The 288,358-nt window shown below is 38.3% G+C and overlaps 1 pseudogene; it reads right to left on the bottom strand.

Moving 5' to 3' along the window:
* Window positions 1-146,544: 146,544 nt before the first annotated feature.
* On the bottom strand, window positions 146,545-274,429 carry LOC124248186 (uncharacterized; annotated as a pseudogene).
* Between the last annotated feature and the right edge of the window lie 13,929 nt (window positions 274,430-288,358).

The following is a 288,358-nucleotide window of genomic DNA, read 5'->3' as shown; positions in this document are numbered from 1 at the left end:
TTTTAATTATTTTTTTCTTTTATCTGTTCAACTAGGGTGATTTTCTCTAGTCTTTCATCTAGTTCACTGATCTGTTCCTCTGTATCTACTCTGCTATTGAGTCTCTCTAATGAATTTTTCATTTCCACTATTGTATTCTTCATTTATGATAGACTTTTTTTCATATTTTCCAATTGTTTGTTGAAATTCTTATTGAGTTCATCCATTCTTTCCCCAACATCAGTGCACATCTTGTGACTCTTAGTTTGTACTCTTTGTCAGGTAGATTGTTTATCTTCGTTTCGTTTAGTTCTTTTTCTGGGATTTTGTCCTCTTGCCTTGCTTGGAACATTCTCCTTTTCCTCCTCATCTTGCCTCTTTCTCTGTGCTTATATCTATGTACTAGGTGGGTCAGCTACATCTCCTGATTTTGGAGATGTGGCCTTATCTAAGAAATGCCTTATGAGGTCCTACAATGTGTTTCTCTCTCGTCACCAGTCCCAAGTGTTACAGAAGTGTCCCCTGTGTGAACTATATGTGTCCTTTTGTTGTGGCAGGGTTGCTCTTGCTGCATGTGCCCAGGGAAGCTAGGCTGTCCCTCTGGCCAGCTGGCTTTAATCCTCAGCTGTGTGTGGCTGCTATGGACCCTTCAGACACTTTATTGGGTATGGGAAGCCCCAGCACAGTTGGCTGCAAAGTCTAATAGCACATTCCTATTGCAGTTTTCCTGTTAAGTGAGTAGGCCCCCAGGATGACTTGTTGCTAGGTTAGGGGGCTTACAATTGCTGTAGGCCTCTGGCCTGCAGGACTGTTGTCAGCTCTCTCAGTATTGCAGCTGAGTGGGGCCAGCTCCTGGCATGGGAGCACCCGATTGTTTCAGGCGTTGGAAGGTGGGGCTGATCCCTTATGGGGCTGTTTGAGAAACACAAGTCTGCTGCAGCTGACAAGACCCACTGCCCTTTGGGTCACATGCTCTGTGAACACAGTCCTGCCCCATGCACACCCTGACCCAATGAAGCAAATCCAGTCACCCCACTGCAGAGGCCCCACACACTCCAGCAATGCAGGCCCATCCCTCACACACACACTGTAGAGGCAGACCCACTTAGTACAGAGCTTCCAGGCATTCCACCTATGCAGGCCCACAAGTTGCCCGAGGGCTTGCTGTTTTCTGGGGCAGTCCCTAGGGTAGGCTGCCTGCTGTGGCTGAGATGGATTAAATGGGTGCTCTAGTGGGTGGGGGAGACTCCTGGACTAACAGGTCAGGGGAAGAACTCCAATGGCATCTGTCAGCATGCCTGTTCTAGGTCACAATAATGGTTGCCTCCAACGTCTCAGTCCCTGGAAAGGTCTCACCTCTCAACGAGGTGCACCCAGAGTCTATCAAGTGAGTCTCTTCTCACCAAAGCACAGTGTACCTTTCTTTCTGGTAATTTTAGGTTACTTTCCAAAATGGATGAATTTGTGCATGGGTCCTTTAGGAGGGTTTTTCCCCCTTATGTCCAATAGCTTTTCTGGAAATATTCCCCATTGTAGTTAATAGCCAGGAAAACCAGATATTATGACACTTGTCTCGATTGTGCTTAGTCCAAAAGTGCCTTATTGTGGTAATGCTCCCCAACTCAGATCCCCAACTCCTCCAAGGAAGGCTTTGTACCTTAAGATTGCTCCTGGTTGGCCATGAGGCACTGCAGCTTGAAGGTGGCTTTTTTCTTTCCAGAAAGGGATTTCTGCCTCTTCCACCTCAGTCAGCATCAGCCTTTGTTGTGAGGAATCTTTTTATCCAGTTTTCAATTCTCTCAGGGGTAATTACTCCAAGAGTAGTTGTAAATTTGTTTAGTCCATGGGAGGAGGTGAGTTCAGAGTCCACCTACACTGTCATCTTGATGCCATCCTGGAGAAAGTATTTTTAAGTATACATACCATAAAATGTAATTATTGCTAAAGACTTCACCTAAAAACTTTTTATCTCAGCTATTTAATTCGTTTGTTTTTAACTATGTTTAGATTATCCATAAAAACTTCATGAAACAGACAAAGTCAGTCATCATCTTAGGCTATTGCTCTTGCTGACAAATTTTGTAAGAAATAACATGAATTTATTTGGCCTTTAGAAAAACTAGATAGGAAAAAAGTATTATATTTAATGCTGATAACTCTATAGACTTGTCTATTTTAATTACACCAACAAACTAGCTTTTATTTACTGAAGATTATCCCAGATCACATGAACTTGAAAAGCATTTGGGTTAGTGTCTGTTATATTTATGAGAACTTTAGAATACCCAATACTTAATTTATATATGTACTTGTTTATTTTAAGCCAATTAAATAGACTTTTATAAATTAATTTTAGTAATACCATCCAGAGTTAAAAAAATATACTGCACATCCACAACATACACATTTAGACACCTACAGACACAGAGGTTGTATAGTTACTAATATTTGCAGAGAAGATACTTAAGATTGTTTGCCAAATTTCCAAATACTTTCCTTTTATCTATTCTGATGAGAAACATCTCCCTAATGTTTGCATTTCAAAAAATTGCTCTTAGTTCCTAGAGAAAATGAGAGTAGAAAACCTACATTACAAATGCACAGAGAAAAGTATTCAAGTTTTCTCCAAGATGGAGTTTTTGAGGCATAGCTGCCTATTATTAGAGATCTAGGATAATTTAAATTTTTAAGTGCAAAACAATTCTAACATCCCAGTATCTACAAGTATTTTGAAATGAATAGGGGAGGTTTTAAGAATGGTAAAGATAGGTAAGCTTTTGAATTGCATCTAGAGCCACATTTCTGGTTCTGTAGAAATTTGCAAGGCAAAGACAATTGTATTCAATTCCCCAAAGGACTGGCCTGATGCCTAAATGATGTCAAAAGACTGACACATCTATCCACCTATGTTGCAATGTTTTCTCTTCCTCTGGGTACGGTTAACTTAGAGGAAAAGGCCTAAAAAATATTTTCTATCAGATTCCTAATATCAGCTTCCAATTTGGCCAAATTTCTGAACATAAGGTTATTAAATCCTTTCAAATATGTTGTTCAGTTTTCACCTGAGACAAACAGCAAATATTTCTGGCATTATTAGACTACACAATTAATTTTAATTTTAGTCTACCTTTGGCTGTTTAAGGGAATAATGTGGTGGTTTATCAGAAAATCTCTCAGAGTCACGTCAACTTTGGGAGGGGCCCATATGGGAGCCCTTCTTTGTAGGTAGATATGAATGCATTCCGAGTTGATGTTGAGGAATGTGCATAGGCCCTTTGAGGAAAATCTCTTTTCCAGCGTCCCAGTTGAATACACTTAAGACATCAATTTCTGGGACAACATTTTGACAATAGACCTCTAGGAGGGTATAATATTGGAGGCCCAGGTGTCATTCTAGAGACCTTTTGTGTCTTCAACTTTTTATTAGCCTTTTGCAATGAATCTTTCAATGAAGCTATTTTGGAAAATTGCAGCATTTTGGAAGCCTCTGTATGCCAATTAAAATAGATATCCCATTGAGTTCATTTGATTTGGGAACCCTTACTTTCAAGTGCACTTCTTAAATGAGCAATCTTATCTAATTGTAATGTTCCCCATAATGGCTATTGTACTTCTAGGTTGTCCTTAGTAAGATTTTGTCATTTGTATAGATATTTACAGCTTCCAGGACTGCAATTCTTAAATAAAAATAAGCAAGTGTGCCAGAAGGTGACATGCTTAACTCTTAGGATATAAAGGATCCCATTTCTTTTATATAGGCCTTGGGGTTTCTTGGAGCCAAACTAGTAAATAAGAGGGATATGCCACAGGGTTGAGGATTGTGCGGTGTTTTACAGTGTACCTCACTGCATGGAAAATTTTTTGAGGTTGGTGGTTGACTTAGTGTCAATCTCACCCATTTGTGACCAACTTTTCCTATCACAGGAGTCCTCTTGAGATGGCGAGTGCTCTAACAGCCTTTAAATACTCAACCCATGTCTACCAATTTTTGCAGCTTTCTGGCTTTTGAAATCCTCATTAGCAGTAGCCTTTACCGGACCCAGTCCAACTCAAGTCTGACACAGTCCAATCCCAGACCCACTCCAATTTTTAAATCACATCCAGTCCAATCCTGACCAGTAACCACCATCAATTCCCATGGAACTTTGGACTAGGAAAAGGAACCGGCAGATCTCAACAAACGGGGACTTCAGACTGATTCCAAACAAATGGAGACCTGCAGCTGCCATCAACAGTTCCCAATGCAGAATCTGCAGAAGGATTCCAAGCAAATAGGAACTACAAACTAAACTGCCAGCCGTTTCCAGTGTGGAATCTGGGGACAGAACCAAGGGCTGGGATTTTCTAGTCGAAAACCTGGGAATTGTGTCTTAAAGGCTAGGAGCTTGGCTCCAAGCGGGACCACCCGCCAGCTCAGTTGGGCTTCAGACAGAACCAACTGCCAGCTGAGGCTGACCCGCCCTGCAAAGGAAAGCTAATTAGATCAGGAGGTCGATGCAGGAGAGAGCAGAGCTTAAACTGAGAAGAACTTACCCACGGCCCTCAGAAATGCCAAGAAAGAGGATAAACAAAAAGGGGTTTGTGGGTGCCACACCTGTGTTTCTTGTTATCCCTGAATGCTGCCATAAGTTCACTTTGGATCCCACCACTGCTGCCAAGTCTGTTAAAAAAACAAAATTTAGAGGACAACCCAGTGGTGTAGCAATTAAGTTCGTGTGCTCTGCTTCAGCAGCCCAGGGTTTGCTGGTTGGGATCCCGGGTGCGGACCTACACACTGCCTTCAAGCCATGCTGTGGCAGGCGTCTCACATATAAAATAGAGGAAGATGAGCACAGATGTTAGCTCAGGGCCAATCTTCCTCAGCAAAACGAGGAGGCTTGGTGGCGGATGTTTGCTCAGGGCTAATCCTCCACCTCAAAAAAAAAACAAAAAACAAAAAACAAAATTTAACTGGGTAAATGTGAAGATCTAATTGGCATTATTAAGTGATTCATGAATTGGGCAGCATCCCTTCTAAGAAATAGAGAGAGACTCTGGGGAGTTGTACAAAATGGAAGATTTTTATGGGCAGAAGGGTGAGGCAAGGAAGTTTTTAGCAAAAGAAAAGACAAGATGTTTCAGGTCAGGTCATCTTTTTTGGGAGAAGGGAAGTGCAGGGTCTTCTGCAGATTACCTCACTAGGTCTAATCAGGAAATTTCACGTTGCCTGTTTGAAGTTCACATCCCTTAGAGAGGTTGAAACTGCAGTTAATGTTGGTTTGCTGTTGTGGGGGCAAGTGGCTCCGTTTTGGGCTGGCTATTTCTTTTTTAACAGAGGTGACCGCCGTCCTCCACTCTCTAGATTCCAGACTCCTTAGCTTTCTTTGGGTTTCTTAAAGTAGACTTGTTTGCTACTGCCCTTGGCCTTTGCCCAGTCTGTTCCCTATACCTAAAATTCTTTTTCTCCCTCTCTTTATCTAGTTAACACTGACTTTCTCCTTAGATCTCAACTTAATCTTCAATTCCGTAAGTGTACATTTTCTGAGCCCATAATTGAAGGTAAGTCCTTCCTTCTGTCCTTCTGTCCTTCCTTTCATCTCTCATAGAACTATTTCAGTTTGCAATCATCGTACTTTCATTGATGGGGTATTTGGATTCATATCTACATCTCTTGGGAGACTGTCATCTCCATAAAGAGTAAGAGTGAACTTGTTTTTATTCATAAATGCTTCCTCAGTTGGGACACTCTGCAAAAATACATCAATGAATAAATGGAAGACAAAGCTCCAGTTTTTCAACATTTTGTGTTATCTAGTAGTTAATTCATATCCATGTGAAAAAATATCATTTAGTTTCTGATTATTTCAATTTGACAAATTTTTATTGAGCACTTATGATGTGCCAGACATTCTTTTAGTGCTGGAGATGGAGCAGCAAATAAAATAGATGAAACATGAGCTCTCACGGTGCTGACATTCTAATTTCTATCAAAGGCCCATAAGTAAAGCTATGAAGTTTGGTTGCTGAAAAGTCTGCTTCTAACTTCTATAACAGAATTTTAAAATTTGAATTACAATTAAACTAAATTGAAGAGAATACAGTTGATATAGTTAAGGAAAATATAGAGGACGATATTAAATTAAGGTAATTTTTAAATTTGGAATGCTTTGTTGCAAAAATTATTCTGAAACAATCTTTTCCAACATACCTTTGAAAATATAAAAAATGTCCTCAAGGGCCAGCCCAGTGGCCTCATGGATAAGTTCAGCGCGCTCTGCTTCAGCAGCCCGGGTTCAGTTCCTGGGTGTGGACCTACACCACTCTGTTAGTGGCCATGCTGTGATGGTGGCCCATATACTAAAAAATAGAGGAAGATTGGCACAGGTGTTACTCGGGGCAAATCTTTCCTAGCAAAAAAAAAAAAAAAAAGTCCTCAAATAATAGCAATAGCTTCAGTGGAAAATACATATTTATATTTCAAAAATAAAATTCTAATTTAAGATATAATAATTTCTGTTTGTTGGCAATGGAATGTTAATGATAGACAGACTTTTAGGAGAGTAGCTTAAAATGAATGACAGCAAGTTTTTTATTCCATTGGCAAAGTTTATTTTTTTGGAGGAAGATTCTCCTCTTTTTGCTGAGGAAGATTGGCCTTGAGCTAACATCCGTGCCCATCTTCGTCTATTTTATGTGTGGGATGCTGCCACAGCATGGCTTGATGAGTGGTGTGTAGGTCTGCATCCAGGATCTGAACTGGTGAAACTCTGGCTGCCAGAGCAGAATGTTCAAACCTAACCACTGTGCCACTGGGCCAGCCCCCAAAGTTTATTTCTAAAGGGAATTAGCTGCTCTAATCTAGGAGGTGAGCTGGGAGAGGAGGTAGGAGAGGAAAATTGATGATTTTGCTGGCAAATGCATATGTGTATAATTTACACAAACAAATACATTGCCTTCAGTCAACAGAGCAGAAACTAGTTATCCTGGCATTGGTTGTTTTAGCTATCTTCCAGATTGCTCAGGCGTCAGCCTCCAGCACCGTAATCAGAGAGAAAGAAACTGCTTGGAGGGATATTAGACGCTCTGTTTTCTAGAGCTGTAGCTTGTGGAAGTGCTTGATAACTCTCTTATGACTGTTATTTGGTCAGCCCTGATTATTCCTGCGTCTGTGGAGCAGCTGCCCACAGTTCCTAGCGTGAGGCACACACAGAAATGCAGCTGATCCCTCTTCATTAGCTGAAGCTCCTTGAGCCATTTCTTCCCTCTTCTTCTCCTCTGTTTGGGAGTGAGTGATTGTTCTTAAATAGTTCAAATATGATGTATGGCACCCCAATCTTGCCAAGCAAAAGGAATTCTCCAAGTAAAGAGTGACTCCTCCTTCACAAAATTTACAGGTTAAAAAAAAGATTACCCAAGATAATTTAATCTTTCCTACATGAGGGTCACTTTTAGTTTTTTCAACTTGTCATATTGGAGAGTTGGCACTGTTGGTTTGTCGGTCATTGTTAATTAAGTCAGATATCCCATAAAGAAAGGAAACATGGGAAGGAAGGCAGGAGAGAGGGAGGCGGGGATGGAGGGAAGGAGGGAGAGGAGGAGAGAAGGAGAGGGGAGGGGAGGAGAGAAGGAAGTGAGGTGAGGGGAGAGGAGGGAAGGAATGAGAGAGGGAGAGAAGAGGAAAGGAAGGAGAATAAAGGAGAGAAAGAGAAGGGAGGAGGGATAGAGAGAAAGAAAGAAAAAGGAAGGAAGGAAAGCAGGAAGGGAGGGAGGAAGGAGGGAAGAATGGAAGGAAGAATGGAAGGAAGAATGGAAGGAAGGAAGGAAGGAAGGAAGGAAGGAAGAAGAAAGGATGAACCCCCTGCCACACCCCGTGTCAGTCCAAGGCCTTTAGGGAGATTTGGTAAGCTTTAATTTGATCCCTCCTCTTACGGTAACTGCTTTTTTTTTTTTATTACAAATAAAAACCTGGCATGTCTTTGAAGTCTTAACTGCATCAAAGACTTGCTCCCATTAATTTGAAGTTACTCTCCTAAAAGCCTGTCTACAGTTAGCAGTTCATGAAAAAGATGCTCTGTTTTGCTGTCCCCTGGATTCTCATAGCAGAAGAACCTCTTAATTGATCTTCTTGTATTTTTGCATCAAATAATAGTGAGCAGAAAAATGCCCTTTAACTTGTAAAATGGCCTCATCTATTAGAGATGCTTGAGGCAGATAAAACTGAAGAAATGCATCTCGCTCACACTCTGAGCTTCTGGGTTTAGAAAAGAACCAGAAATTAAGGAAATGAGTTTACACTTGAAGCCGGAGAAGTGCTGACTTTTGATTGGTTTTTATGGCATCAGAGTGACAGCAAAATATTCTTGAACATAAACTAACGTTTTTAGGGTATTTAAAAAATTCAATGTTGTAACAGGATATTAATTGTTAGATTGCAGTTTTTAGGGAATTGAGAAAAAATCTTACCTGCAGATTTGAAGGAATTTAAAAAAATTAATTCCCTTTCTCCAAGTCTATGCTGAATTTATTAAGCAAATCCATTTGTTTCATATTTTTATGTTCTTCCTATACAAAATGCACATATTTATTTTTATCATTATTTAATTATCCTTTACATCAAGAGATTTTACCTATATCTTAATTTTATTCTCCCATCAACATGTCTTGTATCCTTGTGGAAATCAAAGAAGTGTCCCATTGGCAGCCTGAAAATAACCCATTATAGCTGAAGATCAGTATTGAATAACCCCTTAACTTTCTCTTCTAAATAATACGCATTCAATAGCATTTAACCAAGAGGCTTTTGCACATACAAACAGATTCAGGGGACTGGTGATAAAACCATCAGATGTGTGGGATTCTATCAAAATGATTATTTGGAAAAATAAATCAACTCAATTCATTCTTTAGAAGACAACCAATTAAACTGCATTATTTGGCTCTAACTTTTTATTTAGTAGATTAATAATGTTGACTTTAATTGGTTGCCTAACAAATTGAATGAATTAAATAGTTTTAATGTTTTTACATCTGTAGTTTTCCAAAATGAATTGCCCCCTTGCTTCACTTGTTTTTTTTGCAAAATACGAAATTAAGATTAAGCAGTGTGATGCCATGTATCAGGGAATTATATTTCCTAAAGTCTCCTTCTTGGTGATACCAGGCAAAATTCTGGGTACAACAGTAAGTCTAACAGACTAATATATTCTTCAATGTGTTATTATCAATAATAAAGAACTCTGATGATAAACAAAATTTGTTTTATGTTATTAGAGCAACTTATCCTTACCAAGTCCAGAATAAGTACTTAATCTCTTTAAACAAGAGTTATAAAAGAAAATTATAGCTAGCCCAGGGTAGCATGTGACTTCCTTGCCAACACCTGCCAAGAAGTTATCTAAATAACTGAATTAGACGCATAATTCATCACTCATAGGGTCCCCTCCCTAATATTCAAATATTTATGGCTCCTTTCAACATAAAGTGACAAAAAACGTATCTAGTCTTCTTTATGTCAAATCTGAAAATAAATCTTTCCTAGTGTTATTTAACCATGGTGATACTTTATAGTGACACCCAGGAGGCCACATTGCAAGTACTTGGAAAGAAAGCATAGTATTTTGAAACTGGCGAATATCTTGGAAGTCATTCTCTTCAAATGCCTCATTTTAGAGACAATAAAACTAACAGCCAAATGGGTTGGTGACTTGCCCAAGGACACCAGATTTAAGCATGAATAGATTAAGAATAGTGCCTGGCTAAGGCTGGAAACTGAATGTCAGCCATTGAGTAGGCTGAAATAAGCTTGAGTGGTGGAAACAATTAGTGGGGGTACAGAGGAAATCTGACCCCAAGAACAGCAAGGGGACAAGAAGCAAAAGAGTGAATGGGTGAAGGGATATTGCCAACAAGGTCCCACGGAGTCTCTCTGTTAGTACCGTGCTGCAATTTGGTTCATTTGGACGTTCCATGTGTTAGTCTCATGGGGATGATTCTGCTGACTCTAACCAGGCCATAAGAGAGCCAAGAGATACACCAGTTCTCCTGATGTGGGTTAGTAATGTGATTCTTGTTTCTCCAGCCAGCTCATTGATATCTTCCATTGCATGACAAAGCTTTTTGGCTGTCCTCCACTGTATCCGACTTACACAAAGCCATGGAGATAATTCATTAGGAACAAAAGAATTTAGGCACAACTAGATTTTTTTTGACAGTTTTTTCCGTTTTATTGAGGTATAATTGACAAAATTGTAAGATATTTAAAGTGTACAATGTGATGATAAACAATATTCTTAAGGAAAATCCCATATACAAGCCAATAATTGTGCTCTTGTTCTCATACCTCAAGGAGAGAAAATAAACACAATTTTAAGAAATCTCCTCTATATAGAAATTTAAGAATTTTAATGCCTAGTTTTAGTGTACAACTAGATTTATTGAAAGATCTCACGGAAGGCAGGAGTGTGTATCTAACAGAGGAGGTTTAGTATACTGGTTACAAGCATGGGATCTAGGGGGAGACTATCAGGGTTCAAATCTTAGCTCTGTCCCCAGCAGCTTGACCTCGGGCAAATTGTTTTCTTTCACTTTGGTTCTTTAAATTCATCCATGAAATGAGAGTAAGTAATAAAAGTACTGTGACGAGTACTAAATGAGACACGTATAAAATGAAGAGTGCCAGGCACCACGTAAGTGATTCTGCAATATCTAAGTGATTCCTAATGGAATATGTCTCACCATAGACTCAGAAAGCACTAAATTTTTTTTTAAAAAAGTAGTTCCATATTTTCATCTAATAAACTTTATGCATTGGCATTATACAAAGTTTGAAAAGACTACGTGAAATTTGAAAAGATAGTTTAGCTGTTATAGATGACTTGGTAAAAGAGAATTTGGAGAAAAGTGGATTTTGCTTATAATGAAAATCAAAAGAATTCAAATCTGAATTTTTGGATTGTTAAAATAATGCAATGAGTCCTCTTGGGTCCAAACATAAAAGGATTTGGTTTTGTTTAAGGATTTAGAAAACTTGAAAATGAGGAACGCTAGTAATTGTTGTAAATGAGACCTGATTCAACCTGCATATCAAATCTCCACTTCAGCTACAAATGCCTGATTCCACAGGCAATTTGTAGGCAGGAAATCTACAGCAAATGGGTGCTCGACAGATATACCTGACAACAAGTTTAATGAAGATGGCAATGTTTCAATATCAAATGAGGAATGAAACTTGTCAGAATCATGATGTCCATAAAGCGGAATGATACGTGAAGCATTTCATCATCCTCATCATGTCTTACTAAAATAATTTTCTGCCTTTTAAATCGAGCAATTGACTTGGAAGCAATGTTTCAACTTGTGGCCTTGTATTAATAGAAGCCAAGAGAGTAATGGAGCAGAATATACTTAATGATGAGTCAAAAGTGAAACTGGTTTGGCAAATCTATCTCATCCCACTGGCGAATAATTAACTTACAATGAAAACTGAAACCAACTACACTGAGGTGTGACTGGAGTTCAATTTTCAATTTTTCAAGACATCAACTAACTGTAAATGGGTTTATGGACTTTTTTGGAGGATCAAAGGCACTTATTAGTTCTTCACTGAGTGATACATTGTGTTCTTCAAATCCCAAGAATCCCAATAATTGTTAATGAGGTTTCTAATTGGGTGCCAGATTGTATTGTCCACAGATGGTTGCAACATTATCTCCATTCACACATGCTCTTCCAAGACCTCGCCACTCCCCTGTCATGAAGAATCCGGATTCTCTTCATATGATACTGGGTGGGCTTAAGACTTATTTGTAATCAATAAAATGTGATGTTTGATGCTGTATGATTTTTGAGGCTAGGTCATAAGAGATATGCCACTTCTGTCTTACTTGCTGGAATACTTATTCTTGAAGCCATCAGAGGCCATATTAAACCATTGACTGCCATGAGGCTGCCGGGTTGTGAAGAATCTGAAACTATCCATCACATAAAGAGCACATGGTGAAGGCATGAGACTACACAATGAGAAAGAGATGCCCAGGCAAATGCCAGCTAGTTGCTGCTTCAGCTCCCCAACTTTGGATGTTGCAGCTACAGCTATCATCTGACTGCAACCACAGTTCAAAGCTAAAATCCTTTCCAAATTCCCTACCCACAAAATTCATGAGAGATAATATAGCATTTGTTGTTGTCTTTGGTCACTAGGATTTAGGTCGATTTGTCACACGGCAATAGTTACTTGACCAACTGATCTCTTGATCTTCAGGGCGATTTGTTCTCATCAAAAGATTACATACAATATTCAGGAGATTTCATGCAAATATCCATGTCATATTTGCAATTGATTAGCTCAAGCTATGTGACCAACCCTTAGAAAGATTCAATATCATGTGTTTGATTTCTGAGGTGGCCCCCTAGGATCAATTTGATACACCCATGAATGCAGACTTTTGGTCCACAATATATAATCTGAGGCATCATCAGCAAAAATGGCAGAGTAAAAAAAAGCTTAAAAAGAAAAGTGGGGGAATGCGTTGCCCATAAGGATTTTGAAAGGCTCAGAGATGTTCCCGAGCGTCTCAAATGCCCACATATGTAGGGCTGTTCACATGCCTGGGACTGTGAGCATGCTCAGAAAAGACCTGAGAACCTAAACTGTAATGTCTGATTAATCCTGAGGCTCCATGTAAGCAGGAAGTGAAGGCTAAAATAGAGTTGTAAACTGCCTGACTGAATGTTGAAGGTTTACTTCAGCACACACAGAGAATTCCTCAGCAAAGACAGGAAGATTTATTGGTTTCAAGCTTTTAAAGAATCTTTTTCCAGTCATTAGCTGACCATTAAGATAGCTGAGTAGAGGGGTCAGCCCCGTGGCTGAGTGGTTAAGTTCACACACTCCTCTTTGGTGGCCTGGAATTCACAAGTTCGGATCCTGGGCGTGGACCTAGCACTGCTTATCAAGCCATGCTGAGGCGGAGTCCCACATAGCAGAACTAGAAGGATCTACAACTAGGATATACAGCTATGTACTGGGGGGCTTTGGGGAGAAGAAAAAGAACAAAAGATTGGCAACAGATGTTAGCTCAGGGCCAATTTTTTTTAAAAGAAGATAACTGAGAAGAGACTCCAGTGGACACACACAACAAAAAATACAGACTAGAAGAATTTTAAAGTTTTATTCTGATAGAATCTTTAGATATCTAACATTCATTCCTAACTCTGTGGTCTTCTTTTTTTTCCTTTATCCTCTTATAATGCTCTATTTTTTGGTTATGGTTTTCTAGCTGTTTTGTTTGTTTTATCAAAAAGAGCTATGCATTTATCTCTGTTAACTATTTCAACCACTTTTATGATTCTTACCTTTTAGAAGTTTTTCATGCATTCTTCTATGCTTCTTAGGCAAATAATCCTATAATCTGAGAATACCAGTTTTAATCCTCCTCTCTTAAGTGTACCTCTCCTTTTTTATCTTTTGTTTGTGTTAATTGCTAGTTTGGCAAAAGAATATTAAGTAACAATGGTGATAATGGTATCCTTGTCTTGTGATTTATGGGGATGCTTCCAGTATTTCATCATTTTGCAGGGTGCTGACTTTGAGTATATACTTGTTAAAGAATTGTCATCTGTTTTGTTTTATTATTTCATTCTATTTTGTGAACCAGATATGAACGTAAAACTTTGGCAGTTATCTTTTTAGCATAAATGAGATGATACTATGCTATTGTATACTAATTTATATTAATAGATTTTTCTAACCATCTAACCAAAGTAAGTAGATTTTTCTAATCATCTGTAATGTCTATTTTATATAGCATTATTTGTGATTAAAGAATATAGACTATTATAGATGAACTTTAAAAAAATATATTGGAACTTTGTTTTCGGCCTAATACGTGGTAAAGTCTTATCAATAATCCACAGGCCCTTTAAAAAGAATGTGTGCTCTGTATTTTCAAGGAATAAAATTTGATCTTGAGCTGTGGATCAACCATATCCATTATTCACATCTTCTCTGTGATTTCTCGTCGTCTGTACTTATTTTCCCATGAGCTGGCAGAGGTAAGATCGAGTCTCCTTCTATAACTTTTGTTTCTGCCAATTTCTCCATACATTTTTAGATTTTGCTTTGTGTATTTGGATTCTATGTTATTTGCTGTATTAAAAAATATCATGACGGACATTTCCTCACTATGGATGTTATCCTTTATGTTACAACACGCCCCTGGGGTTGATCTTATTTAAGCTTTTGGCTTGAATTCCACTTATTCCAATACCAATGTTGGGACAGCAGCTTTGTGTTTTATTTCTTTTTTTTTATTTTTCTACATATTTTTGCATTTTACTTTCCACATTTTTACTTTTTTTTTTTTTTTTAAAGATTTTATTTTTTCCTTTTTCTCCCCAAAGCCCCCCGGTATATAGTTGTGTATTCTTCGTTGTGGGTTCCTCTAGTTGTGGCATGTGGGACGCTGCCTCAGCGTGGTCTGACGAGCAGTGCCATGTCCGCGCCCAGGATTCGAACCGACGAAACACTGGGCCGCCTGCAGCGGAGCGCGCGAACTTAACCACTCGGCCACGGGGCCAGCCCCTTTACTTCTTTTTTTAATAAGTGTTATATTCAGGATATAATTGGATTTTATTGTTGACAATTCATATCATTTAAATCAATGGTGCTTCTATAGACATACTAGAAGTGGTTGTTTTAATTGTGCTGTCTTACTTTATGTGATATCCTTTGCTATTTCCTCTATTTTCTCACTTTGCTGCATGGGCTGTCCTCCCCCTGCCCTCTCCCAGACACACACACCATAGAAATTTGGAATACATTTATTCTGTATTTATTTTTATGTGATTGATTTTATAACTGTAAATAGTCTACATTTAATAAAGCCTATTTCTTGATTTTTTTTCACTTAAAAATAAGACAGTATCGGGGCTGGCCCCGTGGCCGAGTGGTTAAGTTCGCGCGCTCCGCTGCAGGCGGCCCAGTGTTTCGTTGGTTCGAATCCTGGGCGCGGACATGGCACTGCTCATCGGACCACGCTGAGGCAGCGTCCCACATGCCACAACTAGAAGAACCCACAACGAAGAATACACAACTATGTAGCAGGGGGCGTTGGGGAGAAAAAGGAAAAAATAAAAAATCTTTAAAAAAAAAAAAAAAAATAAGACAGTATCTATGAATAATAATGATTTTTAAGTTGGCTTCTGGATTTTTGCACTGATCCATACTATAGTTACATTATGAAGCTTTCCTTCAAGGGTTATGATGTTTACATTCCTTTCTGCAATGGAACGTCCCATAGTTTGCCTCAAAACCCATATCTAATGGAATCCATGGTTACCACTGATTATGTATATTTGACCACTTCACCATTTCTCTGTGCATTCCATTTGCTTACATTCTGGTTAGCGGGATTCCTTCATTAGGCAGTTTTTTTAAAAAAAAAAAAAACAACCAAAAATCTCATGCAGATTCCCTTTGCCCTTACACATTTGAGAATACTTTTGTGGAATGTAAAATTTTTGGTCAACATCCATTTTTGCCTCAGAACTCTAGCAGTATTCGACTGGCCTCTGAATTTTAAAGTTGCTGCAGAGAAATCTTAGGTCAAACCAGTTTATCCAATCTGCACAGAATTGCTTCTTCTGTTTAAATGACTGTAGGATTATTTCTATTGTCTTGATATTAGGAATTTCATTGGGATGTTTTGCAGAGTTGCTCATTGTCCATCACTCTTTCCCAGAAAGCAATATACCCCTTCAAACTGGACATTCACTTCTTTCTTTCTTTTTTTTTCGGTGAGGAAGATTGTTGCTGAGCTAACATCTGTGCCAATCTTCCTCTGTTTTGTATATGGTGTTCCATCATGGCTTGATGAGTGATATGCAGGTCTGCATCCAGGGTCCCAACCTACGAACCCTGGGCTGCTGAAGTAGAGTGCACAAACTTAACCACCATGCCACTGGGTTAGCCCCTCTCTTCTTTCTTTATTAAGAAAGAATTATCATTTCAAAAAGTATTTTATTTTATTTTATTTTAGGTGCATCAACCATCTATGTGTTGGATCTCTTGTTTTCTATTCTCCACTTTTGTAGTCTTTTTAGAACCACATCCATCTTTGTTTTTCTTCCTCATTATGCTCTGGATTTTCTTTAAAAAAATTTCTTTGTGTCATAGATTTCCTCTATCACTTTCTCAAATTTTTGCCTTGAATATGCTTCTTTTCTCCTAATCTTCCCCTTTTGATTAATTTTCTTGTATTATCAACTTATCTTTATACATTGCATGTTTGCTTTTATTTCTTTCAGAGGAGAAATTCATTACAAGAATTTTTCTCATTTTCCAGGGTACACTGACTTCCCAAGTATTCAACTTTTCCCTCCTTATTTCCTCTCTCTCTTCTTCCCTCCCTCCCTCCCTTCCTTCCCACCTTCCTCCTTCTTCTATTTTTGTAGTCTATTTGCATGATTGTCATGCCATTTTAATTCATCTTCCTCATCTGTTCTATGAATCCTCCTTGCTGGTCCAGACTTGCTCTCTAACCTTCTCCCTCATGCTCAGTGCTCTGACTGTCTGATCCATATGGATGGCATCACTGGGCTCCCTTATTTTTTATCTTCGTGCTGAAATTGACCAACGATGAGCCCTGGAGAAGATTGCAGGGAAGAGGTCAGGATATCTATTCCTATACAGTTGTCACAGGTTGGCTTCATTCCTTGTTCAAAGACCACAACTCCTACTAGGCAGCCATTTCTCCAGTTCTGATAACCATTCATTCAGTCCCTTTATCCCTTTAGGCCTTGTAGTAGTAACAATCCAAAGTTACTAGTTCTGTGGTACTGCCGTATTTCTTATGACATTTTATACCCTACCCACATCTGTGCATGTAGTCCCTTTATGAAATTCTCTCCATATTACCCAATTTGAGTGTGCCATCTATTTCCTTCTGGATGCAGTCATTAGAATGAAGAATGTTCCCAGAAAACAGACCCTACATTTGAAGAGTGCCCTGATAATGTAGACAGAGGGAAATGAAACTCTGAAAATCCATCGAGTTCAGTAGTGTCACAATTGCTTAAATGAGTGCTGGTGGTCAGATGGAATACAGTGCAGGTGGAGGCAAAGCATTGAGAGTTCAAGTGACTGGGGCACTTAGTCACTATGGCAACACTAGTGATGGTATAGTCGTGGATCAGTTAGCTTTTATGGTCTTAGCACACTCAGCAAGAAGAAGCAATTGAAATCTATGAATATCCAACTGAGAATGTGAGTGGACCGTCAGAAAGTATTGAAAGCAACTATAAAGGAGTCCCTTATCTCTTGTAGCTGCAGGATAAGTATGTCTGAGGACCTGGCTTAGGGGTCTAATTTTCAAGGTTACAGAGTAGCAGTGTGTTGTACACGCTCAGGTTACCATACCTCTTGCACTAAAGTAAGGGCTCAGGAGAAGAAGGACTGGTACTCTGAGACATGGCAAGAGGAATAATTTGGACAAATGTAGATGGCCTGAGAACTTTGATTCCTCCAGTTTCCCCTGATCCTTTCCTGCTGGCTGAGGAAAACTCTCCTTCTCTACTGAGGAATCCATCCATCCTCTGCATAAAAGTCTTACAGTGACTTCAAGACCTGCACATAAAGGGCAGTTGTCTCACAAACCGACGTCAATTCTTTTCAGGACACACTTACACCACTCCTAATTGCCTTCAGTCCCATAAAAAGTTTTAGATGGCGATATAACCCAGGCAGAAAAAACATGAGGTCTGATCTGGAAAGAGAGCAGTCTATAGGCTGAAGCAGTTATAGAATTTCACCAATCTGTATTGGCCAGGGTCTGAGTATCACATATGACAGTGAAAGCTAAGGGTGTTAGATGAAGAAAGAGAAATACAAGACTTGAATAAGACAAATTATTGACATGAGTACATTCACCCAGAATTTGGGAATTAATCCATTCGTTTGAACACTTGTAAATGGACTTCACAGCCTGATAGGTCAGCTAAATGAACTTTGAACAAAATGAGCTTGAAATGCTGGAACATCCATGGCATCCTGAAGAAAAGTGAGACATCAGGGAGATGGAAATATTGGTGGAGATCTCTTACGCATGACCTACTTCTCCTAAGGCAATCAATCGTCTGGTTTACCCATGACTGAGGAGTTTCTGGGACATGGAATTTTCATTGCTAACACCAGGACAGTCCCAGGCAAACTGAGCTGTTGGTTATTCTATCTTATACCCTCCAACTGTGCCCTTGAGCTGTCTAGAAAATACTCCTTAAGAGGCAGGAAGCACCATTGATGGTGGCAATGATGTGGATGTGCTAGAAACCTTTAAATGCTGTCTAGTGGTTTGCTTCCTCGAGGCCAGAGATGATGATGGGGGGTACTTCAATGAAGTTAGGTTTATAGATGTCAGTGAGAACACTGGAATCTCAGAGTCGTAGAGACAGGTGGTGGCCCATGGAACATCAGACCCATCCTGTAGTTATTTTCTGAATCCCAAATATTAAAGCAGAAATAGATTACTTAGCAACCCACAGAATCTATACACTGGCTCTCTGATTTGTAGATTGAGGGCTGTTATGGCAGGAAAGGAAATACAGAACTTGCCTTTCCCCTACATTTTGTCCCTCACACTCTCACCCTGTAAAGCAAAAGCAATGGCACATCTCTAGGCAGATCTCTCAACGGCAGGGATTGGTGTCTGCACAAAACACTTGATGATGCAGAGATGGGGATTCCTACCAGTTCTCCATTTAACTCTCCTCTCTGACCTGTGCACAAGTCAGATGGATAATGATTGTAAATATCTGCATACTTAATCAGGTGGGAGTGTCAATCACAATTGTAGTTTTGGACTGGAATCTCAGAACAAATCAGTACAGTCCCTGACAACTTGTATGCAACTGACTTAGCAAGCGCTGTCTCTCTTGTATTTAATTACAGATGTGGAGGCAATATGTACCACATTTGCGCATGAGGCTCATTGGATCCATTTTGTAGATTATCCTTAAGGCTGTCCTTTTGAATGGGGTCTGGAATAAGAAAGAATTCTGCAGCAGGTCAGGTTCTGGCTGTCATCTGAGTTCCCCTGCTACTTGGGCCTTATGACCCACCAGACCCAATAATGCTGATATGTGTGTGGCCAGAAGAGAAGTTTTATGAAATCTTTGGCAAGTTCCAACAAGAGAACCACACAGTGGATTCCTAAGGTTTTAGAATAAGGCCATTTCGTCTTCAGGCAACAGATACTCTCTGTTTGAAAAGCAATTTCTGGCTTGCTATCAGGTCCTGATAGACCGAATACTTGATTGTGGAATATCAAGTGATTATGCAGTCTGAATTACCTGTCATGCACTAAGCATTATCTGATCTACTGAACCATAAAATTGGGTGTGCACAGCTGCATTCCATTACAAAAAGGGAATCATATTTGTGAGGCTATGACTGAGCAGGCTTGGAAGGCATAAATAAAATGGCAAGAGTAGATTGTTCCACTTTACCTCTCCTTTTGCTGTTCTGCCTCTCCCTCATTCCGTTAATATGTTGTCAAGGTGAGCTCATTGGGAGCAGTTAGCAGATGAGGAAAAAGCTCAGGCTTGGTTTGTGGATGGGTATGCATGGCATGCTGGCACCAGCCAGAAGTAGAGAGCTATTGCTTTCAATTCTACTCAGGAATGGTCCTCAAAAGTAACAATGGCCACAGTATGGTTCCTTCTTCTTAAAGCCAGAATGAAAGATTTAAGAATTGAGTGTTTGAGGTGGAAGTGACTTTTCTCACTATAATACATATAACCCACATAAAGAATTTTTGATTCCTGTCCAAACCAACTTTGGGCTTGTGAGCTTTGGCGGTCCCAGTGCCCATTGTGGAAAGGCTTCTTCTAGTCATCTGGCCATGGTTCTGATCAATTGAAACCATCCTCTTTGTACCAACATTTTAGACTTGTGTCACTGAGCCAACAAGGAGGAAAGGGAACTACTGTTCTAGGTGCAAAGGCTGAATTTTATGACAAGGTAGGATTAGGGTTAATATTATACAATGTGGGCAAGGAGGACTATGTTTGGAACCCAGAGGGTTTTCTGGTAGCACCTTTTGATACTTTATTTACAAATAGTCCTAGTCAATGGAAGATTGTGGTAACCCCAGATTCAGATCCCACAGAAATGAAGGATTGGGTCAGCACACTCCCAGCCAAGGTTCTAGCGTAGGACAAGCAAAACACGGAATGAGTGAAGGACAAAGGCAGCTTTAGTTTTAATACCTTAAGTCTCATGCATGACCAGCTATAGACCAGCTACCTTTAGGGACTGCATGGATGTCTCTCTTTATTCCTTTAATTTTCACAAACAAAGCACAGCTGGACCTCCTTGACTACCTGAGTACTTTACCTGGGCACTGTTTTTGATCTCCCCTCAGTCCCGAGTTTAAAGGCTGGATATTGGTGGTTGTGTCACCTCAGCTTTCCAGGTGTCTCTGGATGGGGGATCCTAAGTCAAGTTATGAGTTGCTGTGGTTTATGGGTTGAGCGAAAACTTTTCCTATACTTGTTTACATTTTCTTGTAACGGAATTCATTTCACCTACTTTGTAGTTCATTTAGCATGTTGCCTTGGTTGAGGTGTTTGTCAACCATGAATATTATCCGAAAATTTAGGAATTCTACCTGGATTTCCTTCTGACAATGAAAATTAACACACAGCTTTTATAGTGTTTCTTTAACACCCTCTTCCCAAAAGTCGAATTCATTGTCAGACTATATAGGAGAGGGGAGGAAATAGGTGAATCTTTTGTGAAATATAAGACTTTTAAGTGTTGTAGTCTTAGTAGATATTAGGAGTCACATTTGTATGAGAGATTCCCTTAACGAAGTTCATATTTCTTTTGTTTTGAGTACTTCTTGTGTAGAAATTCTTGCTGGTTATTGGGTAAAATTGGATTATCTCGTGTTTTGCATCCTCTCAGACGTGGAAACACAATACGCATTGTCCAGATAGGAAACCAAAAATTGAGTAAAGATGTAGTTGAAAAATTGAATAGGCAAATAAGTGGAATAAAAGTTGTCAAAATGTGTTTTCCCCCAAATATCCTATGTCATCTGGCTCTTGTTCCAATTATTAAAAGTATTTTTTAGCATACAGCAAATAGTTCCAATTGATTTCATGATTTCATGAAGGGAGTGTAGCCTTGATACTGAAATCATTGTTCATTGTAGTTTATCGTTGTATGCGTTATCTCATTATTTCACAACTCAACTCTAAGTATCAGATACTATTTTATGCATACCTTATGAAGATCAAAGTAAGTTTAAAGAGATTGAGAAACTTGTTAAGAGTGTGAGTCAGTATGTCAACTTAGATATATTTGATTTCAAAGACCAAATTTCTTCTCATTATACAATATTGTTTTTCCATTTAACCCAGTGGACCATTCCCTCATTCTTGAAATTCTGTCCTTTTCCTCATTTGTATGCCACCAAACTCTCCTGGCTTTCTTTTTATCTTCTCTGTCATCTTCTTCTTATGTCTCTCACAGTTTCAACTTCTTTTCCTGTTCCTTTAATGTCCATCTTCTCCAGGATTCTGTCTTTAATCTCTATTGTTGTTGTTTAAATACTTCTGGACCATCTCATCTCAATTATTATATTTAATTTATAGTGTTAGGATAAAATTGTTAGATATTAGCCAAGGATTTTCACCCCTATTTTCCTGATGTATAATTTCCCTCCTTCTCCCCGCCTTAATATTCCACCGGAAACATTCCATACATAAGAGGGCATCCACTAAGTAATGACACAATGAGAGGAAGAAGTCATATTCCTGCTTTGAATTTCAAAACAATTTCTTGAAACTCATCAGGGGAGTAATCTTAAAAATCTAAGCTATTGATTAGCAAAAGACAGATATTTTGTAGCTCCAAAAATAAGACCTGATGGCAAATAAGCATAGAGATTATGCCCTAAGTAATACTGCATAAGACAATTGATAAAAGGCCTGTGCTGTCCCTGACTAGTAAATAAAGTTTCATTTGTTTGAAGTGAGAGAGAATTTCAGAGAGGAAGAGGAGAACTAAAACATGAGTGAGTTCTTAAAATGGAATGAGGAATCTGCCTCCCGAGTGACTCTTGGAGCAAGGGCTAAAGAAAGGAATGTTTGGACAGAAATAAAGGCCTTCCAAGGGGAGAAGAGACTTGCTCCCAGGTCAGGTGTGAGCTTAGATCCCGAGATTACAAGAATAGAAAGTACCAAACAAATGTCCTCTATGCCATCATGATCTATAGAGTAGAGATTAAAAGCAAGATAGGTACAGGTAATGCGGAAGGAAGCTGTTCTCACTCTCACACTCTGGTCTCCTGAAGTCTCGCAGAGAGGTGTGGGAGAAGATATAAATGTTTCCCATGCCAGAAGGTGCATGACAGAAGACCTACAGAATCCTGATGTTGCGGACAAAGAGAAGGTAGGGAGATTTGCATAATTTCTTGAAGTTGGGTACATCTTGGCAAAAAGCACCACAAGTAGAAGGGGATCACCAAAAGCAGACGTGATAAACTATATTACAGAATATGACAATAGAGGAAAGAGGACCTCAATGGACCAGATAAATACTCTACCCTGACACATCCCAGCCATCCAGTAAGTGAGATCTCTCATCAGGGAGGAAGGGAGAAGGAAATAGCACTAAATTAACAAGATTTCCTTCCACAGAGGCTTAGCCACTTGTAGCTTGGCTAGGTCTCATTGTTGATCTTGGCTGTGCTAGCTCATATGCCTAGGTGTTAGCTGGCTATTGACCTATCTAGTGTAGACATGGCTGGAGTGTAATGGCTGATACAGTTCTGCTCCACATCTCTCATCCCCTAGTAGGCTAGTTCAGGCATGTTCTCATGACAACTGTGTAAGGGCAAAAGAAGCGGCAGAAACACACATGCTATTTTGCAATCCTCTGCAAACATCACATCTGCTAACATCCTATTGGGCAAAACAAATGACACGGCTACACTCAGAATCAAGGTGTGGAGGGAATGGACTCCACCTCATCAGGGAAAAGCACTGAGAAGTTACGTGACACGTGGGCGAGTTGAGGGGAAGCGATTATAAGAGTGATGAGAAATTGGAAGTATTAAGTACTCATTCCCCCACAGGAGGGAAAGGAAAGGGTGGGTGGGAGAAACTGGAAGGCCTGCCAGAAGTGGTAGTACATAAGGACTTAATTAAGGAATTAACGGTAATAAAGAACAGTGAGCATTTTCAGATGCAGAGATGAAAAAATTTTCAATTTCCATTTCCCATTAGAAATCTAGATCTAGAGGAAATCCTCAAAACCATTCAGTTTACTCCTAATTAATATCCATTAAGAGAAAATTCATATCCTTTGCCTCCCTGAGTGTGCGTCATGGTCAATTTTCCCCTAACATTAAACTATCATTATTTATTTCCTTTAAACACATTCTTTTCTCTGCTAAGCTCGAGAAAAGCAGGTCTATAATCCTCTATTGACTCAAAAAAACATTTCCCTTCATGATTGGCTATACCAGTTTTTTAACTAGTCTATTTCCCAGAAATATCTGTCTGAAAAACTTTGATCATTAGCTTGCCTAATACAACAAATTTTTTTCCCCAAATCCTTTCTAGATGCAAGAAGAAAAATTAGTCTTAATATACCAATAAGAACCTGATCACTGTGGTGAGAAGTTGAAAGATTACTTCCTGCCTTTATTGGCATACTCTTCTTTGCATAACCTAGGATCAAGTTAACACATTAGTGGTCTTATTACCAGGCTGTTTATAAAACTGGGGATCTAATCTGGCTCCTGGATCCTTTCCTGTTGTCTTTATGCCCAGGCAGGCACTCCTCATCTTGACTGGTATAATTTCCCTGGAAATTAGGGATTATCTTTCACTCATTAAGAGTGAGACACTGATTTCATCTTCCATTTTCAGATTCCAGTTCACTTATAGGCGGCTGTGAACTTCATGCTGAATTACCTGTTCTATAATCAAAATCCTGAAGAAAAATAAATGCTGATAATAATTTTGAGGGAGATATCTCTTTCTTTGGAACAATTACTTCAAACCAATTTTATAAGCAAAACTTTCCTCATTTTCTGGAGCAAAGTACCTTTGCTCTAGTTGCATCTTCCTTCAAACATCAATCTCTCAACTCCAATTGGGAAATGACTGTCCTAAATATGTCTTGTGTCTAGGGAAGGAGATAGCGAATTAAAAAGACAATTGCAATTCAATGGGAAATGTGAAGTGACAGAAATTTATCTGGAATTTTACCAGTCATTAGAAAGAGTTGGAGAAAAGCAATGTTGGGGAGGAAGGAATAGTGAAGAGGAGATGATTTCTGAATGGAAGTTTTAAGAATGAGCTAAGTAAGATAATGGTGAAGATGCTTCCAACATAGAAATTAGCATGTGCAAAGGCATAAAGTGAGAGATATCCTTCTTCTTTAGATTGTTATATGGTGGGTTACATTATTACATTTTTGAATACTGAACCAGCATTGCATTTCTAGAATAAACTCCACTGGGTTGTGGTACATTATTCTTATTATATTATTATTCTCTATATATTGCCTGATTTGATTTGCTAATATTTTTGTTGAGGATATTTGTGTCTATCTTCATAAGGAACATTAGTGCATACTTTTCTTGAATTGTGTTTGTCTAATTCCAGTAATAGAGTAATGCTGACCTCATAAAATGAGTCAGGAAGTATTCCTTCATTTTCTTTTTTTTAGAAGAGGATGACTGGAATTGACATTATTTCAAAAATGTTTATAGATTTCAAGAGTAACACCATCTTGGCCTAGAGAATTCTTTATTGAGTCTTTAAAATACGTATTAAATAAGTGTCTTTCATATTTGTAAGACTGCTTATGCTCTCTATTTCATCTTGAGTGACTCTTGACAATTTGTGGGTTTTGAGGAATTATTCATTTCATCTAATTTTCAAATTTATGTATATAGAGTTCATAGTATTCCTTTTATCTTTTTAAAGTCTATAGATATCTGTAGCACCTCCTATTTCATTACTATATCATTGGTAATTTATATTCAGCCTCTGTCTCTGTCTGTCTGTCTTCTGTCTCTCTCTCATCCTTCTTGCTAGAAGCTCATCCATTTTATTTATTTTTCCAAAGCACTAGCTTTTGATTTCTTTAGCTTTTTTTCTGTTTTTTCACTTGTTTGTTTTTCAATTTCACTATTGTTTGTACTTTTGAATTATCATTTTCTTCCTTCTTTCTTTGAGTTTACTTTGCTCTTGTATGGCTAAACAGTGGGGAGATTGGAAGGAAAAAAATGGTAACATTTTCCAGTTTGGTGGTACTTTAAATTATGATCCTCTTTCTACTCTGCCTGCTATTACTTATCTTTTAGAGTCCTCAAGTATCTAACCTATGTTTGATATCTCAAGTATATCTCAAGGTATCTCAAATTAGATAACCTGAGTATCTAACAAATGCTTCCAGGATATATATATTTCATACGTTGCTATGTATATACATAGAAAGAGAAATGAGATTATCTTGGTAGGATTTCTTACAAAGAGACAATACTATCCAAATTTACAAATGAGGAAACTGAGACACAATGAGATTATTCAGTTTACTCAAACAGCTAGGAACTGGTGGACCAGGAAGTAGAAATCAAGAACATCTGACTCCACGTGGCCAGCCCTGTGGTGTAGTGGGTAAGTCCAGCACACTCTGCTTCATGGGCCTGGGTTCCTGGGTTCAGGTCCTGGGCGTAGAGCTATACCATTCATTAAGCAATGCTGTGGAGGCATCCCACACACAAAATAGAGGAAGATTGGCATAGATGTTAGCTCAGGGCTAGTCTTCTGCAAGCAAAAAAAAGAGAGGAAGATTGGAAATAGGTATTAATTCAGAAGGAATCTTCCTCACCAAAAAAAAAAAAAAAAAAAAATCTGACTCTAAGACTTGTGACATTTTTATTAGACTACCCTAACAGGCAGCCTTTATGTCGGCCCCCAATGATCCCTGTCTCCTAGTAGTTGCAACCTTGTAGAACCCCTCCCTTGAGTAACTTGCTTCTAAACAATAGAATAAAATGACAAGACTAGAAGCAGATGTTCAAGAAGCTTAGTCCAATCTGACACATGAAGCAACTGATGTTCATAGGACTGACGTGATTTCTGAAATTCACTTTTGAAATCCACTCAACTGTGTAGCTGAATTGGGATCAAATCCAGATTTTTATACTTGCAGAATTTGTGTTCTCTCCACACGTATTAATTCTACCATGCTGCTTATTATGAGATCAGATTTATCCTTTTGTGTTAAATTCTCAGAGGTGCTCATTTACTATGCATGTTCTAATCTTTGGTACATACACATACTCATTCGTCTCTTTTGTCTAGGCTTCCTGTGTAGTGCTTCTTGCTACGGATAAACTGAAGACCTTTCTTCTATTTTGTGCCTGTTTCCTTTCTAGAAGGGAGTTTTGTAGTTTTATCTGTATTGAGCAAAGTGTTAGACACATTTGTATGTCCATAGCAACATAACAGTTCTTTATGCATCTGCTTCACAGTGGGATGCTCTAGCAACATCAAGGGAAATTATGTTTAGGGGCTTTCTCAATAATTCAAGAAATCTCATGGGGATGGAGTGGGCCCTGGAGGAGATTTCTTTCCCAACAGACACTTTTGGTAGAGAAGCTTAGAGGAGAGGGTCCTGAAGTTTAGTTTTAGTCAGAAGTATAATCTACACAAACACTATGACAAGTGCTGGAGCTTAACCACTGGTTGAGTGGATCACTGAGAAAAGAAATCCATGAGAGTGTCATGGGGTTGCCAACTGGATGGGCTAGAGCAGCTTCCCTTCTGAATTGGGGGTCAATCAGTAGGACAGAAATGGCAAAGGCAAAGTGAGGGCGGGTGCTCCGGGGCTGGAATAGAGCCCCTCTCATCTTTGAGACAGTGTGTTCCTGAAAACTAGAAACAGGCACTGAACTTATCTGAACCAGGCCAGATACAATCAATTCAGCATGTGTGTAAAGACTATTCTAGGTGCACATTTGCGAATATCTGCTTATGTTTTTCAGCCCCATCCCCCACCTCCCTTTAACTTATGACTCCTCAAGGGTATAGGACGTTGAAATTGGGCTTCCAATTGATGTGGTTAAAGAGGAAAAACAGCCTTAATTGTATTAGAAATCTAGGCAGAACCTGGTTTGAACTGGTCTCCTCTTCTTCAACTTTTGTAGGCCAGATGTTTTTTTAGTAACTCTCATGAAACTGTGCATCATGCACAAATCTTATGGTCTACAAGAAAATTTCTTTTGCTCTTTTCTTTTTGGCTAGAGATAGTAATCTATGAGCAACCTCAACACATAAGAATGAGAAGCTACTTCTGTTTTGATGCTTTTTTCCTAAATGATCTAAGCGAATAGGGCTATGGCAAAGAGCTTATCCCACCAAGGCCAACTTGGTAGCAGGCCACCTCGATGCTATCAATTTTGCCTTCCCAGCTGGTGTCCCTGTGTAGTTTCAATAGAACGGTCTGCGCGTGGCCCTTACAAACTCCCCACTGCTTGCTGAGGTAGATTAAAAGACGCAAACTCACTGAAATACGCCAAAGAATATAATGGTCTCTACAGAAGATCTGGCTGTGTGAACCAACGAAAAGTTCCAGCTGTGGCAGCCGTGTGGAACAAAGGGAACTCTTGGCTTAATGTGGAGTGCATGCTTCTGACGTTCCAGTTCAGGCAAGAAATAAATAAAGCTATTACAAAGCCCTTGACCAGATGTGTCTGACATCGTCTAAAATGTGTTTGCACAGAAACCTCGCTATCAACGTGGCTCATTCTTATAGCAATGGACATCTGTTCCTGAAGGCTGATGGAGGGTGCAGTCCATAATCACAGTAAAGACCTGATCTGGCTGGCCTCTTTGAACTGCCTTTTCCCTGGCCGCTGTTGTTCACATTAATCTGCATAGTCTCAGTCATGTGTGGGTCAATGATTTATTTAACACAGAATCTGAATGCTTCTGTGTCATGGAATCAAACTCTGTCCAATAGTCGAAGACTTGAGAATTTCCATTTGTTTTCCAGGAGCAATTGTGCACATTCCCCATAGATAACTTGACACTGTTATGCCCTGTCACAGTTTACATCTGTCTTTGACTTATATTGTTCCTAAGGTTGGCTATTGATCATTGTTCTCACATGAATCCTTCATTACTCTAATTGGAACCATTTATAAACACATTCCTTGGACAGATGACAAAAGGACCCATGATAGACAACTTCTTATTCAAAACAGCTGCCCAATATGTAAATCAAAAGCTGTTAAAGATTGTATTGAGCTGAGAACAATTATACAAGGTTCTAGCCTGTTGTGAATTAAAATGACTGCATTAGAGCTTAAGGGATTTGTAAAGAGAGTCTTTCTTTTCAAGAATGCCAGTTCAAATTCAGCTCGGGTCATTGACAAGCAATATCATGTGAAAGTAATGTGAAACAAATCTATGCTCTCAGCTTTACCGTCAATAGGCAGACAATACCTTCCAAAAGCACAATTTACTGCAGCCAGTCCTTTCCTGACCTTATCCGAAAACACAAGGATGGAAAGGTCTTAACTAAATTAAGGAACTACTTAGAATTGATTTTAAACTTTAGACTTTAGAATTTAAGAACATTTCATCATTTTAGGCACATTATAAAATTTTCTTTAAGTTACTCTAGTTCTGTGCGCACGCACACACACACACACACACACACAAGAATGCACACACAAAGAGGGTTTCTTCTACCCCTTTTTATCTGAAAATTAGATAAAAGTCAAAACTGAGTAACCCTTTAGAGGATTGTGGAAACAACCATAACTAATATTTATTGACTCTTTGCTACATGTCAACTACTATTCTAAGTACTGCAATAAGTATTAGCGCATTTATTCCCCACAATAACTCCATGACATAAGGACTGTCATTATCCTCATCTCACAGAGGAGAAAACTAAAAGCAGTGAGATTAAATATATTTACCCAACGCCACATAGTCCATGTTCAAACCCAGAATGTCCAACTCAGGAGTCCATACTCCTTTACTACAATTTCTCCAAGGAAGGCACACTGAATGCCAATGCTTAGTCAAGTAAATTAATGTTGGATACCAATCTACCATCCAAGATAGATATATAGATGAACGATAGATAGAGAGATAGATACCAAGATAGATAGATAGATGAGAGACACTAATATTTACGGAATGCTACAGTATCTCCAATACCTACATTTTGTCACTTAATGTCCCATTTTTTAAAGGTAAATTTTGTTAGCCCCGTTTAAGATGGCTTGTATTAGCCCTATTTGTTTTAACATGAAGAGACTGACATATAGCAGCTGAGGGCTAAGTTTCTAGCTCCTCTCACCCTGTTCTAAGCCACATTGCAGGACTGCAGCAGGTTAGCCAAACCTTTGGGGCAATTGACATCTTTATATGACTCTCATTTCACATGTAAGTTATGCATATGGAATCAGCATCCTGGGTATACAAAAAGTCAGTGACTCTGAGACTCAAAGGTCTAAATTTGGATTCAGAATGTTTTTATCGTATATAATGTATGTGTGTTGTAGCAGGGAGAATAAAGCGGGTTTTGTCCAGACTTCAATTCAACAGGAAAGCTGAAGTTAGTGTCAGAATTATATCTGTCTTGTCAAGGTCTACGCTTGTAAGAACCTCTTCATCTCCAGCCTTTCTCCCAAAGCAGAAAGGCAATGGGGCAAGGGAAAGAAAACCAGCTTTGAAAGAAATGGAATGGGGGAACTTTTTGAGATGATATATTTTTAAGTAAATATATTGGCTTTGATTGACCTGATTATGTCATGCCGCTGTCTCAGTAATTACCCATGTAGCCTATTTACGCACATATAAAAACTATGCGATAAATATTTAATTCCAGCTGGCAGAATACTTCAAGGATTCAAGGAAAAGAAGAAATAGCCAATTAAATAAAAGGAGATATTCTATCCCTATTCTTCTTCCTTGTCTTTTTCATTGAATTTCTCTTTTTTCTCCTCACTTAACTTGCCCCCTGATCCTAACTCAATTGTATAACAGGGACACGCCCTCTTAGCATCAAGAACTAGTTTTCTCAGCCCTCTTTATAAATGATTACATTTCTGTCTCTCTTCCTAAAGGCTGAAGATTAAACAGTGCTTGTTCTTTCATTCCATATTTTGGCAGTGCCTACTGCATGCCCAGCACTGGGCTTGCTAACAAGGGAGGCCAAACACCTGCCCTCAAAGAAATGCTAGAGGAGGAGGACAGGGAGATGGCGTGAATACAGCAGTGTAAAAAACCCATAAAATTTATCAGCGTTTGTTACAGAAGCTTAGAAGAGAGAAGGACCGTTTACCTGGGAAGGTCAGGAAAGACTTCAGGAAGGAGATGGTGCTTAAGCATTAGTTTAACAATCTACCAAGCATACAAGGGAGGGGAGGGTATTCCAGACAGAAGCAGAGCAAATGCAAATGTCTTTTCAGGATGGATCATCTTCTGCAACACAATAATTCAACTTAAAATACGCATTCAGAGAGGAGATGGAGACTCTATTCTTATAACATTGTTATAGGGTAAATATATTAACTACAAAATACTTATCATCAACCCAATCTCCAGTTTAAGGAGAGGTGGGATAACATTAATGGATTAAGCCTACTTTGATCAGTACAGTTTGTGATGTCTCCTTTCTGTTACCCTCTAAGGTGGTTTTTAACTGAAAACTCAATTTTTCAATTAACTATGTCTGGCTTAAGACACTGCTTCAATCACTACGTCAACTGGTTGCTTAAATATGTGATTAGGTAACTTCTTATACTCTGCAGTACCTTATTTTGCCTCCACTACAATATTATAAGCACCCTGTCGGGAAAGAACATGCCTGATAGCTCTTCCTATTCCACACGAAGCCTTAATTAGCCATTTTAATCAAATGTTTTTATTTAACTTGATAAACGAAATTAAAGAAAGGAAAAAGGAGATTAAGTGAATTGGGATTTACTGAGTGCTTCCTAAGTACTAGAGAGAACGGTAGGCACATTCAGCTACATCTAGATAGATTAAGCAAGACAGAATATGGGCTTGGGAGTCTATACAGATTGCAGTCAAGTCTTGTTTTGAAGGTCTCTTTACTTCTCTGGGTCTCAGCTTTCAAATAGGTAAAATAGGGATATAAGTAGTATCTGATTTATGGGATTCTGGTAAGGGCTAAGTGAAATATCGTATGTCACAGTACCTACATATAGAAGAAGTGCCTAAAAGTAATGTTAGTTCATGACTAGTTGTATCAGTCTGCTATTTTTTTCAATAATGCTTCATAACAAGACACAAAACTCAGTGGCTTACAGCAATAACCATGATTTTTCCATTCCCATCTTTTCAGGCCAGTATGGTATCTGCCAAATCTAGACTGTGTTTGGCTGGGCCTGGCTCAGAGCTGTAGGCCTAGTACAGGTCTGCTCCAGCTGTTTCTCATCCTCCTTGTCCCAGTCAGTGGCTGCTGAGATATAGTCTTCCTATGGCAAAAGATGGTAGAGCTAGAGAGCAAGCCCAAATGCACAAAGCCATTTCAAGCCTCTGCTGAAGTCACATCTGCTAACATCCCATTGATCAGAGAAAGTTACATGGCCAAGTTGAAAGTCAAGGCATGAAAGTGGGGGAAAAGAGCAAATACTTTCTAAACAATGACTCAATCTGCCATAATAGTTATTTTGGCTTATTATTTCAATCAGTTTTTAAAAATTCATCTAAATATAATCTAAGTTGTCTATAGCTAAAAACCTAGAACTTGACTAATTTTATTAAATAAAGCTATACATCTAATTTTCAAGTTCTTTAAGGAAAAAGGGAAGGCTCAAATAAGCTATATCTAATTAACTGTGAAATCCCCAAAGATGGATAACAATGTCAAAAGATAGACAAATGATGATCATGAATAATATATTCAACAACTCACCATTCCAAACCTTTGAGTTCTGCGCTCTGAGAAACATTTTTACTGTGTATTTTGGAAAGTCAAAGGGAGCAGAAGATATGGACCCAGTTTTCCTTGTCATTAAGGCAGTTTGAACTCAATTGTTTTTTCCATTTCTTAGTCTAATATTCACATATGTGATTGGACCCTTTCACACCCACTGACTTTACCTAGTAAATTATTTGTTCTTTCAAAAAAATTATTATTAAATGCCTACTGTATGCTAGGTTCTGTGATAGTTATTGGAGAAACAATCGTAACTGTAAACAGCTTTACAAATTGAAAACTTCCACTACATGAGTGTAAATAATAATTTTTTTTTAATTCCACAAAGCTGTGAAAGACGAAAGACATAATTTGAAAATGGTTCCCTACAACCCTGAACATTCTGCATGTGTACATGTGTAACAGATTCCCAGGAGAACATGGAATGAGACTAAAATGAGGGTTCCTGGGTAGACACTAATTGCTTTGATTGTGTTGCTTAAAGAGCAGGCATTTCTAAGAGTTGGGGAACACTGTTAATTCTCTCAACTGAGTTTTTAATGAGATAATTTATTGATTTAGAATCCTTTTAATTCTTGCTTCTAATGAAAAAAGTTAATCAGCAGGTATTTATTGATTTTGAGGCTTTATGCTAAGTGTTTCCACATACCTCAATTGGAGTCAATCACCACACTTAGAAAGGCTACAAACCGAAGGTGCTCAGAGCGCGTTTCTGCTTCTGCTTTCCAAGTCCATGGGATGTGTGTGAAGACAATAAGGGTAATTCTGCTCTGAGATAAAGGGTGTTCTAAAGATGTTCTGTGAGAGTCAGCTCATCTGGGCGAAGACACAGAATCAAATAATTGCTCCAGTGAGTTAAAAATGTAATCACTTCAATACCCACGATGAGATGCTGAATGGGGAACTGTGCTTTCTACTAGCGTCTTTTTCTCCCTTTTAAATAGCTTCAATTAAGTCTAGTTGCTCAGTGACAATTAGTAAAGGCATGGAAGTTTGCACCTTAACTCCAAGCCCTCTGTTGGTTTCTATCCTATCGTCAACCTCAGAGTTACCTTGTGAAGAGAAAAAAAGAGGGTTGGTACAGAGCATCTTCTAGAACTGTGATTAATGGTGTACCTTTATTATCTATCATTTTACCACCTTGAACCCACAACCTAACTTTAAGTGCACCCTAGAAGCACACACCCCATGCTACATTTCTGCAAGTTGCACTAAAAAAGACTACATTTCTCTTCTAATTACCATCACAACAGCTCCCATTATGGTTTGACCCTAGTAATTTAGTTATATTTATGCTGCTACAATGCACCAAATAGATAATAATGAATACTGATGCAGCCTTGGGTTGAAGCAAACTATAATTACACAGGCTTAATGAAGTTACCAGAAAAGGCACTATGTAAAAAACATACTCAGATTAAGAAAAGAAAAAAAAACATGGAACGTTTCACATTCCTAAAGCTCTGCTTTATACTTGGAAATTCCTGGAGACCTGGACGTGTGCTGTTCACTTCTCTTCCTTGATTTCTGGTCTGTGACTTCTGGACTTAGATCATCACATTCCGAGCTTTCATCTTTGACTTCCTAGTGTCTAACTGTAGTATTTGTCAAATCAAGACAAACAGTTGCATGACTTACAGAGTAAATCAAATGGGATACTTATTTGGCAATCCAATTTTGTACTAAATATGCCAAATTAAAATTTAAAATCAGGAGTTTGGTTAAGATGTTGGTAATCAGATCCATCCAATGAGGCTGGGGCTCCTTAGAACAGCAGTTAACAGAGTTACTGCACCTGTAAATTAAAGTCACAGCCGGTTAGCATCTCAGGATGAATGGAGTTGAATCAGAAATTGGTTTTGTGGAAGTTGAAGTTTAACAAGTGGTTTGTGGTAGGAAAAAGCAAAAGGGGTAGTGACGGCATGTATTGATAATCAAGGCTCTCCTCTGGAAAGATTTAGACTAACTTTGTGAACCAGCGAGGCAGGACTAAAAGAATCGTATGTTCCCAACTGTTCACGTTGAGTTGGACACTGTTTTGGTTCATTGAATAATGAGAAAAGATGCGGAAAAAAAGATGTACATCTGTCTCAATATTTCACATGACATTTTTATAATTATTCTGGCCCTTTTCCTGATTTTCATTTGTCTATGAGGGAAATGGGGAAGGAAGAAGAAACGCGGCTTCCATGGACTGGCCATGACTTGGAGAAGTGGGAGAAGGAGATCCCAGGGGCTTCATAACCCTCACCTTGTTCTTATCTACACTAATCTCTTGTAAACATGAACAACAGTCATGCTTATCTTATATCATAAAATAACTTCTACAGTTATCAATTTCTAGGAAGGATAATATCTTTAATACAGAGTCAAGTCCTCATAAAAATTCTCCTAATGGTTTAGCGGTCATGTTAAATTATCTGTGGCTATTCGGGCTCAACTGGCTGAAGTTCCAAAAGGTGCTTCTAAAGAGATTTCTCTCATTCTCCTCATTGTTGAATAGTTCTCAACTATTTCATGCCCCAGTAGGCCCGCATTCCTATTTTAAGTGCATATCTGGGTAGCAGATTAAGAGAAAAAGGATAGAGGCAAAGTTAAAACTTGCCAAAGAGATTTTTTTTTTAATTTGCCATTTTTCCCCATGTCTCCTCATCAACACATAAATAGAAATAACTCTTGGCCGAACTGAATTTTTATGCCCCATAATGTATTTCATATCCCCATCACTCACTCTCTCTTATCTCTACTGCTTCTTTGATCCATCAACTGCCCCTTTCTCTATACCAGGTGATCTTGCTTTTTAGCTGTGGAGGGATCCAGCTGTTCATCTGGGAGTCATTTGAGTATCCAGTATTTAGAGGTGGAGCAGCTATATTTTGCTTCACCTGCTACACTTTTTTCTATCTTTGTAATTGGATTTCCTGATGAGAGTGAAGCTGCAGTGGGGACAGATGTTCTTAAAATTAAAAAAGAAAAAAGGTTAAGGACCAGAGAAAGCGTATAAACATGGGGTGATTCGCATTGTTAAAAATGAAGTCAATGTGCTTTGGATTTCATAGGCATTTCTGATTAAAATAAACCAAAGCAAACCTTGGACTCCAATAAAACTTCACTGTCTTGTAGAGACAGGAGAGAAGAAGTGGGCATGAGAGAGATGTGCCCATTATATCTGGTAGGTCTTGTCTACAGCTAGTCCCAGGAGTACCAGGAACTCTTCGGGAAAGTACCCTTGCTGAGCAAGGAGTTATAGCAAAGAGAAGTCTTTGATTAGAGAGAATTGAGAAATGTAGGTTCTTTCTCCATTTTAAATGCTTTGGCTCTGGTCCAAGGAGGATGCGTTTGCCCTCAACCAGATTCTGATTGCTCTGCCATAAATAAAATAAAATACAGTAAAATAGAATAAAGTAAAAAATGAAATAAAACAAAAGTTCCCTTGTGATGTCCCAATCACAAGATACGTGTCTCAAGTATTAATCTTCCTCACCTACACACATTGGTTCCATCCACCAGTTTTATCATGAAGTTGGCTTAAAACTGAGGATACATCTTGTCTTTCACTACACATGATGGATTCCAGATGTTCAGATTAAATAATGGTTCTCCCCTGTAGACAGAAGGGACCATAGCAGCAAAGTAACTAAGCAAAATGAGCAAAGCAGGCCCTGCAAATGATCTTAATTATTCCAACGATGAGGGAATAGAAAAGCACTGGGTAATACAACAAACAGCCCTTTGAAAGAGCAAACGAAAAGCCCTGGTAATTTACATTTAAGTCAGACCTGCTCCCTGCAAAGTATAATGTGTGTGGAATAATTTGGGAAGAAATCTATCCCTGTACCATTTTCATAATTGGTATTCTATGCCAACTCTCCAGAAGCAAATAGCATTATAAATCATAATGTTAATATTTTCAATTTTTTACAATAGTGTTATACAAAGTATTATTGCTGAAAATATGAATGTGCTTTTACATTATTCAAGAAATCTCGTGCTTCCAGCATTTGAGAAGGCAGTTACAAATGTCATAACCGAGGGAAGTCAGAGTTATACAGCATACAGATACATAGAAACAAATCTATACCTTTATTTTGACTTTCCATGATTAAGAGAAAGCACAGCTGATATTCTACTTGGCATAAAATTGCCCAAATGCAGTCTTCCAGGCCTTGGAAAATGGAGTAAAATTGTAGTTCCTGTCAATGCTGGATCGAAAGGTGAGCTCTGCCCCAGAGATTTTTGGTGGTTCTCTACTATGCCGTAAATTAATCTGTCCAAATCATTGACACTCATCCACAAAGCACAGGTGGCAGTCTCCTTTTATACACACCAAAGAGAGTGAGATAAAAATAAATTGTGCTGCCATTAAAAACATGCCAAAATAATATTTTTCCCATCTGCTAAGCCCAGCCCCTGTGGTAAGTGAACTAACAGGTTTCCACGCTCACACTTGATGAACAGACACCGCAAGCAATTAATTAACATTAACACGACAGGAGTCAATTGGATTTCTCTCCTTTAGACATTAATCAAAGCCAAAAACAGAATGCGCACTTTGTATAACACTCAGACTTGTGGGTCTTCAGATGTGGCTGCTCCAAAGCCCATTTCTGTCTAAATATTTACAACAAAGTTGGTCTGCTCAACAGTCCTATCAAGGGGGACTCTATGTCCTGGCTTCCATACTGCCAAAGCCACGACCAGCAGCCCCATCGCCGCTTGGCCTGCCTTATTTTCCTGATATGCACACTACAGACAAGGACAATCCAAGGGCAAAGTCTATTTTTGCATTGAACCAGTTAGTTAAAAATAAACTTTACAGTTTCCCTCCCGTTAAAAAAAATACGCCAGATAAATATATATGTTTTAAAATGTTGCTGTGAGGAGTACTGGAGTCCAAAAAGAGAGGAGTCTTGGCATTAAAAAGCCACTAATTATCCTTAATCTCATCATAAATACTTAAGGTAATATTAGACTTCTATAGAAACGGTCTATGGCTGAAAAACAAAGTTTGAATAAATGGATATAGTATTATAAAAAAGAAATCTAGCAAAGGAATCCTCTAAATAAGCTCAGGTCAGGAGAAGGGTATCAGTGAATTATTTCAAACTTCTGAGGTAGAAATAATGCTGCTATTTGTTTTTGTCAAAACACAGAGCAATAAGTTAACTCCTAAAGGTCTCGTTATAAAGTCAATGTAATAGCGAGGCTTCGTGACATCTAACGTGGAAAGAGATCAAGACTGGGGCCTTGGAGCCAGTGCACAAAAATGAGAGTCGATCCCTTTCTGAATTTATAGCTCTTCGTTTTGAGTTGAGTCTCAGTAGGTAAACCTAGGTGAAGGGGAAAAAAAAGCAGACAATTCACACAAATAAAAAAAACGAACAAATGGCTAAGATGTGACATATGAATATACATAGAAATAGACTGTCTATGGGTCACTAAAAAAAGAGACATGAGTCCTTGCTCAATTAAGTTGTGTCCTGGGGTTGTTCTCCTAATGCAGACAGGACTGAATGACACCGCGGGGAGGCCAGATACTGGCAGAAACAGAAGGTTTCTGGGTGTTATCTCCCTCCTGTTCTGTTCTCTTCCCGTCTCTTTCCTCTCTTTCCCTCTCCCTCACACCTTCCTTCTGTGCTCTCCATCTCTCCTTTCCTAAACTTTTCCTGGGATGCTAATAGACATCACTGACTAGAACAATTTCTACCTGCTTACTTATGCCAACTCTTCCTGTTGAATGGATGTCAGGAGGGGAGCCCATCTAGAGTGGAGGCTCACCCCAGAGGAATCACTACCTACAGATACTCAGTTGTTGTCATATGTATAATTTAATTGAATCCTGTCTATCTATCTATCTATCTATCTATCTATCTATCTATCTGTCTATCATCTATCAATCTCCATTTGAATCCATTCTACTTTAGTTAATTCCAAGAGCATCTGTGGCAGATAGATTTTCCAAAGATGGCTGCATTATCTCCAGTGCCACATCTCTGGAACCTTGCCATTCCCTATCAAGAGATGAAGTCTAATTTTCTTTCCCTTGAAACTGAGACTTGCTGATAACCAATAGATTATGGCATAAGCAACACTGTGTGACTTCTAAGGCTAGGTCATAAAAGGTGTTGCAGCTGGGATACTTACTTTGGGAGACCACATAGGAACCCTGACTACCCAGAAACTGCTGTGCTGGAGAGGCTGCATGTAGGAGGCACTCTGGCTTACAGCCTCAGCTGAATCTAGGCTAACGGTCATAACCAACTGCAAGCCAGGTGAGAGAGCCTTCTTGAACATCTCATCCCTTGAGCCTGCAGATTACTGCAGCCCCAGAGGACATCTACTGCAACCATATGTGAGACCCGAAACTAGAACGGCCAAGTAGAGCCCTTCCCAAATTCCAGACCCACAAAATCGTGAGCATGTTTTAAGTCCCAAAGTGTTTTGAACAATTTGTTATTCAGCAATAGTAACAGGAACAGTCAAAATTTCAAGGGATGACTCCTGATTAAAGCTCATTGGAACAGAGCACTCACACCTTGAGGAACAAGACTGTAGAGAGAAAGTTAAATTTAATTGTATTTTATAGGAGATTCTTTGTTCTATTTCTGTAAAAAGTGTTGAGAAAAGTTTTGGGTATTGTACACTTTTCTCAGAGCGTCTTCTTCAGCAACATCAAAGGTACATAGGCATGACAACTATACTTCTTGTTTTCATTCATCTCCTTTGGTCTTCTCATGGAGAAAACATTTGAGTTTCCTACCCCACAATACTCCTTATCCAGTTTTGTTTTTTAAAGATTTACCCTGAGCTAACATCTGTTGCCAATCTTCTTCTCTCTTTCTTTTTTTTTTCCTCTCCAAAGCCTCAGTACATAGTTGTATATTCTAGTTACAAGCCCTTCTAGTTCTTCTACATAAGCTGCCACCACAGCATGGCTACTGACAGACGAGTGGTGTGGTTCCTCGCCCAGGAACTGAATCTGGGCCGCCAAAGTGGAGTGTGCCAAATGTTAACCATAAGGCCATCAAGCCTGGCTCCTCCTTATCCAGGTTGATTAATATATTCTGACCTCCATTCAAGACACCCTTCCTTCTATCAGAACTGGCTGCATTTTGTCTCTAGGAGAAAAGTAAGGGAAGGAAAGATATGACATTCCAAGAATTACAGGTGAAGAATTTTGATTATTGGGGCCAGCCCCTGGCCGAGTGGTTAAGTTTGTGTACTCCACTTTGGTGGCCCAGGGTTTCACTGGTTCAGATCCTAGACATGGACATGGCACTGTTCATCAAGCCGTGCTGAGACGGCATCCCACATAGCACAACCAGAAGCATTCACAACAAGAATATACAACTATATACCGGGGGTCTTTGGAGAGAAGAAGAAGAAGAAGAAGAAAAAAAGATTGGCAACGGATGTTAGCTCAGGTGCCAATCTTTGAAAAAAAGAAGAATTTTCATGATACTTAAGAATGCCTCAGTTTTCATTTTAAGGAATGATTAATTGGCCATTTTATATTATCTGCCACATTTTTACAACAAATATCTATGTGGTAATAAGCATTACTTTGAATTTTCTAAATGTACAGTTTACTTTTTAAAATGTTTTGTTTAGAATATTATTCACACATTAGCCTAATCCCTATCTTCTTGGCAAATAACTTTGAGTACCTTTGCACAATTATTGAATATGTAAGAGTTTCTTTCTATAAACAATTTTTTTTTTTTACTTTTCCACCAATTGTCTCAGTATATGGTCTTGAGCTCAGGAAAATAATCGCACTAACCTTTGAGTGTGTTATTTTCTTAGCTATAAGCTGTGAAGTAATCTATGATTCAGCTTGCTCACACTGCTCTGTCCTTGTAGGGAGATGATCCAGCTGATGACAATCTGGCAGATTTATTTCCAGGGAGAATTAGTCCCACCCTGTGTGGGTGTCAGCTTGAATGGCTCTAGTCCCCATGGGGCAAAGAGGTCCTGTCACCTCAGCAAGCAAGGAGGGCAAGTTAGAGCCAGCTAACATCCGTCAGGAACTCCAAGGCCAAAGGCATGATCTGGAGGGAAGAAGTGAGTTCACAGTCAACTAGACTAAACTGAAAGGGAAAAAGAATGTAAGTTAGATCATCAACTTGGTCCCAATCAGAAGGAGAAAACTGCTAGCTGTGAAATAGCACTAGTAATTTATCTTTTATTTGCGAAGCCACTTTAGCATATTATGCTAACGTTAGTTAGGATAGCAAGAATGGTATGTGTATTGTTCTAATTTGGACCAATAAGTGGAGTAAAAATTGCATTCAGTGACTGAATGCTTCAATGGGGCTTCCTAGGGGAAGTGACCAGACCCAGGGGATGCAGAGTCTAACTCGGACCCTTGGCCATCTTATACTCTCAAGTTTTTTTTTTTTTTTTTACTGTGACATGAAAGACCTCTGAGGACATTTCCAGACTTAGGAGTCTCAGTCCTGAAGAACATCTTCATTTATCTGGAATGCTTTTGAACTTACAGGGTACTTTCAAATTAAACAGCTGCCTTTTAGATTGGAGTCTTAATTACCCTTAATCTCACAAGTTTGTAGGAGGAAGGAAGGGTCTCTCGTACAGCAACCATCTCTTGTAAAACAATGCTTTCATGAGTTCAGTGCAAATGATTTGGAAGCGTAAAGTTTGAATTTTCTCTTGAATACATAAGAATGTTCACATTAGTAGGGGTGGGGGAGGGTTAGTATGTGCTTAGACTTTTATCAAAACCTTTGAACTTGGAAAAAGAAGTGAGTATATTTGAGAAATCCAAAACTGATGTGGAAGTCACCTGTTTTCAGGCAAACACACTTGTGAAGCATAGTGCAAACACTGCAAAATGCTTGGTGTTTATTTTTACAATTGGATTTGCCTTAAGATCAGAGAATGGGTGGCTAATGGTGTTTGATAAATTATGGCTGAGGGCATAATAATGTTTAGGCTTAAGGCATCTTATAGAGATTCTGAAAGGCTATACTTTTACATTTGAAAGAGTTAAAAGCAATTTATTTTAATAGCAACAACATCAATGTATATGGATACAGATACAGATAGATATAGACATGTGTATATATTTGAAGGACAGAGGTCCTCAGTGTTAGCAAAGGCCCAGTTAATGAGCTAAGGTAAGGTGGCCCCGTCTTGCAGGCGGAAGTATATTTGCCAAGACAGGTCAGGTCTGAGTCACCATTTTTGGGTTGCTGGCAAGCCGATGAAGTCAGCCCAGCTCTCTGTTCTCCTGACTAGACCAAGATCTGGGTCAAAATCTAGGCTCTGCCCATGTGGAGAGGAAAACAGGCATGGGCAGGCCAGTAGTGAGCAGAGGTCTACTATGACCATCAAACCCATTGCTCTCAACAAAAAAGTAAGAGCATTTTAGCTTGGCACTGGGGTGAAAAATAGAAGCAACCAGTTTCCCTGCCAGAAATGTAACCAAACCATTCCTGAAGCTTCCAAGAACTTGGGGACACATTTTGATTTGTGCAGCAACCTCTAGATTTGCTGCTTTTGGCTGGGATGTTTGGAAGATTCTTGGAAACTTTGTGGTAAATCATCCAGGCCAGAGCTTTTCAAACTTTAATGTGCACATGAACGCCTAAGGATTTTCTTAAAATAAAGTTTCTGATTCAGTAGGTGTGCCATGGGTCCCAAGAATTTGCATTTCTAACAAGCTCCTAGGTGAAGCTAATTCTGCTGATCTGGAGACCACACTGTGAGTAGCAAGAAGATGAGCAGTTCTGGCTGTATATTGTAATCATACGTGTAGTGTCACCAGATTTGGCATATAAAATACAGGATACCCAGTGCAATTTGAATTTCAGATAAGCAACAAATGATTTTTTTTAGTATAAGTGTGCCCCGTGCAAATATTTGCGACATATTCGTACTAAAAAATAATTCCTCTTTATCTGAAATTCAAAATTACTTTGGCATCCTACAATTTATCTCCAAGTCTACATAAGGAACATTAACAAATCTCGAAGCCTGAGCTCCTGCACCAGATATTCTGATTTTATTGGTTCACTGTGCAACCTGGGCATGTGGACTTTAGAAAACTTCCCAAATGATTCTAATGTGCGGCCAAGGTTGAAAATTACTGATAAAAACTCAGCCGCTTGCTAATTAGGTGAGAAAACTGAAGCCTAAGGGGTTGTATAGGATGACCAGTAGAGGAATGGGGATTAAAATTTAGGGTTTCACCACTCTTTGCCCTACACTCCCTCCATCTCGAGTAGAAAGTCTGTCCCTTCCTTAGAGGTCTCAAGGCAGCCTCCTTCGCGAAGTTTATTTGTTCCTAGATCCCCGAGGTAGGGGGTCATCTCCCCTGATTTGAGTCACTCCTTTAAACCCCACAGACCTTATCCTAGCTAAATATTCAGAATGCATTTAGAGATCTACCTTTTATGAATCGTAATTGATGGATGCTTTAAAATTCATCTATTCTCATTCTAAACCTCACATCTGGGAACTTTAAAAAACAATGGTATCTGGATGCCACCCCAAGAGATTCTGATTTAATTGGTCTGGGCTGTAGCCCAGGGATTTTTGGAAAGCTCCCTGAGTGATTCTAATGTGCAGACAGGGACATTATTGCTCTATCAGCCCCTTTAAATGCAGCGGACCTGGGGCCTGTGACTCTAAACTTGTCTGTAAGCGGTGGGTCCAGCTGAGCCCATCACAGATGTGTGTAAATCAGCAACTTCAAAGGCTGGAAACATTGAGCTTGACTGCAGGGTAAACCTGGAATGCCTCATATGTTATTCTTTCAAGACTTGTCAAAGCATCTGAATTCATTCTAATTAAAAAACACATAGTTTCCTTCGATTCCAGCGTCTTAAAATACCTATATGAGCCTTGTATGTATTTCCACTGGTCCTAGGATATCCTGTTTCTCTGATGAAATGCAGAGTAAATAGTTATTTTAAAAAGTAATTTTTTAAAAAAGGAGACGGGAGGTGGGGAGAGGGAGAGAAAGCCAGCATTTGCTTAATCTGAGCTGTCTAACTATTAGTTTCAGGGTGCTAGGAACTCTCCCCCCTCCCCAGCCCTTCCTTGTGATCTTGTACTTTTTCCCTCTTATCTGAAGAAAGTAGCCCAGATTCTTGCTTTAGAAACAGCTGCATATCAGGCCTTTGGTGAGGAAGAGAGAATTCTTAGGCAAAGTATTTTGGCAGGAGCTAAGACAATAAACAGTAAGACTTTGTACTTTCTTCCTGCTTTCTCCTTCAAGAACTAAAACGCACTCAGAGCAAGCCATGAATGAATTGCTACTATTTAAGATCGACAGATGCGGGTCTTCTGAAGTCTGAAATTGCAGGGTATTATTTCTCACACTTGTGGAGGTCATTCACAGCTTTTCTATAGGGAATCACTCTCTCCCATCAGAGAGTGATAACAAATAATTAGAGTGCTTGTTAATTAGCCTGATCCTATTACAGCGAACGACCTCATTACATCTCTGTAAGCTTGGTGAATTTACTTAGGTTTAGATGACTAGATCACATGATCGGAGCTTCACCATTTCCAAGCCAAATTTCCCAACTCCCAATTCAAATGTTCTTCATAAGCAAGCCGGACCAACACCCGTGATTTTGTTGTATGGTTCTGGTTTTATTATTTAAATCAGTTAGACTTTGATTCGACTCCTTCCAGGTCCATTGAGAGAAAACTAGACTACACAGATGGAAAGATTTATTGGCTGAGTACAAGTCAAGTCTAATCACCTCCTCAGCTTCAACCCACCTGCAAGTCCTAGAACCATCCTGTACAGCTGGAGAGTATAGCGACTCTGCAGTAGTTTATCCAAGAGTGTTGTCATTTTCACCAAATTATGACATGCGCTTTGGAAATCTAGAGAGAAAAGTGAAAAGGAAAGATGTCCATTTTTATGAGATGGGGCATCTCTTTTTAAATTGCCATTTGTCAGAAAGCTTTTTTGAGGTATTTAATTTGTGTTATGATTCCTTTATTTTTCCCTTCCTTTCTTCCAAACCTCAAATACTCCTTTGCCTCAGGGGAGGTTTATGTGACAGGGTCAAAAGTAGACGTTATCTTTAGACCATTCGAGGTTGTAGTTCTCAGCTTGCGTTTTCCAGAAGCCTTGAGGTCAGGGAAGGGAGACTCCTAGAGAGATGTGGATATGAAGTGACCAGTAAAAAAACTAAGACCAAGGAAAACCTTGCTCTGTGTTGTATCCAAGAGGCTAGAACCCAAGCTAGAGCTGTGTCTTCTAGAATTACAAAACCTGAGTTTGGGGCAGCACAGCTTTCTGAGTTGGAGTTAATGGTTATCAAGGGATTTGTAGGCTTGAACAAGAAGTAGGCTTGTAAGATTTAGCAAATACAAATACAGGACACCCAATTAAATTTGAATTTCAGGTAAATGTTGAATTGCTTTTAGTGTAAGTATGCCCATGCAATATTTGTGACATATTTATGATAAAAAGTATTCACTGTTTATCTCAAATTCAAAATGAGCTGGGTGCCCTGCATTTTATCTGACAAACCTAGCAAGGTAGATTTCATTATTGATTATGATGGACTGGCGGAGACATATCTTGGGTTTTATTTTCCAGATATCACACAAGCCTCCTGGATTCTCATGTAGCACTAGGTGAGAGGAAGGACTCCCCTTTAATGGCTAAAATATATTTTCCATCAGCTGGACCAGATGAAGGCTCAGAGTAAGATTTAATTGATTTTAAAGAAAAATCTTAAAAATTGGCATTTCTTGCACATCAAAGTCTTTGATTGCAGGTGCATACTCAGTATAACCATAATCCTTGTCTGTCGTAGTCATACGATACATAGTTTCTCTGGAGATCTGAGGTAGGGCATTTGGTCACTTTCCTGTAGGGGGATGAGGAGGTGGAGGGAGAGAACCTTGAAAGTTTGCTTTTATTTTCCCTCAGTGTGACAAGAGGTCATCCGTCACAGGATGGAAACTAGGGTTTTGCTGGGGAACGTGATGCAGTCTATACAGGAAGTGAAACATGATGTTATACACCTGAAATTTATACAATGTTATAAACCAATGTGACTTCAACAAAATAAATTTTAAAAAATAATAAAAAGAGATTGGGAGACTCTTGGTACCTTGTTTCTAAAACAGATAATGCCTATTGTTACCAGAACCCTATTGGTTTCAGTGGAAGGTGGACTTTATAATACTTCTCTTCGATGAAATAAATGGTGGGTTTTGTCCTGCAAAGTGAATCATGTCATGTAAATATACAGCAAATGCATTAACATCAGGATGACCAAGTTTTCGTGAAATGCCCAACACTGTTAAGATTCTCAGGGAAATGGCTTACCCTTTCCACATATGTCTACCTATATAGGGAAAAGAACTGGACACGAGATGTTCACGAACGTGACCCACTAAATCAACCATGGCTCACACTCCAATTTGCAAGGCAGCAAGGGAGTCATAATGGACGAACCATTTGTTTCTGGGATGGAGCACAGCTGCTGTCTAATGGGTCGGGGAGGAACCACAGCCTGGGACAGGAAGTGAGGAGGGATCCTTGTGCAGTTCAACCTAAAGGTGAAATTGAAGCAGGCAGAGGATAATGTTCCAAGAATCAATTCAGGGCAGACAACAGGATTAACATCCCTTCTCTCAGTGACATTATGCCAAAGGCTTTTTTGTTTTATTTTATTATTTTTTAAAACAAGCTACAGCCTTCAGATCCTGAGTTTAAAAGACTGATCCGGGCCTGAGTCATTGGCACCACTCCCTAACTTCACTGCAGGTGTGCTGCAGGTCGCTTCCGGCTCACTCCGAACCCAGCCCTCCCCCTTCCCTATCTCCCACCTGACAATCGTAAAATTTAAGGAGCTCCTCTCAGGGTGGTATCGCTTCAGGCATATGAATTCCTTCCCGGGCTCTTGGAGCTTGGAAGCAGTTTAAAGGTAAGAAGGTTTGAAGAGTGAATGAGTTCCCAAGAATAAACACGTTTCAAAGGAACCTGAATGAGGGACTTTGTTTTTGTGGGTTTTTTTATGACCTTTGCTTACTTAATGTAGTAACTCCTTGAACATATTGCCTGGTATGACATAATTTATTTACATAATTCTGCATCGGAAAATTATGAGCAAATCCAAAGAAAACTTCTGGAAAGAAGAAAACTTCTTTTTGTGAGGATGCTAGAATGAAATATGCGTAGGTACATATGTGTATGTATATATACGTGTCTATATAACACAGCTCTGGTGGTCTAGTGGTTAAGATTCAGCACTCCTATGCTGTAGCCTGGGTTCCACCACCTGTCTGTCGGTTGTCACACTGTGGCAGCTGTGTGTTACTGTGTTGCTGAAAGCTGTGCCACCAGTATTTCAAATACCAGCAGGGTCACCGATGGTGGAGAGGTTTCAGTGGAGGTTCCAGACTAGACAGACTCGGAAGAAGGACCTGGCCACCCACTTCTGAAAAAATCGGCCATGGAAACCCTATGAACAGCAGTGGAGCATTTGCTGACATAACATGAGAAGGTGAGAGGATGGTGCATAAGACCAGGCAGGATTCTGCTGTGCCATACACAGAGTCACTAGGAGTCAGAATCCATTCACTGGCACTAACAGCAACAAACATACATACATATATTTCATTCTAAAATCCTCACCAAAACAAGTCTTGTTTTTGTGTATGTGTATATATATATCTGTATATGTATATATACAGATATAGATATAGAGAGATTTAGATATACAGATGTTTGAAAAAGAGGGCAAAATAAATTTAGATCATAAGCCAATTTCCAGCCTGTTTCAATTTATGCCAGAGTATTTCCTATGGAATTCAAAAAAAAAGAGGCTGGTTTGTAATTATTCCAATCCACATTTCTGCTCTTTTAAGCATCTCAGCTTTTGCTACCTCAATGTGATACAGAAGCGGGGAAGTCCTTTAAGTACTCACTGGGAGAGTTGGCAACGCTCATGGCAGAATCACAGTAAAAGAGGTAAGGAAAAGAGTTTACCTTTTGTGCCTCCTGGAAAGAGGATAGCACTTCTCTCTTGCAGTGTGGAAAGGTGAAAAAAGGAGAAGACAGAGTCTCTCTTTTTAGAAGAGTAAGAGTGACTTGTCCACTTTCTCAAAAATGTTTTTCATGTCACCTAAAATAGATCATAAGCTCCTTTATTTTATTTATCTATTTGTTTACTCCCTAACTTTACCTACAGTGAGGCTTTTATTTCCCTAAATCTCAGACCAGAAATTTAGGTAGTGGGACTGGGGATAAAGGATATATACGGGGGGGGGGGGGGGGGGGGGGGGGGAATCAGGTGAACTTTTCAATCACAAAAGCCCTGAACCACATTATCCAAAATGCCAAGGCCACGGCATAGCAAGACTGAAGATTTTGGTTGTCTAGAGAAAGCACTCTGCCAGTCATTTTGCTGAAGGAACTTACATTGTTTGAGAGAAAGCCGGAAGGATCAGTATAGACATTCTGCCGTCCAGGTTCATCCTAAATTTTTAAATGTTCCTTTTTTTATTACTCACTATCTCACAACTGGTAAACACATTCCTAGGTAACAGGAACCTAAGGATAATTGCCATTTAGAAAGCATTCTCTCTAGGATGCTGAAATTTGTTCTTAAGGAGAAAATCAAGGAGTGGAGGTACTCTGGTCAGCAGTCCATAAGAACAAGTATGGGACATTCAAAGTGCAACCCTAAGACAGGAAGGGACTTTCAAATCAAATCACTGGTTCTGTTGATTTTCCCAAAGCCTTTGGAGAAGCTTAGCTCAGAAAGAAGTCGTTTGTTTTTTTCCATATTTTGATTTGACTTCCTTATAATCCTCACATTCTAAATCTAACTGAATTAAGCTACACCTAGATCCTGGGGCAATTATTTAATCGTTTGAGGGATTTGTCCATTCATTGGACATAGAAAAGGAGCTTTGATGAGAAACCTGGAAATTATCTGCTCTAGGATTGATGTCAAAAAAGAATCATATAGTGACTTTGTTCTCTGTTTGATTTTGAGGAGACAACATTACCAAACGAGTCTGGAAACCTCCAGAGTCACTAACGGTTGTCTACAGGGAGTCTCTGTCTAGGTGTGGCTCATCCATTGGTAGCCTCCTCCTTCAATAATTTTTCCAAAGATTCATTTTCCGTGTCAGAATTCTCACCTGGCTTCTGACTACAATAAATATCTCACAAAAATAGTTGGTAACATTTTTGATTCTGATGCTGAAATAAGAATAACAGAATAAAAGTAAGGAAAACAGATGAATAAAGTAATTTTTATGAGGGTTCTTTTTTATATGAACTCATCCTTTCTGGAAATTCAATAAGATGAAACTTTTTGTCACTAGAAATTATCTGTTGGATGTCTTTTGGGGTTGGGGGTGGAGGAAGTAGAGAGAATAAAGAACTATAGACTTATAAGACACTGTGGACTTCCCTCGAAATGCGTTAAGGAATAGATCATCTTACTGTTAAATTTCTGGCTATCCCACAGTGTCCCAGCATGATTAGCCCACATATCTCTGCTGGAGCATGAGTATCAAGAGGGAAATTCAAACAGTGAGTTGAGAGATGTTGAGAAAAAGAATTGCTGGGGCTCCTGAGAGAGATGAGAATTATGGAAAGAGATGAGCTAGATTTTTTTCAGAAGTACTCTTGTAGGTGGTAAAATGTACAGCCTCTAATAACCCTACAGGGGCACAAATATTGGTAAATTACAATTGACTAATATCCTATGTTCCTATAAATGAGACCCTAAGGTAAGACTGAACCATTTGGCATACCCTAATTATTTGGGTTACATAGACATATTTTATGAGCCTACATGGAATGTGAGTTTTGTAAAAATAAGAGTTAGGTCTCCCCTCTCTGAATCTTCATGTCCTGTTGGTTCAAGCCCAATAAGTGATGGTAGCATGATTTCTAAGCTTGTTGTTCAGATATAGTGCTTCTGAGTAAAATCCTTCAAAATATTATCAGTAGAAATAGTATTTGTAGAGTATTTTACAGTTTATAAAATGCTTTCCCAATTTATTATCCTTATAACGCATCACTTTATTTCTTCCCTGCAGTGGAAGGATGTGAAAATATCCTCCATAACCAGAAAACAGTCTATTTGGTAAACATAAAATCACATTGAACTCCCAAGTTGTTTTTGAGTCCAAATAGAACCATCCTTAAATGGGTAGTGGTCTTCTTTTCCCTTCCTTTTACAGACATCTCTTCAATCTCTGGCTCCATCTGGTGGAATATTGTGAGGTCATGACCACAGGCATCATTGTTTCTAAGTCTACCTTAGGGGGCCAGTATTGTGTCTCTATGATCCTCCAAGGAAATGAAAGTAGATCTTTCAGAATCTGAAGATTGGATCACCTGTTAGGCCCTCAATTTTTCTCTTGCTAATGTGACTGCCTCATGGAGTAGAATGTCTATTTTGCAAAAGACCACTTCCCAGTGGGGTTAAAGAAGAAAGACACACAGTTTAAAAGAAAATCCCATCCCTTACCCTGTTCTTTTATATTTCTCACCTCACTTGGCCATAAAAGCATCTCCCATGAAGTAGGGAGGGCTGAGGATGCTACCGAAGAAAAAATTGAAGCTTATATTGTAAGAAAATTGAAATTTATACTAATTGATTTCCCAAAGACCAAAAAATTAAGGAGGCAGAGACAAGATCAAAACCAGGTGTTGTGATCCTACACGCAATGTTTACAACAGGCACATCATGTTGTTTAAAACAAAGAAAACCCATATTTTATGTTCCATAATAGACATTTTAGATATTTTTGAATGCCTTAAATATTACACAATAAAGAATTAAATGAAGAAAATCTCCTTCTCCATAAGGATAAAAAAATCAAAATCAAATGAAAGAATGGTATTAAAGTGAATCTGTTTAGAATAAGAAAATAAATAATAAAAATTTACCTATTTAGAAAAAGCTGACAAACACCACTAGTATCACAAAGTATACAGAGGAAATAAGATAATATTTTTATTATTGAACTGTCAGATGCTTCTCTATAATCGTTTTCCCCCTACATTTGCTCTACTTAGAATTTTACACAATTGAATATTGGGAGAATCTTCCACAGACCAGCATGTGACTGCATATGTTTCAAACCTTATTTCTCCTCCACTGTCCACATAAGTTTAGTGCTGGAAGCCATAAGACAGATTCATATCAGGATAGCACCTCAGTCCTACAGCTTGGGGTCATAACCAAAGTTCTTGGAAGTGATTGGTACACCAGAATTCCAGCCACACATTAATGATACTTGAAAGTAACTGTGAAGACATGCATTTATCTCACTATTCCAAAGTAAATGTATCTTCCAACTCAACTTCCACCTAACCTCACCCCCCAAATCCCCATGGCACTCCAGTGCCGCCCAACATGAGAGGAGGTGTGATAAAAGAGAAATTGAGAAGAAACAAATAGATATAATCTATTTTGCTTAAATATCTTATTTCTAAAACTTAAAAAAAAAACACATATAACTTTCTGAGGACATCGCTGAGGCTTGAAAGGGTTTATGTAAGTGAAGTGCCTTGAAGTTAAGCTTTATTAGCTTCATGACGATCCATCTCTGATTCCCTCTAAAACACTAGAATTGAAAGAGGTTTATTAAACTTGGTTTGATCTTTTTGTATCTCACCTACTGATCCTCTTCTTCCATTTCCAGGGTTGTATTAGGGAGATTTTGGAAAGTCAATGCTTTGGAGTAATGTGCCTTATTTTTTCCTAACCACCTATTGCCATATAGGAGAAAGACCACTCAAGCCAGCTTTCAGGTAGTTTGTGTTGCTGCATTTCCAAAGTTTGGAAATGAGTATAGCTGGAGAGGAAAGTATGACTCAGATGTGACAGCAACCAAGCAATCCACATAGTAGTCTATGTAAATGGTGGCTTGGCTTCAGGCAACAGTTTGGAGTGAAAAGCATTTCATGTTTACACACTTATTTTCCTCTCTAGAGTTTCTATTCTGTCTCCTTTTCTTCCTTCCTATCTTCTTTCCTCTCAGGCCATGAACAAGTTTAGCCTGCCTAGCTGTGGCAATCATACTATTGATCCTAATGGTAACTTAAATTTCTGACATATTTTAAGGTTGAAAAAACACTGTCCATTTGGTTCAGGTCTTACCAACCACTCCACAGCCACTTCTTCTCTTGATGGTTGGAGGAAAAGCTCACCCTGTTTCCCTTCTTAACCACTTGTGGAACTTCCCACACTCAATCTATGAGAAGGAGTCTCATGCATGTAGGGAGCAGCAAGAGATTCTGGAAGGTAGGGTGGCAAATGGTGAGAAGACTTGGACATCTTTTAGAACTCTAATAGGCTGCTCCCTCTAGGGCTGGACTTCTAATTACCATATGATTTTTTAAATTGACTCTATTTTTTAGATCAATTTAAAGTTCACAGCAAAATTGAGTGGAAGGTGAAGAGATTTCCCATATACACCATGCTTCCTCGTACTCATGGCCTTCTCCACTATCAACATTCTCCAGCAGAGTGGTACATTTGTTACAAGCTATGAACCTACAGTGACACAGTGTTATCTCCCAAAGCCCATAGTTTACATTAGGGTTCACTCTTGGTGTTGTACATTCTATGGGTTTAGACAAATTTATGACATGTATTTGCTATTATGGCATCATACAGAGTATTTTCACTTCCTTAAAGATCATTTGTGCTCTGCCCATTCATCTCTCTCCAAACCCCTCAACCCTTGGACACCACTAATATTTTTACTCTCTCATAGTTTTGCCTTTTCCAAAATTTCATATAGTTGGAATCATGCATACGTAGCCTTTTCATCTTGGCTTCTTTCACTTCTTAATATGCACTTAAGTTTCTTCTATATTTTTTCATGGCTTCATAGCTCTTTTCTTTTTAGTGCTGAGTAATATTCCATTGTCTGGATGTACCACAGCTATCCATTTACCTACTGAAGGATATCTTGGTTGCTTCCATGTTTTGGCAATTGCAAATAAAGCTGCTATAAACATTCATGTGCAGATTTTTGTATGGACATAAGTGTTCAACTCAATTGGGTAAACACCAAGGAGTGCAATTGCTAGATCTGGATAGTATGGTGAGAGTATGTCTCGTTTTGTAAGAAACTGCCAAACTGTCTTCCAAAGTGGCTGTACCATTTTGATTTTCCACGAGCAATGAATGGGAGTTCCTCTTGCTCCACATCCTCACCAGCACTTGGTAACTTTAGTGTTTTCGATTTTTGTCATTCTAATAGGTGTGTAGAGGCATCTCATTTTACCACATGATTTTAAAAACAAACTGGAGGTGGAGAGCAGTTGCATTTCAGGAGATTCACAGGTTGTCGTCTTGTCTGTCAAAATCTCTGAGCTAAAGAGAGGGGTTTCTTTTCTTCCCCTGTGACTAGCTTTGTCATAAGGACCAAATCACTGATATCTTTGGATTTAAATTTTCTTACCCAGACTAAGAAGCCATTGGGATAGGTTTCCAGCCCTGATTGCACATTAGAATCAGCTAGGAAGCTTTTAAAAAGTACTGTTCCCCAGGTACACAAGAGATTAAGTAAATCAAAACCTCTGGGGGTGAGGCTTCAGCATGGTATTTCTATCTTAAAGATTACTGTGAGATTCTACTAGGCAGCGCTGGTTGAATCTTACTGGCTTGAAGACCTACAAAATCTCTTTTAGTCTTCAAATTTTGTGGCCATATAATTCTGTATGACATAATCTCCATGGCACTCCCCTTTGATAATATAATATTGCAACTACTTGCTAACTGGATCTCCATTTTCAGACACCACAGTACAAGACTTCCAGTTCCAAATTTCTTGTTTCTCTATGTGGCATCATATTCTCTATGCCTTACTACTAAGAAGGGCATGGAGAGAAGATCTATAGATCCCTTAAGATCTCCTGAATATGCAACTTATATAGAGAGACAAATGATGATTTATTTAGAGGAGTTGTAATTCTGTTTGCAGAAAAGTCAGTGGATTTAGTATTCCCTTACCTCTTATACACACAAAATAAGGTTGGACCAGGGCAAATTAATTACCATGGCAAATGTTACCTTGCTACCCTTTAGTACAGCTCTGTGGTACTATACAAACGTGTACGTGTTCAGCCAGCTTGAGCCCTCAACACTGCACGCCAGTAATTTGTTTCTCCACGGACAGCTTCCTTTCCCAGGCCTTTGTAAACTATTCCAAAAGTTTTACTTCCCTTCTCTTGGCCCCTCGACATACCTTATACCACATGCTAAGCACCTAACCTTGCAGTCTTTTTATGAGAAACTTGATGTAGTTTACCACTAACTTTCTGACCTTTCCCCCCCACTCACTTATCTGCTTCTGTATTGTTTACTCTCTCTTTGTTGTATCTGTGGAAGAAAGTTACTTTTTTGCTCTCCATTGCTTGTTATTCCACTTATGGTCTCAATTTATATACCCACCTACCTCTTCAGAGCCTTTGATTTCATTCACTCATTTATATCCAAATGTGGCTCAGGATAAATCTGTGTATTGACCTTCAGCCTCTTCCTGATTACTTCCCCTTGGTTGTTTCACTGGCATCTCAAAAAATAACTGCCAAATACCACCCCATTCTGCTTTGATTGTGGTCCAAACTGGAGTAGTCATAAGAAATAAGGGTCTTCCATTCAGCAACTCTTATTGGCCATTAACTACATAAACTATGCATATAAAGAAGCATATGGCACAGCCTGTACCCTTGAGGAGCTCACAGAACTCTGGTAATTGGGCAGATAGGATATATGAAATGTATTTATCCCATACTCACCCCTGAACATACTCACCAAAAAAGTAAACAAGCAGTGCAGTGTAAAGACCTGGCACATGGTAGGCATTCCATCCTGGTACTTATGAAAGGAGTGAACTTTGTGCTAAGCTTTAAATTGTTAAACAGATTCCAGGTAGTTACAGGGGTTGGCATTCCCCATAAACAAACAGAAGTAAGTAAATGTGGAACATACAGGGTTGTAGAAGAAAGGGTTGGGGGATAGTGAGAAAATGTCTAAATTTGTGAGGAGTTCATCCAGGTCTTAAGAATGACTCATTCATTAATCTCCTATAAACTAATTTACAATGAGGTGTCAGTGGCTTAATGATCCCCCGGCTAGGACATAAAAGGAATTTTTGAGATTAATGTTTCCATTCAAAGGGCTACTTCTCGAATGGTGGGGGTTTCAGATGGGATGGCACGGTGATTTGGAGGATATGTGAGGGTAAGAGAAACTTTTAGCATCACCACTTAAACCAAATCACAAAAGCAACTGGGCAGGTCCCACTGAAAGATGAGCAGATAAAGTGTTGGTTTTGGAGTCTCTTCGTTATTATTGTTTTTGTTATTTTTAGCTGTTTGGAAATTGCAGTGCTTCTATGGAGAAGTGGATGAATTTTAAAATAACATGGTAATTGTATGTGAGTATGTGTGCTTGTGTGTGCATTACTGTGTTTGTGCCCTGGGGCATCCTAGGTGAAGGGCTCCCTTGAAAAATTCGAAACAAATAAATAAAATGAGAGCTGACCTAAATTTTTGCCTCAAACTGGAACAGAGTTCAAACTTTTGAGGAGGATCAAAAGCTTGATTAACTGTTGTTTATTTGTTTTTAGAGGCTTCGCTTCCCTCCAACTCAAAAAAGTAAAAGTGATCAAACACTACGCTCTGAGAGAAACTCTTGTCTCAATATTTCCAACCGGGTTGAAACCAGAAAGTACTTGTGAGGCAACTGGGAAACCCAAGTGACTTGCAGCCCAAGGTCCAAGATTCAAGGGGTTAGGAGGAGTTCAGCTAAATTTCATGTTGGTTTCCAAGGAAAACATAGCAGGGCTGTTGTGTTCAGTGGAACTGAGATCCTAGAGGGCAGAAAACATCATTATGTGAAAGAGAAAAAGTACATTCATTTGTGTTTTCCACCACTGTCTCGGGGAAAGCACATTTATTGATTGGTCGAAAAGTAAAAAAGACCCACGGAATGTGTCGAGACCTGTGGGTCAACTTGAGGCAGTGGTGTAAGACAAAAGCTATGAGGGAGAAGTTAGGGGACTTGGAAGGAGGGAGGCCCTCCTCTGACAGCTGTGTGACCGTGGGCATGCTGTGTAGCTCTACAGAATTTGTGTTTGAATCTGTAAAGTATTCAAGTATTCATTTGTTCAGAAATACCAGTGGCCCGTCTTTCATGACACACTGAAACAGTGCTTTGGATCTTTCTGAATTGGGTAAGAACCCATCGTATTCTTGAGAATAGTAAAATTCAGGAGGGAGACTTGAGACGCATACCAAAATCATTTTAAAAAATAGATCAGGGTCTATGAGAGTTTGGGGAAAAGAGAGGGTCATTTGGCTTAACTTCCACGCTTTGGAAGGCTTTGTGAAAATAGAACTGAAAATGGGTGGGATTTTGGCATAGAGAAATTCGTTGGATGGAGGGCATTCCGAATAGAGGTAACAGTCAGAAAAAAGATACTATGACAAGAAAAAGTAGGACTTAACATTGCAAACAGAAAGTAGGCAAGATTGAGTGCATGAACTGAAGAAGGATTTGGAAATAATTTTAGAAAAGTCACTGAGGCCAAAAGATGGATGTTATTGAATGCTAAGCTGCTAGTTTGGATTTTATTTTATATGGAACAGGAGACTCTTGTCTCAATATTTCCAATGGGCGTGAAACCAGAAAGTACTTGTGAGGCAACTGGGAAACCCAAGTGACTTGTAGCCCAAGGTCCAAGATTCAAGGGGTTAGGAGGAGTTCACCTGGAGTTTTGTTCAGATGTCTGAAGAATTACAACCTTTTATCAGGATTAAATTCACAATATGTGATAAAGTGAATTAGAAGGGAAAGCTAATAGAGAGAGGCTATCACATCAATCTAGATGAGAGGTGGTATAGCCCCAACCAAGACAACGGCCATGCTTACAGAAAGGAGGTTGTGAGTCTCAGGATTAGGAAGGAAGTAGGAACAAGAGGATCTGGGAACTGAGGTGGTGTACAAGGTGTCAGAGGAGTCAGAGAGCTAAGGCTTCACAACTTGAACGACTTGGTAAATGGCACAGTTAACTTGGGGAACCCAGCATAGAGGCAGGCTTGAGGGAGTCTGGTTGAGTCTGACGTTAGAAAGTCATCTGGGTGAAGATGATAGTACGAATCTTGAGGTGAAGAGCTAGATAATGGCTGGAGACAAAGATGGAGAGTCATTTGTATAGATGTCACAGTTGAAATCGTGAAAGTACTGGATATTGATGGAGATTATTCGGTATCTTTTCCTGAGTCTGGTGCCATCTGTACAGATATTTTTCCTGGGCTTTGTTGACAAGTTTCCATGTGTGAGCATGGCTCTTGGCAACTGGACTTTGTCCCCAGAACTTAGACCCATCTCTACTGAGCTGAATTTCAACACCTATATAAGTTCTTCAAGCCTAATGCAACCTCTGCTACTCACTGCCTACTCTGAGCTCCCTGGTTTTTCTCATGTCCCCTATTCATTAAGTCCATGACCTGCAGCTCCCATGTTGATAAGAGTTAGAAATGCCTATCAAAATATTTTCCAAAGAAAAAGGGTGGCTTCATACTTTTGTTTGCTTCTTCAGATTCCTGATTTAAGTCTTTAAATAAAACCTTTGTCTTAAGGATCTGGATGTATTGTTTTAATGCTTTCCATAAGCAATGTGTATTTTAATAATGTTGTATTTCCAAAGAACGTTCCAGGAAAATGTCAATGCTGAGAAAAGAAAAGAAATTCTTTCCCTGTATATAACACATTGTTTTATACTCTTCTAGAAGGCCTCATATGGATCACATAGGTGTTTCTTTAATATTCAGAGACATGTGAAGAGATAAGATGATAAAATTCTATAAGACAGATGACCTGCTTTGAGGCCAGGCTTTAAAACTTTGTAGTTGTGTGATGTTTCATAAAATGTGCAAGATTTCAGAGTTGTACCTGAGTGATAGGAGAATTCAATGAGGTATAGCACCAGTCTCTGAAAGCTATAAAAGACTAAGAAACATAAAGTATTGTAACACTGGATAAGTGTAGCATAAAGAAAACTTATTCACCATAATCTAGAATATTAGAAGTGGCACTTACCATAGTAATTTTACATTTATTTTTATGATTATTTGATTAATGCTTTAATCAGTATCAGACTGCTAGTTACATGATGAAGAATCTGTCAGCTGTTGCTCATCGTAACCCCAATAGCTAGTACTGCACTTACCACATAGTAGTTGCTCAGTAAATCTTTTATTAATTGAATACTTTGTACTTTACATTTAGTCATTTTAATATAATGAAAGAAACAGTTTTAAGTATGAAAACAATTTCTCTTCTAAAATCCAATACAGAAGATGGTGCAAATTAGTACAAGGGGGATTTGGATAAAATCTACGGATGAAAGATCCATGGCAGAAAATGAGGAAAGATAGAGATGACTGAAAAAACTTGGACCCTAGCTCTGTTTTTCTCTGGTCTCACAGCTAGAATAAACCATTTCTGAATTGACCTGCTACTCAGTAGTCTTCCTTGTGTCACAGGGTTGTGTTCTGTTTGCTTTATTCTTTGTGTGCTTCTGTGTCAAACACACATTCTTCAAAGAGCAAACAACACTCACACTTCATTCCCTTTCCTATTGCTCCTTGAAGTTTTATCTTCATCTACAGAATGCTGTTGAATTTGCTCTCAAAGAGCTCACCGACATCGTTATACAACATTCCTCTTGACTGTACTGATGGCTCTCCCTCTCTCTTGAATCTCATTTCCTTTGGCTTCTATAATACATATTTTCCTCCCTTTTAAACATTCCATTGTCAATATGCTTTTTGGCCCTATCCCCAACAATTTCAAATAGAGGGACTCTGACATTCTTCAATCTCTTTTAGTTTTCTACATAATCTGTGATTGTTTTCTACCTCCCTTCACCTGTATGGAGCAAGTTTCAATAGCTACTTGGACATCTTGACATGGTATATTCATTATATCCCAAACTCAGTTTATCCAGAGCTGAATCTATCAATTCCTTACATTTTTCCCCCCCCCCCCCCCACCACTCCCCATATCATCTATCTTGGACTGTAAAATCACCATTCAGCACTCAAACTTGACTCTTTAAATCTCTCTCTCTCTCTCTCTCCCTCTTTCTCTTTCTTCACCTCACATTCAATAAGACTCTTGTCGGTTTTACTTCCCAGTGCCCATTATGCCACTCCCACTTTTGTGCCCCATCCATCACAGTCCTGGTTCCATTGGGCCTCATTATAGCCATAGTGTCCTATTACCCTGCCTCTGTTTCACATGATACAGTACTACCCAATGTTCTTTCTAAAACTTGCATCTGCATATGCCACTCCTCTTTCTGTTCAATCTCTAAAGTTGAAAGTCTTTGGCCTAACATTCATTATCTTTTTAAATAAGACTGCAGGCTATCTTGCAAGTCTTCTTTATTTTTAATTTGTAAATTGTATGACATATAATTCACGTCATGCAATTCACCCATTTAGAGTGTACAATTCAATGGTTTTTAGTTCACAGAGTTGTGTAACCATCACCAGAATCAATTTTAGAACACGTTCGTCATTTCCAAAAAGAAACACCGTATCCTGCAGCAGTCACTCCTGCCAGATTTCTCCCACCCTACCCCCATCCATAGGGAACCTGTGTAGCTGTCTACTTCGTATCTCTATAGATTTTCCTATGACGGACATTTCATATAAATGGAATCATTCAATATGTGGTCTTCATCCACTTAGCATAATGTTTTTAAGGTTGTAGCACATATAAGTACTTCATTCCTTTTTAGTGCAAGACAGCATCCCATTGTATGGATAGATCACGTTTGATTGATCTATTCATCCATTGCTAGTTTCCTTTTGCCCTATTTTTTCCTCTTGCCATATATAAATGTCTTATTTTCACAATCTTAAATTCCCCTTTCTCAACTTCCTAGAGTTCTTTGTACCTGCTGTGTTTTAGAGTTGTTTAAATTTCTGAATTTCCAGTAATTGTAAGACAGTTCTTTACTATTTCTTAGTTGTTATATTCCTAGAATTGATTTTTTTCCCCATAGATACTCAATTCCATTCAATGGAAATGTATTAGGTCTACTGTGTTCAGTATTTTGAAACTTACAAATGTAGTAACTATATTACCATATATGTATATAGAATAATATATGTATATATATGGTATCCATTATATCAAGATACTTAAACCTACAATCTGCACCATATGGTCATTCTGCTTATATAACTGATTTGATGCCCTTTACTTATACATGGAACAATATTATTATCGGCATAAATAAATCCTTAATGGCAGATTATTTGCATCAGTTACTTGGAATTCCTTTGCACAAAGATTTGTTTATTCTCTCTATTTATTTACTTATTTAGATCTGTATGGACTCATGGATATTTATTTCATATTTTGGATTATAACTCAATACTTGGTTATTTTTATCATTTTTTTGCTCAGGTTGTTTCAGCGTTGGCCATTGAGAGCTCTTTCGGATGATGCCTGTGCTCTTCTGTCTTCCCCATCTTTGTTTTTTGTTGTTTGTTTCTTTGCTTATTTTAGCACTTTCTTACTTTCTGGCGCTACAAGATGCTTCGAGCTCATCTTGTATATTCCCTGCCTCTGCCATATAATCAGCCATTTCTCTGAGAAGCTCCTGGTTCCTCTTATTGGAGAATGACATTGGAAACTAATATATGGGTGCTGGATGTGCTTGCTGCTTCTGAGGTGTGATTTGTTTCTAGGTTCTCTCAAGAAGCAAGAAAATATATGTGTGTATATTAACCCTTGTATATACACACATATATAAATATTTATACGCATATCCATCTGCATCTACACTAAGTTAAACCTGAGTTCATACATGTCAAAGGAAATCAGCAGTGATATACAAAGAGTTTGCAACAGGGTCCCAGAATTGTCCAGAAATGAGCAGGTTATAAGCACTGTTCTAAATGTTAACACCTGTTGCATTTATATTATTTCCACCTGCTATCATGTCAGTGAAACTCCAGGAGTGCTTTCTTTGCAACCTGTGTAACATTTTCCATTTTTCAGGTTTTACTGATCAGCCTTGTGAGCCAATCAAAATAATGTCTGTGATCCCTATTACCATTGATTTTGCCATTAGAGCAAACTGAAAAAACAATAGGATGAAAATGGAAAAAAAAAAAAAATGAGATACAGATGTTTGCACCTCTAATCCAGTACCATGTGATCATTCTAGCATCTCCTTTACCTTGCTTGTCTGTAACTTCCCGCTCTGACAGTGACTAACCTAGTTCCCATCGTCTTCCATGAATTTACCAAATTGTGCAGTTCCTGTATACACGTATAGTGGGTTCAAGATTTTTCAGCCATACCCCCACTGGAAACAACTTTATCAACTGGAGTTTGATATTCTTTTATAGCTCTGGTCCACCGACTGCGTTGGAGTGACAACTCAAAATAAAACTTAGTCTTATGCATTTCATAATCTAGAAGAACAAGTCTTCCAAGAAACTCTAAGCTGTAACATCCTGGGCTTGTTTTTAAAAAGGGGGGGAAAAATAAGAAGCAATTCACAAAAGTATAAAGGATACAAAAGACTTCAAAGGCAGCCAAGACCCTGGGGAAAATGGAGTATTTTCTAATTTAGTGCAGTGCCAGCAACCCACAGGACATGTGCAAGACCTATTTTGTTAAATCATTCATAGATTTAGAGTGATGTATCACTGTAGTTCCTCCTAATCTGAAAGAGGACCACCAAGCAGAATTTCAGGTCCTTACAAAATCAGAAGTGTACAACAAGCCCAGGGGGCTGAACTTTGACCCACTTCTTCCTAGGAAAGCTTTACAGGAATGACAGTAGGTTAGGGGCTGAAAGACCAGAGGGAATGGGGAAGCTGGCCACATCACTGAGAGGGGTTTACCTAGAATTCCTAGTGGTCCAGGAGCTATTTTTGATGGATCTTAAGGAAAGATGGCCTTATCAAGCCAGGCTGTGATGGGCGTCCCAGGCATAAAATAGAAAACATAAAACAAATATAAAACAAAAACAAGTATAAAACATAAAACAAATATAAAACAAAAAATAGATGTTAGCTCAGGGCTAATCTTCCTTAAAAAGAAAAAGTCACTTCTGCTAAGGAGGAAACCAAAATTGCTGCATGTCAGAATGCATCATCATTTTTTCTCTCTTGCAGTCCCCTTCTTATATTTCTTCTTTACGTTCAATTACATATGACCTATAGCTACAGTCATGCATCACTTAAGGATGGGGATATGTCTGAGAAATGTGTCATTAGGCAACTTCATTGTTGTGTGAACACCACAGGGTGTACTTACACAAACCTAGATGGGATAGCCCACTGCACACCTAGGCTCTGTGATACTAATCTTATGGGACCACCGTCATATATGTAGTCCATCGCTGACCGAGATGTCATTATGTGATACTTGACTGAAGTTTCTTGTTTATAACATTGCTTACCTTTCGCTGTCCCATCTGTGCTAGGTATGCTCCTTGAGGAAGGGCACTTGGTCTCACAACGAGAATGCCTGTCATGTAGTAGGTGATCAACATATACTGAATGGAAAGCTCAAAACCATCACAGGAAAGAGTAATTCAACATGATAGCTTTTTGTGTGTGTGTGTGAGGAAGATTGGTCCTGAGCTAGCATCTGTGACAATCTTCCTCTATTTGATGTGGGATGCCACCTCAGCATGACTTGATGAGCAGTGCTAGGTCTGCACCCAGGATTCGAACCTGCAAACTCTGGGCAGCCAAAGCAGAGCAGGCAAACTTAACCACTATGCCACTGGGTTGGCCCCCAACATGATAGCTTTCTATTCACAGATTGCTCCCATGAAAGTCAATGATTTCTTAGAGTTTATTTAGATAAATGGCGTTCCATCATGAACATTCATATTCATAAAAGCAAGTTTTCAAGAGGGAGTTCCAGGAATGATACTGTCCTTTGAGTCTCTGAAACCTAAGTTACTCACGCTCTTGCAAGTTTCCTTTGAAATATATACATCATGGGATTCTTCATTACGTTGGTAGGACTGGTTATATCGTTTGGAAGTTCTCATTGTCAAATAACGGCCCAGCTGCATCAGAATTGACTTGTGGAGATTAAAAATAATATAGTTCCATAGTCATACCCCCAGAGTTTTGGACGCAGCAGGTTTGATGTAAGGCTTGGAAATCTGTCACTTTAAAACACTCTCCCAAGAGTTTCTGATGGGAAGTTGGATCACATCCTGCCTCTTATTCTGGAATAGGTGGTTAAAACTCTCCAGGCTCTATTCTTCCATTAGCAAGAAGTGTCAGGACTGAATCAAAAGTCATCCTCCACATGTGTGTTACACCAGAAGTCTGTTCATCTCAGGCCTCCCCGGAGGTCGAGTTCGGTTTGTCTTCTCGCTGGGACTAGGCTGCATGGCAGAACAGACTGGCTGAAAAGCAAAATTTGTATTTGGAAATCGTGTTAAAAGCATAGGTCAAAACAGCCAGTTTCAACACAGAGGAATGATAAGCTTTTCATAGCATAGATTTATCAGTCCTTCTCTTTCCGTTAACAAAACTGCCTAGTGAATTCTTAGTGGCAAATAAATCTGGTTTTTCCAGCATTTCGGGAAAGTGATTTTTAGCGATTGCATTCTACCTGTATGCTGTGAAGCGTGATCCGGAATTAAGACACAGGCTCCTCTGACAAGCCTGAGCCTCAGGGAACAGCGCCATCTGCTGATTATCCGGGACACGGCTTGCAAGAACTCAGGGTGAGTTGAGTTTTTGGGAAAGCGGTAGATGTTAATTACACATTTCCTGAATTTCTTACTCCCGCTGCTAAAACACCCTACTCCCAAGAGACAGGCGTTCTTTCAGATCATTGTCTACAATGAGCCAGTATTAATCGGTGGATGTTTTTGTTACTTAAGGGTGAACCCCTTTCTCTGAGAGCCCCGGTTTTCACTAATTTGTGTTCTCATGCATTCGTAAGGCTTAGGCAGACAGCTCATTCATTATCTGGGGAAGCTCAGCACTTGTAGTATCGGGAACCAGAGCTATAGGACAAGGCACAGCACCTTTGCCCACGGCACCTTTGATGGTTTACGGAGAATGTTCTAGGGGTCTGGCTACAAGGGTTGCGGGGAATTTCACTTCCTAGACAGCTTTTCTTTAGGGCGCAACAACAGCAATCCACAGAGTTAGAACTACGACACTTTGAAGTTCCCGCATGTACCATTTCCTGCGGGAACAGGTCTAACAGGGCAAAGCAGATCTCACGGAAGTCCAGTCTTGGTTAGGTTAAGTCCTTTAAGAAATGAGGTGCTATTTTTCCCATTGGTAGTTTATTTATATGTTTGTTTTAATGTTAGGGCCTATCCTTTATGATATCCTCCCCAGCACCAGGAAAGGGAAATGTTAAAAAGAAATAGTATGTGAGTGTGTGTCTGGGTGTGTGTTCTAAACCACGCCTTCGAAAGATAAACATTTGATGTAGGGAAATGTTGAAAGTAAGAAAGTCATAAGCAGGTTTCATTACATTTTTCTAAAAATATTTGGCTTTCAAAATCAAACCCACTTAAAGTTTTCCTCCTTTTATTTTCTTTTCTTAGTCATTTCGACATATTGTAGGGGGTTTCACTGTGTCATAATAATGTTATTTTTATACAGTTTTAATAGTGAAAATAAAGTCAACAGATTCCCCTGCCCTCGACGCAGCTGAAAGAGCATTTCTCTGCCCAATTCTTCCCACACTCATGAAAAAACACGAGATTTAAAATTAAAGTTCAGCACTCAAGCTCTTGTGAGGTCCTGTAATATTTGATCACTGTTAAAAAAATCTATAGCACATATTACAAATAATAGTGGGAATAAGTGCAGATGGGACTAATTAGAATTTTCCAGTTTGATTTTGCCATTTGCAAAATAAAACGTTAATTTCTGAACTAAGTTTATTCTTTCTGTATTCAAAGGGTGCACAATCCAATTTTCACTGCTGCAGGGACACAAGTGGCATAAACACATGCACAGGAAAGCTCTATTTCTAAACTCATACAACTTTGGACCACCGAATTCCAGACACTTCCACTGAAAACTTTGCTAGTTTCAGTAAATCAAATTTGATAATATTGTAATAATGATTATTAATAATGGTGAAATGTGTTGAGAATATTGTTAGGCAATGTTTTTGGTACTTTCTGTGAAGTAATTCATTAATCCTCACAACAATACTGTGAGTTAGGCACTGTTACTCTTTCTGTTGGGACATAGAGAGGTTAAGTACCTTGCCTGGGGGTAAATGGTAAACTGATAGAGAAAGGGATAGATATACAGATACAGATATATAGAGGTAGGGCTCGGACTAGATCCCTTTGTATGCCCTGAGGATACCTCCTTAAATTTTGCCCCGGATGTGTCTCACCCTTATCATCTTAGTCCTGGTCTTGAGATACCTGTCAATCTCTCTCTCTCTATCAATCAATCATCTATATCTATGTATTCATATAGACAAATAAAGATATAGAAGATACATAAATATATATGTATGCGTGTGTGTCTAGAGAAAGAGACAGAGAAAATGAATATGGAGAGGGAGAATAATGCAAAGAATATTCATTTGCTCTTTGTTGTCTTCCTGCATGTGACCTGCTTCTTGACTAGCCTTCTTGATTACTCATCTCCTGGAGACTGGTGATCAGATTTGGCTCTTGCTCTCCAAGAACTTTCAGTTTCATAAACTAAGTCTTACACACACACACACACACACACACACACTAATAACTTCAAAGTGTTCAGTGCTAGAAAATGTTCCCTTTAGTAGTTGAGAATTGGAGCAAGTTCTTCCACATGGGGGTGTGGAGGGAAGAGGAAAGGCTTTGGTAGAAGAGATGGCTTTGTGGACAGTTTGGCAGGTGGAAATGAGAGGAGAGCATTTCACTAGGCTGGAGGAGCCCAGTGAACTGTCTGTGCAGGGAGTAGGAGAGGTGTGTGTGAAGTACAAAAAGCTCTTTCAGTGTTGTCTCCCACTTCTTGCATTTACCTGCCTGTCTTTATGCTCTTTCGATGACTCCCCTGCAACAGCTTTCTTGGACAGTTTCTCTCTCCTTTCCTTTGGTGTGAGTTAATTTCAACATGCCTGGTAACACAGCATGACATTTAAGAGTTTCAGCTCTGGAGAGATCCTGTCTGCCGTGTTCTAAGTGCTTTAATTCAAGAAAAGAAGAGAAGGTGAGAAAAGAGACAGAAGAAGGTTTTTGCAGCAAACAAGAAAACGGAGAGAATTTCAAGAAAGAGGTGGGAGGTGGAGGGCCATTATCAGTCTCAAATGTCCTCAGGGAAAACAAGAAAGAAAATGGCTGAGAAAAGACCTTGTCTCTATCAGCATGGCCCAATATGTGTGCCCCACATGTGAGTTTAAATTTCCTAGTAAGCACATCAAATAAGAAACAGGTAAATTTTAGCTTGAAAATATATTTTATTTAACCCAATATATCAAAAATATTATCATTTAATATGTAATCAATATAAAAATCTGTGTTTTACATTCTCAGTTTTGTACTAAGTCTTTGAAATCCAGCGTGTATTTTACACTCACAGCACATCTCAATTCGAATGAGCCACATTTCTCAAAATCTCAGTAGCTGCCTGTGATTCATGGCTGCTGACGTGGACGGCTCAGGTTTGGGCAATGGTAGACAGCGTAGGTGGGGAGGTGGGACTAGCAGTCGGGTTCTAAAGAGCTGGGAGAGAGTGGATGGTAAGGACCCAGGAGCAGAGAGTGTGCACTCCTTTATTTCAGACACTAAGAGGGCAAAGAATCGAGAGGATTTTTTAAATTCTTGCTTTAAGATAACTGAGATGAGGCTACATTTCATGGAAAACAGTCAACAAATGAAGAATGAGAACTTGGAGACGTGAAGAAGTTACTCAACAAGCATTCCACACTGAGGGTGAGAACTTGAAGGTCCAGAACGACTACATTAGTAGGTTTTTTGTGTGTGTGTCAGGAAGATTGGCCCTGAGCTAACATCTGTTGTGAATCTTCGTCTTTGTTGCTTGAGGAAGATTGTCACTGAGCTAACATCTATGCCAACTTTTCTCTATTTTATGTGGGCTCCCACCACAGCATGGCTTGACAAGCAGTGCTAGGTCTGTGCCCAGGATCTGAACCTGCGAACCCCAGGCTGCAAAAGTGGAGTGCATGAACTTAACCACTACGCCACCAAGCCAGCCCCTCCATTATTATTTTTGTTCTGTGTTTGTAGACGGACTAGGATGCACAGCGGTCATGCTTGGCGACAAGGTGTTTTGTTTATCCATTCTTGTCTTCAACAGGCCTCCTGCCCACACAGGTTAGCTAAATGCTTTCTCTAGGCTTTCCTAGGGTTTGCACTTCTTAATGGCATGGGTGGCAAGTTTTACTTGACAAATGAGAGATTCTTTTGTATGAGAAGATAATTGATTGGGAATGTATAGGTTTTGTTCTGAAAACCCAGCATTTTGTTAGATATCTCCTGTTTTCATTGTCTTAGATGCACTCGTCACTCATCCATCTACTTACTCCTCAACAATATAAAATATTTATTGAATTCCCACTATTTTTTCTTGAAACTTACAGTTAATGTAATAATTCTTTCCTTCTTTCATTCACAAACCTTCAATGAGCCCCTTCACCTCCTCTCTTTCTTCCTTTTCCATGATTTTCCATGATTAGGACCAAACTATAAGGCAAATTTTAAAACGAGTGAAATTGATTTGTGGCATCTTTCCATCCTGCTTTATGTACCCTCTGTTTTCTAGTGCTTTCTTACCCTTTTCGGACTGTACCCTAAGATCCATGTCATCTAAACACAATGGTTCACCACCATTATCAACACTGCCACCACTGTCTTGCCCACCACCACCACAATTCAACAATAATAATTAATTTCTGTTGGTTCTATTCTGAACCCCATTACTTATTAGAAGAAAAAGACAGAGGGAATCAGTAGAAATTTATCAATGATTCTGATGCCCTTAACTTTTCCACAAACATTGGCATTATAAAAAGAGAATTAACACAAATATAAAAAAGGAATTAACACACATTATTAACACAAATGGATCTCTGTTGAAAAATAAAGTGAATGACAATATCTTTTTCTCTAACATTTATGTAAAGATTTTCAGACATACAGTCAAATTGAATGAATTTTATAGTATAAATACCTGTATACCCACCACCTAGATTCTGCCGATGGCATTTTGTTATATTGCTGTCTCACATATCTATCCATTTATCTATCTCTTTGTTCTTCAATTAATCCATATTATTTGTTTGTGCATTTCAAAGTAAATTGTTTTATGCAGACATCAGGATGTTTTCCCCTAAACACTCTAGCAAGCATATTGTTAAGTAGATTTCAGTATTTCTTTTGAGATAAAATTTACATGCAATGCAATGGAATGGAATCATAAGCGTACTTTGCTGAATTTTGATAAATACAAACAACTGTGTAACTCAAGTTTCTGTCAAGACAGAGAACGTTACCATCAGCTCAGGAAGTTCTCTAAGAGCAATCACTCTTCTGATATTTTTCCACCCTACATTTATTCTAGAATTTCATATAAATGAGGCATCTTTCATGCAAAGTAAAGTTTTTGCGATTCAGACAATATCATATATTTTAGATAGAGCTGCTTCCAACTCTGCCATTGATGAGGCTTCTGCGTTGGAGTTGGCCCTCCCATAGGAGCTCACACCTCCTCGCCTCAGCTCTCCTTGCTCCTCTCCCTCCCTCCTGCTCAGTCTGTATCTACTTCACTTTTTACTAATAAATCAAATTTGTTTTGAAGTCCTAAATGTTGTCGTTGTTCTTATTTTGAATTCCTATAGGGCTTGCAGTCGCATCAGGATGCTCACATATCAGAGATAACAATTTTTTATTTTCTATCATTTAATTCATATTATTCGTTTTTCCCTTTTGGATAACTCCATTTAGCATCTATAAAGAAGACATGGAAAATGACTGAGACAGAAAGGATAGATGTGATAAAACTGTAACCTGATGATGTGACCTTATTGAGGCTGGGAGCATTAAGTGTCTCATGGTCTGGTTTCCTCATGGGCAGAACAGCAGCGTGCACCCTCTCAAAACCAGATAAATTGTCACTTGCCTCTGGCCAGAAGTGGTCAAGATCTTGGGGTAGGTGATAGACGCTGCCAAGCTTCTATGCAGAGGTATGGAAGTATGTCAAGAAACCACTCCTCCCTGTGAAGAGATGGCACGTGATAGGGAAGGGCCATGGGAGTAGATGACTGTCAACCCAGCATTGTGTAATTAATTCAAGGGCTGCCTTTGATGCCAAGAGATTACTTCTGACGTCACAGATTGACCAATGTCTTCATGATGCTCTAATCTCCAAAGCCTTCTGTCATATTGTGTCAGGCCATCACACCAGGAAAAATAAGTATTTCCAGACTGAAAAAGGGAAAAATCTGAGGTAAGCAACTATTGAGAAACTTAACCTGTGATTTCAAGAAATGAAAATAAAAAGAATCAGCAAGAATATTTCAGGAGCCTTAAACCTGACCTTTTCTTGAAAATCTTGCTTCCCATTTAATTTAATTATCACAGATCCAAGATTATATTTTGCAAAAGGATTTAGGGACATATTGTAAATGTTGTATGTGTTTATATATTTTCATTTTTTCTTGTAATTTGTTGGCATGAAATCAAAGATTGTCATAAGAATATCTTTCATTTGGGGTAAAAGCTAGTGTCTCTGTTTTCTTTCTTGATCTCTTCCGCTCAGATCAGAGTGGGTTTTCTTGGAGTGAACTCATAGCTTCATTAGTCATATCTGAACGTTAGGAATGGCCATGCCCCTGCGAGTGGCTATGATGAATGGAGATTAGGCTTAAAGTGTAAACCTCAGACTTGTGGGTATTTTCTTCTCCATGTTAAAACAAAAAAAAAGAAATACCAGAAGGGAAAGATTTAACTCACTAGAGTTATTTTGAGAAAATCAATTTCCATAAATACATTTAATTGCTCACTCATAAATTTATACTTCCCTTTCCCTCACTGCATAATTGGTTTCCTACATTCAGTTTAGCTCCATGCTCCATGTTTTCATAAGAGTTTCATTCCTGATATTTGTCTGGTCAAGCCATCCTTCTGCTCAAAAGCCTGGCAGCTCTTATTGCCTGAAGGATAGAGCCCAAAGTTCTTAGTATGGCAGTCAAGGCTTTTCAGAAGAAGCTGGCCCCAAACTGTTTTTCTAACTTTACCTCCCCGTGGGCATGCCTTTGCAGCTTCCTCCCAGTTCCTGCTCAGTTCCCACAATTCTTGCATTCTTCGTTGTTTCCCAGTGTGCAAAGGATTTGCAGTGGTGGGTACAATTTTGTACCATGACTGTTAGGTGAGTGTGTCTGCCCACCTACCTTACTGGTAGCTTCTGTGTCAGAAGATAATCTATAATCTAACCACTCACTTGTTTTTTAGTATTTTTAAAAATTGTAGCAAAATATACATAGCATAAAATTTACCATCTTAACCGTTTTTAAGTGTACAGTTCAGTGACATTAATTCCATTCACGTTGTTGTACAACCACCACCACCATCCATCTCCAGAATTTTGCATCATCCCAAACTGAATCTCTGCACTCATTAAACAACAACTCCGCATCCCCCTCTCTCCCCCTGGTAGCCTGTTATACTTTCGTCTCTATGAATTTGACTTCTTTCAATATGAGGTACCTCATCTATGTGGAATCATACAGTATTTGTCCTTTTGTGCCTGGCTTCTCTCACTTAGCATAATGTCTTCAAGTTTCATCTTTGTTGTAGCATGTATCAGAATTTTCTTCCTTTTTAAAGTTCGACGATATTCCATTGTTATGTATATAACACATTTTTGGCCATTGTCAGTGATGCTGTTATGAACATTTGGTCTACGAGTATCTGGTTGAGTTCCTGCTATCAGTTCTCTTGTGTATACACCCAGAAGTGGAATTGCTAGACCAAATGGTACATCTCTGTTAAATTTTTTGAAGAACTGCCATACTCTTTCTACAATGGCTGTACAATTTTACATTCCTGACAGCAATGCCCAAAGCTTCCAATTTTTCCATATCCATGTCAACACTTGCTGTTTTCTGGTTTTTATTTATTTATTTATTTATTTATTTTTATAATAGCCGTCCTAACAAGTGTGAAATGGTATTTCATTATGGCTTTGAGCTGCATTTTCCTAAGGATTAGTGACGTTGAGCATCTTTTCATGTGCCTATTGGCCATCCATATATCTTCTTTGGAGAAATGTCTATTTAAGTCCTTTGTCCGTTTTTTCACTTGGGTTGTTTGTTTTCTCATTATTGAGTTTTAAGAGTTTTCTATATTTTCTGGATATTAATCCCTCATCAGATGTGTGATTTGCAAATGTTTTCTCCCTTTCTGTGAGTGGTTTTTTAATTTGTTGATAGTGTCCTTTGATGCAAAAAAGTTGTTAATTTTGATGAAGTCCAATTATCTATTTTTTTCTTTTGTTGCCTGTGCTTTGGTGTCATATCTGAGAAATCATTGTCATGAAGCTTTTTCTGTATATTTTCTTCTAAAAATTTTTATAGTTTTAGGTCTTACTTTTAGGTCTGTGATCCATTTTGAGTTAATTTTTGTATTTGGTGTAAGGTAAGGGTCCAACTTCATTCTTCTGCTTGTGGATATCCAGTTGTCCCAGTCTGCTTGTTGAAAAGATGGTCATTTCCCCATTAAATAGTGTTGGCACTCTTGTTGAAACTTATTTGAGCCTATATGCAAGGGTTTATTTCTGGGCTCTCTATTCTATTCCATCGATCTATATGTCTATCTTTATTCAAGCATCACACTTTTTGATGACTGTAGCTTTATAATAAATTTTGTAATCAAGAAGTGTGAGTCCTCTAACTCTGTTCATCTTTTACAAGACTGTTTCGGCTATTGGGGGATCCCTTGAGATTCCATATGAATTTCAGAATGGATTTTTCTATTTCTGCAAAAAAAATGTTATTGGGCTTTTGTTAGGGATTGAATTGAATATGCAGATCAGCTTGTGTAGTATTGACGTCCTAACAATATTGTCTTCCAGTCTATGAACACAGGATGTCTTTTCATTTATTTATATCTTTAATTTTTTTCAGCAATGTTTTTCATTTTCTGTGTATGTCTTCGACCTCCTTCGTAAGTTAATTCCTAAGTATTTTATTTTTTTGATACTATTGAAAATGAATTGCTTTATTAATTTCCTTTTCAGATTGTTCATTGTTAGTACAAAAAAACCCAACTTTTTGTTTGCTGATTTTGTATCCTGCTCCCTTGCTGAACTTGTTTATTAGTTCTAACAGGTTTTTTTGTGGAATCTTTAGGATTTTCCACAAACAAGATCATGTCATCTGTAAACAGAATAATTTTAAATTTTCCTTTCCAATTTGGATGCCTTGTATTTTTTTTTCTTGCCTAATTGTTCTGGCTAGAACATCCAGTACTATGTTAACTAGAAGTGGTAAAAGTGAGCATCCATTTTTTTTTTTCTTACATGAGAGGAAAAGATTTTAGTCCTTCAGCATTGAGAAGGATGTCAGCTGTGAGTTTTTCATATGTGACCTTTATTCTGTTGAGGTAGTTTCTTTCTATTCCTAGTTTGTTGAGTTTGTTTGTTTGCTTTTTTATCATGAAAAGGTGTTGAATTTGTCAATTGCTTTTTCTGTATTTATTGAGATGATCTTATGGTTTTTTTCCTTCATTTTGTTAATGTGGTATATTACATTGATTTATTTTTGTATGTTGAATCATCCTTACATTCCAGGAATAAATTTCACATGGTCGTGGTGTATAATTGTTTTAAAATGTTGAAGAATTCAGTGTTCTAGTACTTTGTTGAGGATTTTTCTATTAATGCTCATAATGTGTATTGGTCTGTAGTTTTTTATCCTTGTAATGTCTTTGTGTGGCTTTGGTGTCAGGGTAATACTGACCTCATAGAATGAGTTAGGAAGTTCTCCCTCCTGTTTAACTTTTTAGAAGAGTTTGAGGAGGAATGGTCTTAGCTTTTTTTTTACATAAATGTTTGGTAGAAATTCACCAGTAAAGCCATCAGGTCTAGGGCTTTTCATTGTTGAGAGGTTCTTGATTACTGATTCAATCGCCTTACTAGTTATGGGTCTATTCAGGTTTTCTATGTCTTTGTGATTCAGTCTTGGTATGTTTCTAGGAGTTTGTCTATTTCATCTCAGTTACCCAATTCATGAGCATACAATTTTTCATAGTACTCTCTTATACTCCTTTATAGATTTGGTAGTACTATTTCCACTTTGATTTCTGATTTCAGTAATTTGAGAGAACACATAACACCTTATAAAAATATTTGGCCTGATAGCACATTGGAAAGGACAAGAAAGTGAAAAAGGAGAGTGAAAAAAACAATTGGTTCTGAAGATTTGTCTGAGCTCAAGAAACATCTGTGATGGGCATCCCCAAAGTCAGTATCCAGGTACATGTCCCAAAATAAGTATCTTTGAACCTAACAAGTGAGATGGATCAAAGGCCAGTATTGTTCATGATCTGTATGTCACTGTGGTCAATTTCTGTCACTGAAATACTGTGACCTGAAGTGATGGCTTTTTCCATTCAGTACTGTTTCCTTCAGTATTTTGGAGCCAAAGCAAATGGCTGAGACAATCCATGTGGAGCCCTGGCTGGCTTACTGGTTATTCCTGAAACAGGGAAAAATGAAGGAGACCTCAGTTTTTCCTTTCTTTTCTCCATAAGATTCCCATTTCTGTCTCCTGTTTGTACTTCACAGAACACTTAGAAGGCATCAGTGAAACTCCCAATAAATACCTAATATTTTCCAAAATTAAAAGTTTCACAACTCAACACTCCAGGAAGTCTGATTTTATTACTTGTTTATACTTTTTTCCCTTTTGCTTGAACCAAGGTTGTCTTTTGCCAAGTTTAAATGAAATTTGCCCCTCATAGAATTTCAGCTTGATACTGAATTCAGAAGCCAGAAAGACTTGGAAGGGTGTATTTTAAATGCTACAGAATGTATCTATTTTTTAAATGGGTGTTTCAGAGGATTCAAAGCCAGGTATAGCAAACAAATTGCAACACATTTCCTCAAGCAACCACTTAGAGATCATACTAAATGAACTTAATAATTATGTTTTACATTTTTTTAATGAGCAATGAGGAATGTGGCTGAACGGTCCAATTTATTGGAAACTTTTCCAGGAAAACTTCCTACCAACCTCTCCCAGTAGAGAACACTTTTTTAAGAAAAAGCGTCTAAGTTTACTCCTTTCTACCTCTTTCTCTCTGTTTTTTTTTTTCTATTAGCTCTTTCAGGTGGTCGAGGGTCTGGGGGTCTTTTGCCCTAATTATTTTTAGATCCTCCTCACACAACACCTGAAGAGGACATTTTATTTATGGGAAGCAAATTACTTTAGAAACATTTCCAGACTCCTTAGCAGAGGTCAGTACACACATTAGCTGGGGGCGAAAGGAATAGTCAAGCCCAGGCATCCCTTTTGAATTCACAGCTGGGATTTATGCAGCTTCATGCTGTCGGTCTGGTCCCCTTGGTTACCCTTCACCTTGCTCATAATATCCAGACAGCATGTCAGGACCCATCTCATCTCCACATATCGACAAATGTTTGTGGAGGATCAGCTGTTCCCATGGTACCTGGGCTTGGGGATTTGTGTTGGAATGTGCAGTGTTTCCCAGACCCTGGGTTCCCAGCAACTGCTCATATACAATCTTGATTCTCCGCACCTACTGAGTGTTTCTAGGATTTCATGGTCCTGCTTTGAGATTTTTCACACCCTGGGTCCTAACTCCCTATTACATGCTGCAGGGAGTAAGAAATTCCTCCCCTGAGATCTGACTATGCTGGCCTTAATAGGTCATTTGTTCTTCTCTGCTTTTTCTCCCTTTGGGGTAATTTTCAAAGAAACACTAGTTAACACTTTTCCTCATTCTGAATCCATGTGAGAAAACTTTCAGAATTGGGGCTACTTCCACTGGAGAAAACGTAGAACCTTATCCTGTTGGAAAAGAGCCTCCCTTGCATGTTTTTCATCCTATTGTCTTAACTGTGTATTTAATATCATGTAAAAAACCCAAACTGGATGACCATGGCTCTCATATAACAACAAATGCAGTGTGGAAAGGTTTTTGAAGAAAAATAAAATGATGGATGCAACTTCTGTAAATTAAGTGACACCTAATGAATAAGACATCTGAAACAGACATTTTATGAAAAAACAAATTAAAAATACTTTCCTTGAATCACGAATAAGTTTACTGTAGTGTTACTTATAGAAGAACTAGTCAACTTCCAAGCTTTGAAAAATACATATCTTGTGTGATATCTCTTTGATTTGAGTCTGAAATGTGGATTTGAAAAAGAAGAATAAACAAAGAGAAAACTTGAAAAAAAAAATAAAGACCAGTTTCAACAGAATTAGCTTGGAAGCTACTGATAATACAGATTCATTGTTACTCCTCTTGGTAGGATTCCCAGATTTACTAAAAAGAAAACAGACAGTGAGAAAAACACCAAAACCCAGAAAACTGAGATGCCAGTTAAATCTGAATGTCAGATAAACAATGAATGACTTTTTAGTGTAAGTATGTCCCAAAAATGGCGTGGTGCATACTTGAACTAAAAGATTATTCACTGTTTACCTGAAATTTAAATTTGACTGGGTGTCTTGAATTTTATCTGTCAGCCTGAACCATTAGAGGCTCCAGTTCAGTCAAGGGTGTGGGTGGAGGCCCAAATGGCTCTACATTTTATATGCTAAGCTCTTCATGGAATTTTAAGTCAGGTTTGGAAACCACTAGATTATCATTTCAAGATAGAACACACATACACATACACACAACTATAACAGAGACATAATGGTGGTCCCGAATTCTGTGTTTCTGAAAGCTCTGTGCCGCAAACAGAGAAAATATATAATCTGAGGTAAACAGAGAAACATCTGAACTTGCCTCTGGGCATCCTGGCACTGGTGAGAAAATACTCAGGCATTTTTCAAGTTATAGTCTAAGCTATAAGCTGGTTGAATTATCATAACAATCATGATGATCACTATTGTTTTGGCTGGCTAGCCTAAATTTTTGTTATCAAATATGGTTGGTTATTATTGGAAGTTCTTGTTACCTTTTATGATTGATAATGAAATACAAGTTATAAGCAAAACCCAAAATATTTTATGTGATCTACCAGCTTTTAAAAACAGAATTCAGTAAGATACACAACAATAAATCTAAACGGAATATAAATTAATTAATTCATTATACATATATTAAGTGCCTGATATGTGGCAGTGCTGGTGGAAAATGATAAATAAGATAGAACCTCATTCTCCAGGTGCTTAAATTAATGGTTTAGTATCACAACAGTTTCCAGAAGACCTTTAAGTTTCTTATGATAAGCTGATTAATGTAGAGCTTTATATGCAAAATGCCTGAGTAATAGAATACCTGGTTTCAAGGGCTAACAATATTAAAAAGAAAACTACGTTTTTAAGTGTAGCAGCCTCAATATGAAGTTTCATAGAGGAGAAATCCTTTTTATGCCCTGTTGAGGATGGATGGTTGGGTGAGAAGAAGAGGACATTAAAGCTGTTTGTGTTCACTGGGTTTATTTAATTTAGAACTAGTTAGGGCATTTAGCACTATGTGAAATGTCTCTATCGGTCATTGCCACATGAACTCTTTTCTGGATTCTCTTTTTCTGTTAGAGTGTCCTTTGGACATGGGAGGGCTGTGTTATATGATGTGAAATCATGCTCCTAAGATAGGTGGGGGAGCTTTAGGCTCCTGAGTGTAGAAAATCCAGACCAGTTCCCAACTATTTCACGAAGTCTTTTCTCACAACGGCCATCTACTTTGAGTTCTCCTTTTCCAAATGAGCATAATACGCCCCATGCCCCCCAGACTATCTACTTTATTGTTCCAAAAATCTCTTCATAATGAGTAATCTGGTAGTCCAGTAAGATTTGGAGATGAAGGGGGCAAGCGCTATGTCGTAGACTCAGAATTTCCCAGTGCTGTCATAAGTAGTTCCTAAGTACTTTCTCACCTGGTTGTTTGACCTGGAAGTCACTTTGAAGATCAAAACACCGAAGTAAGCAGTGTGGACAGCAAGCGCCATTCGCAGCACCAAGGGTGTGTCCTGAGAAACAGCCGAATCAAAAGTAAAACCTCAATACGCCAGCATGAGTGAGGATTTAGGGGTAATTATTCTTTCTGGTTGACTGGAAAATGTCTTTCTGAAAATTAAATCTGCTATGATATGAAAGTTGCTGTGCTCAGGACTCTGGTTTGTACAAAGAGAACTAACACAGAGCACCTGCTCTCAAGGATCAGAGAAGGCAGGTGAGGAGTTGAGACAGATGTGTATGAAAATTTAGTAAACAGGAGAGTTAATTGGGCAGCATAGGGAGGTTATTTCTTACCTGCAAAGGGAGCTATTAAAAGTTAGCTTCTCATTCTCTAGACCAGCTTATTTTCCTGCCCTAATAAATACAAGATGGTGGGTAGAATTAGGTCGTTCTTCTGATATAGTTTCTTGTGGTGTACTGGGTCAATAATAGTAACAATAAGAATATGATAGCAGCCACTTATGGAGTGCTTAATACTTTCCAGATACTCTTGTAAGACCTTTTCGTATTTAGTAATGCAATCCTCCTAGCAGCCCTATGAGCTGGGAGCTATTACCCTCATTGACGGAAAAAGAGAGTTGAGTAACTTGCCCCAGGTCCTGAGTCAGGTGGCCCTGGAGCCCAGGCTGAACAATGATTCTATTCTGCCTTCTTTGCTCTGCATATCAACTCTTATCATGCTTTCTAAAAAAGTACATTTCAGAAAAGGTTTCCTCTTTTTTTTCTCTCTTTGTTTGACAGAATTGACAGGAAAAACATCTGGTTCGTGGATGGTTCTTACAAAAGACACTGTGTTTCCAGATAATTGAAATTTTACATTGGTGAGGCCAAGAGAGTACCTAGTCAAGGTCAGTTTCTAAGAGGTGGGAGTAAAAGCAAAACAAACCTTATGTCCCCTGATAGTCTGTGACCAACAGCAGAAGTTGTCTGGGACACCAGACGAAAATATAGTTCCTTGGAGAGAGATACTGTCCTACTAGGTGGGAAAGAGGCGTTTCTCTGTGAGGAACCCAGGTGATTTCTGTGGAGGAACTAGTCAGTTAATGACAAACAGTGAGCTGTCTCAGGCTGTGTGACGTCTGTTATAACTGCACCTGCCTCAAAGATTTCCTGGTTCCTGTTCCCGAGAGAAAGTCAGTCAGCAGGAAATGAGACAAGTGCAGAATGACTTTACGGAAAAAGACGGCTTTTAACTTCTCCTCGAGCTTCACTCCGGACAATATTACATATTCCTCTTGTTGTTTGTCGTACTTTACAAGGGGGCAGTTTGTAAAGCGGTAGATGGGGAGAAGGAAGGGATCTATGCCTGGAAACGGTTTTTACTGAACACAGGGATGTCAACGGGCCACTGGTCAGTTGGGTGACATCAGTGCATCTGGCCAGTTAATCTTTGCTCTGACTCAATGGGCCACATGTGAAACAAAGCCTATCCCTACTCACCAGAACAATTCCAAGACTCACCACCTCATGTCTCCTTCCTTTCTCTAATTCAGTGGTTCTCAAACTTTAGAGAGAATCAGGATCACCTGGCAGTCTTGTTAAAAAACAGAGTTCTGGACCTGATGCCAAGTTTCTGACTCAGTGTGTCTGGTGTGCTGCATGGGAATTTGCATTCCTGCAAGTTATCAGCCAATGCTGACGCTGCAGGAGTACATTGGAGACCATCACTCTAATTGATTTAAGCAGAAATCCTCCTTGCTTATTATGCTATTCCAGGGCCTCTCTCCCATCAGGATCATTCAGTGCCCAGAGAGTTCCTTCTTTTCTTCCATTCAGTGCCAATGATCAGAACCAGCCTGTTACTTTCTTCTCCATCCCAGCCCCAGCCGCAGCCCCAGCCTGAGCTCCAGCAATCCTCTCCAACTTTGAAGAAATTCGTTATGTTTAAGGGGTCTCAGAAAGAAGTTGAGTGACTGTAGCCTTCCCAAGGTAGTAAAATGGAGCAGGCATCTCCCCAAAGGCCTGACCACAAAGGAGATAGTATGCTAGATGGTTTTTTCTGGAGTCAGACTGCTACAGAAGAAATGCAAATAGCTTTGTCCAGCATTATTTATGAGACTTTGGGCAAGTACCTAAGCTTTCTGTGTTCCATGTGAAGAGTATAGAAGAATACTGTCACAGAGAAAGCCACTTAATAAAAACAATTATTACAATCAGAAACTCCCTGGGGTATAATATACGCAGCATCATTTAAAGAAGGAAGGAGTATAATCTCTATACATATTTATCCTATTACTATATGATGATTACAGTGGTTACTATATTAATTGCATTTATATTAATATCCACAACACTTTTTAAAAGTAAAATATCTGTATGAAAGATATATACAATATTTCATTATTTAATATTTTGAAAGAATATTTATTATATTAATACAATATATAGTACTAATATAATACATATGATATGTTTATATCTAACATTATGTCAAATATCAATTAATCATGTTTATTATATTACATATAAAATATTAAAAATGTAAAATATTACATAAGACATAAGTAAACATATAGAATAATATATTAATTGTGTTCATGTTGATATAGGTAAAGCCATTTCAAAAATAATTATTTATATGCAAAGTATAAATAAAATATATTAACATATTACATGTACATTTAATATTAATATAGGAAAATGGTTTAAAAGGTAAAGTATCTATATGGAAGATATATTTATTTATAACATGTAATAGATATAATTAACATTATTTATTGTATACAATATGTTATTTACTATTTCTAAACAATCACTTGGTTCATTATTCACATCTCAATCTATTCTGCCTCATTAGTGTTAATAAAGTTATTGTTAGCAATCTTATTGGAAAGACAACCCCAATTACCAAATGTCATTGGATAAGGAGAGTTTACTTCATTTCCTCAGTATGTTAAAAAACGGAAACTACAGTCTTGTCTTGGCAGTCTTGGGTACATATTCAGTGCTTTTCTTTAAGTGCATGTTTTAAACAAGGAGCAATAATTAACACTACCTTTCACCTCTAAGGTAGTATGTTAATGACAAAGGCCTTAAAAATGTGATAATATTTTCAAGGCTGTTATTGAAGAAAGCAATGTCAGTCTCCTGGGGTCATTGACAGGCTTCTAGAGTGTCTTACTGTTCTAACGCTCTCCCCTCTCCCCCCACCACGGTGCCTGCAATTCCACTATCAATATTACTGATTTAATCATCGTGAGTATTCTCCAAAATACTGCTATGTCTAAGAGGAGTACCTTCTTGTGTGTCCCATTATCAGGGTCATTTTCTGGTGGCCTATGATGGCTTTGGGGTATTTTGGGTTTAGAGGCACCAAAAATACAAGAGTAGGAACATGGGGACAAATTCTTCCTGCTTCAGGCTTCTATATGTCTCCCATAGAAAGAAAAAAAAAGTCAACACTGAGATCCTTATTAAGTTTGTCTTATTATTTAACATTTTGTCAGACTAAAGGTTGATAGCATCATCAGCTATATGCCCTGGCAAGATGTGTTCCTGACAGAAGTTAGTCTAAAGGCATGTGCTAATCAATATTGAACCAAAGGTTAATGATCACGCCCCATGGAAAAAGCCATATGCACAGAGAATCTAGTCTGTTATGAACGTGACTGGTTTAAAGTTGGCTCTATTTAAATCTGTAAGTATTTTAAGTCGACGACCACTTAAAATCAAACACACAATGATGATGAAAATAATCCCTTCCATTTGTTCAAAGCCTGACAGTTTGCACAGGCTTTTCAGGGCACTTTCAGATTTTATCAAGGATGATCTCTCACTGAGGCTTTGCCTAGACCAACCCTGTTTTGCAGCAGATAATGAATAGCCTTATTTTACCCAGAGAGAAACCAAAGCTCAGACTGAGAAGGTAAATAATATAAGGTCACACAGATAACAGGCCGTGGATCCAAGATGAAAATCTACCCCTTTGCAGCCAGTGCCCTTTCTGCCCACTGTGCTCTCTTTGAAGATATTTGGGGGCATGGGATAAATAGTATGTGCTGCCCGAGATCTTCAGAGTCACCTTGTGAGTTCGACTTGGGAGAAATGTTGGCTCTGAGCAAATGTAGCAGGATGTTTTCCTCGCTAGATGATTCTGAGTCCTCCTCTACCTCTGTTAATGGGCTGAACTGTGTCCTCCTCAAATTCATGTATTAGATTCCCAACCCTCAGTACCTCAGAATGTAACACTATTTGGAGATAAGGTCTTTAAAGAGCTGATTACGTTAAATGAGGCCCACCACTGTTAGGGTGGGCCCTAATCCAATATGACTGGTGTCTTTGTAAGAAGAAGAGATAGCAGGTGTGCACATGCAGAGAGTCGGCCCTGGTGAAGAGGCAGCAAGGTGGTGGCCATTTGCAAGCCAGGAGAGGGGCCTGGAAATGATCCTTCCCTGAGGGACCTCAGGGGAAGCTAACTCTGCTGCTGTCTTGATCTCGAACTCACAGCCTCCAGAACCGTGAGAAAGTAAGTCCCTGTTGTCTCAGCCACCCAGTCTGTGGTACTTTGTTACAGCAGCCCTAGCAGACTAGTACAACCCCCAGCACAATCTCTTTGAACGCCCAACCTGGAAAAAGTAACGAGAGGGCAGCTTTTGGAAACATCGAGGCAGGGAAACTATTCATTAACGTTTCTAACTCCTAGAGAGTGGACTTTCCAGTCCCCGTGAACATATCTTACTGCTTATTTAGAACATGGATGGTGATGGTAGCCTGTTATGCCCCAACCGAAGGTTTCCTTTAACCATCTGCAAGTGGCATGTGCTGAGCAGTTTTATTCTTTGTTGAGATGTCCCACCTGCCTTCTTCTTCCCCTTCATCATTCTTTCCTTTCTCCCATTCTTCCCTCTCTTCTCCAGCTTCTCTCCTCTCCCTTTTTTCCCTGCTTACCTCATTCCCTCTCTCCTCTTTCTCCTGTCTCTCTTCTCCTTTTCTCTCTGATCTTTCCCATCCTCTCTACCTTTGTCCCGTATTTTCTCCTCTCTCCCTCCCGCAACTCTCCCCTTTACTGTTTTTTCCCCTTTGCTGTTTCCCCTCCTTATCCCATCTTTCCTCTTTCCTTTCAAAACAACTTATTTAAAAAGGACAGATTTTCAATTCTTTTGCCCTAGTGCAAACATTCTTCAATATAAATTACCTCATGGGTTTTCTCTGAATTCAACAGGTGCTTAAATGAAATAAATGGCTTATCCAACCCCTACTGGGTTGGCAGGCATAAGAGAAGAGATGTGGAATTATTTCTGGGATGGCACAAGGTTTTCCATGTCCCCAAAGTCGTACTATCAGGCAGACATCAACTCTAACTATTCAAAAGTCCTCTTGCAGCCACTTTTCAGCTAAAAATCCCTCGAGATCCCTGAAATGTTTCAGAGACATTTAAAACAGTTTGAATCAGTGGGTGTGGGAATAAGGAGGCTGCAAGTGTTGGCTGGCAGAAATGACTGAAATGAACAGTGATTCTTGACCTTTTTGGTCTAAGATCAAGCTGGAATTGGAAGGTTAAAGGACAGATGTCAGCACACATCATGTTGTAGGTACATGTTTGTCTTCTCCAAAGAATTTCTTGCCATATTCAGGTAAGCATTACAAAATGGAAATTTCTCAACATTGAAATCAGCATTACAGATTCCCTCATTCTGTTTGACTCCTTCTTTGTAGGAAACAAATGTCGAAGAACTTCTCAGGTTGTCACAAAACTGAGCATTCGCAACTCTCCACTCCAGCTTTTTGGATTTCATCTTATATATAGAATAACAAACTTATATTCCATAAAAAGAATTCTTAAATTACAGGAGAAATATGGCTTAACACTTTTCCTCGGGCCCAAAGAAAATAATTGGTATCCCAATAAAGTCATTATTAAAAGTAATGGATGGGCAAAGCCTGGAAAAATCATTTTTGAAAATTTCCAAACAGGACGAAACAGGAAAATGTCTGGGTTTCACGGTGTTATTTAACAAACACACACTGTCTGCTCAGGAGACCTGCATCTCCTCAGTCATGAATTAAACATCGTCTTGTGGTGCCCCTTCTTGTAGTGATGGTAAAAGCCATGACTTCCTGGTGTGGTTTCAGGACAGAAATGAAAAAAAGAAAACCAGTTGAAATTTCTACAATTTAAAATGCTACAAGTATTAATTACCAGGTTTATCTTGAGTGACAAGTGAATAAGAAAAGACCAGGCCAAATGAGATTTTCAGACCATTAGAAGGCACCATTGTTGACAGTAAACAGTAAGAATCCTGCCCTTTTGATCGACACAGGCACTCGTTTTCATATAAGCTGTATGAAACAGCAGCACATGCCCTTGATTAAATTTGGAAGTCATGGAAATGGATCATCCTTTATTTTCATACTCATTTGTACCATACTCATCTTGTTAACTTTATTCTCGTGGATATTGGCACCTCCCATCTAAAGATGGAATTTCATCAGTCCTAGGAAGGGTACCATTGGTATCTTCACTGTCTAGCAACTGTGGAGCTCGTGTTTGTCAACTATCCCTGAAAAGAGACTGTATATATCTGTCTCTATCACTGCAATGCCCACACCTCCCTTGGGGTGTCCATATTCACAGCTATTGCTGTAAGTCCAGTGAAGTGAGCTCTCTCTGTAAAGGATCTTGCAGAAGCCTAGCTTTTTATTCTAGCTGTAGCCAAAGTCTAACTCCTTGTGGATTAGAAAAAAGAAACAAAAAGAAGAAATGAACAAAACACAACGATGTCATTCTAGGGTATGATAGCCTGAGCAATCTCTTACATAGTAATTCAAAAATTGAAATTTATATCTAGCTATTTATCTATATCTCTGTGTTGAATTATGTAAAATAGAAATTTTAGAAATGGGTGGTTTGGTAATAGGAGTAAAGGAGATTTTATCTTCCTCTACTTTATATGTGGGACGCTGCCACAGCATGACTTGGTAAGTAGTGCGTAGGTACATATCTGGGATCCAAATTGGAGAACCCCGGGCCACTGAAGTGGAGCGTGTGAACTTAACTGCTGCACCACCAGGCTAGCCCCAGGAGATTTCATAAGAGCTGTAAATATAGCAAAAATATGGACTGGATTATCTTGAGACTACTTGGTTCATATATCTGCCCATTGTTGCTCTAAGTACACTTGCTATTGTTCACTATTTGTCTTGCCTTAATTCTAAAGACTGTGATAAAAAAGGACCATTGACCAATCTAGACAGATGCAGAAGAAACATGTCTCACAAGGATTTCATCTGTACACATGTTTCTTTCCTTACATTGTCATGCCGTTGAGCTTTCGTTTTATAAAGTCTATGGCACTAAGTCACATTTGGAAGTTTGAATGGAATACCTCTGTGTCTCAGTTTACACTTCTGGCAAATGGCCGGCCATATTAGGCTATGTGATGTTTAAGTTTCCTCATAATCATTTTGTGAAACTGATTTGGACCAGACTTACTCTACACTAGCCCTAGCACAGAGAGAAAGTCCACATGATATAACAAAGAGAACATAATAGCATCTCCTTTCCGGGTTGCACTGTCCTGAAGATCTGGATTTGCTTATTCAGGATGTATGGCACAGAGAGAACAGGTTTAAAATAGGTGTGAGGCCATACAGAGTTTACAAACCAGCCGATATTTTGAACTTTTCCAAGGGCTTACAAGGCTAAGTAGAAGATTATTCAAATTGATGACATTGCATAGGAATCTATTGTTCAGGTTTTGTATATTACAGGTAAACATTATGTAGGCCGTTGTTTATCATCTTTCTCTATAAATTTATGACTGTTTAGTCATTTGAAATATCATGATTTCTAATCCCAAGAGGCATATACTATACCTATATGTGTTGTCTCTCTATATAAATAGGATAGATAAATACAGACACTGTATACACCACAAAGACAACTATAGTTCCTGGTTAACAGCCCCTAAAACTACGAAGAGGAAATGTTGAAATAAACACACAGATGGAGCTTTGGGCCTTTCCTGATAATTTTCTGCCTCTGTACCTTCATTTCCCAATCTTCTCATTCATTGTCTTTGGGCAATTGTGGAGTCTGTAGAATATCCTCTTTTGTCTGTATGTAAGGTGACGAGAGAGTTATTTGGGAATATATAGGCTGTTTTTAAAATTATAGGCAACTCTTTTTCTACTTCATAGGAAATTTATTTCACTAGGATTTTGTATGGATTTTCTGAACCTAATTGCCTCCTCCTGGAGGATCTTTCTCATTATGAAGACAGAAGGATCCTCCTGGACGGTCAGTAAACAGGTGATCTTCTACAACAAAGAACGGTTAGAAAGTCTGGATACAGATTGTAGATTTGGCAACCAGAATAGGGTAAGCCACGAGACCGGTTTAGTTTTGATGCAGTAGAAACTAAACCAGGAGCTAATTAAGGTTTGAAAGAAGTGGATGGAACAAAGGGAACCGTGATCAAGGAACTCCCTGGAGTGTGACTTGGAATGAGATACTAACCTCTGATGATGTTATAATACGCAGAAAGCTATTATAATAATATGAGGGAAGAGTGAATGATCACCATGTTGTAGTAGATTATTGATGAAATGTACATCAGAAATCAGCTGGTCCAGTGGTTTCCACAATCAGCTGCACAGCTTTATTCGCACTATGCACATCTTTGTCTGCCCATTGTTGTCATTGAAGATTCTTGATCTAGGTCAATATTTCATTTTATAGATAAAGAGATATTGACTTAGAAAGGTTGAGTGCTTTACTGCAAATCAAAGTAATTGTTTATGAACGTACTGGGAGCACCATAAAGACTTGCATTGAACCATCCTGGGGCGCGTCAGGATGCCTTTCTTTGGGAGGGGAGGTGTTATTTTTCTTTTATAAACATAGAATTGGGGAGCCATTTGATTCTTTCTGTTTTATTCTGAAAGCTCAGGAGTTCAGCACTACCACCTTCTTCCCTTTCCAAATGTACCCACATGCCAGCCACATTTGCACATCCACATCACTCAGACACTAAAAGAGTTTGAGCTCTCCCACTACTTGGTGAAACACAGTTCTTCCCTATAGCATCTCCTCCAGCCTTTGGAAAAGTTGACCATCTTTTTTGACTCAGTTGAATTGGTTGTTTACTTCCCCCCAGTTCTGTGAAGGATGCGTCTTTGTTTTCATATTTTCCATTTTGGTCCATTTTATATTTCCATGAAAAATCCAGTCGATAATCCCTTATTGCCTATATTTAGCAAACCTCAAATGCTTCCTCCAAACACAGCCTGGCAGAGCTTGGCCCTCAAGCAAACTTCAGGTGGCTGTGACCAAAACAGTAACTCTCATCTGACTGCGTTACAAACTAAACAGACTGTATTTGGAATCTTAAAAGACTTATTAGAATATTGTCTGGGAATCCAGGTTTATTCTGTTGAGCCTGCAAAAGGACTCCTGAACTGTTGCTCAGGCAGCCATAAAAACGGGTTTTTATTCAGCGAGAAGAAGTGCGTGTGTGTGTGAAAGAGTGCAAAGAGAGCCATTTGGTACAAACAATAAGAGGTTTATTACAAATTCTTGCATTTTATGGTTAAAAACACATACTTTGATTTTCTAAACTCCTCCAGTGTTTGGCTTTCAATTTTTTTTTGTCATACACCCATGAAACTACTCCACAATCAAGAGAGAGCATATCCATCATCCCTAGAAGTTTCCTCATGTCCCTATGTAATTCCTCCTTTGCAGCGTTTCTCTCAAACACCTTGCAAAGCAACCACTGATCTGTTTTCCATCTCTATACATTAGTTAGCATTTCATAGAATTTTATATAAATGGAATCATACAGTACACATGATTTTTTTTCCAATCTCCTTTGTGGCCTCATTAGCTATAACTCTTTGGTTTTTTGTATTTTAGTGGTTGCCTTAGAGTTTACAGTAATGCATCTTTACCTTCAAATGATTTTGTACTACTTCAGATATAGTATAAGAATCTTCTAATAGTTTATTTCTATTTCTCCTCTCCTGTGCTTTATGCTATTATCACACGTTTTACCTACGCATATGTTATAAACTCCATAATAGGTGTTATTTTTGCTTAAACAGTCAATGTCTTTAAGGAGATTTAAATAAGAAGAAAAATATATGTTTTCCCATGTAGTTACTATTTATGGTATGCTTCATTCTCTTGGATGGATCCACATTTCCATCTGGTTTTATTTTCCTTCTGCCCGAGGATTTCCTTTAACATTTCTTATAGCACAGATCTGCAGTTGATGAATTGGCGTTATTATTTTCTATTATTTTTTCTTTATCGTTTCTTTTTTTTTTTTTTTGGCAGTCTCCATTTGAACCTTTCCTCTGATATGCATTCAAGATCAACTGAACCGGTCTTAGATGTTTAGTTCCCTACTACATATTAGCCTCTATATTTCATCATCTTTTTCAAAATTGATCTGGCTGTTCAATTTCCTTTGATGTTTGATATGGATTTTAAAGTCAGCTTGTTGATGTTTACAAAAAGGCTTCCTGGAATTTTCTTTGGGGTTGTATTATTTAATATATAGATCAAAAAAGGGAGAAATAACATATTAACAATTTCAGGTCTTCCAACCCATGAACACAGTATAACTCTTTATTTATTTAGATTTTCTTTGATTTCTTGCATTACTGTTTTGTAGGTTTCTGCATACAGATTTATAGCTAAGTAGTTCAGTTTTGGGCGCTATTTTAAATGGTACTATTATTATTATTAAATTTCAGATTTCAATTTCTCATGCAGAATATACAATTGACTTTTGTAGGATGACCTTTTATTCTGAGACTATGTAAAACTCATTTATCATTTCCAAGAGTATTTTGTGGATCCTTTGGGATTTTCTATATAGACAATCATATGATCTCTAAGCAAAGATAGATTTATTTCTTCCTTTCCAGTGTGTGCCTTTTATTTCTTTTTCTTGCCTTACTGCACTAGCTGTGATGTTGAACAGGAATAGTGAGAGACGACATCTTTGTCTTGTTGTACAACTTAGGAGGAAACCTTTAGTATTTCGCCATTATGTATCATGGTAGCTGAAGGATTTTTTAAAAAACAAATATCTCTTATTAGATTAAAGGAGTTTGCTCACCAAGAGTTGTTACTGTTAATATACGAACTATATCATGGCTGACTGTCTATTGGATTTAGTTGAAAGCTTTTTCTGCATTTATTAATATGATCATATGGTTTTTCTTATTTAGTCTAATAATATGGTGAATTGCAATGATTGAATTTTGAATGTTGAACCAGCCTTGCATCCCTGAGATAAACTCCACTTGATTTTGATCTATTATGCTTTTTATATTGCTGGGTTTGATTTGTTATGAATTTTTCTGTCTTTGTTCATGAGAGATAATGGCCTGTAGTGTTCTTTCCTTATGATGCCTTGTCTGATTTTGGTATTAGAGTAATGCTGACCTCATAGAATGGTTTCAGAATTTTCCCTCTTCCATTGTCTGGAAGAAAATATATAGGTTGGTATTATTTTTTCCTCAAACACTTGGTAGAATTCATCAGTGGAACTATCTGGACCTGAAGAGTTTTGTTTTGTTTTGTTTTAGGAATTTAAACCTACAAATTTAATTCCTTTTGTAAATATAAGACTATTCAGTTATCCCACTATCATTGCAGATTTGTCTATTTACCCTTTCAGATTCATCAATTTTTGCCTCAAGCTCTGTTGTTAGGCACATGCATGTACAAGATTGTTATGTATTCTTGGAGAATTGATCCCTCTATTTTATAATGTCCCTCTTTATCCCTGACAATCTTCTTTGTTCTGAAGTCTGCTTTGTCTGGAATTAATATAGCTACTCCGACCTTCTAGTTAGTGTTTGCATGATATATTTTTGTCCATGTCTTAACTTTTAGTAAATCTAGATATTGATGAAAAAGAAGATGTGTTTTGATAGACAGAATATAGTTGAGTCTTATTTTTTGCTGTTGTTATTTGTTTTGTTTTGTCTTTTTCTCCAGTATGACAATCTGTGTCATTTAACAGATGTGTTTAAACCACACATGTTTAAAGTAATTGTTACTATATTTACATTAAAATTTATCATATTGTTATCTATTTGTCATATTTCTTGTTTCCTATTTTCTGGTTTTATATATTTTTCCTTCAATTTTATTTTCTCTATTCACTTATTATTTACAATTAATAAAACATTTTTAGTGGTTGTGTTAGAGTTTAAAATATACTTTTTAAATGGGGCTGGCCCCATGGACAAGTGGTTAAGTTTGTGCGCTCCACTTCAGCTGCCCAGGGTTTCACCAGTTCAGATCCTGGGTGCGGACATGGCATTGCTCATCAAGCCATGCTGAGGCAGCATCCCACATGCCACAACTAGAAGGACCTACAACTAAAAATGCACAACCGTGTACTGGGGGGCTTTCAGGAGAAAAAGGAAAAATAAAATCTTTAAAAAATTATTTGGGTCTATTTTAAATATATTATACGACTTTGCATGTAATAAAAGTGCCTTATTACAGTATAATCCCAATATCTCCCTCCTATCTCATGTCACTGGTATTATGTATTCCACTTTCACACACTCTAGAAATACGAATGCTTAACCTATTGTTACACTTATTGCTTTAAATAGACAAGTATCTTGTAGGATGATTAAAACCGAGAAAAATAAAGTTATATTTTACCTTTATTTATTCTATTTCCAATACTCATTTCTTTATGTAGATCTAAGTTTCTGATTTTAATCATATTCCTTCTTCCTGAAGAGCTTCCTTCAATGTTTGTCATAGGGAATGCATGCTGACAACTATTTCTCTCAGCTTTTGTTTGCTGAGAAAGTCTTTAGAGGTATTTTTGGTAGATAGAGAATTCTGGATTGATAGGGCTTTTTCTTCTCTTTTAATACTGTAAAACTCCCAATTTATTATTTTCTTGTTTGCATTATTTCTGATGAGGAATCTGCTGTGATTCTGATCCTTTTGCCTCTGTAGGTAAAGTATTGCTTTCCCTCTGACTTTCTTCAAGAATTTATCTTTCTCTTTGATTTTCTGCAGTGTGAATATGATATCCCAGGTTTTTTGTTTTGACTATTTATTCTGTTTCAATTTCTGGTTTGGTGTCACCTGTTTTGGAAATTTTTGAGCATTATTTATTCAAATATTTCACCTGCTCTGCTCTCTCTTCTTTTTCTGGCATTGCAATTATGCATATATTATGCCATTTGATATTATCACATTTGATATTATTCCATAGCTCTTGGGTGCTCTGTTCTTCTGGTTTTTCTCCAAACTTTATCTGTTTGTGCTTCAGCTTGTGTAATTTTCATTGCCTTCCCTTCAAAATCACTGATTATTTCTTCAGCTCTTGTCAAATCTAGTAATGAGTCCATTGAAGGTCTTCTTTTATGTTATAGTATTTTATAATTCTAGCGTTTCTATTTGATTCTTTCTTATAGTTTCTGTCCCTCTGCTGAAATTACCTATCTGATTTTGCATGTTTGCTCTCTTTCCATTGACCCTTTAACATATCTGAGTCTGGTTCTAATGATCATTTTTTCTCTTCAGAGTACGCATTTATTGCCTTTTGACATACCCTGGAGTTTTTGGTTGCAAACTGGATAAATTGTATAGGGCAGTAGATACTGAGTAAGTCTATTTATGTTAATCTTCCAGGGCTGGGCCTGTGTTTGAGACTTGTTGTTCCTGTGGTTACCAGTGTTGAGGGCTGTTGTTGCTGTGTGTACCAGAAACTTCAAATTCCTCTAGTTGACTTGCTTTTATCTTCTATCTTGGCTCGTTACTTTATGCTTTTACTCAGAGAGAGTCTGTCTTGTGCATCTCTCTCAACTGAAATACATTACTACTATTATTGGAGGTTTGTTAGTGTGGGATGGAGTGGAGAGCCAGTCTTAATGTCTGACTAATTATCAATGTTTTTTGTCCACAGGGAACTTGTTTCTTGGGGGTGTGGCCTTTATAAGTGATTCTGACTCTCATCCAGGGATGGTGCTTTCTCCCCTCCCCCTATTTCCTTCTCCTGCTGCAGTGGATATCCTTCAGTGTTCTCAATCTATGTACCAGATGTGCTCCACCCTAAAGATTAAGTGCTTTTTTTCTTCTTTTTTTTTGGTGAGGAAGATTGGCCCTGAGCTAACATCTGTTGTCAGTCTTCCTCATTTTGCTTGAGGAAGATTGTCAGTGAGCTAATATCTGTGCCAATCTTCCTCTGTTTTTCATATGTGTGATGCTGCCACAACATGGCTTGATTAGCAGTGTGTAGGCCTGTACCTGGGATCTGAACCGGCAAACCCCAGGCCACTGAAGTGGAGTGCGCAAACTCAAACCACTATGCCATGGGGCCAGCCCTGCTTTTTTTCTTTTGTTTTGTTTTTTAGGTGAGATAAGGCAGCTGGGGATAGAAGGAATTTTCTTCTTTCAGCTACAATGGTACAATCTGGCAGTATGTACCTCTGAAGATTAAATCTTTTTTTCCATAAGGGACATGGGTCTGGGAGGATTCAGCAGTGGCTGCTGTTCCCTCCTACAGAGAAGCACCATGGGGAGAACTTTCTTCATACTCTCCTAATAATCCCTGTGAGAGCCTGGTGGGGTTCCTTGAGGAAAAGTCTGCAATAATATGCAATTCACCCCATGATTGTGACCCCCAGGGGTTCCACATTTTCGCACTAAACCACTCTTAGCCTCCAAAAATTCATTGATCAAAATCTGTAGTTTAATGTCTTTACTAGCTTATGTGGTTTCCAATGGCTTCAACTCTAAGCAAGCAAATGCTTGGGTACCGCATCTCACTGCAGGTGCCTGTTTCTCCAGGTCTCAGGACCACCATCTGTTCTGTGACCTTGTTTTCTGATGGTTTCACGAAAAGTTATTAATTGGATGCCTGTCCAGCTTTTTCTTTCTTAAGGATGGGTACTTCTTTTCTTTACTCTCTACATGTCTAAGATAAAACCAGATGTCCACTCACTTACATGATAATTGAAGTTTTAAAATATTCTCCACCTCCTAGTTATACAACTATCCATTGGTTTTGTTTGTTCTCTGTGTTGTCCTATATAGTTTTTCTTTTTTTGGAAGATATGTGTAGATATTTCAATTAAGAATTCATTATCAACTCATGGACCAATTGCCTTTGTCTAATCTTGAAAACCATTTCTGCTTGATAGCATGCTTCTCCATAGACTTTGATTTAACAGAATTAGAATGATTCTCTGTGAACCAGTAACTTTTATGGTACAGTTTGTGTGTCTCATCTATAGGCATTCTAGTTTCACTTTCCCTCCCAAAGAGAGCTAATTTTAATTGCATAGACTATTCTGAATATGATCTGACTAAGGCAGAAATCTGTAAGACTGGTTCATCTTGAGGCACAAACAGTAAATTTCCATGGTTAAAATTTAATTTGAATTGGTGTTAATAATTGTGCTATGACTGCCTTTTTTAAGGCTTAGAGGTTACTAAAGTTTCTAGATGATAGGCTCATAAACTACTGATATCTTAAGAATTTCACTATTTCTCATTTTTGCAAATGACCTTTTCAACTAAATTTGCTGTTTCGCATTTAACTCTCTTAAATGTCTTATATTGTTTTAGGTATGGCCTTCTTGATTGTCAGGATTACTTTAAATATATAAGTTCAGTTATACAAAGTATTAACTAACTCTCATCTACAAATTTGCTAAACATTCCATCAACCTCTTTATCACAATTATTGAGACAAATTTTATAGAATGAGATCAAGACGGAACCACAGAAATTTCCATCCAGGTAGGCATAGAGCCATTAATCAATGCACTGTGCATTAGTTATTAACCTCTCTATGAATCTATATAATTAATTTAGAAATGAGCTCAATTTACCATTGTGTCTGTAATGTCTCCTGAAGGCTGCTGGATACTTCTTTGATAGAATTTAAAAAAATACTTCTATGCTTTCATAATGCTGTGAATTGTTCTGAACAAATCTGTGTTGACTTCAACTGATTACATCACTCTTTTAAAATTTCTTATATTTTTGATAATCTCTTATGGAAATTTCGACAACTGTAATTTACTGATCTCTAGAATCCATACTTACCTCCCTTCTCCCCTCCCGTTCTCCTTCCCTCTCTTCCTTCTTCTTTCTTTTAATTAAATATTTACCGCACTCTGGACTATTGATAACTTTGTCATTATCTAATATTTCTGAGAAATTAGCAAGAGTTCTGAGATAATATCTTCAAGACCTGTTAGGATTCCAAACTGAAATTTATCTCTGCTTTGATAGTATCTAGATATGTTCTTAGTAATTAGAAATTTATTAGTGTTTTTAACTTACCTTGAGTTGTAATTTTCTCTTCACATTATTTGTTACATAATTTTTAGCTTCAAAATTAGTTTATTTGATAAAATGTTTAGAAGAATTAAGGTAACCTCCCCTTGTTTACTCAGGATACCTTTGTTATAACTAGAGCCAGTGCTGATGGCCTAGTGTTTAAAGTTCTGTACTCTCACCACTCCAGTGGCCCAGGTTTATTTCCTGGTCATGGAACCACACCACCCATCTCTCAGCTGCCATGCTGTGGAGGCGTCCCACATAGAAGAACTAGAAGGACTTACAACTAGGACATACAACCATGCACTGGGGCTTTGGGGAGAAAAAAAAAAAGAGGGAAGATTGGCAACAGATGTTAGCTCAGGGCAAATCTTTCCCTGAAAAACAAACAACCAAACAAGAATTATTTCAAAACATTTATTTGAATTTCTAAATCCCCTTTAGATTTGCAAATGTAATAATTGAAAGCTTTGCTCTCTTTCTCTAGCTTGGAATTTTTCTCTGTGTTAAAAAGTTACAATAATTAAGCACACCAAAAAATATATTATGGGCGATTAACCTGCAGTTGTACAAATTGAGTAATAACTGAAATTGATAGTCATGACATATATTCCCACAGCTCTGCTACCAAACTTAAGTGGTATAATCCAGCATCAGATTCACAGAAATCTTCACTCCAAAACACAATTGAATTGAAGATTATTTTGTTTAAAAATAACATTATTAGTAATGGATATCTATCCACAGTATCAACAAAATGTCATCATGGCTCATATCCCCAGTTTGTCCAGGGAAAAATAGATAATATAATAATGATAAGTCCATGAATGTAGACCATATAAGAGTGAATACTGTGTGTTAAATATACTCTTTTATTTACAAATGAACATATGAATGTATAAGACAGTATGACAATTCAATAGACATTCGAGTGATGACTGCTTAGGAAATTTTAATCTTATGTTCAGACTATATCCATTTAAAATTTGACCTTGAAGCATAATTGTAGTATAGCTTTGTTCAATGAAATTATTAACATACATTTAACATTTTATATGTAATATTTTTCTGATGAATATATTTGAAGAAAGGGAACAAAGACTTTTTAAATAGAAATAATTAATATTGAACTCATTTATGATGCTACATTTAGACTTTGGCTATATTGTCTTTGTTCTTTCTTTTCCTTCCTTCTTTTCTTCTTTCCTTCATTTCCAAGTGATTATGTTCCAAAAATTCTGACTCTGAGCTCCCCAGCAGCCTGAATGGTCTATGCCTGTGTTAGGTAGAAAGTTCGCCTCTGAGAGCCACATCTGCGAGGCAACACTAAGTCCTGACTTTGTCGTGTTTGAGAAACTTGAAACTCTGGGCCTCATGTCTACCCCACCATGTATCTCTCAGTTTTCCTTCTTCCCCTCTGACTCATTTTCTGTTTCCATGCCTGGTTCATTTTCCTTTGTACAATCTCAAACGTTGTGAAATCCAAAGTTCTCTTCTTGGCCCTCATCTTAGTTTCAGTCTCCATATTCCCACTGGGTGACCTCATCCATTCTCCTTGTCCCAGTATGATGGATGAATGCCTGACTCACTAGCTTAGATCAATACTCTGCTTCCAGACCTGCATTTTCAAATGCCTTCTGAATGCCCTCAGCAGCATGCCCCAAGCTCATCCCCTCCCTTACTCATTCATTTAAAAAGGAGTTATTGAGCTGTATTCTGTGCTGGAATTAAGTGCTTGAGATGCTTTAGTAAACAAACTGACAAAGATCTTTGCCCTCGCGAAGGTTACGTCATCATCTGTGTGTGTGTGTGTGTGTGTGTGTGTGTGAGAGAGAGAGAGAGAGAGAGAGAGAGAGAGAGACAGAGAGACAGAGAAACAGAGAGACAAAGAGAGGCAGATAATAAATAATTCACAAAATAAACATTGTGCTATAAGTCAGTGAGTGTTATGGAGAAAAAATTTCGTCTTAGGGTATGGTGATCAGGAGTGCCCGGGAAGAATGTGGAACTTGCAGCTTTAAGTAGAGTTATCAGGGTGGGCCTTGATTTGAAGGTTTATTCAAGCAAAATGTTGAAAGAGATGTAGGAGTTAGGCCTTGCACACCTGGGGAGAAGCATTCAAGTTATAGGCAATGTTCTGCAAATGTTGTCCTGCAGGCATGAGGCTGAGTCTTCTAGGACAGTAGACTGGTGTTTGCCAGAGCAGTTTGAATGGGGAGGTGTGAGCAATGTGAGTGAGGAGGTGAGTAGAAGTCAGAGGCAACACAGACCACATCCTGCGAGTCCACATAAGCTATCGTAAAGACTCCTGCCTTTGTCCTAAACGAAAGGGGAAGTCATTGCCAGGTTCTGATTGCTCTGCCTGCTGTGTCTCTTTACCACCAAACTGTCCAACACGTAAATAATTCATTTCACTTACTTAATTCCCCAACCCAACTCTACTACCTTACCTTAATTTCTTATGAAAGTCACCCCATCTCCCAAGCCGGAAACAAGAGAAGTTTATTTCTTGCTCATATAATAGTCCAATACAGGTGTTTCTCATCAGCAGGTGACTCTCTCCTATTTATTGACCAAAGACCAAGGTTTTAACCATGTAATGGTTCTTCCATCCCTTGGGGCCTCATTATCACTGGTCCTCAACCAGCAAAAGGAGGAAGAAGTCACGGAGGAAGCCCTCTCCTCTAGAGGTAGCACACATCACTTCTGTCATATTCTGTAAATGACAACTCAAGAATGTGGTCCCACTTAAGTGTAACAGAGGCTGGGGAACAGAGTCTAGCGGATTCCCAGAGAGAAAAGATTTGAATCAACAGCTAAACATTCTTTACCACATCAAATAGTCATTAAATTAATTGATTCTACCAACTAAATATCTCCCCAAAAGATACATCTCTTTTTCTCTGTCAGAATTTTTCTGCTTTATTCAGGTCTTATCCTCTCTTCCTAAATTTGTGGCAAAATCTCCTAACTATTCTCTAAGGTTTCAGGCTCTTCTATAGATATCCTGTTTCTAACATGCAAATTTGGTCATTTTCACATCTTTCTAGGAACGTTGTGTAACTCCTTACGCTGGTACACAAAGTCTTTCCTGATCAGATTTAAAGATTTGTCTGACCCCAGACTCTACTGCCCTCACTGAGGTTATGTCTTTCTATGGTGCTGTTATCTGCTGTGCCCCAAATCATCTGTGTCCTGTCACAAGGTCCAGGTGCCTAAGTCACAACATGCCATATGCCAGCTTTTTTTTTTTGCTAACAACTGTTACCAATCTTTTTTTTTCTTCTTTTCCCCAAAGCCCCCTAGTAAATAACTGTATATTCTAGTTGTGAGTCCCTCTGGTTGTGGCATGTGGGACGCTGACTCAGTGTGGCCTGATGAGTGGTGCCATGTCTGTGCCCAGGATCGGAACTGGCAAAACCCCGGGCTGTGGAAGCAGAGTGGAGAACTCAACCACTCGGCCACGGGGCTAGCCCCCAAATGCCAGCTCTTAAAGCAGCTGATCTGTCCTCTGCAAGACCATCTCTAACTTTGCCAGAAGACCCCAGGAAATAAACAGTGTGCTTGATGCCCCATACCTACTTAGTTATGACCTGGGACACAATCTGTGGCTCCAGGGTGTGACAGAAAACAGACGTGTTTTATTTTTTACAACAAGATTGATTTGATACAGCAATGTCTCTTTTCCTTTCTCTCTCTCTCTCTCTTTTTCTTTCTTTCTTTCTCTCCTTTAGACAGTGTTTTATAGTGTTTGGGCCAGAGTACTTCATATTTTTTAAGTGTGGGTTGAATAAAATAACATCCAAGATTTCTTCTAGCACCAGAAATGATAGATTATAAAGGTCGTGAACATGAAGGCTCATCTTTTACAGCACCTGCCTTGTGGTGCCTGGATGGAGTTTGTGAGGGCCATGTTTTCTCCAGACCCCAGAATACTCTCCAGAAACCAGTATCTGTGCATATCACATTTGTTGGACACAAACCATCTGACCAATATTAGATTTCTGGGGGGTAAGGAATTCAGATGCTATTTAACAGCAAGACCTTTTCAGGTCAAAAGAAGATGTCTATTCCCATCTCATTCGCCAATCCATCTGAAAAGTATTTGGAAATTAAGCAGGTGGGTAACATGTGAGTTTTCTTTAAGATGGAATTTCCTACTCCTGTTGGTTAAGATTGCCAACAGCATTTTTGCAATTAATTTAACATTAGATGGACATGAAGAAACATATTTCTCATCTCTGCAGGGAACTCTACAAGATAATTGGGGACAGATTACTCTTTTATTCTAAATTGGTAATATTTCTCATGTCTTGCATCAATATTTTTCTTATACAAGGAAAGGCAGAAGTGTGTGCACCTGCATCTTTTTTATCTACCCTTGATGCTCCTCCAGAAATGGTTCAAAATATATTTATCACTGTCTTGAATTTACTTATTTCCCACTGAAGTTACAGCTATCAAATTGTCTTTGAAAACATCAATTTTTAAAAATTATGCAAAAGAAAAAACATAATGATATTTTTGTGAGAGCAGAGAAATTTATCACTTAAACACAATGACTAGATTATATTAGTCACTCAATAAATATTTGTGGAGTTAACTGTGTTCTTCCATTTTTTTTTTTATGTGGGATAAGACAAAATAGAGCCCACTAAAATGAGAAGAAAAACAGTACAAGTTTTAACCAAAAATTCTCCAGAAAAAAATTGAACAATTTTTTCATATTGGTTGTAATTAAAGTTTTTTGAAATTTTAATTCAAATTTTCTCCTCCATCAAAAGGAGCCTCAAGAAAAAAATATCAGCTTTGTTATAAAATGCCACCTGACCTATAATGAGTCTTCATGAGGAGGGGATATTGACTTTACAAGCATGAGATAAACTGTCACAAAGTCATGGTTTAGTTTCATTATGTTGGTGCTATGCAAGTATACACTTACAAGACCCACTATTTATACATTCTCTACATGACTTTCTTCAAATTTACTTCAGGAAAAAATTTCTTTTTTTTTCTTCATCATAAAATCCTTTTGAGGCATTAAGTTTCATCAATACGTTCATGGATCCATATTCATATATTGAACTGTGTGTTTGTAATCTCAGCTTATATGCTTTACAGGTATATTAAAGGTAAAGTTAGGACTAAATTCCTTAGGTTGCTTGCATATCTTGACTATTGTGAATAATGCCACGATGAACATGGGTGTATAAATATTTCTTTGAGACCCGGATTTCAATTCTTTTGGTTAAATACCCAGAAGTGGAGTTGCTGGATCATACGGTAATTGTATTTTTAATTTTTTGAGGAACCTCCATACTGTTTTTCATAGTGGCTACACGATTTTACATTCCCGTCAACAAGGTGCAAGGGTTCCATTTTCTCCACATCCTCACCAACACATCATTTTTTCCCCTCTTATAATTGCCATCCTAACAGGTATGAGGTAGTATCTCATGTGGCTTTGATGTCTATTTCCCCAGTGATTAGTGATGTTGAGCATTTTTCATTTGTTGTTGGTCATTTGAATGTTGTTTTCAGAGAAATGTCTCTTCAAAATGTGGTATATACATACAGTGAAATATTATTCAGGCTTTAAAAAGAAGGAGATCCTGTCACATGTTGTTGCACGTTGATGGCATTATGCTAAATGAAATAAACCAGTCACAGAAGGACAATGACTCCATGATTCCATTTATATTAGGAATCTAAAATAATTATACTCATGGAAGCAGAGTAGAATCATGGTGGATGTGGCAAGGAGAAGAAGAAAATGGAGAGGTGTTCAACAGGTATGTAGTTTCAGTTATGCAAGATGAATAAGTTCTAGGGATTTTCCGCACAACATTGTGCCTATAGTTAACAATACAATACTGAACACTTAAAAATGTGGTAAGAGGGTAGATTGCACATTTAGTGTTCTTACCATTAAAAAAAAAAAAACACTAGGGGCCGACCCCATGGCCCAGTGGTTAAGTTCGCATGCTCTGCTTCAGCGGCCCAGGGTTTCACCATTTGAATCCTGGGAGCAGACATGACGCTGCTCACCAAGCCATGCTGAGTTGGCGTCCCACATGCCACAGCTAGAAGGACCCACAACTAAAAAATACACAACTATGTACCGGAGGGCTTTGGGAGAAAAAAGGAAAAAAAAAATCTTAAATAAAAACCACTAAATTTCTTAGTTCTTTCTCTAGTCATTCACCCCCGAGGAAATGACTTTATTAGTTAAAAAGTTGCTAGAATAAAATAAAACAAGACAAACAAAAGAAAAAAGAAAGCAAACAAAAAAATGTCCAGCTTCCTTGACCACCCGCTCTTTCTCACTCGCACATTCAATCCACATCCTCTTAATTTCATCTCTACATTGATCTTGGATGCACCCACTGTTGGACATCACCACTGTTATGACCCTGGACTAAACCACTATTTAAAATTTTCTAGACTGCTGTAAAATCCTCTAAAAAAAATTCTCATTTCACTGTTGTCTTCTCCAATATATTCTTTAGAGAATATCCAAAGTGATCTTTTTAAAACTTAAAAATAACATAAACTGTTCCATTGCTTAAAAGTCTGCAATAACTCTTTTACACTTGTAGTAAAATCCAGATTTCCCACCACAGCAGCTCCCTACCTGCTCTGGCCTCTGCTTTCTTCTCTCTAAAGTCACCACAACTTGACCTACTTTCATGTCCTCGCAAAGCTGACTTCTTTCCCACTTTGTTCAGGCTGTTCTGTGTGTCTGGACCAGCCTTCTGCTGAATTTTGTCAATGCTATCATCTTCCCAAACTCCAGTTCTTTGCTTTAATGCTAACTCTTTAGAAAGAGCTTCTGTGATTAACCTAACTTGATTATTGTCCATAACCCACTAGTCTTTTCCCCACCACTCTGTTTTGTGTTGTAGTCCTACAGGGTGCTTTCTGTATGTTGTAACTGCAGTGGATTGGAACCACTAGTTGATCAGACAATTGCAATCACAACCAAAAGACTGTTCAAGACTAAAGTTAATAAAAAGGTGTGTCTATAAATTAACATTTTATTTTAACTTAATACATAGATATGTACTTTCCTTACCTTTTTGTATAAGGTCAAGGACTTTTCTTTAAGTATGTTGTTGAATGATTGGAGTTATTCTGGATCTTTCCTGCAATAGCACAACCCACACTGCTTTGGCTATGATTTCAAGTTTGACTTGCTTAATTTAAATCTAAAAGCAAAGGAACAAACAAAACAAACTCATAGATACAAAGAACAAACTGGGGGTTGCCAGAGTGGAGGCGGCTGGGGGATGAGTGAAACAGGTAGAGGGGATTAAGGAGTTCAAACTTTTAGTTATAAAATAAATGTGACAGGGATGTAATGCACAGCATAGAGAATATAGTCAATGATATTGTAATAACTTTGTATGGTGACAGACAGTTACTAGACTTGTCGTGGTGACCATTTTGTAATGCATATAAATGTCGAATCACGATGTTGTACATCTGATATAATATTGTATGTCAACTATGCTTCAGTAAAAATAAACAAATAAAATGAAAACTAAAGACACCTGTGAGACAATTAGAATGTCAATTCCTTCTAGATATTGATATTTCTTTTTTATTGTTTGTAGATATGTCTCCCAAACATAATTTGGCAGAGTTTTTTTTTGATTGTTTTGTTTTTGGTGAATTGTTCTTATTGAATTTTTCCAGAGATTTTACTGATTTTTTTTTCTCATAGAAATCTTACAGGGACTCAGATTCCTTCCATCCTGTCCTTTGTCCTCCTCAAGTGGCATTTTTGTATTGCCCAGGCCCGGAAATGGCAAATATTATCTTTACTCACATTCTATTGACTAATCCTCAGTCACATGATCACAGTTAAGGAGGCAGGTAATATAGACTAAATATGTGCTCAGGAAGAAGAGGAAATGGGTTTGGTTAGCAGCTAGCCAGTGTTGGCAAAACTCTCCTTTAAATCCACTTTAATATTGTGGTACAATATGGGCCCTATTTAATATGGTAAATTTGAAAAAGAAGATGACTAAGTTTTGTAAGAATTATTTGTTCTGGAATGATCTACGTATCTGAATTTTCTGGCAGGTATTGCCTGCAAAGACAAGTCAGTAGGAGATATTTTATCTTATTAATGGTATCTCCCTTTAGAAATTACTCAGCACTTATGTAGACAGGATCAGAAAGAGCATTTTTTCCCTGCTGGGTCAAAAAATATATATATATTATATATGTATATATGTTATGAGGCTTATAACATAAGTTGGCATTATAAGCAGGATAATGTTATAGATATTCAAATATTGAAATAGTCTCTACTATTTCCTGGCCTACCAGCCCGTTCCCTTGGCTCTCACGTACCTTGTGGGCGTCAACAAAACTTTATGAGATTGAAAGGAATAAATGGCATTGGTAGTTCTATCAAGCTTGTTTTGTTGGCCAGGATACCTTCCACACAGACGGATTAAGCCAGTGCAGAACCCCTTGGAGGCACTGAAAATACCACCTCACCAATATATCCCATTACTCAACAATCAGCTGTGATTCCTACGATCCACTATGAAAGGGACTTTGCTGGATTCATCATTGTCTTCACAGGATTCCCAGCAAAACATTAATATCTTAACTGGAAAAAGTAATAACTTAACCCCAAATTGCATTACTATTTTGTCATGAATGATGAATGTATTAAATTACCTAACTCAATGCAAATGGCGGAAGGTATGCAACAGAGGACAGGTGAAATTTTAATGGCAAAGGTTGGAGGGAATAGAAAACTGTGGATGCAGGTACTGAATTAAACTCTTCTGGCAGACAGGGGGCAGGCCTGAGGGCATTAGGGGAATAGAAAGCTTATAACAAAACTATAGCACTCACTTATAAAACTATATTTGCCCCTGGACATAGATAGGTACTTCTCGTTCAGGATCTGCTTGCTGCAAGTGTTACTCTACTATTTCCACTCTAAAGAGCAGTTATAAAAGTCCCTTATATTATGCAATAGCCACCTCCATACAGTATAGCATGATATTCTCTTCTGGTCTGAATGCAACGTTAGACCAATCACATGTCAAAGGGAAATCAAGATAAGAGTTTTTCTTCTTTTTTTTTGTGGGGAAGATTGGCCCTGAGCTAACATCTGTTGCCAATCTTCCTCTTTTTGCTTGAGGATGATTGCCACTGAGCTAAATCTGTGCCAGTCTTCCTCTACTTTGTATGTAATATGCTGCCACAGCGTGGCTTGATGAGCGTTGTGTAGGTCTGTGGCTGGGATCCAAACCTGTGAACCCTGGGCCACTGAAGCAGAGCGTGTGAACTTAACCAATACGCTATGAGGCTAGCCCCTCAAGATAGATTTTTTTTAATAGCTTTATCAAGGTATGATTGATATTAAAAAAAAAGCCACACATATTTACTGGATGCAATTTGATGAGTTCGGACATTTGTATATACCCATGAAACCATCACTATAATCGAGGTAATGGGCGTATCCTTCACCTTCAAAAGTTTCCTTGTGTTTCTGTTTTTTTCTGGGTTTGTTATAAGAAATGTTAACACAAGATCTACCCTCTTAACAAATTTTTAAGTGTACGATAGAATGCTGTTGGCTTATAGGCACTATACTGTGCAGCAGATCTCTAGAACCTGTTCATTTTGCATAACTGAAACTGTAGGCCAATTAAGCAACTCCCCATTTCCCTCTCCCCTGGGCCCCTGGTAACCATCATCCTATTCTCTGCCTCTCTCTCTGAGTTTGACTATTTTAGGAACCTCCTGTAAGTGGAATCATGCAGTATTTGCCTTTCATCACTGTCTTATTTTACTTAGTATAATTGCTGCACAACAATAAAAACAGTTGACTGTTGGTAGACACAAACATGTTTAACCTCAAAAAATTATATTGAGTAAAATAAGCCAGACACAAAGGAGTACATACTGTATGATCCCATTTACACAAAATCCAAGAAAAAGCAAAATTACACTATGGTGATAGAAGTCAGCATAGTGATTACTTAGATTTGGGTGAATATTAACTAGAAAGGTGCACAAGAGAATTTTCTGGAGTGATAATAACATTCTGTATCTTTATCGGGAAGATGGTTACATGCTTGTGCGCATATGTCAAAGTTCATAGAACTGTACACTTAACAGAATTGAGCATTTTCACGTACATAAATTATACTGAACACTGGTACACTAAAAAAAAATTGTAATACCTCTATGCAAATTGTATTGCTGTGAAGATGCAAAAATAATATTTGCTCAATAAGAAGTAGTGAAATCCATATTTAATGTGAATCATTCTTAATATGGCACCTGTTTCTAACAGCTCCCCAGAGCAGAGAGAATGGAAGAAGAAAACAGAGTGAGAATATTTTCATTTCCTTTTAAGTCTATGAGTGCAACCAAAATCTAAACTGAAAGACTGAAGACATGAAAAATAAAATTAATAACGGTAAGGAGTTTAGAAATACTGGTGAATTTGAAACAGGTGCTCCCATAAATAGTCATCCATGGTAAATGTGAATTTAGCACCTTGCGTGTGATTCTGGAAAACATGTACACATCTGGCTTCCTGCTATTGGGCATGAGTTTAAAAATTTTGGTCCAGATATATAAATCAATGCACTTAAATCCAAAAGATTAATAGTAAGAGCTCAGAGCTCACGTTAGTCCCTTGGCTCTTTCTTCTGGTGAACTAAAGTGGAAGCTTTGACCTAGCTTTCAGAGAACTTTAAAATTCTTAGACGTAATAGACCTAAATAAGTCTCTTAGCATCACTTTGTCAAGTTCAGGAAAGTCAGCCAAGTTAAGCTCTGAGGTATGTATGGGACTGATGTACTTTCCCCTCAGATACTTGCAGGGACTGTGCACATAAATTAATGAATTAATCATGACAATATTACAGCACAGGCTTCTAATAGCTCTCCAGTTGCGTAGTTCCAAAAGTATTCATTTAAATTTTCCAGAAAAAACAATTATGGCACAACAAATTGTAAAGTCTTAATAAAAATCCTGTTACATGCTCCTATTTAATAGTCCTGATTAAATAAAAAACAGAAACAAAATAAATCAATACAAACACTCTAAATGAACAGTTATGTAAAAATATGTACAAGTGGAAGACTACTACATGGGTTAGAAACAGATGGAGATCATATCCTAAAGTTGCCTTTTAAAGAACAGATTTCTCAAGATGATCTATGAGGATTAGACCTTGATTCTCTTCTAGTGAACTATTAATGCAATTTGAGCAGGTGTTCTAGATATCAATACCATCAAATGTTTGGCTCAATACTGGATTTACATCACTTTCTGTCACAACAGGGCTACATAATAAATCATGTCTGTATTAGATATCTATTGCTGCATGACAAACTATTAAAAATTTTGGTAGTTGAAAACCACAATAATTTTATTTGCTTATGATACTGTTGTTCAGCAGTTTGAGTGGGGCTCAGCTGGGTGATTTTTCTTCTGACCTTTCCTAAGGCTGCTCATACAGCTCTGGTCAGCTGGAGGGTTGGCCGGAGGCTAGCTGGGAAAAGGGGCCTCAGCTGGACAGCATAACCCTCATGGTCTCCCCCTCCAGTTGGCTAGCCCGGACTTACGTGGGAACAGCATGTTCAAAGAGGACAAAGGAAAGTCAAGGCCTCTTGAGGCCCATACTCAGAAATCACACAATGTGTCTTCTACTTTATTTTGTTGTTCAAACAAGTCATTAGGCCAGGCCAGATTCGAAGGGTAAGGAAATTGATTCCACCTGTCAAAGAGAGGAACTACAAATAATTTGTGGTCATTTTAAATGTAGCACAGTCCTCTCTTTGGACACAATTATTTAGATTCTTATTATAAAAAATATACTTATCATCTCTTAAGACCACCAAAATAGTGGTGTATGGAAACCAACTCTCTAGAGAAGAAACAAAGGGCTCTAATTTGGAGCATTTGCTAATTTCTGTGGTCTAAATACTACCAGCATGTATAATTTCAAGCTACTAGTATGACATCACTGAGTGTGATTTGGGAAAGGATGAACACAATTAGCTCGTGACAGCTGGTATGAGCTGGCCCCAGCACACCACTGCCCCAAAGTTTTATCCAATTATCGCATCAGACCCAAAATACCAAAATATACCAAAATCTGCATCTGGTCCAGACGTAGATGTGGCTTCTTGAGTGTGGCTTCTCCTGACCTATAGGCCAGTAAAAAGATACATTATCTGCTTCACGTATGCTCAAGGCATAATTTTGAGATAGTGACAATATTACTAGAGTAGTCAGTGTCATTCAAAAAGGAGAGGAATGAACCTAACTTAGCAGAGACTGGTGCAGAGCAATTCATATACAGCACATATTATCAAGTTTCCTTGCCCCAGGAGCTTGCAACAAGAGTCCTTGATTAGGGCCCTGATCTGCTCCATGAGAGTAACTCTGTAGTCCATTGCTGTCCTTAGGTCTTGACATTACTCTTTGTGTATTTGGCTCTGCTGTCTAGGATTTTTGCTTTGCCTCTGAGATGTCTTCCCTTTTCCATAAGAAATGCCACATATTTCTAACTGAGCAGCTTTCTCATCCTGTTTCATACTTGTGAAAACTGGGGGGCCAGAGGTACGTTTTCATTTTGCACTGTCTGTGCCACTTATAGCTCAAGGTGCTATAACTCCTTAAAAATTATTTTGGCTTTCCTATGTATCAGATTATAGTCTACTCCATTCAGGGAAAAACACACCCATAATTCTTCATGTAACCTCTTTCTTAGGCTTTTTCAGAGCCATTTTGGAATTAGGCTTCTTTGTGATCATGCTCTTAAATTTCTTAAAAGCTTTTTTGTGCAGATAAGAGGGCTTACTAGATACCAACTTAAATCTTTCAGAGATCTTAGCAAACTATCTTACAGCTACACTATCAGTTTGATATTTACTGTGAGACTATTTCTTAATTTGAGAATTTTATGTCTGCTGGAGAGACAAGAGATGACATAGTTTGATTTTCCAACCTCTCAAGTCTTGTGTTTCCTCTAAATTCTGCTGGCAAATTGAATATCTCCTTCTGTAGTTCATCTCTCTCTTCTCATCCATCATTAAATGCAATTCCAAAAGAAGCTTGTGTGTGGATCTTCTCTGCCATATCCACGAGTTCATTAATACAGTGCAATAAGTACTAGCTAGGAGTATGAGGATGGGTGGTAAAATCAGCCATTGTGGTAGCCTGCCAGGGAAGAAGAGACATCTAAGCTGATTCCTAAAGGATGAGTAGAAGTTGGTCAAGAAAAGCACAAGAAGCACATGTTAGAATCTTCATGTATTTCAAAATAATTTCAGTATGGATTGCTAGAAGGTGCGGTTTAGTTGGGACTCCATCACGTCAGAATTTGCACCACATCCTGATAGCAATGAGGGCAGGCGGGAGAACTGAAAAGGCCGGGGAAAGACATAACCAGACTTGTAATTAGAAAGGTCACCATGGCATCAGTGTGGAGAATGAAGCCGTAGAGGAGGAAAGCCCAGTCAGGAGTCTGTCTCCATTCAGGCACGAAGCGATAGGGTGGTCCCAAAGCGGGTGATGGCACTGGCACCACACTGGGACAGCAAGGCTATGTTTGAAAATTCTTTAGGATGCACAAGTGCCAAGATTTAGTGTTGACGTGACGGGTTTGAGGAAATGACTGTTCAACAATGAGCCCCAGTTTCTGGCTTGAGTAACTGACAAGGAGATGATGCATTTACCAAGAAGGGACAACAGAGCAAGCAGTTTTGATATGAAACAGTAAGTTCAATTTGAGATGTTGCCTGAGAGCAACTTACAACATATCCAAGTGGAAATTCTGATAAGAAAATTCTGGCCTTTCTGCTAAAGAACCTTTACATCTGAGTATACTGAATGCTCTATCTATCCACAGAGCTGATCTGGGCACAGTTCTGCCATCAATACTTACTGCAGCCTTAGTTGAGAGTCTAGAATATATTTAGAGCCCGTTCCACAATAGGCCTATGGGATTGGGCTTCATAGCTCACAACAAAGCATGTGTTATACACATCATTAACAGCTACAAAGACACTCACACACAAACACATACTGATTCAAATGCCCTCTATCCAAGTATTTGAAGGTATTAATTCAAAGTGAAGAGCATGGTGACTACAGTCAGAGAGCCTGGATTCTAATTTAATTTTGCCACCTCCCACTAGTGTGATTTGGGGTTTCTTATAGTGACATCTTTTTCTCGCTTAGTCTACAGTTTGAATCCTTGGCTCTGCAAATAGAGTCCTGATATTCACCCCCTCAGCCTGGATAGGAGCCGGCATTTCTGGTGTATATAGATTTAAAGAGTATATTTACTCCAAGCCGCTAAAAGTGCATTTGAAGAGAATATTTAGGAATTAGATGACTCACTAATCTTTGTTTAGATCTAAGAAACAATAAGGAGACCGGGAGATGTATAAACACACATTTTAAACACAAACATATTCACACCCTCCCCCCAGTGAGGGAACAGACACAGGCTCATAGTAAATCCATATGCATAACAAAGAGAAAAGAATGCCTTCAAACCCTACCAACTTTTTGGCAGCCTTTGAACAGGCTAGTCTACCAAGGCCCTTGGGGATGAAAATTAGTGCCTCCTAGGCTTATTTTAGTGGGTAAGGAGTTGGATGCCCATTTGAAAAAGGGAATAGTGAGCCATCCATTAAAGAGGGGAGATTAAATCTTTTTTGTTGTTGTGTTGGACAACCCAGATGGACTCCCTTGCCCAGTCCCATCTCCATTTTGTATCTTGAGTCACCAGCAATGAGCTGGGTCACCAGCAATGGATTTAGGATTTCAACTCAAACTTGGCACTTGCATACAAATTTCTCTAGGTGATGGGAGTTCAAATTTAGTCATTTCACCTGAGCAAAGAGCAACTAACTTCCCTGTAAATGTAAAAAATGGCAGCAGGCGCATGGGACCTCTGTCCTGGATCATAACCCTCAGTATATCCAGCCTTGTCTGTCTAAGTGTGCCTCTCTGTGAAATGGCTAGACAGTGAATTCGGCTTGTATTCTGCTGATTCTTTGCCTACGTACTTTCCGCAAGAAACTTACTTACATAGATACCTATATTGTGTGAGACTAGTGGCATTTGGTCCATCCCTCAAGCTTAACAGTCAGAGGCGCACATCTGAAAATTAACTTAAGTAGTTTCCCCTCTTGCCTTTTAAATTCTACTGTAGTTATGGTTCATTCTGTTTTTTGCAAAGCATAGGAAGCCCAACTAAAGATTTGGGAGTAGCAATGACGGGCAGAAATGAAGCAAATTTCTATTCATTTTCCATAAATATATATATAGAGAGAGAGAGAGAGAAAGAGAGAATATTCTGTGTTAAGCTCTATACTATGCAGTAGAGCAGTGGTTCTGAAATGGGGGTGATTTTGCCATCAAGGACATTTTGACAATGACTGGAAGAATTTTGGGTTGCGACAAAGTGGGAAGGAGGAGGGTACTATTGGTATCCAGTGGTTAGAGGTCAAGGATGTTGTTAAAAATCTTGCAAAGCTCAGGACCACCTCCCACAACAAAGAATCATTCAGCCTAAAATGTCAGTAGTACTGAGGTTATGACACCCTGCACTAGAGATAAAATGGTGATCCAACAGTGATATCCTCAGCTTGTGAGCACGACAGACATTCTTCAAATAAGTGCTTCAGCATTTGTAAATTTGCATATCTGAAAATACCGGAAATGAGTATTAAACGGTGATGATGAGTTTCTAATAAGGGGAAGTGACCTAGTCAGAGGATCATCCGGGAAGACATGTCTGAGGAAGTCTTGCTTGCAATGAAGCCTAAATGGTGAGTAGAAATCATCCATGGGCAAGGAAGAAGGATAACACTTCACAGAAAGGAATTATTGTGTGGGACGGCCCTATGGAAGGAGTAAAGCAAAGAATCTGAAGGACAGGGTTGATGGAGTGCAAAAGTGGTGGTGGAACTTGGCAGGGAGTGAGTCGGGGAAGGGGGCAGATAGCTAGATCGTGTGGGGCCTGCAGGCAATGTTAGAGAACTTATCCTAAGAGCAATGGGAGATAATTACATTTTTGAACTAAAGAGAGGCAGTAGTAGTAGTGGATGATCATTCTACATACACTTAAAAATGGTTAAGGGGCCAGACGGGTGGTGCAGTGGTTAAGTCTGTGCTCTATGCTTTTGCGGCCTGGGTTTGCAGGTTCGGATCCCATGTAGACCTAGCACAGCTCGTCAAGCCGTGCTGTGGTGGCTAAGATCTCTGCCAGTCCTCCTCTATTTTATGTGGGATGCCCCAAAAATGTTAAAATGGTCAATTTTATGTCATGTATTTTTCACCGTAATAAAAATAATAAGTAGCAGTATGTCATTTATTGTGGGGTGTAAATATAAGAACTTAAATGGATGATCAAATCAGAAGTTCAAAATAGCCATAAAGGTTGAGATGGGTATGACTGTTCCTGTCGTCAACAAGACCTTTGCTGTGTGTACAAACAGTTTCAGCTCATCTCAGTGAAGCACTTCTTTACCCTATCTAGGTCCGTGAAACATTTTCCTTCTGAATGTCAAAGCAGGTGTTTACTTAAAGCTTGTTAGAATTTCCAACTGATGGATTTCCTTTCCCAGATGGAAATTCTTCTAGCTCAAGTAATCTTTCAAGGAGAATAATTTCTACTATGAAATTTCTTAGGGTTGGGTCCTTTCTTTCAGTAGAAAAATATTTGTGTCTGAGTGGAGGAGGCTGAGTAATGAGAAGAGATAAGACTGCCACCACTTGGGTGTTAGTGACCTGAGCGGTCCTGTCTGGGGCCTGTTCCTATATTTTATCGTTGTTTTGCATTGATTAATGCATTCACTGGTACTCAGCATTCTCAGACATCTGGCTTGTTCAAACAAAATCCTAGAAGAAATGCACATATTTTAATAGAAGTTAATAATAGCACTGTTTTTCTTTCTTTTTACTGTAATGTTTTTAGCATAGCAAATCTTAAAGTATTTAATCAGAGAAAAAAACCTGAGGTTTCTTTAATCATGGATATATTTTTCTGATAGACGTATTTTTAAAATACTTGAAATCTGTTTGTTGTTTGTTGTGCTTTTCTTTTTTGAAATAAAATAAAATGTTTTCTTATGTGTAAGGGAGAATGGTGATGGGATTATAAAATGAATATTTTTTTGTCCTGGTCCTTTTCTATATGCCTTACAGAAGGGCTGATAAAATTTTCTGCAATCATAGAAATCCTATAAAACATTCTAGAATATTTGCTGCCCAATATGCCAGCCAATAGTCTCAATGTGGCTGCTGAACCCTTGACATGTGGCTAATGTGACCGAGAAACTAAATTTTTAATTTTATGTCACTCTAATTAATTTAAATTTAAATAACTACATGTGGCTGATAGCTACTGTATTGGACAATATATTTGTGTACTGTATTTGAACTTACTGTTTAAAATTATAATTGGAGAAAAAAGGCTAATTGAACCATGTTAGAAGAAAAAGCTCCTTTTGAACTTTCAAGGCTCATAACACATTCCTTAGCCACATTATTGATGTCAGTGAGGGATTTGCTTTTTAAAAAATCCTCTTCAATTAGCTTTCAAACGTCAACTCATTTTACAAAATGCAATAACATCTGAAGAATTCACATTATAAATGAAAAGGAGATCCTGGTCAACAAGAAATCTACAGGTGCTAATGTTTAAAATACACGCTTTCAGTCTGCAAATCATTATAAAACAGAAATAGTAGATTTAATTCATCTGGGCTGAGCGTATAATCCATTGCGGAACTACGTGCACAATCTCAGTGAAACTTCGCTCTGTAAAACACAGGGAGTGCAGGACACAGACAAGTAAGAGTTTAAGAAGTTGCTTTCTCAGTCAAACTAAAGATTCCAACAGCAGCCTCTAAGGATGACAACAAATTTGATTATCATAGGCCTTGATGTTTAAAACTACAAATTTAAACGAAACCATGTGTTCGTTTGCCTTTAGGAATGCTTGCTCTAAAGGCAGTGACAACGTTTCTGTCCATCACAATTTTTCTCCACCCAGTGATAAGGAACTCATAAAACACAGGCGTGGCACACTCGCAGGAAACAGGCATTTACCCCAGGGGAGCTGACTTCTCGGTTCTGACCTTGATACTTACACACATGTAGTTGCACGCTCCCTTTTTTATTTGAAGGCAAGATTTTGCTCCTTCGTCTTTATGCATTTAGCCACTCTCCACTCTGCATGTGCATCACAACATTCCTGAGCATCACTCTTCTCTTCCTTATGCTGTTTAAGTCCCTTAAACCAATGCATGGCACATTCAATTAATGCCTTTTTGGTGTATGTATCAGGGGAAGATCACACATTTTTGCATCATGCAGATCTGGATTGGAATCCTAAGTCTTCTTTCTCACCAATTGTGAAAACTAAAATATTTCATTGACATAATTTCTTTGACATTATGTTTTCTATCATTGGAAATAGAATTGATCATATCTCTGTCATGTTTTTGTGAGTGTATAGTCATTACTGGCATTGATGGCAATAATAACGGTAGATCACACGTCTTCAACAACTCTTTGGGGCAGATAGGTTTATGATCTCATTTTGCAGATGAGGAGAGGGAGTCTTAGTAACTAAATTGCTGAGCCTGATTCCTAGCAGGTCTGTCAAACCCTCAGGCTGTGTGAAAGTGCTGATGCCGTGATACACATAGTTGGTCCTTAAGACAGGGTAGCCCTTACCAAATTTGAAATTTTTGAAAATATAATATTTCTAATATATGAAATGTGCAGGGATCACTATAGCAATTCCTCATCTACTTTACACCAAGAACCGTCATACACTAACATTTGACATATTTTCTCCAGATCAGGTTCTGTTTTATTTCAAGAAAAATAAAGCAGTGTAGATACGCATGCAGGCTTCTTCTCTCCCTCCGCAGCACCATTTCTCATTTCACAAAGGTGTTGCCCAAGAATGTCCAGCTAAGGAGGGGTGATGGAGGGGTTTAGTCCAGCCAATACCCTGGTGTGGAGCTGCTGCAAGGGGTTGGTTTACATTTTAAAAATTTGTACAAGGGGACCACAATGGCTAACAAAAGGTCTGCCACTTCTTTCTCTCCTCCAGTCCTGGCCCCAAGAAAACTACTGTCCTCTATTCGTATTTCCTTACTTTCACTATATATGTATCCATAATAAATATATTACCATTTTATATCTTTTGAAATTTCCATGAATGATATTATACATGGATATAATTTTCCAAGTTGCATTTTTTATTCAAAATTATAATTTCAAGATTTATTCAAATTGATACATATAGATCAAATTCCTTCATTTAATACTAGTCTAATATAATATACAAATGTGTACCATTTGGTTATCCATTCCACTATTGGTAGTCACTTCAATTGTTTACAATTTTCAATGTTCCTATGAGTACTGAAAGTAGGACAAGAGTGTAGGAGTCATCCTTGACTCTTTTCTTTCTATCCTTGACTCCTCTTCCCATTGCCATTCACTATCAACCCATCAGCAAATTCTATCAGCTCTATCTTCTGAATAAATCCATGGTAATCAAAGCCATCGCCATCCCTCTCACCTGGATTAATGTCAAGAGCCTCTGGTTAACTCATCTCCCTGCTTCTACTCATGCCTTTCAAAATCTATTCTAACACAGCAGCCAGGGTGACATATGAGGCAAACCATGCCATTTTAGACTTAGTACTTTCCTCTAATTTCCCATGTCATCGAGAATAAAATCCAAAGTCACTATCACAGTTTACAAGCCTTTTCAACCACCATTCTGATCTCTCATAAATCTTCTGTCAACCATTCTGCTCCAGTCTTACTGTCCTTCTGTCTGTTTCTAGAATGACACCTGCCTCAGAGCCTTTGTTTCCCCCTAGATATCTGCCCTAGGTTGCCCTCTTATTTTTTGAGGTCTATGCTCAAATCTTCCCATATCAGACAGATATTTCCTTACCACACGTTCTGTAACAGCACCTACTCAATTTTTATTTTCTTTGTATCTTCTCACAGGTAAAATGTAAGTTCTGTAAGAGGAGATTTTTGTCTAATTAGTACTGATAAATCCCCAGAATCTAGAACAGTGTCTAGCTTATAATAGGTGCTCAATAAATACTTGTTAAATTAATTAACAGATCAGTATTCTTGCACATTTCCTTATGCACATGTGCAAAAGTTACATTTTTTAGCCATGATATACCTAAAATTGGGATTTTTACATTTTACAATATAGTCCTAAACTGGTCTCTAAAATGGCATCCATTTAAATTTCCATCAGCCTATCTTTGTTGGACTATTCATATTAGTCAATATTTTTCCTCTACTATGAATTGCCTATTCATAACTTGTACCCATATTTTTCTCACCAGTTTTAAGTACAGCTTTGTATTCTTAGTTTTTAATTACAAATTAATTAATTAAACTGCACAGATCTTTTCTCAGAACATCACTTCTCTTTTAATTGTATTCATAATGTGCTTTGTTGTGTAATATTTAAATGCTATCATCTCACAGTTTCTGAGGTTAGGAATCTGGGGGCAGCTTGCCTGTGTTGTCCTGGCTTGGAGTCTATCATGAGGTCACAGTTAAACTGTTGGCCAGGACTGCAGTCATCTGAGTTCAACTGGGCCTGGAGAATGTGCTCCTGCCCTCAAGCACGTGGCTACTGGAAGGTCTCAGTTTCTTCCTGGCTTTGGATGGAGATCGCGGTTCCTTGCCACATGGCTCTCTTCATTTGTTGCCTGAGTCCCTGTGACGTATCAATTGGCTTCTCCCAGAACAAGCAACACAACAAAGACTGAGCCTAAGATCGAGCTGCAATATTTTATAATCTGATTTTGGAAGTGCCATACCATCACTTCTGCTATATTCTACTGGTCACACAAAGCAACCCTCATAGAATATGGCTTAGAATACACAAGGGTGTGAATACAAGGGGGCAAGAATCCTTGGGGGCCATCTTGTAGGCTGTCTACCACAGGTGATAAATGAATTAGTGTCAGAAGAACTCAGTGATTTATTAACTTCATTTTGTTTTTTAATGAACACAGAATCAATTAGAGTGGTGGTTCTCGACTAGTGGTGATTTCGGTCCCCGGGGGACATTTGACGATATCTGGAGATAGTTTTGATTGTCACAACTGTTGTGGGGAGGGTACAGGATACCCCTTCAGAATAAATAATTATCCAGCACAAAATACCAGTAGTGCTGATAATTGAGAAGCCCTAAATTAGAGAAAGTCTAAATAAACAGCAGATATTTTGGTTACTAATTAGATTTTTCAGCTAATTCTATTCAAGGGATGGTAAATATCCAAAGCAATCTGTAGTCACTCATACACACACACCCCTGCAGTTGATTACATCAAACCAAAGACTCATAAGCCTTAGAAGATATTATCTATTAAAATAAAATTTGGGAGCATTTCAAGATTGTTCCTAGCAACTAGCTATTCATGTTAATAGGACCAGCATGCTGTGGTCACAGAAGTCATTGAAAAGATATGAACTTGAGCAGAAAATGTGATGGTGTTTCTCTAATTTCTCTCATAGATGAATTTTTCCTGTTTCTCTTTCCTGGGTCATAATGTCATTGGGTCAATGACTACATCTCGCAGGCTCACTTAAGCTCTGTAAAGAACTGGTGGCTGGAGAATAGAGAGGTTGGGTTATTTCCTTCTCTATTCTCTCCCTTTTCTGGCACCTCGGGTTCTGCCAGTGCCGGTGTTCCTCCAGGACTCCAGCTCCTATAGGGTGACCCCTCTTCTACCACTCCAATCCTCGCCAGTTCTCAATAATGTGATTTTCCGTCTTTGCTGCTCTCAGATCTTGAGATGATGATGGATTTCTACTGTTGTTAATCAAGGAGCGTTTCCCATCTTTTGCTGGATCTCTAAACCCTGCTTCTCTCTGTACATAGGCAGATCACTAACTTTTTTTCAGAATCCCATATGAGCGTGCCTTTTGCTCCTTGCAGGACCTAACATATACCTGACAAATATAGTGCGGACAGAAGATCCTGACACTGGACCCCACACAGGGTTGGAACAAGCTCCAAATGGGGAGAAGTGGAGTGGGCACGGCTGATAGCAGCTGTGTGTGCAGTAAAGTTGATTAGAGATGATGTCAGAGAGAACGAATCTCTATAATTAATTTCCTGGCTATTTACTTGTATCCCTGTGATACAGCGTAACACAGATATTTGGTCTTTGTCCCTGGTTGCTGGCACAAATCTCCTGAAACTTCCTGGAATTTCCTGAGAGATAGGAGTGAATTTTGTTATTCATGATGAGTGCCATTCAACCATACCTGAGTTTATAGTAAAGAGGTGGCTCATGGTGGGGCCCCTAGATAGCTTCAGGATGGAGGCTGATCACTAGAAAGACCAAGCATGTGAGGGTTGGAACTTTCAGGTCCTGCTCCCAACCTCTGGGTGAGGGGAGGGAGGCTGGAGATGAAGTCCAACGACCTGTGGCTCATGATTTACTCAATCATGCCTGTGTAATGAAACTTCAACAAAAATTTCTGAGCAGCGAGATTCAGGAAGCTTTCAGGTTGGTGAACTCGTTGATGTGCTGAGCGGGTGCTGTGCCCAGCGAGGCCATGGAAGCTGTGGCCTCCCCTTACCCACCATCTTGCCCTATGCATCTCTTCCATTTGGCTCTTCCTAAGTAGTATCCTTTGTAATAAAACTGTAATCATAAGCATAGCACTTTCCTGAGTTCTGTGAGATGTTCTAGTAAATTATTGAACCAGAAAGGGCAAGTTTAAGGGAACCCCATAATTTGTAGTTGACTGTGCAAGCAGCCTGGGGACCCCATTTGTGGCTGGCATCTAAAGTGGAGGTAGTCTTGTGGGCCTGAGCCCTTAACTTGCAGGGTCTGCATTAACTCTGGGTAGCTAGTGTCAGAATTGAATTGAATTGTTGGACGCCCAGTTGGTGTTGAAGAATTGGAGAATTGGTTGTTGTTTAGAAAACCAAACAATCCCTCGGTAGAGTATAAGTTTCATGAAGACAAGGACAATGTCTGATCCATTCACCACTGAATACTCAGCACCAGATCATGATATATGTATAATAAATGATTATTTTATAAATCATGGTGGTCCCAGGACAAGTCAGAGAAATATGTTAGAATAATTCAGAATCTTCTTAGGAAATATAATCTAAAGGACTATTATAGTCCATGAAGACTACAACACAATTAGGAAGGAATTCTTTGCTTAAAGGTTAATCAATACTCTAGAATCAATACTCTATTCAATAATCGAAGAATACGCAATTCTTTGCTTAAAGGTTAATCAATAACCTAGATAAATAATAGAAAATTACAGTTACAAAGGCATTTCCCATTTATAAGAGAACATTGTGCAAGAGTTATAGCAAATTTATATTTGTCCTCAATCTTAGAGATTTAAATGGGAATCATAAGTGATGATTATTTAATCTGGATAAGGAGGAGGAGGAGAAGGCCAAAGAAGAATGCAAGAAGATGACATTAAATTTAAGTCCTCAGGAAACACAGCATGGGGCGCTGCAAACACAGTATAACCACTTATCACTTGCATTGATATTGACGTTAGGTAACAGAAGACAGAAAAATCCTGAACTGATATAAGAACTGTTGTTTATTTAACAGCGTGCGATTCTATATCTGGTTTGTAGGTTAACTCTTCACTCTATGCTTCATTTAGCCCATCTAGAAAATGGAGATAATGATACTTCTCTTTTTCTGGAATGATCCAGAAACTTAACAAGGCTATTCTCTTAAAATATTTTGAAAATCTAGGTTTGGATTCTGGCGCAACTACTTACTCTGTGATTGGGCAACTTAGTTAATGCCTTCTTACTTTAGTTTTCTCACCTGTAAAAAGGGATAACAATAGAATCTTCTTCATAAAGTTATGGAAAGGATTAATTGAGATCATACCTGTGTAGTTTTAAAACTATTCTTGGCATGTAGTAAATACCAGCTGTTGTCCTTACTTGTCTCCTCTCTGCTTTCCAGACCATCACCATTTTGACTTTTCTCTATCAGTCCTGTCAACTCCTGAGTCCAGGTTCAAATCATCTCTCACTCAGAGTATTATATTCGCCTTCTCACTGGTGTCCTTGTGGTTATTCTGGACGTCCTCCAATCTATTTTTTACAAAAATCAGAGTGATTTCTTAAATGCAAAACCAATCATATCAACCCCTTGTGAAAATGCTTCAGAGTCAAGTTTCTTTGCTCCATTCTCTAAATCAAGGTTCCTGTCTCTTTAAATACTTATTTCAACTTCAGTCAACTAACATTCATTCAGTCATTCAGCAAATATGTTTCGAATTCTTGCATCATGCGTGCTTCCAAGCATGGAGCACACAGCAGTGGCACGGCCTCATAATTATAGATTTATTAGTGCAAGAGTTCCTGACCCTTTAGATCATAAGTTCACGGAAGCAAGGACTTTGTTGTGCTTTGGTCACTAATGTATCACTGAATCCTAATTCAATGCTTCATGTGTGGTATAAGTGTTAAATGCTGAAAGGCAGGAATTTTGTGTTACCCTTCCTTGTAGTATCTTTCATAAGATTAGCACATACACACAACTAAGATGTTCTACAGTTCAAATAGATTTTTGTGCATTTTAATGCACATAATGTTTTTGGTGCTACCTTCAGATAAAACAACCTCCTGACCATTATCAGTGCTAAAAACAGTACGAGCAAAACACATATAAAAATAAATAAAAGAATTAATTTGGGGATCAGAGTTTTTCATCGGAAGAAGGAAGTAACTACTATAGATTGTAGAAGATCAAACTTCTCTGTTCAGATAAGCAGCTCTTCCTGAATCAGGAAGATCCTAAAATCATGCTACTTTATAGGGTTCTGTAAGTCTTATGTTCCACAAGAAAGATGGGAAGGAATTCAACACCTATCAGAGCCTGCAATTATCTGGGCACCTCAGGCATTAGTTCTCACAAAAGCTCCAGGAGGTTGGTATTTATCATTAGCTCGTTTTAAGAGACGAGAAGACAGAGGCTTAGGGATGTTACATAACCTGCCCTACCCAAGTCCTTAGGGCCATCTGGTAGTAGAGTTGGGAGTCAGAAACCAAGCCTGTCGGACCGACGCCAAGACCCATCCCAGTCAATAGAATGGGAGAGATGACACACCATTGCACCTTCATTCAAATAACCCCTTTTGGGTCAGGATCATCTAAATCCTCCAGAGAAAAGTGATCTAGGAGGACTTTGGCCAGATGGAGGGAATCAGATCCATTGAAATATATGTATATATACTGCTTCAGAATATATATTCACATTATAAACTAAAGAATAGAATTTGGGAATGTGTAAAATGGACCTGCTCTCTTTTTGGTCTGTGTATCCACCTGAGCTAACCTGGGACTGACTGCCTCTGAATCGGGGTAATAGGATATGACCAACCCCCTTGCTCTTTCTTGTTAACTCTGTTCTCTCTGTCGACGCTTCCTAACAGCACCCTGCCTTAGCTTCTGAGGCGGCAGCAGGATTCCTTCTGCCTCCCTCCCAACACAACATTATTTGTCGAGTCGTTGAACTGAAGATGCAGGTAGTGTTAGCTGAAAATCATCGTTCTGTAGGGAACCCAAAAAAATCTCGTGACAAAAGAAGAGCTTGAAACTCGTCTGGATTTTCAGACCCCACCTCTCAGAATGTTGCCAGTGAACTAAAACCAAAAACACAACCATGGCAACAAATTAGACAGTTGCTGAATCAGGCCAAGAGACAGAAAAGTGCCTATAATACATGTCAGAATGTAAAGGTGACAAAAGCGATCAAAAGAGAGGGAAGTGAGAGGTCAAAGGAGAAGCCCTCAGCTTGTAGGCCCTAAGATGTTTCTGGGAGAGCAGCTGCATTCCAAAGCGGCTGCAGGCTGCAGGGGGAGCTTGTAGAGGCAGGCAGCACTGCTCTGCAGGAGCCTTTGAAGGTCTGCGTTCGCCCTTGCTTTCTGGAGATTTACGAGGCCATTTCAGACTCTGTCTTTCCAGTGCTACATCAAAAACACACATCTATATTTTTCTTAGAAGAAAGACTAGACACCACAATATGGAGAGCTGGGTACACGTTCAGTGGATTTCACGTCTCTTTAGGGAAAGACTGCTTTGGTAATTATAAAGCAAGGGGGCAGGATTAATTCTTATTATTGACCATTGAATTCTGGAGCCTGAAAACAGCAGTATCATGTTTATTCCATGTGGTTTCCTCTCTTCATTCCTTCCTTTTTTTCTGTCCTCTCTCATCCTCCCTCCCCCCCTCCCTCTTTCCCTTTCTTCTCTTCTCATTCAATAAATGCTTATTGATGCTTGCTCTGCCAGGCACTCCTCTAGGAGCTGGGAATGCATTAGCGAACAAGACAGATACAGGCCATGACATTGTAAAACTTAACTAGAGTCAGAGGAAGGATTGTGTGAAGGATTTCTTTGAAACTCCTATACACTCATCTGAGCAGGGATCATCCAGGGGTTTATAAACAGTAATACAGTGAAGTTAAAATATTTCATAATTAGGAATGCGTGTTGGGGCTGGCCCGGTGGTGTAGTGGTTAAGGTCACATGCTCTGCTTTGGCTGCCTGGGGTTCACTGGTTCAGATCCTGTGCACAGACCTACATACCACTTATCAAGCCATGCTGTGGTGGCATCCCACAGAGAAGAACCAGAAGGACTTACAACTAGGATATGCAACTATGTGCTGGGGCTTTGGGGAGAATAAAAAAAAGAGGAAGATTGGCAATAGGTGTTAGCTCAGGGCCAATCTTCCTTACCAAAAAAAAAAGAAAAAAGAAAAAGAAAAAGATATATGTCAAAATCAAGGCACTTTTGTTGGCAAACTGAGACCAGCTGATTATAGAATCTAAAAAGACAAGACAAAGTAAAGCATATGATTAGAAGAAATTTCAGCAGCAGGAAGCATAGAAAAGTCCATATAGGTAGATCTTTGACTTCTGGAAGATACTGTGGTATATGAGAGGTGATGCTCCTGCCCAGAGAAGGAGCAAGTGCCTGGGGAGTTGGCACCTTCAAGCTGCAACTCATCAGGAGGTCTGCCTTATGGCAGGAGGGTGCATGAAAAGTTCAAGAAACTGGAGAAAAGGTCAGAATGGCTAGAAGGCAGAGAGTGGGGGTACATGTATGAAATGAGGCTGTAAAAATAGGTGGTGACCAGATCATGCCTTGCAGGTTATCTTAAGAATTTTGATCTTTATTCCAAGTGAAATGAAAAATTAGATGTATTTTAAACATGACTGTGTGTCTGAGAGAGAGAAAGAAAGAAAGTATGACTTTGCACACTAGACCAAGTCTACTTTGGTGGCAGGGAGGCTACGGTGAGGCAGTAACCTCCGCAAGAGAAGGCAGAAGCTTGGAATAAGGTGATGGCCCTAGAGGGGGAGAGAATGGCCACCTCTGAGTGATGTAGGAAGATAAAATCCACAGGACTTCTAAGTGGCCGTGTTTGATAGGAGGTTGGAAAGGGTGGCTCTAAGGTTCTGGTTTATGTAGCCAAATGGATGATGGTCGTCATTCCCTGAGATAGTTGGAGGGGAGTAGATAATGAACTTTATTCAGAAACTGCTGAATTTGAAGTGCCTTAGTGAAATCCAAATGGACATATCAAGGAGGCAGCTGGATGAAGGGGTTTTGAACTCAGAGGCGGGCCTGTGATAGAAACACTAATTTGTGAGTCATTTATGGTGAGATGATAATTGAAGCCATTAGCCCAGATGGGATCTCTTTGTTTTCATGTCAAATATAAGAAGAGGGCCTAGGAACAAACCTTAAAAAATAACATTTCTTGGCTGGATAAATAAGATTAAATCTCAAGTGGAGATACAAGAGAAGTAAACAAAGATGTAAGGGGGAAACCAAAACAGCCTGTGTCATAGAAATAAAGAGAAGAGAATGTTTTAAGAATCAAGGCGTGGTCGGTATTACTGAGTGATTCTCAAAGGTAAATTAAGATGAGAATTGAAAACATTTCTATTTAGGAGTCACTGATGACCCAAAGTAAAATTTTGCATGGAAAGAAGAGGCTAAAGGCCAGATGGAAATGAGTTGAGGATGAATATATCATGCGGAAAAGGAAAGGCTGAACACACATGAGATAGAAAACATAACAGTGGGAAGCAATAGGATTTAAAGCACAAATTCTAAGGACAGCTAAAGGGTAAGTTCTTTACTGAGATTGGACAGACACAGGATAGTATGATGCGGATGCTGGAAAGTTTATAGATTTCCTGGAAGGAGGTTGAGGGAGTTAGCCTTAGATGGCCTCCATTATCACTGTGAAGCATTTGGCTATTTTTTGAGACTGAGATGAAACAAATTGTTTTGGGAATTAGAGCACAAGTAAATCAGAGACACACAGCAGGAGCTTTGTACCAGTATATCGTCACGGCAGTGCTGCATAACAAACCAACCCAAAGGTAAATAACACACTTTTATTTAGTTTGTGAGTCTGTAGATTAACCTCGTAGTTCTGGAGTTGTCTGAACTTCCTCACATATTTTGAGACTGGCTGACTTCACTGATCTAGGCCGGCTTCGGCTGGGCCACTGGGATGAATGACTCCTCTCCAAGTGTCTCTAATCTCCAACAGGCTAGCCAAGGCATGTTCTCATGGCCAAGACAGAGATGCAAGAGCAGAAGTGGAAACATGCAAGCATGTTCTCAAGCCTCTGCATGCATCACATCTGCTAACATCCCATTGACAAAAGCCAGTCACACGCCCAAATTCAGGATCAAAGAGTGGGGTAACAGACTCTTCTTCTTTAGTAGGAGAAACTCAAAAGTCCATGTCAAGGGGTATGGAAACAGTGAACAGCAAAGAATCAGGACTCTTAATGAAAGCAGTCTACAAGTCCCCAGCAGTGTTGACAGCCCATTCATAATGATTATTACCATTTGATAGTTGCATCCAATAGCCCTATTATGTGAATTTCCCTAACAACATTTGAATGCTTGGGTGGAGCACCCAAAAAGTATATTACATTATGTGTGGGAATTGCCAGAAAGTGTGAAGAAAATAAAGAAAGAGAAGCAAGGCCATTTATGAAATGATAAGGCAGATATTGTTGTAAAGCATCTTAAAATATAAGCTGGCTAATGAGGTTTGTGAAGGTATGGGAGAATGGAAAGTGAGGGTATTGTGGAAGCAAAAGAGAGTCATGATGGAAATACTTAAAATGTAATATTGACAAGGAGGAGGTTGAAGCCAGGAAGAGGATGCTTAAATTTTTGAGGTAGAGTATTTACATGAGATAATAAGGTCCGGGGAGGTTATAAGTGGGGAGCTGAAGTGAAGGGTAGGAAAACGAGAAGGAGGAGCAAAGGAAATACAAGTGGGATGAGGGTGTTGGATCGTTTTTCTACTAGGAGAAAAGATGAAAAATATAAGCCCAGCGTCATAATGCTGGATGAATGAGAGGGAGTGACCAGGAAGTTAGTAGATGACAGCATGGAAAGAGAGAAAACACAGGATAGCCAAACAGCATGAGATGCAAGAGTTGGATTTTGTGATCAGATTGATATTGCTATTATTGTCCTTGGGAAGGAGGGATTATGGACTAGAGGCAGCAATCGGAAGCAAGGAAGTCATTGAACTCTTCTCTCAACCTTCAAATGCATGAACTGTGATAAAAACAAACAACCTAAAGCGGGGAGAGCAGAAACCTAGTTTGCAAGTAAGATCAGATGGAGGGGCCTGCAAACTTTCTTTGCAGGGAATATACACAGTTGCAGATCTGGTAGTGGTGCCATACTAGCTAAAGTTGCCTGGCAATTGTAGCTTAGATTAATTCTAGTCAAACCAGGCTTGGGTGTCCTAGGCTAGACCAGGGAACAATAAGGTTAGAAAAGGGACCGAGTTAAGGAAAAAGTTAGGAGAAGGGAACAGAACAACATTCATTTTCCTCTTCTGTCATCTCAGTGGTTCATTGGCAAGAAGCCAACGTCTCCTAAAATTAACCTCTTTTCTGCCTTGGGAAGGACAGAAACCATTCTGACGATTGATGATCTCAAAGCTCTTGAGGGAAAATAATTAAGCATTGTGGAGAGGATGGGACGTAACACAGGAGGATTATACAGACATAACGCTGTTATTTATTTTCTTCTCCGTATAAAGAAAAGAGGAAAAGTAGAAGAAAAACACACATAAGTAAACATAGCACATACATATCCTTTTAAAGATAATATGAGTGTCATGGATTGATTGTAATTTGATATACCAGTGTGTCTAAGAGTATCACTGAGTGAACTGACAACTGTAAGGAGTAAATAATAAATGATATTGCACATAACTTGAGTTCATGTCCTACCCCTGTCCTGCTCATAATTGTGTCCCCATTCTGGTAGGGGCATAGATTCTGATCCATAGTAAGTGTTCAATTAACATATTTGAAAAAAATGAATATTAGTTAATTCTTGGGAAAGTGGAGCTAAGCCTTTCTGAACCTCAATTTTCTCATTTCTATTTTCCTAATTAACAATTTCTGTCTAAGCTATTATCAGCATTAAATGAGATAGAAGATAGAGACTTAGTATACAGTAGATATTAGCAAGTGTTCATTGGAATCTAAATTCGCATATGTGAAGAGAATCCTTTCCTTAGCCTGTTTAGTCATTATTCAGAGGTCTTTTTCTATCCTCCACTCACACTTGCACTTTAACCCAAGCCTGTATATAAACACCAGTGATTTTTCTTATAAGTTTGATCTATCATATTTACGTACACATGCACTCTTGGAGGTAATCTTGAGCCGGGCTCTTGCTGATTATATTTCACCTTTTCATGCTGTTGTCCCAAAAGACGTTGACATCATCTGGAGACACAGTAGCGCCGTCCGTCTTCAGAGGTTCAATTCATTCTGCCATCCGGAAATTCTGTCGACAGGGCGGCCAGTGTTAGAAATTAAGCTTGTGACATGCAGGACATGGTGGAGTGCAAACATTGCTCAGTGCTTCCTCTCCCAGCCACAGAGGAAAGCCACACTGATTGGTATTCAGGAAAGGGACCTCCTGTTTCGAAGGATTCCTTCATGCTGTTCAGCAATGCTGTTTAGAGTGGATTTTCCCATTTGAACTGCAAAGCTTAAACACAAATATTAACTACCTGAAGCTGCAAATAGCAGCATAGTACATTAAAAAAATAATGAATATTTTAACCAGCCTTTGCCCAACCAAGAAAAATATTATGCAGAAATGAGGCTGATTTTAGAAAAATGCCCAAGGAAACATTAAAAAAAGTTGAGTTTCCTTTCAAAGTTTGTTTTTGCTAAACATTCATAGTTTTGCTTTTTCCAATCCAATTTTATTATAAGAAAGGTCTCCCACATGGGTACCTGGCATTCCTTTCAAAATAATCAGTAATACACAAAACCTTTGGAAATGCTGGGGGAGTTCTTAAATGTGACAGGAAGAAAGGGCAAAACATTATGAAGAAAGGAAGGGACTTCTTTACATGCACGTGTGTTTGTAGCTCTTTTAGTTGTAGGCTAATTTTTGTGTCCCCATCATTTCAACTATTTACGTTTTAATTTTGTTCATTTGGAGAATTCGAATTTAACTGATTCTTCACTGCGGATTTTTCTGCCATGAAATCACTGAAGATGCCCCACCACTGTAGTCAATGGAAGACTTCGATGTTTTGGCATTGTAATTCTGGGTGAAGGCAGGGGATAGACATTCTGCTACCTGTTGGATAGCTCCCTTGGCATTCATTTCTGTCCTTGGTGAAGGTCAAAATTAAATAATCAAAACACGCTCTTCAAGATTTCTCATTCTTAATCAGTAAAATAAGAATTTTAGACTGACATTAGTGAATAACAAGCTTTTAGAGAATTTTCTTTTTTTATGCTCTTTTCTTCAACACTTAACTTACATTGTCTTGTTAACTCTTCATAACAACCCTATGAGGTTGGCATTTGTATTAATCCATTTTCCAGATGAGGAAACTGAGGCACACAGATTAAAAACCATCCAAGTGGTTGAGCCAGGATTCAAATATCGCCTGTCCTAGTGCAGAGTCTGTACTTTTAGCCTCCCTGCTGTGCTGTAAGTTAAGCTCAGTTTAAAATTGGCTAAATTGGCTTTCCTTGGCTTGCTATTAATACATTGTCATTTAAAATACTTTTGGGATTTTTCTGTCTAACTTGTGGATTATACATTTTATTGTAATAATGATAAGAAAACACGGGGCACAATACCTGGATTCTAATCACAGCTTAGCAACTGGCTCTAAATGACTAGATATTGTTCCCCTCCTGTAAAGCAGACACAACAATAGCATCCCTGTCTGCCTCAGAGTTTCCTCCTCCAAGTCCACTGTGGTAATAGATTTAAAATACTATTACTGATGCTTCTCTCCCCAAGCAACAAAAAGGCACCAAGCTAGAGTTCATACCATTCAAGTTTATCACTTGAATATTAAACATCAAATTTTTTGCCATAGAGGACATTGAACCTAATAGGAAAAGAGAAGTTTAAACTTATTGATGAATTTTTCTCAAACCTTTTGCTCCCCATCAAGAATTACTGTCAAGAGTAAGTTGTAACATGTGTTTGGAATAATAGCAAACAGTAACTGATCACTCAGGTTTCTGTAATATCAGAAATGTGGGAACATCTACAATGATAATCCAGTGGTGAAATTAATTCTGACTGCCAGCAGACTCTTCATGCCACTCTTTAGGGATGGCTGAATCTATTTATAGGGAACCAAACCCAGATGAATGCCACCGTTGGAGGGGTCATCACCATGTTTGTGAACCCTTGGCATAAATTAATTTTGTACACTATTTTAAGGCAATTTATTATTTTTGTTCCCAAACAACTATTTGTAAATCTATTTCTTCTCACCCACATAGGAATATTTATCTACATCCCTAAGTTTCTATTTTAGTTAGTTGGTTATGTAGCTTTCTTCCTACCCCAACCTTGGAATCAAATTCCTCAATTTTTACATTGTTTAAAATAAACCTTCCTCCTATCCTTCTCTCCCTATGTTAGTGTTGTTCCGTAAAAGATGAAAATGTACTGTAAATGAAGGAAAACCCCAAATTTAAATATCCTGCTCTGTTGTTTGAAAGGGATGACTCCTCCCTTTTTTGCTTTAACACAAGCATCTGAAAGGATGTGGTCTTCGTGGCTGGAAAGCCAGAATGGTTTTATTTGAGAAATTGGGACCTCCTGAGTTTTTATCACTAGACACCATGCTTGTGGTTTTTGTAGTTTCTTCCCTCAGGGACATCCTGACACCTCCCATACTTAATAATTGCACTCTGCTGTTCCCTTCTTTGATGCCTGATGGTAACAATGGAGCAGCAGAAACCACCATAGAGTGTTCAATGATTTACTCATTAAATCATTCTATAAATATTTAGTGAGCACCTTCTATATGCCAGGAACTGTTTTATGTACTGGGGATATTACAGCCAAAAGTCAAATATTACTCCTCCCCATATAGCACTTATAGTCTAGAGATGTTGGGCAGAGAAACAGAAAGACAATTATCTATCTTAATAGTTGTCTAAACAAATACCTGAATCAATAAATAGGTAAGTTAATTTTAGATTATGATATGAAAATAGAGGAAATAAAATGTGATAGAGGTGTTTGGGTTGAGAGGGGAATTCTTTATTGTGGTCAGGATTCTGAGAGATGACTTTTGAAAGGCTACTGTAATTATGAGAACAACTAGCCACACGAGGAACACTCTAGGCAGAGGGAACATCATATACAAATGCCATGAGATGACAATTACTTGGAAGGTTGAAAAGTTGAAAGAAGATACAATGAGCAAGGCAGAGATGACACAGATAGCTCTAAGAGATAAAAGAGGACCATGTAGTATATGCCTTTGTAGATTGTGGAAAGAGAGTGTGGATTTTGTTCTAAGTACAATGGTGTAGAGCCATGATTCTCAAACTTCCGTGTGCATCAGAATCGTCTGGACGACTTGCTAAAGTATATGCTACTGGGTCCACTCCCAGAATTTCTGACTCAGCACCTCTAGGGTAGAGCCTAAGAATTTGCACTTCTAACAGGTGATACACCTTGAAGGGTGTGGGGACAACAGTTTGAGAACTATTGCTATAGTAGATATTTGTTGTTTGTGCCTTCCCATAATAGATTTCACCACAATTTTGTAAGTGAATTTGATTTTCTTATGGGAAAAGTCCCCTCTGTCCTCTTAGTTCAACAAGCGTATTCCACTACCTTGGTCACAGTGACTTATTCAATGATGGACATATGACTTGGTAGTCAATAGAAACCCAATCCAGAGACACTCTTGAAACTATCGGGAATTGAAAGTTCTCAAGCCACTGGGTGAGAAGCTGGAAGGCAATATGTAGGGAAAATCTCCCCAAGAGTTAAGCCAATGTAGAGTAGCCTTGAGGTGAAAGATGTCAAGATACTAATCTCTGATACTCTCTACTGAGCTCCAGGATCCAACCTTGCCTAAATCAACTCTACTCCTGTACTTTTGAGTTACATGACTCAGTTTCCCATTATGTGCTTTAGGAAATTTCTCTTTGGTTTCTCAAACTTACAAACCAAAAGTTAAATATAAATAAAAAGCAGCTGTAGATATAGCACTTTTTCAATTTCGATAAACCTTGGTTAATCACAGAGAACCAGATAAGGAAGTCGAGATGGCCCAGTATCGCTCCACACATTTATGGAATAAATAACCTTCGTACAAGCCAAACTTGAGATATTTTAAAATAAAAAATTCCAAGCAAATAGGAGGATAGAGTAGTTAGTTAGATGAACAAAAGGGATTTAAAGGGTGCTAACCAGGACTTGGGGGCACCACATCCCTGCCAGCAGCACTGTCACCCCTGTATTATCTATAGTCTGACCCTAAATACAATTGATAACTGTATCCCCTTTTCCTTCTATGTGTAGAACTCATGTTCTTCACAAGTTTATGCATTTTTTTATTGTTACTTTTTACCTTTTAACCCCCTCCACCCATGGTTTTCATTACAATTATACATGGCAGCTTCTCATCACTCAGTTTTGATCCAAATGAGATCTCTTCAAATAACATTCCTTGACTGTCTTATTTCAAGTAGCCTCTCCCTACTCAAGTCCAACTCTATCAAATCGTTCTACTTCATTATTTTCTGAGATTTTAACATTTTCTCAGATTATCTTGTTTCCTTCTTCATTATCCATCCATTATAGTAGAATATAAGCTACATGAAAGCAGTGGTGTCTACTGTCTTATTTATTAGTAAGTCTCTGTCACCCAATGTTTTTCTAAGTTTTCCTCATTCATCATTTCTGGTTTTAAATGTCGATTATGTGCATCCATACTTCTAATATGTAGAATGCATAAAATCATCTCATAATATGCATTTTTTTTCCTGAGGAAGATTCGCTCTGACCTAACCTCCATTGCCAATCCTCCTCTTTTTTTTGCTTGAGGAAGATTAGCCCTGAGTTAACATCTAAGTTGCACATTTTCTAGAATGGAAAAATGAATGAATTAGTTGCACATTTTTGCCTTTCCTTAAATAGCCTTTAAAACATAGATTGTATTTTTTTAGAGCAGTTTTAGGTTCACAGCAAAATTGAGAAGAAGGTACAGAGATTTCCCATATATTCCCTGCCCCTACACATGCATAGCATCCCTCATTATCAACATCCCTCACCAGACTGGTGCATTTGTTATAATCTAGGAACCTATGTTAACAATCGTTATCACCCAAAGTCCGAAGTTGGCATTAGGGTTCGTTCTTGGTGCTGTACGTTCTGTGGGTTTGGGTAAATGAACAATGATATGAATCCACCATAATAATATCATATGGAACATTATCACTGCCCTAAAAATCCTTTGTGCTCCTCCTGTTCACCCTCCCCTGCTCATCCCTGGCAACTACTGATCTTTTTACTGTCTCCATAGTTTTGAGCGTCATATAGTTGGAACCATACAGTACGTAGCCTTTTCAGATTGGCTTCTTTCACTTAGTAATATGCGTTTAAGTTTCCTCCATGTCTTCTCACAATTTGATAGCTGATTTCATTTTAGTGTTGAATAATATTCCATGTCTGGATGGACCACAATTTATTTATCCAGTCACCTACTGAAGGACATCTTGGTTGCTTCCAAGTCTTTATTCAGTCAGGTGACTGGGAAAATATGGGAGCCGTCTGTAATTTTCTAATTATATGTAACCTTTATGACTCCAAGACGTTGCTAGTGACCCATTTGCCATATGTGGATCAAAGTGTTTTTCAGCAGTGGTGAAGGATTTGTGCCAACCTGTTTATGCTTCCTCTCTTGTTCAACCTCATGACCACTTCGGCATGGGCTTGTGGAACCGGGTGTGGGCATTGGCAGACCTCAAACATTTTGGAAAGGAAGCTGGTTTTGGGGGGCAGTGGTAAATCTGTTTTTAGTCGTGTTATTTCTGAGGTGACAGCAGGCTACTGAGCATGAAGTCGACATGCGTGGAGTTGTATGTAGTTAGAAACATGGCATTGCAGACAAGAGAGAGATCACAGTTGATCCTAAATATTTGAAAGCCATAAGCCTAAAAGTCTTAAAGAAAAAGTGTAGATGAACACAAAATACTGGTTAGTGGTCATTTCTGGGGAGAGGCAAAGACAGATGGGGTTATGTATGGGGAGGATCACTAAGGGCTGATTTTAAAAGTTATCAGTAATCGTTTTGTCCATAATCTGGGTGGTAAGTATGTTTTCTATTATTTTCAAAAATCATATATTTAAGTTGTATGTATAATATATATATATATTTCCTAATGTAAATAGTGAATAAATATGGATTGCCTCGCTAAAAAAAAAATGTGCAGTACCAAAAAGTTAATTTTTAGTACTTCAAATGTCTTTTTTAATTTCATAAAATGTGATATCTTGAGGCACTTAGTTGGGAGAATTCAAGTAAGTCCAATAGTTTTCCTTCATTTCTAGCTATTTCAGGAACACTATTTTAGTTGTGAATGAATTGCTGATGGTATTTTCCTCAATTCTATTTCCTCTTATGTAAACAAACATGAGCCTTTGAGCTTCCTTCCTCTTCACACTAACGCCTACCCCCATAAAAAAGAGGATTTCCAAACAGCTACAGCATAAAGATGGAAGAATCTGTCCCCAAATTAGAACTTATATTATAAATGCACAGTTTAAAGCATGACATATTTATCAGTTACTTATTTCAATAAAATGCTGCATAATAAATCATCTCAAAACTTATTGGCTTAAAATAGAAGCATCCCTGTATCAAGAGTATGTAGGTGGGCTGGGGGATTCTTGTGGTCTTGAATGAGTCTATTCCTGTGCCTGCAGTCTGCTGTGGAGGAGCTAGGGGGCTCTGCTGACCTGAGCTAGGCTCTCCCCTATGTCTGGGAGGAGCTCCACTGGGAACTGGGACAGTTCTGCTCTGCCTTACATGTCTTATCCTCTAGCAAGTTAATCTGAGAATTTTCTCATGGCAAAGGTAGAGGAGGAAGGCAGAAAAAGACACATTCAAGAACTTTTCTATAGTTTTAGCCTATTTTTACAGCCTCTATTGACGCCATGTTCTCTGAGAATTGGCCAAAGCGAGAATCAGGAGATGGAGGAGAACGCTCTGCGCAGAGTGAGAGGAAGCTGCACAGGACAGGGGAAGGTGAAGAGTGGGGCTATTGACACAATTCGTCCGCCACCGCATGGTCCTGCGCCTCTCCCCATGCCCTTCCCCATCCTATGCCTAGGATTTCCTGCTTATCCAGATCCTATGTCTTAGCCTTCTTCTAAGGCTCAGGTCAGGTGTCCTTGACTCTATAGGTGATCATTCCAGCCTTCTTTCCCATCCAAGACCTAAGGCACTCATTGTTAGCATCCATCTTTTTTCCTTCTGTGTCTACATTCTTGAATGTTACTTCATAGTTGTCCAATCAGACAATGAGGGGCTAAGGAAGGGTATTTGTTTTATAACATTGCAGAGTCTGATAGAAGCTGGGCAGAGATTAGACCCTCAGCAATAATTTTAATTCTTTGTTCGTTGATTTGTTTTGGTCAAACTATTCATTCATAAATCCTTATGGTCTCTTTCTGGAATTCTAGTATATTAACATTTATTCTTATTTGTAATTGAGTGTAACCAACCAATTCTCCCCTCCTTTTTCCCCTTTTTTCTTCCTTCCTTCCTTCTTTGTTTAGTTTTTTTCTTTCCCTTTCTTTCCTTAACTTTTTTTTTTGTTCACTTTGTTCTAGATAAAGGATTTTGATTTGTTGGGGATAAAGAGGCTCAAAATGCTTTTCATCACAGTTAATTAGATTTCTGACTCGCTTTCCGTAGCCAGTATTTCTTCGGGCACATTACTTGTGGGTACCCCCCAAAACAGGTGTCAAAACACATTAAAGGCACAGCTTCCTAAAACATCAAAGAAGACTGTGTTATTTATTTTTTTAAGTGCCACCACAAAGCTACAAACCTGTCTAAATTAGTCATGTGAACTGTATTACCGTCAAGACACAGTTAATTCGGGTGCTGCCCTCAGTACTGATCTCATTATCTCATTGATACACGTGTAAAATTCTGCTCGAACCCGCATTCCACCATCTGAATAATTTAAGCAGAGGCTGAAGACCTGTCAGGTTAGCAAATAATTTCAGGACCTTTCCAGAGATGCCAGGTAAAAGCATGGAACTGGAGAGTAGAAAAGAAACAACACAAGTCCCGTTAGGTGGACTCCTGAGATTAAGGCACACTAGGTATCAAATGCAACCCGTCAATTTCCAGTGAAGAGTTTAATGACGCTCTCCAGGGTCTAGATGTTCCACCACAGAGAGAACTTTAGCCTAAGTCATCAGCAACAAAGATTTGAAAAAGACTAAAACCAAAATCCACTTTAGGTTGATCACAATTAAGCTGTGTTGGAGTGGGAAGGGTGACTCTGAAACACTCTATTTGAATCTGAAATCAGTTGGGCAAGAAATATACTAAGACATTATTATCCTTATTATACAGTTGAAGAAACTTTGTATAATAAACAAAGAAGTTGAATGCCTTGTCCAAGTTCACACAACTAGCAGGTGCAGAAGAATCTGGACTCTCCGGCTTCAGAATCACTTTCCTTTGCTTCAACAGATGGCTGAAAGCATAACCTGGTCATATAGTGAAATATCCACAGATTAACTGAAAAAGAACTTCCTTACAGCCAGAATGAGTCCACTGGCGAGTCAGCACAGAGAACCTTCCTTGGTTTTTGAAGATTTTGAGATCCAGATTAATTAGGTATCTCATTACAACATGTTACTACTTCTTGAGACAGGTAAGAAAAACAAAATGAAGGAAAGAAATGTGGTTAATTTTTAAGCAAACATTCTTTTCTAAGAATCTTCTCATTCTTCATTCTCCCACTTAAAATCTATTGTGACATTTAATTTAGGAACTCATGACAGAGTATCTTTTTTCCTTTTTCTTTTTGATTTCTCCTTTATCTTGAATAAACTGCTCCGTGAGCTTTTTTCCTCTCCCTCCATGTCCTAATAAACCCAGGACATTCTCTCACACGAAATCAGCCAGGTTGGTCTGTCTGCTCATACCCCCACTGTTCTCATAAGAAAAGAGAGAAAGGGGCTCAATGCCTGGAGTGTGTGAAAATAGGAGTAAGGTGAAGGCAGAGTGTGGCAGGTATTGTCTTGAGGCCATGAATGGATAATCACTCCTGTCATGGCAAATAGACTCTGTCACAAGGAATTCCGTGGTTTTCCAGAGGAAATGAGCTTTCCCTGCGGGCTGCCAAGCCCAAATGAGCTCCTTACAGCACCTGCAGATCTGAGCATCAAGCAATTATTCCACTATCTTGCCTAAAAACAAAGACTGCGCTACCCTTTGACAACCTCTGACCTTTTCCAGCTAACATAAACTAATTATATTTGCAGCAGGAGGGGAGGAAGGCTTTCCTAGTCCTCCGTGGGAGTTGTCCTTCATGCTTTGTGCCGTGTTGTCAGTTCTGGCCATCCAAAAAATGACCACCCTTCAATCAAGGGAGCTGCTGGACGAAGCGCTTAAAGAGTTACAGGGAGGCCCTCATCACAAATTAATCTCACTGCCCAGGATTTAGCAACTCGCCTGAGTGGTCCCCACTGTCCATTTAGCAGTGGTACAAGGGAGCCATTGTTAAGTGTCACTTAGCAGCAATTACAGCCTGGTCAAAACAGTTTTTTTTGTTTTGTTTTGTTTTTGGACAACCTGTTAATGGGCCCACAATTAGGTGTAAGGAATAACCCAAGCCACGGCCACTGAAACAAGGTTAGGGGTTAATTGAGACTTTCTATCCCAACAGGCTGAGGTTTTATAACCTTTTTTGAGAGAACAGTCTTGAACAAAAAGGAGATAATATGATACAATTAGTTGGGAAGCAGGAGGGTCAAAATTCCCAGATGAGAAAGGAAAACTGGCCAAGGAAATCAGGCCAGAGGGACCACCTGGTCATTTCAGATGCCAAGAATATCTGTGGCCATTCATCAGGTGGATGAGGCAGAAAGTGGCGTACCCGCCATTCATCACATCCCTCCTTTCTACCAAAGATAATACAAGGTCAGTGTTATAAACAGTAGGCACCTCAGAGCAGTCGAAATTCCAGAAACTGCCTCATTAGAAGAGCTCATGAGCAATCAGGTTTTTCTTTTCCTATTGAAGGTATATTCAAGACTTGAAGTTCTGTGGCTGGCCTTCCTGGTGGCTGGGATTGCTGGGGGATTTTCTGAGAGTTTTTAAAGATTGAGTCTAAATAAATATGTGCCTTTGCAGCTGACAGGAAGTGGCCCATCAGGATTTCTTGGGCTTGCTTGCATGGCATGGCACACACAAAGTCCACACCTGCTTGCTGTCTCTTACTTCTATCAAAAGGGGCCCTCTTTCTCCATCCCTTCTAGGTCATAATCAACATATTATGTCTTAAGTTCAGTAGCAGCTGCTCTTTCTCTAGGAACCCAGTACCCTGAAACTTGGAGGTTTTTGGGATTTAATATTTCTTAAAGTATTTTTTTAAACCCCCTCCCCTACCCCCACCCCCAAGACAAACTTTGACACATCCAGCTGGCAGGTCTCTCTGACTGGAAGTTGACTAAAAATTGCCAACTCATTTTCTTTCTTTTTTTTTTTTTTCTTTCCAGTGCAGCTGATGCCAAAATGTGATGATTTGTTTTGCTCCAGTCACTAAAGTTTTTGTTTTCTTTTATTTCAACCCCCTGCTGGCTTCCCAACTTGGTGCTGAGTCATCTGCTGCAGGTGTTCTAAGCGGCTGGTATTTATGTCACTCGCAGATGGTTTGGGTAAATTACACGATGTTCCTGCGGCCCCGTCGAGGCTCTCTCGGCTCTCTTTGATCCCAGGGCTTCCTGTGGCTCCTGCACATGTGCAGAACTTCAGGACACTGGAAGAACTCTTAGACGGATTCTATCCAAAGATGGTTAGGTTGCTCTGGGCCCCACAGTCTGATGGGATCCAACTCAGGCTCAAGAAAAGCTAAGCTTTTCTAGTCAAGAAAAGTTGACTAGAACAGAGAACCCTGAAATGACAAGGTAACACAGCTTAACCTACCTAGGAAATTACATACCCAATATACAGATAGAACATGAGTAAGTTAATGCTACAGCCGCCTAAGGAAATTGGGTGCCCCATTCTCTCTCTGAAGAACTGGGATGTCATGTTGAAGAAATAAGACCTGTTATGGTGAAACTAAGTCTTAGAAATACACATTTAGTGTTTTCTCTTTCCTTGCCCCTTGTCCAACCCCACAGTGTCTCCAGCCCTATTCCAATGCTCAGTGCAAAGACTGGCTCACAGGTAAGAACCTGAAAACCTTATTTATTTATATTCTAGACACGGAGAATCAATGATGAACTTGCGAATCCTTGCTCCCTTCTGAGGAGGATCTGAGAAGGCTGTCCTTTATCGTGAAGCGATATACTCCACTTGGAAACGCTCAAAAATTAGCTTCCTGTGGAGATTTGCAACTTAGCAAGGGAAATCTCTGCTTGGCCATTGCCAAAGACATGATGTATTAACAGTATCTCAGAAATGTTTTCAGAAACAGGATTTTGCGAGAACTGTGGTTTCCCAGTACTGCAGAAATCTCTTCATGGAGCATACTACATCGATTCTTCCAGGGTGACCAACCTGAGGGGTTTCCCAGAAAGAGTGACTTTAGTGCTAAAAAAGTCCTGGGCAAACAGTGGCCACCTTAATGTGTGTAGAGAATTACCTGGAGGACTTGTTAAAACACAGATTTCTGGGCCCCGTCCCCAAACATACTGATTCAGTTGCTCTCCAGTAGGGCCTGAGGCGTTACATTTCTAACAAGCTCCAAGGTGATGGTAAAGCTGCCAGATCAGGGCTGTACTCTGAGTTGCAAGCGGCTAGAACATCCTTTGCTGCTCTCTAGCAACTTCAGAAGAGGAGATCCCATGGGTAAGAAGAGAAAAGTGAAGAGCACAGACGCTGGATCAGTGCATATACTACAAAAAAGCATTATTTTTTAAAAAGTGGCTCATCCTCAATGTATCAAGAAGTTATTGCCATAAGAAAGAACAATCAAAAAATCTTGGTGACATCCAACAACGAAGATATTCTCACATTCAAAGAACATAGGCCCAGATGGGTCAGCAGGTCTGGGCTCAGCTGGGAGGTTGTGTTTCAGTCTAGGGGTTTGGTGCAGGTCCCTTCAACATGTCTCTTTCTGGCAACATGATGCGCTTTTCTCACGGTGGAGGTCAGAAGTGGAAACATGTGATGTTTCTGACCGCTTTGGCTCAGAACTGGCACAATATCACTTTCACCCACATTCTATTGTCCATAGCCAATCAAGCCCAAAATCAATGGGGTGGGACAGTACATTCTTCCATTGAAAGTGGGTGAGGAGAGAGTGAATATCGGCTGAATTATAATCTAATCTACCACAATAATGTCAGATTTTGAGACTATCCAGTCTGGTGACAGAGTATAATCGCTACATGACTTAGAACCTACAACTAACTTTCATATTCTCTTAGCATTCGGGTAGAAATGGTCGCCAGGTAGCTGAAATATTTACTAAATACTGAAATATAGATCCCAGTTACTCTCATTTTCTAAAGAAATCTCCTTGATATTTCACTTTATTTGATTGCTTTGTAAGAAACCAAAGAGAATATAGAATATAGAATGTTTAGCCAAGTGACATGTTTTTGTTTAGGAATAAGGATGCTATAATTTATCTTATTTTATTGTATTTTATTTAATCGGTAATATTTTCCTTCTCATCTTCATTTTCCTTCCCTCTGAAGTCCTTAGCCAGTTTCTAGTCAATTAAATAAGCCTGTTAATTCAGTGACTTTTCCTTATACAAATGTTACACATATTTCATGTTATAATAATATATCATGTAAGCGACTAAGAAAGCACAGGTAACTATCAAAATAAGTAGATAAATTTTTTAAGAAATCATTTTGACTACAATAGAACCATCTTTATTTTTGGCAAAAGGCTTTAAATGGGATTTACCAGTGTACTAGGGTGAAAAGGTATTTGTTATCATTGCCAGGGCCTTCTGGATATTTCCAGGATGGTGGTGTTATTATCCGTTGCTCTCTGACAAGATCTTTTCTAACAGAGCATGAGATTTTCATTGGTTTAGAAAAACAATGTCTTAATCAAAGTTAAGGAAGTCATTTGCTATTTGTATGGCTCAAGAAACATAAACATTTATCATTAAGCCCTAGAAGAATTCCCCATTACCAAAAGAAGGACCAATTTCTTAAACTATACCTTCAATCAGGATCCAGATTATGAACCATGGTATCTGTAGCTCTCTGGCTGGGTCACAGAGACCTGCACATAACTCTGGCAGGAAGCCTCTGGACACAGTGTTTTTAGCCCTTTGGTGTGCCAGTGTATCAAGTTTCCACAGTTCTCATTGAAATCGCCAGTGGAAGACTGGTACAAATAAGTCATCTGTTGGGATTGTTTCTCCAAAGGGGACTAATCTTACAACTGCTATGAAGGATCAAAGGTAAGTTCCATTTTGTGCTTCTGATCATTCCAATGAGTTTTATGGCGGAGAAACCTGGTTAAAATGAATTACTGTAGCAGCTGTGAAGGGGAAAAACAAGGAGAGGGTTATAATAAAAGTGCAATATGCAACCCAGTAAGTATGCAGGGAGGTAGAGGATGGGTACTGCTAACAAGTCTCTGCTGCTCAAGATGATCCCTCTAGAGCTGTGCTATTCAATGTCATAGTCACTAGCCATATGTGACTATTTAAATTTAAGTTAATTAAAATGAAAAGTTCAGGTCCCCAGCCATATTAGCCACATTTCAAGAGCTCAATATGCACATGTAGCCAGTGGCTACAATATTGGAGAGCGCAGATATGGAACATTTTTATCATTTCAGAAAGTTCTTTTGGGCAGCAATGACCTAGAGTGTCTTGTTACTGGGGAGGTATTGGACTTTGTGCTTGTAAGCACATGATTTTTTTTTAGTAATGCTGTGAAACTCTTCTCTCAGCTCCATCTCCGTAGTAACAATTGCCCTAAAATCTGAACTTAGAGAATTCACTTATCATTAATGAATAAGCCGATATTGCTATTTCTGCTCCTGATGACTATTTGTTATGTGGCATACACATGGAATATTATCTATATCCACAGGAGGCAACAGGAACAGGCTGTTGTCTGGAAAGAAGATGACTTTGTGCCATACTTGCTTTGTTACCCAGATTCCCGCCCCCCCTCCCCCTTGAGAGATCTGAGTTTAATGGAATGTAGAATGTGGCAATATAAGGGCCCCAACTCACTTTTCTTCTTTTTTTATGTATCTACCCTTATAGTGCTTCTTGAATGCACAAGGTTAGAGAGTTCTTATATTATTTCAGTTCATCTCGAAGAATTGTAAATGTTTATTGGACTCCTCCATCTTGATGGTATATGAAAATTGGAAGCCAGACCAATCCTTAAATTCCACATATGACTCCAAAAGTTTCAAAGGATCCAAATTCTGACTATTAACTTTGAAGTCTATAGAATGGAACCAAAATTCAATTCTTGCCTCTGTCAGAGGGGATGTGGTTCTTGTTCCTCTTATTACGGCTTATGTTCCAGGATCTGCTCCATTGAATACCACTGAATTTTAGATTCTTTAAAAATACTGTGTCATTTGACTCTTACCTTAGGGAGTAAGAACCATCTGTGGGTTACTTCGAGAAAAATGAGGTTAGGAGACAATAAGAGTTGACCCGAGATCACAATTAAGTAAATTTATTTGAACCTAAGGCAATTTCTTCTCTTTGTCATTTTTTTACTGATAGCTGCTGTTACTGAGAAAACTACCTAGAATTAAGCAATAGACTCTGCCAGAGACTGAGGGTATATGGACAAAAATAAGGACCATATCCAAGAGGAAAGGAGAAGAGAAAGTGCAGGGTATTTGAGTTCTCAAGAGGCTGGTAGGAAGCAGTAGAGCAGACTCAGGAAACCAAAGCAAAAATTCAACTATAGGATCTAGACAATCAGAGAAAGGTTACACTTAGGACATTGGGGGGTTCCCAGACTTGTCCCCAAAACAAGGCTTAGGCCTGCAGGACTGGTGGTGAAACAACCGAATGGACAGATTAGAATCCTAGTTGCCTTCTAAGATAAAGTTGAACCTTACAGTGGGACGTGGACTGCCATTCTCAAAGCTTTGAAATAAAGAAAATCCATAACCTCTTCATTTCTCTTAGTGAATCTCAGCTTAGCCATGAAATTTCAGAGGAAGAAGATGGCATACATTCCATATTCTGAGTGAGAGATTGCTGTACACAGTCAGAATAAGAGACAGTTACAGAAATACAGAAAGAGCATAAGGAATTGTTGAGTAAGTATCGTACTTCAAGACGGTTGGTAAGGAAAATACTCTATGCTGCTGGGTTTATAGTAAATTCCTCTTAAATGGGACATGGGACCAAAATCTCAGAACACCAAGGATTGTCCAGCCTTGTTTTATTGCAGAAAAATTTGCCATGGTGTTTGCATTTGGAAACTTTTTCTTACATTACACAAGGAAAAAGATATAAGCTCTTCACCACCTGGTATTGTTAGTGAGGTATGACTAGTGTGACAATATAATTTATTGTCCAAATAGAGACACTTCTGAGAATGAATGTAATTGTTATAATTATACCAGAACCACAGGTGTAAACCAGAACTGTCTGAGGCAAAACAGGGCACACTGTCACCCTAGGTATAAACCACAGCTGCATGCAATTGGCTTCCTGACATTTTCCCACTACAGTTGCCGAAAATGAGCCAAAAGCTGCTCTTTTCTGTCAGCTGATTTACAAGCTGATTGAAATAACGATGTAAGTGCACACTGATGAAGATGTCCAATACCCATTTTAAGTAAAAGTAACTAGTGTAAAGAAAGATGTGATTGATCATTATTATTGAGTTTTTATTAAAAAAAAACCCAAAACGGTCACTTGTTACAGTACCTCCAAGGAAAAAGTGCCCAAGAACCAACCTCCACACTGCGTGGGAAAGTATTTTTCTTCAATTAAAAAAAAATAATCAATTGCCTACTCTCTTCAAAGCATTGCATTGTGTTTGATATTCTATTTCAGATGTGTCCTTAGCCATTAGGGGAATTTGGAGGCTGTTTTGGCTTTCCCAATGTTTGGGGTGCGCTACTGGTATTTCGTGGGTGGGGCTGTGGAATTGTAGATGCCCTACAATGTGCTGGATAGTCTTACACCATGAAGAGATGTCTTTAGTCTCATCTGACCTTTGTGTGGATGAAAAATGTGTTTATAATGACCTAAAACTTAACTCTTTTTTATATATAAATACAAAGTATCTTTTTTACACTATTTTAATAGCAACTACCATACACATTGATGGGATGCACCGTTTGCTCGATTTGACATTTTATCAAGAATTGTTTATTATTTCAGAAAAGCACATCACAGAAGCAACATCACTCATCATAGGTGAGTGGCAACACAACACACCTGCATTTGTAACTGACATTCAAGGTGAGCCCTGAATAGCTGGAAACCTTGCCAACTTAATTATAACTTCTAATGTAGTTATCCCCAAACATTTACATGTTGAAATATTTATTTTATCATAAATTATTTTCCTCTTCATTTCTTTTACAATATAATTAGAACATTATTGACTTAAAAATAAGTGTGTGGGAGGTTTATCCTATCTATGAATTTCATTTTAGTATAGTGAACACTGTGTTTTAAAATCTCAGATATAAGTAGGGGCCTCTGAGCTGGATAGGGCTGTGGACCAGGACTCCAGGGAAGTACTACCCATAGTGTATGTAGTCCCAGAATCGGCCGAAAGGGGTTCATGGAAATGCAGATTCTTGGGGTCCACTCCAGATCAACAGAATCACAATCTCTTAGGTGGTATCCAAGTGACCTGTGATTTAATAAGCATTCTAGGTGATTTGTATACATGCTCTTATGCGCATAATGATTTGAGGATTATTGCTCCAGGTAAGACAAAGATGAGTAATAAATTGTCTTCAAAGATCATAGAATCTAACAGGAGATATGAAGATATCTTCCTACTTGAGTTACCTGAGTAAGAAAATCATAGGGATCAAGATGACCAAAACATAATAGTAATTTAGCAATAACCTAATTCCAGAGACTGATACACTGAACATGACATCTCAACAGCAAAAACTAAGTTCTGAGACAAGTTTAAACTAAACAACCCCCATTAAAATGAACAGGACTCATGCTGTTAAGACTCGGTACAGTCCTAAAAACACACCCAGCAGAGTACTTAAGCTGTTCCGAAATACGTCATTCTCTACTTTTTAACAGGGAGTGAACAGCTGGGATGTGTTATTAGTAAGCCATGTTTTCATAGGCTCTCTGGTTTTCTTTAGCCAAAGTCTTACAACAGTCTTTGGACAAATTAGTGCCTGAAGCTATAGGAAGTCCTCAGTCGTTTTGGAAACTGCTGAGTAAGTCAGGTCTCAGAGACAACATGCCCACACGGACTTGCTTTGCCACCTATGGCCTTTCGCCCTTGGAAATGGCTTCACAAGCAATTACGCTATTCTCAAGTGTCTATTTACTTTTACAGACTCCAGTTAAACGTCGAGTTATTCTGATGATCCAGTTCAAGACTAGCAGGAAAGCTTAAACATATCAATAGATTAAACTGGGAAGCTCTCAAATAAATGAGCAAGAATCAAATCAACATGTTAATAAAACAGCAGCAAATTGTCCAGTGCCTGTATGCCTTGGTCGTACGGAACTAAACCTCACCTTTCAAAAGACATTAAAGAGAGCCACATGGAAGGTATGTTGGAACATGGAAGCTTTCTGTTTCTAGATATCGTCACATTCACTTTTGTTCCAGGGCATTGTGCTTTTTTGTTCCAAATTGTCAGCACAGTGATCTAGCTCTCACGAGTTCAACAAAACAACTCCCAGAGATATTTTTCCTGTATTTTGTTGTTAGGAAAAATCCTGAAACATTGTCTCCTCCTGCCACACACAAGAAAGACGCCTCCCTAAGGTCCTGCCTTGGGTTGCCTCTTGTTGGCATCTGCATGGATATTTGTTTCTAACTTTGTCTCATTTTCAGTGCTGCTCACCAAGCTTTACTGAATCTCAGCAAGTCCGTTTATGACAGATCGGAAACCTGAAGATATATTCAAAATATTGTTACATGCCCATGGTCCAAAGTGTCCATTTTTATGGCTCACGGGCAATTGCTATAACTGTATAACCCCAACTGGGAAGGAGAGAGAGAGAATGGTGCCAATTCTTTTGATTTCTCAGAATGCAAAAATCTACGTGCTAAAATCATCTGGATAAAAGCATAAATTCCCCACCTTTCTTTGGCTAGAGACAGCTTCACGTTAACATCCACATCCTCTTTGGTACTGAGAGCTGCACAAGGAAGCATTTAGCAACAGGTGGTCCTGGTTGCACTTAAGGAATCCCCTTGGGAAAAACACATGCTTACTCTATGGATTCCCAGGCCCGTAAACCCAAGACAAAATTACAACTCCCAGTAGTCAGCTCATTTAGTTTCACACAATGGAGTCCATCATCTTTGTTGGAAATGCAAAATGTATTTCTTCTAGAAAAGAAGTATAATGTAATAGAAGAGGGGAAAAAATCATTGAAAGTTAACAGACTCAGGAGATAATAAAAGTTCTCACGATGATCAGCCCCGGGATTTTGGTCAAGAATTTTAGATTTCTGTTCATTAACAGTGTCAGTGTGTATAAAAATTAAGAGGTTTAAAAATCCTAGATGGCCCATGAAAGGACTTTAGGAGGTGCACAAATGCGTTAATTTGGATAAAAATTTGGTGCTTATCAGCACATGCTTTTTATAGATTTTCACAAGGGTAAATATGACCACCAAAATTAAAAATCTTGGGATTAAATTTCTCCAAGGAAACTTTACTACCCTAATGTTCTATTTAGTTCATTTCAACAAAAATTTATTGAAAACTTTCTATAAGCCAGCACACTGCATCAGGCTCTTAAAATACATGGGTAGACCATACATAGATTTTGCCTTTCAACTTACTGCTCCATGGTTTTACAATCCCAACTGGAAAGAGATCAATAGCACCAGATTTTATGTCTCTTATAATCTGGGTTCCATCCTCAATCCTTCCTAGATTTATATACTGAGTCCGCAGGTGAATCTTATTCATGAAATTGAATATATCATCTAGGAATATCTGCATCTTCCAAGAGTTTATCACAGATGCAGCATCTCTGGCCTTACCCTAGACCTCTTGAGCTAGAATTTGCACTTTAACAAAAAAATGATTCGTACACATTTTAAAGTTTGAGAAGCTCTGGTCTATAACCCTCAATAGTTCCACTTCACCCTTGTAAAGTAAACCAATAGATGACATGATTCTTGTTCCAGAGAAGCCTTAACTTTAGTGTCATCATTACTTTTGTCAGCATAAAATATTCAGATTTATTATAATCATTTAGAATAATCCAGAAAATAGAACTAAATTATAGGAAAAAAATATATCTTCTTATTTCTGTGTGTAAACATTTCTGGGCTTAATTTGTTGAATGAGAGGATCAATTGATATCCTCAGCATAGTTGTGGTTCATAGCAATTGCTCAACAAATTTTGAATGAATGAATATGAAGAACAATACAACAAAAGAAGTTGTCAGGAAACTTTGGTTAAAAAGGAAGGACATGACTTCCACTTCTGGTCAAGATAGAATAACAAGGTAAACAAGATTTTTACCCTCCCATCTGGAACAAGAGAAAAACAGACAAAATGTATGAAACAACAGTTTGCAAGATCCTGGACATGAGACAACAAAATATGGTGATCCCTGAGAGATGGTAAAAAAATGAGATGAGCTTTTCAGTTAGCCTGGATGACTGCCTTGAGATGGTTTCCAGGCCATGGCGCTGTGAGGGGTGCTCAGGAAGAGCCCAGCAGACTCTTTTCTGTGAGGAGACAGAGCTGAGAGTCTGCAGAACACAACACAGCTAAAGGTGACAGGACAGAGTACGAGGGAGGAGAGAGCTGCACAGAGAGAGACTCTCTAGATCTGTGGAGGGTCCCTTCATGTAGTGATCAGTCCATGTGTGTAAGGAAACTACTTGAGGCTGAGGAAAGAATTGTCTGAAAGGATTAGACACTGCCCTGTCTAACTGGACTCGAAAGGAACTGGAAATAATGCCTATTCCCATCAGCCAGGCTAGAAAACCTCAAGATTCATGGGGCGTTGTGTGGAGTGCACAGAAATATCTTGTTTCAGTAGTGGGGATTGCTTAACCCTAGACTGAGCACTGCTCCAGTACCACCTTACAAATCTTAAAAACAAGATGCAGGAGGATTAAATTGTTTCTGAGTAATTTAACTGTATCCCTAAACAAAACTCAAGAGGCTTTAGAGAAATACAAAATTATTCAGCACTCGAGAAGGTAAAATTCACAATGTCTGGTATCCAATCGACAATTACCAGGCATGCAAAGAATAAGGAAGACACAAACCATTATCAGTCATGTCAAATCAACCCTGAACTGATCCAGAAGTTAGAATTAGCAGACAAGGGCACTATTATTTCAAATGAATTAATTATTTAGTATCACTTTGTAAAAAGAAATAATCTGCTTTTAGATGAAACATCACCACCTGGTGGTGGTTCCAGGTATTGCAAGTAAAGAGATTTGAAACAGGAAGCGTGGTTTTTCTTGGGGTTTACAAATATTTGTATAAATAATGATAACTACTTGTGTAAATAAACAGCTGAACAATTATATAGACTAATTATACAAGTAGTATTCAGCACATATAAATTATATATGTATATGTGTGAATATTCAGAATTATGTAAGTTGAAGATGCAACTAATAAATAGGCTTCCTGAAAGAGCTGTATTGAAAATTAAATATCATTCATTATTTGGTGAGAAAGGCATTGTCTTCTTATAAAAAAAAGGTAGTATTCTTAAATGTAATTTAAATACCGTATTATAGCTCCTCTGTATCCTATTATCTGGCTTTCTCTCTTCAGGTACGTGTCTTCTTGTACATTCATTTACATATCTATTATGTGTCTTTTGCTGTTAGAAAGCATCTTCTTTGAAGTTCGTCTCCCCACTGTATCTCCAGTACCTAGAATGATCTCTGGCCTGTAGTAAGCACTCTGTAAAAAATGTTTAAATAATTACTTTACATTCAATGAATGAGATGAGTTTACTGAGTCCTGAGGTTTCAATGATCAGATATAACAAGGATATATGTAAAACGAAATCATATATTTGTTGTGCAGATATGTGTATTCCTTATAATCCCAAATCCATTTTATACTAAGTTTTACACACATCAGATATCAACTTTGTTGGCCCATTTTAGTTTCTAGCTAGGCAATTATTTATTTGGCAATTAGATATTTAATAATATAAAATCATAGTCAAAAGCACAGCCTGTGGAGCCAGATTGGGATCAAATCTTGACTCTATCTCTTACCTGTCGGGTATGTTAATCAAGCTATCTGTCAGGTAACAGAAGCTGCTCTAGGGATTTGCAAAAGAGAGCTTTTAATACAGAGATTTAATTACCCTGGGAGTAGACGGTTTCAGAAGCCAAAAGGGGAACTGAGTCCTCCTAGAGATTAGCAAGAGCAGGGAGACATGACCGCCCTTAAGGCTGAAAGTTCAACACAGAGACTGTGTTGCAGGAAGCCAGGAGTCGGGGCCACCTGGTGGAAGATGAGATCATCAGAACTGTGGGGACCGTGGGCAGAGGGGCTGTAGGGTGAGAGCTGGAGAAGTTGGGGTGCACGGCTACTGACAGAAATGCAATCAAGGTTGATAGAGAAAAAGGGAGAAATACTCTGAATTGCTGCTTTCTTCTGCCTTCCAATCACCTGCTCTTGCATCCTGTTGGGTTTAATAACCAACAGCTATTTGTCAAGGAAATCTGAGAAAAACCGTTTTCAGGAGTCCCTCTCAGGGCTCCAGTTGTCTATCTTTAAGTTGCCTAAGTGAACATTTTGTCCTTTCATCTTTGCCTCAGGGTCTTTCCACAGACTTTCCCTTGCACTGGAATAAATCTTCCTCCATCTCTTCACTTGGTTACCTTTTATTCATCCTTCAGATTTTACTTTACATGTCACCTCCTCTGGAAGCTTCCTCTGATCCTTTAGATAAGGTTAATCTTTTCTATTATACATACTCTTGGAGAATTTACTACAACCTCTTAAAATCGCATCAGAATTTGTGGTTATGAATTCACTAGTGCTCTTAGGTCTAGAATGTCCTTCTTTCTCACTAGGTGGCAAGTTCCATCAGGTCAATTTTCCTTACTGTAGACCTTTAGAACCTAACACAAAGTTGGCACTCAGTATATATTGTTAGATGATGTTTCTCTACCCATATCTTCATCTCTGTTCTTGAACATTATTAGGGCCCAGGCTTCACAGGCAAACCGAATGCAGCCTTAAAATCCTATTACCAAATTACCACTCAAATCAGCTTATTTAAAATTCTAGAAAGAAAGGCCTCAAACACTTCTCAACTGCATATAGTCTTTTCTACAAAAATACTAGCTAGAAAAATTAACTCCATCCAATTCAATTCCAAAGATAATTTTGACATCTGTATTAGTCAGGGTTCTCCAGAGAAACAGAACCAGAGAAACTGAACCAACAAAATAAAAAGAGATTTATTTTAAAGCATTGGCTCATGTGAGAACGGAAGCTGACAAGTCCCAAGACTTGCAGACAGCAAGCTGGAGACTCAAGGAAGACAATGGTATGGTTCTAGACCAAGACTAAAGGCCTGAGAACCGAGCTGATGCTGTAGTTCCAGTCCACGTGCTAGCAGGCCTGAGAACCAGGAAGACCTCATGTTTCAGTTCAAGTCCAAAGACAGGGAAAGAAAATGATTCCCCAGCTTGAAGGAAGTCAGACAGGAGGAGTTTTCTCTTACTCATGGGAAAGTCAGCATTTTTGTCCTATTCAAGCCTTCAAATGATTGGAAAAGGGCCATTCACATCAGGGAGGGCAATCTGCTTTACTCAGTCTACTGATTCAAATGTTAATCTCATTAGAAACACCCTCACAGACACACCCAGCATGATACTTGACCAGACGTCTGGGTATTTTGTCACTCAGTCAAGTGGACATGGAAAATTAATCATCTCAAGTCCACCCCTTGTCAACTTGGTACCCATGTGTGTCCCTTAAACAATAATTAATTTCCAGATAAAGACAACAAAAAGGTCATAATTTCACCCAACGTGATATAACTATCTTACATACAACCAAAAACACATAACTCCTTCCCCAGAAAAGGAGGTCAAGCCTTTGAGGGATCTTTACTCTCCTCTTTGATCTCCTATAAATTAAGTACTACGATATAAAATTAACCATATTTGAATTCTATGATACAAAGTCAATACAGCTTATGTTACGTAATAGGGAAACAGGGGGGATATATATGTCTTTGTTTTCTTCCCTTTCTCATATACACACACACACAAACATATTCATAACAAAGTAAGGAGGAAATGCTGATGACAATTACAGTCCTCGTTTCTATAACTGGTCATGAGGTCATAGCAAGTATTAATAACTGCCTTCTTCCACTGCCAATTCTGCATTCCCTTTGCCTTCAGGAAACAGCTCAGCTGGTCTGAATCCTTGACCTGGTGGGGTGACACAAAACTTCATTCCTGAAGGGTCGAGGCCATTAGTAGTTCCACCTAGATTGGGAAGTTGTACTTTTCCATTGACCTTAATCACAGGGTATGGTAACACTAAGGGTCGCCCTGAGACATCTGCTGTGTTGCAGACATACTCTTCCTTACCTCCATTGTGAAGCAGTAGTCCAATCTCCTGTGTAGTCTGGATCAATCCCTCCAGCCAGCACAGCATCTCCCTTTGTTGCCTGTTGATTCAGAGGCATGAGGAGCCCACTGTGGCCAGGTGGCAGTCTTAATTTCCAATTCAGTGGAATCATTGTTGTGTCTCCTGGTGGAAGAATTTCCCCCCTTGGAACTAAAGCTCTAGACCTAAAAGCATAAAGTCATGGGAATAGGAAGCAAAAATTTTTGCTGGTGGGTCACTAGGGGTAATAGTGAGTGGTGTCACTCCCATTTCCACCCCTTGATTCCTGAACCCATGAATCCTTGCTTTTGGAGAAACAACACCATATATTTATACATCAGGCATGGATTTAGAGCATATACAACCTTCTGGAGAACACTGCCCAGACCTGCAATGTATTGCCACCTAGCTGGCGCTGTAATTGAGTCTTCAAAAGCCCATTCTACCATTCTATCAAGCTGGTTGCTTCAGGATGATGGAGGAACATGGTAAGACCAGTGCATTCCATGAGCATGGGCCCATTCCTGCATTTCATTTGCTGTGAAGTGAGTTCCTTGTTCAGAAGCCATGCTGTGTGGAATATCAAGACCATGGATAAGGCATTCTGTAAAGCCATGGATGGTAGTTTTGGCAGAAACACTGCATGCAGGGAATGCAAATCCATATCCAGGGTAAGGGTCTAGTCCAGTAAGGACAAAATTCTGGCCATTCCATGATGGAAGTGGTCCAAAGTAATCAATTTGCCACCAGTTAGCTGGCTAATCAACATGGAGGATGGTGCTATATGCGGGATTTAGTGTTGGTATCTGCTGCTGGCAGATCGGGCACTCAGCAGTGGCCATAACCTGGTCAGCCTGGGTGAGTGGAAGTCTATGTTGCTGAGCCCATCCATAATCTTCATTCTGCTGTTATGGCCACTTTGCTCATGAGCCCATTGAGTGACTAACGGTATGGATTATGGCAGCATACCAGGTTCCTTCCTCAATAGGACCCAGTCTCTCCTTCATTCAAGCAGATCTGGGTCTGTAAACTGGCTCAAGTCTGAGAACTGATTGAGGGGCCATGACTCTCTGTTTATATCATTCATGTTAGATTTCTATTCACTTGACCTAGAACTTTTCTGCTTATCCAGATCAAGTGAGAATTTACTAGGCTTCTTATCGGTTTTACTTCAAGGAACAGCACAATCAACTCTATAAGGCCACATATCTCTGTGAACCAGATACCCTGATTGTCACCTTGACTCTGCTGTTTGTTGCAGTAATCATGCTCACCTTGCCTTTGGTGGTCAAGTACTGTCACTTGGTCCCTGCTACTCTTAGATTCAGTTACTCCCATGCTTTTTGCGTTTCCCAAATGAATAACCACAGTTCCTCCTGTAAGTTCTTGCTTGCAGAGAAGAATGATGACAAGACTCTTCAAGGATGTCAGGGCTCCCTTTACCAATTTATTTCTCACAGTCATGGCTAATGATATGTCTATGTATGCTCCCAAGGTGGATGAGTAGGTTTTAAATGACAAATACCTTCTAATATTCCAACCTCCCTAAGTCTTTGAATTCTTTCTTCTAACTTACATGAATCACATTTTGGCTTCAATCAACCAAACAAGTAAACTGTTAGAACTCTTACTAACTCGCTCAACTACCCCGTTAAATGCAGGCTCTTTGCCTCGTGAGTCTATATCAATAAATTTGGCCTGATTCAACCATTATGTTCCTTCTCTTATTATTCACACACTTTTTTTTTTGGAGGAAGATTAGCCCTGAGCTAACTACTGCCAATCCTCCTCCTTTTGCCGAGGAAGACTGGCCCCAAGCCAACATCCATGCCCATCTTCCTCTACTTTTTTTTTGTATGTGGGATGCCTACCACAGCATGGCCTTTGCCAAGTGGTGCCACGTCCGCACCCGGCATCCGAACCGGCAAACATTGGGCTGCCGAGAAGCGGAACATGCAAACTCCACCGCTTCGCCACTGGGCTGGCCCCTATTCACACACTCTTAATATCCATCCCAACATATGTTCCCTGGATTTCTGTCTGCATAAGTTGGAAACCTCAAGTAGGTCTTTTGGATTGCAGCTCACCTCCTCATGGGTCACACTTTGTACCTTACTTTTAGGGGTTTGGTGGGACTGGAGTCTAGTTATAAGTCTAGAAGCAAAGAAGGACGCTGAGGGTGGTTACTGAGGAGAATCAGCATCGTCTTGCATGGCAACTGACTCATAGGAAACCACTAAGACTTCCTCAGGCAATGCAAAGTTAGCCCTTTCAGAAGTGAGTGGAGACACCACTCCCACTGGAGATGGAGAGGCCTCATTCATTGGGGGTAGAATTCATCAGAATCTAGAGTCTCAGTGTTCCCAACTTCATTGGTGTTATCCCGTAAGTCCCCATTCCAATCTTAAGGATTCCATTTTCCTAATCAATGCTTTCACTTTAACGGTAGACACCCTGTGAGGCTGGGTGTTCAACTTGCGTTGTAATCCAGCCAGTCACAGATTGAGATCAACAATCTCAGCTCTGCAGCCATAGGAGATAAGGGTCTTTTCAGGGCAGACATAGAAGAAAGCATCATTGTATAATCAGTAGACTGGATATCTGCCTATCTACTATTTCGTGATCAAGAATGAGATTGGACACATCCTCGTGAGGAAGTCCGGTGTATTCTATGTCTGGTCTCATGGAGGTAACCTTCCTTCAGCAACACAGCCACCACCGAGCCTCATAATGGGCAAACTACACACCAATTTTCTCGAGTTCTTCTTCGACATTCCAGAAACAGAATCCTTATCCAGTGATTTAGGTTGTCAGTTCCCTCTATCTGACTTGGATGTACCCGTATTTCAAATAAAGAAACTACCTCCCAAGGTCAGAGTATGCTGCCGGATGCATGTACTGAACCAACCATCTGATTTTCAGAGACAAATATAAATAGCAATACATTTCTTCTTCTTGTTGTTTCACTAATGAAAAACTCCAGTGTTAGAGACTTACCTAGATCACAGATCCCAACATAAAAAGATTTCTGGAAGCCAATGGGGCACACTGTGAAGAAGAACAATAAATTAGAGCTAACCAAGAGCAATGTGAGTACTCAGAAGCACAAGTATAAAAGAGTGGGCTTCTCAACTGGAAGGGCATATGGAAATCAGGAATGGAGGCAGGAGATCCCTCTGATGAAAAGGATGTGGGATTCTTCAGTTCACTAACAATTGTGAGAAGCTGTCATGAAGATGCTTTAATACTAAGGAGAACCATTCCCTGTTTCCCCGGCAGCCATAAGGGCTGACCATTTGGCTTCAATTTCAAAGCTCACATACAATACTTTAGAAAATCCAGGGAGGAAATCTGCTAAACTAGGGTCAAAGGACTAAGGATGCATTTGTAGTATCAGGAGTAAATGTTAGAGGCTACTTTATGTTATCACATAAGGATCATGAAACTATTAAAAGTATACGCCTGTTTGAATGCATTTCTATCTCTTAACATAAGAATGTCCACTTGGCATCTATTAGTCAATTGTTTTAACAATTCCAACAGTTTTCCTCCATCCTCCAAGGATGACATTTTCCCTCCATTGTATCATAAGGAAAACCAACTTTTTTAAAAAATGCGTTTCTTTGCACCATTTTTTCATTCAAGAGCTCTTATAGAGATTTTTGTTTAGGACTATTGATTACTGAGCAACTAAGATGGACACTAACAGAGTTTTCTTATATTCTCTTACTAAAAAAAGTTAATGAACATTTCACCGGACTTAGGCATTCTATCTACAGAAACAGTTATTTTGTTTTCCAGTAGTTTAAAGCTTTTAATCCATCAGCACCACTGGTAATGCTATAGTTGAGCAAAAATGTAATGAAAAATTAGTTCCCTAATACTCTAATTTCATTACTTTTGAGTACCTTACTCCGGTAAATCTTTTGGGATTTCCAGTCCGTGTACACTCAAAACCAACTTAGTGACCAAGTCTGAGCTGACCAGTCAGTGCAATAAACTAGCCAACTTGACTTGTGTGGTTGTTGCCTGAATTGACCTATTTGAATAACTATTTGTCTGACATCATTGGACAAGTGAACTAGAAGTTGAACAACTATGCATACAAACACAAGCTTTGGGTTTGCAGTGGCAACTCATACACAGTTCTCCCAGCTATATGACACGTTTATTACCTCTCTCTGGATCATTTCAACCACAGTTCTTCTTTAGGTCAAGGGGCTCTGTTGACACAGAAATCCACATTCATCTGTATTAAATTTTCTGAGTGCCCATCATGTCCCAGTCTTTGCTGGGTCCATGGAAGTACAGTGGTGAGCCAAAAGAAACACATGGACTATATACCCATTCCTAAGTCATTTCTTTCTCACTCATCCCTGTCTTTTTGTAATCCTCTGTTTCCTAACAGAGGAAATGTCCTTCTCATTTAAGCATACAACTCTGGTTTTCTTCAGTAGTACATTAGTCAGGTTTTCCCCTGCGGAACCAGCCCCTGCTAAAGTGGTGTCATCTCTGACATTATCAAATCCTGTGTCACTTTCCCTTTTGCGGTGTGCCATGCCCTGGAGCCTGATGGTGGAGAACCATGAGTATACAGTTCTGAAGAAAAGCTATTTCCCTGGCAGGCAGTAGAAGGAAGGGGAGATTTGTGCATAGTTTACTGACTTTGATCGTTTCACACCAATATTTTGTTATCTTTGTGAATATTATAGAAGTTAGGGCATTACTGAATTCAGGGTGGGAAGAGCCCCTGTGAATCAGTTCCTTCTACTCCTTTTTTCACACAAAGAACTTTGATACCAAGTACTTACGTGTTTGTCTTCTTTCACGCAGTCTGCTTGCTTGGGAATCAAAAAAATCAGTGAAAAGAGTAGAGATAAAATCTAAGCACAACTCGTATCTAGAGTCTAATTCATTATTATGGAAATGGAAGTTTAATTATAGTGATAAATTATTATTGTTCTAAAGGGTCAAGCCTCTTTAGATTTCTTCAATTACTTCTCTTAGGAAAATAACTATAATTTCTTCCTTAAAATACCAAAATTAACAAAAATACTACTAATTCTCTGGGAACTGGGGGAAAAGGAGTCTAGAGCACAATCACCCATAAGCATGTGTAGTTAATATATTTTTAGCGTCTATAAGGAAGTGAGTTTTTTTTTTTCTTGGACAAAAGAGTCTGTATGATATAATCTGTTTCCACTTTTTGAATTAAAATATGTTGGGCTTTTTTTTTTTAACACTTTTACCTTCTTTCTATTTCTAAAATTGTCCAAAGGGAATGTGATTTTTGTAAAATGGCTTAACAGTTCAAAATCATTCGACTGCCAATGTCTAATTCTAAACCTGATGTTCTGGAGAAATGTGTGGCCTTAACTGTGCCAGCATGTCTCGTTTTATGTTTAAATGGTCACAGATTTAATAATGGGCTGCAAAAAAAAAAAAGCTTGCATTTAACTACATCCTTTACTTTTCAAGTGCTCGTCCAAGCGTGCACAAACACAGGGGAGTGCCACGCACTTTTAATCCATGAGCATCACGGAAAAGACCCGCTCTGGGCTCTGTACACATTAACAAATTATGTCCCATTAGGTCAATACAGAAATTAATTGTGGGATTCTTTTCAAATCCACATTGCTTCCTGGCTCTGCTGCGGGCCACTCAATGAGACACCTCTCAAGGCCTTTGTGCTGGACTAAACGCGGCTAATTGTTCCATTTCTGCATGGAGTGATTCATCTCCCAGATGTCTTAGACCTTTCAGCAGCTCTGCTCCACCAATATCTCGACATATGAAAATAGAGTCATTTGGGACCCAGGCAGAGGGGAGAGATTGGGAAGCAAATAGAGCAGGGTATTCTTTACCCCTGCCCTTTGCTATGATTAATCTTCAGTGAGAAAGGACTCCTGAATCATTCTCTTGACAGGACAGCCCCCTTGCCCTATCTGGCTTCCCACATGAGGAGAGATGGATGAATGCTTCCTTTTTTCTCTTCCTCCAGGTGCAGCCCTATTCACACTAGAGCCTGACAGCACGTAATAGAACAGTTTCTACTTGCCCATTGCCTCAGTTCTGTATTCTTTTCTCCTCCACTGTTTCTCATTTGCTCACATCCCAGTGACAAAGCCAGCCAGATTGAAAATGCATGAAGGCGCAAAGACAGCCACTTATTTCCTTGGAGCACTGGAGTAAGTGTGTGTGTGTATTTTCTCGCAGGAAATGTTGCTTCAGAGTAAATCTGTAGAGAAAGGTCCTTACACCTCTAAGCTGTTGGGTTAGCTTGAATTTTTCACTTTGACTTTGAATTTTCATTTTGTCTTTGCATTATTTTCTTCAACTCTTTCCTTTACCCATAGCAAATAGTGTTATTCATCTGTTGTAATAGTTGAGTATACAATAATGAATATTCTGGAATAGAAGGAGGTTTCCAATCCTGCTATCTGTGTCGTTCTGACTATATTTAAAAGAGCTAATAACTTATAATTATCAAATTTATTTTTTAGATTTACAAAATTTTGTCAGTTGACAAAAAGCTTCTGATTTAAAATGGGATGAGAAATTCATACTTTAAACAATGTTATGACTCTATATGGATCCATATCTAGAATTAAGCTGGGTCTTACTAAAGTTAATTAAACTAAACTTTGTCCTTAGTTTGATTTCCCTGAAAATAGACATTGAGACTGGGATGTGAGTGTACATAGCTTATTTGGGAGGTGATCACAGGAATTGAGTTTGGAATGATTCATAGAAGGGAAGGCAACCTATAAAGGGTGTGTTATCAATCAGGGTACCACTGGGGGCAGCTTGAGTTCAGTCCCAGGGGGAAATTCTGGGACATGCAACTCAAGAGTTATCCCATCTAAGGAGCAAGGGAGCTGGAGTATTTATCCACTAACTTCCATCAGTCAGTGGTCAAAGGCTGCTCCCAGAAGACTTCATTAAACCTGTGTAACCAGGCAAAGTAGACTTGATCACCAGATAGTCTTCAGGCAAATAGACGGAGATGCGACTTTTGAAAGGCTGCTGGAAGAGCAGGAGGATGGTAGGGCACCAGCAGTGTCTGCTCCATCATTGCACTTTCTGAAACTTCAGCAGGAAAGATCACTGACTTTAAGCTAATTGTTGAAACCCTGCCCTGCTGTAGCTAATCTATGGAAACCTCTGACCTTGAAATGTAAGGCCTCCCTTGACTCTTTATTTTGCCCCATCAACATTTTTGACTGCCTTTCTCTGTCCCCTACTCAACTAGACCAAGAGCATGGCTAATTAGTCTGAGATCACAATCCCAGGAGAATCTATTTATTTCTTTACTTTTGCAAGTACAATACAAAGATTTTTTTTCCCCTGAACCATTTGAGAATAAGGTGCTAACCTGATGCCATAATACCCCTGAATATTTTATTGTATTTTATACAAAGATATTCTCTTACATAATCACAGTACATCTATCAAAATCTGAAAATTAACATCAATGCATTTCTACCATCTAACCCTCAAATCCCCTTCAAGTTTCACCAATTGCCTCTGGATCTCTGTAGTAAAAGGATTCATTTCAGAATCACATGCTTTCACAACGTACATGTGTATCAAGCCATCATGTTGTATACTTTAAATATGTACAATTTTATTTGTCAATTATTACTCAATAACCTAGAAAAATACTTCATTCTAGTAGATGAACTGAAAAAAAATCATTTTACATTGTAGCTGTCATGTTTCTTCAGTCTTTTTCAATCTATACCAGTTCCTTGATCATTTCTTAACACTTTTAGCCTTGAAAGTTTTGAAGATTACAGGTCATCTATTTTGTAGAATGCTCACCAATTTGCATTTGGGTTTGTCTCATTTCTCTCCATGCTTACATTTAAGTCATGCATCACTGGCAGCACTATCACACAACTAATGCTGTGTTCTTCTCCTTCTTCCACACGTATGACCTTGATGTGTCCCATTACTGGTGATCACTTGGTGACAGTGGTGTCTGCCAGTGTCCTCCACTGTAAATTTTACATTTGTAATTAAGAAGTATTTTGAGAAGAGATACTTTGAACTTGCAAATATCCTACTAGTCATCAAGCTTTCAATTATTTATTGATTTCTGTATGTATATATATATCATAATATTCTCACGGATTCTTTTTTTGTTTATTGGCTCATAATCTTTTCTATCCTATATATTTTTTTTAAGATTTTTAAAAAAATTTTTTTCCTCTTTCTCCCCAAAGCCCCCCAGTACATAGTTGTATATTCTTTGTTGTGGGCCCTTCTAGTTGTGGCATGTGGGACACTGCCTCAGCGTGGTTTGATGAGCAGTGCCATGTCCATGCCCAGGATTCAAACCAACGAAACACTGGGTTGCCTGCAGCAGAGAGCGTGAACTCAACCACTTGGCCACGGGGCCAGCCCTGTCTATCCTATATATTTTGATGCTCAAATTGTCCAAGATTTGGCCAGTAGGAGCCCTGTCCAGCTGGCTTGTCCATCTTTTTGGCAAGACTCCATCAGTCCTTGCAAGACTTTTAAAGCTGAGCAGCCCAATCAATTATGAGGTAATTGATGAGGCCCATAAACGATATTCTTCTAAAGAAAAGCAGAAGAATAACTCAGCCTATCTCTAGGCTGTAACTACCACAAAGAAGACACCACTGAGGAGGCGAAAACCCAAATCCATGACATGAGAAGTTTGATTGAGACCTAGGCAGCTTCCATAAGTAGTCATAATAGATATTGGCGTGAAAATCTCCCACAGGGGACATCTTGAACTAACAAATTGAGTCTAATCGTTCTGGAATTAGATATAATGTAGAATTTTCTTTGACTATTTTGAATCAAGGATCTCAAAAGGTTATAGTTCTGACTAATAAACTGTGTTTTGGGTTGCAAGAGATTTTTTTAATACAAACAAATAATTTCGAAGAATAAAAAATACTTAATAAATAATTAAATCAGCAGGTATTTCTTTAAAAAATTCTGATGGGAAGAGAGATCTGATTGTATTTGGAATGGCAGAACCAGGGATGCTGAGACCCTACATTGCCAATCATCTCTTTTCCTTAAGGTCTTGAGGTCACCAAGAGAAATAAACACGCATTGGTCAATAGCCAATGGAAAATAAGAATACATTTTGATCAAATCAATACCTATGACCTACCAGCAAAGAGATCTGAGAAAACCGAGTCTCCTACCTCCCACCTCTTATCCCAAATCTTAAGAATTATGAGCTGGTCACAATGGTACAAGCTATGTGAAGCAATGACCAGCATATTGTGAATATAGAGATAGTAAAGGAAGCAAGATGCCGGGGCCTCAAGAGTTTTTGTTTCCTTTGCACAGAGCGAATGAAGAGAGAAATGGAACCCCTACTTAACGCACAGTCATGCAGCCACTTGTACTTGTGGTCCAGTAAATGTCTTGAACTCAGCATCATGATTAGCAAATCTTTCTCATCCTTTTGGGAGGAGGTGGTACACACTGCTGAGCTGAGAAGGGGACAGAGAAGGCTTCCTTTCCCACATATTCATTGTGATAGGATCTAAGGGAGTTGTCAGCATGGCTCATTTGAAGAGTTTGCCTTTAATGGGACAAAAAAAAAATTTAGTTCAACAAATAAAACACAAGATAAAAATTGTGAAATTCTCTGAAAGATACAGAAAAATGGGCAAATGGTAATGTATGAATAAGTTTCCTTTAAAATTATTTGAATTTAAAGAGCTTTATAAATGAAATTCTTTTCTCGTTGACCTCCCTACCTGTGGAGTTGGGAGGTTGTCTCAGGTCGTTACACAAAGGCCAATTCTAACCAGGTGCTGAGGGTCACGGGTTCAGTTCACTCATTGGATACATTTCCTTTGGGCTCAGTCGACTAAACCCAGTGCAGAAGAGAACTTAATAAAGGAAAGGAAATCCTACCAGGACCTGCCCCAAGGCATCTTAGGGTTTTAAACCCACTGCTTGGCCTCCTTATGCCTTCAGGTTAACCATATGTAAACAATTGCTACTTTTCACACCAGCAGCACATTACCTTTCAGAAGTGGACTTATTCCTTGGCCATAAAGTTTATAAGTCCACTGGCTAAGTTTATGAAGTGCTCAGGCATCCTTTGGAAGTGAAAGGTGCTGTGTAGTGGTAAGGACTCTGGAATGAGAAGGAAAAGAAACACAGCCAAGGAGCCTAAGTCTCATTAGCCCAATACGCTGCTTTCGCAATGAAATTAGACACATGGTAAGAGAAATAAGACTGACCCACAGCCTTGAAATGCCCTTGAGTTGGAAAAGCATCGAGTCACTATATGCTCTGCCTCTGAGGGCTATTAAGCATGGGGATGCCTAAAGAAAAGCTGGATGGGAGTAAAAATAAATCACATGTGGCTGCAGTAGGTCTTGTCCCTATTGTAAACTTCAAGCAACCCTCCATTGGATGGTTCTTCTCCTGAGGTTAGTGGGAGTACTATCAGGACTTAGAAAAAGATTTGAATCAAATTTTCTCAGTTTTCAGCATTTTCACCAGAAGTTTAAATTTCTCCTAGAGCCACTAATTCTGCATCTGCTCCAGAAGTACATGAGAGTTCCCTTCCTTAGTCACGCATCTTGCCTGAAGCTTCTGTTCTCTGTAAAGATGAGTTAGCAATGATTCCCTTTCAAGGCAGAGCAGTTAGCTTTTGCTGTATAACAAACCATCCCAAAATTAGCAGCTCAAACTAACAATCTCTTCTTTTCTCGTGATAGTGTAAGTTGACACTTCAAGCTTGGCTTAACTAGGACTGGTTGTCTCTGTTTCATAAGGTTTTTGTGGAGGTCACCCATTTACTTGTGGTCAGTTCGTGGCTGATGGCCTTATTCACAAGCCTGGTGGTGAACAGCTGGCTCCAAGTTCAATGGAAGTAACTGGGCCATGTGTCCTCCAGCAGGCTAGCTGAGACTTATTCACATGCTGGTAGTGTCAGAATTCTTTAAGAATAGCAAGAGAGGAAAAGCCCCAGTGCTCTACTGCCCCAGCCTCTGCTTATGTCGGGTTTTCTAACGTCCCATTGGCCAATACTTGTCACAGGTCTAAATCCAGATTCGAAAATAGAGAAATAAACTCTCCACTCTTTGAAGGGAAAAGCTGCAAATCTCATTACAAACAAAAGGCATGGATACAGGCAGAGAAAGAATTTGTAGTGAGTTTTGCAATTGACCATATAAGGTAAAAAATGAAATAAAGCTGATTATGTTCCTGCCATAAATATATTCAGATCCAAAAGAAGTGCTGGAAGATAATAGAAATGTGGAGAACATGGATGCCATATTTATTCTGGTACACAAGTGTCGTCATTGGACTCTTTCAGCTTATGCATGGAGAGGTTTTGGAGTCTTTCACAGTATGATTTTTTTTCTTTAAAATTTCCCTCTCATAGTATGTGCAGTTTGATGAAGCATAGATATTTCCGGACAAAGAGGCTCATTATTCCCCACCTCCACCACACACGCACGCTACACACCACACACCAAGCACACAAAAGAAAAAGAAAGAAAAGAAGATAAAAGAAAGCAAGAGAAGACAATTCCAACTAGATTTTTTTCTCCTTTTTTTCCTTCCCTTCATTATTCTTTAGACTTGCCCATAAAGCAAAATGAAGCATGTGGTGAACCTGTTCACACTTTCTCACCTTTAGTGAAAAACTTCATACGTTTATTTCTATATGTTGATGGAGTTCAGGACACGCTACCCCAAAAATATTACACCTTGGCATATTGAATATTTTAAGCTGAAGGAGTTTGAGAAAACAGCAGAAGCAGGAAGGTCGGGCTGACCTGCTGCCCTTCTTGCCTGAAACTGGTCATGAAGTCCTCCTGTGAGAGGTACCCTCCCTACCCCCGGAGTAAGGGAACATACTTACTTCTGAAGACAAAGGGATGCTAAGAAGCATCTTAACAAACAGGCATTGCTAAGTCTCCCCCAGTTTACGACATTGACTCAAACTCCTTAACCTACCATATTTCTGTCCACTCTTCACCAAGCCTGCATAAAAACATGCAGGTCTAGCTATTTCTTTGGCTCTTCATTTCCTTAGGAAGGCTCCCATGTCGCTTAAAATTTATATGAAATAGGTTTGTATGCTATTCTCCTGTTAATTTGCATTTGTCAGTTTAATTTTCAGACCTAGCCGGAGACCATAAGAGGATCCAGGAAAACTTCTCCTCGCTTACAATGTAAAATAAAATGATCATTATTCCAATGCAGCCACTTACCAGCTATGTGACAATGGCGAGTTCCTTAAACAATTGGTGTCTCAGTTTCCTCATTAGCAAAATGAGAGTAACAAAATTATCTCTTTGAAAAGTTTTTTTTTTTTTTTTTTAAGATTTTATTTTTTCCTTTTTCTCCCCAAAGCCCCCCCGGTACATAGTTGTGTATTCTTCGTTGTGGGTTCCTCTAGTTGTGGCATGTGGGACGCTGCCTCAGCGTGGTCTGACGAGCAGTGCCATGTCCGCGCCCAGGATTCGAACCGACGAAACACTGGGCCGCCTGCAGCGGAGCGCGCGAACTTAACCACTCGGCCACGGGGCCAGCCCCTCTTTGAAAAGTTTTAACAGAAAGAAGAAGAGTTATTACTTTTATAGTATGCTGAATAGTGCCTGAAATATAATTAAAGTAAAACCACTGTTACATAAGATTTGTTAAATAAAAAAATAAAAGTTTGCGTCTATTTTGACCATGTCAACCCAAGGCTGAAGAGGTGGTGGAGACATGATACTAATTTTAGAGCAAATTCAGTTTCATTTATGAAAATAATTTGGGTAGACCCTACCACCACCTGTCTATTCTTCGTTTGCTGTCGTTAATGTGGGGCAATGTTGCTAAGATGTAACAGCAAAAGTAATGTCAGCTCCACAGCCTTGCAGGATGTCCTGCCTCTAAAATACTTTTTCCACACATTTTATTTGATCCTTGCCGTGGGCTACGCAGAGATTTCCATCCGTGGTTTTGAAGGGCTATTTCAAAATATTGGCCTGAGCGCAGAAGGAAGGGAAGAGGAAGCAGAGGAAAAGAAAGGAAAGAATTAATTCCTCATCTTTTGGGGACTTCATAGCCATGCTCCTTGGAAAACTGCCAGCGTTTTAGCTGGCAGTTTCAAGTCAGCAACTTCACTTACGAAAGTCAGAAGGAAGCCACAATAATCGGAAACAATCACCCCTCAGATAAAATTCAGGGATTATGATAGAACCACTGTAAAAAAACGAAATTACCAGAAATTCTTCATGACCATAAAAAAGCCCACATTGAGAGGAGCTACATCTTATTTACATTAGCAAAATACGGGAGACATCCTTGATCGTTTTGAATTGATATGTTCTAGTCGAGGACTTTGAGTCTCTGATGGATGTCTGCAGTTTACATTAGGATGTTGTCTGCTGCAGATACCAGAATGCCCAAGTACAAAGGAGCTTCAACAATAGAAGGTTCTTTTTGTCACATATCAAAAACTCTGTAGGAAGATATCTGTCAGCTTTCCTGGAACTTTTGGCTCGTTCCCCGATTTTCAAGGTGGCTGTAGTAATTTTAAGCCTCATGTCCTCACAGGAGAACTTCCACGTGCAGGAAGGGAAAAAGACCTGCTCTTCACACATCACATTCTTCTTGAGAGAACAGCCTCTCCCTGGGCCACCAAATTTCCCCACTGATATCTCATTGACCAAGAGTGGATCACATGTTCACACCATAGCTGCAAAGGAGGCTAGGGCAGCAAGTTTCTGCTATCTTGAGGGGGGACAGGTGACAGGGATGGGAGTTTCCTGACTGGCAAGAAGGAAGAAGGCAACTGACACTGTCTGTCCCAAACAGTTTCTTGGGAAATATATTTTGATCCCAAACATGTACATAGGAGTTTTCTCATTTCTCTGACATCCTCAATTACACCCACATTCACAAACAATGCACACCCTTTGTAATATTTTATGTTATGAAGAATGACAATTGGCACAAAGATAAGTGGATCTATCCAGGCTTAATGAAACCCTGAGGACCACCTCAAAAGTGGTAGATAATACAACCAAAGCTGTCCGCCTAGGGCTCATGGCTTAGCTGTACATGCCACCAGCTTAATGAAACAGCTTCAGTTCTTGTCTTTGCACATGAATATTTTGATCCATGTTCTTATTTTGACTCAAATGAGAGCTGCAACTGGAATATTTCATATTAGTATTTTGTAAAACTTAGCATTATTCAAACCCTTTTTACACTTTTCAAATGCAATATGGTGTACTGTAGTGATTTTTAAAATAGTACTTGCGGTGCCCTAGGATTCTGTTGAGGTCACGTGGATGGCTTGGAGCTGAAGATTACCCAAACTCTAGCACATCCATTTAGATAGCTCAGTCTTTGTCATCTCTTTGATTTGGGGCTAAGAGTTCTGCTTAAAAATTTATTTGTAAAGTGCTTACAGCCAGGGAAAATTCTTTAGTGGAAAGAGTTTAGGATTTGGAGTCAGATAGAACTCAGTTTGAAACTTAATACTGCCATTTATTAGCATGCCATGCAATTACGGGCAAGTTAGATTCCTTCCTCCTGTAACAGTGTTTTAATGATACTGAACCCATGAATTTTGAGAGATAAGAGAGTTCACAAATCACCTGAGCTCCCTAGATATACATCAGGTGCCCAGGAACTAGCAGTGTCTTTTCTCATTCACATGTTTCATGTTTTAATCACAGCATAGCACCCCATTAAGTTAGTATTCCATAATTTTCTTAGCCAAGGTAGATTGCTTCAAATACTTTGTTAAAATAGCCATCATTCATGAAAAAGATATTTGCTTTAATGTAATGTTCGCATGGAATAAATTCTAGGAAATGAGTTTATGGATACAAGGATATAAACATCTGTTTGCTACTCAAGAAATTTTGCCAGATTTTATATTTTTAATAGTATTATAATGATTTATACAGCTACTAGCAATATGTCATTGTACCAAGTTTAAAAAGGCTTGCCAATCTGGGGTATTTCTTTTATTTAATTTTGGCAAATATATCAGATGTAAAACAACATCAAGAAGTTCTTCAATTTGTAATGGCTTTATTACTAGGAAGGATATACATTTTTCTTTATTTTAAAGAATGACTATTATTTCTATAAAAATGAGGCAATGGTTATTTTAAAAATGGTAGCAATTAAGAAACTTATAAAGAAGAAATTAATAAACCATTCCAAGTCCCATCATCAAGATATATTCCATTTCAAAAGTAGGTAAATATTATTCCAGAAATCTCATCTCTTTCTCTCATATCTTGTTATAAAATGTTGATTGAGGACAGATTAAAAATAGAGAGAGGTTATACAAATTAAATAATCTAATTAACTTTTATAATTCAAAGTATGATTTTTGCTGAACGGAATACAGAGGATAGAAATAAAATGAAACAGTAATTTCTGGTTTTATCTATAATTTAGAAAAGGTATATTTTTCACCATTGGTGTAAAATTAAATCAAAATACTATAAGAACTATCATTATTTTTAAATCTACATATTTTGCTACACATTTTTGTCTTCATTTCTTATTTTAAGTTTTAAAGTTTGCAAATACCCATGTACCTATACTGAGATTTAGATGTCAACACGTTGCTTTATTACTCCGGATCACTTTTTTTAAAGAAGCAAAAAATAATACACATATAGCTTAAGAACAGCTTTTGAATCATTTTCCTTTCCTTCCTCCCTCCCTTATTAGAGGAAACTGTTATTTCGAAACGAGTGTTGTTTTTTATTTCCATGCAAATGTTTGTAATTTTACTATACACGTAAGGTCATAAACAATGTGCCATTGTTTCCTGTGTGTCACGGACACTGTCATGCCCCTTTCACTGCTGGTGCACTCAAACTCCAGCTGCAGAGGGTGTTGGCTACTAATGGCTCTCAGCTGTCCTATTCTCTGAAGGATTGTGCTGGGCTAAATGGAAGATGTTCCATTGGGAGGACGCCTCCCACAGGTCAGCCCACAGCCAGTGATTGGCAAGTGCTTGTGTCTTGGGTGGGCATGGGGGGCAAGTCAACAAGGTCAGCCCCCTTGACTCAAGGTGAGACCAGTGCAGTGGTTCAGTTCATTCTCCAGAACTCCTTTTGGGATCAGGCTGAGATGAGACTCCAGCCAAGACCACAACCTGGCTCTACGCTTTCCCTGCCCTGCCCTGCTTCCCTTCCTACCTTTTGTTCTGAGAGCTGTCCTCCAATAAATGACATATACTAAAATCTCTGACTCAGGCTTTGCTGTTAGAGAGTGTCTGCCAAGAGGATGTGATGTCTAACCTTACATATCTTATATAAGTTGTATCTTACTTATTGCACTTATTATTTGGCACCCTGATTTCTTTACTTCACATGATGTTTTTGAAACAAAACGGTTTTTTAACTGTTACCGATTATTCTATTTTAAGTGAGTTTATTCCTCCACTCCCCTTCTAACGGACTGTTAAATGTTTGTTCTTTTTTTTTGATGTTACAAACATTGAACAATCCCCTATGTGTTCCTCCGCATGTGGGTTAACATCTCCCCATGGCTGAGGCCCAAGCTTAGAATTGCTGGGTCACTGGTAGGTGGAGCTCCATCTTTCTTAGATATTGCCAAGTTACCCTGTAAAGTGGGATACCAGATAGCACTCCAGCCAGCTGTTAATTTGCATTCTTGTTTTGCAGCATCCTTCCCAACACTTGATGTTATCAAATTTATTATTACTACTTTTGTTATCATTAATTTTTAAAGGAACTGAATTGGTAGATGATTATTTTGGCCTGTAGTTCTCCAATAACCAGTAAGATTGGGTTTCTTTTAGCACATGAATTAGCAATTTTGATTGGTAGCTGAGCTGGCTACCTTCTATTTGCCTTCTGGATCTAGTCTCCATCTTTTTCTACTCTGCTCTCTACATGAGAGTCTGACCTTACTGAGACTGATCTGTATGGACATATTTTCCTGTTTAGTTTGGCCGATGGGAGCAATATGAAGAGATAAGAGAGAGAAGAGAGGGAAGTAGGGATATTTATGTTGGCTCCTTCTCTGTGCAGTTGATCATCTGGCTGTACCTCCTTAGTGAAAGCCATTGCTCCTGTCAGGCACTCTTCTTGACAAAGCTAACACCCCCTCCCCCCACGCCTTTCTTGACTTGCTTGACAAATAGAATGTGGCAGAAATGATGGTGTCCAACTTCTAAGCCTAAACTTCAAGAGATTTACCTATGAGGAGGATGGTATAGAGAAATGAAGTTTGGGAAGCAGCAGGAATATAGAAGAAAAAGTCCCTGAGGACCACAGACGAAGCACTAAAGTGGGCAGTTCTCAAAAGTTCCCCGAGAAAGACTACAACTATTGAGTCTCTCGCAAAGCTCCCACCTACTCTCTACACCATCAAAAAAGGTGTCCTGAGAATGCTGAAGCTGATGAAGGTAGTGACCTCCCTCCTGCCTTCCAAATAAAGCCAGTTCCGCTTGGGACAACATTTAACCCGGAAACAGTTAAGAACACCCTGGGAAAGGTAGTCACAAGAGGCTCTTCTGAAATTGGCAGGTGATATATGACAAGGAGAAGTTTGGTTTTATTGTTTTATTAGATTTTATGTTTACCCTAAAAGGGTCATCTTTGAAATTGAGAGTTTAGACTATGAGAGGTCAGCAAACTTTTTCTGCACTGGGCCTAAAAATGAATATTTTGGGATTTGAGGTCCGTGGTTTCTGTAACTGCTCCTGTTTTTGATTATAGTCATCCTATAGGTTATGAAGTGGTATCCTATTGTGGTTTGGAATTGCATTCTCCTAATGACTGAGGATGTTGAGCATCTTTTCCTGCGTTTATTGGCCATTTGTCTATCTTCTTTAAAAATGCAAAACTCATTCTTTGTTCTCAGGTTGTGCAAAATCTGGCTGCAGGCCTTTGACCCAGGCCATAATTTTTCAGTCCCTAATCTGTATCCAATGTCATTGCTGATGCATTTAGATCAACTCTGCATGATTTTCATTGTTCTTCTTTTTCTTTTCACTTAGAAAATTTCATTTTTTCATCTTTACTGATTCCAAATGGATCATATTTTACTACGTTGTACCTTCAGTTGGTTTGAAAGTTACACATTCTATTTCTATTATTTTGGTTATTACCATAAATTCTTTTTAAAAATTGAGATATAATTCACATATCATAAAATTTACTTTTTAAAAGTATATAATTCACTGGGTTTTAGTGTATCCACAAGGCTGTCCAACTATTGCAACCATCTAATCCAGAACATTTTCATCATCCCTGAAAGAAACTTTAGATTCACCAGCAGGCACTCCCCATTCCTCTCCCTGGAGCCCATGTCTGTTATGGTAGACAGATAATCCACTATCTGTCTCTACAAATTTGCCTGTTCTGGACATTTCATATAAATGGAATCATACAATTTACAGTTTTTTTTGGTCTGGCTTACTATAATGTTTTCAAGATTCGTCCAGGTTGTAGCATATAACAGTGCTTTATTCCTTTTTGTCTCTGAATGAAATTCCATTGTATGGATATACTATATTATCCATTTGTCAGTTGATGGACTTTTAGGTTGTTTCCACCTTTTCACTCTTTTCGCTATTGTGAGTAATGTTGCTGTGAAGATTGGTGTACAAGGTTATATGTGAACATATGTTTTAGTTCTCTAGCATATATACCTAGGAGTGAAATTGCTGGGTTATGTGGTTTAACCGAGGAACTGCCAACTTTTTTTCCATAGCCACACCATATGACTTTCCTATCAGTAATGAAGGAGGGTCTCAATTTCTCTACATCTTCACTAACACTTGTTATTGTATATGTTTTTGATTATAGTCATCCTATAGGTTATGAAGTGGTATCCTATTGTGGTTTGGAATTGCATTGTCCTAATGACTGAGGATGTTGAACATCTTTTCCTGCGTTTATTGGCCATTTGTCTATCTTCTTTGGATAAATGTGAATTCAAATCCTTTGCCCACTTTTTAATTGTGCAATTTGTCTTTTTGCTGTTGAGTTGTATGTCTTCTTTATGTATTCTGAATCTTAGATCCTTATCAAATACATGATTTGCAAATATTTTTTCCCATTCTGTGGATTATTTCACTTTCTTGATAGTTTTTTTTTGACACTGAAAAGTTTTTAATTCTGATGAAGTTCAATTTATCTCTTTTTTCTTTAGTTGTGCTGTAGTCTGAATGTGTGTATGTCCCACCCACCTAGCAAATTCTTATGTTGTAATCCTAATTCCCAAAAATGATGATATTAGGAGGTGAGGCCTTTGGGAGGTGTTTAAGTCACGAGAATGGAGCCCTCATAAATGGAATCCGTGCCTTATAAAAGAGACCCCTCAGAGATCGCTAGCCCTTTCTGCCATATGAGGACACAGCGAGAAAGCACTATATATAAACTAGCAAGCAAGCCCTCACCATACACCACACTGTATCTGCCAAGTGCCATGCTCTTGGGCTTACTATCTTTCAGAATGGTAAGAAATAAATTTTTGTTGTTTATAAGCTACCCTGTCTGTGATATTTTGTTATTACAGTCCAAGCAGACTAAGACAGATTGCTTGTGTTTGGGGGTCATATAGGAAAACTTTGCCTAAGCAAAGACACAAATATATACACCTTTGTTTTCTTCTAAGTGTTTTATAGTAGCAACTCTCACATTTAAGTCTTTGATCCTTTTTAATTTAAGTTTTGTCTATGGTATGAGTTAGGGTTCCAGATTCATTCTTTGCATGTGGATAACCAGATGTCTCAGCACTATTTGTTGAAAAGACTATTCTTTCCCCATTGTATATTCTTCGCACTGTTGGCAAAAATCAATTGACAATACATAATGGGTTTATTTCGGGACTGTCGATTCTATTCCATCAATTTATATGTTTGTCCCTATGTCAGTGCCATAAACTCTTGATTACTGCAGGTTTGTAGTAAGTTTTGAAATCAAAAAGGGTTGAGTTCTCCAACTTTGTTTTTCTTTTTCAAGGTACCTTTGACTCTTCTGTGTCCCTTGTATTTCCTTATGAATTTTAGTATTAGCTGTCCATTTCTAAAAAAGACAGAGGCAGTGGAAACTTTGCTAGGGATTGCATTAAATTTATAGCTCAATTTGGGGAGTATTACCATCTTAACAATATTAAGTCTTCCAATCTGTGAACACAGGAAGTCTTTCTATTTATGTCTTCTTTAATTTCTTTCTGGAGCACACACGCAGCCTTATACATGTGCACAGCCTTCTAGAGTCCCAGGAATTTGTCAAAACCTTTCAAAGCCCCTATGGGACGTGTCATTCCTCAGCTTTTCCTTTTAAGCTTTTTCATTAGTCTACAGTTTACCCCAAATGTTATCCATTGCCTCAGGCAGCCATGAGATTAAAACATTTGCCTATAAATGTTTTTGACAAATACCCGCCTAAGAGAGGCTTTTAGCATGAGGGGAGCACTGAATCAGGTTAGATAAAAACAATCTTTTCAAGTGGATTCTTTTAGGGAACCACTAGGTCAAACACTGACAAGTCTTTGGGAATGAGGATTTGAAAGAGCTGCAGCTCTGTTTTTCTCCCACCAGTACTGGAAATGCGAGCTTATGTTTTTAAGGATGCTGTGAGTTGGAGAGTGGGAAATGGGACTCGGCGGCTAATTTAAAACACCACAAAACTCTCTATTCTTACCAAGATTCTTAACTGCCCCCTTTGGTTAATTTATACAGCTCTGAAAAAAAACAGACTCTGACAATTTTGCCTGTTTCTCATTGCTTTTATAGAGGGGTGAGACTTTGGGAGGCCCTTAATCTGCAATTTTCACCAACATCACTTGCCCTTAACTCACCTTGATGTTCAACATGAATTGTTTTTCTGAACAAAATTTCAAAATACAAAAGTCTTCTCAGTCTTCTAGGAATTTTATAATTCTTTTAACTCATGTCACCCTTGTATCTTGCTTGGTATTGTGAACATGTTGTACATGTCATTATATATCAAGCTATCATCCTAAGATCTCTCCTTACTATCAAAGCAAACATTTCTTTCAGCTATTTTGGTTACATGTCATCCTTCCTGAATATCATATCTTCCTTTAAGAAATTTAATTTACTTTTTATGTTGGGGCTCATTCTGCAGCAGGAAATTTTTTGAGGATTTGCACTTCTAGTGTAGGGGAGGAAAATATTTTCCTCTACCCTTCTAGGTTCTTGGGGCTGGCCTAAGAATTAAATTGACATGAGACAGAATAACAAGACTAAATTAAACATTTAAAAACATGTACACATGGGCGAAACCCAGGAAAACTGAGTAACTCTCCAAAATGCCTGAAGACACCACCCTAAATACCATCTTCAGCTAAAGACAAAGGAGGATGTTAGAGGTTGTGCTTTGGGACTTCAAAGGGGAGGAAGGCAATTTACTTGGAGATGGAAAAGCAAATGTTTGGTAAACAAGTGTTTACCATGCCTTGCAGAGACAATCGGACATAGAGAGGACTTTGATCAAATGGGCCTTATTAGGTTGTCCCTGTCTACCACACCTAGTTCATATTACACTATAGTTATCTATGGTGTTAACTCCTTCCTTCCTGGAACAGGCCTTCTATCCTAGATTCTTTTAGGTAGTTGGGGGAAGGTCAAAGTGTTTTCCTAAGTCTTCTGTTCTCAAAAATAATCAGCCCAAAATAATCAAGCCAAAGAGACATAATTCAGGAGGGCAAATTCCGCTGCCCTGCTTAGATATTTTAGATCCTCCTTGTCTTAATAATCACCAAATTTGTTAGTATTTTATCCTGTTTTCCAACAGCCAGTAATTGTTTGGATTCACTTACTAAATCTCTTTGACTGCTGCTCTTTTCTCCAATGCTTTTCTTTCCCTTTTATTTTCAGTTTCTTCTTTCCTGAGTATATCCTTTAGTAGTTTCTTTATTGAAAGTGTATAAATGGTAAACTCAAATTTTTTGCTGTCAGAAGATTCTTAATTTTGCCTTCATAGTTTGGTGTCCTCTCATTTCCTTTGTTTCTATATCATGGAATTATAATAATGGCACTGCTCAGTTTAAGTCTTTAGACATGCTTAATTTTCTAGAAGTTGCCTGATTGATGATCTAAAAGCCTACAAAAATTATATTCTACCTAGCCTGTTGGAAGGCGAGGGCTGACATGGAGCAGAGAGGAGCCATCCTAGCTGAGGCCAGACTAGACCAACCAACACTGCAGCTCTCCTCAGACACAGCTCAGCCCAAACCAAAGAACCAGCTGGCTGACTCACAGACTTTTGAGCAAACAAAATGTTTAATGCTTAAGCCACTAAGTTTTGAAGTTATTTACTATGCTACATTTACTATGTAATAGTACATGTACTATGCTACATTACATTACATTACTATGATACATGTGAACTACAGTAAAAAAACATTTCAGAAACAAGGCTGTAACCTAATAATTGGAGAATGGGGCCATAGTTTGGCCATAAGCATGAATATGTCTCGTTACCAGTGTCAGGCTACAGACCTGACAGTCACTTTTGCCCTTGGAGCTGAGCCTGTAAGCTGTGGGAAGAGAAGTGGACACTTATGGAACAGGCTATGAGAGATTCTTCAACTATCTGCTCCTTGAAGCTTACTGCATCCTTCCTCATTGCCAGCTGTAAGGCTAGAGTGTCCTAAACAAGAAGAGGATTAACAGAGCTTCAAAACTGAGATCAAAACTGTCAGGCAAGCACTCTATCCCAAGCATTTGGTGCACATAGCTACAGGAACTCAAAAGTAACCCAAATGAAAAGTTTGCAGTAGGCATAGGCACAGGCATACTTTAAAGTTTCCAGTGATAGTCCCACCTTGAAGAAATGTATTCTACGCTTAGCCCAAGTACAATCAAACTATGCTCCTGGGGCACACTGAGCTCTCTATTTCAAAGCAGTTGGAGTCTTCCTCCTCCTCTGGATCCGCGAAGGCTGCTCTAGACTGATGACGGTTTCCCCGTCTGGATTTCCATCTTAATAGATCTGAGAGCGCCATTGGGTTTGGAAGTGGCAGAAGGTGTTTGTCGCCTCGGCACCATTTTGGACAGGTTGCCACATCCACCTAGGGTTCTAGAAGACAACTGTGATAGGTAATTCTGGGAGATGGATAAGAGTGCCCCACTGCAGTAATGTCTGACTGAGTGCTTATCACATATGATGTATAACATATAAAGATAAAATCAGTTTTGGACAGCTAATTTTTAAAATTATAGTTACAGTAATGTGAATAGTCACAGGCTAAATAAGATACGCATTTTTAGGTTAAAAAAATTGTCTCCCACTTTGCCATGCTATGAAAGAAATTAGCCCATCAATAACAATAAATAACAAAGCTCAGACACTTACATTGGATAGCTACCATTACCTTAGATGCTTTCCGCTTTTTCAAGAGAGACTTTTTTTTCCCCTTTCCTGCCAACTGTACTATTATAAAGTATATTTTATGCACTTAATTACATTTCCACAAACGTCATGTCTAATGTGTGCGCATGCCAAAAATCTATGAGAATATTCCTTCTCTTGTTGTCATGCCAAGTTCCGTATAAATTAATTTTCTGAAGATCTTGAAAATGTCTCCTTTAACGTGCTTTCAGCCTAAACGTGCCTAATATAAACGTATACAAGTGCTAATTCTCCACTGGGAAGTTGGTTGAGCAAAGATGTCATTTTGGAAGGGACACTTAGCTTTAAGCGATTCCTTTCAAAAGTATGCTACATATTACCTGCTCTGGTTAGCTCTCAAACAAATAGCCAGAGATTTCAAATGACTACTTTCCAAAGCAAATTACTCACACCTTCCTACTCATCAGAAAATCGCAGCTGAACTAACATTTTAAAAGACTGTTCCCAATTCACAATTCTTATGGAACAAAATTGGATTTTTCCCCACCCCTCATTTTTTCTGTAACACTTTGGCTACCTTTACCACATGTCACTGTAATATGCTACCAAAAATAAAGCCTTAAGTTGGTGACATGAGATCAGTTCTGGTATTCATCACTGTTATTCTCTAATGCTCCATCCATTACAAATCATGGAATGTTAAATAATCAAACTTTTTTCTTTTTTGCCTATCTCATTTTGACAAGATGTTTTAGTCTTTGAAGAAAAAAAATGAAAGCCATGTGTTTCGAATGGGTTCCATTGCGGCATGATTATTGCAATGAAGACATTTTATTGTGTTAATTTTCATTAAATAAAACCTTGTTGAAAGCCAGTAGTTCTCCAAAACCCATATGATTTATGACATGCTAATGTTTGTAGGAATACACTCTGTTTCAATTATATGGAGTAAGTGACGCCTTTCAGAACAACTCAGTAATAATATCACCTACGACAACTTTAATTTTAGACCTACAGCACAGGTGTGAGACCTGGGAACCTATCGACAAAATTGTCAGCTTCTGCACAAATTTAATCTTCATCACCTCTATGCTATGCTTAACATCAGATGGCTGTGCTTGCCTGGGACTTCAATAATATGCTTCCAGAAGGCAGGCACTTCATAAACATTAAAAACTGGATTTGCTATAATTCAAACGTATTCTTTTTTTTAACAGCCAACAGAATGAAATATGCTGAGGTCCTAAGGGAAATATGGGTGCACCTGTAGGAAATGGGCTGATAATCCAGACTTTCTCCCCCTGCACTCTCTTTGTGTTTGCTTTACCTGTCTCCCACTCATTGACTTTTATCTCTTCCTGAAGACTCTAACTCTACGTGCAACATGTGAAATGAAAACAATATATTTTTTCATTAATCGTGTAGGAAAAATGATGCATTCTATTCCAACCAAAAAATATGCATAAATTTATCACAGATAAAAATATATCAAATGATTAATGAAAACAAGTTTACATAAGTAATAAACAGCAATTTGAAAGTACACAAATAGTATGTAGATAAAATTTAATGAAATAAAGACTTATTGTATTTGTCAAAATATGAAATGGGGACTTGAGACTGGATAGTAGTAGTTGAAGTTGGATCCCAGAGAGTCATTTTTTGGAAGATCCGTTCTTTCTGCACCATTATTTTTACTAACATTTAAACTTTTCGGAGGCTCATGATTTTCTTACATTCAAAGAGAAATTTAAAATAAAATTAAAGCACAGATGAACATCTTTATTTAAATCAAATGCTAAACTTTTAGTTAAAGGGCCAAGACATGTGGAAATAGGGCAGACGCTCCACAGCCTGGAAAGTTGTAGAAGATGATACTTCTTTCTTGCTTCCTCTTGGTTTGAGTAGGCAAAGCATCATTTTTAATGTTGACCTAAACACAATGTACAATTCTAATTCATTCCAGACGTGTCCTCTGACTATTTGTCAAGTAGTGAGCGTGATTCTGCCTGAAACTAAGGTCAAAATACCATTTTTAAAGAGCCATTATGATGGCCAGTACGGTGAAAAGTTGTTTCCTGAGAATCATTGTTAAGGTAAGTCTGTATGTAGAGAGAACGTGATGTCTCAGCTCTTGCAGTTATGCAGCAAAAATGGTTCCTCCAATCATCTTCTCTTCTAATTGATATTGTGCCCAGATGATGGATGGTTCAGGAAAACTGATAAGGTGAAACACATAGGGAACAACATTCTCTGTCTGGGTGGAGAATTGGAAATTCTATTATGCATAGTCAATATCCAGCAAGAATACTTTGATCCTAAAATATTCTCTTGCCATGAGAGGGCCATTAGCTATAACAAATTTGCCACTCTCATTAACGACAATTCTTAGTCATGTGTAAAAATGAAGAAAATGAATTCCAAAAATTGCTTTCCTGTAGAGATCAAAGGGCTTTAAGCAAGCAATCTGAAGAAATGGTGAAATAATTAATGACATGCTAATCAAACAATTAGAATAAAGACTTATTTTAAAATTTGGATGGTGCACTGAAGTACATTTCATTAGAGTTAAAACAAAACACCAGGGTTTTAGCCTAATTCTATTATTAGTTTTTAATGTAGTCTATTGAGAAGAACATGAAACTGGCACATGAAATTACAGCTGTATATATCTGGAGCTCCACTTTCTAAGGAGGTAAAAGTTCAAAGAGAGGAAAACAGGTAACTCATGGCCCACATTTAGTAATTCAGTCTTTTAATACCCAAACAAAATAGGCAAGTCCAATATATTTTGAAAAGAAAATAGAACCCAATTAAAAAATGGGCCAAAGACTTTAATAGATACCCCACCAAAGAAGATATATAGGGAGCAAACAAGCACATGAAAAGATGCTCCACATCATATAATCAGGGAAATGAAAATTACAACAAAAGTGAACTATCACTACGCACATACTAGAATGGCCAAACTCCAGAACACTGAAAACACAAAAGACTGACGAGGATGTGGACTGACTTGAACTCTCATTGATTGCTGATGGGAATACAAAATGTTACAGCCACTTTGGAAGACAGCTTGGCAATTTCTTACAAAACTAGGCATACTCTTACCATACGATCCAACATTTGTGCTCCTTGATATTTACCAAAGGAGTTGAAAACTTACACTCACACAAAACCTGTATACGGATGTTTATAGCAGTTTTATTCACAATTGTCAAAACTTGGAAGCAAACCAAAATGTCCTTCAGTAAGTGAATGGGTAAATAAATGATGGTTCATCCAGACAATGGATATTATTCAGCTCTAAAAAGAAGGGATCTACCAAGATCCAAGTCCATGCTCTTCCCATGGGACTTCCTCACCTCCTCCATGCTCTTCAGACACAGTAGAAGCTGAGACAATTATTCAGAGAAGAAAACTGTGTGAGAAATAATACCTAAAACGAACATTATATATGAGGAGGGTGGACTGAACTAAAAAAATCCTGATTGATCTTCTGGAATAAGAGTACCCAATTTCTCAGTATTTCATTACATTCTCCTTGTTTAGCTGTAGACTTAAGCCAGTGGGAAACGTCAGTAGCTTTCAGCATTGCTTCTGAAACCAAATAAAACCCTCTGTGTTTCTTATCTCCTTAGAACTAACTTCTCCAAAAGGGAAAATTAATCAACAATGTAGAAACATCACATTTATGCATTCCAAGCAACAAAAAGAAAAGGGCATCAAGGCAGTCTTTATAATTAAGTACTGATGCCCAACCACTGCATCATTCTGACTTCATAATTAAAAGGATGTGTTTTAACCTGCTTTGTGAGTCCTTGCTCTCTAAGCCCCTGTATGGACTGATGGTTATCAAATGGGTGGCCATTTATTTTGTGAGAGAAGGCTAACCCTGAAGATCAGGTTGTTTAAGCATTTTAAATAAACATTCTCTAAACTCTAAAATGGTGCATTTACCATGACTTCTATAAAAGGTTCATTTACATTTTTGTGGAAAAAGAAATAAATAGCACAGAGAATCATTTACCACTGATCCTCACTCAAATTCAACATCCAGGTTCAAGCCCTGATGCTCCCTTTCTGATCAAGTACCTTGTGGTTAGAATATAAATTGAGGCGAGCCTGCTAAGCCTGAGTCAGATTACACAAGATTTCCAGAATGTGCTGGGAATCCCTTTGGATGCTAAGGACCCACAAGGAGGGGTCAATTAGATTTCCCATTGCTCACACTGTCCAGCCTATTGCAAATATTCCTGGTGCTGCAGAAATGTCATCCACTGTAGTTCATCATTTCTGAGTTCATCCTGAAAAGCCCTTTAGAGAGAAATGCCAGGTTGCCGCTACTCCTTTGTGTGGGCTTCTGTGCTTCACATCCATTTGTCGGTGAGCCACGTTGACATTGCTAACAGGTGCCTGAAATCCGCCTTTTCTAGGGTACTGAAATACTCCCAGGGATGGAATGCCACTGTGTGAAAACATCATTCTTGCTTTTAAATTGGAGGCCCCTTTGCCTGTGTACATAAAGTAAGAAGGAAGCATGAAATTGATTTTTCTCCTATGTCCTACCTACACTGAACAGTGTTCAACCTTTTCTAACAAGTTATGGGAGTCACTCTTTACTTGGACTATGTAACATTTTATGACATACTTAGAAAAGTTATTCTTCCATGGGAAGCTCGAGAAAATGTAATAAACATCATGATGATGTATTTTAAAATGTCGTAAATCATCATCATGTACAATATATGGCACAACAAAGAGAATTTAGTTGGTAATACTGAATTGTGTGAGTTTACAAATATTTGAAAACAGAAAGAATCATCATCAACTTCCTAAGAACACTCTCTTGAACTGAGGCTAACCAGCATTAAACAAGTGATTGAAAAGTGAAAAATTCAGTTAATGGATTATTTTCCTAAAGAATATGACGCTATTAGCTATGCTTTTTTAATTCAGTTGAATAATTTATTCTAGTGATGGGTAGGCATTGACAAAGAGTAGGATGTTTGTACAGGAAGAACACTGAGCAATGAATTAAGTCTTTGCCTTCAAAATTTTTTTAATTTTGAGATAGTTTTTTATTCACAGAAAAGTTTCAAAAATATTGCTGAGTTCACATACTCTCTTGGTCACTCAGCTTTTTCTTTCTTTCTTTCTTTCTTTCTTTCTTTCTTTCTTTCTTTCTTTCTTTCTTTCTTTCTTTCTTTCTTTCTTTCTTCTTGTTTTTGCTGAGGAAGATTAGCCCTGAGCTAACATCCATACCAGTCTTCCTCTATTTTGTATGTGGATTGCCACCACAGCGTGGCTGATGAGTGGTATAGGTCCACACCCCCCAAACCTGTGAACTCAGGCCGCTGAAGCGGAGCATGCCAAACTTAACCACTAGGTCACAGGGCCAGCCCTCACCTAGCTTTTTCTAATTTTAACATCTTGGATTAACCATAGTACAATAAAGAAATTGATTGAGAAATTAACATTCAGCATAATACTAATAACTCAATAATAGATTTTATTAGAATTTCGCTAGTTTTTCCACTAATGTACTTTTCCTGCTTCAGGATCCCACATTGCATTTAGTTTTCATCTCTCTTTAGTCTCTTCTGTCTGTGGCAATCTCTTAGTTTTTCCTTGCCTTTCTTGAGACTTGAGACTTTTGAAGAGTAGTTAGGTATTTTGTAGAATGACTCAATTTTGGTCTGATGTGTTCTCTTGATTAGGTTGACTCCTGCATGAGTTTGTGATGTCTCATTACTGATGAGATTAGCTCTGATTACTTGATCATTTCTCTATGCAGCTATTATTTTTCCCTTCCTCATGAATAAATATCTTGAGGGGATACTTTGAGACTATGCCAATATCCTGTTTCTCAAACTTTTGCCCACTCATTTTAGTAGTCTTTGGTGATCTTGCCTGAAACAATTATGAGTGCGGTATCCACCATTTCTTCTCCTAGTTGGGTTGCATTAGCTGACCAGCTTTTGTACCTTGATCTGAGTATGGAAGCAAAAATTTTCTTCTGTCAGATTATGACAGGTAAGGTGGAATATTAGAAATGCTTGCTCAAAACTGTTGAATATTATATTCCTACCTTAGGCTCAACAGGGATAAAAATGCTGCCATCTAACATAGAATCACCTGCCACATAGGTTCAGCTGATTAAACAGCTGATGAACCTCTTTACAAATTGGGGTACTTTTCCCTAATCCCCACTCTAGAAATTGGGAGAACTAGAATTTTTAACTTGGTTGAATGTGAATTTTTGATTTTCCTAGTTAGTTCATATTGTGTCCTGTGATGCCTAGGTTTTAACAATAAACATTTTAAAATCAGACCTATTCAGGGCACTGCAGGGAATAGAAAAATGAAGGCAAATAGGACATATACTTTATTGAATTAAATGGACAGCTCTGCACTGTCCAACACAGCAGCTACAAGCCACTTGCAGCTGTTGCAATGTGCCTAAGCAAACTGAGATAAGCTGTAAATATAAAATACAAAGCAGATTTCAAAACTCAGTATGAAGAAAGGAACACAAAATATTTTGTTAATTTTTATATTGATTATATACTGAAATGATAATATTTTTAATATATTGGGTTAATGAAATATATTATTAAAATTACTTTTTATTGTGTTTTAATGTACCTGCTTGAAAATTTAAAATCACATATATAGTTCACATTATATTTCTATTAGACAGAGCTTAATTTGAGTTTTACATGGCATTCTCTGAGCTCTTTGACATAGTGCGATATGGAGTTCAAAGGACATGGGCACCGTAGCTCAGAGACCTGAGTTCAAAACCGGGCTTTAGGATCCAATAATTGTGGGATTTGGAAAGTTGCTTAATCTCTTTGAGGTTTACATTTCTTATTAACAAAATAGAGACAAGAAGGTTTATATTATATGGATTTTGTGAGGATTGAAAAAGGACAATTTAGGGGCCGGTCCCGTGGCTGAGTGGTTAAGTTCGCAAGCACTCCTCTTTGGCGGCCCAGGGTTTCGCTGGTTCCGATCCTGGGCACGGACATGGCACGGCTCATTAGGCCATACTGAGGCAACATCCCACATGCCACAACTCGAAGGACCCACAACTAAAATATACAACTATTTACTGGGGGGCTTTGGGGAGGAAAAACCAGAAAAAGAAAGATTGGCAACAGCTCAGCTGCCAAACTTTCAAAAAAAAAGACAATTTATATATATCCTGTAGACCAACATCTGGTGCACAGTGCATATCCAATAAATGGTGCTTAGAATTATTGTCGCATACTAACTGAAAAGAATTTCAGAACTTTGAACTGATGACCAAAGCACATATAATGTGTACTCTTTGTTTCTTTGTTTATTCTATTGTTATTCTATTGTTTATTCCCCTAGGAGACTTGCAGGTAAATAGCCTACCAAAGAGTCTAACCAAAGGGTAACATAAATCCATATTACAAGTTACTTTAATTTTCTGATTTTAATTATCCCTATCATCATATTTTCTACCACAATCAGCTTATTTAATAAATATTTTCTTGAGCAATTACTAAGTGCCAGGCAGGATGAGGCTTCTGGGGATACATAACTTAAAGAAAAATGTCCTGTTTTCCTACAGATTACACTTCAGTTGGGGAAGACAGCAGTAAATAAATTAATAAATGTCAGGTAATAATATGTGTGAGAAATGACAAGACTCTATCATCTATCTATCATCTATCCATATATTCACTGAACGACTAATTTAGAAAACCAATAAAAATGGCTGCCTATAGCAGCAGAGATCTAGTGGAGTGGCACAAAGTACAGAGGGAATAAGAAGGGTGATGACGTGAAGGAGGAAGAAGTTTTCTTTGAAGGAGGACAATCTTCCTGGAGCAGAATGGCCAAGGGTAACAACAATAGATGAGGTTGGAGAGGCAATCACAGACCAGATGTGAGGATGTGTCTGACATGATAAGGACTTTTTATTCTTGCATATTAACAATGTATTTGATTACTCATCCAGAAATTAATACTAGCAGAATTCAGAGGATTTTAGAACCATGATTCCAGTCCGTCTAGACATGATCTGGTTTACATTCTTAAAAGACTTCTCTGAATGCTTTGTGGAGAACAAACAGAAGCTAGTCAGGAATAGAACTGTGAGAACTAATTGGGAGGTTCTAGTCATTAGTAGCTGGGGAGGAAAAAAGAGGTAGTGGGATTTGAGATTTGCTTGAAGGCAGAGCAGGCAGGATCTGCTCTTTGATTTTATACGGGTTGTAGAGAAAGTGAAGAATCAAGACTATCTCCTTTTGACCCAGGACACTAGAATATTAGTCCCCTTTGGGAATATGGAGAAATCAGGGGGAAATGTCTTGGGTGGATGAGTGAAAAAGATTTCTATTTGGACGTCTTGTGTTTGAGATTCTCTTTAGATAACCAGGTAGAGATTATAAATAGAAAGGTGTCCAAGTTGGAGATATAAATTTGGACATCCTATACGTCTATATGGAATTTATAGCCATAAAACATTGAGTAATAATGTAGGAGAGAGGTGCCATGGAGAGTGAGCCCTGGAGAACATCAACTTTTAGAGATCTAGAAGAGGAGGACAGTTCAGCACCAGAAAATGAGAAGGACTGGCTGTAGAGGTAAGAAGAAAATTATGAGTGTGGTATCCTGTAGTGTTTAAAGAAGGATGGCATGAACAACTGGGATAATCCCTACTGGGAATTCAAGTAAATTTAGATTGAAATTAATCATTGCATTTGGCAACATCTACATAGCTCATTGGTGACTTTGAAAAAGGAGATTTCAGAGGAACGAGGGAAACCTGTGGTGTTCCTGACACTGTGCTAGATTTGGGGCAAATGTCCTCAACGAGATTACAATCTATCAGGTAAGATGGAATCCAGCATAATGAAGGATGTATCACATCATGTAAACTACAGAAGTGAAGTGGTTTGGTGTCAGTTAACAATTTGCAATTAAAGTCTCAGAAGGGGATTTTGATAGTAGAAAATAGATCTACAGTTACTGTGTTTTAATTAACACCCATTTGTTAAAATTTAAATACAATATTTAGTTTTCTTAAGCCTCCAATTTATAAATCTACTTTTTATTCATAAGGAAACAATTACTCACTTGTCCAATCAATTAATAAATTTATCTTCTTAAATGCCCTGTGAATGTTTAGCAATATTTACCTAATAATATTTCTCCAACTATTTGAAACTATAGTTACAAATACAATATGCACGATTTTCTCACATGTTAACAATATCCAGGAGCTGGCCCAGTGGTGCAGTGGTTAAATTCACACGTTCTGCTTCGGCGTCCCAGGCTTTGCCAGTTTGGATCCTGGGTGCAGACCTACGCACTGCTTGGCAAGCCATGCTGTCGCAGGCGTCCTACATATAAAGTAGAGGAAGATGGGCACAGATGTTAGCTCAGGGCCAGTCTTCCTCAGCAAAAAGAGGAGGATTGCAGTAGATGTTAGCTCAGGGCTAATCTTCCTCAAAAAAAAAAAAAAGATCCAATAGGCCAACGTTACAATCAAAGAAGGAAAACCTTCCTAAGCACTTCAGCAGGACTTGTATGTGTAATAAATTCAATTTAGAAAGGTCATTGATAAGCTATTCAATTGCTTCAAACAGCTTAAAGCAAATAAAATACACAGAAAGTGGCAAAATGGTTACAAATTTTACTAAATTTGTATAAAAACTCAGCTTACACAAAAGCATAAATACTATGCTACGTATAGCTAGATGTAATCAATATAGAGCATTGCCAGTTACTGTTATTGGAAATTTTTATGTCTTTTTTTCTAGCATACCTCATATTATTTGCCCATCTTTATTATCAATATGCACTCATCACTTTTCACAAAATTTGGTTTTCTTTAGAAATCTGGCCAAGTCAGTAAGGTGTCAGATTTTTGAGCTAGTTCTTTGGTTCTTTCAGATATCTGTGACAATATTTTTGTTCTCTGGCAACAAGTTGTTCCTCCTTCTCTTGCTCTTCTCTGTTCCACTGCATTCAATCAACTACTCTCCTCTTTATATTTAGTGATTAATTGACCTAGAAACCAAAATCTAGGTGGTAAGAATACACGTCACATCGTTTTATATGAACATTGGTTGTGGGTGACAATGCTTATAGATCACTTTAGCAAAGATGCTAGGAAAATACACCTATTTTAAAGGTCATGTATTTCCTTTGATCTACTAACAACAACTTAACCCCTAATTTACTAAGTACATGCTCATCAAATATTGATATAAAATATTTTCAATGTAGCTTCTTTTATTTGATTTCTCTCTGTTATTCATGACATCTTTTTAAACATTTTTAATAGGCCACATTGTATAAGGTCAGATCAAATTTATGCATAAATTATAATACTGTATAGCCTCTATATAACTTAAATGAACCCCACAACTAGCCTTTACTTTTGTTTCCTTTCTTTTGTTGTCAATCACTGTCATCATATATCTTATTGGACATGTTTCTGTAATTACTTATTGACATTTCAGTTGTAAGAGTTGAAAAGAATTAGGACTGCTCATCTCTACAAAGCTTTAAGCTCTTGTTCTAGAAAGAATAACACCATGAAAACATCCACATTTTAGGCTCAAATAGAAAACATGCCATCCACTTTTGGGACTGAATTCACTTTCACCCACTAGGACAACAAAGAATTTTTACGTAAGATAATATTAAAATAATAGAAACAAGAAATTTCCTCAGGAGATAGCTTTTTATTTGAAACAATATTTCCAATTGTCAAAAAGAAAAACCTTATACATGGTTAAAGATGGTTCAGCAGTTCACATCACATCATAAATGAGCTAAAAGGAAAAGGAAATTAACTTTGTACTGACATGGGACTGCGGGCAAGAGGTTCATGGTTTGTGAAACGTCCATTGTTTCTGGACTTTACTAACTTAGGCTTCACTTGTACACAAGATGTAGGAATGCTGATCTGGCTTGTGGATCCTCAGTGATCTTGCCTGAATGAGTGGGGCTAAGTCATCAGCCCCTACAGCCTGGGGAAGAGGAGGGCAAAGCAAAGCTTAGGAAATAACATCTTTGTAAAGTATCAAAGAAAACCACTCACAACTGATATAAGTGAGGACTGTAAAGTTTAGGCAAAATAATGCAATCCCAGATCAGACTTTAAAAATATCTGAACATGGTACACTCTGCTTCGGAGGCCTGGGTTCCGTTCCTGGGTGCGGACCTGCACCACTCCGTTAGCAGACATGCTATGCTGGCAGCCCACATACTAAAGAACAGAGGAAGATTGGCATGGATGTTAGCTCAGGGTGAATCTTTCCCAGGACAAAGAAAAATTTGAGCACAACTGTTGATAATTTAAGTGAACCCAATGAAACTTCTGTCTGGATTTTTTTTAACTGAATGGAAATTAATTATATGGAAAGTATAAAAAAAGAATCTGACTCTATTTTTTAATATTTGACTGCTAACAAATTTTAAGACTCACCCCACCCCTTTCCCCTTCTGCCCCCCATCCAGGCAAGTTAAAAAAGCCAGTGGGATACTCAAACCACACAAGCCCCTGCCTACACACTGGAAACCTCGTCTCAACCCCACCCTCTAGCCACCATAAAAACGCCCAGCAGTCTTTGTTCCTTGCTTTCTCTTAAGCCGTTTTTGGATCTGCGTGGGAGGCCCACCCTGCATCCCCCAGAAATGCTTATTTTGTGAACAATAAACATTTTCATATCCTCTTGGTGTGTGTGGTGTCATTAGTCTCAGTATCAAAAGCAAATTTTGGGTGAGGGTCCATTCTGTTTATGTCAGATGACTACAACAGGAAGTCATGCGTGCTTGTCCTAGAGATTTTTGTGACTATAGAAGTTGAACTGTAATGAAATAAAACAATTATAATTACTCAAAGGAAGTGCATAATGGAAACCATAGCATATCTTGGGAATCTGCATTGAAAGACATCCCTTATTAGGAATAGATTAATAATTATGGGTAGATAACAAGGATCTTTGACCAACTTAAAGCTAACCATGTATTTCAAAGCATCTTACAAATAATGAACGTTTTATATTTGCTCACAGCTCTAACTGTTCTATGGGGATTCCAAGGTACATGATGGGGTATGTATTTATATATTTGACATTTATGAAATCTTTGCCCCTGCCTTGGCCTTTCCTAAAACACTCCTTCCTGAAAAACCTTGAGTGAAGATGCTTGAAGATTTGAATCTCCTGCAAGGTATTAATGCATTAATCCTGTTTCAGGTCTTGTTTTTATATCTGGAATACAATTTTCTCCTTAGTTAAACCATCATCTAGTGTTCCACAAATTATATGATAATTCTGAATGTAAACGAAAGACAAGCTGTGAGATACGTAGTCTGATCCCTTCTTTTTATAGATGAAGAAAGTACGCCCAAATATACTAAATTACTTGCCCCATTTTACACAGCCAATCAGTGGCAGAGCTGGGACCAGTGTCCAGGGTTCTCCGGGGCTATTTGTCTTCTTTATAACCATTCCTCTACTTCATGGTCCAGCATTCCGATGTTCATCTTTCATGCCACCCAGTGAGTAGAAGAAAGGAGGTGGCTATCTCACGTTGTTCTTACATCTCTCAGTATGGGCACAGACACTGAAACCTCAGGCAGTATTTCTTTTGAGGGCTGAGATTTCATCGATTTTCTTTGACTAAATATGTAAGTGGCCATTTTCCACATACATCGGGGGGTTGTGAAAGTTGATGGTGACTGTAAAACAGAACAAAGGCTGCAAAGCGCTCCCCCGTCTAGGAATAAGCTAAGCCCAGTTCAACCTTGCCTTTCCCTGTCAGATAATTTAAATCTTTCATCCTTCATGCTTCTGAGCTATTTAACAAATGGCCACTTACGCAAAACTCTAAATACAAAATACCCCGTCTTATAAATACTATTTTTTAATATGCTTTTAATATGCTATGTTCATTTTGATGGTAACATGCTACACGATGAGATGTTTTTTTCCCTTAAAAAGAAAATCCACATCTTCATTGAAAAATCAAAGGACTTTTATTTAACTACCACTGACATTAATTTGTGTTAACAGCTAATCTCGTTTAGGCCATAATAAGTAGAGACAATAGAAACAATAGCATAATGTGCCAAGTGTGGTGCTAAATACTTCGCATATATTATTCCATTTGTTCCTCCTAATAAATCTACTATCTATAATGAAGAAGCCATTATTCTCCCAATTGTAAAATGCAACAAGTGAGTCCCTACGAAATTACACACAGTTTTGTGGTAGAACCTGGCTGCAGAACCATGGAGGCTGGCTCTAGATCCCAGGTTCTCATATCTGTGGATTCTCTCTCCCCTACACTAATATCCTGCCAGTCTTGTTTACCATTTTAATTCCAGGAGCTTGCATAGTACCCAACGCACAATGGAGGTTCAATGAATATTTGTTACATGAAAGGTTGAATGGACAACCATGGTTGGTTTTCTGCCTGAATTAAACGAACAAACAAGAAAACCTCACTTTGCAAGCGGATGTAACTCAGAAGAATGCAAGAATCTGGTCCTCATTAGTGTACCTGAGAAAGACAATACAAGGATCTTGGATGCGGGAGTCCTAACAGCTCTCCAACGTAATGTAATTCATCTTGAGACCAGTGGGAACCCACCGACGAAGCGTTACAGGCATGGATTGGCTGTAGAGAAGTTAGTTCTAAGATGCTGCATTAAAAACATCCCCTTTCATTGTTTTAGTAAGAATTCTACCAGTTTAACTACCTCCTGCCACATCCACACCACAGGATATTAAAAACGCACCAGCCTTGGTTGTGCCCCGCTATTGCTGCTGTTTTAAGGTAAGAACGCGATTAACTTATTCTGTTCCTGTGAAGGGATCGGACTTCTGGGAGTTCAAACAAATTAATCAATGTGTTGATTAGGAAAGAGAATTCATCAGCTTCCTCTGTATGTTTTCATTCAGCACAACACACACATAGAGCTGTGTCATTATTTTTTTTACCGCCGTACAGGAAAGAGAGGGCTGGTCACCAGCTGTTCTCTGTCGCCTGTGGGGATAAGAGGGAGCAAGCTTTGCTCTGGTGTGAGCTCAATAAGTTCGGTACAGGGAAATTTAACTTCCCCATGGGGCTTAGTCTTTGGAATGGATTGGTGAGGAAGGCGGGAGATTTTGCCAGGTGGGAAAAATGCCATTTTTTCCCCAAGGTATCAGACAAAAAGAGGTATTCCTTTTGCAGTACAACAATCTACTGCTTTTTCCCCCTCTTTATACGTCAGTAGTTCTCAAATGATGCATTGAGACAAAATGGAGTCCTATAGGAGTTTTTTAAAAATCCCAAGGTCTGGTCCATGCCCCAAACCAATTAAACCAGAAACTCTAGGGTTGAGACCCCGTCTCCCCTTGTGATTCTAAACCATCCAGGTCGTTGTGTGGACTAAAAGTTTAATCCTTTTTTATTATTGAGTACTATTCCATGGTATGAATGTACCGCAATTTGTTTAACCATTCACATGTTGAAAAGCATTTGAGTTGTTTCCAGCTTTCAGCTATTAAGAATAAAACTGCAAGGGCCGGGCCTTGTGGTGTGGTGGTTAAGTTTGGCATGCTCTGCTTTGGCAGCCTGGGTTGGGCTCCCGGGTGCAGACCTACACCACTTGTCAGCAGCCACGCTGTGGCAGGTGACCCACATACAAAGTAGAGGAAGACTGGCACAGATGTTAGCTCAGGCTGAATCTTCCTCAAGCAAAAAAAGAGGAAGATTGGCAATGGATGTTGGCTCAGGGCAAATCTTCCTAAGCAAAGAAAAAAAAAAGAGTAGGACTGCTAGGAACATCTTTGCACAAGTATTTGTAAGAAGATAAGTTTTTATTTCTTGGAATAAACTCCCAAGAGTGCAGTTGCTGGGTTGTATAGTAAATGCATCTTTAGTTTTGTTAGAAAATGACGTACTCTTTTCAAATATAGCTGTATCATTTTGCAATCTCACCAACAGCCTATATGTGATCCAGTTTCTCTTCATCCTTGCCAGCATTTGGTTTTATCACTATTTTTGTTATTTTATCCATTTTGATAGCTGTGTAATAATACCATGTTGTGGTGTTAATTTGCACTTCCCTAATGGCTAATGACGTTCAACATCTTCTTGAGTGCTTATGTGCCATCTAAGTATTGTCTTTGGTGAAATGTCTGTTTTCCATATGTTTTGCCCATTTCCTTATTTGATGTTTTGTTTTTACTTTTGAGTTTTGAGAATTCTCTTTATATTCTTAATACAAGTCTTTTGCCAGATGCAGCTTGCAAATATTTTCTCCATGTCTGTAGTTTATCTTTTCATTGTCTTAACAGGGAAGTTTTAAATGCGATGAGATCCAGTGTATCAATTTTTATTTTTATTGATTGTACTTTTGGTGTGAGGGTTTAAGAATTATGCCTAGTCTTAGATACTAAAGATCTTTCTCTTTTTTCCTAAAAGTTTATAGTTTTACACATTATAATTAAGTCTATAGCCCATTTTGAGTTAATATTTATGTAATTCAAGAGATTTAAGTTGAGGTTCATTTTGTTTTCCCAAAGATGTCCAATTCCTCCAGCACTATTTGTTGAAAAAGTATCCTTGGGACCTCTAGTTCCACTCCAACATTTAAAAGGCTTGGAGGTTGGGGCCAGCCCAGCGGTGCAGTGATTAAGTTTGTACACTCCACTTTGGCGGTCCAGGGCTCACCAGTTGGGATCGCAGGCACGGATCTACACACTGCTTATCAAGCCATGCTGTGGCAAGCGTCCCACGTATGAAATAGAGGAAGATGGGCACAGATGTTAGCTCAGGGCCAATCTTCCCTAGCAAAAAGAGGAGGATTGGCAGCAGACGTTGGCTCAGGGCTAATCTTCCTCAAAAAAAAAAAAAAAAAAAAGGCTTGGAAGTTATCTCACCTGTGTTTACAAGAAAAAAGCTGAACAAACTGAAAAAAAATTCTTTCTATATCCTTCATAGAATTGAGGTCACAGATCAAACAGCTACTGTAAAAACTAGAGAGAGAGGTATCTGCAGAGAACCACACCCTACCAGGAGCAGAAGCCCAGGAGCAGAAACTCCCTGCTGTAGCCACTACCAGTAGGAACACTTAAATTGCAATTGATGAATTTGATGAATTGCTGGAGGCTCAGTGTGCACTAGGTTGATAGTTAAAAACCCCCTGCAGGAGCCCATTCTTAGAGAAGCTCTCCACACTTTCATGAGTTTTACCTGCAGGAACCCCAGCAAGTTCTCACTGTGAAGATATGAGGAAAATCCCCTCTTAATTTCAGCAAGGGAAGGGAGAGAAAAACAAAAAGCTAAGAAACTCTTCTGAAAGTCACAGTCCAGGGACTCTGACCATAAAAAAAGTAGAGATTTAATCACAAGATTGTAGAATGCTTCCTTCCCAATATTTTACTAGCAAATCAGCAGGGCTCCAGGATAACACAAGTGGATTAAAACTAAGAGATTTGCCAAATACATACCCTGTTTAAGAGATAGTTTCTAGGGAAAGACAACAAAAAAAGAGAAAAACAAAACCCTAAAGTAGACAACGAAAAAGCAAAGACACAAAAACAAGGGCATTAGTGGAAATTTAAAGTCTCTGGTACTCACAACTATAGCAGATCTTAAAAACAGCCTAATTCCTAGCCACACAAGCATAAAAACTCATGCTAAATGCCTGTTTACCTAAGTGTCTTTTATCCAATGTATCATGTATATATTTCAACAAAAAAATGCAAGGCACATTAAAAGACAAGAAAAAACACAATCTGAAGAGGCAAAGTAAGTGTCAGAACCACACTCAGATACAGCAGAAATTTTAGAATTATCAGATGGAATCTAAAATAACTATAATGGACATGCCAAGGGATCTAAAAGAAAAAGTGGACAGCGTGCTAAAAACACATAGATAATGTAAACATAAGATTGAAACGCTAAGAAATAATCGAAAGAAAATGCCAGAAATCGAAACACAGTAACAGAAATGAAGAATGCCTTTGGTGGGCTCACCCATAGACTAGACACAACTGAGAAAAGAATCTGTGAGCTTAAAGATATGTCAATAGAAACCTCATCAGCTAAAATGCAAAGAGAAAAAGAATGAAAAGAAGTAGAACTATCAAAGATTATCAAAGAAGTGTGGAATAATCAAAAAAGCGTAGCATAATGGGAAAAACAGAAGGAAAAATAAAGAGGAATAATAATACTCTGTGATTAAGGTCAATGGAAAACTACAATACCTCAATCCAGCAGGGCTGCTAATGGCCCAGACTCTTCAGGAATGAAAGTTTTAGATACACTACCAGGTAAAGAGCCACGGCCAGCTGAGGTGCTTGCTGAAGGCAGAGAGAATAAGGAATGGGTAGTCGAAGAATGCAGTTATAAATACCAGCTACAGCTACATGACCAGTTACAGAAATAAGGATTGTAATTTTCACAAATATTTCCTCTTTGTTTCTTATGAATATGCTTGTATATGTGTTTGTGTGTGTGTGTATATATATGTATGCAGACATGTATATGTATATAGCAAATATCTTTGTTTTTTTCTCTCTTATCCCTGTATCTTGTAACGTAAAATGCTTTCACCTGATCATGGTATTCAAATATTATTAACTTTGCATTATAGTATTTAAGTTACAGGTTGTCAAGGAGAAAAGTAAACATCACCCAAAGACATTGCTTCCTTTTCTGAGGAAAAGGTTAGTGCATTTCCTGTTGTCCACATGATAGCTGTATCATGTTAGGTGAAAGTAGGACCTTGTGCTTGTCTTTATTTGGAGGTTAGGTATGGTTTAAGGATATTCATATGGATGCCATGTGTATAAGGGGTAGATTTATGATGGTTAATTTTATGTGTCAACTTGATCGTGCCTTGGCGCCTAGATATGAGGTCGACATTATTCTCGGTGTTTCTGTGAGGGTGTTTTTGGGCAAGATTAACATATAAATCAGTGGACTTTGAGTAAAGCAGATCACCCTCCAATATGTATGTGGGCCTCATTCAGTTCCTTTAAGGCCTTAATAGAACAAAATTCTCACCTTCCCCAAGCAAGAGGGAATTCTGTAGCAGATAGCTGTCAGACTTCAACTGTAACAATGGCTCCTTCTTGGGTCTTCAGTATATTGGCCTCAGACGTGAACGGCAGCATCAGCTCTTTTCTGGAGCTCCAGCCTGCTGGTCCATCCTGTCAGAGATTTTGGACTTACCCAGCTTCCATAATCATGTGAGCCAATTCTTTGTAATAAATCTCTTCCTCTATATCCTGTTGGCTGTGTTTCCCTGGAGACTTCTGACTAATGCAGAGGGGAACTTTCCCAATTTGATAAAATCCTCTACAAAAAACCTACAGCTAATATCATACATAATGGTAATAAACTGAACATCTCCCCACTTAGATCAGGAAGAAGGCAAGTGTGTCCCTCTCACCACTCCTCTTTGACGTTGTAGTAGATGTTCTAGTTAATGCCCTAAGACAAGCAAAGGAAATAAAAAGTATACAGATTGGGAAGAAAGGGATAAGACAGTCTTTCTTTACAAACAGCATGATCATCTATACAAAAAAAATCCCAAAGAAATGGCAAAACAATTCTGGGAACTCATAAGAAATTAAAGCAAGATTGCTGGATATAAGGTAAATTACAAAAGTCAATTGCTTTTCTACGAACTCGAAATGAACAAGTGGAACTTGAAATTAAAAACACAATACCACTTACATTAGCACCCAAAAAATGGGGTACTCAGGCATATATCTGACAAAATATGTACTATATATATGTGAGGAGACCACAAAATTCTGATGAAAGGAATCCAAGACGATCTAAATAAACTGAGAGATGTTTCACGGTTATGCACAGGGAGACTTAACACTCTTAAGACGTCAGTTCTTCAGAACTTGATCTGTACATTCAGCCCAATCTCGGTCAAAATTCTATCAAATTACATTATCATTATTAACAAGCTGTTTCTAAAATTTCTAGGAAATGTAAAAAAAAATCCAGAATAGCCAACACAACCCTGAAGAGGAAGAAATTTGGATGACTGACACTTTCTGAATTCAAGACATATTATAAAGTTATGTTAATAAAGATCATGTGGTATTGGTGAATGAATAGACGAATAGATCAATGGAACAGAATGGAGAGTCCAGATAGAACCACATAAAAATTGTCAACTTTTTCTTGACAAAGAAGCGAAAGCAATTCAGTGAGAAAGGATAATCTTTTCAAGCATTGTTGCTTGAACAACTGGGCATCCACATGCAAAAAATAAATAAATAAATTTAGACACTGACTTTGTACTGTTCACAAACGTCAACTGAAAGTAGATTACAGATCTCAATTTAAGACATGAAACTATAAAAGCTTCTAGAAGATAATATTTTTAAAAATCTAGATGATCTTAGGTTTGGCAATGAGTTTTTAGATGTAACACCAAAAGTGTGATAGATGGAAGAAATAATTGATTAAATTTATAAACTAAAAATTGATAAAATTAAAAACTTTTTAATTGATAACATTAAAAACTTCTACTCTGTGAAAGGCACTGTTAAGAGAATGAAAAGTAAAGCCACAAACTGGGAGTAAATATTTGCCAAATACATCTGATAAGAACTTGTATCCAAAATATACAAAGAACTTGTAAAAAATCAGCAATAAGGAGACAAACAACCCAGTTAGTAAATGGGCAAAAAGTCTGAACAGACACCGCACCAAAGAAGACATACAAATCAAAGTAAAAAAAGATTTGAAATATTTATCCCAAACACACATACCGATACATGCATACGCAAACACATACACACAGGGAAGACATTATCTTCAAGATATTCCTCTTCAAGTTTATTCCTTCAAGTTTATTCCTCTTGTCAAAGGTATTGATACAGGGATGGACATACACCTTAATTTTGGCCAAGATTTTTTGATTATTTGATACCATATACAGAAAATAATAGGCCTGTGGACTTCACGGTTCTAAACATTTTTCCCTTATAATCATCTCCATCTTCACAAAAGGCATTGAAAGACACTTCTGACTCTTGCCTCTTCAAAACCCACATTTTCAATCACTTCAATCAACGTCCTAAAGATCTTTCCTATTTGTTCTCTCTTCTCATCCTTTCGATTCCAAAAACCGCCACCTTTCTCGTCCTAGTCCCTTTTACATTATCTACTCATGTTGTCTCCATAATAATTACACTGCCTCGGGTTTCACTTTTTTTCCTTCAATTCATGTTCCATACTGCTAATGCAAAGAGATCTCTAAAACCCAAATAACAATTTGATGATCTCATGCCCCTGCTCAACGTTCTTCAGTGTCCATTAGTTCAACATGCTAATTCTTTTAACTATAATATTAAGATCCTGCATGAATTACCATCTGTCTAACTTTCAGCTTGCTACTAGGCTTCAGATTGCCATGTTGTAATCCCACTAGAACGCGTAGAGTTTTGTAAACAAGATTTGTTTTATTTTTTAGGGGTTAGCTGATGCCTGCTGAGCCAATTCCCATTTTACCCGGCTTAACGCACCTAATTATTTTTGCTCTCAGATGATTTCTTCTCTTAAAGCCTTCTCTGAAGAAAAAAAAGCATCATACTTTCTTTGTAGTAGACACATAGTAATTATTTTGAAAAGTGGATGGATGGTTGAGTGGGTGGATGAATTAATTTTCCGGTTATTCTCTAAGCTTGTGGAAATGGATGCTCATTCTACTCCACGCCCATAGAATGAAATGGGCACTAATTTACTAAATAATTGTTCAAAGAATAAATGAGTCTTTTCCTGTATGTATGAAAGACCATGGGCTGAATAATGCCTTCCAAGACCAACATTCTTATGGGTTATTGTTTGAGGAATTAAGTAGATGATATTTGATAGTTTATTCTTTAACAAGAATAACTCAGAGTTATTCTCTCTTCTGAAAGTTTGTGTTTGACATCCAAAGTAGACAACGTCTGCCCAAGTAAGTCTCTGGACACTTCTCCCTCCTTCGAAGGAGTATATCTATCATAATTTGTTTTTCTTTTTTTCATGGATAAACAATGTATTGAGTTACAAAAGCTCTGGGCAAAGAATGTGGACTAATTAGGCATTTAAACCTTTCCTTTTTATATGTCCTAGAACTGAGACTTGCTTTACCTACAAGCAACTTCTGTCTAATGAAGATAATTTTGCCTCTAAATCCAGGCTAAATGTTCTCCTAGGAGACAAAAGCTTGCTTCTTATCCTCAGGTGATCTGCAACAAACACTAAAGTGTGCGGGAGTACAGAGGATGAAATCTAAGAAAAAGAAGAAACTGGCCTCCGCTGTGGAATCCAGTCTGAATCCAGAGAATCCTCAGTTAGTTTCTCACAATGAGCCACATATGTATGAACACCAAATCGTTGCACTCGTACTAATTAAACTCTCCTCAAGAATCCAAATTGTGTTTATTTAGTAGACTCTGGAAATTCCAAAGAATATGCCAATCATTTTGCCTCTCATCCTTGCCTTCGAGGTATTTCAAAAGAGATTATCTCTTGTGAAACATGTTGGCACTCATATCTGAAATATTTTGTATAAGTACATGGCGAGAGTTCATTCAGAAGGAGAGATGGAAAAAAAACCCATTTGGGTGCAATTCTGAAAAGATTTTGCAAATGTCTCTATATAATTCTCTTCCCTGTGCTTCACTTTTTTGATATAAAACTCATGAAAGAATATGAAATGCCTTCACTTTCAAATGAGCACATCACCATTCTCCATATTTTTTGTCAAGATTTTGTTTGTAGCAGGGATGACAAGAAAAGTTGACATTAACCCAGCTGCGGGTGTGCATAGATAATCTTTTCTCCATTTTGTTTGAAGATGAAGAAAAATGTGGTCCTTTTTACTCGGTTAATGACCAAGCACTGCTTTCTCTCTCCTTGATGGGCTTTGGAAGAGAATGGCTGCCATGGAGAGAATGTTGGTTTTGTGGGTTTCATGGCTGGGCAGCTTATATTATGGCTGATTGGAAAATCTGTTCTTTCTTTTTCCTTTCATGTATCTCTGCATCAACAGTAACATGCAAATAATAAAGTAAATAGGACAGAGCAGAATGAAGATTAGAACAAGCCCCAAACAAGCTTTATAACTAATTCATCCTAATTAAAAGTTGGCCTTATTTCTACCACATGTGAAAATGCTGGTAATGAAAACAAATACATGTGCTACTCAGATACTGGGTTATTGTTTTACATTATTTTGCTTTGACCACTGACTCTGTAGTATTTTGGGGTTTTTATTTTTAATTTTATTTTTCTTCATTATTTTTCATTTGGGTCATCTACAGCACAAATTTGATTTGTCAACCTAGTATTGTGTGAGGGCTAAAACTATCATCTTTTTTTTTTAACTTCTTTCTCTTCTATTGTTTCTTAGTTGTTTTCAACCCCTCTGTAAAAAACAAAAACAAAAATAAAAAAGGGGACGGAAGGGATATAAAAACAAATTAGTCAAATTTATGTTTTTGCATTGGTGAAAAGAGTGTAGAGAAGATAAATAACGGGAAGTTATGCCTTATTGATGCTTTCACATTATTTATATTATCGTTTTCCTTCCTTATTTCTTTATTATTCCAGACCAGGTCCATTTCTATACGGGTTCCATAGCATAAGTTTGGAAAGAAATACAATTACTTTTCAGTTTGACCTCTTCATTTTTGTGATTTAAATTAAATACACACAAACATAAATAAGTGTGATTTTTTTTTTTCTGGTTACAATCTGCAACATCTTTTTTGTGGTGAGGAAGATTGGCCCTGAGCTAACATTTGTTGCCAATCTTCCTCTTTTTACTTGAGGAAGATTGTCCCTGAACTAACATCCTACCAATCTTCCTCTATTCTGTCTATAGGACACCATCACAGCATGGCTTGATGAGCAGTGTGTAGGTCCATGCCTGGGATCCAAACCTGTGAACCCAGGGTAGTTCATTCTGTTCATTTCTTCACTGTGATAACCTTTTTAGCATAGTAAACTCTGAGAAGGACTAACAGTGGATTTCAAAGATCTATGAGATATAACAGGTGATCTGATAGTAGTAGTAAATAAGAAAGAAAAGAAAAAAACAAGGGTAGTGAATGAAACAGGAGATAGAAATGAAACATACATTTAAAAATGGTACTAGCATATTATTACAATTAATAGGAAGAGACCACAAGTTTAAATTAAAGCCATTTTTAGCACCCGATTGAAACAGTCAAACCTGAACCAGTTACACAATTCACCACAACCATAGCTTAGCAGATGTAGAATGATTCCTTTATGGGACAGACTATTCAAAAAACAAAAAAGGAAAGAAAAAAAATGGCATATATGGGATATTTGATTGTTGAAAATGTTAAAAGAAAGCAAAATATAATATATGTCTGCCTGAGAAAGAGAATATTTTCACTAAAAAAAAAGGAAAAAATAAATGATGTGTTGGAGAAAGACTATCCAGAGAATAAGAAAGTGATCTTAGAAATTACAAATATGACTCTTCAAAGGGAAAAAGAAAAATAATTCCACAGAAGAAATGAAAAATAAATTTGAGCAGATCTTCCAATGTGTGTGTGTGTGTGTGTGTGTGTGTGTCTATATGTGTATGAGAGAGAGAGAATATGACCGAAAAGAGACAAAAATGACACTAAGAGTTCTAACGTGGTAAAAGGAATCTCTGAAAATGAAAATAGAACAAAGCATGATGATGAAACAATAATTATCAAGAAAATTATTTTTTAAAACTAATCTGTCTAGAGCTGAATAACTGAATAACATAAGGCTTAAGATTTAAAGTGCCCATAAACTGCTAACCAAAATACATATTTTTTAAAATACCACATATAATTTGTGAATTTGCAGAACACCAAGGATATGCAGAATCTATTAAAATTCCCAGAAAGAAAGTACTGACCTCTTGTAAAGAAACAAGGATCAGATTGAAACCATACCTAACCAGCAACTCTAGATCCCAGAAAGAAATGTTTCAGTTAGACTTTCACTAGTTTTAGAAAAAAAATATTTTTCATCTAAACTCTAAAACCAGCCAAAGTGTCAATCGGGGCAAAATTAAAGAGATTTGTAGATATTCAAGGACTCAGAAAGTGTTAACTCCTGTGTTCTCTTTGTTATATCGTGTATGTACTCGACATCGATAAAAAATGAGGAAAAAATATACCCTGAAATGAGTTAGTTTTTCTGGCCTCTTAAGTCTAACCTAATTGGATGCTTTTAGATTTACAGAAAAATACCCCAAACCTTCCATATTGATTCACGAACATGGGTAATTTTATGTATCTGACATAATACTTCAGAATTCATAACATCTGGGGGAGAAATGTACTTTTTAAAGGACATTTTGGTTTAAATAAGATTTGGAGGACAGAAAAGGAGTGTTTACCTTACTTGAAACCACTGGTTCTTAAGCACTTTTAAAATCAACTCAGCTGTACCATCAGTAATTAACAGAGCTCTAAGGACGTATCCTCTGTTCGTTATAATGGGTTCAGCAGGACCCCTGCTTAGGCACACTGTTGTTGTAAGGGGGTTCCCATTACTGCTCCCAGTTGAAAGTAAGCATATGGCACCTCTTTTAACATTTCCTTTGTTTCCAGATTCAGGCCAACCCTCCTTGTAATTATTTGGAATTGGTGGAATTGTAGTCCATTTGTTTCTTGAGTGTTTTATTAATTTTTTTCATTATGGAAAAGAATGTGACTCCACATATCCTGGGAGGAAAAATTCAAGGAAATAATCTCATCTAAGTTATTTCTGATGTCAAATCACACAATCCAGAAGTCAGGCTATGGTAAAACATAAAAAGAATAAGCTTTATTAAAAGCCACTCTAAGTTACAGGAAATTGCAATTAGGGGGATGTATTACCAGACATTTCATAAGACATTTCCATGAGATGTAAAGGCAGATTTCCGGCCTTTTTATGACCCAAGTACACTCTGAATACACTAGTTAACAGATTTAAAGTTAAAATATGTTAATAGCAAATGTTATTAAAGTGTGTCCAGCCTGTTTTTACCAAAAATGATGAAGTAAAGCGGAGTGGAACAGAATCATGGGTCTGCCTTGGCCAATGGCTGGAGCAAAAAAGTGTTGCGCTACATAAGAAAACTGGTAGCAGGAATCTGTCAATAAAATCTGTTAAAACAATTAAGTGGCTTTGCAATGTCAAGGGCAAGGCAAAAACATTTCTCTGAATTAATGTAACTTTGCCTTTTGTAAAAATTCAAAGTAATTTGCAGTTAGAAGAAAGAACAGGACACAATTCCTTGTAAATATGGTATGAATATAGGAAGGCTGTGCTAGATATATTACATATACACATATCATTTAGAGAGCATATGTATGGCATATCCATGTGTGCATATGATCTCACATACTTTCTATAATCATGCTGCATGAGCAAACATATGCTCCGCCAGACATGCCCATTGTCCGGAAAAAAGTTTAAGGCAACTGGAGGTTTTTCACAATTTTTTAAATAGTTTATTTGTATGTTTTTATGACCATGTCAATAAACAGACAAATGCAGAGGCTAATATTGTCAACACCCTTTACCTACCACCCAGATTTGACAAATGATGCTGACATTGGCCATATTTGCTTTCAGATCATCTTCGCTTCTCTTAAATAAATACAATGTGGCAGATACAGTTGATACCACCCTTTCTCTCCATTTCTTTCCAGACTTGACTTCTCCCCTGAAATTTGTGAATATCAATTCCATCTAGCATTTTATACTTTACTACCTACATATGGTCTGCAAACAGTAGTGTTTTCCATGTGTTTTTAATTTCAATTTATGTTAGCATCTTATGTATTCTTATGCAACTCATTTTATTCACTCAATATTTGATTGCTCCATGGTATTCCATTATATCAGCAGACTACAATTTATTCATCCATTGATTTACTGCCAGCATTTAGGTTGTTAGCAATTCATTGATCTTTTAAATAATGATATAACGCAGACCTTTAAAAAGGCCTTCTTGGGCATGTTTGTTTTTCTATAACACGTAACTCAGAGTGAAATTGCTACATCATAGACTATGAACATCTTTGTATTTTTTAGAAATTGCCATACTCCTTTCCAACTAGTTATAACTAGTCATATTCCCACAAGACAAAAATATGAAAGTTGCCATTTCTCCACTTCACTGACACTCGCATTTGATTTTCCCAGTAAATACAGAACAAATATAAGAAGAATTTATTTCTTTCTCTTTCCCTCTTCATGTGTGTGTGTAAATACATGCAGGTACAAATATATGCTTTTAAGTTTTGGACAGTTGGATGGGTATAATACAAAAAGTTTTAACAAGAGAAAGACAGGGAATTTAAGAAGTATGAAATATGGGTCAACATTTGACACTGTATCAAATTTTATTCTCCATCTAGATCTTGAAATGGTTTCATTACAAGAATTTATCAGTAAATAAATGAAATGTTAAGAAGAGTAAGAGACTTATCCAGGCTACACTGTTTTATGAGTATATCTGAGTCAGAATCTGTTCTCATAGTTTCTTTGTTTTCCATATGCATGTCACACTTTAGTTTCTGAAACAATTTCATGATATCATGTTTATCTTGCAGGGAAGACACTGTACTTAGTTTTAACCATGTTTCTAGAATAAGGCTTACACATGTTATCATTTAACCTAATTTTTTAGAATCTTAAGTCTATAGTCATGTATCACTAAACAGTGGGGATACGTTTTGAGAAATGCGTGGTTAGGTGATTCTGTCATTGTGCGAACATGATAGAGTGCACTTACACAAACCTAGATGGTACAGTCTACTACACATCTAGGCTCTATGGTTCTAATCTTACGGGACCACTGTTGTATGTGCCGTTCGTTGTTGACCGAGATGTCGTTATGCAGCGCGTGACTGTATTAGCTCATTTTTTAAAATTAAGAAAACAAAACTCAGAGACGTGAAGTCACTGTGAAACATAATCAGAGAAACATAAGTGATGATACAAGATATGAATACATTTGTGCTTCCAAGCCTATTACTCTGGACTTCTAGTTCATCTGTTGATTTTGTTTTGTTTTGACCCAGAAAAGTAAGACAGTAATCTGTAGGGACTTTGTTACATCAGGGAAACATTGGTGAAAGGTGAGTTTAGGTTAATTTCTGAAAGAGAAGAGGACAGACAATCATTGGCTTTCTAAGTCAGTGGCCTAGAAAAGTTGGGTCAGATCTTCCCACTGGCCAAAACATTCACAAGAGGCCCTGTGGAAGTGAAGAGTGTGAGGGAAATATAGCTCAAGGCATGTTTCTGAGGTTAGAAGGCAAAGGGCATTTGCTTATCTGGACATAATATCAGGAATTTTCCCAGAAGAACAAAAGAAAAAATAAGGCACTGTTTTTTGCTCATGAAAATCATTAGAAAATCATCATGGTTACCAGACACTACGGTAAATTTCCATGTGGCAATTTACAATTTATTCTTCACTCTGAGTTACTGGACTCTTTCCCACATGCAATTTGCTTTGCCACTTAATGTTTGGCTATTCGATGCAGAAGTCTCCAAGAGTCTGTGTTTCTGCTCATTTTTAGATACTTGTGAGAACATGAGGTCTTAACTACTGCTTGAGTAAATAATTGTAAATACACACGAACGGTAATACAACAGAGTTCTTACAAGTGCTGGTTCTGGAATCCAAGTCTTGGGTGCAATCCTGGCTTCAATACTCATGAGCCTAGAGGCCCTGAGCTGTTTATTTAAACTGTCAGCTTTGGTTTTCCCCATTTGTAAAACAAAGAATTTTGGTGGTTCAAATTTCATAAGATCAAAGAAAATTAAGCAGATAAAACAATTAGCAAAACGCCTGGCACCTATAAGCATCTGATACATGTTGAACATTATTATCATCATTTGGAGCTACATATATACATGATATAGCTTTAAATAATAATCTAATAGACACACATGGAAGCAAATAGCTACTAGAGTGATGAAATCACTGAAGAGAGTATAGCATACAGAACTATGAACTGCACCTTAGCAGAACCCAGGTAGCAGGTGCCTGGAAAAAGAGGATTGGGCAATGTGTCAAAAGTTCTCACTGTCAAAGGAATTCAAGAGGAAAGAGTTTCCAATAACAGGGAATTTGTTTGGAACAAGACGATAAATTGTGTCAGACAGAAAAAAATGTAAAAGGGAAAATAAGTGAATAATAGGCATGGGAAATAAAAAGCTGCTTTCATTAGACCAGCAATTTCTTAGAAATTACCAATAGATGGAGGATGGCTTGAGAATGAAGGAAACAACCAAACAGGGAAAACATAACGAAAATACACGGAGTAGAAGGTTATTGAGGCAGTGAGAAGAGTTCTTCCTAACAAAGCCCAGAGGAACCCCTAAAATTCAACAGGAACCAGAAAGGTCCAGGCGTAATCACCAAGAGAGTAACGAAAGGCTGAATTTGAAAGAGATGTCCCTTTCTTCTTAAACCAAAAAAGAGTGTTTAGAGGTAGCACTATTTTCCCTTAGTACAAAGTCCTTTCTAAACGAGGACAAGAATCAGCCAACAGCAGGCTGTTGTTGTGATTGTAGGGGCTGAAATGCTGAGCAGGGCATGGAATCAATTACAGACTGCTTTCCTCCTTCAGAGTAAAGCTCTTCCTACCCCTCTTTCAATAGGATGGATCTGACTCGGAAGACTTACAGAGTGGGTGTTGGGCTAGAGAGCAATTAATGTACAGCCATGGGGAAGGGTCAAGAGCACCACACCCAGAAACAAAGCTTCCTGCACCCAGCATTCTATGGTAGGTCCTGCCTGTCCCATGTGAGACAGGAAATGAGAACCTGAATCCACCAATATGTAGATAGGGACACTCATTGTATTGGAAAAAAAAAAACTCTGCTACTTGTTTCATTTTAATCTTCAAACGGATTTATGATCATGTATCCAAAAATCACTAGACATTAGACTAAAACAAAGATACTATCAAAGAAAGGTATCAAATGCAAATAAGTTCACTACCAATTAGACTTCGGCATTGTTTAAAAGACTATTGCATCCATTAAGAGCAGATGAATGATGACCAAGAAAGAAATCATCAGCGTTCTTAGAAATTACATATATTATTACAAACTAATACATTGAGTGAGTTGCAGAAGTCACAGTGGGGTAGGTCAGGAGGGGTGTTCTTAGGAGTGAAGTATGAAATTTAAAATGGTGGAATTATGAGACAGAGTTAATAGACAAGAAGAATAACATCTCCCAACGTCTATGGAGCAGAGAAATTATTGTTTTTAATAGGAAATAATTGCCAAGAGCTAAAGAAATGTATCTCTAGATCAAATCTTTAGATTGTAAGATCTAATCCAAAACAGAATAAATGGAGAAGTGAGACTCTCGTCTAAAACCATCCTACCTCAATAATTCTTATTATGTGAGAAAAATAAAAACCAGATTTGTCTGAGGCAATTTTTTAACATTTGTTCCTGGCAGCCTCCTGTAATTCCTAATGAATACAAAGTCCAAGATATGTCAGTAATGACAATAAATGTATGAGTTTTACCTCGCAAAGAATTATCAACTAAGCGAAACACCCCCTCAACCAATCACATAAAACATCTAAAAGTATCTATAGCTGTTAAATAGAGGCACATCTCAAAATTGAGCATATCCAGGCCGGGCTGGTGGTGAAGCAAAGTTCACACATTCCACTTTGGCGGCCCAGGGTTCGCTGGTTCGGATCCTGGGAGCAGACATGGCACCACTTGTCAAGCCATGCTGTGGCAGGCGTCCCACATATAAAGTAGAGGAATATGGGTACGGATGTTAGCTCAAGGCCAGTCTTCATCAGCAGAAAGAGGGGGATTGGCGGCAGATGTTAACTCAGGGCTAATCTTCCTTAAAAAAAGAAAAAAGAGCATATGGACAAGGACATGCAAGTTAAAGGCTTAAAAAATTGTAATAGTGATGATAGTAAGAGAATTCAAAGTGAAAGTTATTAAATAAGTTAAAAATGGTATATCAGATACAAATGAAACTATTTTTACAACACAATAGCATATATAATTCCAAAATAAAATTTTGAAAGTTGGGATATTGATTTTTATAAAAAATATGTCACTCAAATGTAGACAAGAATGAATAGAAAACATGACTCGAACACAGAAGGAGTTGCACAAGTCACCTTAGAGATATAAGAAGGCTTGTACAAGAATTCTCATTACCGCTTTATGTGTAGCATTAAAATATTGGTCCTTCAAGGGAGATTGGGTAAATATACTTAGATACATTTAAATGACACCAACATAAATAGACAATAGATAAATGTATTACATGTATATGTGTCATAATGTACACAACATGCTGTCATTTGTATAAAATGTCATAATATATAAACAATTACACACACATCTATACATTTTTATAATATTATGAAAATGCATATCAATTATAACCCCCAATTTCTTGATAATGAATACTACTGCCAAAGTGATGCAATTTAATTTACATATGCATGGGGCTTCAACAATATTTTCTTTAAAAAAATCTAAAAAGATTTTATGAAGCTGATTAATAGATATTTTTATGTTATTTTCTCTTAACTTTTATATCTTTAAAATATTTCAAAGTAAGTAATGTTTATCCAAAAGGAATCAATTATAAATTATTAGAAGTAATAAGTAATTAGTAAAATGACTCATACACACAACACAGACAAAATTAATAGCTTTCCTAGTAAGCAGAAATGATTAGAAGATGTAGTGGAAAAAATCCATTTGCAATGGAAAGAAAAACTTGAATTACTAGCAATTACTTGAACAGAAATTTACAACTAATAGGAAAAATTCCAGAGTTTTATGAAAAAACTTTTTTATTTCAGAATGAGAAAAAATTAAATTGTAAAATCTTCAATTTTCATCCAAATAAATCTTTGAATATAATGCAACTCCAAAAGTTTTTTGCCTGTTTTTGTGGAATTCAATATATTTTTCTAAAGTAAATAAGGAAAAGCAATTTGCAAGAATAAAAATCATATTTTGAAAAGGATTTTATTCTTGTAGTATAATTGATAATCTCATTCTAGATTTAATGTGGAGGAAAAATATGCAGTAACAAAGATATTCTTGATAATCATGCACAATGTAAGATGTGACTTATAAGGTATGCACTTTTTAAAAAACAGTAATTGAAAGAACAGCTATGGGAACATATACATACAAACAGAACACTGAAACAAAACCAGCATCTAAAAAAGCCCTACATGCTTATTGGAAGATTGCCTTTACCATGGGGAAAATAAATCTCTCTTCTTGACACTATACTCAAAAATAAATTCCTAAGAGAATAATTAAGGGAGCAAAATCTTTTGCACAGATGAAGCAGGATATATGATATAGAGCAAATGTGCAAGGATTCACCTTTGATTGGGGATAGTCTTCCATTGTAATGAGAAAAAAGAACAAAATGCCAGAAGAATTTTAGATTTAGTAGTAGGAAAGCTCTAGAAGAACCAAGAATTGATTACCTATGACTCACAAGGTAACACCTAAATTGTGGTATCTTTTATTTTCCTTTTAGCCCAGTTTTGTTTTGTTTTGTTTTCTCTCTCTTTTTTTCTCAAGAGTAAAGTTTTTAGTTCATAGGCTTTGGCCTTGTAAGCTTGGTTAAAAATTATAACTGGTCTGAAAATTACTTCAAATCTGAATCTAAATCTTTTTTTTTCTGTTTTTTTAGGTTCAAATAAGTTCAGTTGTGCTTTTTTGTTTAATTGAATGCCTTGGCATATGGTGGTTTCAGCCTGGGGCAGAAGCAAGGCTATGCAAATATGTGAAGACAGGCTGTTCCCTTGTTGTTTATGGCTGATGATGACTGGGAAGGATGAAGAGACTTGCAGGAGAGTAGGATCACGTGCGACTTCCAGACCAGGGAAGTTTGGATACTTTTCAGAGAAGTACTCAAACCTTGTGCTGTTTGTCTATCTTTATGGGTTAACCGTTCACGGATCCGTTCATCAGCAATGATGGCATTCATCCTACCCAATTTCTCTATGGGATTTCTATGGAGTAAGTTGTTCTTGGTAACATTTCTGAAATAAATACTCTGTGAATAAATATTTAGACAAAATCAAGGATGAGGACTACATCAAAGAGTTTTAAGGGAAGTTAGAAATGTTTAAGAAAGAGGCCACCATGTTTTGAAACTGCTATCAGGTTGATTTACTAACATGATTATATTAGTACCACTGATATGGAGCCATTTGCAAGCTCAGATACTGGACACTAGATGGTCCAATCCAGCGGTTACTGTATCTCTCTCCACTTTATGGAGATTGTCTTGAAGTCATTTAGGTATATCATAAATTATTTACCCCTACAGCTAACCCAGTGATGGTTTTCGATTTAGTCTTTTGGTTACTTTTCACTTTGTGTTCTATGCTTTTCAAAGAACCAAGAGAACCAGGCAAGTAATAACTTCCATGATCAGGAAAAGAAAGGGAATAGAAACATCATTGGTTGAGGCATTTTGAAGACAAAATTCTAGCCATGTCAATTCAGTGAGTCATTTGATGAACTATCCAAATAGTATGTGATTTGAACACTTCTACTCTTCAGTCACCAACAAAACAATGCAGGCAAAAGTTTGTATAATAAATTCATATTTTCTTTTTAATCAATTTATTTTTGATAAATACTTGGGCAAAATAATACAGAAGTATCACATCACCAACACTCATTACAAAGTTTGAAATTATTGCTTTAAAAATTCTTATTACTACTAAGACATTTAGTTCTCAAATTAGTTCCTTGAAAACTATCTAATTTGAACTTAAAATTCATATCTTTCTTCTCTGATTTTTAAAATCGCACCTACTGTTAAAGGCAGAATTCATGATCTGTCTTTTCCGTTGAATCTTCTCTAACTTCTTAAACCTACAGTAATTTCTCTCTTCTTTGAACTCTTAAAATGCTTCATATTTTACCCTGCCAAGAATGTATTCAAGTACAATTTTCCTCATTATTTTTAAATTACCCCCCTCCAGAGGAATACTTCAGGAATAATTCTCTTCTTCACCCAAGGAACATCCTGGACAAAACCTGTGCAAAGCATATATTTCTTCATCAATTTCTGACTGAATCTTTAAAACTTGACTTTAGAATTGGAATTCTAAATAGAAAATAACATTTTCCATTAGCAAATAGATATCAAATGATGCCAAAGGGCATCTCAGTAATACTATGTCAATTCCTATATACAAAAACTTAGGTGAATTCCACTCTATGCCCTGTGATCAAGTTCTTAATTGACTTCTAGTCATTAGCCCCCAATTAAAAGCAGCTTCAGTCTAAATGTTCATATGTTTTCATTGTTTGATGACAAAAACCTTTTTTCTCTTCTGAAGAAATAGTAGGAAAAGCAGTTAGGTTTTCTGCAGGCCTTAAAACTCTTCATTAGACCCTGTGTGTGTGTTGCATTTGCTTGATCAGCATCCATCCCTCACCATGAGGACAATGGCATCCTGTAGGGAACAATGCTTCTTTCCCCCTAAGCCCACTTCCAGACGTGGTTGGATTCCCCTGGCCACAGTGATTAACTCCTAAATTGACCCATGATTTCATTTTGAATAATTAGTGAAAATACCAGGACCTTTTTTGGAACTATCAGGAAAGTGGCACTCCTTTTCCTCTGATGTTACCAAGCAGGCAGGATACAAGCTCACTGTCATCTTGCTAAAACACTGGAAGGACCTGCATGGAAATAAAGCCAACACAGAAGAAAGAAAATTGAGAAACAAAGATGGAGAGACATTGGGTCCTGAAAACACATAATCTCTTAGATCTAGCTGTACCTGAATTCAGTCCCAAGGCTTTGCTGTTATGTGAACAAATATTGTGGCTTCTCTCTTTTAAGACATAATGAGTTTGATTTACATCACTTGAAACTGAAATTGTCCTAAGTCATAGAGATCATAGAGATAAGAAATACATCAATCCTCAAGCTCTGGATTGAAATAGAGGAGAATGAATATTTAGGCTGTACCTCTTCTCCAAACAAAGGGTGACATAGGTAGAAGAATTTGAATTATGTTAAGAAAAACCTGTCATTTGAGAAGTCCTGACTGTGCTTTGTGAGGCTCAGGGGCAAAGACCATGATTAGCTGGCCTTTTGTTAGGGAAAACACTTTAAGGAGTTGGTAATATACAAGGATAACACAGAAGTTAAATTAGGGGTAAAGATCAACTTCAATCAGAGTAACTAACAGGACTTTGGATTTGGAATCAAGCAGCTAGGAAGCAGGGGAAAGGGTCTGGTATGAGGATTTAGAAGATTAAGGCAAATGTAACCTACATGAAGTTTCCCATGACTGGGAAGAATTAATGGATTTTTAAGACTGGGAGATCCAATGTTCAATTTTAAGGAATTTCTGGTTCTTTTCTATAATCTACTGCAATAACTCAAAATTTCAGTGAAGGCTGTTAAATGTAAGAGGATTGTGTGACAAGTTCTTTGGGGGAGATGAACTGATGGGGTATTGATCATCATGGGCAAAGCAGGCTGGTAAGAAGCGAGGGCAGCCAGAGGACTCTAAGGCCAGTGGGGGGGAAGCCGGCTCCAGGTCACCGTGACTCAGAAGGCTGCAAACTCCTTTCTTCTCCCTCAGAAATCCTCAGGGACATTTCAAGGGGTGGAGACTTCAGTTTTGAATATTAAAACACAGAATGATTCTGGAAAGCTGGAGGACTTGGTGATGATTGTGGTGGGGAAGGCATCAGTTTGGCTAAAACCTAAATTTCTCTGTTTTTCTTAATCCAGGTAAAACCCTTGAAGGGTAGCAGAATATGCCACCCTAAATATGCCACTTTGAGGTCTGGATTATTTGAAGCTGAAGACAACTGAGAAGAAGTAAACGTAAGAAAAGTTCTCTGACCTCCTCCTATTTGCCTATAAGCAAAATATAAACTTATAAAGATATCCTCCATCTCCTTTCTAACAGGGGGGACAAAAGTTAATCACTGGACACAATTCTAGACTCTTAGCAGTCCTAGGTTGGCACCAGAGGAATCCACGTAACAAACCTTGCTAAAACAACCCTGTCTTCCATTAGTTTCCCCATATATTTACCTTCCTACCATTTTCAACTCCTGGAAGCTCAAAGTCCTTTCCCTTTGTCTTGTCAGTTCTCTGCAAATTATTCTTTGCTAAGATGCTATATGAGCTCAAGTTCTAACCACCTCTTTGAGTCACCCATCATTGACTACTCCCATGTTTATATACAATGCACATTTTCACAAACTTCTGTTTATTTTTCTTTTGTTAATCTTTTGTCAGTCTAATTTATAGGTCCTAAGCTGAAGAAAAAATATTTTTTCCTCCCTTAGATCCCCAAAGCAAGACTGAGACAAGCGTTTATATGCAAATAGTTTATTTGGGAGTGATCTTAGGAAACCATGGCAAGGAGAGGGAAGAGTAAGAAAGGAAGGGAAGAAGACCAATAAAAGGTGGGTTAATGGGCAGGTAGCCACCATGGACAACTGAGGGTCAGTCCCTCTGGGGACCCTCTGAGGGAGACTGTAGAGCACAGCTCCACAAAGTTCCAGGTATCTGGGGAACCTACTCCCCTTGTTGATTGAGGGCTTGGGACATTAACATCTTGCACTTTGAGTCCACTACACGTGGGTCAGGCATGCTCCTGAAGCCAGAAGCAGCCTTCAGGCAGAGATGCAAGCACTTAAAGGAAAACAAAAAAACTGTCCCTCTACAGGAATTGTTCACAACCTCCAGGAGCTCCAGGGGGCCGAGAAACATGGGGTAGAGGGCCATCGACAATATCTTCTCTGTCTGGTAATATTTCAAAATCATTGAAGAAATATTTTGTTCTATCAGATAGTTGTACTTGTAGAAATACTTAGCAGATAGAAGAGGAAATAATAGAAGAGCACGTATGAATATTCAGAAGAAAACTTCTATGCCACTCGTAGTTTTAGAAGGTAATAACAATGAACTTGGGGAGTCTTCATATCAACCTACTTCTATGGACCTTCTCTTCAATTTCTTTTAGTTTTAAAAATATGCATATGAAGTATTAATTTAATTAATTAAGAATTAAGAATGCTTCAAACATATAGAAAATATCAAGACAAGTGTAGTGAATATCCATGATAATGTCACCCAGATTTAACATTCTTTTCCAAAAAAACCTGGTGATAGCATTTATAGAATTACTTTAGTGTGTACATAACAGTACATGGAGAATCTGAAAACTCTTATGCATTGCTAATAAGAGAGTAAATCTGTACCTTTTAGAGAAAACTTTGGCAAGGTCTAGTGAAGTGGAAGAAGCATATGAAACTACTACTCACCAATTACATTTCCTGGTATTTTATGTTAGAGAAACTCTTGCAGATGCCTCTAAGGAAACATTTGTATGCACTTTTTGTAACAACAATAATGTGCAAAATATTACAGCTGTCTCTCCATTGCTTAACCTATAAGTAAATTATTTTATTCACATAGTGGAAGTTAAATAGTGCTTAAAATGCTTACAACAGCCTTTAGTATTATTCTCAAATGTTTCCTGTCCATCCCTATAAGAGGTTCATGCTCACTTATCCAATGGCTGATACGTGCTATAGCCCTGTAATTTTGCGGTGCCCTTCCCTATGTGGAGACTAAAATGCCTCATCCCACTGAAGTCAATTAAACTGACAAAAGACAATGGCAACATGACTTGCTTTGGCCAGTGAAATGTGGGCAGAAGTGATTTGACCACTTCCAAACAGTAGGAGGAAAAGCCATTGTGTGGTTCCACTGTTACCTGTTCTCTTGGCCATGAGCACAACAATGTCCTAGATAGAAGCTGATCATTCTCCCTGGGCCCAGAATAAAGAAAAATGAAACAGACTCACAGCTCATCTGGTCTGTGAGTGAGACTTAAATTTGTTTATTTTGAGGCACTGAGATCCTTGGTATTTTTTAGCACAATTACAGAAATAATGGTTCCCCACCTAGATGGTTGGACACTGAGGGTTATGTGCAGAGAGTAATACGGGGGAAGGGGATGAATTGTAAAGTTTATAATGGGAATGGGAAATAGTGCAGTTGTCTGTAAAGGGGCTGCAAAGACTGAAGGACCAGGCTTTCTTCATTAGGATTATAGTTATAGCAACTTCTTTTTCAGTTATATCAATTGTCCATCTCCAGCAGATGGAAATTTAAAAGTCCTTGATTAATGAACTTGGGAAAAGAGTTCCTTCTAGGAAATAAATATAGGTTATCTGTAGAAGGTGTTTGATAGGATGTGGGCTTTGGAATTAGGTCTGGGTGTGGTTGGGAGGCCTGCCACTCAAGGCTCTGTATCCTCGGGCTGAAGCTCGCTGACCCTGAAATGACCCTGACATAGAGGAAGCTTCAATGTGTTGTAGCTATTATTAAATAAAAGACATCAAACCGTCTAGTCTTTGGTGTGGGTGCTAAATCAATGAGCTTGAAAAAAATAGAAACATATTGTTCAATGTATACATTACTAGGAAGCACAGATATATACTACGTTAAACCAGGCTCTGAAACTACATGTGTGCGTCACTCCATAGGTACACTTTTTAAAAAATCGAAGTGTGGCATACATACAAAAAAGGAAATATTTGAGTTTGATGGTTTTTTGAAAACTAAACAGATACCTGCATAGAGAAACAAAACATCACCAGCCCTCCAAAACTGTTCTTTGTGCCTCCATTTATGCTTGACCCAAGGCTGATCGCTACCTGAATTCCAGTAGCATACATCAGTTCCACCAGTTCCTGCACTTTATATAAGTGGAAAAATATAGTTTGCTCTCTCTGGCTGGTTTCTTTCAGACAGCATCATGTTTGTGAGACTCATCCATATTGTGCATAATTGTAGATCATTCTCACTGTAGCGTAATATTTCATTGATTAAATTTTCATAATTTAGTTATCCATGCCGTTGTTGAATTTGAGGGTATTGTTCAGCTTTTGACTATTATGAACAGCAGCTATACTAATATGTGTCTTTTGCTAAACATACGTACACGTTTCTGCTGTGTGCACACCTAGGAGTGCAACAGCTGCGTCTGTCATACGATATGCACATGTTCAGTATTAGTAACAGCCAAACAGTTTTTAAATGTAGCTGCACCAATTTGCACTTCCAGCAGCTGTGGATGAAAGTTCTGATTGCTCTACATCCTAGCCAAAACTTGGTGTTTTTTATTTTCTATTTTTATTTTAGCAACTGTGGTGGATTTGTAGTGGCATCTCATTGCAGTTTTAATTTTATTTTCTGATGACTAATGAAGTTTTAATATTTAGTCTTTCTCAGTCAAGATATGTCTTGGCTTTATTAGGTTTATCAGGTATTTCTGAGGAGTAACGAGTTAGCAGATATGGAAAAGTATCTAATATCCTATGTGGAATAATATAAACTTTTGGCCAGATGAAATGCAAGAGTTAAGGAAAATTTAAAATGCCTGACATGGTCAAGTAATCTTGGCATTATTTTCTAAAGACAATCAAGCATAAAACAATCATAGCAGAACTGTTATGTACCAGGCACTACTCTGGAAGTTAGGGATGAATAATTGAGTAACGTACAACCCTTGGCCTCTGGTATCTTAGAGTATAGTTGGGAGATAATCAAATAAAACTCAGATATCAACTGTCTTAGCTATAACAAATTACCTTAGACTGGATGGCTTAAACAACAAACATTTATTACCTATAGTCCTAAAGGCTTGGGAAGTCCAAGATCAAGGTGTTGGCAGATCTGTGTCTGATGAGGATGCCCTTCCTAGAGGGGAGGAAGAAATATTTACCTTTCCTCTAGGTTCTTCCAGCTGGCCTGAGAATTAAATTGACATGAGACAGAATAACAGGAGAAAATAAAACAAACTTAATAACATACATATATGAGAGAAATCAAGGAAAGCAGAGTAACTCACCAAAATGGCTGAAGCCACCACCTTAAATACCATCTTCAACTAAAGACAAAGAAGGATGTTGGGGGTAGTGGTTTGGGACTTCAAAGGGGAGGAAGGCAATTCACATGGAGATGGAAAAGCAAGTGTTTGGTAAACAAATATTTGCCGCACCTTGTAAAGGCAATGGGACACGGAGAGGACTTTGATCAAACAGGTCTGTTCCTTCCCGTCTACCACACCTAGTTTATATTATACTACAGTTATCTTACAGCATTAGCTTCTTCCTGGGATAGGCCTTCTATCTGTAATTCTTTTAGGCAGTTAGGAGGAAGATGAATGTTTCTTTCTGAGTCTTTTGTTCTTAAAAATATCTAAGCCAGAGAGACACATTTTGGGATGGCAAATTCTGATCCCCCACACTACCATTTCTTGGTTGATCTACTCTATATTTTAGCTGTAGTTGCTCTCCTATAAAAGATCATGATCTCATCTCTCTCTCTCTCTCCTAAATTTGGTAGTTATTTTTGTTTGCTTATTTTTTTTCTGTTGGTTACTATTGGAACATATATCTAGACATTATTGTACCAGGAAAAAAATGAGTTGAGAAGCTTTACCTTTATGGCCATTCTATTTTTCCACATCCTGATGATGTCTTTTCAATCTGTTGAAAATATCCCTCTCCATAATTGATATCTCTGAAGTAAATCTTTTCCACTATATAAAAAAGGTGACCTGATCTGCCTTAATAATTATTTTCTATTTTTCTCCTCAAAGCACTTCTCATCTGCTATTTGTGAAGGGCAAACTACACTCCTTAAAGTTATTTGTCATATACCACAGAATAATTAAAATTAACATACTTTTCCTTTTCATTCAACTAATATTTCTCAAATTCTTACTATGGAATGTGCATAAAATATTAAAATAAAATGAGTTTTTTAAAATAAAAATCAGAGTACAATGTGACAGTGCCATAAATACAACGATAAATGCAAGTATAAACTGTTGTGTGTGCACAGAAAAGAAAGCAATACATTTGATTTGAGCAATAGAGTCAGGAAAGCAAGCCTTCACAGGAGAACTGGTATTTGTATTGTTTGTCAAATTAGCTAAGGAGAATGGGGGTAGGATCTCCCAGCAGGAAAAGCAGCAAGAGCAAAGTGAAGTCAACATGTGATTGCTTGGCAATTGTAATGAGCCCAGCATGGGGTGCCTAAGGGAGCTAGAACACTCTAGCAGAATGCTGGGACTGTGGTTACAAAAGGCTTTATTTGCATCTCTAAGAAGTTAATGCTTTGTCTTGTAGGCAAAGAGAAATTCTTAAAGATTTTAAACAGAGAATTATGTAGTAAAATATATATTTTTAGAAAGATAGCTTTAGTGGCAGTATAAGGATAGAAAGGAAGATTTGGGGAACACTAGTAGAGTGAAGGCAATTATGGTCAAAGAGAGGTAATGAGGACACTGAACATGTGAGGACAATTTTAGTATCCTGAGGTAGCACACACTCCTCATCATTTCTTTCTTCTTTTTCCTGCCGACGTGTAGCTAGAAGGTCATGACTGAGCTCCCATCATGCAATGATGCAGTAACAATGAGGATGAAAGTAACAAATTTGACTGGAAAGATGAATGGGACTGAGACATCAATGACACCAGAGAACTGTTCAGCCTTGGACTCTCCAAGAAAATTAAACCCTGATCTTATTTAACTATGGTAGCTGGATGTTTGTTATATGTAGCCAAACGCAATCCCTGCTACAACATGAAAGCCTCTCTTTAAGAAATCTTGTTTCAGGGTCAGACCCCTTGGCCTAGGGGTTAAGTTTGGCGTGCTCCACTTTGGTGGCCCAGGTTCCGTTCCAGGACGCGCTGACCTACACTGCTCATCGGCAGCCATACTGTGATGATGACCCACATACAACACGGAGGAAGATTGGTACAGATGTTAGCTCAGGGAGAACTTCCTCAGAAAAAAAAAAAAAAGAAATCTTGTTTCAAAAAATGACAAAAGAATTATATCAAGGTCCAGACAAGACAAGTGGGAATGTAATGCGGAATCAAATTAGGGCATGAAGAGGGTGGTTGAATGCAATCAAGTGATAAAGGTAATTAGTAGCAATTTGGGAGATAAAACATTGAATTAGGATGTTCAATTAAAGATGTCCAAGTCATGAGGGAGCTAAATACGATCCTAATGGAAGCACTTTGTCCCTAATGGGACTTTGGGGGTTGTGTTCGTGCTAGCAAAAGGAAATTAAGCAGAAGAAAGGGAATAGTGTGTTTACCTGTGGCTCCCATTGATTCATCCTGAAAATGAGTAATTCCTGCGTCCTGTATCCTGGTCTGGAATCTGTTACCAATTAGCTGCTGTCTCATTGTCTCAATATTTTATTCAACAACCTGAGAGATGGCAAAATTATTTATGGCCCTTAATTATTTGAGAACATCACTTTACAATCACCTGGAATATTTAAAATTAAAGAACAAGATAAAGAAATTTTCTTGTTAAATTTATGGATGACTTGCATGTTTGTCATAAAGGTGTTTGCAATTTTAAGAGAATCTGGCATGTTAGAGCACCTGGCAGATTAACTTTATGATTTCAACTTGAAATGAATAATTGATGTTAGGATTATAATTTTAAATTTAAAGATGTAATAAAATTTAATTGTTTATAAACAAGAACAGAATGTTTAAGAGAACATAATTTACCATATTTATAAGTTTGAGCTCATAGATTCCAAAGAGGATTTTGCTTTAGGTAGGCAAGTTTGTCCTGACACGTGTTAAAAGTATTTAATTAAATTAAGCATGTTTAATTGAGGGCTGATTATAGTTTAAAATGTTGAAGGACATCTAATTAAACTAGGCTAATCATTATGGATATTTAATATGATAAACTTTAGTTAATTGAATATTTGTAAATTAACAAGGGCAGATGATTATATTTTTCACAAAAATAGCTTTATGAATTAAAAATAAGCTTTTAAAGTTGAACTTGACATTTTAAAAATAATGTGACTTTTAAATTTCAGCCTTAGTTAAAGGAATATTATTTGCACCAAAATAGTTATAATAAGCTATTTCTGCACAATAGGCTTCCCTCGGATTTAAAATAACTTGTATTAACATTTTTCAGTGAAGATACGGAGATAGAGTAGAAGTCTCAGGACAGGGTTGGGGACAGAAATATCTTATTCTTATTGTGTTTTAATAGGGTGGAGGCAGTATTAACATGTTTAAAGGTAGAAGGGAAAGAAAAAGATGATAGAGAAAAAGAGATGGAGGGAGCACACACACACACGGTCTATTTTCTTTCTTATATGATAAAAATATAAAATAAATATATTGAACCAAGAATCATTGTGTCCGCGTGTAACTTTTGAGGAAGAATTGACCTATCTCTAATAGGAGGTAGCAACTTAAGTTAAACTATAAATGCAAGTTCTGCTTATTGTATTTTTATGGCTGGAGCATCCTATGTTGGATGCTGATAGTCAGATAGTTTTGATGTTCTGAGATGTTGTAGTACTTCAGGCTGATCATTCTAATGGTCCTTTCTTATATTCTTATACATCCTAGAGGTACAGAAGAATTAGGACAGATGATTTAACATTTACAGATCAAGAACACAACTTGTAATAAAAATTAAAAATAAATCTCTAGGATCTTGATTATTAATTATCATTTCTTAGGTACAAATCATAGCAAAATTTATTCTACTGATTTTTGTTTGTATAGTGGTATATTTTCCCCATATGTGATATATCTGCTAAAAATAAAAAGTTAAATTAGATGGACTATATAATCTGTCTAATATCATCTCATCACATGGTGAGATTGTATCTAAGAAATATTTTTTTTTAATTTTCTACACTTCTTTTTTACTAGTCCTAGCCCTTCCTTAGTCAAATGAAACCACACTACCTAAAGGAGTATTAGGATTGTTTAAAAAAACAAAAGAAGAGAAGGACTAAATTGTTTTGACTTCCGTTCTGGGCCCCTAAGCTTCCAAAGAGTAGGCCTTGGCCGGAACTGAGTGTGGAAAATACAGAGAAGGAAAGGCTGAGAACCTGTTCCTCGCCCTTCCCCCAAACCCAGCCCATGGGGGTTACCCGAGCTGACAGAAGGTCATGCATGATCTTAAGACAGTGGTGTTTTAGCATTTGTTAGAATTGCTTGGATGACTTGCCAAAAAACAGACAGCTTGGACCCACCTCTACAGCTGTTGAAGTAAATCTGGGGTGAGGCTTAAGAATTTGCGTTTCTGGTTAGTTCCCTGCTAATGCTAGGTACCACTGACTAAGGAGATGGGAGAATGGCCCAGAGGCAGCAAGGAAATTTGATAAATCCACTTCCAGATGAAGCCCTTCTTCATGGCTGGCTCTGGGAAGCCATGTGGAAATGCAGCCAATGCATGCAGATCGTCCCACAGCCAATCAAACAAGAGTTTACATCATCTGGCCAGTGAAGATATTTTCCAGGTCCCCAGAAGTGAGGGCCTGTTGAAGTTGCCAACTGCTAGTCTATGCGTCTTTTAGCAAAAGTCCTTGGCCCTGTTCTAAAATTTTGCTGAAACCCTTGCAAACGGCCCCTTGGGAGCCCCTGTTTTTCACGGCCCAATTATTTGTAAATATCTGAAAGCAGCAGACGGGGCTCCTGATGAGAAGAGTTGTTGATATTCATGTGGAAAAGAAAGTCTTAGTATCATCCTCAGATGGGTCCAGGTGTGGCCAATCCTCTCCCATTATACTCAAAGATTCCTACCATGGTTTAGATACTATGCTTCTATGTCCTATTTATAGATGCTCCAATTTTCTTCTTGTCCTCACTCATGTTTTTCCTTATGGTCTCTCCTGGTGCTTTTGTGAGAACCACCCTCTCTGACGTTAGCCAGAACCATCCAAATATCCTTTGAGTGGAGGGTATTTAGCAGCGATTACTTCTAAAAACCATTGTCATTGTTTCCCACAAATAACGTTTCTAAACTTCTCTGTCTCCTACTGTGTCTTCTTCGATGATTGTGTTAGCACAGAGAAGATGCCCCTAAATATTTTTCAAGTCTAAGGTATCCAAAATACTCCTTTGATTTTTATCCAAACATCCTCACCAGTCTTGATCTCCAGGGAAGAGACAATCTGCTCACTGCTGCTCCACAGATGTGAAAGAACGAGTTACGCCGGAGAAATCTCCATGCTGGTCCATATGGAGCTAAATGTAAACACAAAATCTGTGTTTTATAACAGCTCCTTCCAATCACATGACAACTTGGGTCTGGATGTAACATGTGGACCTCAAGCACTGAACAAATCCTGATGGTCTGTTTGGCAGTCATCAGCCTGGATAAAGACTGGGAGGGAAAACAGGCCATGAGGAAGCTGTACTATGTCAGAGCTTAGCCCACCCCTTAATCAAGGCCCATGCCATGCCACGCAACCTGCATCCAAAGAGAGAGCCTGGTCCTGCAAAGAACCTGGAGTCCCTTGATTTGTAAATGCAATTGTGTCTTCTGCACTGGGTAGGTTATCATCAGTATGACTGAGGGTGGAACCATGTTGGAGGTGAGATAAAACCCAAGATTTGTGGTCCTCACACAGCCTTTTAGGGCCACTGACTGCAGTCACCATATTATCTGATCAGACCATACAACTAACTATGAGGCAAAGGAAGGGAGCAATGTGTAATCTTTGAAATAGCTTTCTTTTGTGGAAATGTAAGAAAAATTGTGAGGAGATTGAAAACCTTCTACGTGGAAAATATCAACCATCTCCTTGTAAACACATTTTGTGTATATATGTGTGTGTTTTACAGAAAAGGACTTTTCCAGCTAGTGTTGCTGCATAACAGACCATGCAATAAAACAATAACCATGTCTTTACACCCACGGATTCTGTGAATCAGGAATTTGGAAAGAGCACACAGTAATTGTGTTTCTGCTCTGTGACGTCTAGGACCTCCACTGGGATCTTCAAAGCCTGGTGGTGACTTGAAGGCTGGGGACTTCATCTTCTAAAGGCTTACTTATTCAGCTGCCTGGTGGCAAATACAGTGAGTTCTCAGTGGGAATAGGCACCTACACAGGTGTTCTTCATGTGGCTACTTGGGTTTTCGCACAGCATGGTGGTTCTGTTCCAAGAACAGGTGCCCAAAAAGAACCAGGCAGAAGCTGTATCACCTCTTATAAACTAGCATTGAAAGTCACATGGCTTCACTTTGGTGAGTCACAAGCCACCCACAGAGGGAGCATAGATTCCCACCTCTCTGTGGAGGAGTGTCGCAGTCTCACTGTGAGAATGTGGGAGACAGGAAATACTTTCCTGTGATCTTTGGGAAATATAGCCTGCTGTATTCTCTTCTCTGAGTCAGATTTTTGCCATTTGGGTGACTTACTTATCTTGTGTCAGAAGACTGGGACAGCCTTATTGCAGCATGATATGTCCGCCCCTGAGGATAGGGTGCTTACTTCTGTAGGTTAAATTGCCTTGGAGGACACAGGTAAAATTCCACGAGATACACCCTACATGTTGGAGGATGGATCATAATAAAAGAAGAGAAAAGCCTATTTTGAGAAGAAACAAAGGGGAAATTAACTCACTTCTGTGGCTCAAAAATGGAAAATCTCTAGGGGCCAGCCCCTTGGCCGAGTGGTTAAGTTCACATACTCCACAGCTGCAGTGGCCCAGGGTTTCACTGGTTTGGATCCTGGGCGCGGACATGGCACCACTCATCAGGCCACGTTGAGGCAGTGTCCCACGTGCCACAACTAGAGGGACCCACAACTAAGATATGCAACTATGTACTGGGGGGATTTGGGGAGAAAAAGCAGAAAGAAAAAAAGAAGAAGAATGACAACAGTTGTTAGCTCAGGTGCCAATCTTGAGAAAAATGGAAAATCTCCATGAATTTCTGTGGACCTGTGGCTCATCCCTTTCACCTTAGGCTAGCTGGAAAAGTGTAGTTAGGATAAAGAGGTTGGGTTGAAAATTGCTCTGATTGCTGCTAATGGTTGAAGGAAGACTGTTTTCTGATCAAAGCAGGCATAAAACTAGAAATGGGTCTATTTGTGTCCACGTCTCTACCACTATACAATACGCCTGGGTATCTCATAGAAACTGGACAATTGTCCATATGAGGTTGCCTACTGCCTCTGGTGACCCTGGGTCAATCCACAGCTGTTCCCCATGTGAAAAGTGTTCCTCAAAACCCCAAAGTTCTGATGACTTTGAACCTGGGCTTCCTGGCTACAGGCTTTGGGCTCATTTGCATCTCTTTTTCCCTTCTCCAACCCTGCTAATGAATCTAAGGCTCCTCACCTCTCTGTGAACTTTATTAAAATGAATATGCAGGAGTGAGTAGGGCCACTTTCCTGAGTTGCCCTCTCCTCTTTCAGCAGCCTTGGAGATGAGACAATGCGTTAATTGAGGTAGCTACCTGCATTCGGGCCCTGCACGAACCTATCTCTCTGTTGTTTTTGGACTATAGTCTAAGTAAACTGCCTCAAAAATATTTTTTCAGAAACTTTTGCCAATATTACAATTTTCCACCAAGGCTTTTGAGGAAAAAGAAACCCTCAGTGGATTGTTCATAAAAAAGCATAACTAATGCACCAAGAGCTTTATATGTTGTATTTTATAATATATTTATAATATGTGATGTATATAGTAGTTATAATATTATATGTAATATTTACATATATATTATACTTTTTCTCTTGTTCCATTAAGATACGCCATCTAATATCCACTCTCTATTTTGTGGAATCTTAACTATGTCCTCCAAAGCAATTTAACCTTAAGAAGTAATAGTCCTGTCTTCATAGTGGGACATGTTGTGCTACAATAAGGCAGTCCCAATCTTTGTATATCTATATCTATATCTGTGTCTCTATATAAATATATGTATATATATGTGTATATATATATATATATATATATATGCCATGAGGTGAGGCAAATAACACCCTCCTCTACGATGGGATTAAAATCACTTCAAGAAGATGTGAAGGAAAAGTGAAAGTGACTTCTTCCTTGCCCTGCAAAAAAACTATTTCTTTCACCTGCAAAACAACTTGTCTTCTTTCACCTTTCACATTTGGATGGGGTACTGAGGATGTAAATGCTTCTTCCATTTAGAGCAGAGGTTTTCAAACTTGGGTGCATCAGAATCACCCCAAATATTATTAAAATGTACATTGCTTCCGAGGACCCCACTTTCAGAATCACTGATCTACAGTCTTACTACTCAAAGTGTGGTCGGTGGACCAGCAGCATTGGTAATCACCCGGGAGCTAGAAGTAGAAGCACTGTTCTAGAATAGTAGTTGGTAGTCATTCTCTGCTGTTGCTACTTACAAGTGTTATACACACCCTTGGTCATACCTCATATTTTTAAACAATTTCCAGACAATTTCAAAACTACGACTCTCTTAAAAAGGCAAAGAGAGTATATCCTACAGCTAGGGATTTAGTGACCTTATTATAAGGAAAACTACTCTAATTTACAAAATTAGTTGCTTTAATATCAATAAAAGATGACCTCAAACATATCCCACAAGCATTCCCAATGCCATAGTCAAAACCTATAAGAGATCTGAGGTTTCTGCGTTCCCCAGACAAGAATTGGAAAATGGTGTTAACACCACCTATTTGTAAGTTGCACTCAGAATAAGAACTTACAAAAATAAGTGATCAATAAGTAAATTGCAAAAATATCTGGACAAAAGAGTATGAATTCTATCTAGTTCATAAAGAAAATGAGCATCATCATCCCCATTTTTCCATTAGATGGAATGTCTAACAATGTCACATGGGTACATTACCTGAATGGACCAAAAAAATAAATAAATCAAGGTTTAGTTTACTGAGATAATTAGAAATATATGGTTAAAATCTAAAAACTTTTTAATATGAAACTTCTTTTGCCTGAATATGTTTTGGATTTTTAAGGAGAGTTTTCCATATAAATTTGACACAACTGACACTTTCATAAGTTTGTGTAATAATGTGAGTTGACAGGATAACATGTAATTCTAAACTTTTTGCTTTAGGAACAAAAAAGAACATTATTTGGTTTAATTAACTTTTAATGTGATATTTTTAGAAGATTTCTGGTCCCAGATGGCTGCTTAGCTCCCATGCATTATATTCCTTCTTTCACAAATCCCATTAATATTGTAGGAAAAAAACATAGAGTAAAGGTCTGGGAAATAGAATTCCAAAATATTTAAGAAGTTGAGAGAATTTTATAACATACAACAGAATTAAAATCAGATTAAGAACAAAATCTCATAGAGCTAAAAACTCTGCAATTCCATAAAGATTTAAAAAGTGAGTTTCCCAGAAAAAGCTTTTGAAGGGGATTCAAGGATGGATCTAAGATAGCGAGGACTAGAGCAGAGGAGAAAGTGCTATGGGACTAATGGACCACTGTGCCATTCCACTACGGAAGGTGTTCCTCCCCAAGAGAAAATTAAGAGAATAGTTCTCTAAATCGACTTTCTCTATACTAACCTTTCCCAACTTTCATGTCCATGTGAATCATCTGAGGATCTTGTTGAAAGAGAAATTCTGATTGACTACGTCTGGGGTGATGCCAGAGATCAACACTTTCTAACAATCTCCCAAGTGATGCCAATGCTGCCGGGTGCTGGACTACAAAGGTCTTCACCAGCAATAACCAACTAGAAATTATAACGGAAAAGACATCTGTTCACAATAGCTACAAAACCTCGGAGTATCTAGAATAAGTCTAAAACAAGAATTCACAAAAATAAAGAAGTAAAATTTATTTAATATTATCAAAGAAAATTTGAATAAATGAACAGCAAATCACTTTGACATGTGAGACAGGGAAAAAATGCTACTTTCATTGATAAGGCCCTCCTACCCTGCATTCAATGCCTTGATTTACTTGTCTAGGTTGAAAAATATGCTAACTGGTTCTTTCTTTGGTGCTCACTATTAAAACAAAATAGAGAAATAGAAAATCTTTAAGGGAAAGAGTCACCAGGGAAAATGTAAATTATCATTTCCTTATAATTTTTAATTGGAATATAATTTCTTCCAGGCTGTGTGGGTTATTTGACATGACTGTGTTCTCAACCATTTTTACCCAAGATGTAGCTTTTTTGATGCTAGTTATCAGCAATCAAGGGAAAGATCAAGAACATAGACCTGGTGCTTAGTAATATGGAAAAACGTCAACTATGGTTCAAAGGATGAATATTGGTAGAATTCACAAAATATTTGTGAAAGTGCTCTCATTTCTCTATTCAGAAACCTGTCCACATCTATCATTGAAGACTGTAAAGATTGATTCTACAAGTCCAGAAAGTAAAACAGTTTTCAAGTCTCTTAATAAAAATATGGAAAGCCAAGGAGAAAAGGGCAATTTGAGAAAACAAGCATGATCAGGGCCTGTGAAAGCCTTCTCCAATATTATATTATGTTTGTGCCCCCTCCCAATTCATATGTTGAAATCTAACCCCCAGTGTGTTGGTATTGGGAGGTTGATATGGGGAGACAATTAGGTCATGAGGGTGGAGCCCTCATGAATGGGATTAGTGCCTTTATAAAAGGGATCCCAGAGTGCTCTCTTGTCCTCTTTCCAACACGTGAGGATCTGATGGGAAATTGGCAGTCTGCAACCTGGAAGAAGGCTTTCACCAGAACCTGACCATACTGAGTCCCTGATCTTGAACTTCCAGCCTCCAAAACTGTAAGAAATACATTTTTGTTGCTTACAAAGCAGTCAGTTCAGGTAGTTTGTTATAGCAGCCCAAAAGGACTAAGAAATATGTGGTTTCCTCTGCTTTTCCCCCCAGAGGCTACAAAGAAGTCAGTACCTGGTCATATCCCTTTCATTTGGATCCTCCTTATCTTTGTATACATGAGCTTCACGTAAAGCAAAGGATTCACCATGTATTGGAAATTCCATTTGTTTGGAGGGACTCCACTATGAAATCAAAATGGTGCCATTACCACTAGTCTTCTACTAGTTTTTGCCTTCAGTTTATTATAAATTTAAAACTCAAAAGAAATTACCTCCAATCTACTTCCATGATCACAATAAGCCTTTAAAATGGTACTATATAATTTCCAAAGTTCTCATGTGTACATCTATCTTTATCATTTGATCAATAGATACAGTCTTTGGAGTTACGAGGTACTGAAGAGGGGAGTGAGACACAGAAATAGAGACTCAATCCTTGTTTCAAGGGCTTGTCCATCACAGTAAGAAAGGCAAGTATTATTGCTTAGTATATGGCAGGGATTCTGGTTCCTGAGACTGCTCTTACAACTGAACTGGTCTCTCCATTGCCTTTGCATTATTTACTACTCCCACTCACCCTACCCCTCCCACCCCCTATTGCTGAGGTTCTCTCCTCCAAGGGCTCCTACCTCAGTTCTCTCTTCTGGCCCCCATCCTATATGTGGATTTGTGTGTGTGACACACTCTTCTTTGCTCTGGATGTAAGTGTTTGTTTCCCAGGTGATCAAAGAAATTTGTCATGATCCAGTATTCCAAAGACTGGTCAGATTAAAGATTTATTGGGGCCAGCTGGGGGGCGTAGTGGCTAAATTTGTATGCTCCCCTTCGGCGGCCCAGGGTTCATGGGTTCATATTCCGGGCTTGGACCTACACACTACTCGACAAGCCATGCTGTGGTGGCATCCCACCCACAAAATAGAGGAAGATTGTCACAGACATTAACTCAGCAACAATCTTCCCCAAGCAAAAATGATTGGCAACAGATGTTAGCTCAGGGCCAATCTTCCTTCCCCCCCCCCCCCGCCAAAAAAAGATTTATCTATTTATGTTTTTAGTCCACAAAAATGCATGTTGATGGTTGGAAAAGAAGTGGTTACTAATATGTTGACTTGGACTTCTGTACCTCAGATTCCTCAAACAGAGATGTAAAAAACACTAGTTACTTCATTTGATTGTTATGAGGATTCTAGAAGTTGGTATCTACTTAAAGAGAGTGTGGCATGTAAAAAGTGTGTGTAAGTGATTACAATTATTGTAAAGCATAACAGACCAGATTCAGCAGAGTGTCACAGGTAGAATATGTCAGCTGGAACTTTCAGACTCACAATCAGAGAAGAAAAAACATTGAGTCTAAGGGGTCCTGCAAGCAAAGGCCACTCCTGACACCAGGACAGATCACGGAGACAGAATTTTAGCAACACAAATAACGGAGTGAGCTTATCTGCCACTTCATTGGTATGGGGACTTATACTTCTGACAGTGTCCCTTTAAGAAGCATACTGTTACACACATCCAGCTTATAAGAATCCATGAATAAGAATCCTTATAAGCTTATTCATGCCTGAAGGTTTTCCACTGACAATCTTATTGTTTCTGTAGAAATTCCAGGAATGTATCTTCCAAAGCAGATTTCCAGACTCTGCGAATCATTTTATGGTGTCTGGACTATATCCTCTGAAAGAAAATAAAACACCTTGGGCTTAATATCAGCTGTTACACACATGTTCTCTTCATGTTCCAATGATAGGTTATTATACCTTGTTCCATGAGATAATACATGGCTATTGTGGGACTAGATGTGTGAATTCCTAATGAGAACCTGAGAACAAGGACATGAGGGGTTGTGTAATAATAAAAGGGTGGATGAGATAGCTTAAGGAGAAATCATTGAAGAAATTTTTCAAGATATCTAAAATTAGCTTACATTGTAACATACTATCCTTATGTGTCTTGTTCCCTTTACCAAAATTTATTATGGAAGTGATGCTAAACATGAAGATATATGAAGCACTCTCTTATAATATTTGCGTCATAATATATCCAAAATAACAGATCATCCATGTGAGGAAGTAGGTATAACAAGCAAATTATTCTCTCTTTGGTTTGATGACCACTTATGTCAAAATGCTAAAAAGACTTTTTATTTGTGTGTAATTAAGTAAAAGTTTATAGGACAGCTGGCGTAAGTTAGAAAGTCTTATATAATTAATGAGTATGTTTGGAAAATGTGCACATTCGGACAATCTTTTGTGGGAATGAGGACCCATCCAATAGCAGTCTCATGCAAACTTGAAGAGCAATGAGGTTTGAGAATCTGCTCCCATGCCAGCTCAGGACCAACCCAAGGCCACAGAAGATCTTTCTTATTTCCAGGACTGCATAGGTAATCTTTTCTTGTAAGTGAGCTTTCTAAGGGCCAGCACATATTTACTTTTTTATCTACCTTTTTCTTTTTCAAGTGACTTGATTGTCAGCCTTCCTCTGATTTTATCTCATTATTATTAATCTGGTTTATAAAGGAAAAAAAGATTCTCAAAAAAAATCCATCTGCTATATATCCTCTTTACCAAGAGAATTTCTGGGATCAAGCATCTTGTAAACACTCGTCAATTCTTGTGGAAATAACATTTCAGAATTAGTTAGGAGACAATATAAAAGGAACTGAATAACAGATTTGAGCTGTGTATTTAACAAAATGGGCATACAGCACACATCTTCCTAGGTGAGGCTTTGCCCATATGTTATCAAAAGGCTACCTTTCAAAAGCTTGCTTTTTAAAATGATATATATGCATATATATATGCATATATGATATATATGCATATATATATGCATATATATATATATATGTATATATAATACATTTAAAATCCTGTTCTGAGAAACATTTTATAGGCTCCTACAGACTGGCCAAAAGATTCATTGCAAGAAAACTAATGACAAATTCTTGACATCGTGTGTGCCTCATAAAGTGATGTGATATAAATAAGACAGATACTCTTGTAACACATTTATAAATAATGAAACAGAGAGAGAAAGTAAAACCTTGTTTAACATCACACAAATCAGACTAGATACATAAGCCCAGGCCCTTGGGTCTTTTTTATGTTTTCTCAGACATCCACCCAGGCGTTTCTGACACTTTTAGATGCCAAACTTGTAGGATTTCTGCCTAGTGACAGATCTTCAAAGTTTCACCTTGCTTTTGAATTACACTGATCTATACATCTCAAAAACTTCAGAAAGACACTCTAAATGCCTCTAGAACCAGGCTATGCTGTTTTCTCTTCTCCCTCAGTTGCACTGGCTTCAAGGACAATTAATGGCTTAAATAGTCCCACAGAATGAGCTCAGCTCTCAGCTAAGGACCAGCAAGAAAGGGAAATAGCAAATCTTGATGTAAGCAATACAACAGTTGAAAGGATGACTTTGAAACAGGATACAATCCATTGAACAGCTTCCCAGGGTGTATTTTCTTCCTACCTTAATATATAGCTTGAAGGAACTTCGAAGTTCACATTCAAACATTTGGAATTTTTGGTGCAACAAGATATTCTATGAAATTAGGATAGATGGAAGCCTTAGCCTCATAGATACCAACGACAGATGAACCATGTGTGCTTGAGAGGTCAGAGTTAGATCAAATGATCCTCCAAAATATTATCTGTTCATCCAGAGCTTATCCAAGTGATCTGAATTTCTTCACCATCCAAAATCCAGTTGACACCATGTGAGGATTTACTTTCCCATGAGATTTCTCTTTCTAGTCTTAGCCAAAAATATTCCACATACTTTCTCAAGGTCTTAGAGCTGACAGATCCCAAATGGACTGGAAAACAAAAATAAACAAAAAAGTCGATGGCAATAAATTCAATGTGAAATCTAGTTATGGAGAATTATCTTTCCAGTGAATATTGCAGGTCTTTACGCATTGCACTCTGTTAATATCTGTAAAGGATGCTATAGGTGTGGTTACATTAACGTACAAGTCCTGGAAAATAATAACGCCTTACTCATTCTTGCTGTATTGTGCAAAATCTAGATTCTACCATGAAACAGAGAAACAGGAGAATTGGAGAGGTTAGAAGAAAGGGCTGCAGAGATGATTAAGGCCTCAGGATTTAAATCTGGAAGGAAAGACTCAAGGAACCAAGACTATGCATCCCAGAGAAAAGAAAACTGAAGGGAGCCAAGTAACATGATACATAAGACTAAATGAAATAAAATAAATATGAAAAAAATATCCTAGGAAAGTTGACCGAGATCAACTGCGGTTCATTTACTCTGAGATCAAAACCAAAGAAAAACATTGTCAGCTGCTCTGAGAAATAGACTGATCTTCAACTTGTTCATTTTCAAGTGAATTACTATGAGAAAGTGTAATCTCCTCTCTGAAAATCTTGACTGAAATATCATTTTCTGTCTAATATCACTTAAATGGACTCTACCTTGATTTAAGAGAATGAACAGAAGATTTCTCAAGGTCCCTTCCTGTGAACAAATTCTGATAATCTGTGCATTCTTATAATGTGAACAAATACAATTATCAAGCAATCTTGCTTACAGAAACTGCCATGTTCCAAGAGGTACTCTTTACAGAAATTATGCTATGTAATGGGTTATCACATGTAGTGATGGCTGGAAAATTCTGCACCAAGAAAGGGATATAGTGACCCCCAAATCATTTCTCACATCCACCTTCCAATTCACTGAGGTTGTGCATAACTTTTGGGTTTATTATAAAACTTGGAGCTACACCTTCCATATGCCTGTCTCATGATACTTAATACAATTTACTGAGAGACTTGAAAATGACATTGGGTGTGAAGTACGGCAGTGATATTTACTATTCAATTGTTCCCACAATTTCCATGAGTTTCCACACATTTCATAGCTCCTTTGCTCCTCCATGAAACCATGAGGTTCATTTGGTCAATAAACTAAGAGAGGAAGCAATATGTCTTACTTCCAGATCAAAATAAAGAGGATGAGGTGTAACCTCTTCATGTATCTTTTCCATATAGCTGTGCTTCGTGTAGGGCCAATGTACTAAGTCAGCACCATAAAAGGGATGCTGAATGGATCACTACATTGCCAGAACTGCACCTTTCTTGGCATGAACAATAAATAGAATTTGAAGAGTTAAGCATTTTCCACTTGTCCTAATACTTGCAATAATGCTTGAGATAATAGCTGAAATAATTTCGCTACTGTAGGGGCTGGCCCAGTGGCTCAGGGGTTAAGTTCACACATTCTGCTTTAGGGGCCTGGGGTTTGCCAGTTTGGATCCCGGGTGTGGACCTATGGCGGGTGTCCCACATATAAAGTAGAGGAAGATGGGCACAGATGTTAGCTCAGGGCTAATCTTCCTCAAAAGAAAAAATTTTTCTACTGAAACTCAGTTCTACCCCCTATAAAGGAAGCAGCATCACTGTGTCTTGGCCAAGGACAAGGAGCTGCTGTTTTATCTATCGATTCACGGAAACTGGAAATCATCTACCAGCCGTAGCCCCACATACTGATTACACTTACCGCAGAGATTTTTTTAAAATTATGAACATCACATGATCTATTTAAACAATTATAAAGAGTGGGTCCATATGAAAACACACACACATACAAACATATTTCTAAATTTACCTAGTATTAAGGAAACGGTGATGCTATTTGTACATTTTCATTTTTTCTATTTACATATTTTCTATTTACATAAACCCATTAGGCACAGAATCAATGTATGTGTGCACACACAAGCATTAGTTAGGGATTTCATTATTTTATATAAGAAACATTTGGATGGAGCATAATGTGGAATTAAAGGATTGGAGTTTGGGTTTTGTTTCGGCCACAGTGGAAAAAAATTTAAGCTCTCTGAACCTCATTTTTCTGGAACAAGTAATATCTAGGGAATTGTGAAACACTAAGATTATGACTGAATAAAATTAACATGCATGTAGAGTTTTATAAAATAAACAATGTACTCCCCACCACCACTACCATTTTATCTCTTTACTTCTCACCGTACTTTGAGGAGGGGAATCTTATTTTCAGTTTCTAACAGACAAAATAAGCCTTGCACAGCAAGAAAAAGATGAAATTAGAATTCGAACCTAGATCGAGATCCTTTTTTTTATACCATATATCTCCAATGCACTAAAGTATTTCCCTAATGTATCATCAAAGTTCCAGCAAAAAGTCATGGCAAGCTCAAATAGAGATAAGTGAATGGGGCTTAATGAACTTACTATTTGAAAGTATACAAATAAGGTTAAGGGAAACTACAGGGATAATGAAGCGCCCGGGAGCTTGAAAGAGCAGGGAGGCCCTGAGAACCATTAGACTTGAAGGGACAAAAGAGGAGAGTGGTCATAGGGACCCAGGAAAAGCTTCTCACTACAAAAAGGACCATCCTATATCACATGAGCCCTTGAACAGGGAATGACCAACCTGTATTCTCTCCTGCCCACTGAAGATTTCTTGCTTGTGGACTCTATTGACCAAACCCAACCAAGGCCAGAGAGCTAAGGAGCCTGGTTTATGCTGCCCATTCAGGTCAGCCTCCTGGGGCACAGCATGGGGTGGAGAAGTGGAGGGGGAGTGAATCTGGAAAGGCAAAGAGAGATTACCCAGTCCAGGTGTCAATCACTTTCATAGATAGAGGAACCACTTGGACTTATCTGTTTGGGAAAGAAATTTGTCATATTGGAAGGCAGACTTGAAGTGTAATTAACAACAAAATTGAGTCAGGAATAAACCATTTCCTAGGCAAGGGGTTTTCACATATTAGTCAGAGACAGCTGGGTGTGACAGAGAACATTTCTAAATGTGAGCAGGTGTATGATTCCGGTGAGGATAGGGATATGAGTCAAGAAAAGAAGCTGAGAAAAAGAAAAATGACAGAAGAGGAGTGGTAGTGGGCCAGCATTCCTGATACAGAAACCCTGGGAAGGATTTGGGTAAAGCTGTGCTTTCTAGATGGAGCGCCTGTTCTCTCCTTTACCCTAGTCCCAACCTTTCCATGTGAATGGTTTTACTCTGCTTGGATTCAGTTCTATTTCCTGCCTGATTTCTGGTGGCATTTGATTTTGGTGACAGCAATTCAGTCCATTATGATATGTGATGTATCATAATTACTAATGTGGGGAATCAGAATTTACCACCCCAAAATGAGTCTCTTTGGCTTGATCATTTTTAAGACCTAAAGATTCAGAAAGACACTTTGATCTTCTCCCTAACTGCCCAAAAGAATTTAAGACAGAAGCCCTATCCCAGGAAGGAGCTATCAGCATAGATAACTCAAGGGGTGGTAGACGGGGAGGAACTTTTCTAGGTCCATTTTTATCAAAGTTCTCTTTTGGGCCACATTGTCTATAGATGGCCCAGCAAACATTTGTTTACCCAATATGTGCTTTTCCATCTCCATGTAAATTGCCTTCCTCCCCTTTAAAGTTCCAAACTACTATTGCCAACATCCTCCTTTGTCTTTAACTAAAGATGGCATTTAAGGTGGTGTCTTCAGCCATTTTGGCGAATTACTCAGAATTTCTGAGTTTCTCCCATGCATACACGTTATTAAACTGTTAGATTTTCTCCTGTTATTCTGTCTTATGCCAGTTGAATTCTTAGACCAGCCAGGAGAACCTAGCAGGTAGAGAAATAGTTCTTTGTCCTCTATGCTAATTTACATGGTGGACATGCTCATAATTCTAGGGAATCCACAAAGGTGTCTGCACAGAGAATCCACATGAGAGTTCTTTCAGGTTCCGTTAAGACCTAAGTAAACAAATTGGAGTGTTAACCAACAATGTAATTGACTTACTTAGGAAAAGGTATACACAGAGGCCTAAATTATTGTTATTGTGGTTTTTAAACTTTTATTCTTTACTAACACTTATGCTTGATTCAACATACCACTGAAGTCATCTGAGCATGGGAGTTTCCTTTGAAATCAATTGATGATCCAAAGACAGATGAATTCACGTTGAGAAGTGGGCCAGTTTTTCCTGTGTAAGCAGCATTACCAAATATTGTTTTCCATTCCCAAATAATTACTACCCAATCAAACATCAAACAGACAATAGCCATTTGGCTGTCATCTGCTTTCCGGAATCATCTGGTTCCATGTTTGTTCATTGTGTCTGGGTGTTCCTGTCACCCTGACATTGAGCCCTGTCCTCAAATTGCATAACGGAAGTGGAGGAAGCAAAAGAACCACTACTTAAACTGGTCCATTCAGATTTCGCCTGACTCAGTCTGATTATTTGTTAGGATTTTCTATGACCTGGGATCTCTTTGCTTTGAGTTTACCACATGCCAGGGTTGTATGGCTGCCCTGCGAAATAAATTTAGCTTCTCTATCAGTGGCTACATTATAGGCCATCACGAGTTCTTAACCTTTTTTGGTGCCATGGGAACTGCTATTGAGTAAAGCCTATGGACTTGTCTCAGAAAAATGTGTTTAAATACACAAAATATTATACTGAAATATAGTCATCAAGATATTAAAATGTGATAATATACCTATTTATTAATATATTGAAAATAACCACTTAACAATACATATCATAGTAATTATCATAATTTCAAAGTTTGGATAGGCTTAAATAATATTCTGAAATATTTGCAACAGCCTTCCTAGGATATGACAGAATCAGGGGTCCTCTTGATATGTGGTTTGCTGCCTATGTTAATAATTGAAGGAAATGCTTAAATTTCAGTTAGAGTCTGGTGAAAACCAAGATGCAATTTTTTTCTGTTTAGGTTCACAGAACCCTTGAATTTCTTTCACAGACTCTTTGGAGATCCATGGACCCCAGGTGAAGAATAGTCCAGTTTAGCCTAATGCTGTACAATGTAAACACCTCTGCTATACCAGTTCACTTTGGTGGTATGGGGTAATTTCGGAAAACAGCTCAATCCACTGATCCATCTAGGGAATTAAAATATAATACACTTTTTAAACTGTAATATCAAGCATCCCGTTATCTATTTAGGCAAAGACAAAGAACTATTTGAACTTATTATTTTCCAGTTAATTGATTGACCTTCCTCTATCTGAACTGGATAGTGTCTTTCTCTCAAGGAAATAGCCAGAAGCCTGACTTTCTAAATGGGGCCCACTGATGGGCTTAGAGAATAAGTGTAGACATAGAGACAGGTAGACCAAGGCTCCATCTGTCTAGCAAGCAGGCTTCGTGACTTCACAAATGGATGACACTCAGCCAGGTTTTCACTTTACAGACATATATTGTAGTGATGCTGATTTGTATTAGTGCCCTTTGCCTGATTTGGGAGATAAGGAATTCCAGATAGGAATTGCAGTTTGTCATTCTCCCCAGCCTTGCTTACCCTCCACCAGCAGCCAAGTCTTAGCTTTCTCATTTCTGAGCCACTGCCTGACTCTAGTCATGACAGACCAGACTGGGGGTAAGGTGAAGGGTCAGGGAGAGCCCTGGGGGGAGAGCGGTGCTTTTTATTTTGGCTGTGCCCCATAGAAATAAATTGTACACTACTTAAGAGTTTATTAAAGAATTAGAAACTCACCCTCTATGGAAAAGAAAAATCCTCAATAAGATGTTTTTGAATAAGACTCTCTCAGACAAAACATTTTTAGAACAGTTACTCACCCTATCACAGCATTCAATAAACGTTTATTTTTTTACTCAATAATAACAACAACTTGTTAAAATGCTGCCCAACCAATCTGAAAGCTAAGCCGGGGAGGAAGGGGATGCTTGTCATTGCCTCCTCTCCTTTCAAGCCACCACAAATATTATGCTCTTGCTATTTTGTTTAACTTGGGCCAAATTCATTTCATAGAGTAACCGGGAGGGAGAGCTGGGTCCATTAAGAATAAACTTCAAAAACCCTCTGGCTTTGGGGCTTTCTTGTGTTATTCCACCTCAAACCCAGAGGATATGAAAGATGGGAAGATTAGCAAGGGTTTTGCCCTGGCTGTTCTTTGACTGAATGGCTTCATAAATGCCAATTGAAATAATTATCAAGCCATTATGATGATTTGCATTAAAAATGGTAACTTAAGCAAGCAGTCCCTGTGCTTGGAGGAGAGCAGTTGGGGGGGTAGCATTTACTGTTATAAAAGGCCCATTGAAGCCATACTAGCTTTCAGGCTTTCCGAGGATTACCGCACAGTGGTTCACAAAAAGGTTATTCTTCCAGCTCTATTTATACTCACAGTACTTACAGTGCATGCTCCCAGCGCACCCATTCCTGGTATTGATTTGCGCCTGTGCCCAAATTATCATCTGGCACAGATAAGGCAGCAGCTTCTGGAGATGGTGATGCAATGCTTGGAGCGTGGCAGAACAAAGAAAGGGTCTCTTATCAACACTTCCCTTGCTTTTTAAGTGAAAATACCAGAGACCCCACGTACCTTTTCCTACTCCCCCCACCCCCACCTGCCCAGCTGTCTCATTAAAGCCCATGGCTTACCCTGGATCCCCTTTGAGAATCTACTTAAAAGAACAAAGCAGGATATTATGGGGATCAAATTCTCATTACTCACCACTTACCTCACTGAGGAAAGCAGTTAGTTTATAAAAGGTACCTTCTTTGTTTTGTAAACATCATAGACTCTAAAGGGTCTGGTGGGGAGGGGAGGGTGTAGTGCCTGACAACTGCCAACACTATAGGTGGCAGTTCTGAAAGGTACAAAGGAGGGACACAGCCCAGATCCAGGACTATGTGGCCCAGGAAACTATCTCACAGAAGACAGGGTTCAGGATATGCTACCCCAAAAGATGGCACCTTGGCATTGTAGGGGAGGAAGAAATTTCCTCTATCCTTCTAGGTTCTTCCAGCTAGTCTAAGAATTAAATTGACGTGAGACAGAATAACAGGAGACAATCAAACAAAGTTTAATAGTATGTATACATTGGGGAAACCCAGGAAAATGGAATAACTCTCCAAAATGGCCGAAGACACCACCTTAAGTATCATTTTCAGCTAAAGTCATAGGAGGATGGTGGCAGTAGTGGTTTGGGACTTCAAAGGGGATCAAGGCAATTTACATGGAGATGGAAAATCAAATGTTTGGTAAACAAATGTCTACCATGTCTTGCAGAGACAATGGGACATGGAGAAGATTTTGATCAAGTGGGCCTTGTTAGTTTCCTCCCTGTCTACCATACCTAGTTCATATTATACTATAGTTACTCATGGTGCTTGCTCCTTCCTGGAACAGGCCTTCTACTCAAATTCTTTTAAGCAGTTAGGGAGAACGTCAAAGTTTCTTCCTGAGTCTTTTGTTCTTAAAAATAATCAAATCAAAGAGATACATTTTGGGGTAGTAAATTCTGCTCTGCTACAGCACTCTTTGCTCTATCATATCTTTTCATGACTTTCCACTCTTAATCAACCTACCGTAGAAACACTTAGGTTTAACAATTTCCCTTAGTTTTCATTTCGTTATGAAGGCTCCTGTACTGTGTCATGTAAAACCTATGTTAAACAAATTTGTATGTTTTTCTCCTATTAATCTGTCTTTGTCAATTTAATTTTCAGACCTAGCAAGGGACTCTAAGAGGATCAAAGAAAACTTTTTCCTCCCCTACGCAGGCCATGTCTTAAACATTTGTTGAAGGCAACCAAAGATATGCCATGGAGCAGATCAAGCAAATCAAAACCACTGAGTTCTCAAACTTTAGTGTGCCTAAAATTGTCCAAGGAGATTGTTAGTAATTTAGGTTTATACTTTCCATCCCCAGAGAATCTGATTCAACAAATCTGTTGTGGACCAAGGAACCTGTACTTTTAATAAGCACCAGGGTAATTCTGATGCAGGTGGAAGAATGAACACTACTCTTAGGGTTAGCTGGAATACAACAAATTTTTGAACATTTCATAATACATAACGAAAAATGCACAAATTATAAGTGTACAGCTTAATGAATTGTCACAAAGTAGACACTTCTGGTATCTAGCAACCTCATTACAAAAGAATGTTATGAGCAACTCAGAAACCCATCTAATGTTCATTTCTGGTAACTGCCCTCATCAATGGTATTCTGACTTCTAACACCATAGATTACTTCGACCTGTTTTTGAACTTTATATAAACAGAATCATAAAGGATGTACTTTTTATATCTTCTTTTGTTCAACATTATATTCATGAGATTCATCCATAATGCTGGGTGCAGTTATAATTCGTCACTTCCTTTCTTAAAAATAGATATTTTCTCAGCATTCACTTGGTGGTAGGTGGGTCCTGCAGGTGTGAGCCCTTGAGAGCTTTCTAAATTATTATTTTTTAACTTATGATATTGTTATCTTTCCTTCCAGTAATGAGTCATTTGTTGATCCCAGGTGTTGACCACAGAACCCCCTTGAGATGTGCCAAGATTAATTTTCAGGCATTTAGTTTTTGTTTTATTAAATCTTCTGCTGAAACAAATAAAACATGATGGGCTAGAAGACAGTACAGCATAGACTTAAGGAAATAGGGGAAAATTGAGGAGTATCTATGTTTAAATGGTTGTTTTTAAGTTCATACCTGAGGTTGCTCCATGGAAAATGTCTTTTTTTTTTTTTTTTGTAGATTAAATTCCAATTGGCTTTGGATGGCAGTTCACAAAAGACAGGGCCTGTTGCTGGGTCACTGAGCACTGTGTGTGTGCTGCGCCCCATGATCTGAGCTCACCAGCTTCATTCTCTGAAAAAAGATGATCCAGGGGTGATCTGTTATTTAAATTCCAAGCTTGCCAATTGGTCTGGCAATTTCCTCTAATACGGGAGCCACCCTCTTCCAGCTAGTTAGGTGTATGTGATGACCACACCAATGCTTGAGGTGCTAATTGTCCCAAGCAGCTTCTCCAAGTGCCCAGGTGACCTCTGGGCTATAGCACACTCAATGGCACATCATGACTTCTGGCTACAATCTTCTTTAGATTGACTCTCCTATAAAATTTCTGAAAACGGACTGGGAGGTCCCATTGATCAAGTGCTTCATTCTCCTCATCACTGTTCTTTATTTGATCCCCCTTTCCAATATTTTATAATTAATTTTCGTATTAAGGCCTCACAGGGTGGCCACACAGGTTCAAAGAAAGGAAGAACGGAAAAAGGACTGAAGTTCACACAATCACAATTCCAAGACCACCAGTACTAAAATCCATAGTAAATACGTGGATCATTTTATATTATTATTATTCTCTCATGAGATTTACATTCAATTAGAAGTACGTTATGTATCAGATAGACTGTAAATTCCCTAGACATTCTATCAGCCATTTTCTGGATGACAATGTCTAATTTGCACCAAAACACTGAAGATGAACTAATGTGCAACCTGAACACATGTACATGCTGGTTGTCAATGACAGACCCCTTTGTCAGTCACTTGACATTTTTTTCCAGTGGTTTTGGCTTTCACGATGATCCTCTGTCATTGTCTGCATTCTCTCAGAAACAGTCCCTGAGCCAAGGATCTATATGCATATGATTTATTAATGAAGAGCTCCCCAGAGAAACCAGTAAGGGACTGAGGAGAGTAGGACAGGGAAGGAGAAGTCAAGCAAGTACTTGATATTTCAGACACAGACTGAGACCCTGGGGACCTCTGGAGAGTAAACTACGTCTCAAGCACTTCTGTTTTCCAATCCCACGAGGCGATTCCATTGCCCAAGGGCAGTCATCTGAAGATCAAGCAGCAGAAGCTAAGAGATAGATTTATAGAACTGGTCAGAGGAAAACGAGGGGATCTGAACAGGACACCAAATTATCTTCTACATTATTTAATCATGCTTATTATTTTAATAGTAATAACAAAACAATGGTATCTCTAGAATTTCACCAGGATACTAGAGAACAGAAATCCATTTTAGAACTAACACAAAATATGGTGGGGTTAGCCATGATGTAGTCAAATAGCCCAGAAGTAAAGCTGATGTTTTAGGCAACCTGCCGTGTACTATAGAATGGCATTTCTTAGAATTAAATTACAATAGAAGGATCCGAATACTAGAAAAAGAACAAATCTACCAGAAAGAGGAAGCAAGAAAGACTTTAGACAAATAGGGAGATCAGAACTCTGGTGGTGATGTTTTCTACTTCAGTCCTATAGTTGGATCTTCAATTGTTTGAAGAACTGAAAGGCATTTGAAATTTATAGGACTGAAGACACTCTATGCAATTCATCTACACTTGTGCACGGCACAATGACGTTTCAGTAAATGACGGACCTCATATAGAACTGTGATCCCATAAGATTAGTACCATATAGCCTAGGTGTCTAGTAGGCCCTACGATCTAGATTTGTGTAAGTGCACTTTACGATGTTTACACAGTGATGAAATCACCTAAGGACATATTTCTTAGAATGCATCTAGTTGTTAATCCAAGCATGGCTGCATTTCCACCTCAGTTCTTCTTCAAAACGTGACAGTGGGCATCACCTGAAGAAGTGGAGTTTAAGTTACAAATAGCAGCATTGGACAAATCATTTCACTTCTCTTAACCTTAATGTCTTTGTCAATGGCAAGGAGATAATGGAACTTAATTCCCAGGAATTATGTTATATAATTAGATGAGTTAGTAGAGTACACAGCAAAGTATTTGGCCTATGGTAGGTAGTAGAATATTGATTACTAATATTAGTAAAAGTAAAGTGTCAAAAATCTAATTTTATATGACCAGTCTTCTAGTTACCATCGTAGACAGTAAAGCACACCAACACTTAGCGATGTGGAACAATCATTTTGTTGTGCTCACTGATTCTGTGGGTCAGGAATTCAGACAGCACAATGGGGATGGCTTCTCTCTGCTTGCTAATGTCAGAAACGTCAGCTGGGAGCACAAGATTGATTGGAATGACTCAAGAGCTGGGGCTGGAATCTTCCGGAGCCAACTTCATTCACTTATCTGCCTGTCATCTGGGATGTCAGTTGGGGCTATCAACTGGAATGACTCACAAAATCTCTCCATGTGGTTTGCACTTCCTCAGAGCATGGTGAGTCCAGGACAGCCAGACTTCCTACATGGCAGCTCAAGGCTCCTGAGGAGAGTATCCCAGCTAGGAAGGATTAAGGTGGATCATCTTTGTGGTCAAGCCTTGCAAGACAGACAGAGTCACTTACATCTCACTCTGTTGCTGGTGAGACACAAACTCATCCAGATTAAATGGAAGAGGACATAAACTCCAGCTCTCAAAAGAAGGCATGTCAAATTATGAGAAGCCATTATTTTTTAACCACCTGAGCCATAATAAACTAAATGAAATTCATGGTTCTCTATAGTTGTGCACATGTGAAGAATGCTTATTGTATACTTGTAGGCTGTATCTAAACATTTTTCTAACAATCCAAGGCGATCAAAGGAATTCAATGGTATACAGGCCTAGTATCCCAGCAGGCAACTCCACTCTTACCCAGTTCTTTAAGTTCAAATATAAACTTGGTCACAGAGCATTTTATTCACTGATAAGATCTTGCCTAACATATGGGATTTTTGCTTTTCCGGCTAATTTTCAGCAGGAAAAGGTCTATAGCACACAGAAGTTCTAAGTGAAAGATGTGCTTTAATGATTCTATTTCCCTGAACATTTGTGTGAAAATGAATAAAAACTTAGGTTTTAGAGGACAGCATTTTCCACACCACATTCCGTAGAAAAATATTTTCTGATGACATAGCTGTAGTTGCTCTTTGAAAAACATATGCATAATAAGTATATTTAAAAATTTAAGAAACTAAATTAAACAAAGCTAAATTGGATTCCTTACGGCAGGACGTTACAGATCTTTATTTTGGTAATGGCCCTGTGAAATTCTGAATGGTAGATATAGTTTGCAGATTATTCCAAATTTATTTAACAAGAGGCAGAGTTATTGTCTAACAGAGCAAGCTTTGTGAATGCAAGATGAGACAATTGACATGGGTCATAAAGGAGTTGACTAAACAGAGGAGCGGAAGGCCTTTCCAAGTAGAGAAACTATATCATTAGCCTCTCCCTCCCCCATCTAACAAGGTCAAGACTGCTAATTGTGAAACAGGTTACCTAGTAGGTAAGGTTGACACAATGGGACGCTTGCTGTGCTATTTTTTTCAAGTGCATTTGTGTGTGCATCCATGTGTATGTGCCAGTTGTCTTTATTGGCAAAATCGGTAGGATTGCTAAAAGAAAATGACAAAAGTCCATTTTACATTATTCAGTTTCTCATTGGTTTTTATCCCAAGCTAAGTCCACTTTTATGTTTTCTGAGCTTTATTCCCTTTTCCATTCCTTTTCTTTCTAATATATTAATAAGAATGAGAAATGAAGTAATGAAGATAGTGCAACACTTAGGAACAGTTGGAAATTCAGCTGTCAAATGATACAAATCGTTATATAACTCATTGACAAGCACATTGACTATTGAACAACTACAACTCAAAACAAACAGTGACTTCCTAGGAAAAAAACAGACTTATGCTAAGAGTTTGATAAGAATGCTTTACAACTACACCACAAAAACATGAGGTTTGAGAATAGTGTTGGGAAAAAAATGGAAGACTGTTTTTGTTTCATTTCTATTTTGCACAGCTATGTCTTGGCCCAATTTCTTGAGGGGGGTGTGTGTGTGTGTGTGTGTGTGTGTGTGTGTCTGCGTGGGTCACAGTGAGAATTAAAAGTAGAATACAAAATATTCAATTAAATATTAGTCCAACCATAATATCCCAATACCTGAAGGGATCTGTGGTAGATGGCAGAAATGGCCAAGTCTTCACCCCACCCTATAATCATACTTTTGTCATGTAACCTTTCAGGGCCCTGGCACCGCAAATCTGGTGGCAGCCATGTGACTTGATTTGACCAATGAGATGTTAACAAGTGTGACATAAGCAGAGTCTGGAAAAGCGCTTGTGAAATGGGATTGCTCTTTTCTCTCTCTCTTTTGCCTCTGTCATCACCCTAAGAACATGCCCAGGCTAGTCTGCCCAAGAACCAGAGACATGAGGGGAGAGTTGAGTCATCCCAGTCCCCTCAGCCAAAACCAGCCCAAACTAGCTGACAGCCAGAGATCCCCAGACATGAGGGAGCCCAGCCAAGATCAGCAGACCTGCCCAGCTATCTTTATATGTGTGAATAATAGGTACCACTGAGACTTGGTGTTGTCAGTTATCCATCAATACTGAGGTAATAGATAACTGATACAGGATATTTAAAATAATTTTGACTATCCTCGTTATTTTACGCAGACTTAGTCAATTAAGCAAATTCTCCTCGAAGATCTGAATTTATGTTCCAGCTCTTTGTCTGTACATGAACTGTACATTGCTATAATTTATATAACAGATTTAAATAAAATAATCCTTTTATTAGATCAAATAGTTATAATTTTAGCAGTACAGTTAAGGTCTCTGGCATGCGCAATAAATTATATCATTCTACTGGTACTTTCCAGTAAAACCAAGTTGGTACAATCTCAGTATTTTAAATATATATATTTGAAAATATATGTTCTTGTATAACTTGCTCTTTTATACTTAAAATTTGGCTTGGAGACATTTTTATATCAGAGCATACAAATCTGCCTCATTCCCTTGAGCTTTGTAGTAAGAATCTACCATTCTTTCATTTTTTCATTCACTAAGGAACAATTTATTAAATATCTACTAGGTGCCATGCATGGTTCTAGATGATGGCAATACAAAATAAATGTTTCATCTTCAAGAGCGTATTTGGGGGGAGTGAGAGACAGACAATAAACAAACACTCAATATAATTTCTGATAATTGTCATCAAGCTATAAAAGCCGGGCCAGGGACCAACGGGTACATGAAAATATGCTCAACATCACTAATCATCAGGGAAACACAAATCAAGACCACAATGAGATATTGCCTCACACCTGTTAGAACGGCTGTTATGAAAAAGACAATAAACAAGTGTTGGCCAGGGTGTGGGAAAAAGGGAACCCTTGTACACTGTTGGTGGGAATGTTAATTGGTGCAACCACTATGCAAAATATTATGGAGGTTCCTCAGAAAATTAAAAATGAAACTACCATATGACCCAGCAATTCCACTTCTGGATATTCATCCAAAGAAAACTAAAATACTAACTCGAAAAAACATATGCACCTCTATGTTCATTACAGCATTGTTTACAATAGCCAGGGTATGGAAAGAATCTAAGTGTCCATCAATGAATAAATGGATAAAGAAAATGTGGTATATATATACACAATGGACGATTATTCAGCCGTAAAAAAGAATGAAATCTTGCCATTTGTGGCAACATGGATGGATCTTGAGGGCATTATGCTGAGTGAAATAAGTCAGACAGAGAGAGACAAATACCATATGATCTCACTCACCTGTGGAATCTAAAAAATGAAACAAAACACCAAGCTCATAGATACAGAGAACAGATTGGTGGTTGCCAGAGGTGGACAGGGGGAAGAGTGGGCAAAATGGGTGATGGGAGACGAAAGGTACAAACTTCCAGTTGTAAAATAAATAAGCCCTGGGTATGTAATGCACGGCATAGTGACTATACTGTTAATAATACTGTATTGTATATTTGAAAGTTGCTAAGAGAGCAGATCTTAAAAGTTTTCATCACAAGAAAAAGAATTCTGTAACTATGTATGGTGATGGATGTTAACTAGACTTACGGTGGGGATCATTTTGCAATATATACAAATATCAAGTCATTAAGTTGTACACCTAAAACTAATATAATGTTGTATGTCAATTATACCTCAAAAAAATGCTGGGTAGGAATTGTGGGGTTATTTGGAAAAGGCGATTAGGGGTGACTCTGTGAGGATGACATTTGAACAGGACATGAATGATGCAATGGATTGTGAGATGCAACAATCTCAAAGTGAAACATTGCTGAGAGTGGGAACAACAGTTTTGGGCTCCCCACTAGGTGCCAAGCACTGTCTAAGTGCTGTGTATTTCCTCCTGTAATCCTCACCATGTCTCTGTGAAGCAGATACTACTGTTACTTCCAGCATCATCTCCTCTGTTCAAATGAGGAAACAGAAACTCAGCCAGGTAACTTGCTCAACACAGCACGTGAGTGGCGGAGCTGACATCGAAACCCCACATCCTGGTTCCAGGCTCTGTCCTCTTAACCATCACTCTACACTGTCTCCAGCTCTAAGTGAGATCCAGTCTGGCTGGGTCAAGGCAAGTGTGGCTGGACCACAAATAGCAACAGGGATCCCCCTAAGAAGGCAAATTATGTTAACTTATAAAAATCACCCAAAACACTTACCTCCACTCTCTACTTCACTCCTCTGCTATAGCCTTGGAATGATTCCATGCTGGCAGACTGATAGCCCTCCTTGACAGAAATCAAGAGTCATTTTATTTTAAAGAAACTGACCTTCCCTCAGCACCTCCAGTTTATCAAATGCAGTGGGTGAGCTTTAAACCCCCAGGTGGTGTATTGGGCGGTAAGATGCTTATTCATAGTCATCCACCTGGTTCCTGGTCCCAGGGGAGGATGTGTAAATGGATTGATTCTTGACCATATTTTAAATCTTGGGAGTAGAAAGATGTTAGTGAAGCTTCAGTGGTCCCTAATCCAGAGCATTGCCACTCTTTTTGCCGGTGGCTGATGAGGAAAGAACAAGCTTCCAAATCCCCAGATAGTTAAGAGGTGGGCCTCTCTTAGAAGATTCCACCAAGGCTACAATGATTTTCATTTTTCATCCTTCTGGGCTGAATCTACATGAGGTTCAGGGGAGAAAAAAAGAGAGATTTTTCTATTGTGTGAGCCACTATCTAGGAGACAAGAAGCACCCCATCACCACGTCATTTAGGACTCCTTTTGGGAATCAGGGGACCCCTGCTTGAAATCACAATGTGCCAAACGACCCTACCACGACCTCTTTGGAGACTGGCATTCCTTCTTCTGATGTCCCCAACATAGGACAATTTCAAGCTTTTACATGGAGAGAATTCTTTTCCCTAAAAACATGATAAAAATCTCTGCTGATAGCCTTTCCGTGACAAATACCTTCCAGAATTCTTTGCCTTCCTCATTTTTTAGACCCCCTACTTGTTTGACCAGTTAAATCATTTTGCTTCCTTTGTCTTTATGACAAGTATATTACCAAAATACAACAATTCACTGCGTTAAACAATGTTGCAATGCAGATTTTTGGAAGAGCTTTTCTGTACTTGTGGAAATGCTTCTCTAGGTTGGACAGCTTAAAGTGAAATTGATTAATCAAGGAACTTGCTCACTGTTTTTCAATTTAACAATGTCAAATTCCCTTTAATAAAGACTTTACTGACTTATAGTCACACCACCATTATTTAACACTTCCTATTTCCCTAGACAATTGTCAAAAATATGCAGAAAGTTATTACTGAATAGTAGTGCCGTGGAACAATTTTTCATATGCATATTAGCCATTTATAGCTCTTCTGTAAATTGCTTATATATATTTTGATCATTTATTATTTAGAGTTTAATAGAATCTTTCACAAACCAATAGGCGTCATGCTTTTATTAGGAAATAATAATTGACTATAGTTTAATTCTTTGTATGATTATTAATGTATCAATGTTTTCCATGTCTTCTAAAGACAGCTTTGTTTTTTATATTTTCCTAAAAGAATCATTGAATACTTATTTGGTATTAATCAACTGATAGGAATCCTGAACACTAGCACCCTAAATCAATAGGTTATGCCAAAATTATAGCTTGAAGAATATAGTGTTCTATGTGTACACGATCCGCTTAACCACAATTGTTAAAAATTTTGAAGTTGGTCTCAGCCTTTCTGTGATCCTAGGTTGTTTACTCTTAGAAAAGAAACAAAACAAAACATAACAGGAAAGGAAACAAAGAACAATTTCCTGTTTCTAAGAAAAATGGCTTTAAAAGACATCTTGGACATCAAATAGCCCTTACAAAACATTTTAATGAGTTAAGTGTAAACGATTGTGAAACATATGGATTAAATTTCCCTAGGAATCACTTGGGCTTAAAAATTGAGGAAAAAACAGTCAACCAAACTAGGTTTTGGGTTTGCTAACTCCAAGGCATTTGGTAAATAGTTGAAGACAAATGACAAATCTCAATTATGGCCAAATTGGCCCTGCCTCAATAAAAGAATGTGTGCCAGCCCCTTATAAACTTCATTCTGCCTCATCTCTCATTGTAATAGACACAAGTATAGCAAACTTTTATAACTCTAGACATTTTTGGTGGAATTAGGTCTGGTTCTGAAAGATATTATTAATGACAATGAAGAAAATTGAATACAATTTATAATAATATTTCTTATTACTTTTTATAGAAGTGTTACCTCCTCTGACCAAGAGGTCCACCACCATATTTCTTGAGTATAGTTAAATGTCGCTGGCTGGAATTTTACTAATTTCAGTGAAATGCACTGCACATTACCTGATCTCTTGGGGCAGTACTGAAGATGATTGAAAGTCATTTTTTTGCCAGTTGGATCTAAATCTCAGCTACTTGAGTATCTTTCTAGCTTCGAACCTGGGTCACTCATTTGGACACTTTTCAATATACTTATGTAAGAAAGTGGAAAGATAAACTAGATCGTCTAGTGCTGACTCTCAGAGAGCAAACAAAGTCTCTTCCATCTGCATAGACTTTTCCAGACCAGGATATGAGTAGTAGTGGAATTCAAGACATAAAATACGTACATGGTTTAATACGGTCAGGATATTCTGGGAAAGGAATGCAGTGTAAGAGATGAGACTCTGTAAGACAGCATTGTACTAATTAATTTTTATTTTATGGGGTGCAAAAGCGGGACTGTAACATAACACAAAGGCAGATGGCCTCAGGGTCAATGGAGAGCCCCAAGTAGATAAAATTGGAGGATGACATTTGTGTTAAGATAGTTTTTATTGGAAATTGAATCAAATTAAATCAACCCAAATTGAATCAGAGCTTCCTCCAAATATATTTTATAAGTGATACATTTCATAAATATTTTGGAATAGATATTTTAGTATATGAATGGTGGTTCACCAATATGCTGGTGGTTTTTATGTTAATGTTTTCTTGCTTCAAACAAATCATGTCTAAAACGAAATCCTTTATATTTACCTCCAAATCAGTGTCACTTCTTTTCTTCCAAACCATTTTCCTCTTCCAAAGTGCATGGAGCATTGGAAAGGACATAGAATTTAGGGTCAGAGCACTGGGTTTGTGTCCTGGCTCTGACTCATTTTGCTATGCACCCTTGGACAAAGGGCAACTTCTCTGATTCTCAATTTCTACTGTTGAAAAAATAAAAAACAGAAGCAACAACTATAGCCTATAAAGTGAACACTAATGTCATCCTCATGCTTATGTTTATTCTCCAATTCTGGAAATAACATTCCTTTTCTCTAATGGCTAGATTTCAATCATTGTCTTCTTTATTTCTTAAAGGTATGCTTTTTGGTGAGGAAGATTGGCCCTGAGCTAACGTCTGTTGATAATCTTCCTCTTTTTTTCTTTTCTCCCCAAAGCCCCAGCACATAGTTGTCTATCCTAGTTGTAAGTCATTCTAGTTCTTCTATGTGGGATGCCACCACAGGATCCATTGACAAGCAGTCTGTAGGTCCACGCCCAGGATCCAAACCAGCAACCCCCGGGCTGCTGAAGCCAAGTACACAAACTTAAGCGCTTGGCCACGGGGTTGGCCCCTGTCTTCTTTTTGAATTTACATCTCCCTCCTTCAGGCCACAGTTACCTCTTCTTAACTCATCCTGCATACCATCTCAGGATATAGATATATCTTTCTAAAGCATAACCTTGGAGGAGGATGACATCTATTTATAAGCTTTTCTTGACTTCCTGTGACTTCAAGTCCTGTAGCTTAATAATCTTGACCAGAGATCAGATGAATAGATGTGAATTTCTGGATACCTAAAAATACTTAAGCTTTTAAACTCCTGAAATTTGAAAGATAGATTTACTAAGTTCACATATATATATAAATATGTATATACACACACGCATACACATGTGAATATATATGCATGTTTGCATGTGTGTATATATATGCACATATTAATATATTAACATATTATGTATTATTATACATATATTACTATACACATGTTATACATTATTATACATATATTACTATGTTATGCTAATATATATTAATATATATAAACTTATTTATAATATAAGAATGAGGGGTTCTTAAACGCTTTCCAAAGGATGAAGTCATAGAAACATGGAGAAAAGGCAACTGTCTGAACTGCTTAGAAATCTTTACTAATTATCAAAACAATCAATATTTGTGAGGCAACTATATGTGTGAAGTATTGTTGTAAGTTCTGGGAACAAATTAGTGAGCATTGCTTCCATGGAGCTCACAGTGAAGAAGACTGAAAGACATTAATCCAATAGCCATATAAGTAAATGCAAACTATAATTGAGATAAGTAACATCAGTCCAGGAAAGATATTCCTGGGGAAATTTGATGTAGTCAGGGAGATCAGACAAATCTCAGAACAAGTAATGACTGAGATGAGATACATAACAATAGCAGAAACTAAACAATACAATGGGTTTGGGAATGGGACATGAGATTAGAGAAAACTATTCCAGACAGAGGGAAGAGCAAGCAGAACGGCCCTGTGTTAGTCAAAATGAGAAGTTCGAGGAACGAGAATTTGTATTTGGCTAGAGCACAAAGAGTGAGGAAATTGTGGCATAAAAAAGGCTGGAGGAGAAATGTGGGGCTTATATCAATGAAGATTCAGTTATAGGCAACAGAAACCACTCTAGCTAGTTTAAAGAGAAGGCACTTACTACGTGGGCTTTAATTAGCTGCCAGAATTTCTGGAAGTCAGGGCACCAAGCTTGAATACCACACAGTTAAGACAGAGAGTCATGGAAAATTTCAGAGAAAATCCCATGGTTTCCACCACTGATTGCTTAATGTCCACCCAGCCAGAGCTGAACATCAGAACCTCTGTTATCTGGTCCGTCACCTTGTCGAGCAGAAGTGTACAACCTTACAGCATTCCCTGGCACCTTCAAATGGTGTGGGGAAGGATCTGCTTGGTGGGAGCCAAACACATGTCTATAAACTAGCCACATAAGGACAAGGGAAATGTTGGTTTGGAATTCTACCATAGGAAGTCAGGATTGACAAAAGGAGGAGATGTTCAAAAGGCTTAGGGCATTGAAAAATGACAGATGTCATAGAGAGAGAAAGTCTGGCTGGAGATACATATTTGTGAATTATGGATGCTGTTATTGTAATTAAAGCTGAGGACATGGATGAGGATACATGGTGAGATCACAAATGGGAGTTGGTAGAATATTCTTTCTGTAGACATTTGACAAGCATTGTGTTAAGTCTGTGAGTAAATAGTTCTTTGTCAAGTTTGAGAAATAGCTTCCAACAGATAATTATGACATATCATAACAAAGCTACAAGAAAGTCTTGAACAGAATTCTGTAGAAGACTAATGGAGAGCATTACTCAGGCAGGGAGCACTCACATAACAAAGGAAACTCAAGAGAACTCAAATCTATATCGCTCTTGTTCATTTTTCCAACTGCCAGCTACAGATCAGTGCTGGGGTATTTCATTAGCACTGCACTCTCAACATGTCCCAAATTATGCTGATTACTTATTTTCCTCCCTCTCTCATCTATTTTTCCTTTTCCTGCATTTCCTATCATGATCAACCACCCAAGTCATTGTTCAAGTTGGAATCTGGAAATGACACTTAGCTTCCCTCCCTCTCTCCCCATATCCAATCACTCAACAGGGATTTTAAATTCCATCACAGAAATATCTCCCAAATGTGGCATCTCCCCTCAATTCTTATACTAGAGCCTGGGTCAACCACTCATTCCTCATGTCAACAGCCTTTGCAGAAGCTGAGATTTGGTACCTCAGCAACCAAATGTCTGTTTCCTCTAGTGCAGGGTCCACAAACTTATTTCTGTGTAGGAACAAATAGTGAATATTTCCAGCTGTGTGAGCCATAAGCTTTGTGTGCTAACTCAGCTCTGTTGTTGTATTGAGAAAGCAGGCATAGCAAGGTAGAAGTGAATGGGTATGGCTGTGTTCAATAAAACTTTATTTTTCAAGTTTGCTGACTCTCGAAAGAACATCAGAGTCGTCATCCTGAAAACAAATCAACTTCCATACCTTTGCTGTTCCCATTTCCTGTGGAAGAAAACCAGCATGCCTTTGCCCCTTGAAAAGACCATGATGATTGTTCCGAAGCTATTCTTCTGCTTTCATCTCCCGCCTTCTCCTCATGGTATCCAGTTGTGTTGATCATTTTGATGTTTCTGAGCCTTTGCACATGCTGTTTCTGCCTCCCTTCTCTTCTTTTCTTGGCAAAATCCTACTCATCTTTCTAGACTCTGCTCCCGTGTGAGTGCTGTCTGCCTGAGCAGAGCTCCCCTCATTGTTCTTCTCCAGGATTCCACGCCAAGCTCTACAGCAGCTTTGTTACATTATGTTGTGATTATCTGCTTCGAGCTGTCTTTCACACTTGACTGGGATATTTACTCATAGTGCTTAATGCAGAGCCTGTCAAATGTCTACTGAAAGAATAAATGATAAATACAAATGTTAAATGAAGGAGTGAGTGGGAGAGTGGCCAGAGAGGGGAGGAAAAGAGCACAGACAATTCTTTTGAAAATTTGGGTAGTATAAAATAAGTGGGGGACAGATGTTTTAGTCTGGTAATCATGATATAAGACTAGCCATAATAAGCCATGCCTGCCCAGCCCCCTTGCCTCAAAGTGGGTGCAACTGACGCTCCAGAGCTCCCGTGGGACCAGGTTGAAGCCAGACCCCACATTAGACAAGCTCTTTGCTCAGCTCCTTCCCTGAAGCCCCCTGCTTCCCTCGCTCTCTTTCCCCTGAGGCCGCTTCTTTATCAAATCATATGCACCTGAATCTCAATCTCAGACTCCTCCACTTCTAGAACTCCAGTCCTAGGACAGTTGTGGGGAAAGTGGGGAACCCTTAGAGAGAAGCCAGAAGAGCAGGGATCATTGGGAGAACCTAGTCCACAAGGAAATTCATAAGAAAATAGACGTATTCTGTTAAGAAATGAAGTCATTTATGGCTGCGAACTCTGATTCATCAATATTAAATGCTATTAAAGGCTCCTCATCTTTGGGCTTTACACATTGGATTTCTAAAATTAAATTCAAACAATTATATCAAAAATACAGCACACACACACACAATAAAGGAATCATGAAGATTTAGAATATACTGGAGCTCTTTCTTCTTTCCTTTTTTTCCTCTCTTATTTTAAAAACTTTACATAGCCAGAACACTGGCTACTCCATAATGCTAACCCCAGCATTGGCAGACCAAAAGAGGAAGAATCTTCTCAACACAATTTCACCCTCCAAGAATTTAAAAGCATCCAATTATATGGCTTCTTATTACTTATAAAATTTTGCAGTTATGAAATAACTTTTAAAGAATCTAGTTTATCTCTTTGCATTGAAAGAGCTGCTGTAAGTAAAGAGAGAAACCACTCTGTCAAAACTTTGGGTCTACTCAGGACTAATGGAGTTTCTTTGTTTCTCAGCAAAAGCTTTCGCCCTCAGACCAGCTGCTAAAGTTGAACACTACAAATGATTCATTCAAAGCGATTCTGAAAAGCGATTCTGATTCCATATGCTGGAATCCGAATTTCTTCAACTTTACTCACAAGATCAGAGCTCCCCATCTTAATAGCCATAGAACTCTACAAAGAATTATCCTTGATTTCTCTGATAGATCATCACTGCAGAAGGGCCTAGAAAAGGCCTCATGAAAGCATTCCACCTGTATTGCTGGCAGATGACTTATAAATGTCGCACAGACATGGGCCTTCTACTGGTTCATAGAAGAAGCATTATATAAACGGCTGAACATCTGCTGGTAAATACACAGCAAACAAAAAATGCAATCCAGTGCCAAACATGTGCACAGTGTGGGCCTCATCTCTGCTCATAAACCAAGCAATGTGTTCTGCTAATCATTAGCAGAGTTATTGATTTTAGATGTGTATCACACAGCTATAATTTTGTCAGAGAGTAGACCACATAAGTTGTTCTTTTTCTGGTTGTTTCATTTTGTCTTATTCCAAGAGTCTGTAAATTGACGACCGGGACAAAAATTATAATTGACATCATCTGTGGGAAATATTTCATAAAACAACAGGCCCAGATGTAGGATTAAAGCCATGTGGTAGTAAAATACCCCACTGAAAAAGGGCCAGGTTCCATGATTTCTTACGAAAACAGATGTGCTCTTCTTCCCCTCCGCTTGTTTTTCAATGCTGTTTTTTTTTTACTCCAAATAATTCCTCCCCCCCAATTTTTTTTTTTTTTCCTCTCTCTTCACAATTGCACTGGAGAGAGTTCATAAATGGGTTACAGATGCAGGCTTGTACTTCAAAATCCAAACTGTCACAGTCTCTGAAATAAAATAAATGAAACATTTGGGGAAATTACATTGAACTACGGTAAAGGTAATGAAGATTATGCAAACATGTCTGCGTATCATTTACCTAGCATCTTTGAGCATGAACATGGGATCTCCTGGACAATGCTAACTGCAGACTAGGGCGTAGGAAGTGAGTCCAAGATGTCGCAAGAGAGGTGACTTCTTCTGAAATCCTCCTGTTCTGATGGGGAAGTTTTCACCTTTGGGGTTTAGATGAGCTGGTGGAAGGCCTCGTGTGTACTTTCTATCTTCCTTGAGCTGAGATTTCTGGATAAGGCAGGCACAGGAAAACAAGAGCCCATCATATCTCAGCCTCTATGGGTTCAAGTTCCTTTTTGCTACATTCTTGCTCCATGATTTCCTCTCTGGAAATGTTGGGAACCACAAGAATGGGATTCCAGGGCACAAACACAGGTATATTGTTTGAAGACTAATCTGTAAGTGTTTGAAGAACAGCACACAACCAAGTTTCTGCCAAAGACCTGTGTCACATGGAATCCACTGCAGCGCCCCTGATGATAATCAATTAATTCAGCATTTACACTGTTTCTCAGCCTTGACCTCCAGTAATGTGCCAAGATGGCGTAGTGTAGAAGGCTATAACACAGTGTAAAGGAAACGAAATTCCCATCATGTGTGACTGCTAAGACTTCAACACAATATCTACGCTTTCCAGCTCTCCCCATTGAGTCCCTCAAATACTGAAGCAAACAGTACATAAATTTGTTTAGAACCAGAGGGACCTGACTCCAATTTTTCTGCATTACTTATTTAATCTGTCTTCTTGGGGTTGATTGAAGACTAGAACTCAAAGTACCAGCTGGACCGTAGGACACCGGGGCTTCGTAATGACTCGAGATCATTTTGATGCTCCCTTTTTAGCATTCTCTTCTCTGCCAGTTCCTCACATGCCCAGCTCAGGGCCGCACGTCTTTGTGCCCCATGAGACTCCATTAAAGGAGAAATAAGAAAGAGCCAGATGTACAGCACGAGGTGAGAGCGGGGCACAAGGGGAGAGACAGGGCCTGTGAGTCTTCCCCAGGCACCAAAGACAATTTTTTCTGTGTCTTTCTGACTTTTTTTCTTCTATTATTGCAGAGATAAAATGAGAAGTAAGAGCACCATAGGAAAGCTGCAAAAGTAAATGATTGGTCCATCCCAAAGAAGGTTTTTTTGTATTGCCTAAGGGGTGCCTAGAGGGGAGGGAATAAATGGAGAAAGCAAACCAAGTGCACTATAAATGCAACTGATTTACTGCTTGTCGGATAACTGGCAACATGGTGGATGCGTTTACATTTCTAGGACATTTAATCCTCAAAACAGCCCTATGAGGGGGATATTATTACAGACTTGACAAAAGAGAAAACTGAAGCCCAGAAAGAGTAAACTGCTTGCCTAAAGTCACACAGCGAATAAAGAGCCAATTGTGAGGGGTGCCCAAACCTATCCTGATCTGTTTGATTCCACATCCACATTTTTCCTTCTACACTACACTGCTTCTCAGCTCTGGCTTCAGACGCTTCCATTGGGGCAGGCCATTATGACACTGAATTATCCAGAAACCTCAAACTTGCTCTCTCTCTCTTGGAGAATGACTGCATAGAGCAGTGATTGTGTTCTAAGGTTTTGGGTGAAATGTGGCTGGACACCTCTGAGTTTGTTCTGAGAGTACATTATTAAATGTTTCAATTATATTGTGATAAAATATATATAACATAAAAAAGCCAGTTTTATGCCATTTTAACCATTTTTAAATACGCAATTCACTGGTATTAATTATATTCACAGTGTTGTACAACCATCACCACTATCAATTTCTAAAACTTTTCCACCATCCCAAACAGAAAGTCTGTGCGCATTAAGCAATATCTCCCATTTCCCCCTCATTCCAGCCCCAAGTAACCTCTACTACTTTTTGTCTCTATGAATCTGCCTATTCTAGATATTTCATACAAATGAAATGATCTTTTTGGGGGGGGTCTGGCTTATTTCACTTAGCATAGGTCATCCAAGTTGTAGCATGTATCAGAATTTCATCCCTTCTTATGTGTGAATAATCCTCCATTTATGGATATAACATGTTTTGTTTACCCATTCATCTGCTGATGGACCCTAGGGTGGTCCCACCTTTTGGCTGTTGTGAATAGTGCTGTAATGAACATTGGTATTACCTAGGAGTAACATTACCTAGGAGTGGAATTGCTAGGTTATATGGTAATTCTATATTTAACTTTCTGAGGAACTGCCAAACCGTTTTCCACAGTAGCTACACCGTTTTACATTCCCACCATTGGTGTACGAGGCTCCCAATTTCTCCACATCTTGCCAACACTTATTTCCCTTTTTTAAAATTGCTATAACCTTCATAGTAAGTGTGAAGTAGTATCTCATTGTGTTTTTGATTTGCATTTACCTAGTGACTAACGATGTTGAGCATCTTCTCATATGCTTGTGGGGCATTCGTATATCTCCTTTGGAAAAATGTCTATACAAGCCCTTTGTCCATTGATTTAAATCGAATTGTTTGTCTTTTTGGTGAGTTTTAGGAGTTGTTTACATATTTTAGATACTAAACCCTGTTCAAATATATGATTTGCAAATATTTTCTCCCATTCTTTAGATTCTTTTTTGACTTTCTGATAACATCCTTTGATGTATAATTTTTTAAAAGTTTTTTGATGAAATCCAATTTAGCTGTTTTTCCTTTTGGGATCATATGTAAGAATCCATTGCAAATCCAAGATCATAAAGACTTACTGCTATGTTTTCTTCTAAGAGTTTTATGATTTGGGCTCTTCTATATAGGTGGCTGATCCATTTTGAGTTGATTTTTGTAAATGGTGTGAGGTAGGAGTCCAAGTTCATTCTTATGCAAGTGGATATCCAGTTGTCCCAGCACTAATTGTTGATGAGAGTGCATTTGATGGAGTTCCTAAATCAGCATTTGAGGAGCTAAGTTAAGAGATCAAAGGTTAAAGTTATGTCTCTAAGGAGTTCTTTATTCACCAAGTGGGCTGTATTGACAGACCCATATTTGATATAAAACTATTTAATTCAATACCTATTCTATTCAAATATGTAGTTTTATTGATTTTCCCTCAAAAGATCGCTGGAAAGCCACAGCCAGAAAGTGTTTCTGTAGTCACAAATGCTTGATTATTGAGGAGTTAGAAAATGAGAAAAACATGTATAAGGAAGAGAGAAAATAACCTGTTAGTGACTATATAGGAACATGGTCACCTCTGTAGAGTCACTGCCTGGATCTCAGTAGCAGAGCAGGAAAGATGGGGGAGAGGTTTTAGTGGGGAGCTTTGGTAGGGAAAGCCCTCCCAGATGTCAAGAGTCTCCAATTCTTATTTTGTAAGAAGAGCATATAAAATTGAGCTTGACTTGGGCTGGTGAAAAGTTGACCTGGTCCGCAGGGAAGAACTGTTGATGTGAGCAGATATGTCACTGAGTTCCTAATAATCAACCAATTTAGGAGGAAAATCATAGCCTTGGGTAGGAGGATGGAGAGAGGCATGTCACTCTACTGGAGAGGAGATGAAGAGAAAGACCACATCGCAGTGAAATTGTTCACACCTTGTCTGTATTTCCAGTGTAGCACTGAAGCATCAAATCAAGAAACTGAGGCAGGAACCAACACACAGATTGGAAAAATGGCCTCCAGGGATAATTCCAGGAACACGGGTTATCAGATACTGAACAGCAAGACTCACTTGAACCATGTCTGATGATGGGAATTTGGCCTTCCCTGCAAATGGCTCAGAGTCACAAGTGCTTGAGCCTGAACCTGAAGGGAGGCAGGCCTGGCAGCCATGCTGGGCTGGCAGAGCAGAGGCAAAGAGAGGAGGGTATAGTCCTGTTGGAAAGAAGGCCAGAAACACCTTGTTCCCTGCAGTCACAGCAACTCTTTATTCTCTCTCTCCATGGAAAGGGAAATCAGGTAAATCTTTTATTTATGAAGTCAGTCTGACGCTACATCTATAACTTCTGTTTTCCTGGAGTTAGTGACTTCAAAATCACATAACAGGAGTGTAAAAACAGAACCAAGAATTAAACTGCCGCAGAATTTGGTGGCAATTTATTTCATGAGACAGTACCATAAAAAGGACAGTTTCAAATTCTTTCTGTGGTCTCATGGTCATCCCATTGGGTCATATATTTATGTCACCCTTACAGCAAATTTTACTTTGAAACAATGAAGAATCAAGAAATCTCACGATATGATTCTTTTCGACAAAAAGATGAGTCAGATGCCCTAGGATATCTTCTCCAAATCCACGCTGTATTTGAACCAAGGCAATAGCTGTTCTGGGAAAAATAAAACATATTAGGAATACAAAGAAGAGTGGATTGAGTTATCAGAAAGAGAAAGACTTTCTGGACAAGAAGTGGCTAAACTATTATCTTTGCATCAGACCTTAATGTTCCATGCCTGGTATTTACTTGGATTGGAGCCTCCTTGAAGTTTCCTTGTCAGTTGCAGATTTTCACCAAGCCTTTGCAGTGCTTGGGGAGCTATATTTGGTGGGGCAATGTGATGAAATACGTTAGTATTTCATCTAATATCCACAGGAACAAATTGTCTTGAATACTTTTTGCGTGTTAGTGGGGCTGCATTCCCCCAAGGAATAAAGGCCCTCATTTAAAAACCAAATGGCAAAGGAGAAAACATCTGAAAGAAGCAAGCTTCTTTCGGTGTCCCCTATTCCAAAATGTGATGGGAAGTGACCTCAGAGGAAATATTTTTATTTTCCTTTCACCAATGGCTAAAACAATAAATAAGAATTGTTGAGGCCTAAATCATAGCTCCTTTGCACCAGGCTCTCCTTGTTCACACACCCAGCAGAGTAAGACAAGATTTACTTTCTTGAAATGCTATTTTCATCTCATTACTTCCCAATTCAAAACTCTTAATTACCTCCTACCTATCCCTGGAAAATGTATCGAATAGTACAATTTCAATGCTAAAAAGAGATCTTAATATATATCTAATCCAGTGTCCATTCTCTTCAACAAAAAGGAGAAACGAATGCCCAGAGAGACTAAGTGAATTACTACAGGTCACACAATTAGTTAGTGAAGGATCCAGGCCCAGAACTGGTTCTGGCTTCCATTCTCTTGCTTTTAAGGAATTGCATCACCTTGTTACCAAACCAAAGTGGGTTCCCTCCCGGCGAGTTAAATCAGACTCTCCACCAGAAGTAGTTGTCTCACCAAGTAAAGTGTATTTGCAGCAAACAGGAGACCATGAGGAATCACTTCCAGAGTCATGGAGCATCCCCGAACAAAGGGAAGCAGGGACATTAATTTCGAATGGGGAATGAATATTCAAATGCGAGAGTTGGGTATTTGCTTGCGCAGGCGCAGTTGGGAAACATGCTTCCACCTACAGTGCAGCTTAAGGTAACAAGGCCTCAGTTCCTCCTGGAGAGATCTTAGCATTCAAAATAAGGCAAAGGTCACAGGCGTAGCTCTCCTGGTGAGGCTTGGTCTGGTTCAGGGAGGTTGGTGATTGCACCTCCTTGACATAATAGAAGAAAAAAGAACAATTTGGTAAAACAGTTAAAATATCCAAACCCACCCTTGAGTGCCTCAGGGCAACCAGTTGGTGACAACCTCAGGCTCTGCAGAGCCCCGCAACAAGCAACAAACCTCAGTGTTCCTTTCAGCTTCAGTGTCAGGACTGATCTCCTCTAAATTGCCCTCCTTGCAATTCTTCAAATACCCCATAGACATGAAATATCCTGCCTCATTTTCTTTCTCTATTTCAATGTCTTCCCATGTAAAGATAAGGCTACATTTGCTAGGAATTCTTCCTGAGCAACTCCAGTCTCAGAAACAGTTAATGTTATTTACGCTCATTTGTCATGTTTCTTTGTCTACTTTTTTTTACATTTAAAAGCTGATGACAAACATAAGACTTTAAGCTTTCAGAAGTGATGACTTTTTTCATATATATCTCTAAATCCACTAATCACTCCATCGCATTATTTAAAAATTTAGAATACACTTAGGTTTGCCAAATGACACCAATGGATGGATAATGTTGTGGGTTCCATCTGTTGTATGTACATAAAAAGTCTCCAAATTCCACAAAATACAAAGTGGTAATACGTATAAACAATATCACTCTAACTTTTGGGCTAAAATTAAGATGATTACACATTTGCTGTTGGAATTTTTCTTTATAAAAAATTGCAATGGGTATAATTAAGGAGAGCTTTTAAAAGAAAAGATCTCAGATTGAAAAGTTAAGAGACCCAGCCAAATTCAAGTTTGTTGGGTAGCGTAAGTAAAATAGAAATGCAAGCCTCTTGGGTCTTTCAGATTGTTCTCTTCAACCTTCCAAACTTACTTTTATAAGTTTTTCTTTCACAGAATTAGGCTCAGAGTATCCTTTTGAAATCCAATGGTTATGTGGCAACCAGCTCGCTTTCACTATGTATTCTGTTGATAACTCACCAGTGTCCTCTACTTGAACTGAGGCTGTGCACACAGATAGATTCCAAATGAATGAGGATTTCACTAGTTTCACTGGTTTGGCCAAAGTTCTTAGCATCAGTTTTACACTTTAATCTGGCACTATGTTTCAGTTCCTCTAGTTACCAAAGATGAAAATCCCATCATTACCTAAGATGAAAATCAGCTGGACACAAAGTACACATTATCAGAAGACCATTTATATGAACTAGAGCCAATGTATGCATTAAAATCTCCTTATAAGTTGCCCATTGCTGTATTCAGCAAAGTGGTTTTATCTCTGGGACAAGAAGAGAATAGATTTTGCAGAAGGATAGGAGATCTTGGTGACCAAATGAATTCTACAGACGAGAACTAGGAAAATGACAAGTCTGTAAAATACTTTTCAAAATAAATCTTATCAAAGGAGAAAACAATAGAGCATTCTTCATTGGAAAAATAGAAAAATGCATAGAGGAATCCATGGGAATATCTGGAGAATTTAGACAAAAGCAAAAAGCTCAGCTCCTTAATGAATACTAAATATATTTCTATCTATATCTTCTACATCTTCATCTGTATTGGTAACTGTATATTTGTCTAGCTATAAAAATTAAGACTGTTTCAACAAGGTTAATTTGAGCAAGGTTTCCCCAATGTTTAACTGAGAATGGTTTACCAATATTTCTCCATGACCCTTGTGATCTTCACATGATTAAGTTAGTCAATGATCACATGGGAACCAGCTGAACCTTGAAAAAAGAGGCCTAGGCATGTATACAGTGACAGATTTATTGGAGGATATTAACTAATATGCTTTTCCTCACTTCTTGTTTGCATATGACCAACACCAACTTGAGCTGCTGGACACTACCTTCAATTGCCCCAAAGAGAAGCAGAGGAAAAAAAAAACCAATCTCTTGGTAGATCGGTAAGGTTCCCCGCAGGAAACATATGTTTGAAGAGAGTTTTATGAAGGCAGTAATTATACAGGTCTGGGTAGGGCTAAGGAGACTAACAAGGGATGTGAAAATAGCAGGAACAAATGTGAGGAGATGCTATGGGCCCTGGGCTTTTTACTCCCCTATGCAGGAGTAGTGAGTGAGGTTACTGATACCCAGAAGGTGTGGTGACCATGGGTAGAAGAATGGAGTCACTGCTAGAATCGTGGCCTGGCAGCAAGTGAGCGAAGAAGATTAATACCCCTACAGCCTTCATCTATGGACTTCCAGTATTTTGCAGATGCATTCCATGGCTAACCCCAGTGGGAAGCCAGAGGGCACGGAGGCACGGGTGTTGCCATTTGTAGAGGACAAATTTCTAGGGTAAAAATTAGTACAGATAATTTTTCAGGAGGGGCAAATGGAGAATAAACAGCATACCTGACTTTTAAGTTCCACAACTTCTTCTAAAAATATAATTCAGACCTCAGCTTCTGGGAAAATGCAGTAGATAGACTTTTCCCTGTTCTTTCCACTAAGTACAATTTTAAAGCCTAGACACATTGTGCACATGCCTGCATGCTCACACACACATGCACACGAAGACTTTGAAAGGTTGAGAGAACAAGGTAAATTATTTAGGGAACACAAGACACAAGAAATTCCAAATTTTCTTAGCCGAGCTCTTTTATAATAGTCTTTATTTATCAGTAACCAAGGAAGAAAGGCAAAGTCACATAGAAACATGTGTAACTGGTTTATTGGTAAGTCTGAATTTATTGGGATATAAACATAAAATGATTTTTTTTCTGCCAATTTCTGCATGGTAACAATGCAACATCTTGAACACATCCCATACCTTTCTGGTTAAGATAAATAATTGAAAATCCAGTGAAATTGAATTAACAACTCTGGTCTCATGTTTGATTCACATGCTTTCTACCCCTCCAGGATGGTAGAGCTTGTGGAGATAGAGTAGACAGGTACTGTGGTCTATATTTTCACTTCTTTTCCCAATCCAGCACTTTGGATTAAAGGAGAAAGTAGTCTAACTTTTCATTCTTTTTCCTCCTCTCCCATTTTGGAGCAATTCCTCCAGTGTTAACAGAAGGGACGGGGATAGAAGGCAACAGATACCTATAGACGGGTGGCCACGTCTACTTTTGGCCTCTGTAGGTGATCAATACCACTATCTGCCTCCAGAGATCTGACTGGGTATCTCTTAACTGGGTTGGTAACTTCCTTGGTAGTCCTGTGGTTCACACCTCACCCCTTACCTTCCATGTTCCATGTAAAGTCATAAGAACTACAGAAATCCTCTTCTATGCCATCTGCACCAAGGGGGTCTGGTGTGTGAGTTGGTGGTGATGGAAATCCTCTTTTCCTCAGGCACAACACACATGGTCATTTGCCATCCCTCTGCTTATGGCTAAGCACATAAGCCTTCTGCTTTTTCAAGATCTAAAATGGAGACACAGGCATACATCTCTATGTTCATGTACTCCTGAAAATTTCTAGGGCATACCTGCCAAAACTCTCCCTAGAATTTTCTCACCATAAGTCATTCTAATGTCAATACCAGAGTATATCCGCATAGGAAATCAATCTGGGCAAAAGGAGATCAGATCATGCAGATGCTCTCTATTCCTAGAGCGATTCCTTTGAAGTCTTCTCTTATTTGGTTTGGTGGAATACAGCAAGAAAATGCTATTCTTGCATAAACATTGACCTCTTTGCAATTCTAACACGTTCATCTCCCTTCTTCAGTAGATGCATTGGAGAAGACAGAGGAGATTGGAGAAGAAGGAGTGAAGAGAGAGGGTGCTGGGGTGAAATTTGGGATGGCAGGGCAGATCCAGTTGCCTGTTACTAAGATCAAAGGAACACGTCCAACACTGGTGGATCTTTTTAGAAAGTGAAGTATTTAATGTTTTCCTAATTTCAGCTTTGGGAGTTAGGTACCAAATCATCCTACAGGGAAAGTTCCATTTAACAGACTTTTGTACTAGATAGATCCAAGTTTTAGAAGCAGAAAATATGACTATATACTCCTATTCTATACTCCTTCCTACGATTCATTACCTCTTCCCGATCCAAGAGCACCTGCCACTCTATTCCTCCTTATTCTCACCCTGTGTTCTGAATTGCCTTTGTACACTTATTTTGAGCTCATCTGTCATATTTTGCTTAAAGGCCAAAAGATTTGCTGCAGTTGTGAATGATATCAGATGACTTCACAGGGAACTTAATTTAAAAAGTGTTCTTCTTTCAGTGAATGGGTAGAAATCAACTCAATTCTAAATAAAGGTCTTATCAAAGAAGGGAAAGAGTAGAATTTATAAGTTGATGTCTTTTTCTGGCCATTTTCTCTTCAAATACTTATTCTGTCACATTTTCTCTCTCCTCTCCCTCCAGGACTCTATTTTATGCTCTCTTAAACATATTAATTTTAGCTACTTAAAAATCTTTGTCAGCTAATGATAGTTTCTGGATCACTCTGGGTTTGTTTCTATTGTTTGTTTTTTCTTTTATTTTTGGTCATAAATTATTATTAATATGTTCAGAAATATAGAGGAAAAGGTGAATAATATGAAAGTAAAGACACAGTATTTTACAACAGTAACAGAATCCACAAAAATCAAATTGAAATTTTAGAACCGAAATGTATAATATCTAAAATTAAGAAACCAACATAAAGGTATAACAACAGATCAGACACAGCTAAGGATAACATAAATAACCCAGAAACTCTCCAACTGATTCCAACCTGTGGCCAAAAAAAAAACAAAAACAAAACAAAAATTAGAAAATATTTATACTGAAAGAAAATAAAGGTTGATGTGTCAAACTATAAGATGTAGCAAAGCTTGAAATGCAGATATTAGAGAGAAACCTCATTTTCAAGAAGCTTGAAGACAAAACAAATGAACAAAAAACCCAGCAAAGTAACATAAAAGAAGGGGATTATTTATGTAAGAGTATATATAAAACCAAATATTCACTGAGCAAAATTAGCAAATCGAAAAGTTGTTTTTCTGGAAAAAGTAATAAAATTTATAAACTTCTAATAAAACTGATTATGAGAGAAAGAAGGAAAGGGAGAAAACACAAATTATTAATACCGGAACTGAAAAGAGGACATCATTACAGGTCTTATAGGCAAAAAACCCCATAATTATAACTATTACAAATAATTTTATGCCAATAAAATTGACAAGCAAATGGAGTAGGCAAATTCCTTGAAGAACACAAATTACCAAAACTCATGCAATACAAGAGGAAAAGCAACCGTGAATGTGCCTAGAACTATTTAAGAAGTAGAATTTGTTATCCAAAATCTCATAAAAAGGAACTCCAGGCCCAGATGGAGTGACTGGAAAATTTTTCCAAACATTTAAGGAAGAAATCATAGCAATCTTTTACAAATGCTTTCAGAGAAAAGAAAAGAAAAAGAGAAAATACTTCCTAACTCATTTTAACAGGTCACATAATCTTGACACCAAAATCTGGCGAAGACGTTACAAGAATGGGAAATTATACAACAATCTTTCTCATAAATATTTGCTAGATGAGATTATCATAGACACAAATATTAGCACATCAATCCAGTTGTAGATATATATGACAAGATATATGATATACAGTACTATGTAATACTATGATATATAATATATATGATAATCATGATGTATATATGTCATACGTATGATAATAATCACGATGACATGAGTTTAACATTCAGTTATCAAACTGTAGTTTAACATTGAGAAGTCAAACTATTTTATTGTCATGTTAACAGAAAAAAGGGAGAAATTATTTTATCATTTCTACCAATACAGCAAAAGCATTTGTTAAATTCAACTACACATTCATAAATTTAAATAGCTTCTCAAAATCTAGTAATAGAAGAGAATTTCCTTAATGTGATAAAAGATATTCACAGAAAACCCACAGTAAACATGGGTGAAATATTTAAAGCACTCTTTCTAAGTTAGGGGACAAAGATTACCACTGTCACCATGATTTTCAATTCTGTACTGCCTGGAGTAGCGAAGGAAATAAGGCACGAGATAGACAGACAGATAGATAGATAGATAGATAGACAGATATAGTTAAGGAAATACAAAAACACTACTTATAAAAAATATTTGTGCACATACAAAATATGAAATTATTTATTATAAGCTATTAGATTAATAAATTTAGCAAGGTCACTGCATACAAAACCAATAAACTAAAAATAATTGTGCTTACATACCAGCAACAAAAAATAGAAAATGAGTTTTAAAAGACACAATTTACAATGACACCAAAAATGTTAAATTTCTGGGAACAAATCTAATGAAAAGTGAACATGACATATATACTAAAAGCTATATATGAGGAACATCTAAGTAAGTGAAGGAATATAGTCATAAATTGTGTGACTTAGTGTCAGAAAAATGTCAGTTCTCTTCAAATTTACCTACAAATTCAATATAACCTAGATAAAAATGGGGATTTTTGTGGTGGAAATTAAAAAGCTGATTGCAAAATTCATGTGGAAATGCAAATGAACTAGAATATTTAAGATGATATTGAAGAATAACAAAGCTGGAGGATTTGCCAGATATTTATACTTATTATAAAGTGATGGCAATTAAGACAGTGGGTAATTCCAACAAAGATAGAAAAATAGAACAGAGACAGAACAAGAGAATGCAGAAACAGACCTACGTATATATAGTCTCAATTATGTCAAAGGTGGCTCTGCAGTACAGTTGGTAAAGAAGTTCTTTTTAATAAATGGTGCAGGATCAATAGTGTATCCTCATGGGAAAAAGTAAATCTTGACTTCTACTTCACATCCTACACACAGAGGATTATAGGACTAAATATAAAAGGTAAAATAATAACGCTCTTAGAAGAAAACAGGAGAACCAGTCCACGATTTTGGTACAGGCAAATTTTTCTTAAATAGGACAATAAGGCATTAACCATAAAAGAAATCATTGATGAATTGGAGTCTATGAAAGGAAAGATCTTCTATTCATCAGCGCAGAATTGAGAAACTTAAAAAGCAAGTAAGAGGTAGGGAGACAATATTTCAGTGCATATATTTTATAAAAGATTTAGATTCCGAATATATGAAATATTCCTACAAATCACTAAGAAAAAAGCAGGCAATGCATTGGATAAAGCAGCAAAAAAACTCAATATATATTTCACAAAATAAATTATCTAAATAGCCAATAAATATGGGAAAAGATATTAGTTACCAGGTGAACGAAAAATTGAATCTACCACATAGCCACCAGCACAGTAAAATGAAAAAGACAGAAAATATCAAAGTGTGGATATGGAGCAATTGGACTTTCATCCACTGCACATGGGTGTAAATTGCACAGCCACCTTGGAATTATTTGTCAGTGCTTAATTTAATCTGAACATATGTGTATCCTATGACACAGCAATTTCACTTCTAAGCACATACAAAAAAGAAATGTATATGCATACTCAAAACGCAGCTAGAGGGATATTCATACCAACATTATTGATAATAGCTGGAAAATGGAAACAATCAAATGGTGTATACCACAAAATGTGGCCTGGTTCTACAATGAAATGTCACACAGAAATGAAATGAATGGATAAATCTCACAGCATAATGCTGAGTTGAAAAAAACAGACATTGGGGCTGGCCCTGTGGCCTAGTGGTTAAGTGCGTATGCTCCACTTCCGCAGCCCAGGGTTCATTGATTGGGATCCTGGGTGTGGACTTGCACACCACTCGTGTCCATGCTGTGGCAGCACCCCACGTAGAAGAACTAGAATGACTTACATCTAGGATATATAACTATGCACTGGGGCTTTGGGGAGAAAAATAAAAAAGAGGAAGATCGGCAACAGGTGTTAGCTCAGGGCCAACCTTCCTTACCAGAAAGCATACCTAAAAAGAACAAAGAAACTGTACTTCTGATTCCATTTATATAAGTTTTAAAAAAACTTCACCTCAGTTGTTAAAATGAGGCCAGTGGTTATCTTTGGGAAGAAGAATGAGTGCAGAGACTGGAAGGGAGTACCAGGTAGTCTCTGTGGTTCTGGTTTCCTGGTCCACATGCTGGTCATACAAGGGTATCTGTAATATTTCATTAATAAGTACATTGCCCATTTGCTTACTCTTCTACATCTATAAATGTGAATTCAAGAAGTTCTATGGCACTTTGTGTGAACATTCCATTTATTCAGTCATTCTTATTTATTTATTCAACAAACACACAAGTGCTTACTATACATCACGCAGCGTTCTGGTTGCTGTGGTTAACAGCAAGTGCATATTCATTAAATGATTAAGAAAAAATTAAACTAATAAAAATTATATTTAAATTTAAAATTATTTTAAGAATTGAAAAATTAAAGAAGAAAAAAGACTATAACTGTAATAAATGGTAGGAAGGTAAAGTTCGCAGTGCTGTGAGTTTATAAAAGAGGAACTTCACTTGGAATGTCAGGAAGAACTGCTCTGAGCAGTGATAAAGTGCAATCGGACAAATGAGTAGGTTGAAGGGGAAGGGTAGCATGCTAGACTGAGGGACTAGCATCCTTAAACACTCAATAAGGGGGGTGGGACACCGTAAGGGAAAGCGGTAAACATAATGTGTGATTGGAGCTGTAGGTAGGAGTCAGATTGTGTGAAGTTTGCTTAATGATTTCGATCTTAACCCTGAGAGCAACGGTGAGCAAACAAAGATACCATAGAAAAGTGTTACATATCTGATTTTCATTTCAAATAAATTCTTCTATTCCTGTGAACGGGGTGGAGTCAGCGCTGATGGCATAAGTCCTGTTAGGAGGTTATTACTGTACTCCAGAATTCATATGTCCACGGGAAGACATAGAAAGAAATGGAAAGGTTTGGGATCTATCTGAAAGGTAATATTGGTAGAATTTGCTGATATATTGGACATAGCAAGTGAGATTGATGGAGGTGCCAAAGATAAGTCCCTGATTTCTGACTAGTAGAAATAGGAGTCTGGGGATTTCATTCACTGAGAGAGGGAACATTGAAGTTTGACCTACATTTGAAGGGACAATCATGAATTTCCTTGGGACTCTGTTCAGTTTGAGATGCCTTTCAGACACAAAAGTAGAAATGTCCAGAGGTCGGCTGTGTTCAGAAATTTGGAGCTCAGATAAATCTTGGGACAATAATAAAAAAATCTAACATAATTGAGTGCTTTTTATTTGCCAAGCACTGATCTATGTACTTTACATATCTGAACTCATTTGTTCTCTGCCAGAAACTTTAAGTTGTCAATATCTTTTAGATGAGGGAACAGAGGTACAGAGAAGTTACCTAACCTGCACATACCGAGGAGCTGGTGGCATTCAAACATATGATGCCTGTGCCCTGAACTACTCATTTAATGCATATCTCAATCACGCAAAAATATAGAAAATGCATTCTTTGCATTATAGCAAATTCTGACCCAGTGTGACATCATTAAAAAATTATCCTGGGGCCAGCCCAGTGACATAGTGATTAAGTTTGTGTGCTCCACTTCAGTGGCCCAGAATTCGCCAGTTCGGATCCTAGGCACAGACCTATACACTGCTCATCAAGCCATGCTATGATAGCATACCACATGCAAAATAGAGGAAGATTGGCACAGATGTTAGGTCAGCAACAATCTTTCTCCAGCAAAAAGAGGAAGACGGGCAACAGATGTGAGCTCAGGGTCAATCTTCCTCACACACACAAAAAAATTATTTTAAATTCAATACATGGAACACTATCCCTCAAACTATTCCATTCTCTGCACATCTCATCTCTCAGTTCTGCTAGAAAAAAATAGGCTCCTCCATGGGCTGTGATTTTTTTCGACAACCCTTGCTCTCAGTGTACCTTGTCACTCTGGTCCTATCTGCATTCTATCAAAACACAATCCATCAATATTTCGGGTTCATTTCCAACCCCTGCTCCGGATTTCTTTGTTTTTGCAATTCTCTAGGTTCTATTTTAAAAGTTTCTAATCTTTAATTTCAGTGGGATTTGGAGATGTTAGCAAGCTTTCTGAACTACCTTGAGCCATCTTAATGCTTTAAGATTTCACGGTGGAGAATTTGTAAGTTGTGCCCCATTGCCATTATTCTGAATGACTCTAACTTCTGAACACTAAATCCAAAATTTTTGTAGATACAGAAAAAAATATGCAGAAGTTAACACTTATATTCCTTGGGGGTATGGGAAGATTGATTTCTGAAAGTCACACCTAATTACGAAAACTGATTTTCTTACAATTCTTGTTTTCGATCACATTTTAGATTTCCATCACATCATCCGTTCCCTCATTCTCATTAGCACTTGGAGCCACAGAAAAATGAGAGAAAAAAATACATTAGATCATCAATGTGGCAGATTCCTCATAATAGTTAGAGGAAATATCTATATAATTTCACAAAATTTGAATTCCACATGATATCTGAGTTGAAGATCATTGTTTCTCTGTTAGTTTTAATGGTTTTTTTGTGAAGCAATAAGCTGGAATTCTTCAGAGGCCTCATTTGAGGAAGGAAGAGACATAACATATTTCTATTGCCAAGATACCCAAACAAAGACTCAAACCAGCAGAGAGGGTAGAAGTGGAACACAGAGCCTTGTGAATTTTCAGTGGCCATTGCATTTCCAGTTCATGATTTAGATATGAATCTCCTGGACTAGCCTAGGAAGGAAACCTTGATCAAGGGCTTCCCAAATTCTTGCTGTATTAGTCTGGGTTTCCAAATGAGCAGAACTTCAGATAAATATTTGAGTGAAAATTATTTAATTTTAAGGTCTGTGGACACATGGATAGGAGAGTAGGGAAGTAGTATAAGAAATAGAAGACAAAGAATAAAAGATGTGTTAAGTCACCTATCAGAGTGGTGATGGGAGCTTATCCCACAGGGAAACTCTGAGGGGTGAGGGGAATGGTTTACGTGTCAGTGATTTATGAATCAACTTTTATTCCTTGCTTCTTGACTGCTTCCATGGATGTTAATTCCCTGGCACTTCTGGTCTGTCACTAACACAAGTGGAACAGCCTTTACGGTTTCTGAGGAGGAAAACAATTATACACACAGAGTTGCAGATACTGGCAGCTGGAAACCTGTTAAAGCACACTGAAAGATCTAAGTGATACAAGTTGGTCACTGACAACAATGATAATGTCGCTAGAGTCACCAAGAGTTTTCTTTCTTTCTTTTTTTGCTGAGGAAAATTAGCCCTGAGCTAACATCTGTGCCAATCTTCTTCCACTTTATATGTGGGTTGCCGCCACAGCATGGCTGATGAGTAGCATAGGTCTGTGCCCAGGATGCCAACCCCTGAACCTGGGCTGCCAAAGTAGAGTGTGCTGAACTTAACCACCATGCCATGGGACTGGCCCCCAAGAGTCTTCTTATAAAGTTAAGCCCTGTTTAGAAAATTGAAGACACATCCCAAATCCTGATCCCCAAGAACTATTATAAACCATTTGACCTTTCCCCAGAATTTTACGGACTCCTAGAACTAAAATTCTTGCTTAGGCACTACCTTGAAAAAGTAATTATGTTTGGAAAAATATTCTAGAACACTCACTGAAGATACATGTGGCCTAAAGACTGTTTAAGAGTTGTCCACATTCACAATGCACAGTGTTGAAATCTAATGTCGGTTGCTTTGATTTATTCTTTCAACATGTTGACTAAGTGCCTATTAAATGTCAGACACTGGAAAATGCTGGAGTACAACTATTAATAAGACAAATTAACAGACACAAGTATGAACACATTATGAAAGGGAAATACAGGGGATGATAAATGAACAACTTTTCTGGTCTCATTTTTATAATGTAGAGTTGAGATACCAACTGAATATAGGACTTTAAAACGTTATGTGATTTTAATAATTAGCTTTCTTTTCTCTGCTGTCTCTTGTCTCCTTTTAGTTAGTCCCTTCCCCCACTGGAGGATTTTCCGCAGTCTAATGAGAATGCTCATCTGGAAATATTCCAGTATCCATTCACAGGCCACATTCGCGGGGCTTGGTTTGAGGAATCACAGAAGAAGAGTCCACTTTAGTCTTATTTTCATGTAACTTTAATAAAAACACATAGGCTGAGCAAAGTTAGTGATAGTAATTACTGGAATTTTCTAACTGAAAAATTTTGAGTATGAGACTACAGAAGGACTCATTTTCATCATGCTGAAATTCTACGTAAAACTTTCAAATAATTTTTTATTGTCTTTAAAAGTCGGACTTCTGAGTCCCACTCACAATGTCCTTGGCAATATGACCTCAACTGACCTTTATGATGCACGGCTCACCATTTCCTAAAAGCAGCCTTGTTCTTATCAAACTGGTGCACCATTGCTACCAGGCGTACATTTTATATCTGTCCCCAGAATGTGCCTCCCAAGTTTTTTAGGTCTAATAAATCCCTCTTCAATCTTCAGTGTTCAGCTGGTGACTTCACTCAAATAGAACTGTCTTTCCCTCCTTCAAATGTTTCCAAAAGCATTATTGTACCCCTCATTTGTTACCGTAAGTTCATGTATGTATATATATGTGTGCCTGCATTATTATACATATAATTTATGCATAACATATACACGCACACACGCTCACATAGCAGCAATTAAATCTTACATTTCTTAATAATCCTCTTGCACTTGGCACCAAATACATGACAGACACTAAAGATTAATTATTGTTACTATTATTATTATTTCCTGATTGAAATAAAAAGAACTAGCAAATAACGATCTTCAGCAGATGTCAAGGCTCTGCTTTGTGGACGTGGCGAGCTCTTAAGCAGTTCTTAGGGCACATGCCTTTTCAAGTGGGGCTTTTGGAATATTTTTCAAAACATACTGCTTGTTACTGACTGTCTTGGCAAAACTCCATTAAATTTGATTCAGGCGATCGGCAGAAGGAGAGTTCTTTTAAATTCTGCTTGCAGCGTAAGAAATGAGAATCTTTTGTCCTCTGAAGACACAAGGTTTTGCTCATCCTATTCTCCAAGTTTAAATTTATTCTGTTCGGATGTTACCTCAAATGAAGACCTCGGTTCCGTTTGCTGCAATATTCACTCTGGTTTTAGATCTTTCGGAAACCTAAATCCTATAAAATTATTCACAACAAGGTTTTCTAGGAAAAAATAAAAGGCCCCTCACTTTACATGGAACAATAGGTGGTCTTTTTTGCAACTCACCTCTAACTGGCGTCTCTGGACCACGCGGAGATCTCTGACGCAATTTCTCCGAAGGCAGCAGCTGCCTTGCAATTTCTCAGGGATTTCTGTTCCCCTTGGATTGGCTACATAACAGCTGCCATTTTGGATTAAATCCCAAAGGCACTATTTCAGTTATCAAAAATGTGCCTCCACTAGGAAAAAAGAAATGCTACAGTTTAACTATGTATCTTGCATTGATGATAGCTGAAGCAGATCCTCTTTCTGCATTCGAAATGAAGTCCACCGGTCACTTGTTTCAACTTGAGGCTTTTCAAATTTCTATTTTAATTCGAAACACATTTCTCAACGTTATTGATATTCTGTTCGTGTTTTGAATTCTAAAACTGATTTTGAAACCTTACAACTGCTGTGAGGTAGTGCTTTTTCTGAGGTACACGTCCGAAATGCTGGCCGGGGTCAGGGGAATGGACTTCATGGGGTCCTCCGTGGAGGAGCTCAGTGGAGATTCTGTTCTCAAATATCTGAGAGGTTCAAGATCTTTTAGCCAGAATGAAATCAATGCACATGATATAAAATGATAGGCAAAGTTTTTATAATATCCTGAAGGGAAAAGTATGATACAGTCCTATTTTTAAATTCTGTATAGAAATCCCATCACAGATTTTATGTATTTTATATTATGAATAATAATAGAATTTTAAATAGAATTTTTAAAGGCCTGTGCAGTATTTCACCTGAATATGCCACTGACTTCGCAAACTCAAATTCAAAGAATTAACAGTTCTCACCCCAAACATTATTTATTACTTCTAAAATGAATGAAATAATAAATCCGTGTGTGTCTATGTGTGTATTTAAAATTTCAACATCCTTTCAGTTACTCTGGCTGAAAATGTTAGAGTTATTTTTGTACTTCTTTATCTTTCTTGGTCCCCATTCCAATAGCCTCACGATCCCAAAATTCTAGTCTGTATTAACATGCATACTATTTTTCTCTAATCTATCCCCTCTGCCACTGCTATAATTTAGGCATTCATTATCTCTTAAACTTAAAATATTATTTATTATTGTAATTCGATTGGAAAAATAATGCATATGCTTCCTAGAACATTTGGAAAACACAGGAAAGAGGCAAATAAAACTATTTATTCTCTACAACCAGGAAACACAACACAGGTGTTAGGATGTTTTATTCTCTTTCAGTCTTGTGTAAGCATCTTCATGTTTTTAATGATTGTATAGTATTATAAACTATGGGTTTGTCAACATTTATTCAACCATTCCCCTATTATAAGACACTTTGGCTGTTTCCAGTTATCCCTTATTGCCTATGTTGCTAAAATGGACAATATCATACATATAAATTTTTTTCATACCTTTGTTTGTGTCTTATATCTAGATTCCTTGCAGTAGAATAATTTAGTAAGAGTGTAAACTATTTCATTATATTCTTCTACTTTAAAATTCTTCTTCTTTTGTTCCTTTCAAAGAAAATATTCAGACATCTAGAATTCACTTTATTGTATCATTTGGGAGTTATTTAATTATTTATTTATTTTTGAGGAAGATTAGCCCTGAGCTAACATCTGCTGCCAATCCTCCTCTTTTTGCTGAGGAAGATTGGCCCTGAGCTAACATCCTTGCCCATCTTCCTCTGCTTTATATGTGGGACGCCTGCCACAGCATGGCTTGGTAAGTGGTGGGTAGTAGGTCCATGCCCAGGATCCAAACTGGTGAGCCCCAAGCCACTGAAGTACAGTGCGTGAACTTAACTGCTGTGCCACTGGACCAGTCCCAAGGGTTATATTTTTAAGTGAAATTTTTCTTCCATTATTTACTGATTAATACATTAATTTGTGACTCGTCTTTGTGCCATTTTATGTATTATGCAGATTATTTCCACTGCCCTAAAAATCCTCTGTGCTCTGCTTGTTTATCCCTTCCTCTCTCCAACCCCTGGAAACCACTGATCTTTTTACTTCTCCATAGTTTCACCTTTTTTCAGTCATATAGTTGGAATCATACAGTATGTAGCCTTTTCAGATTGGCCCCTTTCACTCAGTAATATGCATTTAAGTTTCCTCCATTTCTTTTCATGTCTTGATAGCTCATTTCTTTTTTGTGCTGAATAATATTCCATCATTTGGATGTATCAGAGTTTATTTATCCATTCACCCACTGAAGGACATCTTGGGTGCTTCCAAGTTTTGGCAATTATAAAAAAAGCTGCTATAAACATCCATGTGCAGGATTTTGTGCTTACGTAAGCTTTCAAATCATTTAGGTAAATACCTAGGAGCATGATTGCTTGATCATATGGTCAGACTACAGTTAGCTTTGTAAAAGACAAGGTGTCCTTCAAAGTGGCTGTGTCATTTTGCATCCCCAGAAGAAATGAATGAGAGTTCCTGCGATTCTATGTCCTTGCTGGCATTTGGTGTTGTTACTGTTTTTGGATTTTAGCTATTCTAACAGGAATATAGTAATATCTCACTGTTGTTTTAATTTTCAGTGCCCTAATGACATACGATGTTGAGGATCTTTTCATATGTTATTTACTATCTATCTATATTTTTTACTGAGTTTTTCACTCAGATCTTTTGCTCATTTATAAACTGGGTTGTTTGTTTCCTTATTGTTGAGTTTTAAGAGTTCTTTGTATATTTTGGATGCAAGCCCTTTCTCAGATACGTGTTTTGCAAATATTTTCTCCCAGTCAGTGACTTCTCTTTTCGTTCTCATAACAGTGTATTTCACAGAGCAGAAAGTTTTTTTCCTGTTTTCAATTTTAATGGTGTCCATCCTACCAATTTCTTCTTTCATGGATCGGGCTTTTGGTGTTGTATCTAAAAACTCACCACCAAACTCAAGGTCACACAGATGTTCTCCTGTGCTGTCTTTTAGATGTTTTGTGGTTTTGCGTTTTACCCGTAGGTCTAGGATCCATTTTGAGGTAATATTTGTAAGGTGTGAAGTCTGTGTCTAGATTCTTTTTTCGCTGAATATAGATACCCAGTTGTTCCAGTGCCATTTGTTAAAAAGACTATCCTTTGTTCATTGAATCACCTTTGATCCTTTGTCAAAGGGCAGTTGCCTGTACTTGTGGGGTCTATTTCTGAGGTCTCTGCTCTGTTCCACTTATGTATTTTTGTATTCTTTGGCCAGTAGCATGCTGTCCTCAGTATTGTATCTTTATAGTAAGTCTTGAAGTCGAGTAGCAGTAGTCCTCTGACTTCGATCTTCGACATTATTTTGTTTACTGTTTTAGGTCTTTTGCCTTCCCATATAAATCTTATAATCAGTTTGTCAATATCCACAAAATGACTTGCTGAGATTTTGATTGGGACTGCATTAAATATTTAGATCAAGCTAGGAAGAACTGACATCTTGGCAATATTGAGCTTTTCCCCACCTGTACACAATTTATTTCCTTTTCTTGTCTTATTGCATTATTTACAATGTTGGAACTTCCAGTACAATGCAGAATAGGAGATGTGAAAGGGGACATCATTGCCTTGTTTCTGGTCTTAGAGGTTGTATTGGTCAAGGTTCTTCAGAGAAGTAGAAGAAATATATATATACACACACACACGTACAGGCGTACCTCGGAGATATTGCGGTTCTGTTCCAGATCACTGCAATAGTGCAAATATTGCAATAAAGTGAGACATGAATTTTCTGGTTTTCCAGTGCATGTAAAAGTTATGTTTACACTATATTGCAGTCTATTAAGTGTGTAATGGCATTATGTCTAAAAAAAATGTACATACCTTAACTAAAAAATACTTTATTGCTAAAACATGATAACCATCATCTGAGCCTTTAATAAGTCATAATCTTTTTGCTAGTGGAGGGTCTTTTAAAAAACATAATATCTGTGAAGCACAGTAAAGCGAGGTATGCCTCTGTGTAAGTATATATATATATATATGTATATCTCCGATATGTATATTTGTATATATGTATATCTAAAAGAAGAATTGGTACGAAGAATTAGTTAGTTCGTGTGATAATGGAGGCTGAGAAGTCCCATGATCTGCCATCTGTAAGTTGAAGTCTCAGGAAAGCTGGTGATATAATTCAGCCTGAATCTAAAGGCCCGAGAACCAGGGGAGCTGATGGCATAAATCCCAGTCCAAGGTCAGAAGAATATGAGATGAGATACCCCAGCTCAAGCAGTGAGACAGATGAAAGGCAAATTTCTCCTCTTCCATCTTTAGGTCTCTTCAGGCCCTCAATGGATTGGATGATGCCTACCCACAATGGCATATATATATATATTGGTGTATATAGAAAGAGAGAAAGCGAGAGAGAGACAGACAGACAGAGACAGAGAGAAAGAGAGAGAGAGAGACTGAGATTCTACAGGCTATCTTTACAGGCACATACACAAACATAGTCATATCATAGTAAGGAGTTCACATTTCTGTAGCTGGTCATGTTGTCATATCTGGTATTTATAACTGCCTTTTCCACTACTCATTGTGTATTCCCTTTGACTTCAGCAAGGATCTCAGCTTGTGGGATGACACAAACCTTCATTCCTGAAGTGTCTGGGCCATTAGGAGTTCTTCCCGGTTTGGGGTGTTGACCTTAGTCACAGGGCATGGTAATACCCCCTGTATTGCAGACATACTCTTCCTTACCTCCATTGTGAAGTAGTAGTCCAATCTCCTGTTGTAGTCTAGATCCATCACGCCAGGCAGCACAGTAACTCCCTTTCTTGCCTATTGACTCAGAGGCTTGAGGAGCCCAAAATAGACAGGTGGAAGTCTTAACTTTGAGTTCAATGACATCACTATTGTGTCTCCTGGTGCAAGCATTCTTCCCTCTGTAACTAAGACCTATAGGCTAGCAGAGTATAAGGTAGTGAGAATAAGAAGCAAAAATTTTTCTGCTGGATCAGTAGGGGTAATAGTAAGTGGTGCCACCTCCATTTCCACCCCTTTGATTCCTGGACCTCTGAATCCTGCCTATCAGGGAAACAAGACCATGTGTCAGATGCTGATTCAGAGCATATGAAGCCTTCGGGAGAACCTTGCCCCAGCTATGCACAATATTGTCACGTAGCTGGTGCTGTGAGAATCTTCAGAAGGCCATTCCACAATTCTATCAAATCAGCATCTTTAGGATGGTGGGGGTTATAGCAAAACCAGTGAATTCTATGAGCATGGGCCCATTGTCACACTTCTTTTTTTAAGTGAGTTCCTTGATCAGAAGCAATGCTGTGTGGAATACCATGACAGGGGGTGAGGCATTCTGTAACTCCATGGAAGGTAGTTTGGGCAGAAGCATTGCTTGCAGGGAAGGTAAATCTCTATCCAGAATAAGAAGAGTCTATTCCAGTAAGAACAAAATGCTACCCCTTCCATGATGGAAGTGGTCCAACGTAGTCACCCTGCCACCAGATACCTGGCTCATCACAATCAACCCGGAGAATGATGCCATGTCAGGGGCTCAGTGTTTACCTCTGCTCCGTCAGATTGCACACCCTGCAGTGGCTGTAGGCATATTAGTTTTGGTCAGTGTAAGTCTATGTTGCTGAGCCTATGCATAACCTCCATCCTTGCCACTGTGGCTCCTTTGTTCATGAGTCCACTATGTGATGACAGGGATGGCTGGGGAAAGAGGCTGACTGTTATCCATAGAATGAGCTATCCAATTCACTTGATTATTAAAATCCTTTGCTAGGTCACCCTTTGGTGTGTCCCATTCAAATGGGACACAAATATACCCACGATTTTTGCCAATTCAGAGAGAGTGTAACTACATACCTCTTCCCCAAATTTCCATGTCAGCAATTTCTAATGATGTTCTTTCCAAGTTCTGATTATCCAGCCAAACCATTGGTCCCTGCCCATGAATTGGTATATAATCGCACATCGAGCATTTCTCCTTTCAACAACCAGGTGCAGTGCTTGAGGTTCTGTCCACTAAGAAGAACTCTCGTCACTATTGTCCTTCAGGGATGTCCCAGAGAGGGGCTGTAGTGCTGCAGATGTCCACTTTTAGGTGGTGCCTAATATTATGCTGCACCATCTGTATACCCGGTCCAAATCTTCTCTTCCTCTGTCAACTGGTCATAGGCAACGCACCATGAATCCATGAGTGCAGGCTGGGAGAGAGAAGGAAATGTATGTAGCAGTAGTTGAGATCGTGAGCATTTGGGCCCCTTCTTCATGTAACTTACATGAGCTTTCAGGGCCTCCTTGAGGCTGATCATGTATATACCACTTCCATTTGATGATGGCATGTTGCTGTGCATGCCCAACTTTATGGCTTGATGGGTCAGAGAACAACTTGCTCATAATAAGCAGCTCAGATCTCATGGTCACCTGATGGACCCATGACCAAGTAGTTAGCCTGTACTAAAACCCAATAGTAGGATAAGAACAATTTCTCAAAGGGAGAGTAATTATCTGCAGAAGATTACAGAGTATTGCTCCAAAATAATAAAGATACGTGCTGTAGGGGCCGGCCCCATGGCGGAGTGATTAAGTTCACGCACTCTGCTTCCGGGCCCAGGGTTTCGCCACTGCGGATCCTAGGCACGGACACGGCACCGCTCATCAGGCCATGCCAAGGTGACTCCCACATAGCACAATCAGAGGCACTCACAACTAGCATATACAGCTATGTACTGGGAGGCTTTGGGGAGAAGAAGAAAGGAGGAGGAGGGGGAGGGGGAGGGGGAGGGGGAGGAGGAGGAGGAGAAAAAGAAGATTGGCAACAGATGTTAGCTCAGGTGCCAATCTCAAAAAAAATAAAAAAATAAAAGATACGTGCTGTATTCAGTTATAAAGGCCTGCCGAAGGCTCCAGGCAGCATCCCTCTTTGCCACTGACACTCTAAGCACCATTGGATCTGCTGGATCATACGGTCCATGTGGCAGAACGGCTTGCCCTGCAGCCTGGTCCATTGCAGAGCCTTCTCCTGTTCTGAGCCCCACTCAAAACTAGCAGCTTTTTGGGTTGTTCAGTAAATGGCCTGGAATAACACACCAAAATGAGGTATGCATTGCTTCTAAAAACCAAAGAAGCCCATTAGGCGTTGTGCTTCTCTCTTGGTTGTAGGAGGGACCAGATGCTACAACTTATCCTTTACCTTAGACGAGATATTGTGACATGCCCTATGCCATTGGACCCTATAAATTCCACTGAGATAAAAGGCCCCTGAATTAAGGCAGATTTACTTCCCACCATCTGACATGCAAGTGTATTATTAATAAGTCTAAAGTAGTTGCTTCTTTTTGTTCACCAGATTCAATCAGCATAATGTCATCAATGAAACGGACCAGTATGATATATTATAGAAGAAAAAGCAATCAAAATCTCTGAGAACTAAATCATGACATGGGCCTGGTGAGTTGATATACCCTGAGGTAGGATAGTGACCATTTATTACTGGCCTTAGCAGCTGAAAGCAAACTGCTTCTGGTAGTCCTTATTGACAGGGATGGAGAAAAAGGCATTTGCCAGACGAATAGCTACATATCAGGTACTAGAGGATGTGTTAATTTGTTCAAGCTAGAACAGCAGCTGCAATTATAGTCACCACCTGTTTAAATTTATGACAACTCACTGTCATTCTCCAAGATCCATCTCTCTTCTGCACAGGCCAGATAGGCAAGTTGAAAGGGGATGTGGTGGGAATCCCCATCACCACTCCTGCATCTTTTATATCCTTGATGGCGGCACAAATCTCTACACTTCCTCTGGGAATGCAGTATTGCTTTTGATTTACTATTTTCCTAGTTAGAAGCAGTTCAATTGGCTTCCACTTGGCCTTTCCCATCATAATAGCCCCTTCTCCACAGGTCAAGAAACCATCGTGGGGATTCTGCCAGCTGAAAGTATGTTTATTCCAATTGTGCATTCCAGAACTGGGGAAATAACCACAGGATATGTTCTCACTCGGCCCCTTGTGAGACAGACCTCAGCTAAAACTCCATTGATCATCTGACGTCTAGAAGCCTCTACTCTGACAGGTGGACCACAGGGATGTTTTGGGTGTCCTGGAATTAGTGTCAGTTCAAAGTCTGTGTCCAGTACTCTCCGAAATGTCTGATTTTTTCTTTTCCCCAAATGTACAGTTATCCGGGTAAAAGGCTGTGGGTCCCTTTGGGGAAGGCTGAAAGATTAAGAGTATAAATTTTTGGTAGTGTACCAGAGTCCTTCCTCAAGACGATGCAGCCTCCTCCTCATTCAAGAGGTTCTGGTTCTGTAAATGTGCAGAAGCCTAGGAATTGATGGAGGGGCCTTGACTTTCCGTTTTTATGATTCTGGTTAGACCTTTGTTCACTTGACCAAAAACATTTCTGCAAATATAGATCAAGTGAGAATCTAGTAGACGTCCTGTCTCTTTTACTTCTTGGAGCAGTATAATCAGTTGGCTAATGACGTAGGTCTGCACGAGTCAGAGCATTCTGATTGCTGATTTGACTCTGCTGCATTATGGTAACCACATCCACCTTACCTTTGGCTACGGAGAGCCGCCATTTGGCCCCTCCCACCTCAGTATCCAATTGCTCTCATTTCATTTATGTTTCCCGACTCAGTTTCACAGGTTCCCATTGTGAGGCGGCCTACAGAGAAGAGCCATCACAGAGCTCTTCAAGGAGGCCAGAACTCCCATCATGAATTTATTCCTCATAGTACTCACACAAACGTATGTCTCCTGGATCCTCCCAGTATGGGCAAATGAGTCTTAAGTGACAAATCTGCTCTAACGTTCAAATCTCCCTAAGCCTTTGAATGTCTTCCTCTACGTTAAACCAAGGCACGTCTGGCCTTTCCAATTTGCTCTTGGTGGGTCAGCTTTTGGTCCACATTTCAGCCAACCAACAAAACCAATTAACTTTTAGAGCCCATTCTAGCTCCCCAAGCTACAACATTAATGTAGAATCTCTGCTTAGTGACCCCATGTCAATAAATTTGGCCTGATCCATCTTTATGTTCTTTAATATGTTATCCCACACACTTAGTATATTCCTATACATGTTACCTGGATTTCTATCTGTACAAATTAGAAAAGTCAAGTAGTTTTTGTGGAGTGTAACATACTTTCTCATTGGTTATACATTGTACCCAGTCCACAGGCAGGAGAAGATGAGATGAAAGGTCCCAGCTCAGTGAGTCAGAAAAAAGGGGCAAATTCTTCTGGCTTTTGTTCTATTCAGACTCTCAATGGATAGGATGATGCCCATCTACTTTATTTACTGAGACAACTGATTAATATGCTAATCTCATCTAGAAACACCCTCACAGACACACCCAGAAATAATTTTTCATCTGGATTCCCTGTGGCTAGCCGAGTTGACACATAAAATTAACCATCATAAAGATAAAGCAAGTAAGTTGCCATCGGTAAGTATGACATTAAGTGTAGTTTTTTTGTAGTTCTTTTTATCAAGATGCAGGTGTTCTTCCCTACTCCTAGTTTGTTGAGAGTTTTTATCATGAATGTGTGTTGGATTTTTTCAAGTATTTTTCTGCATCTACTATGTTCAAAGATTTTCCTTTATCTTGTTGATGCGATGAATTATATTAATTGATTCTCTAATGTTGACTTAATCTTGTGTAACCAGGATAAATCCCATTTGGTCATGGCATATCATTCTTTGTATACATCTTTGGATTCAATTTGCCAATATTTGTTGAGAATTTTTGCATCAGTGTTAATGATAGGTATTGGAGTACTTTTCCTTTCTTGTAATGTCTTTTTCTGGTTTGGGTATTTGGTTAATGCTGGCCTCATAGAATGTTAGAAAGTATTCCTTCTGCTTTTACTTTCTGGAAGAGATGGAGGAAAATTGGTGTAATTTCTTCTTTAAGTATCTGGTAGAATTCACAGTAAACCCATCTGAGCCTGTTGCTTTCTGGCTTAGAAACTTATTCATTATTTATTCAAAAATTTTAATAAATATGAGACTATTCAGATTACTTATTTCCCCTTGTATGAGTTTTGGCAGATGGTGTTTTTCAAGGAAGTGGTCCATTTCATGTAGGTTATCAAATTTGTGGGCATAAAGGCATTCTTTATTAACCTTTTTAATAAAGGTTATTTCTTTATTAACCTTCTTAATAAAGATTATAAACCTTTTAATCCATGAGATCAGTAGTGATGGCCCCTCTTTCATTCTTGATATTAGTAATTTGTCTTTATTTTTTCATGGTTAGCCTGGCTAGAGGCTTATCAATTTTATTGATCTTTTCAAAGTACTAGTCTTTGATTTTGCTGATCTTCTCTATCGTTTTGTTTTTCTGGTTTTGATTTAAGTGACTGATGCTCTAACTTTTCCTTTTTGTTTTCTTCGGCATGCTTTATGTTTATATTTCTTTTCTTTTTCTTTTTTTTAGCTTCCTAAATTAGAAACTTAAATTACTGATTTTAGATCTTTCTTCTTATCTAAAGAATTTATTCAACACTATACATTAGCCCTGCTTTCACTGTATCCCAAAAATTTTGATAGATTGTACTCTCATTTTTATTTAGTTCAAAATATTTTTAAGCTTTCTGAAGACTTCTTCGACCCATGTTTTATTTAGAAGTATGTTATTTAATCTCTAAGTATTTTACAATTTTATAGCTATCTTTATGTTACTGATTTCTAGTTTAATTCCACTGTGGTCTAAAACCATACTTTATTTGATTTCTATCCTTTTAAATTCGTTGAGGTGTGTTTTATGGCCCAGAATGTGGCCTATCTTAAAGAATGTTCCATGTGAGCTTCAGAAGAATCTTTGATGTATATTATGCAGCTGGTGGATAAAGAATTCTATAAAAGCCCATTAGATATATACACATACATGTGTAGTAAAAGACAATGGAAGATATAATATGCCAATCAATAGTATATTTATAATCTGGCACAGTATATAGTCACAGACAGTGAAAGATATACCATTAAAAGGAACTTAGGACAAGAAGGTAGACTTTTGGGTATTATAGTCTATTTGAGGAAAGTACTAAGAAACTTTTCTGTGTGAAAAGTACTTTGCTAGGGATATTATGAAATCACAAAGAGGGTATATTTTACTGGTCTAATGACATCCAAAATAAGACCTAATTTACAAGCAGTAAGTAAGAAAGGAGGGTAGGAATAGTGTTTCAGTCTAAGAGAAGAGCATCTGGGAAAATTCTGAAGCAATAACAAGCATGGTAATGTTAAGAAGCTGCAAAGAGATCCCTGGCATGGAGAGGGCAGTGGATAGAGACAAGGCTGGAGAAGAGATCTGGAACTGAATCATTCTGTGTGTAATGGAAAGATATTTATGGGTTTTAAGTGTGGGAGTGGCATGTTCAGAATTTGACTTCCAGAAGGTAATTTTGGCTGTTGATGAAAAACTGAATTGGAGGTGAGGAAAGACTGAAGTAAAGGAAGCTAACTAAATAATTGCTTCCCAAGTAAGGCATGGTGGTGATCTGGACAAGAATACTGTAGTGGCAGCAGTGAATCAGGCCTCTGCATTGATAGCCTATTGCTTTGAAACATTTCTCTGTGGCCTTTGTGGTAGTTCATCTTTTCACAGATGCATGTAGCTGTATGTCCCACGCTTCATGTTCTTCTGCAATGTAGCTTGTCCTTTCCTCATCAAGAGGCATAGTCTCTTTCTCCTCTTTCCCCTCCAGTTGAATCTGGGTTGGCCTTAGTAACTTGTTGCTTGTTGCTTGTTGCTTGACCAACAGATTATTACAGAAGTGACTTGTTGGCCTGCAAGGTTAGGTCATAAAAAGCCTTGTGGCTTTTCCTTGAGTCTCTTTGGAGTGCTTACTCTTGACACATTCCCTCTCAGAGCCCACACCTTGCTGGCAGAATCTCAAGCCACCTGAATAGGTGATTGGCACCACTAGTGACAGTCTCAGCTGAAATCCTGACTGAGAGTCATCAACGACTGCCTGCCATCTTGAATGTCTAGTCCAATTGAGCCTTCAGGAGAGTGCAGTTCTTGCTGATGACTGACGGCACTTCATGACAGACCTTGTGAAAGAACCGTCCAGCTGAACTCAGTTAATTTAAAGAAATTTGAAAGATAATAACCAATTATTATTTTAAGCCACTAAGACTTGAGATGCTTTGTTCCACACCAATAACAGAAAATGCCTTCATCACTTGCTATAATCAGGTCCTACCTTTGCTATCCAAATGTGCTTCCCACACCTCCTTGCTATACCCTCCTCCTCAATCTGCTGCTGATCAGTTATAATTGACTTCATTTGGTCAAATGATTCTTCTCCAAAAAGTTTCAATAGCAAGGCACCAAAGTCTGTGGATCATCCAAAGACACTTTTTTTACCCATTAGAGAAAATGTTGAAAGGAGTGAATTTATTAATTATGTGTTCCTGCTGTATATCTCTTGTTCTCAGAATAAGGTATTTGATTACTTTATCTTGAATTACTTTTAATGCTCATTATGAGGCAAGAGTGAGCTAAATTAGAGACATAAAGATAAGTATAGGAACACTCACCAGGAATGAACTAAATTACAATAAAAACAACATCTTTGAAGCTTAATATGGTACAAGTTTAGGCCAGTTTCTTTATTTACTTGATTTTTCATTTAACATTCCAATTTGAGAGAAATGCTGAACTGTATCCAATATGGATTACTTATTCTTCATCTAATTATAACGTGGTATCTAACATTATTGTCAAAATTCAATGCTAGGGGATTTTTTGTGGTTAAATTAAAAACACAAAAATTGTGAAGTTTTGAGGAAGAGAGGAGATTATAAAATGAAAGCCAAAATTTGTAAAACCGATTGTGTATACATGCACACAGTAATTAGCCAACAAGTGTTTATTCCTACGCATTTTTCACTACCTAGGTAAAGCTTAAGATTTTCTTGACTTCTAAGAAATTGGAATTAGTTGAGACTAGAAGATTAAAATACTAAAAAATGAATTTATTCATGAATATTTGGTACTCTAGAGATTGGGAGGATAAAATAATTACTAAGATATTATTCCTATGCTTGAAAAACATCTGATCTAGGGTGGGAGACAGACATATTATGCAATAACGTGCTATGGCAATGCTAATTACCAAGATAAGCTCAAAGGTTAAGGGGAGCATAGAGAAGAAAAGAATCAGATTTACCTTGGGGATAAATAGGAGACGGGTGGAGAATGAGCTACATTTTATGAAGTATAGAAAAGGGAGAAAAGACATTCCAGGAAAGGGAACTACCCAGGCAAAGGCAAGAGTTGTGAATGTGCATACGATGTTAGAACAAATCTGAGAAGTTGGATTCACCGGGAACTTGAATTGTGTGTAGTCGTGGGAACGGTCAGAGAGAGCTCTATGAAGGTGGGCTTGAGGCAGATTATAGGACCTTGTTCAACAGGCGAAGGAGTTTGAGTTTTATTCCGTACTTAACTGTAGTTAATCAAGGTCCAAATGAACATTTCCTTAGCATGAAGGTTGCACAATCTGATTGATGTTTTAAAATCATAATTCAAGGACTATTAAGGAGGCAGAGAGCAGTACCAGAAATATATGTGAGAGAATAGTGTATTGAACTCTTTTCCAACTCCGATTACTCTCAGATCCCTAGATGACTATGTGTTTCATACTTTTTGTTCTCTCCTGTAATTTCTAACACTGATCTGCACTCCTAGATGATCATTTTGCTTATTACTGAGCAGCATTCTGAATAGAACTTCCACAAGATCTATCCCCTACCTGCACTTACACACATACCTCCTGACTTCTCTTGCATTTCTAGGGACAAACTAGCCACATTCCTGACAAAAGAGTGTGCACTAGATTCTCTTGTGCACCAGGTTCCATCTCCGCTCCTACTTTACTGCTTCTGTCTTCTTTAAGCATAATCAAATTATCCTTCCTGCTAAATCTTTTCCATCAACACAAAATGCTGGTATTTTTTCTGTTGTAAGATAAAAAGAGAAGAGCTCACTTTTTCCTCATTTCCTTCTTTCCCCTTACAGGAAAGTTCCTCAAAAGAATTGTCTGCACTCAAAGTCTGCAATTTCTCTCCTCTCTTTCGTGGATCAATTCAATCAGCTTTTCTACCATTCCACTTCAACGAAACTCTCTTAGCTATGTCATTTTTTGCCTTCAATGTATCCTTATTTTACTTTTCAGCATCATATCAGTTGATCATTCATTGATACTTGAGTCACTTTCTTAACTTGAATTCCAAGATTCCAGTCTCTCCTCAGTGTACTCCTCACTCAGTGGCAGATCTTTCTCAGTCTCCTTAGTAGATTTTCTTCATCAGCCTGAACTTCGAAATTTGGAATTCTTTCTGATTCAGTCCTTGAACATTTTCTCTTTTCTATTTACAGTCACTCTCTTATCATTATCATTCAGTCCCATGGCAACAAATACTCTCTGTATACTGATAACACCCAAGTTCCTGGCTCTTCAAGACAACAGAACCACAAATCCAAGAACTTGCTCAATAGCTCCGCTTAGATATCTAACACAAATTTCAAACTTAACAGGTACAAAATTGGAACTCCTGATCGTCCCCTCAGTGCCTCTCTAGTCATAGTCTTCCCATCTCACTTAATGGCAACTCCATCCAGTTTCTCAGATCTCAAACTAAACTAAAAACTATTCATAACCTAAACTTATCAGTTACTCTCATACCCCATTAACAATTCATCTGCAAATGTTATTGAGTTTACCTTCAAAATACACAAGTAACTGACCACTATTACCATATTCACTGCTAATACATTGGTATTCTATACCACCTATACCACCAATTGGTCCAATCTACCCTCAGAGCTGGCTGAAATTGTTGCAATTTTCTAACTGGCCTCCTTGCTTTGAATCTTGACTTCCTAAAGGCTATTCTCAAAAGAGGAACCAGAATTTTACAGTTAAAATGTAGTCAGATCTTCTCTCTCCTCCACTCAAAAATCTCCAAAGTCGGGGCCGGCTCCATGGCCGAGTGGTTAAGTTCGTGCGCTCCGCTGCGGCAGCCCAGGGTTCAGATCCTGGGTGTGGACATGGTACTGCTCGTCAGGCCATGTTGAGGCGGCGTCCCACATCCCACAACTAGAAGGACCTGCAACTGGGATATACAACTGTGTGCAGGGGGCGTTTGGGGAGATACAGCAGGAAAAAAAAAAAAAGGGAAGATTGGCAACAGTTGTTAGCCCAGGTGCCAATCTTTAAAAAAAAAAATCTCCAAAGTCTTCTTATCTCAGTCCAAGTAAACACCAAAATTCCTAGAATGGCCAGCAATGCCCTACATGTTGAGGTTTCCCTCCAACCCCCTGCCCCTCAGACCTCATGTTCTATTTTGTTCTTCCTTATACATTTGTTCCACCTCTACTGGTCCCTTACCTTTTCCTCAGACTTCCAGGTGTGGAAGGTGACCTTTGCACTTGGTGTTCCTTCTACCCTGAAGTTTGTTTCTGAAGCTATCTACAAGGCTCAATTCCTCACCTTCTTTAAGTCTTTAATCAAAGATCACCTTTCTCAAAGAAACCTTTGAGCGATCTATTTTAAAGCTGCAATTCCTGCCTGCAACCCTTTTTCAACTCTTTTCCTGCTTTAATTATGTTAACAGTACTTATAACCACCGAATATTCTACTTTTATTACTTATTTTGTGTCACTTATTGTTTGTCTACCCACCCTTCCTCATATCTGTCATGTAAGCTTCATGAAGGCAGTAAGTTTTCTCTGCTTTGCTTATTGTTTTGTTTCCTTTCCTTGAATGATTTTAGGCAAATACTGGGAATCTAACAAATGCTTGCTTAATGAATTAATAAATGTGCAATTGTAAAAGAAGATAAACAAATACAGGTGACAGACTGAGGAAAATATAACACATGTGCAGTGGGGAAGAGATGAACCTCATTGATATTGAAGAGAGCTTACAAATCACTTAGGCAAAGACCAATGCATCAACAGGAAAATAAATACATGCAGTCTGAAAATAAAAACATAAAATAAAATCACCACTAATTAAAACATGCAAAGTAAAACAATAATTACACTTTGTATTGGCATACCTAAGGTAGATGAACTGAAAATTGAGCAATCTCATGCTGGCCTCATGGTGTAGTGGTTAAACTTGCGCACTCCACTTTGGTGGCCTGGGGTTCGCAGGTTCGGATCCCAGGCATGGACCTACACGCTGCTCCTCAAGCCATGCTGTGGCGGTGTCCCATGTACAAAGCAGAGGAAGATTGGCACAGATGCTAGCTCAGGGCCAATCTTCCTCACAAAAAAATTGAAATTTAAAAAATTTTTAAAAATGGAGCAATCTCTTTTAATGAAACAAGAAAACAAAAAAATAGGGGAAGTTGAAAATATGCCTTAAAATCTTAAGAATGGGTATACTGTTCAATGTAGAAAACTACTGCTGAAAATCTATTTTTCATTCATTCACTTCCATGAAAAGTATGTGGACAGAATGGAGAGCAAACAACAAGAAGTTCCCTTCCCCTCTGAATCTCTTGTTTGAGTGGTCAGACAGTTAACCACTTGTCATAGAAAATAATGTAAAATTATATCTGGAAACTGTTAGAAAAGAGAGATACATTAATATAAGGCACTATATAAATCTATAATTAGGGATTTGATCTACTTTGGGTGACAGAAAACTTTCAAGAAGGAATTATTTTTAACTTTAAAGCTTATGATAAATAACCTTAGAAGTCCAAGCAAGAGATAATGGTGACTGGATCTGCTTTTTTGGCAGCCTATTAAGTGTCAGGCATGCACCAAGCCCTCAGGCTAAATGATAAGGCAGTTATGGCCCAGGACCTCCTAATTTCCGCATCTATTGGGGTGACTGTGGTTTGGGTGGGAGATGGCTATTGGGATAAAGAGAAGAGTGTAGAATTGAGGTAATTTTTGGAGCATCATGCAATAGGCTTGACAATGGATTTGATTGGGTGAGTAAAGAAAGGCAGGGTTCCTAGATGAGTTTCAGACTTTTCACCTACCACTGGGTGAATTGTGTGCCATTTACTGGGCTAGGAAGACAGGTGTTAGTGGAGAGGGGAAATCAAAGGTTCTCTTCTAGACACATCACTTTTGTACTGTCTCTGAGATGTTTAATATAAGTTGACAAACAGTCATTTGTCTAAGAGTCTAAAACTAAGAAAAGAAGGCCAGATTGTTTGTATAAATCTGGAAGATGCTAGCATAGAGATAGTGTTTGAAGCCATAATACTGACAAAGAAAACCCAAGGAAAACATAAAAATAGAAAAGTGAAAGAAAAATTAGAGCAGTGAAGAGAAGCAAAGCCAGCATGAGAGACAGTGAGAAAAGAGAAAGAGTAGAGCAGAAAAGAGGAACAGAAGAGAAAACTAAAGAGGAAGAGAATTAATAAGGTTCAAGAGGAATTAATACATTTCAAGTTTGGCCAGCAGAAGCAGTCGGTAAAGGAGAGAAAGAAAATGAGTGGCCAGAAAAGAGAGGAGGCAATGAGATCCAAAGTCCTGTTGCCAGAATCAAGCTTAAATGGAGAAATAGGAAGACGTGGAGGAGCAGCTTCTTTATTTTTAGGAAGCAAAGGAAGATAGAGTAGGGGTGTGTGTGTGTGTGTGTGTGTGTGTGTGTTTCTGCTCGGCAATAGAACTCTCTTTGGGGAGATTATCTTCTGGTGGCTACTATATTCTGTAAGAATTGTGAGCCTCACTCATCTGCTGAGATTCTGAAAGGAAGTGGGAAAGATTTGGTGTGTCAGGGAGGGTGAAGAATTAAAATAATCAATGTGTAGATTGGAGAAGTATTGCCAAACCAAAAAGTTTGAGAGCCTATGTGATGAAATTGATCATGAATATGTTGTGAAGCCAATTTTCCTGTCATAACTTTTCATTAGCAGACTTCATCTACAATGAAGAGACAACAGAAATAAGGTAATAGTTGGGTTAAGCTTTGACGGATTTCTGGCACTTGTGTGTGATGAAGAATAGAGAGGACCAAACAGCGTGATTCCATTTGCCGGCAACAGTTATATTGTTATGGACTGTGTGCACAAGAATTATATAATCAGCTTTGCTCATAAAATGAAAATCTGTGGAAGTATTCATCAACAATTGGTTATAGATATATGTTTAGATACACAGTACAAAAGATTAATACACAGCAGTTTAAAATGATGATGATCTCCTTATTTATCGACATGGAAAGACGTCCGACATACATGGTTAGGGAGGGAATTCAGGCTACCAGAGTACATATAGAGAACTACTTTTTTATTTAAAAACAATCCTTTGATATGAAGTGTCAGCAAGGAGGTAAAGCAACTGGGACTCTCGTATATTGCCAGTGAAAATGTAAATTATTATAGTCATTTTGGAAACTCTTTGTCAGTGTTTATTTAAAAACTTCATATATGCACACCCTGAAAAACCAGCCAGCAATTCTGCTCCCAGGTATACACCAAACAAAAACTGGCCATAAGTTCTCTCATAAGGTATGCACCAGAATTTCAGAGCCCCAAACTTAAAACAACCAAGCGACAAAATGGTTAAATAAATTGTGGTACATTTATATAACGCAATTATACATATCAGTGAGAATAATCACATTGCAATGACAAGTTACAATATGAATATGATTACAAACATAATGTTATGCAAAATAAGCCAACATAAAGGAGTACACAACGTGTGACTCCACTGATATAAAATTCAGAACTGCAAAAACTAACCTATTGTGTTAAGCGTTGGCGAAGTTTCCTCTTGGTAGACAGAGGTGGTCATGAGAGAACTTCTGGAGTGGTGAAAATGTTCTGTCTCTAATGCTTATTGTTTGTTCACATTCTGTGTGTATGCTACGATTTAATAACAAGTACATAAACAGAATCCTCACATATAGAAAAATATATCTAGAAAGATTACATCAACATGTTAATAGTTATGATATCTGTATAGTAAGTTTATTGGCGATTTCTTTATACATTTTGTTCCATGTGGATTTTTATATTGCAAGTGTATTCCTTTTATACACAGGAAAACAACGAAGTTCTCTATTTTTTCAAAAAAGTTCCAAATGTGGTTTCAAGAATACCCACTCTAAAACTATTTAGTTCATTTTTCATCTTCAGAGAAGAGCGTTTGACCTCTTCACACACTTCTGGGATACTGAAAAAGAAAATTAATATCAGTTCTTATTATTTCAGTCAGTTGTCAGCATTTGACCGTAATAATTTAATTTCCAACATATTTAAAATTTAGCCTAATACTAAAACAAATTGTTTGTCTATTTCTGGCATTAATTCTCAAATTGGGCAGGGACCCTCTACTAAAAGTGAGCTAATCTCCTTGAATTCTTTACTGTGAACTCATTTTTTAAAACACCTACTTATATTTCACCACTAATGGAATGGGAGAGGATACTTCAGAAAATGCTCAATTATTGTTAATCTCCTTCTTTCCCATGCAAGTCGTATCAATCTTACTAAGCTTTTTTTTCCCCTAACAGTGCCAAGGGTCTATTTAACAAAATGCATGTGGATAAGTTTGTTGCTCTAATAAAGCTCAAGAGGATGGAATTAAATTAGTTTAGGGTAATTACTTATAATTAGATATTCTTAATGGAAACTGAAAAGTCCTAAGTTATTCTAAAAACTTGTCTGCTTAAATATGCTGCAACTCCTCGCTACCCCTCCCTACATGGAAACAAGAAAACTGCTTTCCAGTTCTCAGGGCAGAATTCTATTTGTTTAGAAAATACTCCAAGGCACATTCAGAGAATGTTTGTAAACAGTTATTGGTCATTAAACTGAAGAAGAGCTAACTAAAAGCTTGAAATTTAGATTATGAAAGATAGGTATCCCTAACTAAACTTTCCAAAGAAGAGTGGAAAAGAGAGTCGACACTCCAGTAAATTGACCTAGTTAAAAAGGGCGGTGAAGTAGGAGGGAAAGTGGAGGACATACAATCTCTGAGAGGATCAAGTGCGATTATCTGTTGTCTATTCCGTTAGACACCTGGCTGGGAGAGTCTCTTGAAAACTCATCAGATGTCTGTCCATATTTGTTGCTTAGCAGAAAAACTACCGCTGGGTAATGGCCAGCTCCATGAGGGTACCTCGTGAGCCCCAGAGCTCTAGAAGCAATATGGTGTTCTGTGGGCCATGCCAAGAGGTCCACATCTGTTTTGAATCAGGGATGTCTTCACACCAAAGGGGTAGAAGAGATAGCCAAAGACACAAGCAGCCAGCACTCCTATAAAATCACCAGGACTTCGATTTTTATCTTTCTTTCATCAAAACAGCAGAGAGGTTAACTTCTCCAATTGACAGATGTGTAAAAGGCAAGTGCGAGAAGAAGCCTGACATGCTTTATGAAACTCCATGGCAGAAGAATGTTTTCATCCGTACCATGTGAAAACTCTAAGTTTAAATGATTTCCACATGGGGGATTTCATGTTACTCCATGGGAGAGCCTTGCTTTTGTCTTCTACTTGTTGTTGCTCTCTAAATTAGATTTGTTCATTTGGTTAACCTATTTTTGTGAATTCCAAATAATAGGTTCCTCTTGGTCTCGATACAATGAGACTTTTGATCAGATAAACTCAGAGAGAAAAAATGTAAGTTTCGTTGAATAGAACATCCCAGGAATTCTGATTTTACCTAAGTTCTGAGACTGCACTTGTTTAAATAACTTACAAGAATCTGCTTGACATTAGGGAGCAGGCGCATGAGAGACAGACAAAAAGAGGTATCAGATAATATTACCATGACGTAGCAATGCCTTTTCTTTGAGCTGTGGTTACTTTTCTTTTTAGTTTAATACATACATGGAGTTTGTGGTACATCCACTAACACTTAAGGAAAAATGAAAGTATAAATCAGATCCTAATATGCCTTTAAACTATGCCTAAATAAACAAAAGAAATTGGTGAGTGAAGTGAAGGAGGCATGAAGGCGTTATTCTAACATTAATTACACACCAGGCATACGTACTTTCTTTAGCTGCAAAATAAACATCAACCTCTCCCTTTTCCAGAGAAGGTCATTGGCCAGACTTTAAATAATTTGCCCAAGGTTATACAGATAAATGATAGAGGAAGTTTCCAATTATAACCCCATTTCAAAGCCCACATTCTCGCCTTTTGCTATCTCCAGAGACACTCAGATCCTGGGATCATAATATATGATGTTTTTAAGTTTAAAGGATGTTAAAATCATTTAAACTTAAACGTGCTCACAAATTCTTTGACACTTCTTCTGTCTAAAGGAAGGTCATCAATTCCTACCCTTGAATCTGATGCTACATCAGTGATACATTTGTGACCTACAGACCAGAGTAGAAGTGATGTTACATGGCTCGTAAGAGTAGGCCAAAGAAGACCCTGTGGCTTCCACCTGGTTTTTATGGTCTACTCACTCTAAAGGAAGCCGTCCACCATTAAAAAGCCTGAGTGCTCTGATATTATGTTGGAAAGGACACATGTAGGTGCTCTGGTTGACAGTCTAGCCGAGCTCCAAGCCAATAACCAGTGTCAACTGCCAGTTGTATGATTGAGCCATTGTGGATATCCAGGCCAGTGGAGTTTTCAAGTGACTGCAGACCTAGGGAACATAACGGCAACCACCCAAGAGATTCCATGAAAGAAGAGCCTAGTCGAGCCTTTTCTGAACTCCTGAACTGTAAAATCATGAGGAAAATAAAGCAGTTGCTATTTTGTGCTACTGAATTTTAGGATAATAGTTATATGGCGACAATAATTAAAACACAAGGTGAGATTTAGAAACAGTCAGGCAGTGAAGCATAGCAAGAGGTATGGGGAGGAGGGGTTCTTCTGGGTCTTTGTTCATCTTCCCTGGTCCAAAAGCAGAACACAAGTATAGTACTGGGTCTACAAGAATGAATATTAAGGTCAGACAAACCTGGGTACATCTCAACATTGCCATTTACTAGCTCTAGTGTGGCTGAAGTTACTTAAATTTTCTGAGACTCATCTCTATAATGAAGATAATAATAGTGTATTAGTCAGAGAATCAGTCTGGTTCTCGGTTCCAGGGAAACAGAACCAAGAGGAAATATATATTATACATATATATATACATAACTATACAACTATATATATTTTTATATATATAGTTATGATTTGTTATAAGAAATTGGCTCATGTCATTATGGAGAATAAGAAGTCCGCAGATCTGCAGTTGGCAAGCTGGAGACCCTCGAGAGCCAATGGTGTAGTCCCAGTTCCAGTCCAAGTCCGAAGGCCTGAGAACAAGGAGAGTCAGTGATATAAGCTCCAGTGTGAAAACTGACAGCCCAAGACGCCAGAAGAGTTGTCACTTCAGTTCGCGTCTGAAGGCAGGAAAAACCAACGTTCCAGCTCAAGTAGTCAAGCTCCTTCAGGAAATTCATGAGGAATTTCATCTTATTCATAGGAGTATCAGATTTTTGTTCTAGTCGGGCCTCCAACTGATTAGATGGGGGCCACCCACGTTAGGGAGGGCAAACTACA

The sequence above is a fragment of the Equus quagga genome, chromosome 12 (assembly GCF_021613505.1).
Source record: "Equus quagga isolate Etosha38 chromosome 12, UCLA_HA_Equagga_1.0, whole genome shotgun sequence".
Classification (NCBI taxonomy): Eukaryota; Metazoa; Chordata; class Mammalia; order Perissodactyla; family Equidae; genus Equus; species Equus quagga.
The sequence above is the reverse complement of the archived record's forward strand: the minus strand, read 5'-3'. Positions and strand labels throughout refer to the sequence as shown.